The 288,358-nt window shown below is 45.8% G+C and overlaps 1 protein-coding gene and 1 long non-coding RNA gene across 5 annotated transcripts; both read right to left on the bottom strand.

Annotated features, from left to right (window-relative positions):
- Positions 1–66,057: 66,057 nt before the first annotated feature.
- On the bottom strand, positions 66,058–278,276 carry LOC146805959 (P2Y purinoceptor 2-like). 4 transcript variants are annotated; one of them, XR_014967945.1, is made up of 3 exons: positions 277,891–278,276; positions 173,024–173,118; positions 66,058–68,814 (listed from the first exon to the last, which is right to left on the bottom strand). XR_014967945.1 is itself a non-coding variant. In XM_085623304.1 (3 exons), the coding sequence occupies exon 3, from the start codon at positions 89,733–89,735 to the stop codon at positions 88,686–88,688; it is 1,050 nt and encodes a 349-aa protein (XP_085479430.1). In that variant the 5' UTR covers positions 89,736–89,777; positions 173,024–173,118; positions 277,891–278,264; the 3' UTR covers positions 88,199–88,685. The 4 variants fall into 4 exon arrangements, 3 of the variants coding, with proteins under 3 accessions (XP_085479430.1, XP_085479431.1, XP_085479429.1); XM_085623304.1 differs by lacking the exon at positions 66,058–68,814 and adding an exon at positions 88,199–89,777 and having other exon boundaries at positions 277,891–278,264; XM_085623305.1 differs by lacking the exons at positions 66,058–68,814; positions 277,891–278,276 and adding exons at positions 88,199–89,777; positions 237,673–237,820.
- LOC146805960 (uncharacterized) lies at positions 247,251–248,923 on the bottom strand. Its single transcript, XR_014967529.1, has 2 exons — positions 248,344–248,923; positions 247,251–248,294 (listed from the first exon to the last, which is right to left on the bottom strand). It is a non-coding gene; the product is annotated as an uncharacterized LOC146805960 (long non-coding RNA).
- Positions 278,277–288,358: the final 10,082 nt, after the last annotated feature.

Here is a 288,358-nt window from a genome sequence, read left to right as displayed (position 1 = left end):
AGTACCGGCACTTTTCAATTTTCTTCCCTTGAGTACCGGAACTTTTTATTAGAGATGGAGAGTACCGGTGCTCACAGGGGCTTAGCAACACGCAGTTCTTAGCTATTCCCAGACTGTCAGTGAATCACAGAGCACCTGATTGGCTGGCTGTGGCGTGCGATCAGGCAGCAGAGCTTGCGCTGCAATCAGCAGAGAGCAGTATCTTCACTAGGTCGAATGAATGAACAACGCGTGCGCATTAATCGTGTCTTGCATCGCCATCTTGCACACAACCACCCATTCTCATTGCCCGATTATGTTAAGATTAGTCTTGTTGTGCAGGCGGATGTATGCATAATCGGTCTGCCCGTCCTGATCGAGCTCCGGTGTGCTTTGGAGCAGCCCGATTGTGGGCCCGGCCACCGGCACTTCAGCAGACACAGGTGTTCTGGCTGGGGCTCCGACCAACATTAATCTGCATTGACCTTCATCTCGCCTGTCATGATGTACAGAGGGGAAAGAGGTGGGCCTGCGCTTCTCCACAACTGCTTGGATTAAAGAGAGAAAAGGTAAGAGAGATAGGGAGATAGAGTGATGCAGAAAGATAACAGTGATTGGTAAAGACAGGGAAAAGAGATGAAAAGCTCTAGAAAAACAAGAGAAAGAGAATGAAGTAAGGCAACTGAGTGAAGGAGGAGAGAAACACAGGAGAGAAAGAGACTGGGCAAGGGAGAGTAAGACAGACAAGGCAGAGGAGAGTAAGGAGAAGTGTGGATAGACAAATATAAGGAAGGAAAAAACAGGTGCAAGACATGAGGGACAAAGTAGAAACTGGCATGGGAAAGGTTTAGCCTTGTGAGATAGACAAAAGTCAAGGGGTGAGAATAAAGGGGTGGGCATGGGAAATAGGTGTTTCATGGGTAGGAGGAGGAGAGACATCAGGAAGAAAGAAAGGGGAAAATGCTTGTGGACACCATGTAGCAATGCATCACCAAGGGAATCTGGAAAGGCTCTTTTAGTACTTTGCTTGGTTATCTGGCAACTCTAATACAACCTTTAAGTGGTTCAGTGTTTGAATAAGAGTTCTGCAAGAATTCCGTAGGGGTGCGAGCAATCTATTCTAATGTATACACCTCATACGCTTTGCAGCTCCCATTTAAATGCTGATCTATAAACAAATATAAAGGATATAGATGTAATTATTAAATCAGCTTCAAATGGAAAACATAATTTTTTTAAGAGAGTTTTATTCTCATCAATATCTGTGCCACAGCTTCAAACTTCAAAACAGCTGACCCTGTACTATGATTCTTTGAATGACACATTGCCCTGTTCCTTCAGTATGCACATGCCTACCTGTCGGGATGTGCCTCTATCCCCACTCTTGACTGTGTGCATGACTGTGCAAGTGAGTAGGGCTTCGACTTGAGGCCACAGCCAAATCTGTAATCAAGGAAAGATACATCTATTTTACATCCTTCAACAGTTGAGAGCCCCAGAGTCTCGCAGGGCCTGTTTTGCGTGCCCCACGAGGGCAAATCACTTGACCTCAGTCAGAATCTTATTGAAGAGTGAACTCAAAAACGTTCTCCACCCCATGTGGAATGCTTCTTTCTCTCTTCTGAACTATCTTTCCTTTTACAAACTTGCAGTTGTCATGCCCAGACCAGGGGCACCAGGACCCTGGGACGCAAGGGCAGAGGGCAGGGGACACTGGACACCAGTTCCGGTGAGGGGAGGGGGCAAGGGGAACAAAGGGCATTGCTAAGCAGGACCTCGGGGCAAGAGGTCAGGGTCCACTAGTGTGACGACAACGAAACAATAAAACAATACCTGAAATCTCCGGCGAGTCCTGCGTGGTTTGTGGGGTCCGGGGAACACGACAACTGGCGACGAAGGTGCGTGATCACAAGTGCCCAGCAGAAGATTGGAAGAGTGGCGGTCCGAGGCGTCGAAAGACACTGGAAATCGAGACCAGGAGCCCACCCTGACTCGTGTGTGCAGCCATCGAAGTAGACACGGCGCGGGAGCCCACCACGACCGTAATCGAGAGCAGGAAGACTGTCCTACATCACCCGGTAAGGAGATTCAAAGCCGAGTGGACGCGCGCTGTTTGGAGCGCGAAATATCGCGAGAAGAGGGCAAGGTCAGGCAGACATAAGGACAGCAAGCGTTAGGAAGCTGCGGGCGGCCATTTTAAAGTCAGGCAGAACACCGATTGGAGGAAAAAGTATCGCGAGATCACCGGCAGCCATTTTGAGGTCAGGCGAACAGACCAATAGGAAGATAGAACAGCGCGGCGGCCATTTTGAGGCCAGGCAGTGATAAAGAAGTGCCAAATAGAACAGTAAAAAAGGAAAAACAAGCACTGGCAACGGCAAACAAGCACCAGAATGGATTAAAGAAGCACTGGCAAAGGCAAATAAACAGGCAACATAAGTGGGAAACAAGCATTGGCAAGCACAAAAATAGAAGAAGGAGACACCGTGGTAGTGCGGCAGAGACAAGTGCGAAAGTCAGACAGTGTTTTCTCAAAGGACCCGCTGACAGTGACAGGAGTCAAAGGGCCAATGATAACGGCTTCAGCAGGGCCATACCACATCACGCGAAACAGCTCGCACTTCAGAGAATTGAAGTCAAAAGGAGAGGAGCTGCCAATACATGAACTGAAGAAAGAGACACATGAGGAAAGAGATCAAGCGGACAGCGGAACGCAACGACTGAAGGAAGAGACACATGAGGAAAGAGATCAAGCGGACAGCGGAACGCAACGACCGAGAAGAGAATGCAAGAAAACAAAAAGACTAATTGAAGAAATGTAAGGAGACAAGGGTCCGTGGACACGGTCTCTCTCTCTCTCTCTCTCTCTCTCTCTCTCTCTCTCTCTCTCTATCTCTATCTATCTCTCTCTCTATCTCTCTCTCTCTCCAAAAAAAAAAATGTGTTTGTTTGCAACAAAGGGGGAGATGTCATGCCCAGACCAGGGGCACCAGGACCCTGGGACGCAAGGGCAGAGGACAGGGGACACTGGACACCAGTTCCGGTGAGGGGAGGGGGCAAGGGGAACAAAGGGCATTGCTAAGCAGGACCTCGGGGCAAGAGGTCAGGGTCCACTAGTGTGACGACAACGAAACAATAAAACAATACCTGAAATCTCCGGCGAGTCCTGCGTGGTCTGTGGGGTCCGGGGAACACGACAGCAGTGAGGCAACTTCTCTTTTGCTCTCAAAATTTGTCAATCTCCTAACTAGAAAGGGATCATGGTTTATTTTCGCGCATGTTTCTTTCACAAATTGCCCACAGTATCCATAATTGTGCATAATGTGACAATACAAATAGCTTTCATGAGCCATAAGCGCAGAATCAAATTGCACACAGAAAATGTGAAAGTTACAGTTAAAATTACCCTTTTGTACACGCAGAGACACAAAGACTGCTATAGAGATGGCAGAACAGTTGCTGATTTACTGTGCACAGTTGCACACCAACAAAATACTAAGGGGCAGATTTACAAGCCCCTTGCGCCACTTTTGCATCACTTTTCCCATGTTAAAAGTGACGCAAAAGTGGCGCAAGCGGTTTGTAAATCTGCCCCTAAATGTTTGTCTTCCAACCACGCCCTTAGCCACGCCCCAATCCCCGCCCCTTCCGTTAAAGCTGGTGAGTACCTGCACTTATTTTTTTCCATTTAAAGCACTGACTTTTGTGTAGCTCTAAAACAGCATACGTACCTTAGTGAGTAGCAGCAATACCTGTCTGCTATTCAGTAAAAACAACAGAAAACTATGTTTGTTGAAGAATTACATTTAACCCCTTCAGCGCGGCGGGAATTCCCCCGCGGTGCTGAAGGGTTCGAGCGCGGGCGGGGCCATGACGGAACGGTTCCGTCATGAGCACAGCGCAACCGATGCTCATGACGGAACCGTTCCGTCATGGGCATGGAAGGGGTTAAAGTGCAGAGAGGGTGTGTAACTGCCAGGACATACGGTTTCCTAGAACCGAGTAGGTTTGTTGATTGGGGAATTTCCATCCATTCATCTACTTGACATTTGCAAATACCAGACCATTTCCGAATTGCTTGTAGTAAACCTTGAACAAGTAAAAATGGAGGTGGCAATATAGAGACAGCGCAATCGTAGACAAAGCAACAATAAACATCAGATGAAAAGAGATTTGTTTTCCTGCATAAGAAGTTCCTTTGGTTTGGTAACTCTTAAAAGGGCAGGGGTGTGCAAATCCTTTGTTTTATACCGCGCCGTTATAATTATTTGATTATTTGGTATCAGTGTTTTTGGGTATTGATTAATTTGTAGCATGTGCATAATAAACCCCCTTCTGCTGTATAATTTGATGATGTGTAAAATGTTTCTATCCCAATTACTTTGAAAGTTATTAATACAATTAATGTGGAAATCAACACAGTTCTTAGCTCATTGCAATAATTCATTGGTAGGTAACTTTCACCTGTTCACGGATGTATCCATAAATTTTTAACTTAGTCTAAATGGTGTTTATACCCTCAATTAATAGATTGGGGCGTGAGTGGCTTTTACCCAAGGCGACAAATCGTAGATATTTACAGAAACTCAGAAAGAAAGAATGATTTAACTTTTTTCACAACCATGTTCTGTTTCCCCATTCTTGCAAATTCATGTTGATATCACAGTGTTCTTAAAGCACCAGTTCTATCACACAAGTATTGTGGGATTAAGAGTATACCACCTAATCAATGATTATGTACTTAAATAATGTATAAACATATACTACAGGGCTGTTTCTTGTTGGAAAGAGGTTCTTCAAGAGACCATATAGCATGATCACAGAATAACCAGGAGTGTAGCTATCAATGGTGCAGCAGGTGCAGTGACACCAGGGTGTTGTAGTCTGAGGGACTCACTCAGCCCTGATCATTGGTGTATTTTGCTAGTCAAACAAGGGCTAGTGGGCCCATTGTCCTTGTTTGTACTGGGGCCCATAGCACCCTTGCTATCCCACTGAAAATAACTAGGAAAGAGGACTGTAGGCGCAGGAAAATGGCACAGAAAAGGTGTAGACTGATAGGCTTGTTTTCTGATGAGTAAAACATTCTACCTGTTCATACAGAAACTGTTTATCTCTTGGAAGTAGAAAAAACTGTGTTACTAATGTGCTTCCGTGAATGACTTAGGGGTTGATTTATAGATTGGCAGAGAGGATACTCCGTCACAGCGGTGAAGGAGTATGCTCTCTGCCAAACTGATGGTCTTCCCTCCTCATTACTGTCTGGAGGAGCTTAAGTATGTGTCAGCACCAGAGACTAGTACACCTCCATCGCTGAGGTACTCCTCCAACAGAGTAAGGGCCGTCAGATTGTGGAAACTAGCTGCAATAGCTGTTAGCATCAGCTGAAGCCATTTTTTTTGTGGCAGCCATTTTAGTTAGCCATGTGCTCGCCATGTGCTTTCTCCCTCTTCACTATTGCCTGCCCTTGTATTCTGCTTGTGTCATCTATTTGAGTTAACTCTTTCAGCACTGAGCCAGGGCCTTGCACATACTCAGAAAGACCTGTAGCTGCCAGAATGCACCTGCTCTTAGTATATAACTGTCAGGCTGTTTTTACTGATGTAAGGAGAAATGTCTCCCCTCCCACTTTGTTGAGTAAGCAATTATACCCATATTAGTCAATAACTATTCTTGTATGTGCCAGTACCTCCCCTTTGTCTCATGCTGACTATGCAACAAATGTATATATAAGACCCATGTTCTCTGTACTCCTTAGACTGTCTCATCACAGTGGCCTGAGGGTACCGTATTGGCGCAGTCTCCCTCATGTGAGGTCAGTCTCCCTCATGTGAGGTTAATAAACTTGTGTTTTACTATTCCAGCTTCCGTGCCAATCTCTTCTTTGTTGGTTTAAGGACCGGGTGCATCAGTGAACCCCTTAAAAGGTTTTTGATTTCTACAAGATGTTTGGCCATTCGACTGACCGTGAAACACCTGGCAATAAAGGACAGTTGAAACATTTAAATGACTCCGAAACGATGTGAGAAAACGCCCATGGTGGGGGGCAGTAGTGTGTTATTCCAAAAACAAAATTCCTTTGTGGGATTTTGTTTTTGGAAAAAGAAGCAAGTAAAAGTTTGAAGGGCGGTACTGTCATTTTGACGGCACTGTCCTTCAAACATTTAACTCATTGACAGGAGCCACCATGATGACGGCTCCTGTCAATGGCTAGAGATGTCCGCTTAGCCGGCAGGCATCTGTAAATTCAGAGTACGCGTTGTCTGTCAGAGCGACAGAGTATTTTACTCAGTTACCCTGATGAAGTACAATCCGTAGTCCAAACTCTAAATCAGGCACAACATCATTATCTGTTAATTGCATAACATTTTGACTAGTATCAGCTGAATCTGCGTAATCACTTTCTTAAGTGACATTTGTTTTAGCTACAGAGTTAGGATCCATTTTGAGTCAATTACTAGGTGCCCATTACTAGCGGGCTCTCTATGGCCCCGATCCACAGAACTAAGGGGCATATTATCAAGCACGGTGTTAAAATTATCGCCGTTTTAGCGGCAGAAAACTGCTGCTAAAGCGGCGATGATGGGCTTGATAATATGCCCGTGAGAATTCCAATAGAAGCCCAGGTTGACACCAGAACATGGACTTCTATTGGAATTCTCTAGGGCATATTATCAAGCCCATTATCGCTGCTTTAGCGGCAGTTTTTTACCGCTAAAGCGGCGATAATTTTCACGCCGTTTCTTGATAATATGCCCCTAACATAAGACAAAATCCTAAACTTACTACCATTTTGGTATTCACAGAAGGCACTTACTCATTTTGGTATTCACAGATGGCACTCTTTGATGAGTAAGTGTCTTCTGTGAATACCAAAATGAGTAAGTGCCTCAGAAGGCACTTACTCATTGATGAGTAAGTGCCTTCTGTGAAAAGCAAAATGAGTAAGTGCCTTCTGTGAATACCAAAATGATTAAGTGCCTTCTGTGAATACCAAAATGGTAGTAAGTTTAGGATTTTGTCTTAAGTTAGTTCTGTGAATCGGGCCCATTAATTTTATATTAATATGGCACTGGTGAATAAATCCACCTATGAGCCCAAGGAGAACCAAGGTACCATCGTGGATATAGAACCATGAAATTGATAATTTACAGTGACATGGGGAATTAGCTTAATGACCACAGTATTTCCTAACTAAACCATTGAATTCAATTGAAATATTAACAGAATACCATGCATAAAGAAGAAGTATTAATATATGTGTACAAATGTATACAGTCCAAACCCCATGGGATCTTTCTGCAAGGAAAGAAAATGATAGTTCATCATTGTGTACATTGAGGGTTGAGAAGAGTTTCTCTTCCATTTGAGCTCCGAGACCAGGAGGATCTTAAAGGCAAATGAGGTAGTCAATGAAGAGAAGCATTTTCAATGTCTTCCTGAAATAGAAAAATGAGTTTTAGACCCGTCAGCCTTAGGGTGGTCTTTCCCCAAACATTTTGCCTTTAACCCTCCTGTTTTGCCAAATTTGTTTTTGTTGGCCTTAAAACTTTATGCACTTTACCACTGTTAACCAGTGCTAAAGTGCTTGTGCTCACTCTCTAAAACATGGTAAAATTGACTTACATTTGATTGGCATATTTAATTTACCTATAAGTCCCTATTAAAGTGGTATACCAGAAACCCAGGGCCTGTAAATGAAATACTACTAAGAGGGCTTGCTGCACTTATTGTGCCACCCACTCAAGTAGCCCTTTAAAATATGTCTCAGGCCTGCCATTGCAATCTGTAGGCAGTTTTAAACTGCCAATTTCACTTGGCAAAATAAACCCCTTGCCAGGCCTAAAACTTCCTTCATATTACACAGACATCACCCTTAACAGACCATAGGGCTGGGTGCATTGTATTTAAAACGTTGGATGTGTACTTTTAGGTTTTACATGTCCTGGTACTGAAAAACTCACAATTTTGTTTTTCACTACAATGAGGCCTGCTCCTCACTGGAGAACATTGGGTTACCTTATTACATTTAATAAGTGATAACATTTGTTTGGGAGCTGGTGGAAATATCATGTTTGGTGTCTAAATAATTGTAGTTTAAAATCCTCTTCAATGGCAAAGTTGGATTTTAAGTCATAATTCTGAAAATGCCACTTTCGAAAGTTGGCATTTTCTTGTCCTATCAATTTGGGGCCTGCAGACTGTTCCCTGGGTCACATGTCTATGTGTAGTTGTCCTTTGTGTATTCTTCCCATACATCCACACTATAGGGGACTGGGTGTTGGCAGGATGAAGGGGAGGAGCGGTGCACCGCCCTATTTTCACTTCAAAATCACTGCCTCAGCACACACACAAATAACTTCACACTAACATTTTGTCACTCTAGACATCCTGGGGCCAGGGCAGAGAGGCAGGACATTCCAGACACTTCTGTCAGAGAAAAACTCCAGGAGTTTCCTCCATTTCAAAGCTGGAATCAGACCCACTCTTTAGTTCACTTCTGGACTTGCAGAAGACTGCCCTGCTGCCTGCGGCTTGGTGCTCATTTCAGAGGACTGCCCTGCTGTGCCAAGAGGACTGCCATGCTGTCTGAAGCCTCCCCTGTGCCCTCAGAGGACCGCCCTGTTGCTTGAGATATGCTTTCCTGCTTGAACCCAGGGCTACCAGAATGACTCCAGGGACTAGTTGGCTGGCCTCCTGATCGGAGCCCCAGGGACATAAAAGGCTCCAACCATCTTGAATCTGCACATGAACCCAGCCTCAGTAAGTCCTGACCATCAAAGTGGTGCCCCTCCAGTCCTTGACCGTTGGAAGTGTTGCTAAAGATACCCAAATCCAAAACTTGAGACTTAAAACATTTCTACCAAAAAGTGCTCTGAGCGCCGAGACGAGACCAGGACCTACCTGCTCACCGACACACGCAAGGTGCATCGTCGGTTGGCCTGACTTCACCAGAGCTCCCACTCCATTTTTCTCCGCAGCTGCAAATCCTGTTCAGCGGTTCCTCTCTGGAAAGGTATTCGGTCTCCTGGGGACCTCTTCGCACACAGACTGCAACTTCTTCTCACTGGTGAATTTCGACTTCCATAAAAGAGACAAGGGCCCGATTCACAAAGGTAAAGTTAGACCAAAAGTCTAACTTAGACCAAAAGTCTTACTTTACTACTTTTCAGGTATTCACAAAAGTATAGTTAGACCGAAAGTCTAACTTAGACCAAAAGTCTAACTTTACTCACAGTAACTTACCTTTGTGAATACTGAAAAGTAGTAAAGTTTGACTTTTGGTCTAAGTTAGACTTTTGGTCTAACTTTACATTTGTAAATCAGGCCCTAAGTCCGAACAAAGAAATCTTCACTTTGACTTTGTCCCTCAGCTCTCCAAAGACGCATTCTCGTCCTCGGATACTGCCAGCTGTCTTGCCCCGCTGAACTTTGCCTTCTCAGACATTTTTCTCTGAAATTTCTTTTAAGTCTGAAAGTAAGTGGGAACCGGGACCAATTCACTTTGTGTATCCAAACTGCACTCCATTGCAGTCAGCAACAAAGTTTGACTTTGCCCCGATCTCGTGTGACTAGATGCCTGTGGTTACCACTTGGATCTTTTGGTTGCCATTTTTCAGATTAATGTTTAATAATTCATAAGTCTGGTTCTACTGATTGGATTTTTGTTGTTTTGGTGTCAAATTATTTATTAAATGTTGTCCATTTTTCTAAATTAGAGTGGGATATTTCTTGTGTTGTGTTTTCACTGCCTCTAAGTTAAGCCTGGCTGCTTTTGTGCCAAGCTACCAGATGGTTAAGCACAGGTTAATTTACTGACTTTTTGTGGTTGACCCTGACAAGGATTGCAGCTGTTGCTTGAGTAGGGTTTCACAGCCTCACCCAACAACCCAATTTCTCACAATGAGGATACATTATATACTGAAGTATGGGTACACAAACAAAGTGTAAGCATGTAATTCACCATAAAGTGTAATAGAGAGCTCCCAACAAAGAAAGAACAGATTATGAGATACTAGATCTCAAATAGGCATTCAAGTCCCTTTATAAATTAATACATTTATTACATTGCAGAAGTGTCTGCAGCCTCACACTCCATCACCATTCTCTTCAAGGCAGCTGGTTGAGCGGTAGAGAAAATGTAGATGAAAAGAGCATCCAGAGGCGAGGGCTGAGTCCTTATTCTCCATGCCTCTGTTGCTCGTTACTTCGTGCTTAGTCAAAAGCCAGCACAGTTTTCCTAAGTCACCTAAACCTGAGAGGTGTGGTTCAGGTTGTTCCAGATGGGAAAAAGGGGGTGGTGATGGACAGAGTTTCTGAATGATGCAGAATACTCTTACCAAGTCAAGTGATCATGGTTTTAATCCATCACCGTTTTTTAGCTCACTGCACCATCCCAGCTCAGAACCTGGCTACATGCAAATTAGTCTGTACCTGTCCCAGTGCATGATGGGAACAGGGCAAACCAAACTACCAAGCCAATTCTTATACTGGGAAGGAAACAAGCTTCCGGGTAGCGGTGTCTGGCATCACAGCCTTCATCGGCCCGGCTTGCCTGAATCCTGATGGTGCAATGAGCAAGGGACTCACGTCTGAGCATACCCTCCCACACTGAGTGTGGATAAAATCGATTTGAGCCAGGTTCTGAGCTGGGATGGTGCAGTGAGCTAAAAAACGTCGATGGATTAAAACCATGATCTCTTGACTTGGTAAGAGTATTCTGCATCATTCAGAAACTCTGTCCATTACCACCCCCTTTTTCCCAAATCGATTTTATCCACACTCAGTGTGGGAGGGTATGCTCAGACGTGAGTCCCTTGCTCATTGCACCATCAGGATTCAGGCAAGCCGGGCCGACGAAGGCTGTGATGCCAGAAACCGGTCCCCGGAAGCTTGTTTCCTTCCCAGTACAAGAATTGGCTTGGTAGTTTGGTTTGCCCTGTTCCCATCATGCACTGGGACAGGTACAGACTAATTTGCATGTAGCCAGGTTCTGAGCTGGGATGGTGCAGTGAGCTAAAACACGGTGATGGATTAAAACCATGATCTCTTGACTTGGTAAGAGTATTCTGCATCATTCAGAAACTCTGTCCATTACCACCCCCTTTTTCCCAAATCGATTTTATCCACACTCAGTGTGGGAGGGTATGCTCAGACGTGAGTCCCTTGCTCATTGCACCATCAGGATTCAGGCAAGCCGGGCCGACGAAGGCTGTGATGCCAGAAACCGGTCCCCGGAAGCTTGTTTCCTTCCCAGTACAAGAATTGGCTTGGTAGTTTGGTTTGCCCTGTTCCCATCATGCACTGGGACAGGTACAGACTAATTTGCATGTAGCCAGGTTCTGAGCTGGGATGGTGCAGTGAGCTAAAAAACGGTGATGGATTAAAACCATGATCTCTTGACTTGGTAAGAGTATTCTGCATCATTCAGAAACGCTGTCCATTACCACCCCCTTTTTCCCAAATCGATTTTATCCACACTCAGTGTGGGAGGGTATGCTCAGACGTGAGTCCCTTGCTCATTGCACCATCAGGATTCAGGCAAGCCGGGCCGACGAAGGCTGTGATGCCAGAAACCGGTCCCCGGAAGCTTGTTTTCTTCCCAGTACAAGAATTGGCTTGGTAGTTTGGTTTGCCCTGTTCCCATCATGCACTGGGACAGGTACAGACTAATTTGCATGTAGCCAGGTTCTGAGCTGGGATGGTGCAGTGAGCTAAAAAACGGTGATGGATTAAAACCATGATCTCTTGACTTGGTAAGAGTATTCTGCATCATTCAGAAACTCTGTCCATTACCACCCCCTTTTTCCCAAATCGATTTTATCCACACTCAGTGTGGGAGGGTATGCTCAGACGTGAGTCCCTTGCTCATTGCACCATCAGGATTCAGGCAAGCCGGGCCGACGAAGGCTGTGATGCCAGAAACCGGTCCCCGGAAGCTTGTTTCCTTCCCAGTACAAGAATTGGCTTGGTAGTTTGGTTTGCCCTGTTCCCATCATGCACTGGGACAGGTACAGACTAATTTGCATGTAGCCAGGTTCTGAGCTGGGATGGTGCAGTGAGCTAAAAAACGGTGATGGATTAAAACCATGATCTCTTGACTTGGTAAGAGTATTCTGCATCATTCAGAAACTCTGTCCATTACCACCCCCTTTTTCCCAAATCAGGTTGTTCCAGAGTCTGGATCTCTGATCACCCAATGATCTGTATCTTTGCTCTTGTCTCATCAATTCTCATTGGTGGATCATGTGAGAGGGAACTGATTGCAAACCCTGGAAAACTTAAGAAAGTAGGGGCATATCAGCAAGGAGGCGATATAAAATTATCGCCACATTTGCGTCCGTTTTCAGACGAAAAGTGGCGATAATTTTATCGCCTTATCAGCAAGGTCACGCTATCGCGTGAATCCTTGCATTAGCTCCCTTTCCCGTAACGCCGACCTTTGCATCTCTAATGAGATGCAAAGTGGGCGTTCCGTCCCAAAATAACTCGAGAAATATCGCTAACCGACATTTCTCCAATTATCAATGGGCACGCTAACAAGCATAGCGATAAGAAAAGTAGCGCTAACCTTGGTTATCGCTACTTTCCTTACGCCTGCTTTTAGTTTGACTTAGCCATTATATCCAAAGTAAGGTGGATATCATGGCTAAGTCTGCCCTGCCCTATCAACAAGCTATCGCCAAACTTTGTGAGATTATCGCTGGATTTCCAGCGATAATCTCACATTTGGCAGTTAGCGCTTGGAATTTTATCGTTTTTGAGATAAGCGCTGCTGATAGCACGCTATCTCAGCGATACAATTCCACATTACCCGGCGATAATTATCCTAGCGCTAAGTGCGCTTAGCGATAATTATCGCCGGTCCTTGATGATATGCCCCGTAGATACTCAGATTGCCAGTGGTGATTTTCCAAGCTACTGCTTGAAATTCTAATTGTCGTAATGACACAGTGATGACGCCCATATGGTTTTAAACTAATACAGGGTTGGTTTCCACTGAACCTGACACCGTAATGCCTTCGGATGGATAGTAATACTTTGCTGCTAGAATAGACATAAGCCCATAATGTCTTCTGTGTCTGAAGATAAGTTTGCTCAAGCTAGGGCAATATTTAACATTTCACAGGACAACCCCCCACCCCAGCCCTGTCTACTTGCATGTACCTATGAGTGTTACACTTGTCACAAGGAGGCAAAACATTTCAAAAGGAACAATGAGACATGTCAGTTACTTTTCCAACGTTCCCAATTGAATAATATTTGAAAGAAGCAAATATGGGGCTGAAGAGTCTCTGGGCCTCAGGGTCAGCAAGTTGAAAGCAGCTACATTTTAGAAAAGCTGTAAGCAATACTTTTTTTTTTTTTTTTTTTTTTTTTTTTAGTTTTCAAAAACCTTTATTAAGTCGGAAATAAGCAGTACACAGCTCCTGTGCCTACAACCAGCAACTGGCCGGCAGCGTAATATACGAATTGAATGATGGTTAAGTACATAGCTGTCCGCCTACAACCCCTTCAGGGGCCGGCAGCGTTACAGGGAGCAGTAATGCCACAGTATGATGTTCAGTAGAGCTGCAACATACTTTACGTCACGCGATTTGTATGTATCATTAAACCTAATAAACCATTACAATTTGTGCATAGGTAGAAACTATATAGTGTAGTGACTGCACGAGTCACACCTAAGGCATACAGTGGATCATGGTCACAGTGGCACCTGTTTCGTGGTCTATGGTGACATTCGGGATGGCTACAGCCTCATCATCTTTCAGTACCCCGGAAGAGGGCATGCCAGTCCCCAGAGGGATCAGCAGTTAGCAACGGGTGTTTCGACCTGCCGATCAAGAGTGAGATCTAGGACCTCCCCCATCCAACAGAGTTTCCACCCCCCACCCCTCAAATGGAGTGACCCAGTGGATTCAGTGGTATAGTATTCGGGCAATCGGTAAGTGGGGGTGTGCTATGTCAGCGGGTGTGATAATAGATATGTCGTAAGGGGACTCCAAATATCCACCGGTCTGGACGCTGTGGGTAGCAGCTCAGCATAGCAGAGCAGCGTATCTTGGCAATGTACCATGTTGTCGATCCAGTCTTTGTATTTAGGAGCCCTGCCCCTGCCCCATCTGCAGGCGATTAGCCTCTTCGCCAGGAGGAGAGCAATGGTGGCAAACCGACGAACTGGTTTCTTAATGGTTTTCGTGTACCCCAGAAGTGCCTGCATCGGAGATGGTGTAAGTGAGACTCCTATCATTTCCGAAATGCCGGAATATATTTGTTGCCAATAGTCGGCTATTTCTCCGCAGCCCCAAGCCATGTGTAAAAAATCTGCCGCTGGTGTGCGGCAGCGCCAGCATAGATCGTCCCCTCGGAGGCCCACCCTACACATGTGAACTGGAGTACAGCAAAGACGGTGCAGGAACTTATAGTGGATAACTCTAAATCGACTATTGGAGGAGATCTGTGCGGTCTGGAGACAACAATAACTCCAAAGTTCGTCGTCTATGGGTATCCCTAAGTCAGCCTCCCACCTAGTGCGGGCCCTGCAGATTCCCGGGTCAGACACCGCGCGTATAGAGTGATATAGATTAGAAACCGCGTGTGCCGGAGTGGCAGCCTTAAGCAGCTGATGTAGAGGGTCTAAAGTGGGTGGCTCCTCCGGGAATCCCTCGGTTAGCGATCGGACCCCCCCACGCAGACGAGTATAAATAAATGTATCCATAGGCGTGGGTGTGAGATCCGCTAGCATGTGCGTTTGAGACCGAAATAGCCCGTTATGGTACAGGTCTCCCCACGTCTTGACGTTAAATTTAGCCATAAATTTCTTAAATATTTGCTCCTGCAGAATGGGGAGCCGGGGATGATGTGCCAGAGGCAACAGAGGAGAATACAGAAGTGTCATTCCGGCTTCTTTTGCGATCTTACGCCACGCGAGAGCCGAGCTGGAGACTGTGGTGTGGTGTGCAGCCCTAGTCTCCGGCACACTAAAGATGGCCCCCTCCAGTGGAATAGGGTCCACTAGCCAGTGTTCCACCGCTATATGTGGCATAAAGGGAGTGGGGTGGATCCAATGGTGAACATAATGGGCCTGAGCGCTGTAGTAATACAGTTCGAGCTCCGGTAAATCGAAGCCCCCCTGGGCGAATGGACGGGTCAAGACGTCCCAGCTCAGGCGCGGCCGCTTCCCTCCCCATACCAGTCGGATGAGCTCAGAGCGCAGAAGGCGGAAGAAGGACCTGCCTGGGTAATATGGGATGTTTAGGAAGAGGTAAAGTAGCTTGGGAAGGATCACCATTTTAATGAGAGACGCCTGCCCTGCAAAAGAAAGGGGCAACGTGATCCATCTGGTCACGCAAGTTTGGATATGTTCAAACGTGCGACCATAATTCATCCGCATCAGTTCGGTCCTATCGCGGGAGAGTAGAATGCCCAGGTATCGGACCTCATCCTCACACCATCTCAGAGGGTAATCTAGCGGAAATGGCTGGGCGGCCGCGGTGAGCGGGAATATAGTGGACTTTCCCCAATTAATGTGTATACCTGACAGGCCGGCAAAACGAATGAATTCCCTCAGGATAGGGTTAAGATTAGCAGCAGGGTCGCGGATGTATAACGTGATGTCGTCCGCATACAATGATATGAGCACTTCCCTTTGAAGACAGCGCAGAGCCCTTTCCCGGTGATGCTGTCGAAGACGAGCGGCAAGCAGTTCCATCGCTATGGCGAACAGTAATGGGGATAGGGGGCACCCTTGACGGGTTCCCCGGGATACAGCAAAGGCCTCAGAAATCCGACCATTCACCCCCACCCGAGCCACTGGTCTGCGGTAAAGGACACCGATCCATTGCGTAAAGCCTATCGGCATCCCCATGTTTCTCAGGATACAGTGGAGATAGTCCCACTCTAGGGAGTCGAACGCCTTGGTGGCGTCCAGTAGGACAGCTGCCAGAGGCAATTGAGGGTCCACATTATCCACTATGGAGAAAAGGGTCCGGAGGTTGTGGGAGGTAGCTCTGCCTGGGACAAATCCCGCTTGGTCTGCCAGTACCAGGCCCCCCAGTATCAGCTGCAGGCGATTGGCCAGCACTTTGGCCAAGATTTTTGCATCACAATTGATTAGTGAAAGGGGCCTGTAAGAGTCACAGTGGTGAGGCGGTTTCCCGGGTTTTAGAAGCGAGGTGATTAGGGCTTCCTGCATAGAGGGGGGAAGTGTGCCGGATTCATGAGCCTCCATATAAACCTCCCGAAGCACCGGCGCAAGTAGATCCACATACGCCTTGTAGAAGTCCATAGGCAGGCCGTCCAGGCCAGGTGCCTTCCCGGGTTTCATCTGTCTGATAGCATCCCTGATTTCGTCTAGGCCAATGGGTTCAGCTAAGAATTCCCGGTGACGGTCCGAAAGCCAGCCCAGCGTCAGCTCCTTCAAGTAGTCGTCCATGTCTAGTGCACCCACCCTGGTAGTTGCGTAAAGAGCCGAATAATGGGCAGTGAAGGCAGCCAGAAGCGAGTCCGAGTCTCGCAGAAGTATCCCGTCTTCTCTCTCCAGTTCCAAAACGAAATTTGAGCCCCGTGGGGGCCGAACCATTCCCGCCAGGAATTTCCCGGGCCGCTCGCCCTCACCATAAGCCCTCGCCCTAAAATATTTACCCCGGAATTTGACCTCTCTCTCGGCGGTAGAGGTGTATTCCGATAGGGCCTTTCTGTATTGTGCCTGTGTATCCGAGTCGGTGGCATAGTCCGGTCGGGTTTCTAGCGTGTGCAGTGTAGTTTCCAGTGTGCGCAGCGAGGCACGCAAAGTTCTCAGTACTCCTGAGCTCTTTGAGATGCAGATGCCTCGCACTGTGACCTTCAGCGCTTCCCAGAGAGTGGCAACTCGTTCCACCGAACCCTTGTTGTGAGTAAGAAAGTCGGCAAGCTCCTGACCTAGTTCAGAGCGGAACAGTTCGTCTAATAAAATGTGGGGTTGAAGTCGCCAGGAGGGTGATCTTCCCATCATATCCGGTAAGCGGAGCTCAACCAATACCGGGGAGTGGTCCGAAAATGTGCGCGCTACGTGTTGGACTGTGACTAGTGAGGGTGCCAAGCCTCTGGACACTAAAACGTAATCCAGTCTGGCCCATGTGGCATGAGCGGTATTCCAGTGTGTGCCCTCCGTCTGAGTCGGATGTAAGTGGCGCCAGGTGTCTACGATGTCCTGAGCGTCACAAATGTCCCGTAGGTACTTGTGTGTGGTGGTGTAGTGTTGGGCAGAGGGGTTGGATCTATCCAACGCGGGATTAAGCACAGCATTAAAATCTCCCCCCCAGATAAGATGTGTTGAGCCCACTTCCCTAATCTTGTTCCAAAGAGCTATGAAGCTGCTCGGGTCGTCACAGTTAGGGCCATACGAGCAGGCAAAGGTGATAGTCTCCACTCCCATCCTGCCCCAAGCCATGCAATACCTTCCCTCCCGGTCTACGGCGTCACCAATGGGAACAAACGGGACGCCTCTTTTTATCAGGATTGCAGTACCTCTCGCATAGGACGAATAGGAAGCAAAGACAGAGTGCGCTGCCCATCGGGAGGCAAAGGAACCCCCACGTCGGGGATCAATATGAGTTTCCTGTAAGAATGCGACCTGGGCCCCCAATCTGTCGAGGGCTCCCAGTATTTGTCTCTTCTTTCTTGGGTCTCCCAACCCTCTTACATTCCAGGTGATAACGGAGAGCAGCCCACCCCTAGCGATGTCAAGGTTCACCCCGTGACTCATATCTGCCGATGGGTGAAGAACAAGTCATGGGACGTGCTGTATCGTTCCCTCTTTGGTGCCACTGTGCCGTTAAGGTGTCGGATGTTGTATCAACTCTATGCCAAGTACCAATATCAGTTTGTACTGTAAACCAAACAAGAACAACCCCTTGAAATCCTCCCCGCCCTCCCACTCCGACAACCCCAACCCGTCGGGCATCTTCCCCACCTCACTTAATCCCACAACTTCGAATCATATCCTACTGGGGAATACCCAATTGGGGGACACAAGGGCTCCGGACCTGCCTCCAACTCCCCTCGATATTGCACCCGCTGTCCGCTAGCGACAATAGCCTGCGGAAAACACGGGAGGGGGAGGTGGGTGCCAGAGCGAGAAATAGGTCTAGTGCACATCCAAGAATCTAGGAGATAATTAAGGCACAACTGTTTGTAGCCTACCAAGTCCAGGCTAGAGCAGAAACTAGCCATTATGTCGAGCGCCCGGGCCTAAACCCCAGGCGGGAGCAGAGCACATTTTCATCAGTACGAGGATCCAATACAGGAGATGCGAAGATGCGATCAGTCAAGAGCAGAAGTGGGCGAGCGGGAGCCAGCCTCCCCTGACGAGGACTCAGCAGCACCGCGGGCCTGCCTGTGGTCCTTTAGGAAGAGTTCCACCTGAGAGGGGTCCTGAAAAATGTGGGGCTTGCCTTGATGAAACACCCTAAGCCGGGCCGGGTACAGCATGGAGTATTGGATTTCGCTTTGCATAAGTCGTTTTTTAACCGGTCCAAATTTACGGCGCGCCTCCTGCACCGATTGCGTGAAATCTGGAAAGAAGGAGAGGGTGGCGTTTTCGAACCGGACTGGCTGCCTCTCCCGGGCGAGGCGAAGCAGGGTATCGCGGTCTCTATAGTTCAGGAATCTAATAAGTACAGGCCGTGGGGGGGCTCCCGGCACCGGACGAGGCCCCAAGGTGCGATGAGCCCGCTCCACCACCAGCTGTGGCGAGAAGGCATCAGCGCCAAACAAGTCAGCGAGTAGTTTTTCAATGAAGAGCTCCATTTTGCCTACGGCGGTGGATTCTGCCAATCCAAGAAGGCGTACATTATTGCGGCGTGATCTCGCTTCTAAGTCCTCGTTCTTGTCGGCGATCACCTTAAGCAGTCTCTCCATCTGCGATACTTTGGCCCCAGTGGACGTTGCCCCATCCTCCAGACCTGAGATTCGCTGTTCAGACTCCTTGACCCGCTCCTCTTGCTGATCAAGTCTGTGCACCACCGAGTCGAGGCGACGAGACATGACGTCAATCTTGGAGTCTATGGAGGTGAGGCTTGTTTGCATGTTGAGGAGAAGCGCCTTCCAGTCCACTTCATCAGTATCCCCACCATCAGTATCGCCGTCTCCCGGCGGCGGGGCACGTGATTTTTTCTTTGGGGTGTCAAATGGGAGCCGGGACTGCTTAGTGTCCGACTTCCCCATTGTGAGAGGCTAGTAAGTCTGACGTGCCCTGTAGGTGCGCCTGTATGAGAGCCCTTCTCCGGAGTCCCCGCGACCCCTCCGTGGAGATCGATGGGATGCAGCGGGCACCCCGGTGCCGCTCGATGTCAGCGGATGTATGGGTTAGGGATTGGCATGAGGGGTAGGGGTCCCCCCGTCCACGGCCTCCACTGTAGAGTTCTGTGTCGAGGTGAGAGCCTTGTGCTCCACTGCAAGCCCTCTAGTCCCACTTCGTAGAGGTCCCAACTATTCAAGGGGGGCGACACAATCTGGTGCAGCAGATGAGAGCAGCTTGGGTTAGGGTCACAGTCCCTCAAGCATTTTAGTCTCTTGGTGCGGCGAGGAAGCGGGCCAGCAGCGTCACTCTTCGTGGGCCCCGCCGAGCACCAGGGGGCCCAGCCGGTGTCAAGAAGTAGCGCACCCTCAGTGGGGTCCACTCCGGGCCCGGCGTGGCTCCGTCCAGGCAGCAAGCAGCTCTCCGCTGGGGATCGGGGGGCGAAGGGGGGAGACTAGGAGGGGGGGGCCTTCCGGCGGCTAGGATCCCAGCCCGCTCGGTGTTTCAGGGTGATATTCGTGCCGGAGTTGCAGCACCCCCCCCGCTCCAAAGCAAACCTGCCCCTGTACGCCGGGGCCATAGGTAGCTCCACCCCAACGACTCCCCAGCCCCCCTTCACCTTACCGGCACTCCGGGAGGGCAACCGTCTCGAGCCGCGATCTCCTTTCGTCCCGTTCCGCAGTCACAGCGTCCCGCGGCCTTCCGCCCACGTGTGAGCCGCGGCCTCGCGTACACACCTCCGCCAGCCGCCTCACGTCACAGGCTCCGCAGTCGGTACCGCTGAAAGTTGCGGCGGCTGTTGCTCCGTGTGTGCCCGGCAGAATGGCCCAGAACTCGCCACAGGCGCGTCGTCGCCCCAGCTCAACACTCGGCGCTGATTAGATTTTGATTCCGAGGGTGCAGGATGGGCTGATGAATTGATAAACTCGCCCGGCGGGCGGGAGCCTCACGGGTGTGCGGCCATGACAGTCCGGCGCCCTCTAGCGCCCCAGCTGTAAGCAATACTTATATGACTTAAATAGACTTGTCCCTCAAATAAGCCGCGAGGTGAGTGGGAACATATACACTCATGGTAAGGACATTATGCATAAGTGGGAAGAAGTGTTATCAGGGTTCACAACTGGAACATCGCCGTGGCAGTGAATTCAGTCCCTAGTCAATCCTAAACCTAGGTTCTTTACTGGAGTTACTAGTCAAGGTTGGTGCCCAAATCTGCTTGGCTAAATGTTATTGAAACACAGGTGTGTATGATCAGAGACAGAAGCAAAATATTGATGTTGCTACCCTTCACCTGTGTGTGATTGGTGCCCATTAGGGCATTTGTTGCCGAGGGGTATGCCTAATGGGTAGGTGGCCATTGTTAGAAATTTACTCCGCTCCCACACCGGTAAGGGTTGGTGGTAATGGGGTACTTCCCAGACATACAGTGGTAGCTTGGCTCGAGTGGTCAGGAATCAGGCTCCGTGCTAAGCATACGACATACCCATACAATAACCATGCGTGCATCCGTTCCAAAAACGACTCTACACCGTAAAAATTATGAAAATATCTTTCTTTATCTTCTTTTTCTCTTAGTTGCTGATTAGATAAATAAATAACAATCACAATATACAAACTTTTTAAATAGTGCAGGTCAAATAAATACTGTGGACCAATAAATACAGTGAAGCAATAAATAGGTTAAATACAATAAATACAGTGCCCCTAATAAATAATTAAAAGCTGACAGTGACACTCATAGAATCAGATCACATTTGTATTCCTAAGGGCTGATTTGGCCCAGGCACAGCTTGTGGGGATGTGGAAGGCTTGAGGGTGTCTACTCCCTGGCTTGGACAAGGCTGAGGTCTAAACTGAGGTAGATCAAGGGGGGAATACCAGAGACCTGGCTCTCTCACTCCACACAACCCCTCTAGATTAGTCCCAGCTCACCCCTGGCACAGTCCAGCTGGTTCCAGCACCTCTCTAACCCCTAGAGTAGTCTCTTAGGATTCCACAGGGCCTTTGGCGCCCTCTATTCCACTTACTGCCCTTTTTCTGATGTTCCGACGCCGCTGGAGTCGTGTCGACGCCGTGAGGCGGATCCGGTTCGACGTCGGCGGCCTCGGCACAATGTCAGTTCCTGACGGCGCCGGTAGGCGGCTCCGGTTCGATGTCGGCGGCCTCGGCTCGATCTCGACCTCCGATTTGATTGCGTCGGGCAATCTTTACTCGATGTCGACTTCGGGCGGCTCCGGTCCGATGGCGACCTCAGCTTCGATGACGTCGGCCGGCCTTGGCTCGATGTCGACTTCCGGCGACTCCGGAGTGCGATCCTCACTCCCGACCTCCGGTGCTCCTTTCCTCAGGTTTCCGGCGACTCCGGAGTGCGACCTCCACTCCCGACCTCCGGCACGATTCTCTCAGGTTCCGGCGACTCCGGAGTGCGATCCTCACTCCCGACCTCCGGTACACTTCACCTCGGTCTCCGGCGACTCCGGAGGGTGGACTTCACTCCCCCGTCGACACCACTCACTCGACCTTGGGTGACTTCCTCCTCGACCTCTGGTACACCTCACATCCTCCGTCGGCGCCCTCTCACGATCTCTGGCGGCTCTGGGTACGACGTCTGCTTTTCCAGTCAGCGCCGCTTCTCCACCTCAGGCTCCAGGTCTCCAGGCTACTCGACGTCCGGCTCCAGGGAAACCAGTATCCAGGTCAGGATCTTGCTTTCTTGACTTCTAAGGCCTGTTCCTGCTGTCCAGGTCCTTAGGATGGTTTTTATTACTTCTTCCCACACAGGGCTCCAGGCTGGGCTCAGTCAGTAGGGACTAGTATCAAGGGTGGGTTTATGGACCCCACTCCAGGCACAAGTTTCCACCCCTGCTGCCTCACTCCTTCCTCCTTCAGGTTTCTGCTGCTCTCTCTTCACCAGTCAGGTGCCAACTGCCAGCTCCAACTGCCAACTCTCTGTCTTAGCTTCCCAACATTCTAAACCGCCTCCAACTGTCACAGGGTTCCAGAATGTTGCAGAAGGTTCTAGTAGGTTCCAGTGGGTGCTGGTGATGTCACAGGTGGCCACCATTTTGTGCTCCAGGCCCTCAGACAGAAGTTTCAGGGGTAGATAAAATGGCTCCCTGAATCTGCAGCAACACGAAAAAGTCTGGTGGTTCCCAAAAAGGAAAAATTCAAACAGGGTTTGAGGCAAAAGTGGGACAAAATAAATAATGATGAGGAGGGACCACCCAAAGGGCGGACAGGTCTAACACGCGTCCCCCCCAGCTGAAAGTGGGGAGAGCTACCCAACCCCTTGGGAGTTCTCATCACTAAGGCGGAAATACCTTGAGAGACCGTCTGCATTGGCGTTGTCCACTCCAGGCCGATGTTCCACCTGAAAGTCCATTCCCTGTAGGGAAATAGACCACCTCAACAACTTGGGATTCTCCCCCTTCATTTGCATCAGCCAACGAAGGGGTCTGTGGTCGGTCTGAACCAGGAACTGCGAGCCAAACAGGTATGGCCGCAACTTCTTCAGAGCCCATACCACTGCAAAGGCTTCACGCTCTATTGCACTCCACTTCTGTTCCCTGGGAAGTAGTCTCCGGGATAGGAAGACCACGGGTTGATCCAGACCCTCTTCGTTGAGTTGCGATAACACTGCCCCAATGCCATGTTCTGATGCATCTGTCTGGACAATGAACTCCTTGGAAAAGTCTGGGGCCCTTAAGACCGGGGCCTCGCACATGGCTTTCTTCAATCTCACAAAGGCTTGCTGACAAGCCTCCGTCCAGACTACCCGTCGAGGTTGTTTCTTGGACGTGAGCTCCGTGAGGGGGGCTACGATGGTACCGTACCCCTTCACGAAGCGGTGGTAGTATCCCGTGAGGCCCAAAAATGCTCGGACCTCAGTCTGTGTCTTGGGGGGTTCCCAGGCCATGATGGCCTCGATCTTCGCCTGGAGGGGTTGCACCGCTCCCCTACCCACCAAGTGTCCAAGGTACACTACCGACCCCTGCCCGATCTGGCACTTGCTGGCCTTGATCGTCAATCCAGCTTGTCTCAGGGCCTGGAGAACAGCTTGCAGGTGACGCAAGTGATCCTCCCAGCTGTTACTGAAGACGGCTATGTCATCCAGATAAGCAGCAGAGAAACTCTCCATTCCGGTGAGGATCTGGTTTACCAGGCGCTGAAACATGGCAGGTGCGTTCTTGAGCCCAAAGGGCATCACACAGAACTGGTAGTGGCCATTGGGCGTGGAGAAGGCTGACCTTTCCCTTGCTCCATCAGTCAAAGAGATCTGCCAGTACCCTGAAGTAAGGTCAAAGGTACTTAGATATTGGGCAGCTCCCAGCCGGTCAATCAATTCATCCGCCCTAGGGATCGGATGAGCATCAGTTTTGGTCACTGAATTCAGTCCCCGATAGTCCACACAGAACCTCAGTTCTGGTTGGGCACCCGGTGGTGCAGCTTTTGGTACTAACACCACCGGACTGGACCAGGGGCTGCTAGAAGGTTCGATCACTCCTAGCTCCAGCATCTTAGTGACTTCACTATGAATGCTGGCCTTCACCTTGTCTGACATCCGGTAGATCTTGGACTTCACAGGTGGGCTGTCTCCTGTGTCCACATCATGGACGCACAGGTGAGTCCTACCCGGGACAAGGGAGAACAACGAGGAGTACTGCCCCAGGACCTGGCGACAGTCCTCCTGCTGTTCAGGAGTTAGAGATGGGGAGAGAATCACTCCCTCCACCGACCCATCCTTCTCTTGAGACGCAAACAGATCAGGGAGAGGCTCGCTTTCCACGTCCTCTCCTCCGTCAGTCACCATCATCAAGATGACTTCGGGCCTCTCGTGGTGGGGTTTGAGGTGGTTGGCATGCAGCACCCGCAGGGGCTGACGAGGGGTCTTCAGGTCCACCAAGTAGGTAGCCTTACCCTTCTTCTCCAACACCTCAAAGGGTCCTGACCAGCGATCCTGGAGGGCACTAAGCTCTCCTGGTTCGATCACCCACACCTTCTGGCCAGGCTCCAACTCCACCGGGTGAGCGTTGTGGTCATACCACGCCTTCATTACTGCTTGGCTGGCTTCCAAGTTGTCAGAAGCTTGCTTCCACAACTTAGCCATTTGGCTCCGGAAGGCCAGCATGTAGCTCACCACATCCTGGGGAAGCTTTCTGGGAGTTCTTTCCCATCCGTCTCTCACCAGGTTGAGAGGTCCACGTACAGGGTGCCCATACAGAAGCTCGAAGGGGCTGAAGCCCACTCCCTTCTGTGGCACTTCCCTGTAGGAAAAGAGTAAACAGGGGAGGAGGACGTCCCATTTCCTCCGCAGGCTTTCAGGCAGACTTCTGATCATGCCCTTCAAGGTTTTGTTAAACCTCTCCACCAGACCATTTGTCTGGGGGTGGTAAGGAGTGGTGAACCGGTATGTCACTCCACACTCCTTCCACATTGCCCGCATATACGCTGACATGAAGTTGGTCCCCCTGTCGGACACAACTTCCTTGGGAAAACCCACTCGGGTAAAGATTCCCATCAGGGCCCTAGCCACAACAGGTGCTGTTATGGTCCTCAGAGGTATTGCCTCTGGGTACCGTGTGGCATGATCCACCAGAACCAGGATAAACCTGTGACCAGCTGTAGTTGGCGGATCTAATGGACCCACAATGTCGATGCCCACCCTTTCAAAGGGGGTGCTAACGACAGGAAGTGGTTCCAGGGGAGCTTTCAGCTTCACCCCTGTTTTCCCACTGGCTTGGCAAGACACACATGTCCGGCAGTAGGTATCGGACGACACTTTCATCTGAGGCCAATAAAAGTGTGGGACAAGACGGGCGAAGGTCTTGTCTTGCCCCAGGTGTCCTGCCAATGGTATCTCGTGAGCCAACTCCAGAAGGAAGGCTCGATAACGTTGAGGGACTACCAAGGCTCGTGACGATCCGTGTAGGGGTGCCTTGGGTTCACTGTAGAGGAGGCCATCCTCCCAGTAAACACTGTAGTTCCCTTCAACGTTCCCTGCTGCCTGGGCTTCGGCCTGTCGCCTCAGCCCCTCAAGGGTAGGGCACTCCCTCTGGCCCTGGCAGAATTCCTCCCTGGACGGGCCTCCCTCCACGTGCCACTCGGCCGGGATGGGTAGGTCCTCCAGTTTGGTAACGTCCCCCACCGCAGACTCCTGGTCCACCACCTCCGGTGGCCTATCCGTCCTACGGGGTGGGGACGCCGAGGCAGGCTCCTCCTGTCCTCGGTTCTTCCCTTGACTGGCAGCTGGCTGGGCCTTTGTTCCAGGCTCCAGCCGAAATGAACTCCCTCTTCGGGTAGTCGCGGACCTTGTGCTAACACAGGCCCAATCAGGTGTACCCAGCATCTCGGTGTGAGTCCGGTATTCCACCTCCTTCCAAGCGTTGTGCTCCATGTCATTCCCCAGCAGACAATCGACTGGCACGGCAGGGCTTACGGCAACTCGAAGTGAACCTGCAACCCCCCCCCATTCAAAGGGAACCTCGGCCACTGGATAGTGGCCTGTTCTGCCATCAGCCATCGCGGCTGGGTGGAGTACATCGGGAATTACCTGCTCTGGAGACACCAGTTGGCTACGCACCATAGTCATACTGGCTCCTGTGTCTCTCAGAGCCTCCCCTCTTTGGCCGTTGATGGTGACCCACTGCCCATACTTTGCGGTATTTGCGGGCACCTGGATCTTAGGAACCATCTCCCGTTCTCCCAGGGACACTAAAGTGACACCCGCCCACTCCCTTCCCTTAGTTAAGGGCATCTCCTCCCCGAGCACTACACTAGCTACTCCGGGGGTCTTTCCTCCAATGGGAGGGGGTGGTCGTTTCAGGCACTTCGGATCTCCTTTATAGTGTCCAACGCCACCGCACTCGTAGCAATGGACAACCCTTGGCTGCTGACTCTGGCCAGGATTAGGGTTTCTGGGTGGGTTAGCCCGAGGGGTGAATCCTGTTCCCTTTCCTTGGAAATTATTTTGGGGGCCTTTGGAGAACTCCTTTTTCTTTTCCCCTCCCTCTTTCTTCTGGGGGGCGCCCTGTCCGGCCTTTTGAGTTTCCCCTCCAGTCCCCCTTGTGGACACCCGGGTACTAGCCCAAATGTCCGCCTCCTCAGCAAGCTTCCGGGGACTGGTCAGCTTGCTATCCACCAGGTGTTGCCGCAGTTCAGGGAAACATTTCTCGAGCAGGTGTTCCTTCAGTACTAGGTCAAACAACCCCTCGTAGTTCCTCACTTCACTGCCCTGAATCCAACCTTCCAGTGCCTTCTTTGCATAGTCCAGGAAGTCCACCCAATTCTGTGTGCCCAGTTTGTGACTACCCCTGAACTTCTGTCTGTACTTTTCGGGTGTTAGTCCAAACTTCCTTATGAGCGCCAGTTTCATGGTGGGGTAGTGGGTCTGCTCATCCTCTTCGAGGGCCAACAAAGTATCCCTACCAGCTGGAGGCATGTACTTGTACAATCCCCCTCCCCAGTACTTCTCTGGAACCCCATGGGCCCTCAACGAGACCTCATAGGCCGCTAGCCACTTGGCGATATCGTCGCCCACTCCATAGCTAGCTACTATGTCCTTTGGCAGGTATGGTTTAGGTTCCCTGGTGATCTCTTGGGTTTGGCTGCCACCATTAGGAACAGGTTGTGCCCCGATTCTCAGGATCTGAAGATCTATTTCTTTCAGTCGTAATTCATGGGCCATCCTCTGCTCCTCCTTCTCCTTCTCCAGCCTTGCTAAGTCCCATGTGAGCTGTCTTTTCTCCCTCCGGTCTGTTAACTCCACTTCAGACAAGCCACCGCTAGAGGCACTGCTGCCCTTCCTAGAAATGGTTCTGGGCCCTGCTGACAGGTTCCCTACCTCAGGTTGGTACAAACCAGCTCCCTCACTGTCGGGCTCTCTATCCCTGTCCTCCTCCTCAGCCTTGCTTTCTCGGCGTGCCTCCCCCCAAGCCCTTAAGCTGGTTTGGAGTGCACCCTTCTTTGCTCCTGGGGGACGATACACCCCCTCCCGCTGGCAAAACTCCCTGAGTTGGGCCACAGTGTACGTTTCTAAATTCTCCAGTACAAACTCCATCTTGCCCACTCAGGTCAGAGGACAGTTATTTGCAGTAACAATGCAGGGGGGTACCTTGAATAATACCTCCTCCCACCACCAGAGTAAATTTGGAAAAAAACAAAAACCCACAATTAGGAAGGCCGCTTTGAGAAAACTCCCGGTGTAGGCCTATGGACTACCCACAGTTATTGTTGAGTATACGTAGGCACAGCTCTATCCCACCACTGAACACCAATTATGTTAGAAATTTACTCCGCTCCCACACCGGTAAGGGTTGGTGGTAACGGGGTACTTCCCAGACATACAGTGGTAGCTTGGCTCGAGTGGTCAGGAATCAGGCTCCGTGCTAAGCATACGACATACCCATACAATAACCATGCGTGCATCCGTTCCAAAAACGACTCTACACCGTAAAAATTATGAAAATATCTTTCTTTATCTTCTTTTTCTCTTAGTTGCTGATTAGATAAATAAATAACAATCACAATATACAAACTTTTTAAATAGTGCAGGTCAAATAAATACTGTGGACCAATAAATACAGTGAAGCAATAAATAGGTTAAATACAATAAATACAGTGCCCCTAATAAATAATTAAAAGCTGACAGTGACACTCATAGAATCAGATCACATTTGTATTCCTAAGGGCTGATTTGGCCCAGGCACAGCTTGTGGGGATGTGGAAGGCTTGAGGGTGTCTACTCCCTGGCTTGGACAAGGCTGAGGCCTAAACTGAGGTAGATCAAGGGGGGAATACCAGAGACCTGGCTCTCTCACTCCACACAACCCCTCTAGATTAGTCCCAGCTCACCCCTGGCACAGTCCAGCTGGTTCCAGCACCTCTCTAACCCCTAGAGTAGTCTCTTAGGATTCCACAGGGCCTTTGGCGCCCTCTATTCCACTTACTGCCCTTTTTCTGATGTTCCGACGCCGCTGGAGTCGTGTCGACGCCGTGAGGCGGATCCGGTTCGACGTCGGCGGCCTCGGCACAATGTCAGTTCCTGACGGCGCCGGTAGGCGGCTCCGGTTCGATGTCGGCGGCCTCGGCTCGATCTCGACCTCCGATTTGATTGCGTCGGGCAGTCTTTACTCGATGTCGACTTCGGGCGGCTCCGGTCCGATGGCGACCTCAGCTTCGATGACGTCGGCCGGCCTTGGCTCGATGTCGACTTCCGGCGACTCCGGAGTGCGATCCTCACTCCCGACCTCCGGTGCTCCTTTCCTCAGGTTTCCGGCGACTCCGGAGTGCGACCTCCACTCCCGACCTCCGGCACGATTCTCTCAGGTTCCGGCGACTCCGGAGTGCGATCCTCACTCCCGACCTCCGGTACACTTCACCTCGGTCTCCGGCGACTCCGGAGGGTGGACTTCACTCCCCCGTCGACACCACTCACTCGACCTTTGGTGACTTCCTCCTCGACCTCTGGTACACCTCACGTCCTCCGTCGGCGCCCTCTCACGATCTCTGGCGGCTCTGGGTACGACGTCTGCTTTTCCAGTCAGCGCCGCTTCTCCACCTCAGGCTCCAGGTCTCCAGGCTACTCGACGTCCGGCTCCAGGGAAACCAGTATCCAGGTCAGGATCTTGCTTTCTTGACTTCTAAGGCCTGTTCCTGCTGTCCAGGTCCTTCGGATGGTTTTTCTTACTTCTTCCCACACAGGGCTCCAGGCTGGGCTCAGTCAGTAGGGACTAGTATCAAGGGTGGGTTTATGGACCCCACTCCAGGCACAAGTTTCCACCCCTGCTGCCTCACTCCTTCCTCCTTCAGGTTTCTGCTGCTCTCTCTTCACCAGTCAGGTGCCAACTGCCAGCTCCAACTGCCAACTCTCTGTCTTAGCTTCCCAACATTCTAAACCGCCTCCAACTGTCACAGGGTTCCAGAATGTTGCAGAAGGTTCTAGTAGGTTCCAGTGGGTGCTGGTGATGTCACAGGTGGCCACCATTTTGTGCTCCAGGCCCTCAGACAGAAGTTTCAGGGGTAGATAAAATGGCTCCCTGAATCTGCAGCAACACGAAAAAGTCTGGTGGTTCCCAAAAAGGAAAAATTCAAACAGGGTTTGAGGCAAAAGTGGGACAAAATAAATAATGATGAGGAGGGACCACCGAAAGGGCTGACAGGTCTAACAGCCATCATTGGAGTTAGTTCTAGACCTATGTTGAGGAGCATCTTGGTGTAATCTTCGTACGCAAAGTAGCCATTATACTGAATGACATATGATGATCTAAGCCACAGACAGAAATTAGATTCACAGTGCAGGAAGTTGAGACAACAACAGCTGTTGGTCAGTGATGCTGAAAGTCCAAGAGGACCAGAGGAGTTACCCTGCCACACCATCAGAATGAAGTTTCAAGTCATCTAAATGGGCCACTGACTCTATTCCCAACCCACAGGGGATGAATCCTTGTGCCTGGCAGGGTTATACTCTCAGGTATTTCAGATTTAAGGGGCTTTTGTGAATTAGGAAGAAGGGGGCATATTAACAATCCAGGCGATAAAATTATTGCCGCTTTAGCGGCAGAAAACTGCCGCTAAAACGGCGATAATGGGCTTGATAATATGCTCTATGGAATTCCTATTGAAGCCCATGTTAGATGCCCTTCACATCTAACATGGGCTTCAATTGGATTTCCATAGAGCATATTATCAAGCCCATTATCGCCGTTTTAGTGGCAGTTTTCTGCCGCTAAAGCGGCGATAATTTTATCGCCTGGCTTGTTAATATGCCCCATAGCTTGCTAGAACAGTGATGTCCAAAGAGCACTCTTAATAACAGGAAACCACCGCGTCTCTAGAGTAAAAATGTAGCCTGGCATAGGGAGGCCTTAGATAACCACAGGAGGTCAGTGCTGATCAAAGGGAGCAATGGTTTTATGTATTTGCCTGAACCCGCGATGCCAGGGCTTCCTAAGCTTTCTAGAACCACGACCTAATTGTAAGAACGAGAAACTTTTGTGACCCACATAGTTTTAATGGACATGAGGTGGGCAATTTTTTTATATAGTTAAAGCATCCTATGGTAGCGCACTGTCATTTACAGACAACACATTTTCCATTGAAATGGCCATTAAATTCCATCAGACGTATAGATTTACTGATCAAACTACATTGCACACAAATCATAATGTGTGGAAATTGTGTTTCAATGAATATTTATCATTTGTCCTTCACCAAGTAAAGTGTCTTGATTCGTCTTGATCCTGTTAATCACTGTGTCCATTACACTTTAGAATTACAAAAAAACGCTTCATTTTTGCTTTCCTAACTGTTGAATGTGTCCAGTTCATTTACAGGTTTTTATATTTTGTTGTGTGTTACAAAAAAATGACATCCTACTGCCATTTCTTTCAACTCCCTGTACCCACCAAGATTGTCACATAATTCATTTTACTTATCTTTCTCTGCAAAGTGAGAGGAGTTTGTAAACATCTATCCCCATGTTCAAACAATAAGCAGCAATTTGTCAGAAGGCATAGCCTGACTATTGGTCTCTGTCTTTGAAGAGTAGCAAATGTGACACGATAAATGCAAAATGTAAAGGCATCTTCATTTATTGCTTGGACTTTCGAGACAATAGTGTTTCGACCCACCAGTTGGCCACGACCCCCAGTTCATGAAAAAACTGCAGGCATTTTTACTCAAGAAAAGAGGAACTATCTCAACATTAACATCACTGAAGAGCCAGAATATATCAATCCGGCCTCCAAGATTGGTATAATAGGAGTGGGAAATAATCCAGTCAACTGGAAATGGCAAGCTCATTTCTGCCTTCCAAAATCGGCATGCCACCCTGCTGACGTCAGAAAACTTCACTCATTGGCCTATATGAACAGACAATGGCTTATAAAAGACTTAAGTATAGCATGTTTGAAAATTATGAAATAGCCTTTGCTCTCATCTCTGAACAGGAACTGGTGATCTCCAGTTCAAGCAACTCCTGAAACTTGCACTTAAATACATCAAAAATGCACCTTGGGAGGCTGGGATGCAAATGGCAGGTCAAAGACCACAGAACCTACCTCTAATTCCCATGTTGCTCTGATCGAAAGCTGACCAGAGCTGCCGACTTTAGAGCTGGGGGACCAGGTTCGAGTCTCGGTGTCAGCCGAACTTCCTGTGATTCTGGGCAAAACACTTAGGGCCTCATTTACGAGAAGTGGCGCATCGCTGCGTGAAAGCAGCGATGCGCCACTTCTCAGTGCACCCTCCTTGCGACACCAATGATGCGTCATATTTTCAATATGACGCATCATGTCGCAAGGAAGGACAGATACATCAGTATAACTGACGTATCTGTCAGTGCAAAAAGTGGCGCATTGTTGGAATTGTGTCGGAAGCCTGACGCAACTCCAGCAATGTTCCTTTCACATGGGGCAAGCCCCATGTGAAAGGGCCTGCCTTACCCTTACGCCTGCCATGAGGCAGGCGTAAGGTTTTGACATATTGGCGTCCTAGAAGTGGCGCAGGAAATTTCATAGATTTCGCTGTGCCACTCCTACGACCCTTTCTTGCGGGGGTACACCCACCCTGCATACATTATACCTGGCGCAGGTATAATGTAGCGCAGGGGTTTACGAAGTGACGCATCTACCTAGATGCGTCACTTCGTAAATATGGTGCAACATGGCGCATGTTTTACGCCGCTGGTGTGTCACAAAAAGGGACGCGCCGAGTGCGCAAAAGTGACGTAGGGGCTCATAAATGAGCCCCTCAGGGGCTTATTTACAAGCCCCTGTGCCACCGGTGCGTCACTTTTAATATGGAAAAAGGTGACGCACTGGTGGCGCAAGGGGCTTGTAAATAAGCCCCTTAATCTCCCATGCCTACCGAAAAATGAATGTGTCCTTTTTTAATACAACTGGTGCTCATGTAAAGCGCTCCAATACCTTGGGGTCAAGTTCACGCTAAATAAAACTGCAAAAAACAAATTGTATAGAGGGAACAGCTAATTGCATTTTAAAGGTACGGAGACAGTAAATAAATGCAATGCGGGTAAAAAAAAGAGAGGGCAGGGGAATACGTGCACATTTGTGGGTGTGGCTCCAAATTGTCAATAAGTTATTTTGCCTGCAGGAACAGGTGATTTATGTGCAGATTTTCAAGCTCCTGTTATGAAGGAGGAGCAAACCTTCAGCTGAAAGGCAGGTCTTGCATGCATCTTGGGAGCAAGAAAGGGCCGGAGATCACCATTTACGTGTGTCCCAGGTGCCAGTGTTGTGTGGGCGAGGAAGAGGCGGAAGGCTGAATAATACTCAGGGGTCTGAGTCTTCAAATCATCATTTACAAGTGGTATAACCTCGCACTTTATGCTATGTCATCGAATGGAAATACCTGTACACACTTGGGTGCAGCTCTTAATTATTAAACAATGTAACAAGTGCAGGGGCTCATGGTTTTTCTTAAGATCACCATACTCCCGAATGCCATGGTTGCCCAGTCCCGGGGCCATCTAGTTTTGAGTCCACCTCATGCCTCTTTCCTCCACCACCTTCCACCTCCTGCTGCTTTATCTCACTCTTGCAGGTTCTTGTTCATCCCTACTTCCTTCTTTTGTCACTATTAACATATCTTTCTCTTTTACTTCTTTCTTCTTTTTATGCTTTTTTGTCTCTTGATCTTGATCAAAGCCTAGCCTGGTCCACATAAATGAGTGACGATGCCCCCCAGTGACAACCACTGGCACAAACTAGGCTCTGCAGGAGGGTCTTTCCCAAACCTCCCAGCCTGCAAATAAACAGGTGAAGAGGGCTGATTGAATACATAAAAAAGCATAGTAATAGCACCAACTCCAAGATCACTAGAACACTGATGATACAAGGAATGAACACAGACGCCCTTGAGGGAAGAAGAGGACTCTTATGGTCAGTATCCTGGAGACCAAAGACCGGGAGCTGGGCACTATTCACGCCCGCAACCAGGTCTATCACTGACAGCTACGGCAGGCAGGGAGCGGAGTAGTATAGATGGATTCACATAATTGATTGTCCTTGGTGGAAAAGCAGCAGTAGAACCTTTGCGTACAGTACATAAATGGAATGTACTCGGACAACGGGGAATGTAAATGCTACTTAGTCGTTAGAGACTTGTGTAGAGCCATAGCGGCCAGACAGCACAGCTGGGTATTCTTGGATGCTTAAACCTGGATATCTTCACGGGTGATTAGCCGCTCTTTACAAGTCATGATTGATTGATTTATTGATTGATTGATAAACGTAACCGCTCTGGTTGTCCTCCATCACCAGAATGTAGAGGTTGCAGCAGTGTTTACTTGTTGGTTCCTAGTACTTCAAGACTGGTTCCGACAAGCCAGGACCACTTAAGCATACCTCAGCGGGGTAGCAGAAGGTGCTCCTTGAGTTCCGAAGTACTCCCATTCTGGTACAGTGCGGGGAGCAGGATTTTCTGCCTGAAGAACCTTTCAGCTTCTAGGCATTTCCAGTCTCAGAATGCATCTTGACAGCTGGATACAAGACAACAATATAAAATAGATGTATCTGGGCTTAGGAGGGAGTCAGGAGGCTATCTTCCCTCGTCCTGGTACCAAGTGCTTTCCAACCAAGTTTTAGCCAAAGAACAGAGTAACTCTCAGTAGGTGAAGCAAATATCTTTCTCTTCTCTCTCATTCTGACTTGCACTTAAAGGTGTGTGGATCCAGTTGGGGGGGGCGGGGGCGTTATTATAAAAAAAAAAACAGCTAGGATGATCCCAAAGGGAAGGCCTGTAACAATTTCCGGTTGTTCCTAATGTTTCCAATTCTAAGTATAAGTTAGAACTGTCTAATCAGAACGATCTTAAATTATTGTCAAGCAGCTCATCCAGGCCATAAGTCTGTCCAAAGAAAGATGGCAGAAAAAACAAGCATTGGCATAGCCAATAGGTCTCGCCTTTGGGACTTTATAAGTATTTAGCTATGCAGCACAATATCCTTACTGCAACAACATTAACTGTTGCATGGCTAAACACGTATAAGGTCCCCAAGGCGAGACCTATTGGCTATGCCAATGCTTGTTTTTTTGGCATTCATAACTGCTATATGTGAGCAGTCCATTTAGAGGTATTTACATTTTGTTGTGTATTACAAAAATAACCTCCTGCAGCCTTTCCTTTTAACAGTCTCTGTACCCAGCAAGATTGTCACAAAACTCACTTTAATTTTCTTTCTCTGACTGCAAAGTGAGAGGAGTTTGTAAACACCAATTCCCGTGTTAAAATGTAAGCTGCAATTTGTCAGAAGACATAGCCTGACATTTGACCTCTGTTCTTGATGCGCAGCAAATGAGACAAGATAAATACAGAATTTAAAGGCATCTTTATGTGTTGCTTGGACTTTTATGGCCCACTAAAAATCATCTTGTGGCCCACCAGTTGGTTGTGACCCACAGTTTGGGAAACACTGATTTAGGCCTGACTGGCTCTTAGTTCACTAATTACATTATTATTAGGGGCAAGAAAGAACGTTTCTAAAAACTTTCACTTTTAATAAATGTCTTTCTGTGCGGTGAAATAATCTGATGTACTAAAGCGAAACACTTGAACATGATAAAGAAATAAAAAATGTTGACTTTTGAATAGATAGTATCATATGTTTACATTATGTATGTTGCATGATACACTTGCCAAACGTGTTCATGGCTCGGCTCGTGCATGGACTTTTAGAGCCACGCTAGACCCATGGCTTAGCTCTCGCTTGGCCCATCCTATTATTTTGCCTGCACGTCTTCCTCTATTTACGACTCTGGCTTAGTAGATGGTGCTGTCAGTCACTTGATAAAATGACTGTAAAGACGAGGACTGGAAACAAGAAACCCTGCCTGCATGCACCTTTTTTTTTTTTTTATACTTTGTTTATTGGTTTTTCATCACAGCCACAGACACAAACGTGGACAATATGTTCAGAATATACAACAATGCAGTTGGACAGCCATAGATGTACAGAACCATTAAGTAGGACTTTCTCATGCAACACGTCTATTCAGCTCCAGTTCAACTGTAGGCGACACACAGGGCTTTTCCCCTATATTTATTCCATTGTGACCACTTCTTATCCCATTTTTTGGGGCATCCCCTCATCTTAAAAACCTCTGTTTCTGCAACCATACATCTGTCCATTTCCTTAGCCCATGTGGTAACGAATGGTGGGTCTGCGCCCCCCCAGCTCCTTGCCAGTTCACGTTTAACCAATGTGTACCCCAATCTGCATGCACCTTTTTGACAACTCTACCTTCAAGACTTTTTGTAGTCGAGACGAGGAATGTAGCATGCAGTGAAAATATATTTAAAATAACTGGTCCCAGGGCAGGGACTCTAGACCGTTTTGTTGTATGTGACTGTAGTAATGAGTTCCAAGGGAGATCTACCAGACCCAGGTGGAACAGGCAGATGCCCGGCTTTATAGGGGGTGTTTGGGGTATGACACCCCTCAAATACATTCTTGGTTTGGTAGTTGGGTCTGGGGGTCGAGTCAGGTATGTATGTGTCACTTTTTCCTGTGGTTCTAAATTCACTAAGAGGTTTTAACGTGTTCATTTTTTGGATCGTGATCTTAAATATATAGCGTGATAGGTTCACTAAAAAAGCAGTAAATCTAAATCTACAGAAGTACTCCTTAAATGGGTGCGAATGTACTACTTTGGGGAATTCATAAACCATGGCCATACATTGGTGTAGCTAGGCCTTAGAATGCCCGTGGTGGTCTCTGTGTTCGCCGCCCGCAGCGGCCACATTGAAGAGTGGGGGGGGCTGGGACTGGCAAATCCACGGATTGCCGCCCCGCAACGGTTGCACTGAAGAGCAGGAGGGGATGGGTGCTGGCGATTTCCGCCCAAGGTGGCAGGTAAGAGCTGGGGGGAGGCCGCCGTCCCCAAAACTTGTGCCGCCCGAGGCAGACCGCCACCCATCCCTTGCTATGCAATGGTAGCCATAGTAGGCTTGGAAAGCTGTGCCAGCCTTATGTTTCCAGACATGCTACTGGAATTCAAACACACAAAAGATGATGAGATGAATGTTTGCAAATAGTCTAACCAGTGGTAAACAATTGGGGTCACATTCCAACCCACTGTTTTTTGCCCATTGTGCCACTCTAGAAAGAGGCCCACCTAATGCAAATCAGTATTGACCCTGTTCTTCATGGAAACAGTCCATCACAAACCTTGTTCATCTCACTCCTCCATCCTATAGTGCACTTCTTTTTTAGTTGGGAAACTTAAGATTCACACACCCCACATCACACTGACATAACAATGCCCCTGGTTCTCCCAGGTCCTCTGCGCCATGACACGTGTCAGTTCCAAGTGTGCAGAGGGCGGTAGAGAGCACTTAACTCATTCACTGAATTTTTAAGGGTTCCAAGCAGTTCAGAGAGCATCAAACCAACTATAAAGCCATACACTCTAGAGACATTTCTGAAGAAATATTACAAAATAAATATTCCAATACTTTGGGGACTGCCACAGTATGTAGGAACTTGTTTTTTCTGCATATTTGCATGCTCCTTGGACAATTGTCTATGCTTGGAAGAAAAACTGGGTGCGCAACTGAAAAATAATTGTGCCGCATGGGAAATGGTACCCATGTGATACATTGTGCCTCAGTGGAAAGTTTTATAAATCAGGTTTGAGGAAGAAATAACACTTTCCTCGGAGTCCAGAGTTGCAAAGACACATGATTACCTGCCTAATTTTTATTCATTTTGAAAGCTTCACACTTTGATAAGCTCGCAAATTTAGAACAGTTAGTGGCAAAGCCAATGGGGGGGCATTGTTGACTCCTGACCGTTTGCCTTTGCCAATGCTTATTTTGTTTGTGAGGTTTTTTTCTTCTTCTTTGAAACCTTACATTTAATCAAGACAGGCATTGTTTAGAGGCCAAAACACATAGAATGCATTGCGCTTGTGGTTCCTGGCACTGAAGGGGATATCTTCAGGGTTCGTGATGGGGGTACACACAGGTACACAGCGTCCCCCCCACTCTTTTCACAGGGTGGACGCCGTCCCCCCTACCAAGAAGCTGGACCCCACAGAAATATGCCGAACGTGTCCCGGTGTAATTTTCAGACACGTGCAACACGTGACGTCATGAGGTCATTTGCATATTGCCAGTCCCCCCACTTCTTATTATAGGACTTGTGGCCTGGAAATCTTATTGTGCTTAGGTGCTCATTGTGCATGAGCAGCATGCTGCCACGGACAGAGCTGACCCCGTGCCCCATAATGTATGCTGTGGAGAGCAGAAGCAAAAATGAGAGTGACACTTCAGCAGACTAGAGGATGATGAGGCTTACTGAAACCTCCTGCTAGGAAGTATTTTTATAGTATATATAATATAATTGAAAACCAAAAGTTCTGGCTGACGTCAGCTCTGAAAGATGAGGCAGTTTTAGTGGGAGTCTTTCACAATGCTGATTAGGGCAAGGGGTAGATTGGCACTGCTTTGCAGCCATTCCCCTGCTTTGCTCTGAGCTCCCTTCCTGCCCCATGGTTAAGTCCCAAACCACTGCCTGCCTCACCTGCCTCCACCTTCAGAAAGCCTGCATGCCACCCCATCCTAATGTGTGCACACCACCTGATAAGATCATCACGGCCACTGGTATCTGCCACCCACACTAGACCATTCCCCACGTGCTAAACATGCTAAACATGTGCAGGATAGCGGTTCAGGACAAGAAGGGCTAAAAATTAAATTTATACGTTTAGAACGTCTTAAGAAACAGGAACTCTCACGTTGGTGGGATGCCACTATTTTACAAAGATATCTAGATATTAAACAGGTACCGAGAGGACTAAGAGTGGTGATATTTCCCTCTTTTGATGATCTGGGGGCGGATCTATTACAGGAATGGGAACACCTAATTACGTCCTCTTCAGTTGGCATGATAGGGATTCTAATTAGAGATGCCAATGTCAAACGAGAGCGACTACTGTTGGAAATCAAGGTCTTAGAGGAGGAGATTAAATCTACTAACCTACCTGAAGTTATAGAGAAGAACTACAAAATCCTTAAAGGGGTCCTACTGAATCACCAGTTATATATTAAGGATAAAAAGATGCGCAAATTGAAGCGCGATGATAATGATTATCGGTCTGGCCGAGTATTCACCTATGCCAGCAAGTTTGACAATTTGAATGTAAACATCCAACAAGAGAGATCTATTAGACCTGAGACTGAAACTCTGAACAAGGGTACATCCAGTGATACTGACCTTTCCAGTATTACCAGCCTTACGAGTGAAGAGTCTAACTGCTCGGAAGGGCCATCAACTAGTACCAATAAGGGACAATCCAATTTCTTTTTTTTTAGAGATGGAGAGATTCAGGAAAGGGAACAGACAGAGAGTACAAAATGTGGGTCCAAACCCAAAAAGACAAGAAGAGGGCAAAAAAGAGGACAAAGGGGGAACAAAGGGAAAAGAAAGAATGACGACAAGATCCACGTCCAGAACAGTGCAGAAGTAAATGTTGTACAGAAGGATGGCAGTGAAAATGTTAATGTAATAAACCTTTCGGATAATGTGTTAAATGATAATGAAATAAAGATCTTGAGCAGAGGTTTGGGTTTTTGTCCTGCTTCCCTACCTGACTTTACTGAATATCACATTGGCTTATATAGATTTGTTAGAAATCTGAAACTCAAAAAGTTTTTTGCTAACAAAAATGAGAATGTGGTAGAACAACTTGATGCTATAACACCATGTGAAATAACTGTGGGAGATGCGAAAAATATACAACTACTTCTATCTTTAGAACAAATGGAGACACCTGACCCTACAATCAGTGAGATATTATCTGATCTAGAGATTAATACACAAGTTGAGACAAATAGTGGACTTAGACCTAAATCACGATTTACACCACACTTATCTCCTGACAATGTAATTGATATTTTTTCAGATAGAGTCACACAGGAACTGTACAAATAAGAGGATGAATATCAGAAAAAATTGAGACATGTAAAACATAACATAAGTAAAGAAGAGAGGGAAGCTTTAGATGGAATTGCTCAAAACCCGAACTTAGTGGTAAAGGAAGCTGATAAGGGCGGGAATATAGTCCTTATGAACAGAAAGGATTACATTGCAGAAATTGATAGACAATTCTTAGACTACATTTCCTATGAGGAGGTCGTTTCTAATCCTATGACCATGGTAACCAACTTGATTGAAAATAAACTACGGTTTTGGAATACTCAGGGACAATTGTCGGACGTGGAACAAAAGTATCTGTTTAATCCTTCACCCACTGCAGCTTGTATGTATATATTACCTTGTGAGAAGTTGGCCTGGTATATGATGTTCACTAGTTAAAGTGACCACCTTGTACCATGCCAAGCAACCCTTATGGTGTGGTTGTAAGTCAACCTTTTCGGACTAGCTGCCCTAGTGGTAGCGTAGGCTAAGCAGTCTTTGAGGCTAAACTCGTTAAAGCGTGTGAAGCAGGCTGTTTTACCAAATGTAACCCCCTTTTATACCAATGAAAGGACACCACACAGATATATATTCAAAATATATATGTATTTATTTCTCAAAGTAACCCCTAGACTCTTTATGAGCACAGGAGCACAAATCGTTAAACAAGAATACGTTAGAATACACAGAAGTTGCACTTTATATGGATAGGCCGTGGTGGCCACTCGGACCATATACTAAAATAGTGGTATAAGTACCACGAACAGAAAAGGGAAAAGGCCTAGGGCCTCTAGAATTGCTGGGCCTACAAGGAGCTAACTTTAGTTAGTGACCAGGAGGTCCACGGGTTGCGTGTGCAGAGCAAATAGTCACACGCGAGCTCCCATAGGTTTTCAATGGGTGCGTAAAAGTTACAAAGTTACTGCAAAAAGGATCTTCCGGATGGACTATGAACTCAAGATTGGAAACACAGACACTAGAGATGATACTCTACACTTGGGCACCGGAGTGCCAGCTTTACCTCACCCACAGGAAGCGGGTGCATAGGTCTCGAAGTGCGTCGGGTTTCTTCTATATGTTCAATGGAGCCTGAAGACAAAGGTGCTGCAGGCGGTCGGCCCGGAAGAGATGTGGTGGATCCAAGGGTGGATCGGAGTTGTAGAAGACCTGTAAGCAGAGGGGACAGTGTTCACAGTCACTAGCCAGTGACCAGCGTGGCACCAGGTGGGTACCAGGCGATGTCGGGTGCAAACAGGAGGAAAGGTACAGCTTGTCTCTGCAGCCACGTGGTCCCTGAAGGTTGACGACGTCCAGGAGTCGGGTCACGAGCTGTCCCACGCAGGCTCTCGCTGTCGGCGGTGTCGGCGACTTGATCGAAGCAAACAAGCCTTGGCAAAATCAATTGTTGTGGAAAACGAAATAAGCTGATGGCTCTGACCAGCAAGGTCAGAGGGACTGCTCCTTTGGAGGGGAGCAAGGGCCAGTCTGGAGCAACCAGACCAGTGGTATAGTTCTTGAAGTTCATCACCAAGATGGCCACTAGCCAACGGGCCTGCAACCGGTTAGGCGCGTCGAGTGGCAAAATGCAGAGGGGCCCCACGCAGATCGTGGAGATGCTGGAGGGCTCACCTTTGGTGCAGGTGCTGCTCGGGTGTTGGGCTCCTCAGGACCCAAAGCACAACTTGGAGGGAGCCTCGGTTGTCGCGCTTGCAGCTTGTCGTGGTCTTTTCAAGATGGCTGGCTCCACGTGTCTCGGTGCCTCCACGGGTTCCTTCTTTTCAGGGACTGTGGATCGGGCGGTGAGAGGTCTGGAGGTCCAGGTCTTGCCAGTCTCTGGGCTCGGGCTCCGGCGGGAGGCGGCGGCAAAGCAGATGTTGATTCGCTGGATGGTGCTTGCGTTAGCAAGGTGGTCACTCCCTGACCACAGGGGAGATTTCCTTCAGTCCTCTGTGCGGCAGAGCGTCGAAGTTCCCGTCTTCTTCTTGTAGCTAAGTTGATTCCAGGATGTCTAAAGTCTTAGGACACAGCTCCTACCTTTAAGCGGATTCTAGGGGCCGGACAACCTGCTAGGTCCCTCCCTAAGGGTGGGACCAGGAAGGGGGGTGGTTACACCCCCAATCCTTTGTCCAGCTCGCCCCAGGTCCGGGGCTGGTGTGCCCCAGGACCGGATTGAACTGGCATATGCACCGAGGCTCCTTGTGAGCTTCAGGCATGTCTGGTTTCTTTCAAGCCCTACCTGACCAATACACAAACTCCTGTCTGGGGTGGTGCTCGCACCTCCCCTGGCAGGAAACCCTTTGTCCACGTCTCCCAAGCTGGAAGGACTCCCAGCAGCAGGAGGGCAGACTTGTGTCTGTGGTGGCAGCATCCATTTTGTGGAGCTGAGGCTATGTCTGATTTTACCTGGGTTTCAGGTACTGTACATGTCGTGTCCCTCTAGAAGGGTGGAATGCTAACCCCGTCGCCAGAATTGGCGAGGGGTTAGTATTCCAATTCGTATGACACCTTACTCGACATGTTTTGATAAAGCCAAACCAAAGATAGCATTTAACCGCGAGGTTCATAATGCACTTAAGAGTATATGGTATGACGATATCTGGAAACAGTAGAAGGAAGTTGTTCCGTCCACTGCAGACAGGCTCAGCTCATGCCAGAGCACCATCTCACATGGAACCAAGCACTCTGCCTTCAGGATTGTTAAGGCCTGCCATAGGAGTGACTTATAGGTTAACATGTGTCCCATTTAAGGTTAGGTATAGGTATACTACACCTAAGTAAGAGGTGGTTACACCAACTTACCCCAGCTGAGTGATCAGCCAGTTGTGTCAAATTTGTTAGGCCAAGCCTGGGGTGGCATAATACATGCTTCAGCCCCTGGCAGGCCTTAGATACACCAATGCCCTGGGTACCTAGTGTACACTGGTACAGGGGCTCACAGGGTGATCCACTTCCAATTGGTTATGCACCTAGGGTGCATAGTGTCAATTTAGTTAGAGAGAACAGCAGGCTGGGGGTCTGATTAGCAGGCCCACAGCCTCAATATGTCAAAAACCAGTGAAGCAAAAAGCAAAAATTTGGGGTGACCATAGGATAGCAGACCCTACTCTCCTACACAACTCCCCCCCCAAACGCAGGGACATTAAACTAGCCTTGACCAGTCTCGTCTTCATGTCCTAAGTGGAAGTACCTGGAGAGACCATCTGCATTCCCATGGTCTGTACCTGGCCGGTGCTCCACTGTAAAGTCCATACCCTTTAGGGAAATGGACCACCTAAGCAGTTTGGGGTTTTCACCCTTCATCTGATTTAGCCACAAGAGGGGCTTATGGTCGGTCTGAATCTTGAAGTGAGTGCCAAACAAGTATGGCCTCAGCTTCTTCAGGGCCCACACCACAGCAAAGGCCTCCCTCACAATAGCTGACCAATTCTTCTCTCTGGGGGTCAACCTTCTGCTAATAAAAGCAATGGGTTGGTCTTGACCATCTACATTAAGTTGTGACAGCACAGCTCCCACACCCAACTCAGAAGCATCTGTTTGGACAATAAACTCTTTGGAGTAGTCAGGACTTTTCAGGATAGGTGCAGAGCACATGGCCTTCTTCAGGTCATCAAATGCCTTTTGACAGCTTACTGTCCACTGAACCTTTTTGGGCATCTTTTTGGATGTCAGATCATTAAGAGGAGTCACAATGGACCCATAGCTCTTAACAAACTTCCTGTAGTACCCAGTCAAGCCCAAGAAAGCTCGAACTTGAGTCTGGGTGGTTGGAGGAGACCAGTCCTTGATGGATTGTATCTTACTCTCCAGTGGTTGAACTTGGCCTCCACCTACAAGGTGGCCCAAATACACAACCTTACTCTGCCCTATCTGGCACTTAGTAGCCTTGATAGTGAGGCCTGCCTTTTGCAGAGCCTCAAGAGCCTTCTTCAGGTGGATCAGGTGATCCTCCCAGGTGGAGCTAAAGACAGTAATGTCATCAAGATATGCTGCACAAAAGTCATCCAACCCAGTAAGGACTTGATTCACCAACCTTTGGAAGGTGGCAGGTGCATTCTTCAGACCAAAGGGCATCACCACAAATTGATAATGCCCACCTGGGGTTGAGAATGCTGTTTTGGCCTTAGACTCCTCAGCTAATCTGATTTGCCAATAGCCAGCTGCCAAGTCAAATGTGCTCAAAAACTTAGCAGAAGCTAGTTTGTCTATGAGCTCATCTGCCCTTGGAATAGGATGTGCATCTGTCCTGGTGACAGCATTGAGTCCTCTGTAATCCACACAGAACCTCATCTCTCTCTTGCCATCTTTGGTGTGAGGTTTGGGGACCAGAACCACTGGGCTAGCCCAGGGGCTCTCTGAGGGTTCAATGACACCCAGTTCCAGCATTTTGTGTACCTCAGCCTTTATACAGTCCCTGACGTGGTCAGGTTGTCTGTAAAGTTTGTTCTTTACAGGCAGACTGTCACCAGTGTCCACTACATGGGTACACCAGTCAGTTTGACTAGGAAAACATGTGTTGAAATGATTGTAGAACCTGTCTACATTCCATCTGCTGATGATCAGTGAGGTTGCCTCCAAGGGTCACTCCTTCAACTGAGCCATCTTCAGGGTGCTGAGACAACAGGTCTGGGAGAGGGTCACTCTCTTCCTCCTGTCCCTCATCTGTAGCCATGAGCAAGCCCATGTCTGCCCTGTCAACATATGCTTTTAACCTGTTAACATGGAGTACCCTGTGGGGACTCCTGGGAGTTCCTAGGTCTACCAAGTAGGTAACCTCTCCCTTCTTTTCCAGGATTGTATGGGGTCCAGACCATTTGTCTTGGAGTGCTGCCGGGGCCACTGGCTCCAACACCCATACCTTCTGTCCTGGCTGAAACTCAACCAAGACAGCCTTTTGGTCATGCCAAGCTTTCTGTAAGGCCTGGCTTGCCTCAAGGTTTTTGGATGCCTTCTCCATATACTCAGCCATCCTGGAGTGGAGACCAAGTACATAGTCCACTATGTCTTGTTTAGGCTTTTTGAGAGGTAACTCCCATCCTTCCTTCACTAAACACAGTGGGCCTCTCACAGGGTGCCCAAACAACAATTCAAAGGGGCTGTAGCCAACTCCTTTTGGTGGGACCTCTCTGTAAGCAAACAGAAGGCAGGGTAGAAGGATGTCCCATCTTCGCCTGAGCTTTTCAGGTAATCCTTTGATCATACCCTTTAGGGTCTTGTTGAATCTCTCAAAAAGCCCATTGCATTGTGGGTGATAAGGAGTGGTGAACTTGTAGTTGACACCACATTCCTTCCACATAGCTGTCAAGTATCCTGACATGAAGTTGGTACCTCTGTCAGAAACCACCTCCTTAGGAAACCCCACTCTGGAGAATACTCCCAGCAGGGCCCTGGCCACAACAGGAGCTGTAGTGGTCCTAAGGGGAATTGCCTCTGGATACCTGGTGGCATGATCCACTACCACCAGTATAAATCTGTGCCCAGATGCAGTGGGAGGATCCATGGGACCCACTATATCTATTCCCACTCTTTCAAAGGGGACCCCCACCACAGGTAGTGGTATTAGGGGGGCCTTTGTTGTGCCACCTGATTTGCCACTGGCTTGGCAGGTCACACAGGAGCGACAAAACTCCTTTGTATCTTCATTCATGTGAGGCCAGTGAAAGTGAGGGACAAGCCTGTCCCAAGTCTTGTTCTGGCCTAAGTGTCCTGCTAGAGGAATATCATGGGCCAAGGTAAGAAGGAAGCCCCTAAATTGCAGAGGTATAACCAACCTCCTGGTTGCACCAGGTTTTGGGTCTCTAGCCTCTGAATAAAGGAGCCCTTCATCCCAATACACTTTATGGGTACCTTGAGCATTCTCAGCAGCCTCAGCAGCAGCCAGCTGTCTGAGGGGTTCAAGAGATGGACAGGTTAACTGAGCCTGCCCCAAGTCAGCCCTGGAAGGTCCCCCTGTCCGCAGAAACTCAACCTGATCAGGTTCAATCTCTTCAGGGACAGTTCCTTCAGGGTCCTCTAGATCATCTTCCTGGGAAGGCTGATCATCACCTTGAGGCAGGGGGGAAGGCACAGCCTTTACCCTCCTGTTCTTCTTCTTGGTAGGTGCTTGGTCCATTGTTCCAGGATCCAAGACCTGTGGTTCAGTAAGGCACTTTTTGGCCTGTGACCTGGTCACAGCAAGGACATGTGGTGATATACCTAACATCTCTGCATGTGTCCTGTACTCCACTTCTGACCATAGAGAACTCTCTAGGTCATTGCCCAACAAACATTCTACTGGGAGGTCTGCACTAACCACAACCCTTTTGAGGCCAGTTACCCCTCCCCATGAGAAGTTAACAACTACCACACTATGTGAAGTAGTGGCATTGCTGGCATTGGTCACCAGGTAATTCTCACCTGGTATGTACTGTCCAGGGTCCACAAAGCCTGGTGTCACCATGGTGACACTGGCACATGTGTCCCTGTAGGCTTGAGCCACTTTTTCATTAATTAAAGGAGTCTGTCTGTACTTGCCCAGGTTACTGGGGCTCACAGTCAGGGACAAATCCATGTCCCCATCACAGATCAAGACTGCCTGGGTCAGGGTTCTGTCTAAGTCAGAATCTCCTTCAGTTCCCATTGTGATTCCCACTACACCCTTTGTTTGGGGGCCAACACTGCTAACAGTAGTACTGGGAGCAGGTGCCTTAGGGGCAACAGTGTTGGGGGGCTCCACCTTTTTTACAATCACTAGTCCAGTGAGTTGTATTCTTGCAAGAGTTGCACCAGGGTTTCTTTTGACCTTCTTTCTTCTTCCCTTTAGGCTGGGACCCACCCCCATTAGTACTAGTTTGGGGCCCTGTTGAAGACTTCTGGTCTTTAGATTTCTGATCTCCACCCTTTTGGTCTGTTTTCTTCTGATCACCCCCTTGGCCCTGGTTCTGGTTCTTTTGCTTAACCCTGGTTCTGACTCATTTGTCTGCCTTCTTTCCCAATTCTTGGGGAGAGGTCAGATCTGAGTCAACCAAGTGTTGATGCAGTTGCTGGTTCTGACAGTTATTTAAAATCTGTTCTCTCATCATCAAATTGTACAATCCTGTATAATCAGATACCTTACTTCCCAGCAACCAACCCTCCAAAGCCTTAGTGGCACATTCAATGTATTCAGACCAGTCCTGAGTCTGTGTCTTCTGGGTGTCTCTGAACATTAACCTGTACTGTTCAGTGGTTAAGTCTAACCCATCAACTAGGACACTCTTCAGGACTCTGTAATTTCTGACATCCTCCTCTCTAACAGTGAGGAGTCTATCTCTGCCTCTTCCTTCAAAGGAGAGCCATAAGATTGCTGCCCACTGGTCTTCAGGAACCTGCTGTACTTTGCAGGCTCTCTCAAGAGCAGTCATCCATTTGTGGATGTCATCCCCACTTTTGTAGGGGGGCACAACCTTGGACAGGTTCCTATTGTCAAAGACCCTATATTTGTGCTTAGGGACAGTGCTGCCACCAGTGGGTATAGACCCACTCTCTCTAGGTTGCCTAGCCTTGTTCAGTTTCTCCTCCATCAGGGCTACTTCTAGCTCCTGTTTCCTGATTCTCAGCTGGGCTTCCTGCATTCTGGCCTCATGCTCCCTCCTCTGAGGGGTGGTCATCCTTCTCCTGGAGTGACCTTGAGAGCCTCTAGAGGTATGAGAAGCATTAGATTCACCTGAGTGATTCCTTTGCCTCCCAAGCCCCTGGTTAAGTCCACTGGGGAGATCCAATGGGATGATCCCATTGTCAGTCCCCAATAGCCTTAGGTTAGCTGGGCCACGTATAACACTTGGCACTGGGCTAGTTCTCCCTTCATCCTCACTACCTTCTGTATCAGTACCCTTCTCACTATCATCCTCTGTAGTATGAATCTCATCTAAGGGGTGACTATTGGAAAGGGGTACCTCAGTAGCATCTTCAGAAGGGGGGCCTCCTGTTCCAGTCCCTAAGGGGCCTAGCTGGGAGGCTTTCTTGAGAGCTCTCTGATCTTCATCAGCTTGTAAAAGCTCCCTGAGTTCAGCAGAAGTAGGGTTCTTGGGCTGTTTAAGGCCCCTGATATTTGCCAACTGCCTGAGATCATTTTGATTTAGGGTAGCAAAGAGAGTTGGTGCCCTCTGGGGGTCACTCTCGACAGAGATGGGTACCTTAGACCCCTCTGCCCCCTCCATTGCTCTTAAGTGTGGGTGGATGTGTTGCAATCTACCTACACTTGGGTTTACCTACTAAACCTATCTAGTAGTTGTAGTCAGTGTGTGCTACTCCCTTTTCTCTACAACAACTAAGTTCAGTAGAACTTAAGTATATCTATCTTGTTTTATATGTACCTACAGGTACCTATGTGATCTTTCAATTGGTAACCGAGAGATTACAATGGTAAAACACAGCAAGCTCAAATCCAACCGCTGCTCACCAATGTGAGAAGTTGGCCTGGTATATGATGTTCACTAGTTAAAGTGACCACCTTGTACCATGCCAAGCAACCCTTATGGTGTGGTTGTAAGTCAACCTTTTCGGACTAGCTGCCCTAGTGGTAGCGTAGGCTAAGCAGTCTTTGAGGCTAAACTCGTTAAAGCGTGTGAAGCAGGCTGTTTTACCAAATGTAACCCCCTTTTATACCAATGAAAGGACACCACACAGATATATATTCAAAATATATATGTATTTATTTCTCAAAGTAACCCCTAGACTCTTTATGAGCACAGGAGCACAAATCGTTAAACAAGAATACGTTAGAATACACAGAAGTTGCACTTTATATGGATAGGCCCTGGTGGCCACTCGAACCATATACTAAAATAGTGGTATAAGTCCCACGAACAGAAAAGGGAAAAGGCCTAGGGCCTCTAGAATCGCTGGGCCTACAAGGAGCTAACTTTAGTTAGTGACCAGGAGGTCCACGGGTTGCGTGTGCAGAGCAAATAGTCACACGCGAGCTCCCATAGGTTTTCAATGGGTGCGTAAAAGTTACAAAGTTACTGCAAAAAGGATCTTCCGGATGGACTATGAACTCAAGATTGGAAACACAGACACTAGAGATGATACTCTACACTTGGGCACCGGAGTGCCAGCTTTACCTCACCCACAGGAAGCGGGTGCATAGGTCTCGAAGTGCGTCGGGTTTCTTCTATATGTTCAATGGAGCCTGAAGACAAAGGTGCTGCAGGCGGTCAGCCCGGAAGAGATGCGGTGGATCCAAGGGTGGATCGGAGTTGTAGAAGACCTGTAAGCAGAGGGGACAGTGTTCACAGTCACTAGCCAGTGACCAGCGTGGCACCAGGTGGGTACCAGGCGATGTCGGGTGCAAACAGGAGGAAAGGTACAGCTTGTCTCTGCAGCCACGTGGTCCCTGAAGATCGACGACGTCCAGGAGTCGGGTCACGAGCTGTCCCACCCAGGTTCTCGCTGTCGGCAGTGTCGGCGACTTGATCGAAGCAAACAAGCCTTGGCAAAATCAATTGTTGTGGAAAACGAAATAAGCTGATGGCTCTGACCAGCAAGGTCAGAGGGACTGCTCCTTTGGAGGGGAGCAAGGGCTAGTCTGGAGCAACCAGACCAGTGGTGTAGTTCTTGAAGTTCGTCGCCACGATGGCCACTAGCCAACGGGCCAGCAACCGGTTAGGCGCGTCGAGTGGCAAAATGCAGAGGGGCCCCACGCAGATCGTGGAGATGCTGGAGGGCTCACCTTTGGTGCAGGTGCTGCTCGGGTGTTGGGCTCCTCAGGACCCAAAGCACAACTTGGAGGGAGCCTCGGTTGTTGCGCTTGCAGCTTGTCGTGGTCTTTTCAAGATGGCTGGCTCCACGTGTCTCGGTGCCTCCACGGGTTCCTTCTTTTCAGGGACTGTGGATCGGGCGGGGAGAGGTCTGGAGGTCCAGGTCTTGCCAGTCTCTGGGCTCGGGCTCCGGCGGGAGACGGCGGCAAAGCAGATGTTGATTCGCTGGATGGTGCTTGCGTTAGCAAGGTGGTCACTCCCTGACCACAGGGGAGATTTCCTTCAGTCCTCTGTGCGGCAGAGCATCGAAGTTCCCGTCTTCTTCTTGTAGCTAAGTTGATTCCAGGATGTCTAAAGTCTTAGGACACAGCTCCTACCTTTAAGCGGATTCTAGGGGCCGAACTACCTGCTAGGTCCCTCCCTAAGGGTGGGACCAGGAAGGGGGGTGGTTACACCCCCAATCCTTTGTCCAGCTCGCCCCAGGTCCGGGGCTGGTGTGCCCCAGGACCGGATTGAACTGGCATATGCACCGAGGCTCCTTGTGAGCCTCAGGCATGTCTGGTTTCTTTCAAGCCCTACCTGACCAATACACAAACTCCTGTCTGGGGTGGTGCTCGCACCTCCCCTGGCAGGAAACCCTTTGTCCACGTCTCCCAAGCTGGAAGGACTCCCAGCAGCAGGAGGGCAGACTTGTGTCTGTGGTGGCAGCATCCATTTTGTGGAGCTGAGGCTATGTCTGATTTTACCCGGGTTTCAGGTACTGTACATGTCGTGTCCCTCTAGAAGGGTGGAATGCTAACCCCGTCGCCAGAATTGGCGAGGGGTTAGTATTCGGATTCGTATGACACCTTACTCGACATGTTTTGATAATGCCAAACCAAAGATAGCATTTAACCGCGAGGTTCATAATGCCCTTAAGAGTATATGGTATGACGATATCTGGAAACAGTAGAAGGAAGTTGTTCCGTCCACTGCAGACAGGCTCAGCTCATGCCAGAGCACCATCTCACATGGAACCAAGCACTCTGCCTTCAGGATTGTTAAGGCCTGCCATAGGAGTGACTTATAGGTTAACATGTGTCCCATTTAAGGTTAGGTATAGGTATACTACACCTAAGTAAGAGGTGGTTACACCAACTTACCCCAGCTGAGTGATCAGCCAGTTGTGTCAAATTTGTTAGGCCAAGCCTGGGGTGGCATAATACATGCTTCAGCCCCTGGCAGGCCTTAGATACACCAATGCCCTGGGTACCTAGTGTACACTGGTACAGGGGCTCACAGGGTGATCCACTTCCAATTGGTTATGCACCTAGGGTGCATAGTGTCAATTTAGTTAGAGAGAACAGCAGGCTGGGGGTCTGATTAGCAGGCCCACAGCCTCAATATGTCAAAAACCAGTGAAGCAAAAAGCAAAAATTTGGGGTGACCATAGGATAGCAGACCCTACTCTCCTACATACCTAAAGTACATAAAGGGGGTAGTTTTCCCCCAGGAAGACCTATCATAGCCGGTATTGGGTCCCCCACAGAAAAACTGTCGGAATTCATTGACATATTTCTGCAGCCGTTGGTACAGAACTTACCTGCTTTCCTTAAAGACACGAAGGATTTGCTATGCAAAGTCGAGGATTTTGAATGGACAAGTGGTCACTTTTTGGTCACATTGGATGTCAGCTCTTTATATACATGCATACCTAGAGTAAAGGGCTTAGAAGCAATCCAACACTTTCTTGATACGAGAGCTGCCATTCTATATGAACACAATTACATGCTTATGGACCTAATATCCTTGGTTCTAGACAATAATTTCTTCTTACATGAGAACAAATGGTTCAGACAAAAGATGGGTGTGGCAATGGGTGCAAAATTTTCACCCTCTTTTGCAAATCTATATATGGGTCTATATGAACTCATACATATCTGGAGGGAATGTCCAAATATCTACAGTGAAAACATCATCCTGTGGACCAGATATATAGACGATGTTCTACTATTCTGGTCTGGAACTGAAAAGTGCCTATTGGACTTCGTCAGTTATTTAAATGACAATACGTTTAATATACGATTCACGTATCAATATGATACTAATAGTATCAATTATTTGGACACCACGCTATATGTAACAGAACAAAGAATTAGATCAAAGATTTTCCGAAAAGAGACAGCCTGTAATGAGGTGTTACACGCAACTAGCGCACATCCACCAGTACAGATTAAATCAATCCCCTACGGGGAGATGATCAGAACAAGAAGGAATTGTAGCATGGACAATGTTTTCTTGGAGGAACTTGACAAGTTGGAAAGGAGATTTAAAGACCGGGGTTACTCAAACCAGGTTTTGGCCTCAGCGAAAGAAAAAATAGTTAAGGTTAAAAGATCCAACCTACTATTCAATACCCAACACAAACATAAAAAGCAAAAGGAGAAACGGGGCAGAAGACCAGCATTAGTAGTCCCTTACAGTGCAGCCACACCAGACTTTTTCCGCATTCTTATCAAACACTGGCATATCCTTAAGATGGATAGTACCATAAAAGAGACTATTTCCCAAAAGGCCACCATTATTCACAGCAGGGGAAAGACGCTAAAACAAACTCTTTGCCACAGCTACCTCAAACCAATAACCACTACTACTTGGTTACCAACACCGCCTAGCGGTTTCCATAGATGTGGACAGTGTAGTATTTGCCATTTAGCCAAAAACAAATTGGTTCTTTTTAAATACAACACTTTAAAGACATATAAAATTCAGGACTTTATGACCTGCAATTCCAAGTATGTTGTCTACTGTATTGAATGCTGCTGCGGCAAAATATATATAGGCAGCACCATACGTCCTCTGAAGGAACGTATTCAGGAGCATGTTCGAGCGATTAGAAATAGAAATTTGGACTATCCGTTGGCAGTTCACTATAATCAGTCACACATGTTGGAAGGTAAAATCAATATTCAGTTCCATGGCATTGAAAGTTTAAAAACATCCAAGCGAGGTGGCAATCATACCCTATTGTTAAGACAGTTGGAGAGCAAATGGCTAATTAGATTAAGAGCCACTGAGTTGGGGTTGAACATCGATAAGGAACTGTATACCTTCTTATAGACAAGTGAATTAAGAGGAAACATGTCAGGATATCTATCGTTTTAATATGGGAGGAACATTGGAGGAGCAATACAAGGGGGACACGACTTGTAGGAATGAAAGTATACACCGTAGGAATATGTGTGACAACTAGCGATTCTATGTACTCCTTAGCTGGTTCATACACCCTATTTATGTTTGTTAGCAATCTATGGATAAATATGCCAAAAAATGTTTTATTTCCCTGGTAAACATGTGGGCTAATATTACTATACTGTCATGTTGGGACAGTGGAAATATTGGTGATCTCACCCCAAGGATATGGGTGCACTTGGTGTTGTCTGTCCCCCTGACTGTTAATACGGGTTTGTCTGCTCAAAATTAGTATATGTTGGGAAATAACTTTCTGATTACTCTCCATTATGTTTTCGGTAAAACGATACAAAATAGACTTACAATGAGTCAAACAATGGTTTACTTGGGCTGCTCTGCTCACGACAATACACTCTGTTACCTTCCCAAAATGGCGCGACCCCAAATACTGAGTATAGATGCTACAGTCCGCTTTCTCTTTCCGTGTTTCTTACGTCGATACGCCGGTTCGTTTCTAGATAAGAGTAATAGGACTAAAGTGAAGTCAGTTGTCGGTGCAAGTTGGTGAAGTTGAGACGCGGTTACAGATTCCGCTGACAGGTACGTGGTTAGTGCTTCAATGAAGGCGGCAGTTTCTGGTGTATTTGAACATATTGAGAAGGTCAGGCTGCGCGGATAGCTAGGACAGGAGTCTGTTTAGTTTGGGCATTAGACTGAAGCGCATCTTGGGTATCATAACAATATTATGCTATGTTCAGTTCTTGATTATAACGTCTATGGTGCGAACTTTGAATGAGGGTCGACTTATGTGTGATGATAATATGGTAGTTTGATTTCCCCAGTCAACTGTTGCTGGATTGGGGTCGACATTTTAGTGTTTACAAACAATATGAGCATTGAAACAGGGACTGATGAAATTACAAATGACACAATGTAAGTAATCCTAGGATATGTCCCACTATTTAAATAAAGCGACAACAGATGTTTATTGTGGGTTACTTTCAGGTTTTGCTCACAACACGTGAGACCCAATGACAATAAGATTGGTTTCAATTATTTCTAGTTGTATGATGACCTGCCTGACAACCCTTCGTTTAAGTCAATCCAATTTGTGGGCGGGTTGAATAAAAATTATGTTGGGACGGCTAAACAAACAAGAGTGTTCGTAATATTACTGTTTGGGATAGGGGTCCACTTTGAGACACAGAAAGGGATCCACATGATTTCTATCTAACTTAACAATAGGGATGAGAATAACTTTTGGATATGTTGGGTACTGATGGATAGATACTTCTGGCTAGGTACTACCTAGTGATATTTGTCCACTGTATATAACTATTTGGACAACAGCCTCATTATTATCAGGAAACGGGAATTGGGTTCCTAAATGGTCCCACACTTGGGGCAAGTTAATGGTTGTTTAATTGGTAATGTTTGGGCCAAGTATATGGCCATTGATATGGGAAGGAGATTACGTGATTGCTTTAAACACATCGTGTGCTTTTTGATATACAGGTGTATTATTACCTGCTGGATACGGCGATAATTCAGCCGTGAAAAACCGATTACGACTGAGTGAACTGTTTATTTCACAAGAAAGAGACCCATCATAATGGGATATTGACCTGCCTAGCAATAAGACTCAACTAGTGAGAAAAGGAGTGGCTGTACTTCTAATCCAATAAATACGGGGAGAAACACTGTTTTTCAGCAAGGTTAGTCGTTGATTATGACTTTATGAACACTTAGTGTTTTTATTAATTTGTGCAATATAATTGTACCCCAATAAGATCAAGATGATTTTTCTGGTGGTGGCTCTCTACTCTTCAATGCTAAATCTTTTCACCAGGATTGCAACCTTTTAATTCATACTTTGACACTAGCCCCTCATGCTAATTGAGTGTCAAGACAAAATAAATTGATACAATATAAATATATGTAAATTGGTCCTTATGGAAGAGAATTTTATTGTTATTATCGCCTTTTTAATCATTAAATGCTGCACAATGTGTGTTTTATGTGGTTTGTAATTTGTATATCTGTATCTATTTGTTTACAGCCTTGAAAAAGTCCAGATGGACGAAACACGTGTCGGCTGTTATGTTTTGTAATGATACTTGGACAATACAAGAAAGAGAAATAAAATAATGAAAATCGATGAACATCTTGGATCTTTTTGTGGACTTTAAATTTCTATCTACTTTGGTCACATAAAACATATGTTTAACTAATACCTATAATTTGCCTCAACTGATGGGTAACTTCTTATCAGAGTTTGTATGCCGGAAATTAAAATATCCTAAAATAAGCTGGCTTCAGGTACCAGAATGTTGCCATCATATGCCACGATACTGCTTCTACACATCTTAATGTAGCTTAAACATATTCCAAGGCACTACTAATAACACCAGAGCGCTAAAAAGAATTCCATTGTATAGCCACAACCATCCGGGCTCTTTTCAAATATTGCAAGTTCCTGTCAAAAATTATCTTGTGGAGATCAGAGAAGTTATATTAATATAACAAGGCTGCTTAAAAATTACAAGGTGATGTCAATAATATTTAAATGCTCTTGCGTGATGCTCTGTATCTGAGGGTGCTACCCAATGTACGCGAGGCACCGGGTAGTGGGCTAGGATGCTTGTTCTACAAGGGTGGTGGTCCTGGTGGTTACGAGCGATTCTGCAGCTGTGGTGTTTTCCGCATAGTTCTACATTTGCCGCGGTTGTCACATAGTACATCACCTGCAGCGTAGTCTGCTGATTTTGTTAAACAAAATGTTGGTCCAGATCAAAAGTTACTAAAAACGCAGTGATACATGGAATGCCCTTTGCAAAGGTTGCCTGGTCCCCATTCAGTTGCTTATTGCTATATTTTGGAGTTCATTTGGTACAAATGAGGTGAAATATTTGCCCAGACTTTGTTAATGTGTAAAAATGACAAAATATTGAATTAATTGTAACACAAAAGGTGCTACATTAAGCCACATCATTTGCCTTTTCTTGTTGGATGCTATGTGCATATGTAAAGCGCACATTTACCTGCGGGGGTATCCTGATAATTTAGTGAACCTTGCCGCATAATTCCAGTGGCTCTGATTATGAGATAAGATTTGTTAGGGGCAGCCCAAGGGGTGAAATGCGGAGATTCTTTTTCACAAAAAGTGTAGCCAGAGCATTGGGGCAGTTCCCAGCAAGTGGTGAGGGCAGCGCAGCAACAGTACAAGTCCCAAAGAGTGTGAGGTGTCACATCAGCCAGGCATGGGAAGGAGTTACCCAGAGGATGAGCTATTACATTCAGGGTCCCTTGTTAGACCCAGATAGGATTTGGCCAGAGTTCTTCCCTCCAGATTGCTTTTCTGCAGCCCAATGTGGAATCTTCGCTATTGCAAGCATGGCCTTCTAGTCTGGCTCCCAAGCTGCTCAACATGGGGGGTCCCAGCCCCTCAGCCTACAGATTATGAGCCTGAAGATTCGTACGTGGGATGCTTATTGATTGCTTTTAGCCCCTAGAAGAATAACTTGTTAATAATTAAACAACGGGCACGCCGTTGCATATCCATCACCCGTCTCTATGTACTTTTGCTGTGGGATTTCGAGTTCTGGTACAGACGTCAACAAGCCTCGCAGTAACCGTGTTAGTCTCACAGCCGAATTCAGCCGGTTTATCTGGAGTGTGAAAGGGCGCAGGCCTGCTCTGGGACTGGAAGTGTCTGGCGGTGCTGTGAAACTCGTGTTAAAAAGAGGTCAAACAAAGCCGGGCCTCATCCCGGACATACGTGTAGCATGAACTGTCTGAATATTTGTGGTTGATGACGTGGGTCGGGGCATGCAAATGCATGGTTTTGCTCAGGTGCCGGCTGAGGCAAGAACAGACGCATCAAAGTGCCACGGTGCCGACCGCTTCGTTGAAGCACGTTCCCACAGACAGACACAGTCTGAGCCGTGATCCATGGAGCCTCCTTCAGGGGGTACAGATGAATTTGTGGGCACTTGAGGGTGGGTGGGGGGGTGAAGAGTGTGGCTCTGCCCGGGAGGGGGCAGGTTCTATGCCCCCATGCCGTTCGGGGGCCGGCACAGTCGCTGGTGTGTGGATTAACTATAGAGGCGCTCTCTGTTAATACCACTGGTACAGGGCACAAGTCCTAAAACAAGTACACATGAGAGATGCCTTCATCGTCAAAAACTGAGCCTACCCTAGGGAGAGACTGCGCAAACAACAAGGGAGGTCGGACGGGCAGGCGCGCAGTGCACGCGCACGCGCATGGCGGCGTGCTTTCACTTTAAACTGTGTTTAAAGTGAAAGCACGCCGTGAAAGCACGTGTGTTTATCAAGATGGCGGCGAACTGTCCACTGTCCTTACATGCACGCGCATGTTGTTAGGTTTGGACAAATGGCGAGAGCAGCCATCTTTGTCCTTCCCTGTGCGTGCATGTAAGACTTTGGGAGAATCGATTCCAAAAGGTCCTCTCTGGCGAGTGCAGCGCATGCGCTGCTTTCGCCAGTCGAGACCTAAAAATAGTTGGAAGTAAAAACATCCTAGGTGCTTGTGTGGCACCAATGCTCATGGGAATATTGCTGGCTATTGGCTGAAAGCCTTTTACTAACACCCCAGCACCACGGACAGACGAGACGGGGCAGCCTACTCCTGAGGTCAGGGTACTGTTATTCAATGTCTTGACCCTTCACATTTTCCTGTCATCCCCAGCAGAGATCAACAAGTGGATTATCCCTAAAATAATAGTCTGTAAATCCACTCTGGGTAGCTGAGATGGTGTACGTCTCACCCCCTAAAGCAAGGTTGTAATGATTGCCAACTAAGTGGAAAAGCGTGGGCAGCTCAGATGCAGTAGCATAGCGGATGTCTTTTCTGTCCTCCAAAAAAGTCTAAGGGAATGCACCAGAGTCTTGCTACACCCACCAACAAAAAAACATATGGCCTTGTTGGTGCCACATAAAAGTGACCAATAAATAAGAAGATGATGTCCCTTCTCTGAACACGACAATCAAGAGTAAAGTCGCAGTGGAGGAAATTAAGAGCAAGAAAAATACAAAGGGCCAATGTCATAGCATTTGGGTTAATTGTCCCGATCACAATCCGCATGAATAGTTTGGGCACCTCATACTCAAAGTCTGGTGACTGTTCAGGTCTGTTCCCACCATAGACCCTACCTCGCTTTTCTACTCAGTGCATTTAATGTTGCTTTTGATTGAATTTTCAAACCTAGTACAGCCCCTCAGGGTTCACAGTGCACCGTTGAAACCACATGTCCCCCACCTAGGCCCCTCACGCAAGCAGAAAGGCACACAGGGTCCCTACTTTCGCCTCTAGTCCTTGATTCCACAGATTAATACAGTAGAAGGATGTCTGTGGTCTGTCTGCCCTCAAACTAGAATTGCACACCAACCGCTCCACAGTACATGAGAATTTACAGCACCTCCAAGCCGAAGTCATAGGCCAGACACAAAGCCACCCCCACCATGCCCTGCAGTCTGAGCACCGCTGAGCTCTGGTTCTCCAGCCAGGATACCAGGCAGTAGTAATGCTCGTATTAACTAAGGCTGGTCACCAGCACTATCTTGACATAAAGAAACTCTTGCTATTCACTATCCTATATTAAAGGGGTTTGGGCCGTAAAGGTGCACTCTTCACTTGTGAAAATCACTTTGCGCCATTTTACGTAGGAGGGTGTTACTGTGGTCAGATCAAGACAAAGACTCATAGGATCTGTGAGGCAAAGCCAGATCACCTATGTGAGCCGGACCAGGCTTTGCATCAAAATGAACACGTCATAGATGTAGGCACATTTCTTGAGGGAATGCATTGATTTTCCCAAGAAACCTACACATTGCATGGGTGCTGCAGTGCATAGCACACTTCCTATGTGTCTGACCCCTTTGTGTCTGTCTACATCATAGTGTTAAGATTGATAAATACAATAGCAATGTACACTCTGATATAGGCACACATAGCAACGGCAGTACCAATAAATGCATTATCGATGTACACAGTAATCTTTGCACGCACTATCATGTAAATACTAGTACATGCAACGCCAATGTACGCTGTAACATACACACGCACAGTGATGGCAATATCACTAGATACAATGTTGATGTACACCGTGACTTATGCATGCATAATGATGTCAATCTCAATTAATGCAATTTTGATGTACGATGTAACAACTGTAAGAATGATAACAAGAATATCGGTAAATATGATATCAGTGAGTGCCATGTTACACGTGTACACACTCATGAAATAGTATCATTGCTGTCCGATTTATCCGAGATGACTTCCTCATTAACTCCAAGTCAGAGATATGTGGCCAAACTGGCCCTGCGACCCAAACCCAAGCCTGCTGATTCACAGGTCACAGTTGGGGTTACATGTAGCCCAAAACAAACGTGCACCCAGGAAAAGCACTCATCAATCCAACAAATAGGCAGTCTCACTATAAACAGGACCGAGGAGATTGGCCCCAATAAAACATGTTTGGCCAAAGGAGTGCATTCCCAAAATACTACACAGTTAGAAGCCACATGTAGTTAGGAACACTCAGCCAAACAGGACACGACACCGCACGAGGTGATCACGCGCTCACCTCACCGGACATCTGGACATGCACACATCCCCCCACACTAGCTCTTCTCGAGGTCAAGAGCCAGCTGTGTCCCCTTTATCAGATGATTTTTCTTATTATTTATGACTAAGATGCTTTGCAAAGAATGTTGAAGTGTTTTATTGTACACACAAAATGTATAGATTTGCGGCCAAAACTTCTGTTCTTTGAGACTGTCTTCAGACGTGCCTCTGACGATACTCTCCTGGCAGCTGCGTTTAATTCAACCAGCTTGTTCCTGTTTTGCCAAAGCGCCTCTTGTCTTTTCATTTATTTAAGGTCAATTCATATTCAAGCAACAGTAGGAAAGCAAATGGAAAGGATATGAGCCCAGTATAAATTCTATGCTAGATAGTGCACGCTTGCTTCTGCATCACATTTCAAAGTGCTATTCTTTGTAGGCATAACGCTGTGCTGTGATTCCCACCTTGTGCAATGCAGTACAGCAAACGTGGATGCTGCACTGCCTGAGAAGTTAGTCAATCTAGGGAGAAATGCTTTCTGTAGAGAAGTCAGTCCTAGGATAATGTCCCATCTCTCTAGCAAGAGGAAACCCTATTGTCTGCTGTTTCCTCTGGATCTTTCTCTTGGTGCAATGCAGGTGCTTTCTGACACTTTCTTCAATGGGAAGCTTCTGAAACCCCACAGGTCTTTAAGTGATCCGTGTGTGGTGTCATCAAACTCATTCTTTGGCTCTCTGTTTCCACTCTTGCCTCAGCCTGCTCTAGGGGGCTGTATAGTTGCCTTTTCACATTGGATTTCCAGGGCTGCTACACGACAGATGCATTTCAGAGTGACACACCTTCCATGCCAGCAGTTCTTAACTTATGGTCTTTGGACCACTGGAGGTCCCCGGCACCTATTTATGGGGTTCACTGACCTCAGCATGAACAGCTTGAGCTAAATAACCATATAAAGGTAGTCTCTCCTACGAACATATTCGTTCCATCAAGTAACAATAACACTTACTTGAAGTCCACTGTATTTTCTTCGATAAGTATTTGACATGTGTATCAATAAAATAAACAAAGATATATTTAAAAAAATAATAATTAAAAACAAGTCTTAGTTCATGATTTATATCTTAGCGGATGCGTCCAGACTGTTGAAAATTGGCGGTCTGTTCGTCTGCCGTCTGAACTGTTCTGCAGCCTGATTTATATGTTGGCGGTTTGACAGAGGAAAGTTCGTCAGGTCCCCACTCTCGCCATCACGTGCAGACTCCTCCGTTGACGGAGTAAGAGCTGACCTCCTAATCAATATTTTGGAATCCATTGATGTTACTATGGTGGCTATATCTCCACACATGAGCTGGTGGTTTCAAGCCGATAAAAGTGGGGTAGGAAAGCTGTAATGATCTCCAGTATGTATGTTACAATCTCCTTTATCATGGCCCTGTAGGGAGTGGGATATTCCGAGGGGGGAGAGGGACCACAAGACGCTGTGTAACCATACACATTCTTTTTATTGTAATCTGATTTCAGGTCTATCCCTGGGGTTGGTAAATCACACAAGAGCCTCAGTGCTCAGTTCTTTGAGTCAGGTCAAAATAACAAAAAAAAGATGGCTGGAGATGGTCTATCCCTTCTTCTCCTCAGGGGTCTTTTCCAGCACTTCAGGGTCTTGTTGTATTCCTGGGCTTTGGGTTTCTCACTCTCTCTCTCTTGGGCGGAGGTGCGTGGAAGGAAAAGAAAACAGATCAGGGGTAAAACCGGGCTCTCGGTTTACCCTTCTGCTTTTAGTGCTACTGTCACCAGTCACCGCATAGTGGGGGAGGGAACTGTGAGGGATTATTGCGTGCTCAGGCAGACCTACCCCACATGCTCCAACTCCCAGTGTCTCCCCACGACCCCCACCAAAACAATCCCCTGAGTGGTACACGCCTTAGGCCACAACATGGTGTAGGGACACGGGGCGTCTTCTCCCTTCGGCAGCCCGCCGGGTTGGAGCTCGGTGTAATAGATGCTCCTCTGATTCTCCGCCGCTCCGTCTCGCTCATCTTTGTCCTCGTTCTTCTGGCCACTCGCTTCTGTCTTCTCTCTCCGCTCCCTTCCGTCCTCCTTTTCGTCTGCTTCCGCCTGTATGCCTTTTGGGGCCGCTGAAGTCAGAGGCCCCACCCTACTCGTTTGGTCAAGACTAGACCACAGTTCGTTTCCGGCTGGGGAGGTTTTGGCTCGCTCATCGGCCACTTCCGATCTGCATCAACGCGGTCCTTCTCACAGACCTCCCCCCTTAGGAATGGACGTTGGGGCCATTCTGTGAATGGGTGTCGGGACAGGTAGTTGGCACTCACTTGCCTGGCTCCAGGAATGTGCAGCGTCTGGAAAGAAAAAGGCTGTAAAGTTAAGAACCACCGAAGGATGCGGGGGTTGGTGGCCCTGTTCTTTACAAGCCAGGTGAGTGGGGCGTGATCAGTGAGAACAATAAATGGGCGTCCCAACAGGTAATACTGCAGGGCTTCTATGGCCCATTTTATCGCCAAACACTCTTTCTCTATCGTGGAGTAATGCTTCTCTCGGGGGAACAACTTACGGCTGATATAGAGAAGAGGTTGAGGTCACTGTTAGACTCAGGCTGATATAGCACGGCACCCAGCCCGAGGCCAGAAGCATCGGTTTGTAGGATGAATGTCTTATGGAAACCAGGACAGTGTAATACGGGGGCTGTTTAGATGGCGTTTTTCAAGGCTTGAAAGCTATTCTCGTGTTCGGGGTCCCAGGCGGGTATACGGGAGGGATACTTCTTTGTCAGTAGATCGGACAGGGGGCTGGCCAGGGAGGAAAAATTCGGGATAAACCTAGGTAATACCCTAGAAGACCTAGGAAGGAGCGGATATCTTGTTTGTTAGTGGGGGTAGTGATCGCCCTGATGGCTTCCACTTTGCTTACTTGGGGTTTTATAAGGCCTTCCTGTATTGTATACCCTAAGTATTGGATGGAGTAAGTGACTAGCAGGGATTTATTTGGGTTTATAGTGAGGCCGGCTGTTCTGATGGCTGAAAACAAAGCGGTCAGGTGTCTCACATGGTCCTCCCAAGTAGGGCTAAAGACGACTATGTCGTAGAGGTATGCGGAGCTGTATTCCATATGGTGCCTCAGAATCCTGTCCATCAACCGTTGAAACATGCAAGCCAAAGGGGAGAACTTTATACTGGTATAGACCCAAAGGAGTTGAGAATGCTGTTTTCTCTCTGGTGTGTGGGGTTAAGGGTATCTGCCAGTATCCCTTGGTAAGATCAAGGGTTGAAATATACCTGGCTTTTCCTAGTCGTTCAATCAGTTTGTCAATTCGGGGCATTGGATAGGTGTCAAACTTGGCGATCTCGTTCACTCGCCGGAAGTCAATGCAGAAGCGCAGGCTGCCGTCGGGCTTTGGCACAATCACAATAGGAGAACACCAATTGCTTTGGGAGAGTTCTATTATATGGGCCTGCAACATGGCAGTCACTTCCTTCTCTACTGCTTCTCTTCTTGCCGCTGGGATCCGATAGGGGTTTTGTTTTATGATGGTATGATCTAGTGATATAATGTTGTGTTGTACCATGGTGGTCAACCAGGGGGAGGAAGAAAAGAGACCTGGGAAACCATCCAGCAGAGCAATCCGTTGCGCTTTTTGTGCAGAGGATAGGATATGGAACTGCCTCGGTCTTGGGTTCCTGCGTGTTTGTTAGGGGAATGTCCAGGTGTTTGTCGGTACACACAAGGAGTACAGGCTTTCCTTGTACTGTAGGCAAAGCAGGTTCCTCCTACTTTTTTAAGAGGTTCACGTGATAGATTTGTTTTCCCCAGGCCCGCCTGGGTAGCAGGACGCTATATGTGATGGGGGTTACTTTCTTGTCTATAACATAAGGGCCCTGCCATTGCGTCAACAGTTTATTCTCAGTGGATGGGAGCAAGAGAAGCACCTTGTCACCGGGACTGAATTTCCTCAGCTGGCTGTTTTGATCATAATACGTTTTTTGTGTCCCATGCGCTTTCTCCATATTGTCGTGCACTAGCCCCCATAGCCGAGTTATTGCGGATTTAAGATCAGCGGCGTATCATGCCTAGGGCTTTCCTTCCTCGTCCTCCCCCTCCCATTGCTCTACCACCATGTCCAGCAGCGTTCTTGGTTTTCTTCCGCACAAGAGTTCATATGGGGAGTAGCCAGTGGACCTCTGTTCATGTGTCCTGATGGCGAAGAGGACTAGGGGTAGTTTTTGATCCCAGTCCCTCTCTGTCTCCGAGATGACCTTGCGAAGCATGTTTTTGATGGTATTATTCTAACGTTCCACAAGGCCATCTGTTTGGGGGTGGTATACAGCTGTTCGGATTCGGTCTATGCCCAGGATGGTACAGACTTGTGCCATTAAACGAGACATGAAAGGGGTCCCTTGGTCCGTTAGCATCTCGGACGGAAACCCCACTCTCGAAAAAAAAGAAATCATGGCCTGGGCTATTGTAGGGGTGGTCATGCTGGATAAAGGAAAGGCCTCCGGTTACCTGCTAGCATAATCCACTATGACTAGTATGTACTTGTGTCCTCTGGCTGAGGGGGGCAAAGGACCAACTAGATCCATCCCTACCTGCTTAAATGGGACGTCGATAATGGGCAAGGGGTGTAGGCGGGCTTTTTTTACTCCTTCCGGGTTAGTGCATTGGCATCGTACACACACTGCACAGTGTTTCGCTACGTCTCTGTAAACCCCTGGCCAATAAAACCTACCCAACAAGTACCTCAGGGTATTCTCTTTGCTGTAGTGTCCACCCCCTGTTTGATTGTGTGCTAGTTGCAGAACGTGCTCGCGAAAGGGAAGGGGAACGATTAACTGGGTGGTAGTGTGTGTGTCCCCTCTCACAGCCCTGTATAACAAACTCCTTTGGATACAAAAATAGGGTCCTACCTGGTCTGGCTCTTGTTCTTGAACCTGTTCCCAAGCGTGCTTAAGGGTGTTGTCCTCCCGCTGGGATGTGCGGAAGCTAGCCGGGATCGCCCTATCCGAATCTACAAGAGAGAGAGGAAAAGCAGGGTTTTATGGTAGTGAACGAATAAAGTCTCTCTTCACCCTTGGTCTTTCTTGTCTGCTCTTTTTGTCCCTTCTTTTTGTGCTTTCCATGTCGCTGTCGCTAAAAGGTGCTTCGTGTAACCAGGCTGTAGCACTCTCTTTCGTCTCGTCGAGATACTGCTCAAATCTGGGGTGGACGGTACAAATGATGACAGCCTCAGGCAGAGAGGGTATGACACCCACCTTTCGTAGGTGGGGTCATTAGATACATCCAACAGGACCTCCGCTACCGGATATCTTTTGGTATTCCCGTATACACAAGTAACGCTTACGTGTTCAGTCTCCCTTATCTGGGGTTGGGATGCTAAGGCCTGGTCTATCACCATGACATGACACCCAGTGTCAATAGAGCCTGTTGTTTCTTCCCGTTTAAGAGGACCTCCTTCCTGTACTGGTGGGGACCCTTCCCTGTTACGTATATCCGCCCTCTGGAGTACCCCACTTCCATGAGTTTGGCCGCTGGGGCCCGATGGGATCACTGTCTGGCTATGTGGCCCCATTCTGCACAGTGATAACATTGTGGCCCTTGTCCGCTTGGGTCGGGAGAAGGGAAGATGTGTTTAGGAGGCATGTTTGAAGCTGTTTGGGGTTTAGGGTCTGGTCGAGGTGTACTTCTCGGGAGGTTGTAAGGGGCCCGTGGTATACCAGCCTTAAACTCAGGAGACCTATGAACAGCTCAGGCCAGTTCCACAGCCATTGTGGAAGTTACGTTGGGGTGCTGTTTCACCCACGAAAGGGTATTAGAGGGCAGTGCATTCAGGAACTGCTCCATATATATTGTTTCTGTTAGTTCTTCCATGGTGGAGATATGGGGGGTTAACCATCGGTTACCCAGATCCTTGATCAATAGTATAGAGCGTGTAGGTTGTCTCCTGCAGTCCATCTCTCTTTCCGGAACTTTGTTCTGTAGAACTCCTGGTCGCAACCCAGGCACTCGAGAATGGCTCTCTTGACTTCCTCGTAGGCAGTAGTGCCGGTGGGGTTGGCAGCCTGGTATGCTGCCTGAAGTTCTCCTGATAGGAGAGGGGCGATATATTGGCTCCACCGCTCTTGGGGCCAGGCAGCGGTGGTTGCCCCCCTTTTAAAATGAATAAAAAAATAGTCGGGGTCTTCTCCCTCCTGGATTTTTTGAAACACTGACCCTGGGACATTAGGACGCACCTTGGTGCTAACAATGGCGTCTGTGAGCCGAAGGATCGCAGTGTCCTGTACCTGTTGATTGGTTGTGAGTAGGTTGCCCTGTTCCTTCAAAGCATCCGGTAGGACTTATCTATCTCTTTGTGCGGTTTGGACCTGTTGTTCCAGCACCAACTGGAGGTGCATTTGCCCTTCCGAGAGCTGAGAGATTATACTCTCTACAGGCACGGGCTGTGTCATGGTGCAACACTTTGGGATGTGATCCCACTTCTGACACCACTTTGTAGGGAGTGGGATGCTCTGAGGGGGAGAGGGACCACAGGACGCTGTGTAACCATACACGTTCTTTTTTTATTGTAATCCGATTTCAGGTCTAATCCTGGGGTTGGTAAATCACACAAGACCCTCAGTGCTCAGTTCTTTGAGTCAGGTCAAAATAACAAAAAAAAGATGGTTGGAGATGGTTTCTCCCTTCTTCTCCTCAGGGGTCTTAACCAGCACTTCAGGGTCTTGTTGTATTCCCAGGCTTTGGGATCCTCACTTTCTCTCTCTTGGGCAGAGGTGCGGGGAAGGAAAAGAAAACACATCGGGGTTAAAACGGGGCTCTCGGTTTACCCTTGTGCTTTTAGTGCTACCGTCACCAGTCACCACGTAGTGGGGGAGGGAACCGTGAGGGATTATAGCGTGCTCGGGCAGACCTACCCCACGTGCTCTAACTCCCAGTGTCTCCTCACCAGCCCCACCAAAACGATCCCCTGAACGGTACTCACCTTAGGCCACAACCCGTGTCCAGGGCCGTGGCTTAGGGATCCGGGGCGTCTACTCCCTTCGGCAGCCCGCTGGGTTGGAGCACGGTGTAATAGATGCTCCTCTGATTCTCCGCCTCTCCGTGTCTCTCGTCTTCGTCCTCGTCCTTCTGGCCACTCGCTTCCGTCTACTCTCTCCACACCCTTCCGTCCTACTTTTCGTCTGCTTCCGCCTGTACGCTTTTTGGGGCCACTGACATCAGAGGCCCTACCCCATTTGCTTTGGTCAAGACTTCGTTTCCGGCTAGGGAGGTTTTAGCTTGCCCAGCGGTCAATTCTAGTCCGCATAAACGCGGTCCTTCTTACAGGCCCATACACAAATGCCACGTGCTCTGTTGAATGTACGACAAATCTTATCCTTTGCATTTAAAGCTTACATTTTTATTGTGATGTCTGCAAAACTAATAAATGCGTCATGTTGAACTATATCATCAATTAAATAGGCGTACATATGGTCAGACACATTTTGGACATATGAGACGTCCGCCAAATTGGGTACGCAGTGTCATCATCTGTCATCATGATAGAAGCGTATACAAAATACCAAATGTAGATGGCATTTCATTACTAGGAAATTAATAATTTAAAGCAAAGTAGCTCCAACATCTTTGCGATGCTCACACTTTTAAGTGTGTGTCAAATAAACCTAATTTTAAAGTTTCTTAATCCACCATAAAATCAGAAGAAACAACAAACGTATAATTTGTTGTACTCTGAGGGGTGAACACAATACATTTCCCCCTTCACCTCTCCTTTTATCTCAACATGTCCATCATATGTTAGTGATATGGTTACTCTAATTATGCAATCCAATTCTAAAATAATCTGCAACACTAGTTTGCCATACATCTCTTTGGAAGCTCACATTGATACTTACATGTCCGGATAACTGTGAATCAATGTAGGCAGGGCCTGGTGTTAGTTGTGCCCTTAAAGCACTTGTTGTGGGAACTACTGAAGTCATGGTATATTAAAGGTCTTTTGCATGCCATTATAAGCTACATGCAATCAAGTTTAGAAATATTTAAAGCATTTATTTGCTATTATGTCAACAATAGGCCAGTTATGTACTAATATGTATTTGTAGCCTGACAAAGATATTAGTTGTTGTTAACAATGCACTCAACTACTAAACAAGTTGTAAATAAATATGACCCCAAAGGGAAGGTAGATTAGAAGTGACATGAACTAATGTAGTGTGATCCACAAAGAAATATATTAACAAGAGCAGAAATCCAAAGGTCAACTTAGACTTCCAAACATATGAAGTGTGTACGCAAACATTTAAATGGTGTAAAAACATACACATCCTAAATAATGTGCCTGGGTACACTAGAAGAATAAACTAGTTTGCAAGAAAAATGCATTTTGTTATATCATGAGATACTTTGGTTAAAAAAATCATAATCATAAAACAAAAATAATTAATCAAACAATAACACATTAATCATATATCTGTGTCCAGTAACACATACTAGAATCTTGCCTCCAAAGACAATGGTATCCAAAGGACCTATTTGCAAAGAGGCATATGTCACTCCATGAACAGGCAGATGGAAGCCAGGCACCTCCATTTACCATTCAATAAGGGGGTGAGCCTTTTCTTCAGGGGTTCGGGAGGAGTCGGGGTGGTTTGGGAAAGAAGAGGAAGTGTGGTCGGGTGGGGTGGGTATAGGAGGTGTGTAGGAAGTAGAGCAGTTGCAGTGGTGGTGGGTGTGTGTGTGGGTGTTTTTGAGCATCTGAGTGTGTGTCTGAGGTTTCATGGTGATCTTTGGTGGTACTTTTGGATGAGTGTTTGGGGTGTGTTGTAATGTGGGTGGAGTTTTTAGTTTGGATGAATTAGTTTGTTTTGTGGATGTAGTGGCTTTGGGGGTGTGCGTCTAAGATGCAGTTTGTTTGGTTAATGGTGTATGTTTGTCTGAGGAAGTGTGTTTCCATGGTGTTGTCCGTTTGGGTGATGGTGTGCACTTATCTGACGGATTGTGCTTCTCTGTTGTGCATTGTTTTTGTGAGGTTGTATGTTTGGATGAGGTTGTGTGTTCGGATGAGGTTGTAGGGGTTGTAGAGGTTGTAGTGGTGGGTGTGGCAGTGTTTGTTGGTGAGGTGCTGTTTATGGTTGTGGTGGAGGTTGTGGTGGTGGTGGTGGTTGAGGTTGTGGTTGATATTGTGATGGTTGACAATGTGGTGGTGGTGTGGGGTGTGGTGGTGGTTGAGGGTGTAGATGTAATTGAGGGTGTGGTGGTGGTTGGGTGTACAGAGATAGTCGATAGTATGGTGGTGATTGTGGGAGTGAGCCAGACGATAGAAATGATTGGCAGGTGGTTGTCTGTATAAGAATCATTGTATGCTGTGGATATGTCTGTAGATTTGGAGGGTGTGTTGCTAGTTTCTGTGTCTGTATGTGTATGTGTGCATGCATGTTTCTTCTTTTCACTAGGCTTGCCTGTATGTTTGTGTTTGCCTTCCTGTGTGGGTGTGAGTGTAGAGATAGTTGCTGATGTTGAGACAGAGGTGGTTAGGGGGTTATGTTTATGAGAGGTGGGATTAGGGAAGAGGAAAGATCTTGAGAGGAGGGGCAGAGGTTGGTTGATGGGATGCAGGGATGTCTGAGGGGGGGTCTTATACAGGGCATGCCTCTTTGTATAGCACACACTACACTGCTTATGCCATCTTGGAAGGTCAGTAACTGTGTAAACTGTTGACTGACCCCCTTGATAGCACATAACAGGGCAGTCTGGCCATTAGAAATGTTGTGCAACACATCCAGAGCCTCCTTAGACATCACTGCTGGATGGATGGGGCAGGAGCAGAGGTGTTTTGCGTGAAGGAGATCCCAGCCCTTTTAGGGGCTGGGTGTTGGCCAATAGTGGGGAAAGGGTGCTGATCTTCTTGGTAGTAGTAGACAATGTTGTCCATGAAATGATATTGGGTCCACCACCAGTTGGGGCTGGTTTGCTGTGAAGGGCTCTGAGTCAGATGAGTTTGAGTCTTTCTCTCCAGCTCCATCACCCTCCATTCCACTGGGTCCTTCAGTTTTTATGGTACCATCTTCAGACTCCCAGGAGACATCTGCTTCTCTACCTTCATTCCCAATCACTCCCTCACTCGTTGTGGAGGACACTGATAAATGAAAATAAAACTTATGAGCTGCATGTACCTGATGTTCATAACATACAACAATTTGTAAAAACATTTCCTAAGTTGCAACCAATGAGCTGCTGTGTGTAGCACAAATGTACCATGACACCATATGCTAGTCATAAACAAACATTAGATTTACACTTTCATATGATTCAGATATTGGAAGAATGCTTAGCTACCCTATGTAGCAGAGACAGTGTAAATGACTCAACACCCGTCATGTGAAGGAAATGAGTTAAGGCAGACATACTATGCAAAACCAGTGAGATGGTGTAAACTGATCCAGCTTCCCCAGTATCAGCAAATACATTTATATGTACATTTTACGTTTGCTAATATTAAATATATAATGCCATTAGAGCGATTTCCACACAAGCATTTATGTGAATTTGTTAATGTGATGTAGGTGTACACAACACTTATGTAGTGAAATAATGAAGATCCAGACGATGAGAGGTAGATTGAAGCTGTAGTTTTATTCAAAGTGTAACTCCACCCAGCACACGGAGCATCCCCTTCAATAGAGACTCGAACGGCAACTGATCAGTAACGTCCGAGTCTCCAACAACGGACGCCCCATGCGTGAGCCACATATTTAAACATACACAAATGCCAACAAAGCATCAATCGGATGCGCGAGTACAACATCATGTGAGTGATACATCGCGCGCCAGTCGTGCGATGTATGACTCACACAGAATGCCACTACATCATTACATTTACCACCACATCACCTTCCCCCTTATAAAAATTATCAGAAGAAAAATACAAATGAACATTCAATATCTAACATACATATCAAATCTTCCCGGAGCTCTGATTGTGCGCCCCCGAGAAGAACGAGGATATACCCTTAAAGAATTTTGACTGATAGTAGGAGGGGAAAAAGATGTAGAAGGTTGAGTGGAAACACTGCCCTTACTAGAAGGTTCTAACCAGTGGCTCCAATGAAGATCACTCTCACCACTCTTACGTCTGTCCTGCATTATCTCAACTTGACGGGTGGAAACTTTTACCAGATGCCTTTTATTCCACCAACATTTTCTATCAATAAAAGCAGCTCCCTTACTGACTTTCATGACTTGAACTGGATCATAAAAAATTGATTCACCCTTCCTGACTCTAATCGGTTTTTTAATTAGGACCCAGTCACCAACGAGAACAACCTCATTGGAAACCTTCTTTTAATCAAAACTGGCCTTCATTTGGTTCTGTTTTGCATTCACCCTCTTATAAACTTCCTCCAGGTTAATCTTTTTCTCCCCGGCAATATTTTGAAGCCAAGCTGGGAATAAAGTGGAATGTGCCTCCCTGCCTCTTAACAAACTGAAAGGCGAGACCCCTGTGGTGCAATGAGGAGAAGTGTTATAGCTCCAAACTTTCTGTTTGATAAAATCCTTCACATTTAGACTAGATGATAAGGCAGTTTGTATCCCTTCTTTGATTACTTTATTACCCCTCTCTACTAATCCATTCGATGAAGGGGAATACAATGCTACCTTCAATTGATTAATGTCTAGGTCCTTCAAAAATGTACACATTTTTTCTGAAACAAAATGAGTACCGTTATCAGTAACTATGATCTTCGGGGAACCTTCTATCAGAAAAATCTTATTTAAAAATGAAATTGTCGTGTCTGTGTCAGGAGAATTAACAAAATCATAGTACATCCATTTTGAGTAATAGTCGACCAGTAAAATGATATATTTTTTTTCTTGATCCAAGATGGAATATGGACCAGAAAAATCAAGGCCTACTTTTTCCCAAGAAGAACGAGGAAAATCAGTAGGATGTAGTGGAACCTTAAGTGTTTGCCAGTGCTTATCTGACAAAAGGCATTCAGGGCAAACATTGATTGTCTTTCTCACCTGACTTTCCAGAGAAGGCCACCAGTAGTGTTGTTTAATTCTCATAATGGTCTTGGTGACTCCTAGATGTCCCTGGTGGGCTTTATTTATAATTAAAGGCCGCAGATTCTTTGGAGAAATAAATTTGTCCCCCCTTCGGACAATACCATTCTCAACCGAAAGTTCTTCGGCTATTTGAGCAAAAACCCGTAGATCACCATCAAGGCATCTGGGATCAGGCCAAGTTTGAGTGGAATACTCCATCACTTTCTGGAGTACTCCATCCTCCTCGCACACTGAATTCCAATCCTTCTCTGACAAGACCGAACTAAGTTCGGGAACTGCGTCTACGACTGTGATGCATTCAATGTCTTCAGGTATAGTATCATCGTCATCGTCTTTGCTCATAGACAATCTAGACAGGCAGTCTGCGCGAAAATTCTTCCCTCCTTGAATATGTGTCACAACAAAATGGAATTCTTGTAATCTGGAGACTAACCGCATTAATCTGGCGGACATAGAAGAGGAATTTACTTTATCAAAGATATAAATAAGTGGTTTGTGGTCCGTAACAAGTTCAAATTTCCGGCCCCAAATGTACATTTTAAATTTCTGAACTGCCCACACGCATGCCAAGACCTCTCTTTCGATTGTACTGTATTGTTGTTCGAACGATTTGAGAGACCTGGAAGCGAAGGCAACCGTCTGTTCATGACCATTAACTCTTTGTGTGAGAACTGCACCCAGACCAGAGATGCTAGTGTCAACAGTTATAATTGAAATACAATCGTCTCTAAAAACGTGTAAAGCCTGTGCTGAAACGATCATTTTTTTTACTTCGTTGAATACTTTTTCTAGGTCTGTCGACCAGTTAAAACTAGTCCCTTTCCTCAGAAGTAACCGTAAAGGTTCAACCAACTGGGCATATGCTGGTACAAACCTGGCATATTACTCAGCCAACCCCAAAAATGACCGTAAAGAGTCTTTATCGGATGGATGTTTTGCGTCTGCAATAGCCCTGATCACAGAAAATTTTGGTTTGATCCCATTCTTGGAAATCGTGTGAACCAAATATTCTAGTTCTTGGACAGCTAACTTGCATTTATCCGAACGTACAGTCATATTCCTAGATGAAAGAATCGATAAGACTCTTTTTAAAATCATGTTGTGTTCCTCAAATGATTTTGCGAAAATCAAAATATCATCTAAGTACGCCTGTACCCCACTGACCCCATTAAACAGTGTGTCCATAAGTTTTTGAAAAACGCTTCCGGCCGATTCCAGACCGAAAGGAAGGCGTAAAAATTTGTAAGCCCCGAACGGGGTAACAAAAGTAGTCAACTCTTGGGATTCCTTAGCTAGTGGGACCTGATGGTAGGTGGACCTTAAGTCAATAAGAGAAAACCATTTCGCACCCCCTAGGTTTGCAAGCAGCTCATGGATCTTAGGGAGTGGGTGGCAGTCAATAATAATGTTTTTGTTTAAAACGCGCAAGTCCGCACAGAGCCTGATCTCGCCGTTTTTTTTTCGTGCGACCACGATGGGTTGCGACCCATTGTGAGGAATCAGTTTGTTTTGTAATACCATGGTCACACAGGCTCTTTAAAGAGTCCTTCAGTTCTTTCCTAACACTTAAGGGAACAGAACGTACTTTATGGGTTACAGGTTGAGCCCCAGGAATTAATCTGATCCGATGTTCGAAACCTTTCACCACCCCCACTGAGTTGCTAAAAACAGATTTGAACTCAGACACAATCTCCTTCATGAGGTTAGACTCAGCATTAAGGTTGTCGCACTCAATATTACACACTGGTAATTCTCCCACTTTAATCGGATTCGCATCACCTGGGACTAATTACAAGCCCATACGAGCAAGATCCTTCCAGCCGATAATATTCTTGCCCTTCTCAGCAACGTAGATCTTCGTCATAGTCTCCCTCCCAAGACACTGTACTAAACCTGAAAAGTACCCAAGCATGTTAATATCTTTTTCTCCAAATGCTTTTGGCTTTACATCAGATGTCAGAAGGTTAGTTTTTCCCTTCCACAAATCATAAAAAGTTGAATCCCTCAGGATCGTGATCGGGGAACCTGAATTTGCCATTACCTGTAAAGAAACATTATCGATTATGGCTGAACACAATGGACCCTTTATGTGATTCGTTTGATCACCACAATCTAAAGTTATCACAATGTTATTCAAAGAATTACCACAAGTATCAGCGTCAGGGTCAACATAGTTCACATTAAATGATTTCCTAACATTTCTACAAACCCCTTAAAAATGTCAATTTTGTTTGCAAATAACACATCGCTTGTTAATAGCTGGGCAATTAGGGGAATTGCCAATGTGGTTCTTAGATCCGCATCTATAACAAAACATCGATTGCTTCCTTTGAAAGGTTTTTTGAGGTTTGTTCCTAACGTTTATTGAACATAAGGCGCTGTCTTTGTCTGATTCAGGAGATGAAACGATGTTGACTCCGCTCTTAGAGCCGTCTGTTACCTTGCTGGAGATGGTAGAACGCTCAATGCTTAAGGCCAGGTCGATTACTTCAGACAAAGTTGGGTTCTTACATCCTAGAATTCTCTGTTTAATTTTCCGTGAAGCCCAATTGAAAACAAATTGATCCCTGATATAATTGTCAGACAGCGGACCAAAATCACATGTGGTGGACAGAACTCTAAGTGCAGATATGTATTCTTCTACTTTTTCTTCTTCTTTTTGTTTTCTGCTATAGAAATTATGTCGCTCTAGCATTATATTAGGCTCATCTGAGAATTGTTTTCTTAAACGAGCTACTGCTTCCAAGAACACATTCCATTGACCATCCCCTGCGTGAGATGCAGGCGGCGCAATGGGAACAATACTGTCAAAAATCCTTTGTGCAGCCTGGCCTAAGCATCCAAACAGAAGAGCAAACTTGCGATCAGTAGAGTAACCAACAGCATCGATAGCCACCAGATGGTTTTGAAAAAGTCTAAACCATTCAGACCAAATAATTTCTGGGCTACCGTGTTTGCTGAGAAACGGAGGAGGTTGGGTAATCTGTTGTACATTAGCCATAGAGAAAAATACCTTTGGGAGTAAACTTATAAAATGTAAATAAAGTACGATATAGTTATTGATCAATGCATAAATAACACATTAGAGTAAACAACTATTAGATGAACGTGGTAGTATAACCATCCATAAGTGTAAAAATGCTATTGAAATTTACACAATTGACGCGTTTGAATCACTAGAAATAAATTGGGTGTGTGTGAATGTATATGTGACAATAAAAAATATTAAACATTCAGAGATCCAATGTCTGCAGCGCAAGATGAATATAAAATGGACAATTTGACACACTGAAGCTGCACAGGTACATTCAAGGAAGAAAGAGTGAGTGTGTCACTGATACAGTATGAATTGTGTTGCCAAAATCAGATAATACGTTGAGGCATAAATATGTTCCGCTTTTCTTTAAAATATATTCCAAATTTGAAATGTCAGGGGGTGTTAATCGTGCGTGTAGCTGCATACACGCGCTGAAATGGTCAAATAATGTCAAAGCGTGCGCGTCGCTGAAGGTTTGAATGGCGCGCTACATATGCAGATATACGTGAATCGCTTTGTTAATTAATAAAAGAACATCAAAGAGTGCGTGTCGCTGAAAGCTGAATCGACGCGCTGGCAATAATGGATACAATGTATCCGCATGAACTGAGGATGCAATGCCGTGATTGGTTAACAGAACGGAAATTAGTCATTCGCCGCTTGGATAAATCGTGGCGGGATCAACCAATCAGAAGATGTCTCTCAGTACGCTTTTGAGAGGAAGCGTACGGGCCAATGGGACTCCGTAAGATGACATTTAAGGACGAACCTCATCCGGGGCAAACCCTGTTGTACGTCGATTTCAGGATTAGATGCTGGCTTCACAGAGTCGAAGAAGTCGGATGAGCAGAGGATCATCACAGTCACGACGAAAACCAATTCTTCGGTGTGCGTGGGTGTGGGTGGAGTTTCCCAAACGTCGCCAAATGAAGTAATGAAAATCCAGACGATGAGAGGTAGATTGAAGCTGTAGTTTTATTCAAAGTGTAACTCCACCCAGCACACGGAGCATTCCCTTCAATAGAGACTCGAACGGCAACTGATCAGTAACGCCCGAGTCTCCAACAACGGACGCCCCATGCGTGAGCCACATATTTAAACATACACAAATGCCAACAAATCATCAATCGGATGCGCGAGTACAACATCATGCGAGTGATACATCGCGCGCCAGTCACGCGATGTATGACTCACGAAGAATGCCACTACATCAGTACATTTACCACCACATGTAGCTTCATACATCACAAAGCACTACATTTAAGTACTTGAAATTGTTACATGATGTTGTCACCATCATATTGTCCTGTTGTTGTAATAACTGGAGGCCTGTTCAAATGATCCTACAAAATCATTATCTACTTCACCATAGGAACAAAATGTCATGCAAAATTCAATGCCTACATTTCACAATAATTCTTTTGTGAGTAGTCAACATCTGGTAAGCCTTTTACATAATAAATGAAATTCCATAAAATTATATGGGTTTTTGATTGATAGGAATCTGACATGTATATTTACCATCATTTCCCTAGCAAATAGGTAACTTTATGGGATCCATTAGGATGTAGGGCGGATCGCCACCGCCCACATGGCGGTGGCGATCCACTCTACATCCTTCCCCGCCCGCCACCCATTTCCCCTGCCATATTAGTATGGCGGGGGGGACCCCGGCGGACGGAAAGACCGTCCGCCGGTTTTCCTCCGAAAGCCAAGAAATATGGTGGCAGTGCCTTGCAGGCTCCGCCATCCATATTTGGATGATGGCAGGGAATTGCCTTTCCATGGCGGAGACTCCGCCATGGAAAGGCAGGCGGTTTTGGCTTTGGGGGCCCGTTGCGGGCTCCCAGGGTGTTCGGGGGTGTGGGGGGTGCACAGGGGGGTACCCATGGTACCCCCCTGCATTGTCATGGACATGGTGGCAGGCACCTCGCGGTGCCTGTCACCTTGTGCATGACAATGCACAACGTGCATTCCCAGCATTGTGGCGGGCAGTGCTGTGAGCACCGCCCGCCGCAATGCTGGGAATGGAGGATGCCACCACCACGGTGGCATCCTGATTGCAGGTGCGGGACCGCCGCACCACTGGCGGCCGGTCTCAACACCGCTAGGGTTAGTCCACCCGCCATCATAATGGGCCTCTATGTGTTAAAACCAAATAATGCACACCCCTACCAACTATACTTCTCTGGTTCTCCCTTCATGCATATTTGATAACACAGCATCTCATCCAATGCCACTCTGCTGGATAATGACTAATCTATTTGGCATCACATCGTGACCCATTCCCTGCTCATGACGGAACCACTCCGTCCTGAGCCACGGGCGCCGTGTGCTCATGACGGAGTGGTTCCGTCATGCTGCAGCCGTTGGCGGCCTCTCCGCCCACGCGGCACTGATTCTCCGCCTGTGCGGGCGATCAATGCAAGTGGGCGGAGTCGTGACGGAACCACTCTCCGTCATGAGCACAGCGCGCCCGTGGCTCATGACGGAGTGGTTCCGTCACGAGCATGGCGGCGCCGCGCTGACCCCGAACCCCCCCAGCGCTGCAGCAGAATTTGTGCCGCGGCGAAGGGGTTAAGTGATCATATATCATAAATATCATACGTTATGATTCTGTGGACAGCATGACCACTGACCAGTGCTACAGTGTTAAAGTAATGACTGTGACACCTGCAAATACAGCTAAACATTCTCCTTCAATTGTAATTTTGCTTAATCAGTCAATGATACGTCAGTGCACATGTATGTACACAATCACTGATTTCATTTTAGTACTTGCTCCTTCACCACTTCATATGAAAAACACCTCAGTATAACCTGTATCAATATTTGAGGCCTACTTGGTCCTGGCTCTCTGGTTATTGTCAATATGGCAACTTATAGGAACCTGTATCCTTTGCCCAATCCTACATTTTATATAATAATCCCTATAGTCACCCCTCACGAATGTAATATTCAGGCCATTGTCCAGACTGATGCAGGTGAAGATTTATGAACAACCACTTTAATATACAACTGGATGTCACACTAATGTAATGGTCATGTGTATAACTTCTATGCACAGAGCATTGACATCATTTGGTGTCTGCAGGGTGTCTCCTCTATTAGCTGAGTCACAACTGGGGAGATGAGTTGGCCTAACGGCTAGGGTGCTCGACCTCGAACCTGGGGAACTGGGTTCAAGTCTCAGTAATGACGCTAAACATCCTGTGATTCTGGGCAAATCACTTAATCTCCCTGTGAAAAATGAATGTGTGTCCTCATGTAACGTAACTGGTGCTATGTAAAGCGCTCTGATACCTGATTGGACTCGGGTCAAGTTCGCGCTATATAAAACTCTGCAAAAATAAAAAAAACTGTTGAATACCTAAGATTGCTTTATAATACAAGGCATTCTGCAATCCCAATATAAAAGTCTGACTCTAATTACTTTATAATCGACGACTTGTGACGCACCCAGTCACTGATTATAAAGATTTTACGCCTGAACTCAACTATTATAACTTATTACAGTTGGGTTCTGACGTCACAATGCCTGCTGCCAGAGCCAGCAGCCGAGGAAAAAGGCTGGTCGGGTCATGGCGCATTATTGAAGCAGCTGTTGAGAGCACAAACAAAACAAGGCTTTTCTTTCTTTCTTGTTTTTCTGTGTTGTGACGCGCAGAAGGGAGCTATTTATGGCAACATGTTTATAATTTGCAATCCTGAGGTAATTATAGAAAAGCTATTGTTCTTCAGCATGTTTCTACACAATCCGAATTACAACGCTTATTAACAATAAAAACTGACATATTAAACTGATTCTAATATCTTGTGCCACAAATATAGAACAGCTGTTTTCACCCCCTCCATGCTCATGACGAGCTCAGCTCGTCATGAGTCAAAGTGGAGCTGTGCTCATGACGAGCTGAGCTCGTCATAACGGCCGCGGCCCACCCACGCGCGATAAATTCCCCGCCTGTGCGGGAGAATTAATCAGTGGGTGGGGCCGTGACGATCTCAGCTCGTCATGAGCACAGCTCCACTGTGAGTCATGACGTACTGAGCTCGTCCCGAGCATAGCGGCGCCACGGCTCCCCCGTACCGTGGGGGAATTACCCCCGCAGGGAAGGGGTTAATGAGTTTAATTTTGCACTAGAGATTCGATTTTTATTTGTCATGTTTGCAACCATTCTCTCTCTCTCTCTCTTTCCTATGTAAGAGCTATGTAGCAAGGAGTTAAGTGATTTGCGGTGTGTGACCATGTATTATAAGGAATATAGTACCCCCTGCAGTACACGATAAGAACATTGGAGTTCCATTATCTTATAAAGTAAACTGGCATTCAGCCTCTTTCCTCTATATGGTCATGGAATTCCTCAGTGTCTTGCAATATTCTTATAATGTATGGCAGGGGATACTTTATAGCAATTACAACAAGATGATGGACCGAGTGCTGAAACTTTTCGAACACTCACCCCCAGTCAAGAGATCTGGGTTAAATCCATTGTTCTTTACAGTGCTTGATTTGTAAAATAATAAGTGCCAGGGCTCTGACCTGGAGGCCACTGTAGCTTGCATCACCCATCGCCCCTGTCATTGCTGCCAATACAACTACTAACCATCTCTCTCGAATGTAAATGCAACAGTTCAGATTATTCCAGGTCCCCAAAGCTAAAGGAATGGCTGGGGAGGCAGGTATTAGCACTATTTTAATGTATTTTGTATTCCTAGACATCCATTGTTCTGCTCATCTCTAAATTAGATGAGCAGCGCCACCATGTGGTAGACTGTTCTAAGTATGGTTATGGCAATTAGGTGCTGGTGCTGAGCTTCGGAAACTAATTAAGTGCTGTGCTGAGCACCGGAAAGCACTGGCTCAAATTAAGCACTGGTTCTTTAGCTCACTTCACCACCCCAGTTTTGACCCAGCAATATGCTAATCAGTCTTGACCCTGCGCCCAATGGGAACAGTCCAGCCAGAACTGCCAGGCTAGGTCCTTCCTGGACTGGAAACAAGCATCCTGGGACCGGTTTCGGGGTATCACCCCTCATCAGCCAGGATAGCTTGATTCCAGTGGCACAGCGAGCAAGGGCCAATTTCTCCTAGTGTCATTTTATAACACGGGCGGTTGCGGGCCGTCGCTGGAAGTTATGAGTGGTTGTGCTAAGAGAGCTGCTTTACAAGTAGATTTGTTGGTGTTCAAGTAGATTTTCTACTAGAGCGACACCAAAATCAACTCGAATGGCCGCACGCTCTTGCACACTGCATGGTGCCATTTGCGCAGATTTTTCAGTGCTGCTCCTGCTGCTTGTGCTAATCGTGCTAAATTGCAGCGTGACATGCATATTTACGCCCATTGTGGGAACTCTGCGGAATCTCATGGAGTTTTTATGTATCTCAGCAAGTTACGCTCACCTAAATGAAACCACTTTTTTGGCTAAGGACATCGCACATGTAGGTGAAAATTAATCATCGAAATGAACAATGTGAACGCTGAATTTTATGCTTTGGGTGTCATTCCACATGTCAAATGCACCGTTTATAGGGCACATAATGCCTGGGTACCACCACACAACAGAGAACAAGTGTACTGCAACAGGAAAAACGTCCATTTGATAAAGATGCAAGTGGTTTGCCTACCTGATCTGTACATCACAAGCATCTGCGCATGTTTCCCTGGATTCACCCATGATACTGTTGTGCTATACGATAGTAGCACACAACAGCAAATGGCACATCTTGGAAATGTGAGGGCCTGGCTTGTTGGTAACTGCTCTGAGTGAATATACGTGATAATCCCATACTATCGTTATGTCAACATTGCAAACGTACTTCAATACTAAATCTTACATTATGTTCATATTTGATGTTTTGTAGGAGGCTCAGCGTATTCTGATAGACCATGGCTGTTACCATCACTGAGAAATCCAACAACTCTAGGGGAAGGCCGCTTCAATAAGGCACATGGCAGAACTTGTAGACCTGTCAAGCAGGCTTTTGGGCTCCTGAAAAAAAGAGTCTGTTGTCTGGATAAGTCTGGTGGAGCCAGTGCTTAATTTGTGCTGGCAGTTTCTAGTATTCGGCACCGGTACTTAATTGTCAACACCAGCTTGTGACAGTCTACCATGTGGTGGCACTATCAGTCTAATTTAGAGATGAGCACCACAACAGTTGTTTATTAATACAATACATATTAAAAATGAACATTACCTGTCCCCTAAGAGGTTCATAGGTCTTGGGGAACCACCACCAGTCTGCTGAGCCTCTAAGTGGGCTTTGTAAGCCAGGAATGTTACCCTCCCCTGCAGATCATTCCAGCACTTCCTGGCTTCTTCCCGTGAACACCTGCTGTTAGATACATTGAGACGATTCTCTCCCACATTTGCCTTTCCTGAGTAATAACTCTACTTTGGACAAGGGCTCCAAACACGCGTGGCTCTACCCTAATGATCTCATTCACCATGATTGTCAATACTGTGTCTATGAATCTGGGGTTTCTTTTGCCAGCCATGGTTTAAAAGTAGAAAATAAGTAAAAGTAGGGAAACAAAAGTAACTTTTGGATAAATGAAAAAAAAAACACAGGGAAAGCAAATTAATGAACAAATAAAAGCCTAGCTGCTGCTGGTTGCTTCTAAGAAAGTCAAAGGATCATGGTATGGCATGGGGTGTGTTTTCTAGTGTGATTACTTAACACATTACTATTAGGTGCATGAATTATGCATAAGTTCGGCCTTTTCTTTAACCAACCCAACATACGTACTTCAGCTTTTCTAACAAGCGATGTGTCAGTGAGCCCAGGGAACATAGACGTAACCTACAGGTCTCCCTGTGAGCGCCGTCTCTGCCTGCTCTAACCAATCCGGGTGCTGCTGTCATACTGTTGAAAGCAGCATCAGGATTGGTTTAGATGACGGGCTACTTATGAGTGCAGCATACGCACCTGATTGTGAAGCCACCAGAGCGCGGCGCAGGGAGTACGGGCTGTGGAGCAGAACAGTTTGGGTACAGTTTATTTAAGCTGGACGCAGGCGGTAAACTGGGAGCTATCTTTTAAATTATAGAAAATGACGTGGTTAATGGTTAGTGCAGTTTGTGCTGCTAGTTGTGATCATGTGTGGAGCGTGAAATGCCTCACACTTTCAAAAGTCACCAGCCGCCACTGGTTGGAAGACATCCTCACTGAAGCATGGGCGCTTTCATCCAAACCATGGTGGGGACATAAGGAGAACTCTACTGCTGTTACCTGGGCGGTCCCGGTTACAGGTGGCCTTCGCTGGGGACCTCACTGGTGAGTTATCGCATTCTCCCTAGAGAGGTGCTGGGGGTCATTACTGGTTGAGTGCTGTTACCTGGGCGGTCCCGGTTACAGGTGGCCTTCGCTGGGGACCTCACTTGTGAGTTATCGCATTCTCCCCAGAGAGGTGCCGGGGGCCATTACTGGTTGAGTGCTGTTACCTGGGCGGTCCCGGTTACAGGTGGCCTTCGCTGGGGACCTCACTGGTGAGTTATCGCATTCTCCCCAGAGAGGTGCTGGGGGTCATTACTGGTTGGATTTTTGGAATTCTACTTTAAACGCCCTTTGGCTCTCACCGTCGCCCTCTTTAGACTACTGGGGACCAGTTCACCTCTCTGTTACCTCTCAGAACAGGTGAGACTTCAACCAGTGGCCAGCTGCCCTGGCAAGTCATCTCAGTCCAGCAATCTTGACATCTGCAGTGTTGACGCAACTCTATAACTCTGCAAAATAATTGTTATGTACATACTTCACTGCAATCTCAAGAAGGTCATGTTTATTATGATTACAACCTTCACATTTGTAGTGATCTTTTAGAAATATGTAAAGAGGTGTTTATTAACTAAGGGTACCATGCAAAATTGTTGGAATTTGCTTTCATGTAATTATGCGAAAATATGGCACAATTACGCAAAATTACACACAATTGCATGAAATGCAAATTTATCATTTTGGCCTAAATTTCAAACAGGAAATGCATCATCATGTCAATTTTTGATGTAAGGACACATTTAGACGAATGCACAGCAAACAAGGGGAAGGGATGTGGTCCGTCAGCTAGACTGCCGACTTCGGTGCTGGAACCCAGGTTTCGAGCCTCGGGGTCGCGTCCACATCCTGTGACTCTGGGCGAATCACTTATTCTCACCGTGCCTTAATATGTATGTAAATATGTAATTTCAGGAATTTCCCCTAAGAAGCATGCCACTAAATCCTTACATTATGGGAATTACGCTGGCGTAATTTAAATTTCACTCGGGCCTTGTTTTTACGTGGACATTTTGAACATATGATTAGCATGGCTGAGGAGCATTCTCGAATAAAAAGCAAAAGTTGTGAAACATTTTTTTGTTCAACCCACTGAGCAGGCTTTTAATTTCTTTTTCACAAAACCCTTCGGTGCAGGTGAGTTGAAATAAAAGGGTATGTTATTTGCCATGCACAGAAAATGCTTGCATTCAGGAAACACACATCTTCTTGGACTGCAAAACGTCCACTGGACATTCAGGTTGCCCTCTTTAGCCTGACTAGCTGGCCAGGAAGTAGCCAATCAGAATCAAATGGGAAACAATTACAAATGATTGAAGGACGAGTAATCAGTCTGGCTGAGCTGAAGCTTTTTTCAGATTGGTAACCATTCATCCAATCAGAACAGGAGTCTATGTTTAGACAATTCTGTTTGGGCATTTATGTGGTGTTTTGGCACCATACTGTAAGAATTCTTTATTGGGAATGTTTATATGTTGGTGCCCATCTTTTGTATCCTAACATATAGTTTAAGGGTGCACCTTGTTGATTGTCTACACATCCTAGTACTGAATCCATTCATCCCTTGAAGGTGCCCATAAGTTTCTTCAGCTGTTATCAATGGGGCCTTGAACTGTATGCAGTGGTAAAATACCTGACCGGCATTTAGAGTATATATTTCATGATAAGTTCACACAAAATGGCCACACTAGAGTTATAATCTTGGGTGCAAAGCGTCAACAAGTCGAAAAAGGAGACTGAATCCCAAACCGCAGAAACTGTGGGAACCTCACCGCCATTCATAATAAACTCAAACTTACAGACACTATTTGCCTTTGAGTGGAGTAGCGGATATATGTGTCTGTGCATCATTGAAATTATGTACATCAAGACTTAGTTTGTTCCAGATTGTGGGACTTGCCCCTTTCTGCAGTGTCACCCCAGATATTTTGTCTTCCTCTGTCTTCCTTTACTCAACCTGTTTTTGTTAACTTTTAGGACTCTGTGCACTTTGTTTTCTGTCTCTATTTATCTGTAAAAATCCGTAAAAACGGAAAACAGGGAGCCTTAATTGTAATTTAAACCCTCTTTTATGGTGAAGTCAGATTTTAAGTTGCATTTTTTAAAATGTCACATTTAAAAAAGTTGTCATTTTCTTATCCAGACCAAGTGTGCCTTCCTGCCGTTGTCCTGGGTCACATGGCTGTGAATAGCTCTGCTGTTGGGTATGTGTATTGCTTCCAGACAGTGAGACAAATAAAGTCTCAGTGTGAGGGGAGGGAGGCTTCCTGACAGAATGGCAAAGGAGGAGCTGTCTCCTTCCTTGTTTATATTTCAAAGGGCCCTGCCTCAAGCACATGCAAATGAACATGACACTGCCTCTTGTAACCCTTGACAGTATGGAGATAGGGCCTCAGGAAGGGGAAGATCTTACCAGAAACAGTTTTGGAACTAGGTCAGAGAATTCCCCCACACAAAGACTGGCACTGGGTATAAAAATAGGGCCTTCAGAACGTCTCTTCAGAACACTCCTGGACCAGTGGAAGATTTAGAAGAAGGACTGCCCTGCTGTCAGGACTGCCCTGCTACTTGAAGGACTGCCTTGCCGTCTGAAGAAGGAAGATTGGACCTGCTTGCCTTCATCACAGGCTACCCAGAGTGATTCCCAGGGGCAGTTGGTTGATCTCCTGTGTGAGCTTCCAGAGGCCTCCCTGCAAAAGCCCAGCTAACCAGCACAGACTGGAGCTGCCTGAGCCCTGCTGCTGGCCTCTGCTAGAGTGAGTCCTGATCCTAGAGAACCCTTGGCTGGCATCAGCAAGAGCTCCTCCTGACGAACAGGTGAAAATCCTGACGTTTGGACTCCTCGAAAACACAAAGTGACCTCTTTGCACAGAAAATCAACTGCCCACGACGACCACCAGTGCAAAGACCCAGTGGGCCTTTTTCTTTGCACTACAGCAGTGACCGTCTGTGACGCTCGACCTGCTCCTCGTACCAAAATACTCCTCCTCACCGGCTCTTCCAGTACGAAAGGAGCTCTTTGCGCTGGACTTGAGAAGGTAACTCATCAGTGGAACTAACCGTGTCTCTGTATCTGACATGCGCTGTGAAACAGTCTGCCTGAACTTGTGCCTTTCCACCAGTCTAGCATCTAGCATAATCTGATAACCTCAAGTGGCACTTTGTGCTTCTTGATGTTATGTTCACGTACACTTTTAAAAATGCATACCTTCTGTTCTACTGATTGGATTTTTCTTGTTCTGGCATCATGATATTTATTACAATTTATTCTATTTATCTAAATTGATGTGGGATTTTTCTTGTTTTGTGTTTTCACTTTTTTACTGTTTGCGTGATGCATTAATACTTAACACATTTCTTCAAAGATAAACCAGACTGCTTTGTGCCATGCTAACAGAGGGTTGAGCACAGGCTAATTTACTGACATTTGTGGCTCACCCTGGAAAGGACTGTGGTTGTTGACTGAGTAGGACTTCCGCCCATTTCAACTAACAACCCAATTTCTTACACAGATACATACTGCTGTTAATTGACTACATCAATAACTCCATTTGGTCTGTTATTTTTTATATTTACCTTCCAGATCAATACAACCATGCCTAGGATCCAAGCTTTCCTTCTGAAGCTTGTCAGAGCATGCACATTTGTCCAATATTAATCAAAGTTGCTGGGAACCTCTAGAATGACCTTTGCAAACTAGAAGCCCATGCCATGTAAATAAAATATGTAAATATAATAAAATTAGAGCTGTAAATTATGTTGCTTTCCCATGTTCTCATAAATTGGTAGATGGTTTATTGGTATTGATGATTTAGATGAAGTCATACATGCCAGTTCTGGTGGCTCATTTGGCTGATTTACCACTCCAACGATATGTATTTGACTTCTGGGTCGCAGGTTCACATGAGGTCGATAAAAGCCAGAAGCTATGAAATCATAAATCATGACTATAGTACTGAGCTATTGATTTGCATAAGAGCCTGACCATGAAGGGTGGATAATAAAAAACAAATCTGGGTTACACAAGTTTGTGGAAGGAGATTCTCCACAACAGGTTTGTTTCAGTTTGGTAGTAAAAGCCTCAGGGTGGGAAAGGTTGAAATATGTAGAATGGGTTCAACTGCTACTGATCTGTCTGGGATTTCTTTCTCACAGGGTCTGTGAAGGATGGGTTATTGTCTCTGTGCAAGCCCAGGGAGTTGTCACTGGACAAGTGTCTGGGAGAGAATCCACCAAGGTTCAAGTTGAGAAAGCATGCTTGGATCAGACATTCAAACATGCTTCTGTAGATGAGCACAAACTCGGTGTGGGTGGGTTGAGCTTCATGTAGATTGTGGGCATCCTTGAGGTATGTTATTGTGTGTTATGTCTCACCATAAAGTTTCTTTCTTTCTGAAGTCCATATAGCTTCATGGTTTTCTGTTTTATCTTCTTCATCTAAAAGTAGCAGATGTAGCAGATGTCTTGCCAAAATCTTCACTACTTTATCTATGGCACATTTAATGGCGTCAAGTGAAGTTATATGTTGAAAGGTACAAAGTTGTACACTGAAATATTGTCCTCCTTTTCAGGAGCATTAATGACATGTTTAACATCAGACAGCCTACCCAGTGTTTTAGTCTTAGGGTTCTATTCACAAAGATGGCTATACAAGTGTAGATTTAGTCACGCACAAGTTTACTCTTGCAAAGAGGCGCGTCTACACTTTCTTGCTATTCACCATCTCCAAACGTAGATTTACACCTAAGTGTGGGCCTATCTCTCTTCATCCCCTCAGTTCAGGGGGTGGGGATGGGGAGATCTAAGATTCAATTTATGAGTGTAAAGTTAATACTAGTAACTTTTCACTTGTAGGTGGAGATCTCTGCCACCAGATGGGGGTCACCACCATACAGTAGAGAAAAATTTGTATGTTTACTCTTTCTTCTAAACATATTACAAATGTTTTTATTTAAAGATTTTTTTAAATTCATTTAAAAGAGTTATTAATACTCTAAAACTAATAAAGTAAAATGTCACAGCACATTAACTCTTCAAACATAATGTTTATTAAATTATTAATTTATATAAATTTACATTTAAATGTTTTTAAAAATATTTTTTAAAACCCACCTGCACTTGCATTTTAATAATTAATAATTAGATAATTTAATTATGTTATGTATTTTTGTATTAATTGACAAAACGTTTTTTAAGTTTATCAGCTTATTTTTTTAAATTCTTTTTATTAGACAATTATTTGAGAGCTTAATATATATTTAATAAGTTAATTGTTAATTTCTAAAATTATAAAATATTTCCTGTGTGGTATTATATTAAGTCCCTGTCTTCGTTATTTTCTATGGGAGAAAGTTGCATTACCTGCCTGTCAATGCCCATGTGTGATGCTAGACTTACTCCAAGGCTGTGCTGGAGTACATTCATCACTGTTTGGTAACCATATGGGCCACAGTAGGTATGATTTGTGAATTGCAATGGTCTTACTCTTTTGTGAGTGGGTGCATGTCCCTTCATAAAACCCTCATTATCCTTCCTTAAACCCCTCTTATTTAGTAGTAAGTATTTCCCATTTTCTTGCCACTCCCTCTTGACCCTCCCACATTTAAATCTAAATCCGCCACTTTGTCAGAGATGTCGGCTAGAAAAGATAGAAGGTGAATAGCATCTTGTAGTATATAAGTAGTACCAATGTTGTACCACTATATGAACTACAAAATGCAGTTTGTGAATAGCCCTCTTATGTCTTAGGGCCTGATACTGTTAAGGCGGAGTGGTATCCCCTGATCGCATTCTGCTCACAGCTCTAGCGTTCCTTGACCCACATTTACCAGGTGTTGGAAAAGAGCAAACAATTTTATCAGCCAGAAAAGCCGACCAGTAAAATTTCAAGCAGATAGGGCAAAACCCTTGCCCGACCCCTTCCTACAGCTAATGGGAGCATGCAGATCTTCCCTCTACTGGCCCACACCCTGCTACCCCTGACATTCTCCCTAAGCCTTCCTCCGGTCCAGTATAGGGCCTCATGGTCAAATTTAGCACCTGCCCAGAACAGGTGGTAAATGGAAGCAGAATTCTACATGGAATTGGGAATCCACATACGGAAAATAACTCAGTAATTCCAAGCCTTGATGTTATTCCCCACTGCAGAGACAATAACTTATAATAGCTGGATTTTAGGAGCAGTGACATTGACCAGAAATATTATGTCCGACCACGCGGTATCACCTCACCTAAAACCGCCTAACTTGTTGTAAGGCCCTAAGTGTCATAGTCATCATTAACCCCAGGCGGAGAAATCCGCTCCACCTGCTGAGTGTGCAGAGATTTGCCTTCTCTGCGTTCTGCGGACAACGCGGAGAAGACAAATCTCTGCATACTCCGCAGCGAATCGGTGTTGGCCAGCCCCTGCCTCCACGCCCCTCTTAACAAGTAATTAAAAATAAATTTAAAACCACTTACCTGTACTGCGGTGTCCCCAGGCTGCCCTCTTCCTCTTCCTCTCCGTCTCGCTAGTCCTTGAGAAAACTGCGCATGTGTGCGCGCCTGCGCATGTGCATTTCTCGCAAGAAATGTGCAGGCGCATGGGCAGTTTTCTCAAGGATTACCAATACTGCGAGGAAGAGGAGGAGGGCAGCCCGGGTACGCCGCAGTACAGGCAAGTGGTTTTAAATTTATTTTTGATTAATGTTTAATTACTTGTGAATAGGGGGGGTGGAGGCGGGTGGCGTAGCAGGGCGGAGTTACGGAGTTTGTTTGCAACTCCGTTGGCTTCCGCGTAGCCCCCGCTATGCCCACTACGCCCAGGGTTAGTCATCATTCGACTAATGGTCATTTATGTCATATGTTATAGCTAGCAAAAGAATGTAACATAAAATGAGATAACACTGTCAGTATAAATTTCATTAAAAATTCTGTGCTGTAAACATGGCATGCAAATGTCTGGTATCCTAGAAAACACATCTTGGTAGCCAAGTGACATTGACTGACCACTTTGTCTCGAATGTCCTATTACACTTTTCAAACAATCTGCCCTAAATAGACATGGCACAGTGAAACATATCATCTCTTACCACATTCATTTTCTTTCTGTCTCCGTAGCTGCCAATGTCAGAACAGTGTCACTTACAAATAATACAAAGGATACAAAAAATAATAGTTTTATTGCAAATTGCAAATAAAACATTTCCCAATTTAAAATGTATGTAAAAACATATGGTACAAAAAAAATACTTCTGCATCGGCTATTGTTGTTGCTATCTGCTTTTGTCCGTCTCTCTTCTGTTATAATGTTGCATGGAATCCAAGCTGCAAGGCGAGGGCGGCCATTTTGCCCAACACAAAACCGCTAATGGCGACATGGCTTTGAGATGGCAAAGCAAACAGAAAGACTAATGGCATTTGTGAGAGCGCTACACAGATGTATCACATAATGTTATGGGGATCAAGGGAGCTTTGATAGAACATGCATGCATTGTACATTATTGAATGGGCAAGTTTATAAGGTCCTCCTCAAGCTTGGAAAGTTTGAGAGTGAATTCAATCTCACCATATCTGTCCTGTCCTGGTAGTCAATACTTCATGGCTATTGGGAGAAGGGTGCTATAACAGTAATTAAATCAATTTTTGAGTTTTACAAACTTGTAGGCATGTTTTTGTCCAACTCCAGATTAACAAATGGCAAATGGCCATTGCGAGGGTTGCCATTTTGCTGTTGGATCTCTTGTTTGGCTTTAGTTTTTTTCGCTCTGAGCTTTTTCCAGATCGCTGGTCCGGCTAAAAAGTACAAAATGGGGTCTAAGCAACTGTTGGCACTGGCTAGTGGCCGGGTCACCTTGTAGGCTATGTTAATAGCATTTAGGGTCACACAGTCATAGTCAAGCTTTCGAAAGTAATAATACAGAGTGCGATTGATGTGAAAAGGCAAGAAGCAGACGATGAAAACCACTGAGACAATAATGATCATTTTAATTGATTTCCTCCTTGCTGCAGATGTCCTAGAGTTGGCCGCATTGGACTTCATGAGTGTTTGAGTCATTAGGCAGTAGCAAACTATTATGATGGTGAAGGGGAGACAGAAAAGTAAGGCTAGGTTCACAGAGCTGTAGATGATGAACTGGTCAAATAAGTCTTGTCTGGATGTGTCGTGGCAAGTGATGAGATCATTGTTGGCACTAATAGTGACAAAGTACAGGATGGGAGACTGGAAAGCCACGATGGTCACCCAGACACATACGCATGCAATGCGTGCATAGCGGACCTGGCCCCACTGCAGCGACTTCATGGGGAAGCGGATGCCCAGGAACCGATGGATGCTGATGCAAAGTAGGAAGAAAATACTGCAGTAGAGGTTGGTGTAGAACAAAAATCGGACTATCTTGCACAGCGCCTCGCTGAATGGCCAGTTGTCCCCCTTGGAGTAGTAATAAACAAGGAGAGGCAGAGAAATGACGTAAAGCATATCTGATATTGCCAAGTTGAACATGTACGTGGTGGAGGCGTTCCATGGTCTAATCCGGAAGATAAAGGCATACAGGGCAACCAAATTAAGTATCAACCCAACGCAGAAGACAATGCCGTAGGACACGGGAAGAAGAACGTACTTGAAGTCTTCGTCAAATTTACACCTGTAGGTTCCATTGAATGGAATGTCTTCCTCGGAAAAGTTACTCAATCTGGCCATGCTTCCCCCCAAGGAGAGAAGCCTGTGGAAGTATCCGCCTACCTAAAATAAAGCATAAGACAATCATTTCAGTTATGTATCCTGCTTTATAGATCCAAAAACAATGAATCAAGACAACATGGACAATGAAGCAGAGTTAAAAAAGAACAATAAATACAAAAATGAGATTAAAAGATTATCTCAGAAAAATGGATAAAACAAAAAACACTGCCTTCCACAAGAAAATAATGTATACCAAAAAGTATCTCCTATTGTCAACCTGGACTGCAGGTGCAAATTATGTTAGGATAGGTTATGGACTCAGACCAGCTGTTCATTTTAGATAGGAAGAAAACTATAGGAACATCAGTCCTGATAACACTTCAGTCGATTTATCAGAATGTAATTATTTTTACCACTTTTCTCGTTGGTATCATTCCAGACCATGCAGTCTGTCCAAATCTTTTTATGGGGTGTAGTAACACGTCATTGTTGTTTTATGAAATTTCATAGAAAATGTATTGACATTTTGTGAAACTGCACTTTTGCCAGGATTTTGCATGATGTGTTTTTTTCAAGCGAGGGCATAATTTGCATAAATAAGCAATGCGAGATACTGTGAGGAGACTGCTTCAAGCAGAAAATGCCTCTTGATCACTTATTTTCAGTGCAACCAAACTACCAAAGGGAAAAATAAGCAAAATGATGTAATCAACGTGCATCTGGTGAGCATTTACATAAGACCTTGTATTTAAAAGTGTTGGAGTTCTAATGTTTGCTGTAAACTTGGTAAATATATAGAATTATAGATGGATAACTGTCAATTTCGGGGATGTTTTTCACCGAGGTGTGCTGAGCAACATCAAATAGACAACGAGAGTGAAGCTTGAGATGTCTATTTTTATTTTTTTTAACTTTTATTTATTGAATTTTTACACCAACAGAGAATAAGCACCAACTTATCAAAGAATGAAAACCAAAACAAAGAGGGAAAAGAAGAACATACAGGGCATCCAAAATTGACTTAAAAATGGAACAAGCAGATATAGCGTCCGTACATGGAATACCTTGCAGAATGGCAATAAAACTCATCTACATTTACATAACCCCCCAAAAAAGAAGAAGACAGGGCTTGGCGGCACCAGCTACATGTGGAATAGCTCTAAATGGGGGTGACATAGAGGTTCAAATATCTAGGTCATGTATCAGCTTCGTCCGCTACACCAATATACATTCAAATCAGGAAGGAGCGTCCGTTAACCCCTGAGAACACGCATCGGGCATACATGAAGTGTGGTCCAAGTGTGCATTACCTGTATCCATGCATACGATCAGGGCTTAATTCAGTTTTGATACAGTCATTCAAACTTCTCCGGGTGAAGCAACATGCAAGTCCTCAATGGTTACCATATGTTTTTGGACCTTGAGGCAGGTGGCTGTAATATGGAAAGCTTGAGATGTCTATGATGTCACTCATAACCTAAAGTCCTAAAGCCAAGAAAAATGAATTCAGCAAAACAGGGGGAGTAAAGGAAAAGGTTTGGGGAAAGACCACCCAAAGGCTGAGAGGTCTTAACAGCAATGCCAATAGGTCTTGTTAAAAAAACATGAAAAGAAAAAGCTCATCGGTCTTGCTCGTAAGTGAAAGTGCAAACCATAGCTGTCGGCTCCTTGTCGAGCCAGCTCTTTCTCTTGTGGTTTGTAAGCAATGCCGTCAATGTGCTTCACAGGATACACATCTCATCTAAGGACCAGCCCTCTCTAGATGAGGTACAAATACACCAAATGTTACCCATGGCTAGTCACAGCTGGACTGCTTATTATTTTACTCTAGATAGGCTACAGCTAATGTGGGTTTGTTTACAGTAAGTTTATCCTTTGATTAAGCATTCCCTTGCCCTGCAAGCTGCTCTGTGTTTTGACAGTGCAGGCGGCAAGACGCCTGCACTTTTGAAGGGGATTAGAGATCCCCTTGCAGGCGTGTGCAGTCAGCTTTACTAACTCCCACCCTGCCCCTCCCTTGCCCGCCCCACCGCCCTGCAGCACTCCCTTGAGGAGCCGCTACTGCAAAGTGGCCCGGGGGCATGCAAGCGGGCGCAAACCGCTGTTGCGCCCCCAGGGCCCTTTGTGTCATATGGCCTCATATGTTTTTTCCAAGCACTACACCTCACTGAGTCACAGCTTCAAGCCGCCCACTGGTAACAGCTGACTTCGTGCAAAATCCATAATCCAGTCTCTTGTTTGTCTTGGGTCATTTAACAAATTCAAATTATTTGCAAATAAAAAGAGATGTCAAATATTAGACGGTGAAGTGAAGATGCTTTTGGAGCATAGTTTTCTGAATGTATCTATATTGTGAGAACTAGAACTGTGTACAATCATTTGAAGAGTAAATACCCCAGCTGAGAATACAGATACCATGAGAACTGTAAATACTGGGCACAGTGACTGAATCATTATGAATTTCATCTCTCCAAATGAAGATTAATCAAATATACTTTTGAAGCAATTTCTGCTGGCTCTTGCCTCATATTGAGAACTTTTCTCAGAATCAGTCCTGTCAGCATGTCACAGGTAAAGTATGTTGGGGTAATTTTGCACATGCAAACACTGCAGATGTCTGGAACAAGGGCTAGCTAGGATGTTTTTTCTTTTTATATTAAACGTTGCAAAGTTCTGGAACTTTCTCAAAAAGTAAGCAGAAAAATCCTTTTACAGGAAAAAAGCATTTCGTTACCTATTTTTTGCGGGAAAAATAAAGAATGCTGAAAAATTGTACTACAAAAAAAAAACATAAATATAAACGTACAAAGGCAACTAGAGAAGCGGCACATAAAATTGAGAACTGTAAAGTGATAATCTGGAAACACCATCAGATAACAAGGGACATAGGACTTGTATAAAATACAGCGCCTGACATGGAAACACAAGCAAAAAAAGGGGCTAGGCCCCAGAAGATGCTTTTACATACCACTATAAAAATTTCAGAAGTTCACTGAAAATATGGAGATAGTTGGACATTGAATTTATTGAGCGCTACTCACTGTTTCATGGCACATCTGAGTTTATACTATCTACCAACTCGTAGAATATTCTTTGCTTTCTCGACTCCACTACGCTCGCAGAACCGAGTCCTAAAGGAAGTAACCTGGTTATTATTCCACAAACTGACCACAGCCCTCTCAGATGGCTCATGCAGGTGATGGGGGAGAATCCAAAACTACTGAGGTGGTCCATCTCTCTACAGGGGATGGTCTTCACAGTGGAACACACTGCCCATGCCAATGCAAATTGACTTTCCAGGTTTCCACTTCGCTGATTAGGACTACCAGGGTGTAGTTTAGTTCCCCATCACCTTTCATTTGGGTGCGGGCTGTGTGAGAAAGTCATCCTTTGTGCCCTGATCACCCCCACCCCCCCCCCTCAACCACCATTTTGTGACTGATACTGCTGGTAACTGACCGTGCTTACCACGCCCAGGGCCAGCGTCCTGATTGAAAAGGTATATGGTAATTAAGTGTAATTACAATTTGCGCTGACAACCTACCTGTAAGTCCCTAGTATATGGTAGGGCATGTAAGTTTAGAGGCCCATCAGATTTCACACACTGATGTGTTGCATGCCGTCATTTTAAAAGTCAGTCCTGCTTGCAAGCTGCTTTTTAATTGAAATTACTTGCAAATGTTACTTTGGATTTAAAGGTAATTCCAAAGTATTAAACTACCTGATTTTTACATCTAAGATGTTGTATATGCCTAGGTGAGGGAAAAACTACCAATGCCGTGTTTTCCCCATTGTAGTCGTTCAGCTCCATAAGCTAACGTGGGAATAGTTTAATAAAGAACATCTATTGATAGGAGGGAGCTAAAATCATATTTCAAGGACTTAAAAGATTGGTAATGATAAATCCAACAACCCGGCACCTTTGAATTTATTTGTCATAATTAGTACAGAAAATAAGTTATGAAACTTTCTTTCCAGAGAGCCAAACTCCAGCCTTCTAGCAGTGTCTCCTGATGAGGTTATAAGTGTCTAGCATAGAAACAGAAGTTATCTGGTAGGGGAAGATCTGCACCTGCAGAGAACAGGTTAGGAAGGGCGATGGGTAATCAAACTGAGATTAAAAGAGAGCAGGACAGTGAGAATGCAAGCCAGGCCTACCCCCATGTCCTGTACTCCCCAGCCAGATGGGACCCCCAGAAATGCATTTGCAGAAGGTCTCGAGGGGGAGCGTTAAGGTAAATGAGTCACATCATAAGGTTTGCTTACCAGGTCTTCACTCCATGGAGAATGATTATCCATTCTGAAATGTAAAGTGAAGTGCTTTGTGGGATAAGAATATGCCACTCTTGGGAGGAAGCTGTCATGCGTTTGGGTGGCCCCCTGCACATCATTTGACACGGGTTCTCCCCTACTTGTCACCCCAGCACATTGGATAAATATGTGAGAACTGCATACCAACTCACATCTGCAGCCTGAAACTATAAGAAGGAGGAGGACTGCCCTGTTGGAACCCTGGCCTTCACCAAAAGGATGGCGCTCTGAATGACTGTGTCAGCTGCACACTAAGGAACTACAGCCTTAAGGACTTTGCCTTGCTTCAAAAAGAGGAGTGGTTCCCTGAAAGCGACAGGTTAATATAGCTTCACCTGCATCCTCTGCAGCAAGAAGAACCAAGCTGACCACCTCCAGCTGGACTTCAAAGGTTTTGGGCCAGGTTTATTGTGGGAACTCTAGTGCCAAGTTCCGAGGAGCAACTCAGAGATTCTAAAACTTGGATTTTGTTTGTGGACACTTTGAACCCCCAAAAGTAACTTCAGGAAGCACATCCTGAAGTTTGGAAAACTCTTGAGAACTTTTGTGAAAAAGCTCCATAAGGTGACCAATCCGACATTGAGAGTCAAGCCGACTAGGTCTCACCGCGACCCGGCCAGGTTCGTCCCACTGAAAGCTCTGGAGCTCAAGACTTCCAGGAGTTGACCGGGGGCTTGCGTGGATCCAAGCTGGTGAACCCGCTGAAAATCCGGCCCAACAAAGTGCCTCACTCATCGGTGTGAGGAAAAGCTCCAGAAAAGTTTTTAAGTGAGAGGGTAACATTTTGACCAAGGTCTTTCGCTTAGTGTGTCCAACAAGAGCTCCATCGCGGTCATCCTCAAACTTTGACTTTGTCCCAGTCAAGCACGACCAGATGTCCCAATTTGGCGCTATTGGTTTTTAAGCACTAGAAATGTTTTATTTTTCAAAAATTCATATCTCCGGTTCCCTACATCGGAATTTTTGTTGTTTTGGTGTTATAAGATAAAATAATTTCCTATTTTTATTCTGTGTTGGGTCTTACATCTTTATTGTATTAGAGTTTTTAAATGCTTTACACACGTGTCTCCTAAGTTAAGCCTGTCTGTACATTTCCAGCTACCAAGGGTTGAGCAAGGGAATAATTTATTGAGACCTTGCTTGGTCCTCATATTCTGTTGGTGACCTTAATGCTAGTGGTAGGTGCATACTTACCACTACTAATAATCCGCCTTCCAACGGAACCGAACAGGGTGCCAAGGCAATTCTTGTGGATTCTCTGTTTTGTTGTTGAAGGACCTTGGCTTTTTTTCCTACTTGGTTTCTGACTCTGGATTTGCGGCAGGTACTGTGCCTACTTTCAACTGGGTAAATGCTGTTCCCCAAATCAAACCAGGCTTGTAATGTGGCATTGACCATGCCACTGGCAGACCTCACGGGGCAGCACCTGCAGACTGTGCTACACTTTTTCAAGCAGAGTGGTTCACACTAGTGGTGTAGTGCGCCTAAATCCCACCTGCATTCTAGGACCAGGATGTGTTCGGGAAGAGCGATGACAGCATTATTCTTTCCTTTCAGAGGGTCGTTAGAGATGACTAATTGTTGCTGCTTGCATTGTTCTGTTAAATGATGCCCACTGCAGGTTTTCTAAGGTTTGTTAACAGTGAAATACTCGCAATTGCATCTGAAAGGCATCTCTACACTCTCACCCACTGAGCTGTTTAACCCTTCATTGCTAACAAGAAAAAAGCAAGAAAACCAGAAACTTACTTTTATTTTGCATTTCACAACTCTGAACTTTGACAGTTAGACAGCAGATACCATCATCTATTTTTGTTTTCTTTAACCTATGGCACGTAGCATTGTGGACGTTATCGTTTTGCTTTTAACCGTTTCATCATGGACTGAAAACCTTAGCGTACAATGTGCTCTTGGCTACAATTCCACAATTGGCCACTAGTCAGCTATGTTTTAAAAATTATACTAAGTCGTCATCTAAGTTTTAAAATTTTACTAAGTCCTCTACTCCATTATAAAAAAAAATGCTTGCTTCACTCGTAAATTGAAAAATAAACTCTGCTCACATATTTTCTAAAAGTTCACTCACATCACGCATTAAAACTAGCATTGGCAATATGGATCTGTTTTTTGTGTAGCTTCTCAACAGAATAAAGGTACAACTTGGATAGCAGCAGCACAACCGTCGCTAGCGTAAATAATAAGTAATGGTCATATGGCAGTAGTATAAGGAGCAAAGCTCGATTCTCTCACACATACAGGACAGGTACAATACAGGTAGCTAATATACTAAAGAAGGTGTGAGAGACGTTAAAGGACTGTTGTACAATGTCCAGAAACATACATAACGTACAAAATTCTTGGAAGAGACAGACAAAGCGCTTATGGAATTAACATAGATTCATGTACTCGTTATAGGATGATGTACACTTACCTACCTAATGTGATAGTCTTCCTCAGTAGATTCCATATCTCACACTGGGAAGCATTAAGGAGTACTGCTGCTCACTGTTTGTACAGTCTCCTAGTTATGGGTTCCCTAGCTTGGCTGCGGTTATGCCACTTATGTCGACATTTATGTTCTACGTTTGATACACTGTTAGACTTATATTAAATTTGTACGTGAGTGAGCTAAAATGTTGCTTACTGCTGTCTCCCAAACACAAGATTAAAAATAGGAGGGCAGACCAAACACTGTTACTTCTTTTTCCATCAACATGTTACGGTGCACAAATATTGCCCCTATGGGGCCAGTCGTCTACCCCAAGAATATAGGTATCTCACATCAAGTATCGTGAAATAGTTACTCCTTCATATTCACCAGCCTCAGAAAGAGGGTGGGGAAGGGTGATGGGACACATTTCCTTAGTCCTCACACCTTGAAGAGGCCTCACAATGTGCTATTGGCGAGGTTGTCAGAAAATGTAGCATGTTTCACATGGTGAGTCGCGATAATCGTAGCCTGCGCTATGAAACAGATCATGCCCACGTTGGCAAGCCACGCTAGAACCAGCTATACAAGGTCTTTATTGTTGTTATTAAAGAAGCAAAATGATGGTCTATTGTACCATACACGATATAGGTTGTACAGAGCGCATCTTGAACTGAATTAGTTCAAGTTGCTCTCAGATATGATGATCACAGAAAAGGAGGCAAAGGGAAGAACTTTAATTGCCCAGGTTCACAAAGTTTGGACAAGCTGAGAAGCTGTGATTGAAACCAGAGTGGTTGAGGGCTCCACAACTAGAGTGTTCAAACTGAGTATGTTAAGCAAGTACATTCAAAACATCCTTTGTATTTTTAAAAGCTAGGGGAGAAGCATTGGAATCACCCCTCATCTCAGAAGAGGTGCAGCTTGGACAGAACAGTGCAAGCTTCTGAGCTTCAGAGGAAAGGTACAACCGGATAGCATTTGCAGAAACCTTTCCCATCACAGAACAGGGACAGTACGGCAATAACAAAGCAAGCTTCCCTCTCTCACAGAACAGGGACCGTATAGCAGTAACGAAGCAAGCTTCCCTCTCTCACAGAACAGGGACCGTATGGCAGTAACGAAGCAAGCTTCCCTCTCTCACAGAACAAATATAGATAAGGCATGAGTGAGATGTAGGTTACCGACAAATCACTGAAGTGGCTGCTTCAGTCTCTGAGATGAATGTATAGGTGCATGAATGAGTGAATATGCGAGATCGGGCACCATTCTTGTTTAGGTGCTGTTTCAAGTCAGCATCTTAAAAGTCCTGCTGCTGTCAGTTGGAGACCTGCAGTTTGTGCTGATTCTTTGGTGTTCCATGTATTGAGAAGTAGCCATTAAATCACAGATCAATATTATTTGGAGCAGACCAGCCACAGCCAAAGTAACTATGACATATAGCAACCTCCTAGAAAAGGTTGTGCACTCACCAGGCGCTGTGCAATCCAGGGCTCGGTGCTGCACCTGTTCAAAATGTTGAGGACCACCAGTGGACCAGGGTGACGGGGTGGTGGCACTGTTAGAATTCTTCGTAGCGCCTCGATAGGTAAAAGGTAAGTGCTAGAAATTGATGAACCTTGAATTTCAAGAGACAGATTGGCATCTAAGTGAAGGCATCGCTTACTTTGTGAAATTCAGATCAGAAGTGACTGGAACTATATGTTTCTTAAGAGACTCCCGCATTTTGACACAGCAGTCGCTGACCGATGTCGCCCACTGCAGGCACCTTAGGCGCTAGGTTCTTATAATGCACTAATACAATGCTGCCTTTGTAACTGTTGCCCCTAAACGTCTCTTCTGTCAAAAGATAACTCAAATTTGTAAAACATAATACATGAAAGAAAGAACGGTTCATATTAAAATGATCCAGTTACTGTTTAACAATACTTTTTACTGTATATCCTTTTAAACTGCTTTTTAAACAGTTCTTACAATTAGATCAAGCATTTTGCATTTCCATGTGTTACTGTGTGCTTTTAATGCAGGAGTTGCACAGATGCACCGATCCCACACCTGTGTCATTTAGTGTGTACTGGGTCTTTATAACCACCTGTATTCAAGGTTAAAGTGGGCGTGTCCCACTGAAGATGGGCCAGAAGACCAGCATCTCAGTCAAGCAAGCAGAGCCGGCCTTTGCTAAGATAGCGCTCTGGATGTGGGCGGAGAGAAATGTGGCCCTTGCTGATGTTAGTGAATTAAATGCAGCAGCACGGGGTCCCTTTTGCGTCCACTGGTCAGTGCCTGGATGAGCAGGGACTGGCCCCTGAACACAAACATCCCAGAACCTCCCCCAGCTCACCTCAATCTCTGATAGCTCAGCTGCGTCACGCAGATGATGGTTTTGTTGATGTGTGTCAGCAGGGGTCCGAGGGTGAAGAGAGGGCAAGGAAGGGGGCTAAAGGGGTGTTACAAACATTGCCTGCCGTATGATAAGGAAGGACTAAAACCACTTTAACCCCTTGTGTGCCACGCCCTTTCCCCGCCCTGTGCCGGGCTTTCTATTAGCGGGCGGAGTTCATGACGAGATGGTCTCGTCATGGGCACAGCGCAACCGCGGCCCATGACGAGACCATCTCGTCATGGGCACTGAAGGGGTTAAACTGGAAAATCAGACAGAAACAAACAGGGAGGGCCAAGGACAAGGCTGGAGCAAGATGAGAAGGGCGCTGCTGTTGACATTACCTTAATGTACACAGCTCCATGCGCCCCTCAGGAAATTGCCACCCTGGTCCTGGGCCCAGCTCACCCATGCTAAAGGCCAGCCCTGCAAGCAAGTCCCAGACAGAGCATCAGGTTGCTGCCACCCTCCCTGGGGACACCTAGCTTTGGAAACTGCTATCGGATGCGGTGGATCCATTTCACTGCCAACAACTGAAGAAGGGGGGAAGTGGAAGACATGTGATATGTGCCCTTTTATCTTTCTACCCGCAGACTCTTTTAAAAAGAGTTCCATTAACAAGAGTAGTTGTTCGTTTACCTTGAAAACTGCCAGCCTGTTCCATGAGTCCCTTTCATCATGATAGTAACTCGATGCTTACTTATGTGGGAACCAGAAAAGCTGCTTTGTGAAAAATGCTTTTGTAATCAAAGATGTTTTGCTGTGGTGCCTTCTTTGGTTGCTGCGCATGACAATGACCCGCTGTGATGGTGAACACACCCCGCACAAGGCAATGGGCGACCTGCCACATCAACTCCCTCGACGACACCAAGGCTGGACTCCAAAGCTACTCCTGTGGTCAGCTGTTTGCCTGGCGGCCAGCGGTGACTCCTCCGCTATTGTGGAGGAGCGTCAACCCCTCCACCCCGCCAGTAGCTTAAAAAAAAAAGAAAACGATAATAAACCCAGTTTTATTACTGTTTTATTTTGTTTGCCGACCGAGTCTTTGGGGCGGGGCCAGTGGGGATGACATGCACTGAGGGGAGTGGTTGCACACACAACCTTCAGTGCGCATGTGGGTTTGGCCGGCTGTCTCAGGACTGTCAAACCGACATGCACACTGAAGCTGTCTCCATCCAAAGCTGCATTGCCAGGTTGTAGACAGCAGGCACAGGCTCCCAGTCTCACAGGAATGCAATTGAGAGCACTTAGGCCAATCCTGTTGCTTCTCTCATGCTGCCAGTAGCATGAGAGCAGCATCAGGATTTGCCACAGGGGAGTCTGGGAGGCTGTGCCTGGAGTGGACTGGTTCCAGAGAGGAGCGGAATTCCATTGATGCATCAGGTACGTTTCAAAAATATTTGTCCATTGTTCCCGGTCTCCCCTTCCCACGCCCCGCCACTTTTCCCAGACACTGGTCGCTACTGCTGGTGGCCAGTACTTGAAGCACACGAGCCATCCTGGCTTGGCACCTTTTTAGGCGTATGAGTGCACCCGTGTCATTCAACAAAATGCCCCATCTCAGCCTTAGATATGACAGAGCTCGAAGCCCGCAGGGAGTCAGCAGGCACAGCACTCCACCACAGCTGGCACACTTTCTGACTTGAGATCACGTGGTATCACGCCAGGCCAAGCTGACTTGCACGATAGCCAAGTGGCCAGGAGGACCCAGCAACCAGTGTTACAGCAGGGAAGAACACATTTTGAGAAAGAGAATTAATGAATGGAGTTAGAGACTGGGTTTGGCTAGTTGGACTCAAGGTGGAAAAACAACCAGAGCCAGGTGGTATAGAAGCCTACTTGTGTGACTTACAGGCCCCGTCAACATGACCCACTGCACCCATAATAGTCACACTGATCCGGTTTTGCTTAAAGAAGATCCTTTTTTTTGTTCAATACATTTTATTGGTTTTTATAATGAAAAGCAGTACAGAGGGAATGCGGAAGGAGAAGAAAAAGATACAACCTCCGACATCTGACAGCTGCATAATGTAAACAATGTGGTGCATACAGATACTGATGATAAAGGCATGAGATAACAATAGACATAAATCCAGTTCATAAGAAGCAACAGAAGCATTTGATATCTGGCTATATGCATCAAATAGGACTGGATGAAGGGAAACAGGTGGAACTGTCAGATATATACTTTTCGCAAATTTACCATTGATGTAACAAATGGGAAAGAAAGAAAGAAAGAAAGAAAGAAAGAAAGAAAGAAAGAAAGAAAGAAAGAAAGAAAGAAAGAAAGAAAGAAAGAAAGAAAGAGAGGTGTGTGGGGGGATAGAAGGTGTGCACATGGAGGATCCGAGATTCAGATATGATAAGAAAAGAAAAGCCAGAATTAGTGGTCAGTGGGTGAGTTGCTAATAAAAAGGTCAAGCATATTCCAAACACCCTGAGAGGGGGCCGGGCAGCCTCTTGTAAGTGCTTGGTTGATGTGTGTACTGCGTAAATAGGTTACTCAGGCCCCCCAAGTGTTGTTGGAGGATTTCTAGTCAAGTAGTATAACTTTAATAGCAATAGTGAGCGAAAGATCAAGGAGTGATAGGTCCATGGCAGAAAGGTCAATTGGAGGATCTGTCATCTGGGGTCCTAGGTGGATGAACAGAAGGGATAATGGGATAGGTATTTCTAAATATTTCTGAAGCTGTGAGGACACCTCCCGCCAGTAGGGTTGTAGATGAGTGCAGGAGAATAACATGCGTTCCTCGTCTCAGGGGACAAGTCGTAGGCCCAGCATGTATTAGTGTCCTTCAACTTTAGCCAGAACAGTTTTGTCTGTATCAAAACATTCGATGCACTGCAAAAAGTTGGTTCTGGGTCAGCGACAAGATCCGTTTATGTAAGAGCCTACCCTGGACCAGGTAATGAGCAGTTTATAGAATTTTGAGGCATTGTGACCTTGTGAAAGAAACAGTTGTAATTTCCAAATGGGTTGAGAATTAGAGTTCTTTGCATTATGCATAGGATTTTTCATTTAGGGATAACGCATTGGTTGTCCCGAAAGTGTTTCAAATATAAGCCTAATCTCAAACTTCAATTAGTCTCAAACAAATTCTTTGCAATTTCTAAATTCCAGTGCAATAGATGGGGTGGTTAACCTCTCTGAGGACTCAGTCCTAAAGGGTGGAACCAACTTCCATCATCTCTGAAAAAGGAGGTAATTTTGACAAAGCTCAAAAAACCTTTAAAAACTTGGCTTTTCGATATCAATGTCCTACTTGAGATTTTTTTCCAAAGCTCTAGTCTTTCTATTGGAATGTCTTTTACAGTGGTAAGAATCCTCCTTCTGTGGTGCAAGCTTTGTAATTAGATAGATAGATAGATAGATAGATAGATAGATAGATAGATAGATAGATAGATAGATAGATAGATAGATAGATAGATAGATAGATAGATAGATAGATAGATAGATAGATAGATAGATAGATAGATAGATAGATAGATAGATAGATAGATAGATAGATAGATAGATAGATAGATAGATAGATAGATAGATAGATAGATAGATAGATAGATAGATAGAAAGGTGGTGTAAGGTTAACAAAAAGGAATATATGTTGCACAGGAGCTACAACAGAAATAATTGGGAAAGTGAAGACGACGAGGGAGATACAAGGTGTTTGTCCAAATAGCGCAGAAACTTAGCAAAAAAATTGAAAAAAGTGGGAGTTAGGAATTTATGCACCTAAAATTATTGGTCGGAAAAAAGCTTCCAGACCAACCTAGGAAAGCATGTGGAAAACAAATATATTTCAGATTGGTGTAATGGTGATTTTCCCCAACAACAGCCTCCCATCCTTCTAAGCCAACGTGTGCCAAAGTTCCTAACATAGGACACACACTCAAATTACTACATAAGGGTTGCTCTACATGCTCTAAATGCCCTTACTCCCTTTGTCTTCAAGGGAGTGTGTCTATATATGCATTCCACCGTAATACTACTGAGCTGGTTAGCAAAGTCATCTATCACCTCATATAGTTCTTACTGTTGGAAATTACCACCTTTTGCATGATATTACCCCATATTTTTGCCTTCACTACCCTATTTTTGCTGAACCCTTTTATGTTGGCTTTAAGACTCTGCACACTTTACTCCTGCTAACTAGTGGTAAAATGCTTGAGGTCTTTCTTCCAATCATGGTCAAATTAGTATACACATAATTGGCGCATTTCATTTACTTATAAGTCCCTAGTATATGGTCTATGTATGCCTAGGGCCAGTATAATAAATGCTACCAGTGGAGTGCAGGGCTCATTGTGCCACCCACTAATGCAGCACATCCACAGGCGTGCGCCTGCAGCCTGCGTGAGTGCAATTATACTCTACTATTAATTGGTTTGGGACTTTTCTTGTGCTGGGTTTTTACTTTATTACAGTTTCAGTACTTCATAAAGACTTTACACTATGTTAAGCTGACTGCTTTGTGCCAAGATACCAGTGGGTTAAGCACAAGTTTATTTTTTACCAATTGAGGTTCACCCAGGCAAGGAGTGTGATTATTACTTGAAGAAGGTTCTCGCCCCCTTCAACAAATAATCCAGTTTCTTACACTTACACATCATGTAGTACTTTCCAGCAAAGATTTTCTATGATCCTGAGGTTCAAAAAGCAAAGAACTCTGGCTTAAATGCATCATGTGATTGGCTCCCAATTCAATGTTCAACTAGCATCTACTCTTACTAACTTGATCAATGTATCTTCCATCAGGAAATATCTGATTAGTGAAGCTTTTCAAAGCCACAAGGTGCACCACCATTACCAACTAAACTAGAGGAGTAACTAGAAGAGTGTAGGGTTGCCTTCCTCCTCAAGACAAGGACATCTTTGGCTAGTTGAGGACCAGATGTGTGAAGGTGTAGGAGAACCAGCTAAAAGGATGTGTAAGGACAGTCAGGTGTGTCACACTGAAAGCCTGCAGGTTATGCCTGGAATAGAGCTCAGATGGATGGCTGGGGATCTCTGAGGATGCAACAAGGGTCCTTACAGGGCCAGCTAGAGGTAGCAGGGTCTCTTGAGGGCCTGCTGGAGGTATATGTGTCAGGTATTAATGCCTATAAGGGATGTATTTGGAAGTATATTTAGGTAGAATTCTCTAATTACTCACAAGATGTCCAATCATGACACCAAGAAACCAATTCAAAGCACAATGCTCTGCATTGTTTAAAAAAGAGAGAACAACCAATACAAACCTAAATTCATTATATTTCACTCATAGAATGATAGTTTCGTTAGGGGTTCAAAACAAAACGGTATTTCAACGGCATTGATAACAGAATTAAATATTCCTTCACAGTTAAGTCTCGCTAGTTATCAACGCACAACAACCCATTAACAATAAGTACAGTTTTGAGACTATCCTAGACATAGGAACAAAATGTCCCAGATTCAATCTTAACATGGACTAAAAGGAAAATGGGTTAGGGCGTCGACGTGTGGGTGTCTTCTGAAGTAAATCTATGAGACCATCTTCAGCACAGGATGTTTCATATGAAGATCCAAGACCCCTTGATCTGAGGGTCAAAACAAGTCATTCTCGCAGTTACGTTGCAGAATTTGTCCGCTGAGTGATGGTGGTGTCTTTTAGCAGCACACAATTTAGTATGATGGCGTTATTTGATGAGTCAGTGCCGCAGCAACCGTCCACGGTCTCTGTGTGCTTTCCACAAAGTGTTTGAAGGTATGTGTGGGCATGTCTATGGGCAAAATTGATCTTTTTCAGAGAAATAGCTGTCACATGTATGTCGGGAGCCCCTTGGGTAAAAAAACTAAAACAAAAATGTGATAGCACCTGCATCTCTAGGGTACCATGTTGGCACAGTATTCCTTTTAAAAAGAAAAGCTTTAAAGCAGGAAATTGTCTTCAGAAAATAAAATGTAGTGTCTCTGACACACTGGGAGTCCCAGCACATGGGGAACATTTTGTTATTTTCCTGCCATGGCAATCTTTTTCGCTTTGCTCAAGTCCAATCACATGAAAGCTGTGGCCTCCCTGAACCACAAGTCGCATTCTGTCCGGTTGTAATTGGGAACATACCAATTGGCCTTCTAGTGAAAGCCCACTGAGGCTGGAAATGCGGCATCCTGAGCTAGCTCCCTCAGACCCAAGGGCATGCAAGAGACCTCGACGACCTTGAGAGGGCACGCAGAACGCAGGCACAATAGGCTCAAATTCAATCTGCTCTGCTGGACCGGCTCAATTAAAGTACATAAAACAGGATCTGGGCGGGGCCCATCGACTTATTCAGACAAAGCCCAGTCCACGTTTGTGAAGTGAAAATGCACACACAGGCTGCACCTGCACAGCAAGCGTCCTTGCCCCAAGCTGTCTGTTCACGCTACTTCCGGTACTTACATTAGTGTCTGAGTGCGGTGAGCTGCCATTGTTTGATTCCTGGAATGGATCTGGGATTTGATGGAAACTGATGCGCACCAATTGCTTTCCTCAAGCACAGCACGCACAGAGAATTGTACAAAAGCGGCCACCTTATTTATGCAGGGGAAGCCCACACCTTCATGAAAGAGCCTGTCTCTTTGCACAACGTCAGCCATCACAGCCACCTGTTCACTCTCTTGGTAGGTTCATCTGTATATTACAGCATTATTGACTCTGCCGACCTCACTTACCAACTGGGGGATAGATCCAGGTATATACACACACACACATACACATATACATATATACATATAAATATATGTTCACTGAAAAAAGAAAGGATAAAATATTAAAGTGAAGTTATAGTTAGGTAAAAATGTCAGTTACAAAAACAAAAAAAATGTAAGCTACTAAAATACGGAAAAACACTAGTTATAGATTACAGGGATAACTACAGCCCACATTATAAATAGCAAAGGAATGAGAACTATTTCGTCTGATGCCACTCTGGGGGCATGCATGCTAGTCATCAAGTTGAGGTTAACTCCACATTCTGTGCAATGGAAGTCAAGGCAGCTAACCGAGTTTATTTTGTGCTCCTCAGCTGAGCCTGAGCTCCAGGACCCCTCCCTCAACCTTTGCACAGCGAGAGGCTTAGTTTGAGTAAATACATAAGGGCTGATGACGCATGAATACAGGCTTTCCTCTTTCCTGGCTACTCACATGTGAGTGACGCTTCAGTTGTCGCCTCTCCTGATGCCTGTGGGATTCCCCTTGTCTCTGGCACGGGTCTCACTTTATGGCTCTAAGATTTTTACAAAATTCCATATTGCATTGTTTCTTCTACGACCCTGCTATAAGTTCTCCTGCATGTGACGCACGCGGCACGCTAGCACTGCTGCATGCCTACTGTTTACGTGTCGAAGGCTCCTTTTCGGGATTCTCATTCACGCGCCTTCTGAACTCCTGCCCTCGTGCTGATCGAGCTCGGAATGTACAGGAGTTAAACCTTTTACGTCACCCGCAGAACTTGCTGAAACAGCAACATTCGTCATCAGTGCGAAGCGCGGGAATTAGAATGGAGCCGACAGTGTTATCAAATAGTGATGTCATGTGTGTGCTCAAAAGAAGCACCTTCCAAAGCCAGGCTCGCGCCACCCTAGATCATTGAGAAACAAGCCACGGATTAATGGCTTTGGTGCAAGAGGTGTTATTATGCTCACTTTTCTGGACGTCCTCAGCTCAATCTTGTGCGCACGAGCCGCACTATCAACACCAGTAAGCCTTTAAAAATAGCACTTGTAGAGGAGGTGCTTATGGCATCTACAGAGAAGCTTACATAAGGCTCACGTGCACAGAAAAGGTACGTTTTGAGCACAGACCCACTGTATGCGTCAGATACGATTGATATGTCTTGATAGGGCAAGGATACACACATGAATCGAACATATGCATATAAGCCTGCTCCCACCCAAGGAAGTCCACCCCAAAATGCCAGATGAGGACTCCGTCAAATGGGAATACAAAGAACCCCAGCCTGGTTTCATCCTTCTTAGGCCTCATTGGCGAGGTGCAGATTGAGAATGCCGCAAACCCAGACTGGTTTCATCCTTGCTAGGCCTCATAGGGAGGTGCAGATTGAGGATACAGCAAACCCCAGACTGGTTTCATCCTATCTAGGCCTCATCGGTGAGGTGCAGATTGAGAATATGGCAAACCCCAGACTGGTTTTATCCTTGATAGGCCTCATGGGGAGGTGCAGATTGAGAATATGGCAAACACCAGACTGGTTTCATCCTTCTTAGGCCTCATCGGTGAGAATACGGTAAACCCCAGACTAGTTTTATCCTTGCTAGGCCTCATTGGTGAGCTGCAGATTGAGAATACGGCAAACCCCAGACTAGTTTCATCCTTCTTAGGCCTCATGGGGAGGTGCAGATTGAGAATACCGCAAACCCAGACTGGTTTCATCCTTGATAGGCCTCATAGGGAGGTGCAGATTGAGAATACCGCAAACCCTGACTGGTTTTATCCTTGATAGGCCTCATGGCGAGTTGCAGATTGAGAATACGGCAAACACCAGACTGGTTTCATCCATTTTAGGCATCATCGGTGAGAATACGGTAAACCCCAGACTAGTTTCATCCTTGCTAGGCCTCATTGGGGAGCTGCAGATTGAGAATACGGCAAAACCCAGACTGGTTTCATCCATTTTAGGCATTATCGGTGAGAATACGGTACACCCCAGACTAGTTTCATCCTTGCTAGGCCTCATTGGGGAGCTGCAGATTGAGAATACGGCAAACACCAGACTGGTTTCCTCCATTTTAGGCATCATCGGTGAGAATACGGTAAACCCCAGACTAGTTTCATCCTAGCTAGGCCTCATCAGTGAGCTGCAGATTAAGAATATGGGAGATTGAAAATATGTCAAACATGCATTCTGCTCTTACTTGGAGAGACGCACTTAGACAGCCGTGACAAATGGAGTATTTTATCCACCAGTAATTATTGTCTGGTGCATTTCAATCCATCGTTTTTAGGTTGTCTGTGCAAGTAGAGACAGGGACCTATCCAATTAAAATCACCCTACTCCACAACGGTTGGTCCAACACACACTAGAAGGAACCCATGATGGGCCTCATTGGTGGGGCAAAGCCTGAGAATGACGGCACAGTGAACTCAGAACCCACATCTGGGCATACCCCCCTAATTAAGCAGACTCATGTATACAGCTCAAGAAGTGATGGAGGGACTGCTTGAATTAATTTCATATACAAGACATATCCTTGGACGGCAAGCCAGTCATCTGTGTTCTCCTTATCTGTGCCATTACTGACAGGGGGATCCGTATGCAAATCAATCTTCACCCTCCCACTCAAGGGATGGTACAGACCAAACCTCAAGCTCAGGGCCCCTCTGAGTTTTTTTTCTTACCCTAACAGTTATGATTTTATCAAATGTGCCATTGTTATATTGCATTGTTGTAGAAAACAGAAATAAAGATATTCAAAAAAAGTCCAAGCCCCTCTGAAGGTGAACCTATGTGAAGCAAATTGGTGATGTCATTTCAGTAACAAAACAAAACTCATGTGATAGGGCAAGTCAGTCTCTCCACTTGGCTTCAGTTCAATGACAGGGCCTATGCCCAATCCAGGAACATACAGGTGATTGGTCGCTCAACACTTAGGCCATTGATAAACCAAGCGTTCCAAATTGTGCTATTTATCTCCAGAAGTAGACTGTACTGTTGAGACAATCTATATGTTGGCCTACCTAAAAATACAACATAATTATGGTCCTAAGTGTGCAAAACACTTGTTTATTCAGCTTCATGTGCCTTAGTAACATCACCTCAGTCTTAATATTACTTTTCCAGCACCCTTTGTTCTAATAAGAAAGCGTTACATTTAGAATAGTCTTTTTTTTTTATTCTCTTGTGTTTTTTGTTCTTGTCGCTTTATTTCTCTACTCAAGCTGTATATGTATGTATGTAAGTATGTTTATTCTGATGCCACGACTTGTCTTGTATTTTTATGATAAATATAGAAAATTAAGTTAAAAAAAATATATAAATAGAATAGTCTATCTGATGTCAAAATACCCTGACCTATCACACTTAGAGAATTACTTTATGCCAAAGAGGTCTCAAGTTCTAGAGCACCAACCTGAATACCAGCACGGGCCTCATTTGTGGGTAGCTGGGGATAGCGATTGTTGCTTCTACTACGCTTGCAGCCCGTGTGTAGCACTACATAACTCCTGTGATTTAACCAACCTGACCACTGAGATTTCTAAAGTATGCATACCTTTAGATTTGGTGATTTTACGAGGGTGGTGCCTGTCTATGCTATGAATGACTTTTTATGAACTTTGAGTTTTTTATCGCATTATCAATAATAGTACATTTTTAAAAGTACAATAGGCTGTTATCAGGATTAAAGATTGCGCTAGTCAACTTCCTAAGGCGCGCTACATGATCAACAGAAATGTTAACCGAGTGAACTTCTAAATAACTCTAGAATGGGAAAGCATACTCTCTTTTCAAATGTGATATATTTATTATTTAGTATCCAGTGAAGTTTAAAACACAGAAAGCTGGGGGCGTGGCTAGGCGCCCGTAGGAGATGGCGGCGTCCGGGTGACGGCTCCGTCCGAACCGGAGGATTCCGGCGGTTCGCGTACCTGTTTCCAGTAACGGAGGGAAGCCCTTCGCACCGGAAGATGCCAGGCTCACTTTCACTCCCTTTTCGTTCCTAAGGCACAGCTATTTTGGGTTTTATAGCCCATTTTACCTCCGGTCGCGGCTTGTCATCGGCCGCGACCGCCATTTTGTTTATTTTTGCCCGCGAACGTCGCAGCAGCGCGTCCTAGCGCGCATGGGATTCCTGGATGCCTCGTTCGCACTCAAATGACCCCAGCACCCCCTGAGGCACAAATGTGGCGGACCAATACTCTAAGGTGACTTTTCTTTATTTTTCTTTTGTAATGGTGACCTTTTTCATGGTTTTGACTGGAATTTTTGGCTCTCCTCATACACGGCGGCCATTTTATGACTTTAGTCTCTGATACTTACGTCTCCAGTTTTTTTTTATCTGGCACACCTCTACGTTAATCTGTCCTTTGGAGCTTTTTTAGTCGAACGCTGAGAGAATAATCACCTTACATGATTTGACTGGAACTTTTACCTCTCCTCATTTAAGGCGGCCATTTTCATGACTCCAGTCTCCAACACTTATGACTCCAATTTTTTTCGGCCTGGCATATTTCTGCATTAATTTGTTTTCTGGTCCTTTTTGAGTCGGGCAAAAGGATATCTTAAGACCTCACGCTCCATAGGCGTGCTGATGGCGGATTGCTCCAGTAGAGTTCAAAAACGTAATTTCATTAAAAATTCCAAGTTATTCACGGCACTGGCCCATTTGGAAGCTTCAACTGAGATGACGTCGACTGCGGACGCCTCCTCACAATCTTCGGCAAAAGCGAACTCTAAGAGGTTAAAAAAGGACCCCCCTTCGCCTCCTAAGTCCTCTTCGCCCATCTCTATGGAGTTACTTCTCGAAGAGATACGGGCCTTGCGCCCTTACATGGAAGAGACTAATGCTAAGTTGCAGATTCTCACTGACAATTGGGCTTCGATGGATGAAAGAGTGTCGTCGGTGGAGCGTGACGTCTCCTCTCTTCAGGACTCTGCGACCAAGGTCTCTCACATGCACGCGCAGATTTCCTCTCTCCAGAAGCAGGTGGAGGACCTTGAAAATCGCAACAGACGCAATAATCTTCGTCTTTACGGCCTGGTGGAGGGTTGTGAGGGGAATGATCCCATCAGTTTCTTCAAGTCCTTCCTTCCTAAGCTTCTGCACCTGCCTGATGACACCTCACTGAATATCCAACGTGCTCATAGGCTTGGTCGAGCATCCTCCTCACTGTCCGCGTCATCGAAGCCTAGGGGTGTAATAATGTACTTTTTAGAGTACACAGACTTGTTGAAAGTTCTCTCAGCCGCCAGAGCCTCTCCTCGTCTCACATGGTCAGGTTCCACTCTGTTCTTTGCACAGGATTATGCCAGGACCACTGCAAATCGTCGCAAGGCCTTCCTAGACATGAGACCTGACCTTCGCTCCATCGGTGCCAGATATGGGCTCTTTCATCCTTGTCTATTTAAGGTCACTCATAATAATAAGACTACAACATATGAGGATCCTGCGCGACTTCGAAGCTTCCTGAATTCCTGCGGTCAAGCTGATATGGAGCTGTCTGGTCCCTCTTCCCACCCACCATGACTTTTTTCTGTAGTTGCAGTTTGATTCCCCAATTTACTATGCTTCAGTGCTTTCATTTTTTACTGGTTCCTCAGATTGTATGTTCTTTCGTTAAGATTATATCTTTTATTTTAGCTTCCGATATTGTTGTTCTGGTTCCTTAGCTGATCATATGTTTGTTTTTTATCTTCACTGTATTGGATTGCCTAACTTTGTTCTTTTTCTCCCTTCACAGATCATTGTTTTGCGTTCCGTTTTGTTTTCTCTGGTTGGACGTCTCCTTCACCCCGAATGCCTTGCTTCTCCCAGTTGGCCCTACCTCCCTCCCCTCGTCTCCACGTTTGTCTTCGCTTGTTCCCAGTTCCTGATTGTATTTCTCCCATGTTACCCCCCGTAAGTACTTTTCATTCCATATTTATCATGTCTCTCTTTGTTCTATATTTTCTTAACTTACTCTTTCCCCGGATGCTCTCAGGTTTATTGGTGTCATTACCTCTTCCATGGTTCTTCTTCTCTTCTCTTTCTTCACTCTTTTTTCTCCCCATTGTATATTGGATCTCTTGCTTGTGTTTATCTCTCTTTACTTATCTTTTTCTCCCTTGGCCCTTACTTACCATTATTTCTGAGAATTGCTGTGTCTTCTCATCATTCTTATTAATCTCTTGGCTTTTTCCTATTTACATGGCCTCTCAGGTCCCTCTCTCATTTTTTCTTTTGCTCATGTTTCATCATGTTTGTTCTCACCTCATCCTCTCTTTTTCTCGTACCCTTTCTCGGTCCGAGGCTTTTCCTTGCTGTCCTATTCTCCATTTGGTCCACTCGTTGATTAACCTTTAATGTCAGTTCGAATTGTTTCCTGGAATGTTAAAGGTCTGCATTCTCCTATCAAGAGACAAAAAATTCTCTCTCATTTAGCCAAATTAAATGCAGACATTGCCTTTTTACAAGAAACCCATTTGCCTGATGTTGAAGCTGCTAAACTTAAAAGAGGATGGGTGGGTGCTGTATTTTCATCTCCGGGTGATGGTAAGAGAAACGGTGCGGTTGTACTAATCCGCAAATCCCTTGCTCATTTGCTCTTGGTTTCTGAATCAGATCCCGAGGGTAGATGGTTGTATGTCAAACTTTCCTCGAAGGGTGTCCCTCTTTCCCTACTTAATGTTTATGCCCCCACTGGTGGTGATCCTGTCTTTTGGCGCGCAATGGCCTCCCGCATCACTGAATATATTGATGATAATTTTATCCTAGCAGGTGACTGTAACTTACCCTTTAATCCTTTTTTAGACAGAAACTCCAAGGCATCTTTTGTCCCTAATAAGTCCCACAAGCTCTTTGCTCAAGCGATATCCCAACATAAACTCATTGATGCTTGGCGTCTTTGTAACCCTACTTCTAAAGAATTCACCTTCTACTCCCCGACCCATCATTCGCAATCGCGTATTGACTATATTTTTCTTTCCCATCACATGTCCCAATCCCTCTCCCATGCTGACATCGGTCCCATCTTATTTTCTGATCATGCCCCCGTTTTCATTAACATTGACATTTTACCCAAGTCTAATGGACCAAAGAGATGGCGTTTTAACAATGCCTTACTCCTCGATCCCAAATTCTCCACCTCCTTTGTTGATTTCACTACAGAATTTTTCAACATTAATGACACACCCACCATGCCCAACCATGTTATCTGGGACGCCTATAAAGCAGCAGCCAGGGACTTTATTATCAGATTTGTGGCTAGTAAACGTAAGAATGCTCGTAAACGCACCAGTGACCTCCTTTCTACGATTAAAAAATTAGAGCATTCTTTCTATACTTCCCATTCGCAGGAAAGTTTGACTGCTCTCATTGCTGCCAAGTTGCAATTTAACAAACAATCCACTGAGGATGCTTCATTGTATTTGTTGAAATCCAGTTCAAAATTCTATGGGGGTAAAAATAAAGCGGGGAAGGTTTTAGCCAACTATCTAAAAGTCAAGCAAAACAAACTGAATATTGAATCTGTCTACGATGTTAATTCTGTTTTAAAGCATACAGATGTCGATATTTTAGAGCAATTTTCCCAGTTTTATTCCAAACTCTACTCTTCTGAAACGCACCCCACTGTTCACTCTCTTGCTACTTTTTTTGCCAGCATTCAACCACCTTCCAATTTCCCTGTTGATCTATCTGCCCTTGAATCACCAATCTCTAGCGATGAATTACTTGCCGCACTCCAGTCACTCAAGAAAGACAAGGCCCCTGGCCCAGATGGATTCACAGTTGAATTTTATTTGCATTTTTCTAAATTGTTATTGCCCAGGCTACATTCCCTTATTGACTCCTTCATATTAAGTGGCTCTTCTTCAGGTACATTCTCAGACGCTCACATTTGTGTTATACCCAAAGAAGGAAAAGATACCCAGCATTGTAAAAATTACAGACCAATTTCTTTGGTTAACATTGATTATAAATTATATGCCAAATCTCTCGCCATAAGACTAGACCCTTTTCTTCCCGAACTGCTAGGCCCTGAACAATCTGGTTTCGTTAAGGGTCGCTTCATCACAGATAACACCAGACTTTTGTTTAATGTCCTTTCCAAATCTCCACAGTTCCAAGACTCACTAGCAGCCATTGCCCTAGACGCGGAAAAAGCGTTTGATAGGGTGGAGTGGACTTTCCTTTTCTCCGCCCTTAAGTGGTTTGGGTTCGGTTCGCATTTCATTTCTTTTATCTCCTTCCTTTATTCCAGCCCTAGAGCGGCGGTTTGCGCCAATGGTCTAGTTTCCTCTTTTTTCAGTTTAGGCAGGGGTGTTCGTCAGGGTTGCCCTCTCTCCCCCTTTCTTTTCAATCTGGCCCTGGAACCCTTTCTCTCAAAACTTCGTCAAAACCCTAACTTACATGGATTCCAAATTTCCCAAACTAATATTAAACTTGCTGCCTACGCGGACGATATTCTATTATTCATGTCTAATCCCGCCACCTCTATCCCCGCGTTCCTAGCTGAAGTTCACGATTACTCTCAGATCTCAGGATATAAGCTAAATAATGACAAGTGTGAGATTTTACCCCTTACTAAGTTCACTTTTAAACCGGATTTTATGGCGTCCAAATTTACTTGGAGCCCCTCACACATCAAATACCTTGGTCTGCACATTACCCCCTCCCTTTCCGACACTGTTTCGTTATGCCTTAATAAGTGCATCCAGAAACTATCCGACCTTACTTCCAGATGGCACCCACTCTACCTTTCATGGTGGGGCCGTCTTGACACGATTAAAATGATGCACTCCCCATTAGTCCTTTACACCATTTCCAACATTCCAATTCCTATCCCTGCTAAGTTTTTTAAGAAAATCAACACTATTCTCTCTTCCTTTCTTTGGTCCGGCAAAAAAGCACGTATGTCCTTGCTCAGATTGCAACTCCCCAAGTCTGAGGGTGGAGTTAACTTTCCGAATTTTCCCGCTTACCACAAGGCATTCCTTTTGCGGCAAGCCTCCCATTGGTTGCAAGACCCTGATAAGTCGTCCCCCTTATGGGTTGTCATTGAACGCCTTTCTTTATCCCCTTTTACTTTTGCTGAATACCTTTCGTTTTCTCGTAAACCCCACTTCTCCTCCATTCCCATTCACAAGTTTACAGCCAAATTGCTTCTTTCCACCTCTCCAGGTCCCCCCTCCTCTGTGGCAGAGTTTCTCAATTCCACTATTTGGCACAATAACAGTATATCCATCAATCGTAAGCCCTTTTATTGGAAAACTTGGAGACAGAGGGGTTTGATCTGGGTATCTCAACTCTTTTCTAATTCTGATTTCTTATCCTCTCTGTTCTTAGCCAAAACTTCCATCTCCCTCGTTCTTTTGCTAGCAAATATCTTATGCTTAAAAATGCAGTTATGTCCACTTATGCTCTTCTCTCTAACCCCCTCATGCATCCTCACTCTCCCAATCCTACCTCACAGCTTCATTCCTTCCTGCGTACCCACCCTACAGCCTCCTCAATATATCACTCATTTCATACGATCCTCACACCTAGACCAAAATCCAAAGTTGAGGAACAGTGGGAATCTGATCTTGCCATCTCTTGGCCCACCTCTCTTTGGGACAAATTATGGACCAAACTTCGCAAGACATCTAGAGCTGCCTCTCTCACACAAACCCTTTTCTTTATTTACAACAGGCTTCTCTTTTCTCCTCAGGTGTTGAATAAGAGGTTTTCTTCTACCCCGGATCTCTGTTGGTCCTGTTCGACTCCTAAGGCCACTCTTTACCACATGCTCTTTTCTTGCACTCTTACGCATAATTTTTGGACACTAGTTTGGGCCCAAATCAATGCCATATTCCGCACTACATCCCCCTTCTCTTATGTCAATATTTTTTTAGGGAGCCTCTCTCCTTGCTGGGATGATACTGATCTCAATACGCAGATTGTTGATTTGTTGTTAGCTGTTGCATTCCAGCAAATCACTGTCAATTGGAAAAACTTTGCGAATATTTCTTTCAAAGCATGGTGGTACAAGGTTTGTCACAATCACAGGCTAGATACTGTCTTCGTATACCCCCTTAGCTTAGCTGCTAAACGGCATGATTTATGGCTTCCTGTAACCTTGTACCTAGATACCTGTGCTAAACGCTCCTCTCATGTGTCACCTATTCAGCAAGAGGTCTCCAAACCTCCTTGATTCACATGGCTTTTCATTTGCATTACTTTTTTTATATAAGCTACTATATTGTTCATTATTATCAGCACTGTCTTTTGTTATTTAGCCTCAAATCTTTGTTATCCTATGATTAATTGTATACTTTCATCACTATGTTTTACTCCTCTCTTATATTGAAGATATGTTTGTATTTTTTCTTATGTATTGACACCTTTACTTATCCAATAAAAATCTTTTGAACTTAAAAAAAAAACACAGAAAGCTACCAAAAAGATTCCATCCTTTTTATGTGTGGCTAGAAAGAGCTTTAGTAGTTTGCCAGAGCTAGTGTGATAGCAAAAAAAGAGAGTACAGAGAGGGGATTTCAGTGTTGATCAGTCTCTTTATGGAATCTTAGCATAGGCTTGTGTCACCCCACCAAAAGAGTGCATCAATAGCAGTGCATGAACGTGAAGTGTTCATCCCCTGCCATTAAGGGGCATTTTTATAGTCATCTCTGCTGCAGCACTACATTTCGAAGAGGCTGAAGGAAACCACTATATTGGTGCTATCAGTGCTTTCTTGAAGCTGAGGTGGAAGTTAACATTACTGGGGTTTCAAAGAGACATCACCACCTCTCCCAATTTCCATTAGAAGCATCTAAGCCTGGGCCGAGAACTCCACTCCGTTCGCAGAGTTTGTAGAGTTTTTCGCACTCCGCAGAGCTTGCGGAGTTCTGAAAAACTCCACTCCGCATAGCGGAGCAGAGTCCTTTCAGCGCTCGCCAACTCTAAGCTGGCGAGCCCAAGCGAGGAAAATCCAACACTAGACCACTTCCTTGCGCGATTTCTTGACACGGGCGGTCGCGGATGGTCGCTACTGCTCGATTGAGAAACCTTCCGTTCACGTTGAGGAAGCTGCCACTCGACTAGAACTTCTAATCGAGCGTCAGAAAGAAGCAACACCCTCTTGCACTGTGTGAGATGCCATTGGCGCTGATCTTACAGCGTGGGACAAACTATCGGCACTAAAAATCAGTGTGAAAGGGCCGAGGTAACCCACTCTGCCGCTCACGGAACTCCACATAGCTTGGCAAAGTTTCTTTGTCACTTCGTTGAGTTCCTAACTCTACTCACTCCATTAGAAGCATTTATTATCATGCAGCTAATTCTTAAAGTAGCCTGTGAAGAGTTTCTGGAAAATGAAAAAACGTCATCACCATTCTATTTTGTCCCAAAGTTGAAAGAGCACAACATTTCTATAGAAAGAATTTGAAGCCATTCTTGTATTTGTTTAGCATTTTTACTATTTTAGGGTTAAAAAGCAAAGAGAATGTTAATCTTAACTTCATTTGCCATAGCTGCCACGCAGAGGGCACCCAAGGACTAAAACATAACCTATCAGCGGCATCTTGAAGAGAGGGTGAGCTAAGTCCAGCCACCTTCTCGCAGAAGCAAATAATTAAATATTCCATCATGTTTATCGCTCTATCTCAATATCTATAACTTTGAAAACCCTTCAACCATTCTGCGAAATACTGTTCTCTGAAGGAACCCCCGCGTGTACACTAAATCGCACTTAGTAACAGAGTGTAACTAGGAAGCCATTTATGATGCAATGGTGAAGATTAGCATGTGTGACTTCGGCTGCCCTGGACTATTTGCTGTGAATGCCCAGTTCTTTGTAGTTTTGTTATTCTCTTTGCTTTTTGTTTTATTGATATATTACAACAACAGACACATATTGAATTATAGATGATGGACAACCGTGAATTACCAGGAATGTTTTACACTAAGAGGTTCTGAGTGACGTCAAATACAAGCAAGAGTGAAATTCGAGCTTTCTATGATGTCACTCAGAACCCCTCGGTGAAAAACATCACCTCAATCGACTTTTTACCCATCTATAATTTTATGTTATGTATGGCCTCAAAATCATCTGCCCCTGCGTTCAAATACTACGCAGCGGCAGAGGAGTGATAGGGGAGCCACAAAACATGGCTCCTGTTCAGCATCCGAAATGAAACAAAAACACCTGCCCTCTGCCACCCAAGCCCACCACTCTTCCTGCCCCGCCCTCCTTCTGCTCCAGAAGCTGTGCTCACTGCTTTCCAGCGCTGCTCTCACAGGCTCTCAGAGAGCGCATGTCAACAGAACGTGTTTCCTTTGGAAAGATTGCTATTGTAGTACTATTAACTGTATCTCCTGCTATACAACCCACTCACATACATTCAACCTATCCGCATACATGGAGGGAGCAGTGTAATTACACACCCCAAACCCTTTGCTAGTGAATCAAAAAACTGTAATTTTATAAAAATATATCAATTTATCAACAGGTTCACATAAAAACCAAGGAGAGTACACCTTTTACAAAAGGAACACAAAAGGAACACAATCTGTGAGGAAACTGGGACCACTGGATGCTCATTTTATGTACGGTATCAGGTCTCAGCCTCTAAATGAAACAATCACGGATGTGGCCATTCAATGACATAGTCCTCTGTCTTTTATGCGTACTCTCCTTGGTTTTTATGTGAATCTGTTTTAAATGACAATTGTATGTCATTACTATGTTTTTTGATGAGATTTGATGCAATAGAGATACTGTATACTGATGCACTGTGAAGCTTATGCTTTTTTTAAACAAGTAGAAAAATAAATATATATATTTTTATAAAATTACAGTTTTTTGATTCACTAGCAAAAGGTTTGGGGTGTGTAATTACACTGCTCCCTCCATGTATGCGGATAGGTTGAATGTATGTGAGTGTGTTGTATAGCAGGAGATACAGTTAATAGTACTACAATAGCAATCTTTCCAAAGGAAACACGTTCTGTTGACATGACGGTTTGGTACCCTATTCCTTTGGTATAAGGGGTCCCTCTCTTTCTCTTACAAATCTCAGAGAGCGCAGCCAGAACAGCCTGGAACTCTTCATGAGGCGGAAACTGGCGGTAACAACTTTTATTAACAACTGTTGCTAGGTCGTAGCGGAGAGTTACAAGATTTAAAACCAGTTGTTCGTGCTAGGCGCTCTCTACCAGAGCAACACGTAGCATATATAATTTTAGATGGGTAACAGAGAATTATGGGGGGTGTTTTTCAGCGAGGGGTTCCAAGTGACATCATAGACAATGAGAACGAAGCTTGAGTTAATGATGTCACTCAGAGCCCTGAGATGAAAACATTCCCATAATTCACTTGTTACCCATCTATAATTTTATGTTATTATGGAAGGCCTCAAAAATCACCTGATCCAGCTTTCAACTGCAACGCAGCAGCAGAGGAGTAATGGGGGAGCCGTACATAACATGCCTCTCGTCCCTGTCCCAATTGTAAATAAAATAAGGTATCCTTAATCAACCCCACCACATTCCCTGCCTTCCTATTTCTTTCACCAGCTGTGCTTTCTTTTTCAGTTAAATCATACAAGCAGCGCTACACTGGCAGGCTGTCAGAGAGCACTGGTACCCTGGCCTGGAAGGCCTTTATGACATAGTAACAGTGGGTAACAACATTTAACAATTGACCTCGGCAAACAAAACATGGGTTGATGCAACATATTCCACTCAGAACACGTACTTTTGTAGCCCTTCATGCTGGATAAACCTGTTTCTAAGCTCTCCCAAATTTTGTCGGAGGAAAGTGTAGGAGGCATATTGATTTGATAAGGGTCACATATTTGGCAACATGGATTAATCAGTGTTAGATTTTAGGCCTTGTATTTTCAAAGCATACATTTTAACCTTTAGACAACATCTCCTAGATGGTACAACCAGCATGAGTGATTGCGAGCTGGAGGATGAGGCGGACGGCGTTTTCCAGCAACACCGTGACCGGTGCTCTTGATGGAACTTTGACGATGCCCCCTGGGCAGAAACCCTAACTGTCTGTACTAACCGCGGTGCCCGAGCAACCTTGGCTGATGCCCGGTGGAGCTGTCCTATGCAGCTATAAAAGAGTTTGGCTCTGGTTCACCCCTCGGCCGGCACCTACCCAGCCGGACATCGGACATTGTTTCCTTCGTCTCCCTGTTTTGTTTCCTACCTGCTTTCCTTACCCCTGTTTACCATTCCCCCTCTACCTTTTCACTCCCCATAAGACGTGTGTACGCTCTAAAAACTCACATCATTTTGTAATCTCATGCTTTTTTCTCCTATGTCTATACTTGTCTATGTAATTATGTAACCTGTAACTCACTGATCCTCATGTAAAGCGCTCTGATACCTCCGGGTCTAGACAGCGCGATATAAAACTTTGCAAATAAAATAAATAAATAAATCGCGATGAACTAGTGCCTTGAATAACAGGGTTTCATTTTCCTTTTTCTTTGCAATCCATTTTTAGGTGTTACCCATGGACAGCTTTTGGCTGTCTCTTATCAAAGACCTAGTCTGTACTATACTAATACAGCGGACTTTGGGATAACCCATTGCTTTTAACTGGTTGGCTTACTTGCCAAGCTCATGTGCATGCTTCTTTGTCAATGGCTTTGCATTCTCTCCTTGTATTTGTTCCTCCCTCGGAACAAAGCTTCTTTACTATTCTTTTGACTGGATGACATGCATCTTTCCACTGCTTCCATTTAGGGAACGACTTTTATTTTCCTTTTCGCATTCCATGGGAGTGCATGTGTTTTCTTGCTGCCTCCTCATGTGCTGCTTCCCCACTCAATTTGCTGACCACCATGCTCTGTGATACCCTGCCCTCCTCCTACAGCTTTCACACATAATTGTTTTAATTTACTGATCCAAGATTGGTGCACGTCATCTAAGAAAGGTAAATTAAAAGTAATAAAAAATGGACACCACATGATAGCACATATGCTTGCACACTTGGGGACACATATGTGTCTCCATGTCCCCACCGGCAAAGAAATATCTTTTCTTTTTGCTGATGTCATTAGATTATGGAGATTCATCACCTATTGCCCACTTGGGGTTTGTGATCGCCAAACAGAGACTGCAGAAAACAAATTATCTGATTGGAAGCCCGCAGGAGAACACTTTCTCTTGCAGCTCCCATTACCGGATGCGGGGCATGGGCCCTGCACCATGAAACTTTTTGGGAAAGACCACCTACGTGTTAGAACTCGCTGATCATTAGGCCAAAGTAGGAGGGCTCACAAAAGTGCCCCCATACACCATGCGCAGTTCTCACAAGACGTACGTCAGACGTAGGGGTTTGCGGGAGAGAGACCACGGTGAGGAGGAGGAGGGCAGCACGGAGACTCCACAGTACAGGTAAGTGCCTTTTTTCTTTTTAAATGTATGTTTTAATATTTTTTATTAGGGGGGGTGGAGGAGGGGAGCGGAGCAGAGCAGAGTTCCATGGAGTTTTTCCCCTGGTGCTTAACTAACACCACAGACCAAGGAAGGGGACCCAACAAAGGTCCACTAATTTCAATGTCCGCAGTCCTGCCACAAGGGCCCTTAAATAGAGTGCTATTTTGAATGCAACAAGTCCATGGGATTTATGGAATGATGGATCCAAATCTATAATCCACGTTCTCAGTACTGAGACTGAAGACCAAAAGCCACCATGCTTGTAGAAGTTTATGATTGTGACCACTATTTTGGGTGTGCTGAGTCTGCAGTATTTAAAAGTAGTCTGCAAACTACTGAATCACTTGGGGCCCTGTAAGGTTGTGAGCATTCTAGTAGCTGGCGGGGGCGGAGCCTTGGGGCGAGGGGAAGAGGAGGAGCGAGGAGAGAAGTGGGCAGTTAGAATAGGGACGAGGTAGAGATAAGGAGTAGAGAATAAAGCTCCTGAGAAATCGTAAAGGGCGTCTGTCATTATTTGTAGCACGATGCTACAACTGGCGACGAGGGTGGGATGAGCAAGCCCACACCAGTTACAGAGCCCTGGAGCGTGGTGAAGAACCGGACCTGCCTGAGGCGATTGAGCACCTCTGGATGCCACCAGTGACTACGGAAGTCGGGAGCCTACCCCGACCCCGCCTCGTGTCCCCAGAGTGAAGGAGAAGGTGCCTGACGCTGGAGACGCTGTCTCCAAAAGCCTGCCTGTAAGCGCTGTTGAGCGCGCAAAAAAAAATAAAAGAAAAACGAAGACCGAAAATCCCTCGCTGCCGGCTAATCTCACGCCCGATGCGTGAGCTTTGGCAGGGTCGGCGCGCAAGAAGAGCGGGAAGCTGCAGAACAAGGCGGGAGCCCACCCCGACCTCACCTGGTAGCTGTCGCCGCCGTGAATGAGCAGGGACTGGAGGGTGCCACCCCTGAAGATGCCCGCCGGTGAGTCCAACTTGTAGTAGACTGAATGAGCCGGGAGAGAGCCTCGCGCGTGTGTGCAGGGACGGCGGCCATCTTGAAGTCAGGCAATCCTCCTGGGACACCCCCCATTAAAGTGAATTGGCGGCCATCTTGAAGTCAGGCGCCTAGGATTCACTGAGGGAGAACAAACAAGCATAAGCATACCCAGGATAAGTCATCAACAAGCACAAGCAAAGCCAAGATAAAGGAACAAACAAGCACGAGCAAAGCCAAGCCAAAGGAACAAACAAGCACGAGCAAAGCCAAGATAAAGAAACAAACAAGCACGAGCAAAGCCAAGATAAAGGAACAAACAAGCACGAGCAAAGCCAAGATAAAGGAACAAACAAGCACGAGCAAAGCCAAGACGAAGAAACAAACAAGCACAAGCAAAGCCAAGACAAAGAAACAAACAAGCACGAGCAAACCCGAGACAAGTGTGCTACAAACGCAGGTGCGAGCACGCAAGCCGACTGAAGTGAACTGACCCGAGCGCACGGGATTCACAATGTCGAATCAAGGATCACCGACCCGACAGGAGGCCAAACCCATCGTCATAGGGCTGTCACATCTGCGCCCTCCGGAGCCCCTGACGCTTGTAGTCGGTAGCAGCATGGGCCCTCGTTGGGAGGAGTGGATCGAGGACTTTGAGGACTACATCAAAGGTTCCAAGGTCCTCGGCGATGAGGACCAACTGATTGCGCTTCGAAACCTCGTGGGAAAGGACATTAGCAAGATAATTAAGGAAATCCCAGCTGCGGATGCAGGGACGTACGCCAAGGTACGGGAAGCCCTGGATAAGAAATTTTTACACAAAAAAAATGTAGACTACGAGAGGTATGTGTTCCAGCGGGCGCACCAAGTAAAGGATGAAGCGATGAACACATACATAACCCGACTACGACGGTTGGCACGCCACTGCAACTTTGAAGCATTCTCTACGGAGGATGCCATACGGCTGCGTGTCATTGACGGCTGTCAATCTGAGACCCTCCGAAGAAAATTGTTAAAGAAAAGTCACACCCTAGACGAAATAGAGGAACTGACGAGAGTGCATGACCAGACCGAGGAGCAGGCCAAGACCATGGAAGCAGGGCGTACGGAACGCCGAGAGCAGATATGTCAGGTGCGAACCGGTCGCCCTCGCCGAGGGTCCAGGGAGCGCGGGCGACACGATCGGCCATCATCGCGCCGGCGCCATTCTGGGCACCGTCGACCGGACTCGGGGAGAAACAACAGACGACATGATTATGTGAAGAAGGCGACAGCACAAAAATGTTACAGATGCGGGTACGACTTCCCACACTCCAGAGTGTGCCCGGCTATGGGCCAGCAGTGCCGCAAGTGTGGTCGGAGCAGTCACTTTGAAGCCATGTGCGGAGAGTATCGCCGCGAGAAAGGAAAGAAACCGCCCGTGACGTCGCGGAGTGACACTTGCCGGCAACATGCGCGAGCGGTGCATGGTCGCCCAAAGTCGTCATCAAGATCATCGCACTCCAGCAGGGAGTCGCGGACATCGCGATGGTCGAGGAGATCACCCTCTCGGGACTCTAGATCGACATCAGACGAACAAGAATATTCAATTGAATACGCGAGCATGGTTGCCGACCCGGACCAACTTAAGAAATATTCCCGACTGGACATCAGCGTCGGTGGACATGCCACAAAATTTGTGATGGACAGCGGAGCGTCACTAAATTACATTCCGGTGACGGAGTACAAAAAAATGAAACCCCTCCCGCGCCTGAGTCCTGCATTTGTTCGGGTCTACACCTGGATGTCCAGGAAGCCCCTCCCTTGCCTCGGGAAGTTTTCAACTACGCTGAGACACAACACAATGTCAGTTCCCGCTGTGATCCACGTCATAGAAGGGCCGGAGGCTGACTGTCTCCTTAGCCTGCCGACAGCCGAGCGGCTGCGTCTGGTGGAAGTTCTCTATCGCGTCAGCAATGACAATGACATCGTGTACAAGCCAGGCAAATCAGTCAACGTGGCTGACTACAAGTCGCGACACCCCAGGGCACCACACTCACTTGGACTGTCCGTTGTGGAGGAAGATGTCCACCTTGGGGAGGATCAAGCGCGACCGCCTGCGGGCCCCCTGGAGACCACCCCTCATGCCACCCTGAAAGAGTATCCACAGTGTCCAATAGTAGGGCACGGTGATCTTCCGGCCCCGAGTCAGATGACACCGCCGCCGCCTGGAGTGTGGCACGAACTAGCCCTGGACTTTTATGGCCCAATGCAATCAGGCAAATATGTTCTCGTAATAATGGACGAGTACTCCCGGTTTCCCATTGCCCAGTTTGTGCCGTCCACCAGTGCTGCCGCCACCATTGCGGTTCTAGATGAAGTCTTTGCAGCCTGGGGTGTGCCCAAGGAACTGAAAACAGACAATAGCCCATCGTTCACTGGACGGAAATTCAGCGACTTTGCGAAATCCGTGGGTGTCCGGCTTCGGCGGATAACACCTGTGTGGTCACAAGCCAATGGCACTGGTGAGAGGTTTATGGCCATACTCAAAGAGACTCTCCAGCAGGCTACCTGTGATAGACGAGATTTGCAAATGGCTCTCAACGAAGTGCTTCGAGCATATCGAACAACACCCAATGCCACGACAGGCAAATGTCCAGCGACACTCATGTTAGGGCGCCCCATCTGGACGCGGATACCCACTTGGGAGGGGGCATCAAGACCGGTGTCATCAGGTCATCTTCACCAAGAAATAGTAACTAACGCTGATCGCGCTGACAAGGAGAGCATGAGAAATTCTACGGACCACAAGAGACGAGCCAGATCTCTCTCGCCTCGGGAAGGGGATTGCGTCGTGGTCAAACAAGAACCAAGTAAGGAAACGGACTGTTGGTTCCGGGCAACGCCCCTCACAGTCACTAGACGAACGAGTACCGCGCTGACGGCTGAGTCGGAAAACAGGCGCACCACTCGCAATGCCCCCCACCTTCAAAGATGCGGTCTCACCATGAAAGAGACACTCACGCTGGGGCCTACAACGTCTGTGACTGGACACTGTGAAGGGCATGGTCGAACACCTATAGGTCAGGAACGGGACGCTGAGGGCGGCAATGGAACTGTGTCTGAAGGCCTGTCCCTCCGGCCAAGAAGAGATATTCAAAAACCGAGACGGTTGATCGAAGAGATGTGAGCACTGTCACAAGCTTTAGTAACAAAGGGGGAGATGTAAGGTTGTGAGCATTCTAGTAGCTGGCGGGGGCGGAGCCTTGGGGCGAGGGGAAGAGGAGGAGCGAGGAGAGAAGTGGGCAGTTAGAATAGGGACGAGGTAGAGATAAGGAGTAGAGAATAAAGCTCCTGAGAAATCGTAAAGGGCGTCTGTCATTATTTGTAGCACGATGCTACAGGCCCCATACAATTAATTGACTTTTCCCCACATAAAATGGCCCTCTTGCATGTGCCCTGGCATTGCTTTCAATTTTTAGTGGGTCATTCATGCAGAACTAAGGCCCTGATTATGATGTCGGTCGGACCGCTACCGACAGGCTGTCGGAGGGGGTCCAACCGACCGACAGCCCTTCGGTCCAACCGCCAGATTACAATTCAGGCAGTTGGACCGTAAAGGGTCGAGGGACAGAGCACCAACTCCGACAGGATCAGTGATCCTGTCGGGTGGCGGTCGAAATCGCAATCCCGAATGAAGGCAGTGCCAAGGCAGGCACCGCCATCGGGATTACGATATCCCTTTCCAACAGCCTTTTCATATCAGAAGGACTGCCATAAAAAGGCTATCATGAATGGATTTTGGTTGACCCAAACAGGGCCCCATTCGGTTGTGGGCCACCTTAAAGGGGCCCAGGGGCACATACACTGCCCCCAGGCACCTCCATGCACCGTGTGCCGTGCATCACATGGTACATGGCACACGGTGCATGGAGGTGCAGGAAGTGCTCCTTTACAAGGCAGCTTGTGCTGTGGCCCTTTTTCTGGGCCGCAGCACAAGCCACTGTGTAAAGGAGCACTTTGCAACCACCAGCCAGGTGGTCGCATTGTAATGCGGCGCTGGGACCGCTGACTGCTTATCGGGCGGCCTCCTGACCGCCACGATAGCGGTCGGCAGTCCGACCGACCGCCATCATAATAAGGCCCTAAGTCTTGCGAGACCAAGGTCCCAGGAAGTTCACAAGAACATCAGGATATGCAAGGTTTAGACTGTCCTCTAATTTCAGAATAGGTCAGGTTTGGCGGGTATGGAGGAGTGGAATATGGAAGATAGCTCGGTACTCACTTCCAGGTTATGGGTGGGATTTCTGCGGCCTCATTGGTCAGGGCTTATAAAAGGCAGGTGCAGTCACAGCGGTGCCATCTTCTAGGGCATACTTCGAGTCAGTACAAAGGCTCAGGCCACTTGGGCAAGAAAGTCTGCGCTCCAGTCCTGAGAGCAACACTAAACACCCTCACTGGAGTCTCTTCGGGTGGACAGACCCTCAGATCCAGGGTCAGCTGTTTTGAGTAGCTCTGGTTGGTTGCGTCTTGTGTAGGGCTGGCATTTTGTTTTGCTTTCTTCTCAGGCAGGCAAGCATCCAGGCACTTCAGGACATGGAGATAGCTTTTCTGTCCAAGTCAGTCCCCTGGTGAAGTTCCCTCACCTCTGCGAAGCTGACTTGACAGCAGACACCAGTACTAGATGCACAGCAGTCATCTAACATTTCCGTCCCAGCACCATCCCTGGCTCCCAGTCCCTGTTTGGCCCCTGAACCCCTTGGTCTCTTTCTTTTGTTTTCCATGTACCCTTTTGTGCCCGCTAAGTTCTTTTGCTCCCTTAACTCCGTATCAAGAGGTGTGCTGCTGCTCTCTCTTTTATCAGCATCTCTGTGGCTCTTGCATCAGCTCCTGCCGCAACCTCACCATCCATCCTGCTGAGCCTGCCTGCTGCCTCGCTCCAGTCTGGCAGTCCCAGATCATCTCTGTGGCCATTTGGCTCTAGGTCCTGGTAGGACTGAGGCTACTCACAATATGTCCTCGCCGAGTGAGAGATAAGCTATAAATGCCGCTGGTGTGACATAGTCAATGTTAGCTGAATGTGCCGCAGTCCATAGCCTGAACAAAAGTCATGCAAACCAGTGCTTAATTTGAGCTGGTGTTTCCGGTGCTGAGCACCGGTACGTGATCATCAACAACGGTGCTTTTCATGAGCACCAGTTAAGGACATTGATAGGGAGATTAAATGATTTGCCCAGAATCACAGGATATTGAGCCGACGCCGAGACTCGAACCTCATTCCCCAGCTCCGAAGTCGGCAGTTCTGGCCATTACACCACATCCTCGCCCCACTTTAATGGTTAGTAGGTGGTTCTGTTTAAGGCGGCGCTACCTGGAGAAATGGGCTGGTTCAAGCTGCCTCCTGACGAGAGTCCTGGTGCTTACGTCTTTACAAATGAACCCCTGATGCAGATCGCAGCCAGCGAAAGAGAGAAGCAGCTCTGGGAGGGCAGATGCCGTAGGCAGTGCGACGGCTATGAAACCCAAGGGCCGGCTCTTCAGCCCCTGCTCTGGAGAGGAACTCCGTGAAGGGCAGGTGCCACAGCCAGGGCATCGGGCGAGAGCCCTAAAGACTGGCCGCGCAGAGGAACTCCGTGAAGGGCAGGTGCCACAGCCAGGGCATCGGGCGAGAGCCCTAAAGACTGGCCGCGCAGCCACGCAATACCGAGGAACTCCTTGGAGGTCTATATGTGTGTGCCATTGGTTGTGTTCGAAATGTTTCTCGGGGGTCCTTACAGGAGGTTAGTTGCTGTTTTATTAGAGTGAATGGCCCTGTTGGTTTGTAATTTAATGATGAGTGTTGTGAACTGTCTTCTTGCTTGTTTCCCTGTATCCCCTGCTGAGCCTAGAATGTGTGACGTGTGGGGGAATGGTGCATACGTCACATGACTGGCTACTGGCGGTGCGGAGCAGCGAGAGAATGACACTACGACTACGCAGCCAGCATGACAGTTAAAAAGGCCCTAAACATGGGCTGTGCGGCTAGTGTTGACACAGAAGTCCAGAGTGTACCGTCTAAGCAGTCAGTGCCTGGATACCCTCTCGGGTGATAAGCCGCGCTTTACAAGTACTGATTGATGAGAATAATCACACAGAGGTTAGACTCCACAGCCAATATGAAAGGGCGGAAGTTAGGTAACTCTACCAGTGTGATATTGGAGTGACATGGAGAGGGCAGTGAGGCGGCAATGAGAAGTAGAACCCTGACTGGCCAAACACAGACCACGAGAGGCCAGGCTATGCAATCATTAGAGCAGGGGAGAGACGGTGAGAGGCCGAAGATGTGCAGTCAGAGTGAGAGGAGACGGTGAGAGGCCAAAGATATGCAGCCAGAGTGAGCAGAGAGAGACTGTGAGAGGCCAAACTCGACGACGAGCGTGAGAAGGATATGTTGGAGAGACCAGCTACGTCAGTGCCAAGGGAAACACCAGAATACATGGAACAGGGAAGCTGGCAGAGCAGTCAAGCGCTGCCGCCACGGTGAGCGACATGCAAGGGCCAATCGCCGGAATGTCAAACATCCTAATGCTACCTTTGCACCATCTGTGCAAACTGTCAGCGGGCCAACTCCGACAAAGGTGACGCATGACGCAGCAGGGGTGTGATGGCTGCACCGGCTACGCGGCTTCAGTAAATGTTTGACTGCTGTAAGCATGAGAAAGCTGCTGATGAAAGGCCCAGAGCTCCAGGTAACCAGAACAAATCAAAACAGTTCTACAGTCATGTGTTTTATTGGAGGGTCCCCAGCAGACACTTACGACCTTTTCACCTTTATGAAGTGTTAGTGGTACATAAGTGTAGAACCTCCCACCGGAAACTGCTCAGCCGCCCCACGTAGTGTCCTTCTCTCACTGCCAATCTCCCATCCGGTGACGCATGCAGCATTCCAAAACACGTCACACAATCTAGGCTCAGCAGGAGATACAAGGAAACACACAAGAAGACAGTTCACAACAGTTATCATCAAAACAACATTACTTGTAATACAGAGGTGTCTAATACAGAGAGTATTAAATCCCAGGATCGCCCCAACTGTTCTGTGCACACCCAGAACAGACACACCACACATTACGGAGACAAACTGAACTGACCCTATAACAGCCTCAGACCGGAAAGAACACCAAAAAAGTCTTTGTGGTGCAGAATGTGCAGTCTTAAAACAGTCCCGTTGCACGGGGTGGCAGAGAGCCCTCACGCATCCCCTTTAATGAAATGAGTTCCAGAAGAGTGACTGGACTTTCGGCAAAACCAGGCAAGCACAAAGGTTTGTGATATATCCCAAACCCAAAAGAGACATCACAAAGAGCCTGGACTCCTGACTGCCTTGAGAGCCACAGGTATACCCCCACCTGTGCAGAGAGCGATGCCATACACCTGTAGGACTACCTGACTGCTATTCAAGCAGAGCTGTCCAAGCCTAAATCACCACCACAGATGTTGTACTGAGTGTCAGTGCCAGCAGACGACCACCAGTACAAGAATGTCTCTAAAAGATGGAGCGGCGCCGCCTCAATCCACAGCTCACTGTCGGTGTCCACATAGATGCCCGCCTCAGCTTCAGCACTCACAATGTACATTAGAGGAAGTCCACCTGCCACTACCGGACACTACCACATGTAGTTAAGCTATGCCTATGCATAGGTGACTTCAGAACAGTCGCCCAGGCAGTGATATTGGCATATGAGTTTGTATGCAATGCACTGCTTGCCATGGTCACCAGAGGTCCACTGGACACCCCTGAAGAACGTACCCCACCGGCTGCCTCCAATGGAGTTTGTCTTAGATATGACAGAACCTCATCGACACGGAGGGCGTTCCACTGTCTCCTGCACATACAAGGCACGCAGGAACACCCGCGAGATAGTCAACTCCAGCACACTGCTAATCCTAGTGATCAAGATGAAGACCTCTAGCTGAAAATCAAGTATGTGCCGCCACAACAACAGCAACACCGAGCTGGACTGAGCATCATGAAATACATGGAGGAGGAGGCGAGGTGCCAAGACTTCTCCTGCTTTGTGTCCAGGGCGTGGAGCTCCCTCACCGCTAGCCCATCAGCAGCTCCATGATGACAGGTTAGCATGTGGAGTTGGCCACTGAGGGGGCAAGTTTCATTTGCATGGACCCCTCATCCTTTAAAAGCATCCAACCCACTACTGAAGCTGGTTGGGCCTGTGTGTGTAGACGCCCTGCTTATTGCATGCTCCACCTGCCACTCCATGTAATGAAGGAGGCACTGCAGCTGGGGAAAAACCTGTTTTTATGTCTGGCTTGAACGAGCATCTATCAGCAAGTCCTATTGTTATCAATTATTCAAAATATTCATGTATACGTATAGTAGGATTTAGCTCTACCCAGTAGAGTATAGTTCCCTTGATTTTCTCAAGTTTTTGGGTGTATCATTCCACCTTCAATGGAGTGCTGGCATTGCAATGCTTCAGGAACTATATTACCTCTAAATAATATCCTCAATCATCACATTTTATGCCACATTGAATACTTTATCTCCTACAAGAAAACCAATCAGTTTTTTCACTGGAGCAGCCCACGTTTACCTGCTTTTAACATTATTTGAGAGTGAGCCTTCCCATAATGGAATGACCCTTCTCAGATTTGAACAACCTGACCTCAGGTATGCAGCCGGAACTCTTCTGAGATCAGCTACAATAGGTGCACCCTCATGGGACATAGGACGGGCATCTTAAGGCCACGCCATCCTTTCTCCATCACCTCTTGGATCTCATGCTGCAGTAGAGCGCCCAGTGGCGCCTTCTGATCCTACCATCGGGCCTCTCCCAACAGACAGTGGCAAAGCCAATACGTCTGTCTTGCAACAAAATGCAAGACTTTGGCAATTTTTGTTTCCTTGTGGCACTGTACGTTTGTTTACTCAATGGATGCAAAGCACAAATTACTTAAATCAGCAGGTACTTCGATTTAAAAAAAGAAACATTTATTCACTGTTGCTGCTCATTCATGCTTAGTGCACATAACTTTCTGTGCAAACCATTGTTGAATACATTTGGTTTGGAGAGGTGTGGAGAAGCTATTGTAAGGTGTTTGAATAGTGAGACACCACAGCTGATCGGCAGATTTGTAAATTTATGTACATAGCTACAAAATTGTTTTCTTGATTGCTTTATTGGATTTGAAATGTTATTGTCTTGCTTCATCAGCATGTACCACGTGACATGGGGTGGTTTTATTTAGTTTGATAAGTGCATGCAATATTTGTTATTAAGAAATTGTTTTAGCTAACACCTTACTGTGACTAATGTTTTGTTAGCTTTTGTAATAAAGCCGAGGATAACTTCCTTATTCTATCTGTATCTAGCTTATCTGTGACGTTTTTTAATTTGGCACATAGATAAAACATGGATTGATTGATTGTTTGATTGAGAGCCAAGTGTACTTTACCTGTCTGTCGTAAGACATTTAGATCTAGAAAGGCATGGTTGTGCTCATTGATGTGGCTTTTAGCATTCACTAACTTATAGAAAATGCAAATAATTTCAATATCTATCTATAATTTAAGCAATACCTCTATTTTGCACTTCTCGTTTGGAATGTCAAACCCTAAAAAAGAGTCAGATCACTGTTAAATACAATTTAAAATGTTCTTTCAGTAAAATTCTAATACTTCAACTCAAATCAATCCAATACGTTTTAAAAAGTAGGTAAAAGGAGAGAGGAGAAAAAAGAGATTGTTAAGACATCATTCATGAGCAACATTTATTAAATCACCAATTATTGGAATATTGATTCCCTTCCTAATCCCTATGAGTTATTGAAAGAGTTTCAGTTTCTTCCATTGTTAATAGTTTATGGGATTGGTTGAATGAAATGTAATAAACGTAAGACCTAGATGGCCTATTTGTACTTCCCGTGTGTAGGAAATGCTAAATTCATGGAACTGAGAGATGACAACAAATTTTCGATCCAGCCGACTAAACAATAAATTGCCAGTTGTATGTTGTAAATGTTATTGTAACACCCGCTAAAGAGGGCCCCCAATAGAATCCAGCTCACCTTGAAGTCTTCTAGAAAAGAGAATCATAGTACAAACAAATTGCTCACAGTAAGAATCCTGGGGTGGGCTAGTTTAATCGACGTATAATTAACTAATTAACTCCAGGGAGGTTTTTAAGATACCCTCAATGATCACATACAATGGAAATTTGCATGCAATTAATTTGAATGGAGAACTGATTCATATATTGTTTCATATATTTTGATTACTCTAAAAATTAGACTGGATTTAACTCTTTACTGAGTTGACGAGCCGGGCCCCAATATGGTGGCGTCAGAGTTGGTTGTCTAGAATTTTCTTCCCACAAACCAGTCGGGGTAACAGGTTGAAAAGTCGTACAAAATTCCTATGATGAAGCAAAATTCTTATAGGATACTCACAAGGTATCTTATATACACAAACTGATTTAAATGTCAGGTCACTTCGGGGAATTTCTCGTGGTTGCTGACATGATCTTACGGTCTTGCTAGAGTCGCAGCAAGTCATACCTCTGGTGAAAGGTACACCTGACATATTAACCTATAAGGACCCTAGCAGAGAATTTTCCAACTGTTTGCCTAGGATTTTTCACATTTTCCTGTTACAAACCCACATGAATTCGCTGCGAAATCAGAAGGGGAAAAACATAACGTAATAATCTAAACTGGACCTAAAATATGTGTATATCACAACTGACCTCATGAGACTAAATTATTGTTCTCTGTCGTGTTTATATTTGACAAACCAGCGCCTTCAGCTTAGTTTCAAACAGGCTTTTGATCTACAAATGTTAGTTAGAAAACAGATGCTCCGGTTGTCTGGGAGGAGGTTAGGGAAAACAACAGAAGAAGTGTAAATGAACAAATGACAATAGATTTCATCCTCAAACCACAATATGATCTTAGAAGGACTGGACACCATACAGTGATGACCAGACCTGGGCATTAGGTATTCTTTATCCCTTTTACATCCCTAAGTAACTTCAGCCTATAAGATAATAGAGTCCACGAGGGACATGGCTTTCAATTGCTCGGAGGCAGGCACTAACTCGCAGCTGCTACAGGTATTAATTGACAGACAGCATCAGGACCACACTCATGCCCATTCATAACATCATCTATCGCAGGCACTCACTGTATCAGAGCCACAGGGATAGGTAGGAAGACTACAGATAGAGAGGGCACTTGCACAGACGCAAAACAGCAACGCATTGCAGTACACAATCAGGTAATGTTTTCTATGGAGTATTGTTGCTGCCTTGGATTCAGCATCTACCTGGTGCCTTCGTGTCTGTAGTTTGTTGCCTTCTCGGCCTGTGCAAAAAGAAGACCCTTTCGTGCAAGAGGCGTCGTAAACCCATTCAAGCCGTGTTTCTCTCACTCTACATTGCAGTGAGGAGCTCTGGCCTCCCTGGTCTTCAAAGCACTCTCTTTCAACTCAGCTTGGCTGGTGCTTCTGTCCTGTCTATGTTGTACTGGGATTAGCAGAGATTCCAGGACCCTTGCAGCCTGCCAGATGTGTCTGGTGTTTCCCACTTCATGTGCCAGGTTCGCTTCACTTCTTGCTTTGATGACTTTCTGAAGTTCTTTGTTGCTAGTGACTCATGCATAATTTTCTGAAAAAGCTTCCACGCTCGGTGATCTAAAACAATTGCTTGTTTTTGTAGTTGTGTATTTGTAAAGGCCATCTCAACTTACGTCTCCTTTATTTCACTGTTTGGGATGGCTCCAGAACGGGATACACTCGATCCTTCAAACTGGGTATTCTGCTGCTGAACAACATCAGCAAAAAGTATTGGCAAAGGTCTATTACGTTTATCAATGCTTGTTTTGTATTATGTTGCAAAGTCCCCTTTTGTTGTGGATGCACTCAACTGCGCGTGCACCCAGCGTACACTGAAATAGGGCTTCATTTTACAAGGCACGGACCCTGGGGGGACACATATTATGTTTGTTTGTGTAAGTTATTTTGTACTCAATTCTGAATGAGAGCCAGAGACTTGTGGCGTGGGGTGTCACGTGCCCGTGATGCTCACGGTGCGGGCATCCAGACGTGCCCTGGGCCAAACCATGCAACAGGAGAACCCTGGGACTCAGAGCGCGTCTGAGCATTTCTGCGGCGGCGGGGCTTCACCCACACTTGGTGTGATCCAGGAAGTGGCAGAAGAGACGCTCTGTTTTGAGAACGAGGGGACTCGACAAGCCTGGGGGAAGATGTTACTCTGCCCCCAGGAATAAAAAAAATCAGCGACTTATTGATATGTCCCTTCAAAGTTTACTCCGTATCAGAAGAGACTAGTGTCCTAAGGTTGGAGGCTGCAAGGTTTACTTTCCATGTAGGCGGACTAAATAAGGAGGGAGTGAGTGAGACTGACAGAGACAGACGGACAGAGAGAAAGAGTGAGAGAGGGCAGAGAGGCACAAACAGAGACAGAGAGAGACAGCGAGCGAGAGAGAGAGAGAGACAAGGGGAGGGAGACAGAGAGTGACAGAGAGAGAGAGAGAGAGAGGGGCAGGGAGAGAGAGACTGACAGAGAGAAAGAGAGAGACAAAGAGAAAGACAGAGGAGAGAGAGACAGACAGACAGAGAGAGACAGACGGAGAGAGAGAGAGGGTGACAGACTGAGAGAGACTGACAGAGAGAAAAGAGAGAGACAGCGAGAAGCTGGGAGAGGGAGACAGACTGAGAGAGACTGACAGAGAGAAAAGAGAGAGATAAAAGAGAGAGACAGTGAGAAGCTGGGAGAGGGAGACAGACTGAGAGAGACTGACAGAGAGAGAGAAAAGAGAGAGACAGAGAGAAGCAGGGAGAGGGAGACAGACAGAGAGACTGACAGAGAGAAAAGAGAGAGAAAGAGAGAAGAAGGGAGAGGGAGACAGACTGAGAGAGACAGATAGAGAGGAGAGAGAGAGAAAAGAGAGAGACAGAGAGAAGCAGGGAGAGGGAGACAGAGAGAAAGACAGTGAGGGAGAGAGTGTGTGTGTGTGTGTGTGTGTGTGTGGGTGTGCATGTGTGTGTGAGTAATTACTAAGAGTGGGAACAACAATGCCTTTTAAGTGTGGTGAGATGTGTCACTGAAAACGTGATCACACTGCAGTAACTTGGAAACAGAGATGTTCAAATTGCAACTAGTTTCTGAGAACTTGTGGTCTCATCAGCCCGGTTCAAAAAGCCCATATTGGGTTATGTTTTTAGCACTTCAGGGCAAACAGTTGACTAACACACACAAAGGTTATTTGTGCCCGTATGGTGTGTATTATTGCCACGTTTTACAGTCAGCGTTACCACCGTTAGGGCCTGATTAGGGGTTGCTCGTAATATTCCGACCCGTGCATAAAACCCTGTTTACGTGTGGGTCAGAATTACCAGTTTAAAGGAATTTAATCCATCTGATAATTATTGGATGCGTTAAATAACTCAACATTCATTAACATTCGTTATCAGGGGGAAACATACAGTATTCACTGTACCACGCGGATTTTTGTGCGCTAAAGATCAAAATCTGCATGTTATTTCCCATGAACTGGTAATAGATGTTATTTTTAATTCATGTAAACAATTATGGACCCCCGTGGTATTGTTATTTATCAGGGGTAATCAGGCCCCATGAAGCAGGTAGTAAAATCCCAGCAAGCCTCCTCTGCGCTCTAGTTTTAGTCGGCGGAAGCACGAAGATGGGCACAAGTTCCTCATATGCACAGTTTTGCCCTCCCTATCACCGGGTTGTTAATGACCCCAGAGCTAAGCAAACAGAACCAGGAATGTGGAGTGTGGAAAGGGGATAATGGTCCGAGTTAATGTCTACCTGGGCTCCTTTCACGCTTCAAAGCTGGTAAAGAAGGCAAGAAGACCAAAAAAAACAGTGGATGAGTGTGGTGGCTCAGTGGGCAAATGCAACCACTGCAGGAATTTGTATTTTACATCATGGTCATAGGTTCACATCCCGGTTTTTTCATTCTGACTTTCATCCTTCCAAGGTTGATAAAATGAGTACCACTGAGTAGGGTAACAACAAACATCTGTTATTTCAGCACTAAGATGTTGGGCTTAAAATGCACCTTTCAAATAAATGTTTTGTTATATATACACGACATGCCCTGGGACTTGTGGGGCAACGCTTCTCTGCCCGTATGGAGGAGTCGCCCCTGGTACAGACACTGTAAAAGCCTGGTGAGCCACCTATGCACATGATCTAGTCTGTGGTAGCCACAGCTGCCAACTTGGAGTCAGCAGGTCATTTGAAAGAAAGCGATCAACATGATGATCGGTCCTATCTGCAAGTCTGCCTTGGGCAATGAGGCCCAGTTCTTGGAGGGGATCTTTGCTGAAGGATAATCATGGTCTTTTTGGATCCCCCCCACCTAAGGGAGGCCTAAAGAGCAGGATGCTGCTTAGACTTCACTAGTTTCTCCTCTAACAATGTCTGTTTTATGTAGGATTGACCAGGGCCCCATCTGGTACATCAGGCTCCATCCCCAGCAGTGCCACCCATCCAGGATCCAGCCAGAACTTACATGTGATCGTCCATAACATGCGACTGTGGTTCTAATGATCCCAGCATTGGTACTGAAAGATACGCGGCTTCTCGCCCTTAGACATCGCTGCTCACCAGTGGAGCTATTCTGAGATCCCCGCTCCCTCTCCTACCACCGCCACATTCTTACCAATAGCTCGAGAACCTCTGTTGAACGATTGCATTCGGTTTACTTTCTGGTAGGCTGCTGAGTGGGTGATCCAGGCCTCTGCATACCCCTTCGGGTCTCTTTCTACATCATCTTGTAAATTTACCTATATGCAAAGGCCCTATGGTTTGTCGGCTTCAAAACAAACAAGTGGTGATGTAACTCCACAATACAATTACTGAGGGCCATCACTGCATAACCCATTAAAGGTTTCTGTCTAGTTAAATTTAAGTCAGTCACTTAGGGCTTGATTTAGATTTTGGTGGATGGGTTACTCCGTCACAATGGTACCGGGTTTCCCGTCTGACGAAATATAAATCCCATAGGATATTATGAGATTTATATTTCGGTTGGCGGGATATCCGTCACCGTTGTAATTGAGTAACCCGTCTGCCGAAATCTAAGTAAGGCCCTTAGTGCGCTCTCCACACTAGAATTCCATATCTGATGGTCATTCTTAGTACTGTCCTAAGGTTTCTCTAAAACTGCTCTAGTGTTAAATTAAACTTTCTTAAAGGAACCTCACTCGTGTGCTTACCTGGTCGCAAAGCTAAAATAACTTTGGTTCTATTGGTAAGGCACCCTAGCTGTCAGACTCTTTCTGATACATAGTGCAACTAACTTCCAAGGCAGCTGACCAGGGGATTGTATATTTACCAATTGTAGCACTCCCTAAAGCTTCCACTGGAATGGCAGCATACACCATCTCTCCTACTATTACCTATTCTTTGATAACCTTTACACTTTTACAACTTCTACCACATCCTAGCCAGCTTATTTAAATTGTTCATTTATTTATAAATAATGATACTCATACTTTAACCCTATTACATTATGTTTATTTATATGTAAGTGCATTACATTTCTTTTCATGAAAATCCTTGTTAAATATATGTTTACTTCAAGCATTTTTTCCTCTGACTTGGTAATGAAGCACATGTCATGGTAAATTGGCAAACAAGGTAATAGCGAGGTAGCAATACATTTGTCGAGCTAATCGTAAGTAGATCGAAGGCTTTCTAGAGGAACAGTCCTTGAATTGTTTTGGGGAAGTAAGACAATGTTGATGGTATGCATGAGGTACAATTTTGAAGGCCCTGAGCTCACCACTAATGGTGAAAGCGCATGAGGAGAGTAATGTGTGTGCTGTTGAGTGTAGCTGGACCATGGATTTCTTCAGATGGCTGGTCTGATTTGCGGTAGACACAGATCAAAGCTTCTAATATGGTCCACACCTGAGGATGCAGCGGTCACTAGAATGTACACTCTCTGCAGAAGATTCCTTCGAAGATGTTCATGTGGGTGTAAGTCGCTTAGCACATGGACAGTCAGAGGGTCCAAGGTGAGTGGGGCGACCTAAAGGACATGTTGGTCTCTCAATGCATGCAGAGTGGTAGAAGAGGCCCTCAGGGGGCAGGATACATATTCTGTAGATTTTTGCATGCATATGACGTATTTCCTCCACCTGCACAGTTGCCACTTTGGGATTTCTGAAAAACCTTTCCCTAGCTAGGAGTTTAAGCTCCCTTTTGGTGACACTTGATGAGAAGGTGATGTTCATGTCTCCTTGACTCAGTCAGAGGAACGCATGGGGCCCAATTCGCAAAGGTAAAGTTAGAGTAAAAGTCTAAGTTTAGACCTAAAGTCTAACTTTACTACTTTTCGCTTTTCACAAAGGTAAGTTGCGAGTAGTATCTTTATGACTGCAGAGTTTCTGCACTCGGGGTGTAGCTTCTGCACTCGGGGTGAAATCTCCTCACCCGGGGCAGAGATCCAAACTCCCCAGTCGTAAAGCTACTATGCGTAACAAACCTTTGTGAATACCGAAAAGTAGTAAAGTTAGACTTTTGGTCTAAACATAGACTTTCGATCTAATTTACCTTTGTGAATCGAGCCCATGCTCTTCGCCTTATCCTGTGATATTTTTGCAGGTATAGATGATGATTCCATAGACATGTACATGGAAGCCTGTCATGGGGATAATGTCATCTGAAACCATTGTACACAAATGCCTGATTGTCTATATGATCAAAGAATGAGGTGAAAGCTAGAGAAGACCATAGAGATTAACAATAGACACATCATCCGTCTCTAGCGACTCATCAATCATAGCTGTTCGTTAACAGCATCCGTGACTAGCGCACCAGCACAACTAAAAGATGCTAGTACCTACCTCTCAGCGAAGGGCACAGGATATCAGCAGGTGCGTGACACCCATTGCAAGGGCAGATACTTGAAACGCACACCATTCAAATACGTGTTTCTATTTTGGTACGTCCACATTACCACGATACAGGTTAGAGGGGGTGAAGGGGCGGCAGCGATTGAGAATGGGCAAAGTACTTCTCAGGTACCACCATACCATTGTTTGAAAGTGGGCGGTACTTTTACAGCAATTAATGGTCAGATACACCACATGCACACTACTGTATTTTTAAATTATTGTTGTTATCATTATTTATGGCACACGTTCACATTGATGAGCATCTTGGCACTAAAAATATCCCTGCCAATTATAAACCTGCTAACAAAAGAATGAATGTTAGTGATGCAGGTGCACAACACAGACAAGTCTAGAGTGCTCCCCCGAAAGGGATGTATGACGGAACCACACACACATTTACCACGCAGGCCTTTACCACGCAGTCACTACCACGCAAGTTATTACAACGACTTGCCTTAGGGGGCACTGGACTTTGGAATAGTATAAATTACTATTCCAACTCCAGTGGGTGTATCAGTAGAGAAGGTGTTGGAGTTAATATCCAACACTAGTCCAACGATTCGCATGGTAAAGAAACACGTGGAGATGTCGCTGTCAGTTTAGTGACTGCGTTGTAAAGGTAGGTCGTTGTGACTGCGTGGTAAAGAATGTGTAGTATCCTGCATTTCCTCCTGAAAGGTGAGTAATTCTGTATCCTGGGCAGCTGGATTCCCCGTTGTAGAGTTCGGGTCTAGGTATGTAAAGCTACATGTAGCAGCATACAGATGTGAGGCTGAGGACGCCTCCATGAGGGTGGTCTGGACAAGCCCCTCATAAAACAGGTGATGTCTGCGCTTTAGACAACATTGTAATTAAGTCACACACTCCCCGAAATCTTGAAAAGGACACGTCTGTTGTTTCATACCCAAAAACAATGATGATTCCAAGTTGTATATTGAATGATCACAAAAATATGAATTATTCTCCTTAAACGACGGCTTTGTCTCTTATGTTTATCCACTCTCTCCCTATCTTCGTGGCCTGTTGTTTTTCTGGCTGACTGTTGCTGTCACTCTTTCTACCACTCTTTCTCTGCTTTTCTCCAGCTCTTGCTCACTCTCTGTCTCTCTGTTTGGCTTTCTTTTTCTCTCTCACTGACTTTCTCACTCTTTCTCCTTTTCTGTCTGTCTCACACACATGTTCTCCCTCTCTCTCGCTTTCTCTGACTGTCACTGTTTCTGTCACTCTTTCTGGCTCTGTTTTTCTCTCTTTTGCTTTTTCTCGTTGTTTACCTTAGATCTCACTTTCTCACTCTCTCTTTACTCTCTCTCACTCTCTCTCTTTCTGGCGCTCTCACTTTCTCTATCCTCCACACTCTATTTCACTTTTACTAGCTCTCACACACACTCTCTTCCTCTTTCTGTTCTCTCTCTCTCTCGCTTTCTCTAATAGTCAGTTTCTTTTGTTGTTGCTGTCACCCTTTCTCTTCTGACTCTCTTTTTCTCTCTCTTGCTTTCTCTATCTGTCTGACTGTCCCCCTGACTCTCTCTTTCTTTGTTATTCACTCTCTTCCTCTCTTTCTCTCTCGCACTCACACACTCTCTCCTAGAATGTTTCTCTCTCTCTCTCTCTCTCTCTCTCTCTCTCTCTATCTCCTCTCTCTCTCTCTCTCCCTCTTTCTACCCCTCTTTTTAAGGGCCTACTACTCTGAAATGAGATACCTCCAACCCGTTCTTAGTTCGGAGAACTGTCTGTTTCTTATACACTCTCTATACATGCTTTGAGCACCTATGAACGTATTACTTTACATTTAAAAGGAAAATAACACTATGTCTCAAAGTGACTAAACCCTCCCCTTTTTGTGATGCTGGCTGGTACTCCACTTGGCAAACACAACAAGATGATGGACGGAGTGCTGAAACTTTTCAACCCCTAGTTAAGAGATCTTGGTTGAATCCATCATCGTTCGTTAGCTCACTTTGCCACCCCAGTTTGATCCCAGACATTTGCAAATCAATCTTGACCCTGGTCCTCATAGGAACAGTCCAGCCCAAACTGCCAAGTGAGGCCCTCCCTGGACCGGAAACCGGCATCCGAGGATCGGGTTCAGGGTAACACCCCATATCAGCCAGGCTAGCTTGAATCCAGTGGCACAGTGAGCAAGGGACCCACATCTGGGCATACCTTTAGCCACTCAGAGTGAACATAGCAAACACAACAAGATGATGGACGGAGTGCTGAAACTTTTCAACCACTCACCCCCAGTCAAGAGATCTGGGTTTAACCCATTGTTCTTATGCTCACTATGCCACCCCAGATACTCCTCTTGGTCGGTATATGCACTGCCTCAGCGTGCTGGGTGCTCTCGTTAGTGCTGTTGTCCCCTCTGGCACTCTGGCACATTCACCTACGCTGATCTCTTTCACCCAATCTGTGACCTTGCACAGTCTGTCAAAATCAACCTCTGTCTTCACCCATGCTAAGGACAGAACCTACTCAATGCCCCGTCAGCCATGATGTGCTGCCTCGGCCACTCTGTGTCCCTCTGTGCACTCAAACGCTCTGTTCCCCGAGCTCCCCCTCACCATTCGGTGTCATCTCACTCCCTGAATTACCCTAAACCAGCCAAGTGATATCACTCTGATCCACTAATCGCCTTCATCACCAACTAAGTATCCTTACACCCAATCTGTGCCCTTCACCCAAACTCTGCACTTCACCCAATCTGTGCCCTTCACCCAATCTGTGCCCTTCACCCAATCTGTGCCCTTCACCCAATCTGTGCCCTTCACCCAATCTCTGCACTTCACCCAATCTGTGCCCTTCACCCAATCTGTGCCCTTCACCCAATCTCTGCACTTCACCCAATCTGTGCCCTTCACCCAATCTCTGCACTTCACCCAATCTGTGCCCTTCACCCAATCTGTGCCCTTCACCCAGTCTGTGCCCTTCACCCAATCTGTGCCCTTCACCCAGTCTGTGCACTTCACCCAGTCTGTGCCCTTCACCCAATCTGTGCACTTTACCCAATCTGTGCACTCACCACATTCAAAGTGACTGATGACCCAGCAGAGCAAAGGCTGTGGGAGTCTGAATCACTTTGTCAACAAGTTGATAAATAAAGTGGCTTTTCTCAATCTTGTAAGAGACAGGGTGAGTTGGCGAAGGGCAGCTGCTCCTTCAGTAGAGTGACATTCACCAAGTTTTAAAGATGCACCTGTCCTCGGATTGCAGATTTGAGCAGGTCATTGTTTCAAGAGATCTATTTGCATGAGAGTTGGTTTTGAACAGTCATATATGCCTAACTAGCATCAAATACTATCAAGGCTACATCGTGAAAAGTTGACCAAGTAGATTGTAGTTCGATGAATGTGCGATGTGCTGCCAGGAGCAAGACACTACAAGGCGGAAGAATCAAGCTGTGTAGGAACATCTGGGCGTGCGTAGAGGTCAGCGAGCCAAAAAATTAACAGGGAGAGCCAAGCCACAGCCGCCCTAAGCAGAAGGTCGGCTCTCGCTCTGAGAGCCCGTACACAAGCCGAGCCTTGAATATATTTGGCAAGTAAATTGTGCAACAAAGATCATGTTAAAATATGATAAGTTGTCGTCAAAAGGTGTATTTCTTTTAACCATAGAAGCGTTTCACCTTAGAACACCATATATTGTTAGAAGTATTTATTAAAAGTGAGTTTTTCAACATGAACTAAGAAACATTCCTCCTCTTTCCTGATGACAATGCTATCGGTGAAGTAAGAGGCAGAGTAGAGGGCATCCAGCATGGCACGGCACAGAGGGCAGTGGGTGAGATGGCCGCTGCGTGCCCACCCTTCCATAAAATAGCCCTTCTCGGGCCCCGCACAGACTCTCTGGCTGCTCGGACCACATTCACTGGAGGAATCTTTTCTATGGCTGATGGTCCCCGAACAATGCGCTGCCCATGCTGCGATAATCACTTCGATCCCCACACCCATCGCGTATGCAAATGACTGACAGCGTCTCTGATGGGGTGAAAGAAACAGAACGTAAGAGAAGGAGCACTCCCCTAACTAATCTCGATGCTGCTCTCATAATGTTACCCAGCATGAGAGCAGTGGTTGGTTGGATTGGTTGAAGCGGGTTAGCTCACTGCTCAGCCTGAAACTAAGGGTCTGTACTGTCTAACCACCCAGCTGTATAATAGCACCGGCTGGAGAAGTTTAAACTGCGCATGTCAGGCTGGCCATCGCAAGACAGCCCGCCAAAGTGACATGCACAGTTTAAGCAGGTGTAGCCAGGCACCCCTCCTCCCTGCTCCCAGGCTGCACCGCAGCAGTGGCCACGCCCTGCAATGCCCTTTCACTCAGCTCCGGCGGCTGGCAGGGAGGAAAATAAAATGGCAATAAAGTCACTTTATTACCATTTTATATTTCCCTTTGCTATGCCCACAGCAGGTAGTGTGACGCTCCTCCGCCCAACTGAGAAGCCGCCACTGATGTCAGGGAGGGATTCAGAGAATGATGAGCCGAGTCCATGGTTCGAGCCTTGTTCCCCATGTACCTGGTCGCATTAGCAGCGGTTACGGTTGCCGCTTTCCAAGAGAAAAATACTGGCCCTCCACGTTTTTGGTCTCTACAAAGGGCGGTACAGGATTCTTAAGCAGAAATGTATATGAAAGTGTCTGTATTGATGTTTAACATGGTGCTTCGGTATTTATTTACCACTATTATCACCCTGTGGTCATTGAGGGAGCTGTAGAACACATGTAACATTTTAAAGTGTTTTTCTTCTTACATTTACTGTTTAAATTATGTACGGATCAGGGAAGAATATACCAGCTTTAGGTGATTTTCATAATTGTTGTACGGGCAGGGGCATTAAAATGCCAGTCATGCCGGTATAAAATCGGCTGGGTACCAACCCTAGCAGCTGTAGCCAAAGGCACGCGGTCTCCCGTGAACGCTCAGCTCTTTCTGGCCTCAAGGTTGCACGAGGACCTCGAGCTGAGCCGGAGCCAAGCTTCTGGCTCGAGCCTGGCTCGGGCTTTCAGGGGCTGGCCCACCTCTAAGCCTGGATGGTGCTTTCTAGGTAGAAGTTGCAATATACGGCCAAGTTTGCTTTCCTGGAAATCTGCAGCGCCATGGATTCTTGCAAGAGAGACTTCTGATGACCTCCCCAGAGGTCACGCCCTCAAAAGTAAACAAACATTACTTGCAAAAACCTCATTTAGAATTCACACTGGTTTCTGCTCTGCTTCTCTGTCCGGAATGGAATATATCCAAACAAAATATTGTCGAAGCTCATCCCGTCTGCATTCTAGGCAGAAATGCACGTTTTATTTTATCTACTGTGAAAATGTACAGTGACTGCACCTGACGACAGTGAACCAAGAGCTGACGCCTCCTACAGACAGGTACAAAGAACAGGGCTCTCAAGATGAGTTCTAAGAGTGAAGGCATGTTGAGTGCCTGGCTCTGAATATTTCTTTCTCATTTTAACGATCAGAAGACTGTTGGAAACCAGAACGCCGGAAGCACGAAGCAATTAGGGCCCTTTAAGAGGCTACAATTAAAGGTTAGTTATTAGGTTTTGAGGGTGTGAGACAGGCCGGAGACAAGCCTGACAAGTCGGTCCTGTCGGTCTCTGTACATTCTCGTGAAGCTGGAAACTCTGCAAACGGTTGTATGATGGAACAGCGACTCCCTAAACCACCCAAGCCTTAACCACGCGGTCTTGACAATGACCGCGTCTTCATCATGCATGCCTTTACCATGCATGCCTTTACCATGCATGCCTTAACCACGCGGTCTTGACAATGACCGCGTCTTCATCATGCATGCCTTCACCATGCATGCCTTTACAACGAATTTCATTGCAAAGGTATGATTAGTAAAAGTATATACGTGGTAAATATCACACCCAGCCCCCCCAGCCCTGAGCCATAAAAGCCGGCCCCTTCACTGCAATTTACCCACCCCAGCCTTAACAAGCATTTGCAATGCAATAGGTCTCGCATTTGCGAGAGTTTGAGCTATTAGCATTGTAAATGACAGTGCCTTTTATTTATGTTTTAAAAAAAACAAACTTAGATAAAAAGCATTGTCATTTACAATGCCAATAGCTCAAACTCGTATAAATGCGAGACCTATTGCATTGCAAATGCTTGTTCTATATTATGTACCAGCCATACTTGCAGCTTAATTTTTCTTATGCAACAACCAAGTCAATAGTCGTGACTTTTTGTAGGTTTGATGTTACTTGTGTCATATATCTGAATGCAATGACAGAAACAGCAAAATACAGGTCGGGCGGCACACTATGCCAAGCACAGATTTTTGGGCGTAGGTGTTTCTGAGCCACGCCCCTTTGAGAACCGCCCCCCCAGTTTTTTCATCCCACTTAAAGCTCTGACTACAGCTCCTGAATAGTGTACTTCACCTGCATGCTCCGGGGATTGGAAGACGATATAGTATGCTCTGAGTTGTATTGTTCAAGTTGACGGTAGTTAAGGATCAATGTAATAATGGGAGATTTAGCGGCGGTGCAGTGCACCACAGCGCGGGGAGAACTGATGGTTCTCTGTGTTGGCTTGGCCATATGATTAAAAGGAGCCCGATGGTGGGAGGAGGTAGGCAGTTGCAAATCAAATTCTGGTTTGACTACAACCGCGCGCGCTGCGCTGTGACCCGGCCCCGCCTACACCACCCTTTTAACCTTCAGTACACGTTTGACCAAAACGCCAGTCCAATACTAATCAAAGGATAACATGGTATTGCCAATGAATGCGACATCAGTGAGCAGATTATCTAGTAATATATTGTTCACCCTTCGCTATTCCAAGCGCAACTAGCTAATCCTACCAGTTTATTTTAAAAAATAATTCGCGTACTGGTAGTCCTGGATGTAAAAACAAAGCGGAGTACGCAAAAAGATCAATGCACAAAAAAACAATTCGCCCCAGGAGCATGAACTAATCTACTATTTAACTTTATATTCTAAACAGGCTGTTTTAACGATCAACACTTTTGTAACATGCCCACTTGTAATTTTCTCTTCATGTAACACTGCTGTTCCTGTTGTGAAGCGCTCTGACACCTTCGGGTAAAGTCCGCGCTATACAACAAGTGATGCTCTGCAGAAAACACTTAAACGTTCTGGGTCATTATGATTTTGACCTGTGAGCAGAGTTTAACCACAGCCATCCGTAGCAAGTATTTAACCAGTTAAGCTATTTTCACAATATTATAACATGATATTAGCAGGATACAAGCAGACTTTGCAGGCTGCTACGTAAGCCCAGCTGAACTACCATTAAATAGAGATCTCGTCTGGTTTGGAACGATTACAAAGAAAACCAACACACCTTTACTATTGGCTTTCTCCTTGATCTCAAACTCTTCGGGAGCAGAGTTTTTTTTACTACTGAATATGTAACCTAAAGTTTGGTGCCTGGGGGCGAGAGGGGGCGAGAGGGGGCGAGAGGGGGCGGAGGCAGGCTGCGGGCGGCAGGCACCATTGTTGAGCATTGTTGAGCATGCGCCGTGTTAATTTAAATAAATAAAAAGACTACTTTTAGGTGCACAACAAGAAAGGTGCGAGTGCGCAGTATTAAAGTCAAAGCAAAATACTAAAATGTTTAATTGTACTTGTAAAGCGTGGCACCCGGGGGTGGGAGGAGCTGCAGGGCCAGGCGCCATTGTCGAGTGCACGGTGTTATTAATTTAAATAGCGTGCTGGGTTGTTAATTTAAATAAAAAAACAATGTTTGGGTGCCGAGTGCACAACAGAAATGTGCAAGTGCGGCAGAATAAAGTTAAAGAACGTAGTGAAAGCAAATTAAAACAAGCACTGACGAGGGACGTCGAAAGTCAAATGAAAATGCTTTTTTCCTCACCTGTGTTGCGAGAAATGGTGGCAAAAGTAAACAAGCAGGAAGGGGGTGGCAAATGGTGTGCACTTTCGCGGCCGCTTTGATGTCCTCAGTGGCCGCGCGGCTCACTGAGGACATCAAATCAGCCGCGAAAGTGATCAGGCAGTGCTTTTCAGGCTGCCAAATGCTGCTCGCGCCGGCGCACATGCACTGTATTTGGAGGCCTGAAAAGCACTAGTTTGCACTTCCAGATCCCCCTTTTACAAAAGCTCTCGCGAGAGCAGCGCTATAGCGCTGGCTCAGGCGAGACCTAAAAACGGCCCGGCCCCTGCCCCAGGGGATTCCTGGGTGCCCGCTACGGCCAGTCCGGCCCTGGGGATATGAAAACAAGTTTAGCAGCAGGAACCATCTATAAAGTGATGTAGGAATTCAAAGAGAAAATGGTGGCGAAATAATAGTACTATAGAACAGAGTATTGCTGTTAGAAATACATTGTCACCTTTTAAATATTTATGCGCACTAAACTTTGTAAAAAACAGTAGTGGATATTTCTAGCATTTTTCCAAAGTGGAGTGACGTAAAAATGCTTACTTGCTTCCCTAACTTCAGACCTGCAAGCGAGATTAGCTAGCATATTATTTTTTTTAATTTGGACAGGTGATTGTAGGGGTGCCGCTCGTCACACGTTTACCTACTGACAACTGGTGGAGCTGGATTCTGTCCTGTTGCCTTGTCCAGCCTGAGGGGACGCCGCGCTGACCAAGGAGGGCACGCCACGCAGGCTGTCGAATCCGGGACTGTGAGTCCCAGGGTGCTGGGGGATTAACTTTGCCGGCACACCTGGTTCTCTTCCCGGCCACGCCCCCTTTTCGGACCCTTCCTTTTGTCTAGGGGCTCCGCCCATACGCGCCAGCGGAACGCGCCAGGGACGCAGACCGGGGCGAAGACCAGGCAAAGAGCGGGCCGTTTGAGGCCGTTCGAGGACGGTCGGGATCGGTCTCGGTCAGCCCCCCCTGCCACTTCGCCCTCCCGTGCCTCACGATACCTGCTCTTGGCAGCTCTGAGAAAATGGCCTTGAGGGAGACACGGAGTAAGACCCTGATGGCCGCTGGAAAGCCCCAATGTACTCTGGACAGTTATTTCGCCAAAGCTGGTTCTTTACTAATTGAGGATATCACTACACTCGAACGACGTATCTCTCAAGAGATTGAATGGGTAAGGAGATCATCGCTGGGCCCCCTAGTCTCTGCAAGGCCTCCGACTCAGAGACTTGATGGCAGTCAATCAATGGCGGGGGGAGAGGGTCAAATTGAATTGCTTGAAACAGCTAGATCATCTTATCCCACTATAACAGGCACCTCCAACATTGATTGCTCTATACCATCTCAGATAGATTTTAGCATATTACCCCTCCCCTTATCAAAGCCGCCTCATTTTAATCCTAGCCCCAGCACTATTGTACATGGTAGGGAGGAAAATAGCTTAGGGGCTGAGCTGATAGACCCTAATAGGGCAGGAGTGAGAGAAGGAGCTATCCCTAAGAATAGTAAGAAGCCCCAGACGTCTCGGGGGAAAAAATGTAAAAACACCAAATTATTTCCTCAACCACAGAGCCAGAAACCAGAGATAATGAATAAACGTCGAACCCCATTACAATCTAAGGGGCCCAAACCAATTAATGCACTACCCTATAAATCTGACAACACTGGATTAACTTCTGGGGAGGAGGATATTACACTACTGGATATTCGTAATATGATGAGGCTGCTGCTTAAACCACTGGAAGCACGCCTGGGGAAAATAGAAACCACCCTAAATTGCATTGTAAAATAATTGGCAGGTATATCACTTCCCTGTCCAAAAGATGCCTTAGCCCCAGCTACTGATTCGAGCGGTGCGACAAACAAAACAGCCCTTCTAGCTACAAATTTGAATTCCCCTACTATCCCCCTAATACCCCACGTTTCTCCTCCCCAACTGACATTACCAGCTACAGTTCAGACACTAAACAGAAGTCCAAAAGAGAACCCGTCTGTACCTGGCTCCAAGGGCTCGTTCAACAGCATTATTGGGAAACAAATGACTATAAACTTACCACCTGAGGCCAGCCCATTCACAGTAATTTTGGCAGGTGTCCCTGCCCTAAAAGAGTCAACGCAAGAGCCAGTTGAATCGCTTAAAAATAAGGTTATCAATTGGCTCACAATCAATAGACCTCTTCCCGATGGTATACGCAGCCAGGTCCTGATGGTAAGAGCTTCATGGCTGTGCGGTAAAAAGAAATCTATCCAGGGAGACTGTGTCTTGGTCAACTTTAGGGACCCTAGGACAGTCTCCCACATAATCAACTGGCCCTATCGTGACAGGAGTACTACAATCCAAGCCCTACCACTATCTTTCTTTTACCCATCTGTCTTACAAAAGCAGGGAGAGGGAGACTGGGAACTTGTACTTGGCCACGGCTGCAGGTGGAGCCAAGAGAGTATGGGTACTCATTACATGAGTGACCTACCACACCTTGATTACTTCCCCACGCAGAATAGATTTGGAAGTTTAGCCTGGGAGGACTGACTGCTCTGGAAAAGCAGTAAAGAGGAATGTGTCCTACCCCACCACACAAAGGAGTCTAACACTATGAAGGTTGAGATCAAGAACCTGATAGCCAACTACCCTGTGCACTTTGCTATCCCGCCTTGTGAGGCGGTGCCTTCTGCATCTCCTATTCCTACTACGAGCACATCCCCATTGCACGAGCGGTGCTGCACCCCAGCTGCAGAAAAATCCATTGGCAGCACTAACTCCACCGTTTTAAAATTGCTATCATGGAATGTGGCGGGCCTCGCTAACAAGTTGCATTCTCCAGAGTGGAATGCACTTGTCAGGAGCAAAGACATCTGTATGTTCCAGGAAACCTGGGCCTGTGACGAGGTGACGTATTTAGGATACGCGTCATTTTCCATGCAGGCGAAATGGGGAGGGAAAGGACGTCCTTCGGGCGGACTTGCTACATGGTTAGCAGCAGACTTGGGATGTAGTGCTGCTTTACATCCACTCTCCACGGAGGATATTCTTGTGGTTTTATTGGAATGGCCAAATTTTAACAGGCTCATGTTGGTTAACGTTTATTCTCGCCCAGTACCTAATGGGCTTGAATCACGAACTATAGATGATCTCGCCTCCATTTTATGCGAAATTCCCGCTGATACTCCCTACTTAATAGGGGGTGACTTCAACTGTCACTACGAGCCCCTCTATGGCCCATTAGATGGACTAACCGACGAGGAGGATGTGCTTTGGTCTATACCTCCCTTGGAGGCTCCCGGCCCCAGAGCATGGACACCTCTAGCGGTCCAAATTACATCCCTAACCTTAAAATTTGGTTTGCGGGCCTGCAATGGCCGGAAAAAATCAGACATCCCTCCAAAATACACATTTAGCCGGGGAGGAAGGCAATCAAAATTGGACTATATTCTTGTCCCCTTAGCAGCCTGGTCTTCCATCAAAGACTTTAGGGTCCTGCCAGGTGTGGATAGTGACCATCACGCTCTGGAAGCAGAATATATCCTTTCCGATAGTGAGGCCGTGAGGTCTCAGACCTCGCCCCCTCGGAAGGGTTTAACATTAGTAAACAATAGACGCAGAGTGAGATGGGAAAGATTACTTTCGAATCCAGAAACTCTTCCCAGTCTCTACGCCCGGGCAATTCCCATATTGGAAAAAGCACTGATGATAACTGATCGAGATGTTTGCCCTGATAACTGGATGGAGTGGGGAACACTACACACAGACCTAACTTTGGCTCTTTCTGATATCCTCTTTACTACACTGCAAGGACCTTCCAAACGTTCACTTAGCCCCACCTGGTATAATTGTGCATGCCGGAAGGCTAAATCGGATCTCCTGGTGGCAATCAAAGAGGGCCTAGGGACTGAGGTTATTAGGGCCAGGCGCTCAGCCTATAAACGTATGATTGGCAATGCACAAAAGGAAAGGGAGTACAATAAGTGGGAGAAACTTAAAACCACACTAGCATGTGCAGACTCCCGTTTATTCTGGCGCCTTGTAAACACAGGGGAAGAAACACAACCTGATGCAATTGAGCCTAACATTTCAGCCTCTGCATGGCGAAACCATTTTAAATCTTTATATAGCACATCTGCCCCACCAAAGCTAATACATTTTAAAAATATTGACGAAACTAAAGGGCACCCGTTTACCCTGAAGGAAGTATATGAGGCGATAGACAGTCTAGCCCCTGGCAAGGCACCCGGCCTAGATGGCCTGCCTGGTGATCTTTTTAAACACGAGCCAGAAGTCTGGGCTCCATACCTGTTGTGCCTATTTAATTTTATTTTGGGGGGCATGGAGGTCCCAAAAACTTGGTTGGGAGCAGAGATCGTCCCAATATTTAAAAAGGGATCACCTCTGCTCCCATCCAATTATAGACCAATAAGCTTAATAGATGTCCCACAAAAGCTGTTTGGGAGATTGCTATTGAACCGTCTCCAAGTATGGATTGCAGAGAGGGACATACTGAGCCCATATCAGGCTGGGTTCAGAGAAGGTGTCTCTACAATAGACCAGATTCTCCGATTCAATAACTTATATTGGAAAACTGTGACTCTGGGTAGAGGAACGCTGTACACGGTCTTTGTTGACCTGCGGGCAGCATTCGACTTGGTGCCCCGTGCCAAACTATGGGCAGTACTCAAGGATCTAGATGTCCCGGGTGACATCCTATCCATGTTGATGAGGCTCCATTGGGGCAATTATGCCAAAGTGAGGTGTGGTAGAGGAGGCGCTCTTACAGAGGGTTTTCCGGTGGATTCTGGGGTAAGACAGGGCTGTGTGCTGGCACCAACCCTGTTCTGCCTCTTCGTGAACGGTGTCATAGATTTCCTGACAGGGTTGAGCTATATTGATGCCCCGGTGTTGAATGGCAGGAGGGTACCCGCAATTTTGTTTGCGGATGATACCCTCCTGCTTTCAAAATCTCCGATGGGCCTTCAGAGAATTTTGGACGGTTTTGTGAACTTTTGTGAGCTTCGTGGTTTGGAAGTGAACGCGACGAAAACTAAGTTCATGACCTTTAACCCGTCCACTTCAACCCGTCCAAACCCTATGATAGGACATGAAAGACTAGACCGGGTCTCCACATTTGAATACCTAGGTGTCACTCTGAACCAAACTTTGACTTGGGACACCCACATTACGAGAGTAAACTTGAAACTCGCCCAACTCACAGGTGGCATACATAGGATGATATCTAGGACCTCCTACAAGCCACTTGGCCCACCACTCCACATCTACAAAACCCAGGCTAGAGGTGCAGTCACCTACGGGGGTGAGATATGGGGTCATGCCGTGTGCTGTAAGCTGCAGATAACTGAAAACAACTTTATCAGGCAACTTACCGCTCTACCATAAAGCACCCCGCTACTCCCGTTGAGACTGGACCTCGGCCTAAGACCAATTACTGAAGAACTGGGACTTAAGCCTTTGACATATTGGCGTAGAATATGGAGTTCGGTGGAGCTATCTAGCTACAGAGCAGAATTAGAAGAAATTCTGGGCCTACCAAACGTGTTGCAAATATCTTGGTTTAAGTATATTAAGATCACTCTAGAAAGGATGGGGAAATCGGAGCTGTGGCAAGACCCGCGGAGTGCTTGTCCCAGGATCTCTCGTAGATCGCTGGTGGAGGCATACCGCGAGTACAAGCTAGAGGCTGCAATTGAATCCCTATCCCAAGATTCGTTGTAAATGTAAATGTAAATGTGCAGATATTTATATAGCGCAAATCACCAACCGGTCTCTAAGCGCTTGCTTAGGGAACCCGTCCTGGTATTCCCCTGTGAGATAACCCAGCAGGGCATCCACAAGGTGAAAGCCAGGCATCCCGCCACGAGGGGCCATTGTGGAGATTAAGCAAGCTATTGCCCAGAGTCGCAGAGTGTGAACCCATGAATCAAGTATGCACTGGAGCGAGAATTATCGAGTCCATGGACAATTTATGGACTCAAGACCCAGCCGAGCCGGGAATTGAACCCTGGTCCCAGGCTGACCTCTGCTTCCAGGTCTGCCTACTCTAACCATTGAGCCACACTTCTCCACAAGGCACTTCCTTGCTATCAAGGATCTTTATCAGCTAGAATTGGTCCTTGATGATGTCAGCCCACCACTAACTCGAAAATTGTATTTGCAGTGGCGTTATGGAACACTCCCTGTGAGGGCTTACACGGAGCACTGGCATAAAGCGGTGACCACTCCAAATTGCCAAGTATGCCCTCTCAAGCGAGAAGACGATCTACACATGATCTTTTTTTGCCCTGCATACAACATTCCACGTAAACATTGGCTTGCCCCACTTCTTAGGAACCTAGGCTTTAGGGAACACCGTTCTGCATTTAGAGTTTTAAAATCTGATCTGTCTGCCCCCATTGTATGCGCAGTAGCCACATTTTTAACTGCAGCATGGTTTATTCGCAATCGTTTTATGTCTAGTGAATAATACACTTTCTAAATGTTTTAAGATTTGCACATGATTTCACCATTGTTTATGTTTTATTGTCTAATTGATATTGCATTGTATTTCTGTATCTTTTATGGTCCTCAGAGACCGAAATAAAGATTTGATGAATGAAAGTAATATTATGTTATTAGCAGACATCCATGGCGTGGTCTTATCCAACCTTTTTGCCTTCACCCCTCCTGTTCTGTCAATTAGTTTTTGTTGGAATTAAGACTTTGTGCACGTTACCTCTGCTAACCAGTACAAAACTGTTTGTGTTCACTGAATAAAGAATGCCAAAAGTGTCCTACACCTGATTGGTGCATTTAATTTACTTGTAAGTACCTAGTACATGGTAGTATCTGAGCACAGGCTCTGTAAATTAAATGCTACCAGTGGGCCCGCTGCACTCATTGTGCCACCAATTAAAGTAGCCATTTAAAACATGTCCCAGGCCTACGTTTTGTCGTGTTTTGCTATGCTATGCTATGTTTTATTATGCTGTGCTATGTTTTGTTTTGTTATGCTATGCTGCTTTGTTATGCTATGCTTTGCTATGTTATTTTTTGCTATGTTATTTTTTGCTATGCTATGTTTTGTTGTGTTTTGTTATGCTATGTTTGTTATGCTATGTTTTGTTGTGTTGTGTTTTGTTATGCTATGCTATGCTTTGTTTCGTTATGCTTTGCTATGTTTTGCTGTGTGTTGTTCTACTGTTATGTTTTGTTATGCTATGCTATGTTTTGTTATGCTATGTTTTGTTATGCTTTGCTATGTTTTGTTTTGCTATGCTATGCTTTGTTCTGCTATGCTATGTTTTGTTATGCTATGCCATGTTTTGTTTTGTTATACTATGCTATGTTTTGTTGTGTTTTGTAATGCTATGCTATACTCTGTTTTGTTGTGTTTTGTTATGCTATGCCATGTTTTGTTGTGTTTTACTATGCTATGTTTTGTTATGCTATGGTACGTTTTGTTGTGTTTTGTTATGTTATGCTGCGTTACGCTATGTTTTCTTATGCTATGCTATGTTTTGCTATGCTATGCTATGTTTTGTTTTGGTATGCTATGTTTGGTTTTGTTATGCTATGCTATGTTTTGGTGTGTTTTGCTATGCTATGCTTTGTTTTGTTATACTATGCTATGTTTTGTTTTGTTTTGTTATACTATGCTATGTTTTGTTGTGTTTTGTTATGCTATGCTATACTCTGTTTTGTTGTGTTTTGTTATGCTATGCCATGTTTTGTTGTGTTTTGCTATGCTATGTTTTGTAATGCTATGCTATGTTTTGTTGAGTTTTGTTATGTTATGCTGTGTTACGCTATGTTTTCTTATGCTATGCTATGTTTTGCTATGCTATGTTTGGTTTTGTTATGCTATGCTATGTTTTGGTGTGTTTTGTTATGCTATGCTATGTTTTGTTATGCTAAGCTATGTTTTGTTTTGCTATGCTATGCTTTGTTATGCTATGATATGCTATGTTTAGTTATGCTATGCTATGTTTTGTTTTGTTATGCTATGCTTTGTGATGCTATGCTTTGTTTTGTTATGCTATGAAATGTTTTGTTATGCTATGCTATGCTAGGTTTTGTCGTGTTTTGTTATGCTATGCTATGTTTTGTTATGCTGTGCTATGTTTTGTTTTGTTATGCTATGCTATGTTTTTTTGCTATGCTATGTTTTGTTATACTATGTTTTGTTGTGTTTTGTCATGCTACGCTATGTTTTGTTATGCTATACTGTTTTGTTCGTGTTTGGTTATGCTATGATATGTTTTGTTATGCTATGCTATGTTTTGTTTTGCTATGCTATGCTTTGTTATGCTATGCTATGTTTTGTTGTCTTTTGCTCTGCTATGTTTTGTTTTGTTATGCTATGCTATGTTTTTTGTGTTTTGTTATGTTATGCTGTGTTATGCTATGTTTTGTTATGCTATACTATGTTTTGTTGTGTTTTGCTATGCTATGCTTTGTGTTATGCTATGCTATATTTTGTTATGCTATGCTATGTTTTGTTGTGTTGTGTTATGCTATGCTATGCTTTGTTTTGTTATGCTTTGCTATGTTTTGCTGTGTTTTGTTATGCTGTGCTGTTTTGTTCGTGTTTTGTTATGCTATGATATGTTTTGTTATGCTATGCTATGTTTTGTTTTGCTATGCTATGCTATGCTGTTATGCTATGCTATGTTTTGTTGTGTTTTGCCATGCTATGTTTTGTTTTGTTATGCTATGTTTTTTGTGTTTTGTTATGTTATGCTGTGTTACGCTATGTTTTGTCATGCTATGCTATGTTTTGTTTTGTTATGCTATGCTATGCAATGTTCTGTTATGTTTTGTTATGCTATGCTATGTTTTGCTATGCTATGTTTTATTGTGTTTTGTTATGCTAATCTTTGTTTTGTTATGCTATGCTATGTTTTGTGATGCTATGTTGTGTTGTATTATGGTATGCTATGCTATGTTTTGTTATGCCATGCTATGTTTTGTTTTGCTATGCTATGTTTGGTTATTTTTTGTTATGCTATGCTTTATTTGGTTATGCTATGCTATGTTTTGTTTTGCTATGCTATGCTTTGTTATGTTATGCTATGCTTTGTTTTGTTATGCTATGCTATATTTTGTTATGCTATGCTATGTTTTGTTGTGTTTTGTTACTCTATGCTATGTTTTGTTCTGCTGTGTTATGCTATGCTTTGTTATGCAATGCTATATTTTGTTGTGTTTTGTTATGCTATGCTATGCTTTGTTGTGCTTTGCTATGCTATGTTTTGTTTTGATGTGTTATGCTATGTTTTGTTATGCTACGCTATGTTTTGTTTTGTTATGTTGTGTTAGGCTAGGCTACGTTATGTTGTATTAGGTTATGCTAGGCTGTGTTATGTTGTGTTAGGCTAGGCTGTGTTATGTTGTGTTGGGCTAGGTTTTGTTGTGTTGTGCTGTGCTGTGTTGTGCTGTGTTTTGTTTTGTTATGTTTTTGTTTTGTTTTGTTAGGTTATGGTTTGTTATGTTTTGTTATGTTATACTATATTTTGTTATCAAGTGTTTATGCCACAGAGCAGAATGGGAAGACATGTCACATCACCACACAATGCTTGCCTGCAACCCAAGCCTATTGTCGCATTGAGCTGCACGTGCAGTCCGCATTCGGGTCAATCTAAGCCATCATTAATGCAAGGAGACATTCGATACTTTTGGAATGCACGCGCTACAACTTGAAAGTTGTGTTTTATTATGCTATGGTATGTTTTGTTATGCTATGCTATGCTTTGTTATGCTATGTTTTGTTGTTTTTTGTTATGCTATGTTTTGCTATGTTTTGTCGTGTTTTGTTATGCTATGCTATGTTTTATTGTGCCTTGCTATGCTATGTTTTGTTGTGTTATGCTATGTTTTGTTATGCTATGCTAGGTTTTGTTTTGTTATGCTATGCTATAATTTGTTATGTTATGTTGTGTTAGGCTAGGCTATGTTATGTTGTGTTAGGCTAGGCTATGTTATGTTGTGTTAGGTTAGGCTAGGCTGTATTATGTTGTGTTAGGCTAGGCTGTGTTATGTTGTGTTAGGCTAGGTTGTGTTGTGTTGTCCTGTGTTGTGTTGTGTTGTTTTGTTTTGTTAAGTTATGGTTTGGTATGTTTTGTTATGTTATACTATCTTTTGTTATGTTATACCATGTCATGTTATACTATGTTATGTTATCACGTGTTTATGCCACAGAGAAGAAAGGTAAGACATGTCACGTCACCAAACAATGCTTGCCTGCAACCCGAGCCTATTGTTGCGTTGAGCTGCGCGTGCAGTCCACATTCGGGTCAATCTGACCCATCATTAATGCAAGGAGACATTCTATACTTTTGGAATGCATGCACTACAACTTGAAAGGTGGTTTGCATTGATTGCAACTAATACTTGTGAGTATTTAACATGCTATGAGCACTGATTGACAAGTGACATCATCAAACACAGGTGGATGGTCTGCTAATAGCAGCACGCCTTTATACCTGATGTTTTTTAATTATGAGACAGGGATAATGGCCTTACTTAGCTGTTATACTAATGTTATACTATGATTTATTCAAAAAGACATGTAACGTCACCACTGCAGCCATGATTTGCAAGCATCAATGTGTCTTCCCACTCCACCACCCTCACCAACTGTTCCCATTTTTAACGAACGGACAATATGCTAATTTGCGAAATTCCTTTTCTGTATCTTCGGAGATGCGGGAGTGAAAGGCCCTGCAAATTTGGAGGTTTTCACTTTAATGTGAATTAACCATTGAACTGGTGTAAATTGAATATCTGCGCCGCGTCATTTTTAAAAAAAACGTCAATGTGACAAGCGTACATTTTGAAATCCGATCTTGCTATAAGGGCAATTTTATTATAATTAAAATGGCGTCTTTTTCACTTTCTACCATTTGCCAAATTAATTAGGAAATGCGGCTGGCAGCAATATCATTTCAGTGACCCATATAGAAACAAAATGTTCACCATCTATATTTAATGCATTCTGTGTACAGCCAGAGGCAGACTAAACAAGCTTTGGCAAGGCGGCCGCGAAAGTGAAAGTGATACGGAGGAAAGACACATGGCGCTGCGCGCGTGCACGTTCACGTGCACTGAAGCTTTAGGCCACGGTAGCACTTTGAAAAGCCTGTATACAAAATGTCTCGGCCAGATCAGCGCAAGCGCTGGATCCTGCGAGACCTAAAAACGATCCCTATCCCCCACCCGAGCCCTAAAACCCAGCCTCCAGCGCAAAAAATTACCTCGATTCCAGCCCCTCAGCCCTGAGCCCTTAAACTGGCCCCAGTCATGAAAACTAACCCAACTCCAGCCCCCCGCCCTGAGCCCTAAAACCGTTCCCGGGCCCTAAAAACTACCCAATGTTCTTAAGAGAGCGAGGGACAAGAGTGGAGTATCAGAGAGCTTGAAGTTTGAGGTGGGTTGAGGTGATTTCAGCAGACCTCGATGAAAGCTGCTCTTTCGAGGTTTCAGGTTATTGAACAATACCAGGGTAGATCATCCAAAGTGGGTGCAAGTTACTTCTCACAGGAGGTTTTTCTAAAATCTTGTAAAAAAACATATACATTATATATTCACTGCAAAAATAAAGGTTAAAGTGATGTTATAGTTAGGTGACAATTTCAATCACAATGTAACATTTTAAATGAAAAAAAAATCCAGAAATTTACCAGATATCTCAACTAACTATAACTCGTGCCCCAAGGTAACTACAACTTGTGTCTCCGTCATGCAAACTCTTGTCATTAATGATGTCATTTCAAATGTTGCAGTGATGTTATCAATGATGTCAGAGAGCATGTCATGAGTGATGTAGTATGTGGGGTAATTAATTAGCAGTGCATGGAGAGGGCGCGAGTTATAGTTACTTTATGGTTACCAAGGGTTACTTGAGATAACTATAACTGATGAATTTCAGTTTTTTTTAAAGCATAAAACTTTATGTTGATATTGAAATTATCAACCCATTGGTGCAGCAGCCCTCTCCAAGCCACTTTGCGTCCTGGGGACCCATCCACTGGGGCCTTTGTTTTTTTTTTAATTAAGGGGGGTAGGGGTGCATTGTCCCTCACCCAGAGCTAATAGTGGCCCCAGGCACCCCATCCACTGGGGCCAAAAGATATTTGTAAGGGGGAGGGGGCACCCAGCCCCTCTCCCCGAACAACAAGGGGCTCCAGGGATCACATCCCCTGCGACATTAGAGGAGAGGGCAGCACAGCCCCCCTCCTTGAGCCAGTAGTGGCTCAAAGGGATCCCATCCCCGAGATCAAAACATATATTTTAAGAGGAGGGGGCATGTGCCCCCATCCCCAAGGTACTATACACCCCAGGGACACTATGTCCTTCAGCTTTCTTTCTTGATAAAGGGGAGGAGGCGCAGCCCCCCCCCCCAAGCCTATAGTGGCCCCAGGGACCCCATAACCCCTGGTGCCTCAGGTGTTCCTTGGTCTGTGCCCCGGCGGCCACCCAGAGGACCCACCAGACAGTACATTGGGGGTTACGGGCTCAGCCACAGTGGCCCTGCCAGGTCCCCGCATGCACCCATCCAGGGTGCTGTGGAAGCGGCTATTGCTCCCGCCCGATGGGAGCAGTTATTTATGCTTACTCCTGCCAGGCAGGAGTAAACTGAGTTTCCCTGGCCGCAAGGACAAGGGCAAGGAAACAAAAGTCTGACCCCTCTTGAGCTGTGGAAGCCTCCAGTAAGGGGTAAATGCCCCCACACTCCTACAAAGGAACCACCCCTGACCTGACTATAACTATCAGTTGCTGCTGCCATACTTCATTTTTACCTTACAACAGAAAGCATGTTGTATTGGGATTGGCTAGGCATCATGTTGCATGCAATCTGCATGCCTTAAAATACTAACATGCAATCATGTTTCCTATATATTTTCTGTCTTTTCGATACCAACACGTTCTGGTGCACAGCAAACATTAGTGCTGCCCATAGTTTGTCTAGTTAATTCTCACATAGAAAGTTAATTCCTAATTTCTTATTTTTAGGCTTGTGCTAGAGACAGCTTTAGCTGTTTAGTCTGCTTCATATAACAAACAAGCATTTACCATGCAATGGTCTCGGCATTGGTAAAGTTAGAGCTATTGGCCTTGCTCATGACAATGCCGTTTCTTTAAATGTTTTAAAAACAAAAACATAAACAAAAATAATGTCATGAGCAATGCCAATAGCTCTAACTTTACCAATGCCGAGACCATTGCATTGTAAATGCTTTTTTTTCTTTCTTTTAACCCCAATTACCCCCCGCCCCATTACCCGTGAGTCACGACTGGTGGTAAGGTACCTATAATCCTAAAGCCAGCAACAATGAGGTCAGCAAACTAAGAGGTCAGACACCCAACAGTTGGAGGAAAACACGCCAAGGATGCCAGGTCTAACAACAGCACAAAGTGGTGCAGCCCAGGCAGAGAACAGAAAAGTGACACGTGTTAGTAGATAGGGCGCGTTCCGCACTCTCCCGTTCACTCACTGCACTCACCCGTTCACTCAGTGCAGAGACTTGACTCGCTGCTCTGCATTGCCTGAGCTCTTAGTAAGTCTGGACCATAGTCTCTTTCATTATATAGGATCTCGGGGGTTACAACCAACCCCCAGGTCACGGCCCCCCGAGAACACCCTTTCATGGATTTCACTGACGTTTAACGTAACCAGACGCCTCAAAATTAGTATAAAATCCCCTGAACAGGGGTGAAACGTAGATCCCCTGAATGGAATGCAGGACACCCCCCTCGCCCCCACCCTTCAAGGGATCCCTCCTTTTAGGATATGCCACTGCTGCAGGAGGGACAACATCCGGTGATTCTGGGCATATCCCCTGGGGCCTGATTCACAAAGGTGCACTGCACTTTAGTGTAAATGTGTCATCTTCTAGCTATTCACAAACTCTGCGCCCCCGCCCCCCATGCAGCCCAAAGGTTATGAATATCTGAGTCATGTTAGAGTTTCAGGCCTTCACACCACATTCTGCGGGGGCGGGGGATATTTTTAAGATATGCCACTGCTGCAGGAGGGTGGGCATGACACCCCTCTTCCCCACCCCCGGGAGTGGCTGCATCCCCCCCTGCAGAGGGGCAGGTTCATCCGCTGGCAGAAGGGCAGGTGCACTGCAGAGCGAGATGAAGTCTACTACACTGTCTGCGCTTTCATTTCACACTCATGCCCCCCCCCAGGAAGGGGCTGTGGTGGCTGTATCACGCCTGCCCCCCTCCACCCCACCCCCCCCAAGCAGAGGGCCAGGTTCACGGCGCAACCGAATGAAGTCTACAACACACTCTGCCCTTTGGTTTACACACGTGGTCACCTCGTATCTTGTAGGTGTGAAGTGGGGGTGATAAATGGGAGGTCCCGGGCTCGGGGAACAGCAGTGCCCAGCCCCCCCCCCTCCACCCCCCCCCAAACCACAGTGAGACGTCTGGCAGGGTGTCAGCCACAGAGCGCTCAGAAGAAAACAGAATCAATTATATGACGCTCAGGTTCGGAAATAAAATGTTTCTATATTCTGTTCTAAATAAAGGAAACAGCAGATTATCAACACATTTTTTTCATTGTCTTTCTGCTAGCTTATATTTTTGCATAATTCGACGATCTTTAAGGCGTTAGGGGCAGGGCCTGCATTGGTGATTTTGGGACTGGGAAAAAAGGTTCGAATCTCGGCGTCGGCGCAGTAACTTCGGGTCGAGAAAAAACTAAACAAAGGGCACGAACCCTGGATGCTTTCCTTGTGACACGGGTGTACTCACACTCGGCAGAAGGAGTCGGTGTTCGCTATTTGCATCGAGGTCGCAGCCGGGAACATTCAGGGTCCGAAGTATTGTGGAACAAGGCTAAAGTAAACAATAAGCTCCGGAGAGGACAGGGTGAGGAGACCAGAGCAGCAGCCGGAGGCAGGGGGAGCGGACGAGCACACCACCGCCTTTGTCCGAGGCAGAGCAAAAATGCCTCGGAGAAACGCAGCGTCCATTTCGGATTCGGGGGCGTGTTTGTCTTTTCTCTCCTCCAGCCATTGGCTGGAGGAGAGAATGAGACTTCTTGCAAAAAACACGCCCCCCGATCCGAAAAGGACGGGGCCTAATCTGAATGACTGACCTCTTCTCCAGTGGCTGGCCAGCATTCAAGAGGCCAGCCAATGGAGAACAGGGGAGAAGAGGGGCTGGTTCAAGCCCCTTTTCTCCAAGTCATTAAATCTCTCGACTTCCGGTTCTGCCTTCGGCAGACCGGATGGTCCCGAGACCTAAAAAACCATGAATAGAAAATACAAACATATATTCATATACATGGAGGGGTTTTTGGTCAGCGCTCTTCATCTATTGGCCTGTTCAACTGTTATTGACATTTTGCTTCATTCCATAACAGCATACAGCATGGGGCAATGGGTCAACCCATTTCAGCCATTGGCCATCTCGCACTGTATGTCATAGTATTTTGCCTGAACACATGTGCACATCTGCTGAAGAATGCACTTCATTTCCAGGGCTGGCGAGATAGTACTGTCCTTTATCAATGTTTTTTTATTCATTCCATTCATTATTTTTGATAGTCATCCTTGCATGTTCAAATTATGCCTTTACGTTACAGTAATTCAAAGACAATAGTACCTTTTTGTGTAATAATAAGATTCATATTTCCATCAAAATTAAAAAGAGTTTATCTGCCTGTTCTAAGTACACCTACTTCTTAGGAAGCATCTGTATTGTTCTATTACGTCATGGTCAATTTTTAAATTTTTTTAAATGTCATTCGTACATATGGCCAGATTTAGGCGGTTGTATATTTTCCTTCTTTCTTCTTTTTAAAGATTTTTTTAATATGTTTTCAATACAAAAATAACACAAATATTTACCTTTTGCACCAGTTTGCCAAGGCCATCCCAATTGGCTTTGCCAATGCTTTTTTATTCTTGTTGTGCCAGGACGTTATTTTTATGAGGACCTGAAGAAATGAACAGACTCTCGTGCAAGTTTAAGTATTTACCCCTCTATTGTCGTTGTGACATCATGAAATGAAGAGTAGGGGTGGGCGGAATTTGCGAAATCCACTTTCGCAAATTATCGCGAAAATGTTAAAAATTATCGCAAACACTCGGAAATATCGCGAAGATGCAGAAGTTTTTTTCCCGCATGTTTGCGAGATTTTCTGCATGGTTGCGGCTCGCCAACTTACCCATGTGGGTGCTCGCGGGCGTGGCCATCTTGTTTTCAGTTGTCTCGCGGTGCATGATCGCGAGAAGAAAGACGTGATCGCGCGACGTATGACGTCACTGCAGGCGCGAACTGTCGTGAGACAGCGCAAATGGCTAAAAGCAATACAACATCTGATGGAGAACGCGACCGGATCAAGAAAACTTGTCGGCGAACGCAGGGATTCAGGTAAGGCGATCGCGCGCGCGCGAGAATGTATTATTTTACAGCGCGAGCAAGAAACAAATTATCGCCAAGCTGCGGAATGCGGAAATTTTGACATTTTCGCGCTTTCCGCGGAACACGAAAATTTCAAATTATCGCAATTTCCGCGAACGGAACGAAATTTTAGCCCAGGCCTAATGAAGAGGCATGTTTCCGGGACCCTGGCAATTAACGAGTTAAGGAAAAATGCATTGGATGCCAGCGTTGTGAATGCATCTGTTTCTTATGCCAGTTAGCTTCTTGCCAATTTAATTACAGGCTCGAGATGAGATACACATTCTCAGTCCTACATAATATTTGCTGAAGTTCAGCTGACATGCATTAATGTGATTCTGTATTTACAATCTATGAATCACACCAGTCACCAGGTATTTCAGCCTCAGCCCTGAGGTTTTAGGTGGTGGAAGCTGAACCTAAAATAAGTTCTCATTATTTAAAAAAAAAAAAAGTCTAAGACATGCAGACTCTTGGAGGAATAGGATTTTCGTCTTCGAGAATGGTTTTAATGTAGAGAGACTCCGCAAAATGCTGCATTCCTTTGCAGTCACACCATAGTGTACTGGAAAAGTACCATCACAATGTGTATAAATGGGGCAGTGAGGGACTTCTTTTGCTCCCTCAGAATTCAGCAAAGTTTGTCCTTTGGGAAACTGTAAGGTTCTCAATGTCTTTCCAGTCTGGGGTTTTGTTCTTGTCTTTTCCTTGTAATTGCGAGTACAAGTTCTCACAGGAATGGAAAACCAGCCAAACTTAACCGTAAGAAGCATATTCTAAGGGCTTACATCTCTGTGGTATGTGTGAAATTACATGTCGCAGACAATAATTGTATAAAGATGAACATCCATATGTCCACAATCACGAGGAAGGTTGGAGTGCTGGCATGAGTCAACCTAAATTGTGCAACTGTGCTGGTGGTCACCCCTCCCCACCCCAGGTCTCTGTTGAAAGAGATGTCTGTTTATATTTTGGACTTTTGCCTCTTTGCTCTATCATTCCTCTATTCCAGTCTGCTTGATCTGTTTTTTTAATTATTCTTTTTTTTCTTTGTTCTTACTTACTTTCATTTTTATAGGGTAACTCATTTTTGCTTGTGCTTGATTGCTAGCTGAGTTTGAAGACAAAGAGGAGCAATAGACTTTCACAAGAGGAGTTTGCCTTCCTGCTGAGGTTTGTGGCCCAATATTTGACAAAATCGCTGAAAAAGGTAGCCAGGGATTGGCACCCAGAGCAGCAGAAGATGCTCTCTGCCAAACCCAAGCATGGGTCCTGTGCTCACTGTGCAAAAGGACTGAAGCTATGACTGACTGACGAGGCCAAATTAGGTGGAAACCGTTCTGGGGTTTCATGTCATGCATTAGAAGCAGATGATCTACTCTGGTAGCTGTGCTACTCCTGCTCTACAAATGGAGGTGCAGGTGAAGAAGCCACAGAAAGACTTACTTACTTATGGCTACTACCCCTCCTGGGGTTTAGGCCATCGAGCTGCACCCTCAAGCCATCTGTGCCCTGGGTTTTTCTTTCAATCTGACTACAGGTGTAACCCATCTCCTTGCAGTCAGGCTCAAGGTTTCGGGGCCAGGTGTTCTTGGCCTTCCTCTTTTTCTTTTCCCGTGAAGGTTCCAAGTCAGGGCTTGTCTGGTGGTGTTTTACGCAGGCTTGTGGAGGGTGTAACCCATCCAGCTGCAGTGTCTTTTCATGATTTCTTCATCGGCAAGGAGTTGGGAAGTCTGCTGCCAGAGGTCGTTGTTGCCGATGGTGTTTGGCCAGCAGATTTGGAGGATTTTCCTCAGACAGTAATTGATGAAGGTCTGGACATTTTGTGCTCGTGGTCACTGTTCTCCTCCAAGTCTCTGCTCCATACAGAAGGACCTATTTTATTTTGGTGTTAATAGGCCTGCTCTTGGTTTACAGCATTAGTTTCTTGGAGCTCATGATCTTTTTTTAGCTGAATGAAGGCGGCCCTTGCTTTGCTAATTCTTGCCTAGACATCAGTGTCTGTGCCACCCTGCTAGTCTATAACACTGCCCAGGTAGGTGAAGGCCTCAACTTCTTCGAGTGCATCACCTGCAAGAGTGACTGCAGCTGTTCTGGCCGTGTTATCCTTCAGGATCTTGTTTTTTCCCATGTGGATGTTAAGGCTAAACTGTACTGATGTGGCTGCCGAATTGTCTGTCTTCTCTTGCATCTGCTGAAGGGTATGGGTGAGTAACTGTGCCAACTGCAGAGGGCTAAGTCTTCTATAACCCCTTAGGTAAAGTGTTCAACAAAGTCATCCTGAACGGTAGGAAGGTACAAGCTGCCACTCAGTTGCGGGACCAGCAATCTAAGGTCTGCAAAGATAGATCCTGCACAGATCAGATTGCAACACGGCATATCATCACTGAGCAGTTGATGGAATGGAACTACCCCCTCAATATCAACTTCACAGACTATGAGAAGGGATTTGACAGCATGAACAAGGAAACCCTTTGGAAACTCCTCCGCCACTATGGTGTGCAGATAAAGTTGTAAGAATTACCAGGAAATCTTACAAGAGGATGACCTGCAAGATCGTCCATGGAGGGCAACTGACAGAAGCCTTCCAAGTGAGGGCCGGAGTCCCCCAGGGTTGTTTGCTTTTGTCTTTTCTATTCGTGCTGACCTCAGACTGGATCATAAAGACATCCACAGCAGGGGAGAAATGTGATCCAGTGGAACCTTTGGGCGAAGCTCGATGACCTGGATTTTGCAGACGACCTGGCCCTACACTTCCCCCACATGAAGAACTTGTTTGGAAATAAGGCAATGGTAATCCCTAAATTATTTACAAGTTACCTTCATTACTTCTAATTCTACTATGCTTTTTTTTAAACAGAATTTTATACAGCGCGAACTTGACCCAAATCGGGTATCAGAGCACTTACATAGCACCAGTTGCATTACATGAGGACACATTCAATTTTTTGTTAGGCACGGGGAGATTAAGTGATTTGCCCAGAATCACAGGATGTTTAGCGTCATTGCCGAGACTCGAACCCAGGTCCCCACATTCGAGATCGACCGTTCTAGCCATTAGGCCAACTCCTCTCCCCGAAGCTTCAACGCTATCCGAAATTATAAGGTGGCATGCACCTGCCAGAAAAGAACCGGGCTGATAATTAAATCATGCAATCCCCACTCAGTGATTATTTGTGTACATGCCCAGGCCTTGGACTTGAATCTTACACAGGTGCTGTGGACGGGAAAAATCCTATTATAGACTGTGACAAGGAAGAGTAGGAGAATGAAAATTACAGTATGTATTTTAGCAATTGCATTCATATTCCTCTATATGGCCTTGTCAAACTGAAAAGGTGTAGCAAACTAAAAATCCATAAACACTTGTCCACAATATGCTAGAAACCACCTACTGTGAATTCAACTCCAGAAAATACACACTTCACAGCTCAGCAAGAAGTTCACCACCCACAAATCTGAGATAATGTGACCCTTCACAGCGCAGGCGCTAATGTTGCAAAAGTAATCCTCACAACTCCACACTTCACCCTTGTACACCTCACATGAGCACCATCTGATAAGGGCACCAGCACAAACAAGTAGACTACCACATCTCCTCATAAGCCTGATGCCCCTGATCCAAAACAAAAAAAGTGAAAAAGACATTGCTTGAGAGCAATATGGGCAGAAGTCTCCAAATACAAGAACCCATCGCACATTGAGACATTGAAGAAAGATCTCTGCTGGAAAAAATGAAGTACAAAAAGGCAACACAATGTATGTATGTATGTATTTACATTTATAAAGCGCGCTGTAACCCTACGGGCATCCTGGCGCTAACCAATGAAAGGAGAGCAGTTTCTTTAATCAAAACATGGGATTAGATCGAAGAACTAAAGAGGGGACTTAAACAATAAAACCTTTTCCCTACACAGACAGATCCAAATTCTCTTAATGTTGTTCAGATGTAATAGCCACCAAAAGCACCATTTTAAAGAAGCCATCCGGTAAATGATACCTCGACAAATCTCAAATCCCTAGCAGACATCATCAAACAAAGCCGGTTTCTAGTTTGTTTACTTCTGGGGATTGTTAGCGATGCAGGACTGAGTACATGGAATTGTGTTTTTTCTTTTTATTGGATGACCCCTTTAGTACCTTGATATAGACTTATTTATATATATTTAAGAATGCCTGCTGGAGTGTGCAAAAACAGTCCCTACTTAGGAGACACTGGGATGAGTTGAGATTTTATAGAATTCTTTGATATTAGATATTATGTTTCCAGTCACAAAATCAGTGCCGCGTTTGGTCTGCATGTGGTAAAGTTTGCAAGCGTTTGGCTGATTCACAAAGATTCCAGACCTAAATTACAAATGACATACATTAAGAATGTAAAATCCTGTATGTTGTATTATGTTGAGTACATTTGTAATGCACATTCCTGCCATTTGAATTGCCCTCGAGCGCTTTCAGAATCTGGACACCCTTTAGCGTTCTCGTTGACCAGTGTCAAGTCATCTTTGACAATTATGCATCAGGTTATGCCAGGTTTTAGGTAACTTCTTCAAGATCATTAGTATGTGTGTACTAGTTATCCTAACCCAACCTTAGTGGGATTTCACTTTTTTCTTTCTCATGCTATTGCAAGTTTCAAGGGTGAGAAGGGTGAGAAGGGGTGGAAGATCTTTTGTTTTCCTGACTTCTAAGCTCTGGAACGGCCTTCTTTTTGCAGTCCACGCCATTCCCTCCAAACCAATCTTAGGTAAACAGCTAAAGACCGCCCTCTCTGCAGCTCGGGTATGGGATTTGGATTCTCCAATGGTTGGGTCATCTGGCTTTTTGCTGCTAGCGCCGGTACACTACTTTTGAAGCAGCTGCAGTCTTTTAAAAAGTATTGTATTGTATTGTGTGATTATTTTTCCTTTAATTCACCCCGGAAAAGTATTTCCCTATTACACAAAGTAGACGCAACATCTGTAAATATTTGTGTACCGTTCCACCTTACTGCAGAATTTAGAACTGTTCAGGTTTAACCCCTTCAGTGCCCGCCCCTTTCCCCGCCCTGTGCCGGCCGTTGCATTAGCGGGCGGGGTTTATGACGAGCTGATCTCGTCATGGGCACAGCGCAACCGCGGCCCATGACGAGACCTGCTCGTCATGGGCATTGAAGAGGTTAAGCTAGATATGCATTGCAAAATTATGACTCTATGACTACTCCTTACAAGCCATTTCCTCTCCCCCCAGCGACTGTCCACTGGTCTAAACTATACATCTAAACATCAGAGTCCACACCAACTACAGCTATTACACAAATCTAACCAAGTTTCATGAATCATGTGTTGACTGTGCTTGCATAAGTAGTCTTTTCCTAGGTATCAGTGAAATTCATGTCTTGAAAATTATTTGTGAATTTATGTCATGAAGTGATGTTGAGCTGCACACAATACATGCAACAGCGGCCAAGATTTAGATTATATGTTGCCTTAAATGGTGACAAATCCAGATCAATCTACTAACCCACATTAACAAGGAGTATCCCCAACTTAAAAAGGAGACAGGGACTCATTGGACAAAAGAACTGGTCTGTGTTTTGGAGCATACAGGAAAGTAAGGATTGCACCGATGAAAGATAGAACAAAACGAAAGTGGTCCAAAAACATGCAGGGCTTTTTCAATCAAATGTTAGTCGAAGAAGCCATACAAACCATTGGGACATTTATCTTTACTAACAATTCAGGAATAACAGCAAACGCTTCTAAAGGTACCAACTACAATCAGGTGATGGGTACTGAGACCAGCACTAACAAAGCGCCACAACCTCGATATAATAGAGAGCAGTTGTATATAGTCTGCCTTTATTGTGGGTGGACCTGCCACCCCCTGCCACCTAAGGGGTTAAAAGGGTCTTTGGTTGAGGTGGGTGTATACTATGCAAAACATGTTCACACCACAGCTAGTAAATCCTGTAATTGTCTAAAACAAAATTCATCAAATCCTTGAATAGGAAGCAGTTCATTAAGTCGCTGATATTGTATCAAAGCAATTAAAGGCCAACAGATGTATGTAGAAATTGTTGTATTTGATTAAAATTGGTTGTTGTGAGCATTTACACTGAGGGCTTATGTACAGTTTTTTGGACAGGGATAGGTATGTCAACTATAATTGATCAGCCTCTGTGGTTATTGTTGAAGTGTATTGACTATATTGAACCAGTTGAGACATGTTTCATTCCAAAAGAAAGATTGAAGCTTTTAGGCAGATATTTTGGAATGGGACAAGGTTAGGAGTTAGGAAAGGAAGAGGAATGGCTTGTACTGAACACGCGGTAACATGGGGGGAGTTCTGAACTCTTGTAGTGAAAAGTGGAGGTTTGTTCTTTTAGTAGTTTTTTTTTAATGCCTTTTATTGCTTGTTACCAGGTGAGATCCTGGCTTTATGCTCCGCTATTTCTTTTCAAGATAGCAAGTTTTTGTTATATATGAGAGAGTGAGAGTGTGTTTGTGAGAGAGAGAGAGAGTGTTTGTGTGTGATGCAAAGTGTGGTTAGGAGAGATTAGAGAGCCTTGCCAGTCAATAATTTCCCTATAAGTGTCAGTTCTGCAGCAGCCTTGCATGAGTGTCCAGAGAGGCTGTTAGATGTCTCTAATCAGCAGAGATGGAGGGCTGGAGGCAGTCTGGATATGCATGTACAGAACTCAGGGTATTAATAGCATATAGATGTAGTTAATAGTATTGGTACTTATAGTTATTAGAGCAAGGGGGACACTGCACCCACATCACTCTCAACCCCCAGTGCACATGTACATGTGTGTATGAATGTACCTTCACTACTTTACTTAGAGAGGTGTACCTTACTCATGGCCCCTCTTAGAGACAGGATCTGCAGCCTCCAATGTAGTCCTGTTACCCACTCAGATGAATAAGCTGCACCAAGGTACGCAGTTTAGAAACAAATTGAGGAAAGACATTAAGACAACATCTTGATGAGGAAATCCTTCTATGGTTCCTCCATGCAGAAAAAGCCTAGCATTGCATAAGGAATGACTGTGGTGGCTTGGCTCACTCCTGACCCTCTCACTAGCCGTTACCGCATATTGATGAACTAAAGCTATTGAGGCAAAACTGTGAACCATGCAACAGCTAGAACTGGGTGAATATGGGTCATGTCTGCCTATAATTTAAAACTAGAAGGTTTGCCAAGACGCAGGACTGCTCCCTGCTCTTGGAAGATTGTACTTCAAATTGCCTTTGAAGTCATTAACACAATTAGAAGCGCCTAAACACAGAAACACCACAATCACAACACTTCTGTGACAAAATCTCCATTGAATTGATCTAAAAAAAATGACAACGGTTGAAAATTATCTGAAGGAAAATGCGAACAACGCCACAACAACATATGACCTAAACACCACAGAAAGAGACCAATTATCATCAATCAATGCTTACGTTCAATTGCCTGTCACAAAAGGTTTTCCTTGATATTATAATTGCAGTCAGACCATCAGAATCGCCTTCATACCCAGCACCACCAAAACTCTTTAAAGCTATCCTTCGTTTAACCTGTGTAGGGGAGGTAGCAAGATACCTACGCAACAAGTTCCTGGAACTAAGTTCATTCCCACCTGAGCTCACAACCGCCTACATCAGACCACTCCTCAAAAAGAAAAACCTCGATCCATTTGACCCAGCAAACTACAGGTCCATATCAAATGGACTATACTTAGGAAAACGTTTTGAGAGAGCAATGTTTAGCAAATTCTCTAACTTTGCCAACCATTATGGCATACTGTCAGACCAACAGTCCAGTTTCAGACCAAACAAGGGCACAGAGACAGCAATTATAACCATCTGGGATTATTCAAAACTCACAGTGGGCAAACATGGAGTAGCCGCATTATTATGTCTGGATTTATCAGCTGCATTTGACACTCTCCACCACCACATGCTACTGCAAAGATTTCACCATATCAGAATCTATAAAATACTTTAGAATGGATTACTTTTGATCTCAAAGACAGACTAACTATGGTCTACTTACCCCCTTACACATCACTTCCTCACACACACCACAGTGGCATTCCTCATGGGTTGATCAGATCCCCTCTATTATTCAATATCGACCTAACCCCTTCCTAAATCTGATTAAATCATAAAACCACACCAATTACAACTATGCAGATGACACCTTAATCATTGCCAAAAATGGATAGCCCCACAGACCTCCACAGTTAACAACTCAATGACTGCCTTCAGGCAACAAACACGTGGATGATGAATTACCATCTAAAGCTCAATGCCGCGAAGGGATTATGACCTGCGGACAATGGCAAAACTACCACCCTAACACCATATTTACTAGGAAACTTGAATCCCCTCCAACAACATCAAGAGAAGTTAGAAACCTAGGAGTAACCTTGGAATCAAACCTATCCTTTATACTGCATGCTAACAACATCTTTGCTAACAAAATCACAAAGAATGCCTGCTACACAATGAAAACACTATGACGCATCTACCCATTTATTGCACACCAATATAAACTGAAAGCCACCCGTACTCTTATAATCTCCAAGCTTGACTATGCCAACAGTTTATACACTGGTGCACCTGCATTCATTATACTCAAAATACAACTCATCTTAAATGCTGCACAAGTCTTCTTCTCTGTCTATATTCAAAAGTATGCATGACTCCGGTCCTTCAGTCACTCCACTGAATACCTATCGCTAGAAGGTCAAATGTTCAAGGCACTTTGCATTGTCTACAGAGTCTCCCAAGGAAAAAGACAACTTTACCAGTAAGTTAAGTTCAAGCAAAGAACTCAAACAGAGCACTGCAGTCCAGCTTGCACCACTGATCACCATACCACCTTACCACCTTACCATAGGAGGCACTGCTTACTCAATACAAGCAAGCAAGCTCTTGTACTCACTACCAACCAGCACGCGAAGCACCCAGGAGCCTATACATGCCCGAAGACAGTCGAAAACATGGTTATTTCCTCGATAACTGCACCACTCACATCCCAGCAAGAGTCCAGAAAACAGTTGCACCCTCAAGCGCAATCCTCAGCTTACAACCCGCAAATTACAAACACCTCAACCAACAAACTACTTTTGCTACATGCAGGTAAACCAAGAAGGGCTGATCTCTGTTTCACCATAACATTATATAGTTATGTACTTCAATGTATAACACTTACGGCCCACAATAATACAAAAACAAGCATTGGCATAGCCAATAGGTCTCGCATTTGGGACCTTATAAGTGTTTAGCCATGCAACAGTTGCATAACTAAATACTTATAAGGTCCCAAAAAGCGAGACCTATTGGCTATGCAAAGCGGCCATGCGGCTGCGAAAGTTAAAGTGATCGCGATCGGGATCACGATCAAACATCAAAGCGGCCCTGCAGCCGCGAAAGTGAAAGTAATTGCGGTAAAGCACGGCAGGCGCGCCCGCGCACATGCACTGTACCTCAATGCTGGCCTGGTAGCACTTTTTGGAGCCCTCTCAATAAGTCTCGCCAGACCAGCGCATGCGCTGGGTCAGGCGAGACCTAACAACATAGTATGCAGTGGTCAACAACATAGGATTAAACCAAAGACACCATCCGTCCAACCACACAACCCACATGGTGTAGCATGCTACTCATGCAGGTGAGCGCTTCAGCGGCCAATACTGGGGTATTAAGAGCTATATAAATGCTGCAGTACACTGCGAAACAATACAATACAATAAAATACCAATAGTGAGACTGAAGGTTGCCAGAGCGGCCTCACTTTCATTATGTTTGCATGTCCCTGCAACAGTATTTCAGTTAAAGCTTCTTCTCATTTTGTTTTCTTAGACAATGTCTACAAAAAAGTAACCCTCACTGTCCTGCAAAATGAATTTTGACACCAGATATTTAAAAAAAATATTACCTGAGATCCAGGTCACGTAATCAACAGTGTTAACATCAGTCCATTTCTGTGTTTCAAATATCATTTGCTGTGCTTTGTCCCAAGGAAGGAAATTCCTATGTGCAAGGATCAAAGATAAAGAGGTCAAACCCTGTGCCATATGGCAGAGAGCTGCACATTATTACACCGAGTTCTATAGGATAGGTTGAAAAACACAATTACACTAAGAGCTAGGTGATAGGAAGCTGCACAATATTACAGGGAGATGCACAATATTACACAATATATAATAGGAAGCTGCACAACATTACACAGGGAGCTATATGATAGGGAGCTGCACAATATTACACAGGGAGCTGCACAATATTACACAGACAGCTATAGGATAGGGAGATGCACAATACTACACAGAGAAATCTTTGACAGGGAGCTCCACAATATTACATAGAGATATATATAGGATAAACAATGTTATTCTAAGAGCCATATGGTAAGGAGATAACCAATATCATGAGAATAACCATAAGTTATGGAACTATATAGTGTTGCACCAAAAGGCATGCAATCGGGAGCTCTATGATATCTAAACAATACCATACTGACGTCTATATGATAGGGAGGTAAACAATATTAAACATTGTTCACCTGGTAAAATTGACCTAGGCCTTACATATGTGCCTCAATTGTTCCTGTGCTGGTTTCCTTTGATAGGATAATTTTGCAAAAATTTGAAGCAAAACACGTTTTTTGGTTTGACATATTTCGTGCACAATAGATGCAAAATGTTAGTTTCATCTTCCCTCCTACTGTCTCACATCATGGATCCAGTTTTAGGAACAATATTCTGCTAAAAACATTCCTGTTGGGTATATTGTGAGCATCCCCTGCAGAGAGGAGAATGAAGGCGATTTCTGCATTGATAGATTCATGGTGTAAGAGCGGAACAGAGGGGTTTATGCCATAACAGGTGACAATGTAAGAAAAAGACAGGCATCAGGCACAGGCAAGATGAATGTCTACACTGAGTGAGGAAGCGAAACATGAAGGACGAATGAATAAAGATAGGAGAACATGATGTTTACAGATGCTGAGAATAACAACAGAGAGTGAGAAGAGAGCCCGCTCACCGTCCCTCATAAATGTACTCAACAAAGTAAAGCGAGCATGCTATCATACTTTGTTGCCTGTCTGCTTGAGTTGTCCTCCACACGTCTGTGTGAAAAAACACTTTTAGTTTTTCTTAAAAGACCCCTCACCCACGAGCCTAGTTGGCGGCATGTTTCATTACTGGGGTCCCACCCGAGATACCTACAGTATCAAGGGAGTGCTACAACACCTGATTAAAACGGAGCAGTTGTTTTGGTGTTTCTCAGTTCAATAAAACGTCAATAAAAAATGCCTCCCGGTTAACCTTGGACAAAGATTAAAAGGCTGGGGGTTGCGTAACCATTTATCATGGAGAAGTCTTGTTTGCTATCGGAATTAACCAGACAAACTGCTCCACCAACTAAAACAAGCATTAGAAATGCAATAGGTCTCGCATTTTTTTGAGTTAGAGCTATTGGTGTTGTAAATGGCCATGTATTTTACCCTTGTGTTATGGAGTGGATATATGTAGTTTGAGTGAAATTATGTGGGTTGGATTGAATTGTCAGTTGTGGAATTGTGTGGCGTGGAATTGTGTGGCGTGGAATTACGTGGAGTGGATTTGTGAAGTGGAAATATGTGGTATGGTGTGCAGTGGAATTATGTGTATATAAATAAAGTGATGTAGAGCGCAGTGGTATATAGCAAAGTTGTGTAGAGTATAGTGGCATAGAGGGCTGCTGCTTATATTGAAGTGGAATAGAGTGGAGTAGAGTGGAGTGGTGCAGATTGTAAAAGAGTGGCTTAGAGTGGTGTAAAGTGTAGTGGTGTACAGTAGATTTTTTTTTTTAGAGTAGAGTGGTATAGAGTGGAGTGGTAAAGAGTAGAGTGGATTGGCGTAGAATGCAGTGCGATAGAGTGCAGTTTTGCAGAGTAGAATAAAGGTGTCCCCAATACTCAAGTATTCATTGGCCTTTGTCCCTATATACAAGCTTGCACAGCCAATAGAGGGTAACGCATGAAAACTACTAAAACTACTTCATGCAACACGACCGGAGCGCATACATGCGTACATGAAAGGAGATGCAGACATGAATAAATTAGGGGATGTGTCCTAGCAATGCAAATTTCTGCTTTTTGGTTCTGGAACCCCAGGCTTGAATCCCAGCCTCGGTGCTAGACTCAAGATCGTATGGTTCTAGGCAAATCATTTAATCTTTCTGTACCTAAAATGTGTTACAATGTATTTGTGTCATCCCCACTTGATGTATATGATCTTGTACATCGTCTCCAGACCCTTCACATAATGGTATTTGTATAGTGCCCCGTTGCTTCACAGCTAGATTTGCACTATATAAATACCTACATATGCATACATATGATTTGGACTTCTACAAACATACGTGGCAGAGGCTGTAACATGCATAGAGCACTGTGGCTGGCTGCTACGTGGAAACATAAGTGAAGCAGTGGCATGTATAGAAGAACGAGGCTTCTACTTGAATACACAATGTCGAACACTAAATGCGTACATGAGTGAGGCTCCAAACCCAGCACCAGTCTGAATATAGCATTTACAGCCTGCTCCTTCTGATGACGCAGATGGCACAACAAAGACAGATTAGTAAAGGAAGACAGTGGTGTCGCTTGAACTGGTGTACCCCACCCGTCGGCAAAACATGGCAAACTGTAGTGTAAGGTTAGGTTTAGAGCGTGAACGGGCTTGTAGGATCGCTCCTCTGAGATCGGGACCAGACCTGTTCATCGGGCAGGGTTGTCCCAGCTGAACTCGAGCCAGAGAGAACCGGGAAAGCACAGGGGATAACCCTACTCTTGGTGGCGTCATCTCAAAAGATCTTTGCAACCTCAGGGGGGGTCTCTGCTATGTAAGTGGGGAGCACTTCAGAGCTATGCAGCTGAGGAGGAAAGGCTAGGATGAATTTGACTGCGTTTGAAGTGCCGAGTCTGTAAGTTAAGCATCCGTGTAACATGTGAAAGAGTTTCTGCTGTTGTAGACACGAGCTTGCAGCATCTGTCCAGTAGAGGAATCCATACATGTGCTGTCAGATCGTGTGAGCAGAGGGACAGCACTACTGTCAAAAGCCTGATGTCTCAACATCTATGTAAACTGAGGGACAGCTCAGCTGTCCAACTTGTAAATGTGTAAGATCACTAAGTATGTATTAAAAGCAACACAATAGCAACAGACAATGACAAACTAAACCATGGACACAGCTTCCGTAAAAACATTTTTTTTTTTAAAACCACACGAAGGGCATGCATGGGGGAGGGATGGGGTTAGTGGTTAGATAGAAGTGCCGGTACTCTCCAATTAAACTTATTACGTCACTCTCGAGAACTGCAGGTACTTGCCGTCTCAAAATAAACGATCACCAGAAGATGTAATGTATATTAATATGCCAAGTAGTGTCACAGGCGAGACGTACGGGCTTTGCCAATAGGAGATGGGTGCAGAGAAAATCAAAGGAAGAAAGTGTTTTTTTACATGATTCCTACCACATGCCAGCCTGCATCTCTTATCTTCTGCCTGGGACCCAAGACCGTGATCAGAGAGCAGAGACACAAACAGGCAGGTTGAGGTGAAGCTGCCAATTGCCACCGCTTTTGGAGCACAATTGTCGATTTCCCGGCCTTTTATTTTACAGACCTGTGCCTCTGTGTTTTGTTCTTCACATTGTGCAAAGTGCTTTGATTTTGCTCTTTTAATATAGTAAAATGACTGCACCCAGTCTAACACAGTAATGTACTTACATTAATTTCACTCCATATGTTCCCTATTAACATAACCGGGAGAACTAGGGACATTGAACATACATTGGAGGATGCCAGAGCAACAGTTTAGCGTTCACGAAGTGTTACTGAAACACTATGCCACGCATGGTAAAGCATTACCTCAAAGCATTTTGTGAAGCTCTGTTTAGTCACTGATGAGTCTGGAAACAATAACCATGTTCACTCAAGTTTAAAGTGCCTGAAATATGCTAATTCAATGTCATGGGTTTGCGGCGGGTGTGAGGATTGCTGCCCAGCAGCCTCTCAGTGCGTTACCGCCACCTGAGGAGCCTATGGCACTTCAAAAATTAGGTCTTATTACACCCTGGCATGATGACCATCAGACGTGCAGCAAAAGAGGCAGAGACCTGCGATGTGTGTATTGCACGACTGGAAGGGAGAGGTGGGTGGAAAGAAGGAAGCCTGTGTGTTCACTCGATTGTGCATGTGTAGTGCGAGCACGCATGTGCTTTAAATCGTGGGCCGGGGAGGCAAAGACAGACCAGTTCCGGACCACAGGGAAGCCCTCCTGGCAACAGGAACAAACACAAAGGTTGCAAGGCGGAAAGCCCACCAAAATATTGCACACAGATTAGGCGCAGGATTCAAACCAGCGAGCCGCTCAATAAACAAGGATTGGCCGCGCGGCCGTTACATGAACACCGCGCGGCCGCGAAATAAAACAAATAAAAAACAAGCATTGACCGGGCAAGCGGCCGCGAGACGCGATGGGAGGGGGGAGGGGGAGAAGCGGGTTCTGTGCAACTGGTGTGAAATAGCAGCAGGGAAGGGGGCGGAGAGGAGGCTATGAGGGAGAGCTACGTAAAGCCATATGGCTGCTTTGCGCGCGTGCACGCCTCGTGCACTGTAGCTCTATGCCAGCGGTAGCACTTTGAAAAATCCATTACAAAATGTCTCTCCGAGCCAGCGCGCAAGCGCTGGGCTCAGCGAGACCTAAAAACGGCCATGATAACCAGTTACTTGACCCCCAGCCTTTTAATCATTCTCCAAGGTTACTAATGGTCTGCAAGAGTTATCTCTTAAGTATCACAATAAACCACACTGTTCTTTGCCCTCTTTATTGAATATATCTGGCCCAGGTCTTCCTTGATGTTGAACTGACCAATATCATTGTATCTACTTCATCGTGTGTCTCTGTCCCCGTCACCTCTTGGGTATCATTTTAAACCACGCCGTTATTTTCCAACTTCAATGTGTGTCTCTGTTCCTAGCATGGTTCTGTCCCCTCATCAGTGGGCTTATTTCATCTCTTCTGCTCATTTGTTTCATCTCGTAGGAATCTTCCTCTTCATTGCGTCTCTACGGAGCAGCTATGTCTTGAGGACTGCATTGCACACCACCTTATCTTCGACCTTCATTGTGTTCCTTTGCACGCGCAATCACTTGAGTTTTGTCCTTAGCCACATTGTGGTGCAGCTCTTTGCAGTGTAGCACTGCTCCTGTCATCACACGAGTATAACACTAAACTACAAAGCTCTTTTCCCTCCTCACTGAGTATTTGTTTCGGGGACCTGTCGAGAATTGCACTACAATGTGTCGGCTCCTGCCATCTCTTTAGTATCTCATCAAACCACTTTACACTCAGATTATCCTGAGCATTTCTACTTTTTCAGCTTTCACCCTACAATCCACCTGGCAGGTCTCCTGTGCATTGTCTATCTACTCCGTCCTCAACCAGGTATTGCACTAAATTGAGTAGTTCTCCCTTTGTCACTGTGCAAGTGCCCCGTGATCTCTCCGGTACTACAGACCCACATTGTTTTCCCTCTTCATTCACTGTCTACCTCTCACCCTGACACCTCATCAGCTGATTGCTCAACAGCCTTTTACTGTGGATCCCTACTACGGCCGTTGAGTACTGCACTAAACAGCGCAGAGATTCTTTCTCTTCATTGCATATCTCCGGCGCTATTAAGCTTCTACCTCGTATATGTCCAGCGCTATCATCTGTCGAGTACTGCACTAAACAACAATGTTCTTCTTCTTCATTGTGTCTCTTCTCCCATCATTTCTCAAGTTTCAAACTAAACCATACTGCTCTTTCCCTTATTCTTGTGTATCTCTACTCCTGGTATCACACAAAACCACATTATTCTAGTCCTTCTTCATTGTGCATCTCCGCTTCCGCCACTGATTGAGTATCACACACACCCATCATTCTGGCCCCTCTTCATTAGGTATTTGATTCTAGTATGACTCGAGTATCACACTCAACCACATCATTTGATCACCTCCTCCTTGTGAGCCTCTTCTCCTGTCAATCATTGGTTAATAACCTAAACCACGTCATTCTGTCCTATATACATTGTCAACCTCTGATGCTGTCGTCTATAGATGATTGCAACTTACCACTCCATTCTAGCCTGAATTCATTGCCTACCTCTGATATCATCACATATCAACTATTGCACTGAAGCATCCCACTCTATCTAGCATTCATTACCTATCTCTGATACTGTCATCTATTGAGTATTGCACTAAACCATTTCCTTCTATACCATGTTCATTGCCCAGGGACATACTTTAGGGGTCGCCGGGGGTTGCAGCTGCGACCCCTGGCTTGTCCCTTGTGACCCCTGGCCCTGTCATTGCGACCCCTGGCCTCAGAAGTGGCAACATCAGTGTCAGAAGCAAAAGAGTAGCTCGTCCTTATATATGTCGATTGTGGAAACAGTTTCCTTGCTTTCTGTTGTTCTATTATCCCATATTCTCCCATCCGGCTGTGCAAGACAGCTGGGTTGGAGAAATGTGAGTGTGCATGTCGGTTTACCTGACCTAAGATGGCAAGCCAAACCGACATGCACACTTACAGTGAACCTACCACTCCTCCTCCCTGGCTGCTGCTGACACAGAGGATGGCCCCGCCCCTCCCTAGACTTGGTGGACTCAGCTGACTTAGTGAAAAATAAAATGATAATAAATTACTTTTATTGATATTTTATTTTTCATTTGCTGCCTTTTAGCAGAGGGGCAACTCTCCTCCGCCATAACGGAGGCGCCGCCCCTGTTTCCACTTCAGTATGGTGGTTCACAACACATATGTTTGACCTCTTCCTTGTGTTTCTTTGCAGTATTTAGAATATTGAAAACAGAAATATGGTGGACCAAGATGTCGTGTCAAGAATATCAAGAACACAAACATTATAAAAGTAAGTTTCTATACATAAGCAAAGTTTTACTATCTATAACTCCACATCTATGTTCCTTGACAATATATATATCTTCAAGTTATGTAGATGAGGAGTTTTTAGTAAATCTAAACTTACCTATTGGCGCTTACTTTCTCGATATTTTGGTCCTCGGTATTTTCGATAGGATATTATGACCACATGATATTTCTGTTTCTGCTATTCTGCCAGTGGTCCTTCTCTGCTACTTTCAGCTCTCAAGTATCACGCTAAACCTCAAAGTCGTATTCCTTTTTCATTGCATACATCTGCTCGTTTTAGTTCTCAGATATCACACAAAACCACATTGTTTATTCCTCCACCTCATTTTTGTATCCACTTCTGTAATCTCTTTAGAAGCCCATTGACCCTGTAATTTACCCTTGTCATCATATGTGTTCCTGTCATTGCTAAGTATGACACTAATCCACATGGTTGTTTAATCTCTTCATTTTGTATCTGCTCCTGTCATCTCTAAGGATGACACTTAACCACAGCATTCTTTTTCCTCTTTAAAGTGTGTCAGTGCTACCATCAGCCCTTAAGTAGCGCACAACACCAGAGTATTCTCTCTCACTGATTGTACATTCCTGTTTCTGTCAGCTTGCGAGTATCTGGGATCTTTGTTGGTTCCAGAGTGGAATGGAGCCGGCCTCTCCACTTTATTCCAACAGCAATGTATTTGGCATATCGATTATATTGTCTTGAACCTTAATTTTATTTTAACTGACCATCAACTCTAAGAGCATAGCCTCTGCTGGCACTTCAGGGCACGTAGGATGGGCATGTCCAGAATTTGACAATTATTTGGATGCTGCAGCCTTATCCACACAGAGGTTGGTTGTTCCCAAAGAGTGCCAACACTTTTTTGGAGACATTAGAGGTCATCACATATTTGTTGTTCCTTGCAGGCCAAAATCCACCTTGTAAGGGCTAGAGAATGTTACAGTAAAATCTGCCACAATGTAGTAATTGCGTGTTTCAGCCACTCAACTGCAACTCAACTGCAACTCAACAGCAACTCAACTGCAACTCAACAGCAACTCAACTGCAACTCAACTGCAACTCAACAGCAACTCAACTGGAAATGCGAGTCTTAAGATTTGGCGAGCGAGTTCCAAGATCAATAGTGTCCAAAGTCGGTTTGATGAGGATCCATCATTTGTGAGTCCAGAGGAAGGGCAGTTCCTGACACCTGTTTATAAACTTATTTGAGTACATGGTTATACAAGTACCAGGTTCATTGGTTGCACACCGGACGTATAGATAACATGCACGTTCAGAATGTGGACTAGTTGCTGACAGTTCCTCAAAGTCGGTAAGAGTAGCTGGAATCCAATTAGTGGTGAAGGAAGAAAGTAAAATAGACCCGAGTGAGGATCACTCTTTTTTGTTTGATGGGATGTCTATGTGGATTCTTGGCACTTCAGGATAATGAAACCATGTGCACCAGTAAGCTAGGGATGGAAGCGCTGAAGATTGATGGCTGGACCAATGGCAGCATTGGTGGAGGGAGGTAGGGTTGAAAGATACATATGAATTGCAACTGGGGAGAGATTGTTCATAAGCTGTGAGACAGGATGAGTGATTATGAATAGAAAGTGTATGGGATATGGAAGCATGGAGGAGAGTGTAGCAGATGTGTGAGGAGTAAAATAGAGTGCATGTGTGAGACTTCAAGAAGGATGAAGAAAGCATTAGTATAAAGTGAATGGGATAAAAGACTAAAGACATGACGCATTAATATCATATGTGGGGAAGCGGGGGACTAGTTGCTAGTTTAGATTTATAGTTTGGGCGGAACAACCATAAATAATCAAATCAGAGTTAATATAGTGCCAAAAGCTCAAGGGCATGAGGACCAAGATGACCTCCTAACAAGCAGCTTAGGTCATTATTCAAGTAGGTCTTTCATGCTGTACTAAATGGTAAATGCTTGGTGATTTGTCTAAGACCATCTATAAGAGAGTTACACATACAGGACCAGAAACATAGAAACTCCCCCTTTCCAAATTGTTTCCTGCAGCTCTTTGGAGGAACCTCTCAGCGGACTACAGATCTCTTTTAAGGTGGCAGATGCTGGACTTTTATTTCACATAATCGGGTGTTGACCTAGAGGGATTGATGTGTCAAAGTTCGTGTTTTACTGATAATTCTTGAGGAAGCTCCAGCCAATGTAGCTTGGAGCAGAGCTCAAAGGTGTGTGAGGAATTGGGGAGAGCCAGTACCTCTTTCTCTGCAAAATTTTGAGACACCTGCAACTTTTTGAGATTAGTCTTCAAGATACCATCGAGGAGCGCATTTACGATGATACTTAGCTAACTGTATAATCTGGTTCAGTTGGCCCTCCATTAACACTGCAGTTAAATCTGTCTTAGTCACTTTAAAACTGTAACTTTTTAATAGGAGTCTTTACCGGGACGTGGCAAAGGCCAATTGTTGAGGCTTTTGTGTAGTGAAAGAGTTTTACCAAGCTTCACTAACATATTGCATGGGTAGGAGCAGTCCAAGATTCCCTAACACTAACAAGCCGCAGCAGTACAATGTTCTCTCACATGCAGAAAAGTAAAAGCACAGGCAGCAGCTGTGAATGCTGCCTCAGAAACAAAGAACAGACACAGGGTGTGCAACAGCAGTGCAAGCTTCCCTTATACCCAAAGAACCAGTTTTTTCCGAAGCAAAGCAGCGTGTATGATTCCTCACACGTGCAGACACACACACAAACTCATAGTAGTTACAGCATGTTCAGCAGCACTACAAGTTTCAATCATTGTGTGTGTGTGGGTACAACCTTTGTATGTGTGGGGTGCTAACAAACTTCAGCATGAAAAAAGTACAATATCAAGCTTGTTTCTTTGTGGATGTGTTTGCCATGTTGGAATTTTTAATATGACTTAATAGTCCCTTTTCCATAATTTGCTTAGTTATTTTTCCTTCACATACCTCAATTGAAATTAAAAAGCTCATGCGTAGTAATCCACTTAATATCATCAAGTTTAATGAGCTAACGAATAAGCAATGGTCTGGATACCTTTCATGTTATCACAACTGAGAGGGTTTCTCGAAATGACTTTATACATCTTACTTAGAGGTCAGTCTTCTGCCTGACTCAAACATGGCTGCCCTTCAGGGACCAACAGCTCCTCTGTATGTATGGTTAGCTTGCCAATAGCTCAACCTCAGCAATGGCAACAAGAGAATAAAAGATGCACATTGTGCAGCTCTTCAATAGAATGCATGACAGACACTTGTAACCTCAAGTCCTTCACCAGAATATCCACCATGCCATTTCCTGTACAGACATAATTTGCTTATCGATGTGTACATCTGACCTTGTTATGGCAATAGGCAACATGACGCATAAAGTATTCTTTGTGATGGCTGCAGCTACTTCCTAAAGCAATGTCCGTCGCTACATACACACCAATGCATTCCGCTCATGGTGAGCTCAAATACTTTTATTGGTTAACCATCAATGAGTGAATTAAATTCAAAATACTCATGCCTGCTGCTGGTTCACCGCAATGGCCCTAAATTCCCACCAGTCAAAAACAATGAAGTTTGTTGTGCACATTAGTTTTACTAGAACAAAGCAGTAAAGGCAACAAAGTTCAACCATGGACCATAGAAATAAGCATTTATTTCCATTGTTGAGGTATTATCGCAATCCACTTGTGTTCATAGACCGCAAAAGACTTCTCAATGATACGCATCATCTCTTATACCGTGGGATCTTGCTGACTGCATGGCCGCTATTGAGACGCTTTCATCCATTAACCGAGTCTAGAGATAACCATAGACCGCATTCGCACCAATCTCATATCAGCAACCGTAAGAGTGAATTATTTTTTATTGAGGCATGGAACTTTGCCAAGAGGACAAGGAACACAGGTTTCTTTTTGGGCTTTGGCCAGACATGTTAATCCCAGGATTACGTGTGGTACATTGTTAAAGGAAGAATGTGTTCTGCTCAATGCACTGTGACCAAGTTTTAGATGGAAACAGGCACGCATGGTACCATGAACAAAACACTCGTTATTTCCATTTGGCCTCTGGAGGTGAGGAGCATTAGAAATGATGCCAGCCTTATCTAGATTGTGCACTGAACAAGTCAATTTTTAAACAGATCCTATTAATCCGACTTATGGCGTTGCCAATAAAAGAGATAAATGTCCATTGGAAATCCCTCGCGACAATTACCTCTTGCAGACTGTGCCATCAACATGAGGAATCTTTGGCCCATTTTGTCAGTATTTATCCAAATCTGAGGTACGCACACTGCACTTTATTAAAACCACTTTTTCAAAAGTACGACATCCGCACTTGTATGGAAACAATGGAACTCATTTTTACGTCTCGCCTGACCCAGCGCATGCGCTGGTCTGGCGAGACTTATTGAGAGGGCTCCAAAAAGTGCTACCAGGCCAGCCTAGAGCCACAGCGCATGTGCGCGGGCGCGCGCGCCGCGCTTTACCGACATTACTTTCGGTTTCGCGGCCGCACGGCCGCTTTGATCTTTGTTCGCGATCGCGATCACTTTCGCGGCTGCAGGGCCGCTTTGAATATAGCCAATAGGTCTCGCTTTTGGGGCCTTATAAGTATTTAGTTATGCAACTGTTGCATGGCTAAACACTTATAAGTTCCCAAAGGCGAGACCTATTGGCTATGCCAATGCTTGTTAACCTTGAAATGCCTTTGGAACTGGCAAGGCTGGGAGCATTTGCACGGGAACTCCAAAGGCTACTAAGTGAAAGACAAGCCTGGGGCCAAGACGATAACTGTTGTTTTAAGGTGGAATAGATAACCACAGATTTAATGGCTTGGTTTAAAAAAATATATATATTGTATTAATTTGAAACTAATTAAATTAAATGATATGACGATGTTTTAGTAATATTAAGCAAGGTTTTGAAAGGATAAACGGTGTTCGTTTTTGTGTAAGAAGTTTTATTAATTGGAACAAATAACTTACTCACTTACTTACATTAGAAATCTTAGATTTCCATGCATATACCCAACACTAAATCAGAAGAGTTTCTGCCAGCAGAACTCCACCAGTTTTCTGATTTATTTTTTTTTTTTTTCAAAAAGCTGAAAAGCATGTTTTTTCATGTAGGGAAACCCTCAGTAAATGCACATGTGAAATATAAGGATGTTTGATTATCCCTCACACTCAATTTAAGCATTTATCTCACCTTTGCAGGCACTACTTCTCAGGATGTAAATTAGATGTGAACTCAATAAAGAAGGCCTGTGAGCAGCCAGAACACCACAGGTTTGTGGGGGGTCTACCACTGCTTCATTTGAGCCGGTGGTTTCCGGTGCTCGGCACCGGTGCTTTATTGTCAACACTGGCACTTATGTTTTTTTTACAAATTAAGCTCTGGCAGGTCTGCCAAATTCCGAGTGCCCATTCTCCTGACCACCCCACCTTTCCCCCCGACCTCAAAGTTATTATGCTGGCATAATTTCTGCTACGGCTTCGATTAAATGTTGTACACAACACACGGTTCTTTGATCTTTGCTGTGTTAAAACAATTGAAAATATTTTCTCAAAGAAGAAGATTGATGATCAATGTTTATCCCGAACAAATGACTGACGCATGTTTGATTGACATACAGGTGCTTATGTCTATGCAATAGCTTTATTAGATGCACACGAGCCACAGATTTAGCAACCATCTATTTATGTAACCATTTGCAACAGCCTCTTACACGTCTTCCTTTGATAAGATTTGCACCATGCAGTGAAACAGCCACGGTATTGTCGAGGTTGCAGCCCTGTGTATTAGCCCAAAAGTCTGTGTTTAGGGCATTTCGTGTTCATTAAATATATTTTTGTGAAACAGTAACTTCCACATGGTTGTGCTGTTTTCATTCTCCCCTCTTCGGTCTCTTACACCCGACCCTTCCCTGTCGACCCTCACCCCCATTTCAAAAGCTGCATTGTACTGTACTCCACGAGCTTGCTGTGCACATTTGTATCCAAAGTGCAGAAAGTTCGCTGATCAGTGGTACTTTTGCAATATCTCTGTGGCAGTGGTTGCATTTCACAAATCAAAAGGTAGATAGGGGGATTTCCTTCCTTTCACTGGTGCCTACAACACCCCGGCTCTGCCACCAGCACAGCACATGGAGCTATGAGGTCTGCAGCATTGTGGGCCTCAAATATTTTCACCAGAGACCTTGGGGGAAGCTGAGAGGAACCTGAAATTATTTTCCCACGTAATTCCTGTAACTCCTCGTTACTCAGGGTTCAACCAAGAATCCCATTAATTCCACACCACAAGATTTAATGAGAGCTGGTAGTGTTACCCCCAAGGTGCAGGATTAACACGCCTGCAGACCGGAGCCACATAGGGAGGCCCTATGTTTGTCCTGGCACCACCTAGGAACCTAAAGGCCTCGACTAAGAGGGCCTGGGTGCCTTCTGTATAACTTGCCCAGTTGATACCAGCCCTCCCTGCTTTTGGAAAATCCAAGGAAATGGCATTCCACCTTGAACTTCATCAGTAATTCGATGAATGACAATCAATTGAAACTGAATCCCGATAAAACCGAGCTAATTTTGACCGGGGGACCAGCTAACCCGTGGAACTCTAGTTTTTGGCCTCCATGTCTGGGTAAGTCCCCACTTCCAGTTGGCTCTGTCAAGAGCTTGGGGATTGTGATTAGCAGCGATCTGTCCATGAAAGCCCAGATTAGCTCGGTGGTATCTGCCTACTTTTTCCATCTGCACAGAATCCGGAAGATTAGCAGATTCCTGACCACTGAGGCCTAGACTCTGGTCGTTCAGGCCTTGGTAATTTTGCGTATTGATTACGCCAACTCATTATATGTAGGAATCCCAGGATATCAACTACACCGTCTGCAGTTGGTGCAAAACCACACAGCCAGGTTTACCACCTGTCAACCCAGCCAACATCATGTCAAACCTCTGATGAAGAGCCTACATTGGCTTCCAGTGGCCAAACGTTGCGCCTTAAAACTGGACTGGACCATCTTTAAAGCCCTTGCTGGAAATGGCCCAGCCTTTATTTCTTCAAGGATTGAGCGTTATATCCCTTCCCGAGATTTTCTTTCTTCCAATCTTAACCTACTGTCCACTCTGCCATTCAAATGCAAAAAGCATGAAGGGCTCAGATTTGCGGTTCTGGCCCCGCAATTCTGGAACTCGCTTCCCGTGGAAGTGAGGGCGGCGACCCCCTATGCTCAGTTCAGGAAAAAGCTTAAAACCTGGTTATTTTCCCAAGCATATCAGTAAGGTAATTGCCCTGTCAATGCTGCGCCCCCTCTGCCCTCAGTGCCATGAAACCGCTCGGTGTACCTGCGCTTAAGAAATTCCTTTAACATAACCTAACATGACCGAAGGATGGTTTAAGTTAAATTATTATTTCCTAGTAATTTATTGTGACTCAGCCTTCATTTTGGGACTTGCTACTGGCATTTTGTGAAGCTTGCATTACTTAGGTGCACAGATCAGACCAAATTTGAAAGGCAAATTAATTGTGTGTGTGGGTGAGTGTTTGTGAAGAAAGAAGGAGACAAAGAGAGAGAGCTTTGAGAATAAATATGTCAAGAACCTCCTTGGTGAGGCTCACATTTTTGTTATGCTGTCCTTAGAAATGTATCCGTAGGTGAGCATTCCTTGCTGATCAGCTGGTGTTACAGTCACCACTCCTTTCTTCACACTGCTTGTTACCATTACTTTTTCTTTAAAATTCAAATTCTGTGTGTTTTTAGTTCTGTGGCTACACTTCATTGTAAATAGGATACCTGTGTGTTTGCTCTGATGAAGGCTACAGAAGCAGATCCCCTTACTGGCAAGTACAAGGTCTGTTGCCTCCTCCCCCCACTCTGTTGTCATCCAATGATTGATTGAGTCGCTGTGTGGTTTTTACATACATGTGGCCCCTACCGTACAAGTACACCGGCAACCCTTTTGCGACTGACTATCATGGATGCACCATTCAACTGGTACCTGCTTTGCAGTATTGTGCAATATTGTCAATGTTAGTTGGATACGTGGCCGATAAATTCTGAACCATATTTTATCAGGTGCAACGTTTTAGTAGTAAATTTGGGAGGGGCATAGTCTGAGGATTGGCTGAAAAATGGGGAATACACACCACTAAAGGGGAAGGATTAAGGGAGCCTAAGGAGAGATTTAAGGCAAAGTTATAGAGGGGTTTAGGGAGGCAAGTTCATCAACTCACAATCAATCAATCAATCAATAGGGTTTATAACATGCGCTGCTAGTCACCCATGAGGGTATCCAGGCGCAGAAGGCCTTGCTGCTGAGGGTGGAGTCAGTTGAACATCCAGGTCTCGTCCTGAATTCCTGAAGAGAGGGTGAGGTTCGGAGGTGGAGGCTGTGCCAGGATTTTATGGTGAGGCAGAAGAAGGAACATCCTACATTGTTGCTTCGGCGGATGCGTGGGGTGTTAGCGAGGGAGAGGGAGGCTGAGTTGAGGCATGTGGAGGGTTGGTGGAAGCTCAGGTGGTGGTTGATGTATGCTGGTTCTTGATTCTGCATGACTTTGTAGGTGTGGGTCAGCATCTTGAATTGATATCTCTTGTGAACAGGGATCCAGTGGAGCTTCTTGAGGTTTGGAGTGATGTGGTTCCCTTTGGGGAGATCGAGGATGAGTCTAGCCGCTGAGTTCTGTATGGTCTGCAGTCTCTTCAATAGGTGTGTGATAATTCCTATGTAGAGTGCGTTGTCGTAGTCCAGTCGGTTAGTGGTGAGAGCTCGAGTGACACTACGTCTGGTGCTGACGAGGAGCCTTTTGAAGATCTTTCAGAGCATGTGAAGAATGAGGAAGTAGGTGGCGGAGACTGAGTTGTTTTGGCTTTTGATGGTGAACCTGCTGTCCAGGATAATGCTGAGGTTACAGGTGTGGTCTGTAGGAGTGGGTGAGGGTCTTAGTTCAGCAGGCCACAAGAGTTGTTCCACAGGAGGGGCTATTCCCGAAGATCAGTACTTCCGTTTTGTCAGTGTTGAGTTTGAGGCAGTTGTCTTGCATCCAGTCGACAACACTGGTCATGCACAGGCTGAAGTTGGCTATTGGAGTAGATGGGTCTTCAGATAGAGAGAGGATGAGCTGGGTGTCATCTGCATAGAATATGATATTCAGGCCATCGGTTCTGACAATGCTGGATGGGGTGTCCTGTACGCCCTAAACAATGTAGAGCTGAGGGACAAACCTTGAGGGACGCTGCAGATGATGTTCTAGGGTTCTGAGGTGAAAGGTCGCGGGCAGATTTTCTGGGTTCTGCCAGTGAGGAAGCAAGCGATCCATTTGAGGGCATCACCTTGGATTCCGATCTCAAGGAGCCTATTGATAATGGTGTGGAGGGACAAGGTGTTGAATACTACAGAGAGGTAGACGAGGATCAGGGCAGCCATTTCTCCCTGGTCTAGGAGGGTTTTGATGTCATTGGTGGCAGTGATCAGGGCAGTTTCAGTGCTGTGATTAGTACGGAATCCAGATTGGGATGAGTCCAGAAGATCGTTGTTCTCCAGATATTCCGTGAGTTCGCGGTTAATGGCCTTTTCAAGGACTTTGGCGGGAAAAGACAGCAGAGAGATAGGCCTGTAGGTTTTTTAGCTCGCTAGGGTGGGCAGATGGTTTCTTGAGGAGTGGTTTGACTTCTGTATATTTCCATCCTATGGAATGGTGGCCGAGGTGATGGATGTGTTGAAGATGGTGGTGAGTTTGTTGCTGATGCTCATGCTTCCAAGGTGGAGGAGGGGTCCGTGGGTGCTCCTGAGTGGACAGAGTGCCTTATGGCGTTGGTGCTGTAAGTGGTGAGTTGGTCCCAAGCGGTGATCCGGTGGTTGGCTTTTACGTATTTAGGAGCTAGGAGGCTGAGGATGTCGGAGGTGGCAAGTTGGGATCTGAAGTGTTTGTAGACGGTGTAGATCTTGTCATGGAAGAAATCCACCAAGGTGTTGCAGAGTTCTTGGGTGGGGTTGAGGATGTTTTCAGTGGATGAGAGGTTGGAGAACTCCCTGACGATGCCGGAGAGCTCTTTGCTGTGGTTGGAGCTGGATTCCATGCGTCGGCTCGAGCATTCCTTTTCGTCTCTTTTAGGAGTTGGTGGTAGTGGTTGAGGAATGTCTTGACAGTGGTACAGTCTGTGGTCTCCTTGCTGGTACACCATTTCCTTCCTAGCGGCTTGCAGTTGTGCTTTGTGTTTCTCAGATCCGAGATGTACCAGCTGCCATGTTTGGTGGGTTTGATGGGGGCAACTCTGTCGGACCAATCTGTGATCCAGGCAGAGTAGTTCTTGACCGCCTGATCGAGGGATTTATGGTGTTGGGGTGAGAGGTGTTGAGGGCGTCAGTCCATTGGCTCTGAGATACTTTGTTCCGGATGCGATGTGAGGTGCTGTGTGGCTTGGTGGCAGTGCTGGGGGAGGTTCTGATGGTGAAACGGATGATGAAGTGGTCTGTCCAGGTGAGCACGTGACATGGCTGTACTTGACTCTGACGCTGGCTGTGAAAATACGGTAGAGCATGTGTCCTGCTTTGTGTGTGGAGTTGGCGACTAGTTGGGTGTGGCCAATAATGTCCATGCTTTCGAGGAGGTTTGTGATGTTGGCGTCGTTAAAGTCGTCGAGGTGAGGTCATCACAAAAGAGTAAGCCTATTTGTACTCAAAGAGTAAGCCCATTTCTATTCACAAACTGCACTTCTAAAGTTACTACAACCAGAAAGGACCTAACACAGTTGTAAATGTACTTTAGCTTAGAGCTAGAGAGTCCAGCACCACAAATGGCCAACCTCTGGAACTGCTGCACCCTCACATAGAAAATGATGGTGCTAGGCACTTAAAATAAAACAACATAGTAAATAATGTTAAATTAAACATTTTTAAAGTTAAAAGGATAAATAAATATAATTTAAGGTTGAAAAAAATAAAAAATAAAACTTTTTTTTATTTTACATTAACATTTTTAAAGCAGTTTTAATGTAAAAATTAATATATGAATCTTAATTAAAATATAATTAAATGCTTTTAACTAATTCTAAACATTATTAAAAAAAGTATTGTTATCACATAATAAAAAATATAATTTTTTACTTTTGGTGGGAATGTTTTGATAAAAATAAATCAGAAAAATAATTTTAATGAAATATATTCCAAATAATCACATTTTAGATTTAAATTAAGTGAGCAACTCTGTAACATGTTTTTATTTTATTCTACATTAAGAAAAACATATAAGAAAATATTTCATATTAATATTCAACATAGAAATATTTTTACCAGTTTGTTCCAAGTTTAATAAATCTTTTACATTTTCCCTATTCTTTACCATAGGGAGATCTCTGGCACCAGGCATTAATGACTGATTGACTGAATAGTTGTGAATTAGGTATATGTTAAAGCAAATAAGAAGGCATTTTACGTGGAAGTTAGTTTACAGTATTGCAAAAATAATTTACAGTATTGTAAAAATCTATTTTACTTTTGAGGTATTATATTATTATTAATATTTTAAGGAAATGCTTTTTTAATAACTGTTTTGCAATAGACGTGTTATCACCTAGACGGTTTTTGTGCCTGGGGAGATTTTATTAGGATATGGCAGAGCTCCTACACAAGTGTCTCTTTCCTATTCCTCAATCCTTTTCCTCTCTTCAATCGTCCCGCTTTTTGGCTCTATCAAAAAAACACCTTTAAATGATTTGATTTTCAAATGGATTGCTGTGCTTAGAGGCTAATGTGTCTGGCAGAATGCCAACAAAGAACACATTTCCCTAAACACCTAGTTTACTTTGACAGAACCTTTATTGCAGCGGGGGAAGCTACCAGGGACGACGCTTGTTAGTGCATGAATTCAGTCAGTATGTGCCATGATAGCATTGTAAAAGTTAACATTTAATTCTTAATAGATGTACATGTCTTCTACAAGCATGTTCTAATGTTTTCTCCAGCAAGATATGTAGGAAGTGCATAAACTGATGAAACAACTGTTGACTCTAGTAAGATATGTAAGAGGTGAATAAAGTGTTAATTATTATGCATGTCTCATACATTTGTTTTTGCCAGGCATTACAGACCATTATACCCAATAAAACATTCAAAATAAAAATAATAACAATAACATTTCTAACTTTCTCAGGTTTTTCAGAGAAGTTTGAAATTTGCTTCCATTCCTTTTTCTGCAAAATACAGTATATATGTGTGCAGTATATGAGTGACTTGCAGTTTTCCAGGTTACTCCACCTGGTCATAGGATGGTTTTAAGGTCACATAAGAGAAGCTTTAAAAAAAGGCATTCAATTGCTTTCAGTGTATATCGTTTCTGTTAGACCTGTAAGCCCTTTGGGTGGTCCCTCCTCATCATTATTTATTTTGTCCCACTTTTGCCTCAAACCCTGTTAGAATTTTTCCTTTTTGGGAACCACCAGACTTTTTAGTGTTGATGCAGGGTCAGGGAGCCATTTTCCCTACCCCTGGAACTTCTGTCTGAGGGCCTGAGACACCAAAATGGAGGCCACCTGTGACATCATCAGAACCCACTGGAGATTTCTAGAACCTTCTGCAACATTCTGGAACCCTGTGACAGTTGGAGGCAGTTTAGAATGTTGGAGGGCTATCTCAGGTTGGCAGTTGGCAGTTGGCAGTTGGCACCTGACTGGAGAGGAGAGAGGACAGAGAAACAGAAGGAGGAAGGAGTGAGGCAGCAGGGGTGGAAACTTGTGCCTGGAGTGGGGTCCAGAAACCCACCCTTGATACTAGTCCCTACTGACCAAGCCCAGCCTGAAGCCCTGTGTGGGATAAAGACCAGAAAATCATCTCAAGGACCTGAACAGCCGGAACAGGCCTTAAAGGAGAAGAACAGCAAGTTCCTAACCTGTTTGGTGGAATCCTCCTGGAGACCCGACGTCGAGAAGCCTGGAGACCTGGAGCCCGAGGTGGAGAAGCGGCGCTGACAGAAGGCAGACGTCGTACCCGGAGCCGCTAGAGGTCGAGTGAGGGCGCCGACGGAGGTCGTGGAGAGACACCGGAGGTCAAGTAGAAGTCACCTGAGGTCGAGGTGAGGCGTCGACGGGGGAGTGAAGTCCGCCCTCCGGAGTCGCCGGAAGCTGAAGTGAAGCGCGCAGGAGGTCGGGAGTGGAGATCGCACTCCGGAGTCGCCTGAGGTCGAGGCGAAGCGCGCAGGAGGTCGGGAGTGGAGATCGCACTCCGGAGTCGCCGGAACCCGAAGTGGAGCCGACCGAGGTCGGGAGTGGAGGTCGCACTCCGGAGTCGCCCAGAAGCGGGGAGACCGTGGCCCTGTGACGCCGGAACCCGACATCGAGCCGAGGCCGCCCAGCGTCATCGATCCGGAGCCGCCTCACGGCATCGACCCGGCGTCAGGTAAAGCGGATCGACCCGACATCGAACCGAGGCCGCCCAGCGACATCGAACCGGAACCGGCCGACGGCATCGACACGGCATCAAGTGGAACCGATCGACTCGTCATCGAACCGGAGCCGCCCATTGACGTCGACCCGGCGCCGAGTAGAGCCGAACACCGAGAAAAGGGCAGTAAGTGTTGGAAAGGGCATCTGAGGCCCCGTGGAGCCCTAAAAGACCATTCTAGGGGCTAGAGGGGTGTTAGCACCAACCTGAGGGTGCTAGGGGGGGTGAACTGAGACTGGTGCAGGGACCTGTGTGAGGGACTGTGTAGTTGGTGAGCCAGAACCTTAGGGTACCCTCAATTTACCTCAGCTTAGGCCCCAGCCTTGACCACACTAGGTGGGACATCCCCAGGCCACCCCAGTGACCACAAGCTGTACTTGGGCATGGTAAAATCAATCTACCTCATAAATGTGATCTGATTTGCAATTGTTTGACTGCTTATATTATTCATTGAAGGAGTGTTATTTATTGTCTGACTGTATTTATTCTTGCCTTGTATTTATTGTCTGACAGTATTTATTTGCCCTATGTATTTATTGCACCTCTATTTATCCCTTGTGTATTTATGACCTAATCCTATTTATTGCACCTGCAAAGTGTTATTATTTAATTGACCTGCTATTTCTGAAGAAAATCCTTTCGTATTGTATTTGTGTCATAAACCTGCAACTAAGAGAAAATTAAGATAAACACAAAGAGATTCTTTCATAAATTTTTACGGTGTAGAGTCGTTTTTGGAACGGATGAACGCATGGTTATTGTGAGGGTGTGACGTACGCTTAACACGGTGCCTGACCCCCGACCGCTCGAGCCAAGCTACCCCTTGTGTTGGGAAAAACCGGGTGACTGCTAACCTCGGTTGCCCGGGGTTTTCTAACATAATTGGTGTTCAGCGGTGGGATAGAGCTGTGCTTGCGTCCACTCGACAATAACTGTGGGTAGTCCATAGGCCTACACCGGGAGTTTTCTCCAAGCGGCCTTCCTAATTTTGAGTTTTGTTTTTTCCAAATTTACTTCTGGTGGTGGGAGGAGGTATTATAAAAGGTACCCCCCTGCATAGATTCTGTAAGCAACTGTCTTCTAACCTGAGTGGGCAAAATGGAGTTTGTATTAGAGGATCTGGAAACTTACACGGTGACCCAACTCAGGGAGTTTTGTCAGAGAGAGGGGGTGTTTTGTCCCCAAGGTGCAAAGAAGGGTGAGCTCCAGACCAGCTTACGGGCTTGGTGGGAGGCACGACGGGAAAGTAAGGCTGAGCAGGAGGACAGGGATGGAGAGCCTGTTAGCGAGGGGGCTGGGTTGTACCAACCTGAGGTGGGGAACCTGTTAGCGGGGCCCAGAACACTTTCCAGGAAGGGCAGCACTGTCTCTAGCGGTGGCTTATCTGAAGCAGAGTTAACGGACCGGAGGGAGAAAAGACAGCTCACATGGGAGTTGGCAAAGCTGGAGAAGGAGAAGGAGGGACAGAGAATGGCTCACGAGTTGAGGCTGAGGGAAATAGATCTCCAGATCCTACAAGTCGGGGCACACCCTGTTCCTAATGGTGGCAGCAAAGACAAAGAAATCACCAGGGAACCCAAACCCTATCTGCCAAAAGACATAGTAGCTAGCTATAGTGCAGGGGATGATATTGCCAAGTGGCTAGCGGCCTATGAGGTCTCTTTAAGGGCCCATGGGGTGCCAGAGAAGTACTGGGGAGGGGGATTGTACAAATACATGCCTCCAGCTGGTAGGGATGCATTATTGGCCCTAGAGCAGGATGAGCAGACCCACTACCCCACCATGAAAGTGGCGCTCGTAAGAAAGTTTGGACTAACACCCGAGAAGTACAGACAGAAGTTCCGGGGTAGCCACAAACTGGGCACACAGAATTGGGTGGATTTCCTGGACTATGCAAAGAAGGCATTAGAGGGTTGGATTCAAGGCAGTGAGGTGAGGGACTACGAGGGGTTGTTTGATTTAATGTTGAAGGAACACCTGCTCGAAAAATGTTTCCCTGAACTGCGTCAACACCTGGTGGATAGCAAGCTGACCAATCCCCGGAAGCTTGCTGAGGAGGCGGACATTTGGGCTAGTACCCGGGTGTCCACAAGGGGGACTGGAGGGGATACTCAAAAGGCCGGGCAGGGCGCCCCCCAGAAGAAAGAGGGAGGGGAAAAGAAAAAGGAGTTCTCTAAAGGCCCCCAAAATAACTTCCAAGGAAAGGGAACAGGATTCACCCCTAGGGCTAACCCACCCAGAAACCCTAATCCTGGCCAGAGTCAGCAGCCAAGGGTTGTCCATTGCTTCGAGTGCGGTGGCTTCGGACACTATAAGGGAGATGCGAAGTGCCCGAAAAGACCACCCCCTCCCATTGGAGGAAAGGCCCCCGGAGTAGCTAGTGTAGTGCTCGGGGAGGAGATGCCCTTAACTAAGGGAAGGGAGTGGGCGGGTGTCACTTTAGTGTCCCTGGGAGAACGGGAGATGGTTCCTAAGATCCAGGTGCCCGCAAATACCATAAAGTATGGGCAATGGGTCACCATCAACGGCCAAAGAGGGGAGGCTCTGAGAGACACAGGAGCCAGTATGACTATGGTACGTAGTCAACTGGTGTCTCCAGAGCAGGTAATTCCCGATGTAATCCACCCAGCCGCGATGGCTGACGGCAGAACCGGCCACTATCCGGTGGCCGAGGTTCCCTTTGAATGGGAGGGGGTTGCAGGTTCACTTCGAGTTGCCGTAAGCCCTGCCATGCCGGTCGATTGTCTACTGGGGAATGACATGGAGCACAATGCTTGGAAGGAGGTGGAATACCGGACTCATGCTGAGATGCTGGGTACACCTGACTGGGCCTGTGTTAGCACAGGGTCCGCGACTACCCGGAGAGGGAGTTTGTTTCGACTGGAGCCTGGAACAAAGGCACAGCCGGCTGCCGACCAAGGGAAGAACCGGGGACAGGAGGAGCCTGCCTCGGCATCCGCGCCCCGTGTGACGGATAGGCCACCGGAGGTGGTGGACCAGGAGTCCGCGGTGGGGGATGTTACCAAACTGGAGGACCTACCCATCCCGGCCGAGTGGCACGTGGAGGGAGGGCCGACCAGGGAGGAATTCTGCAAGGGCCAGAGGGAGTGCCCTACCCTTGAGGGACTGAGGCGACAGGCCGAAGCCCAGGCAGCAGGGAACGTTGAGGGGAACTACAACCTTTACTGGGAGGATGGCCTCCTCTACAGTGAACCCAAGGCACCCCTACATGGATCGTCACGAGCCTTAGTAGTCCCTCAACGTTACCGAGCCTTCCTACTGGAGTTGGCTCATGAGATCCCCTTGGCAGGACACCTGGGGCAAGACAAGACTTTCGCCCGTCTTGTCCCACACTTTTATTGGCCTCGAATGAAAGTGTCGTCCGACACCTACTGCCGGACATGTGTGTCTTGCCAAGCCAGTGGGAAAACAGGGGTGAAGCTGAAAGCTCCCCTGGAACCACTTCCTGTCATCAGCACCCCCTTTGAAAGGGTGGGCATCGACATTGTGGGTCCGTTAGATCCGCCTACTACAGCTGGTCACAGGTTTATCCTGGTTCTGGTGGATCATGCCACCCGGTACCCAGAGGCCATACTTCTGAGGACCATTACAGCACCTGTTGTGGCTAGGGCCCTGATGGGAATCTTTACCCGAGTGGGTTTTTCCAAGGAAGTTGTGTCCGACAGGGGGACCAACTTCATGTCAGCATCCATGCGGGCGATGTGGAAGGAGTGTGGAGTGACCTACCGGTTCACCACTCCTTACCACTCCCAGACCAATGGTCTGGTGGAGAGGTTCAACAAAACCTTGAAAGGCATGATCAGAAGTCTGCCTGAAAGCCTGCGGAGGAAATGGGACGTCCTCCTACCCTGTCTATTGTTTTCCTACAGGGAAGTGCCACAGAAGGGAGTGGGCTTCAGCCCCTTCGAGCTTTTGTATGGGCACCCTGTGCATGGACCTCTCAGCCTGGTGAGAGACGGATGGGAAAGAACTCCCAGAAAGCTTCCCCAGGACGTGGTGAGCTACATGCTGGCCTTCCGGAGCCAAATGGCTAAGTTGTGGAAGCAAGCTTCTGACAACTTGGAAGCCAGCCAAGCAGTGATGAAGGCGTGGTATGACCACAATGCTCACCCGTTGGAGTTGGAGCCTGGCCAGAAGGTGTGGGTGATCGAACCAGGAGAGCTTAGCGCCCTCCAGGATCGCTGGTCAGGACCCTTTGAGGTGTTGGAGAAGAAGGGTAAGGCTACCTACTTAATGGATCTGAAGACCCCTCGCCAGCCCCTACGAGTGCTGCACGCCAACCGCCTCAAACCCCACCACGAGAGGCCCGAAGTCATATTGTTAATGGTGACTGACGGAGCAGAGGACGTGGAAAGCGAGCCTCTCCCCGACTTATTTGCGTCTCAAGAAAAGGATGGGTTGGTGGAGGGAGTGATTCTCTCCCCGTCCCTAACTCCTGAACAGCAGGAGGACTGCCGCCAGGTCCTGGGGCAGTACTCTTCGTTGTTCTCCCTTGTTCCGGGTAGGACTCACCTGTGCGTCCATGACGTGGACACAGGAGACAGCCCACCTGTGAAGTCCAAGATCTACCGGATGACAGACAAGGTGAAGGCCAGCATTCACAGTGAAGTCACTAAGATGCTGGAGCTAGGAGTGATCGAACCTTCCAGCAGCCCCTGGTCCAGTCCGGTGGTGTTAGTACCAAAAGCTGCACCACCGGGTGCCCAACCGGAACTGAGGTTCTGTGTGGACTACAGGGGACTGAATTCAGTAACAAAGACTGATGCTGATCCGATCCCGAGGGCGGATGAACTGATTGACCGGCTGGGAGCTGCCCAATATTTGAGTACCTTTGACCTTACATCCGGGTACTGGCAGATCTCTCTGACTGATGGAGCTAAGGAAAGGTCAGCCTTCTCCACGCCCAAGGGCCACTACCAGTTCTGCGTGATGCCCTTTGGGCTCAAGAACGCCCCTGCCACATTTCAGCGTCTGGTGAACCAGATCCTCACCGGAATGGAGAGTTTCTCTGCTGCTTATCTGGACGACATTGCCGTCTTCAGTAACAGCTGGGAGGATCACTTGCGTCACCTGCAAGCTGTTCTCCAGGCCCTGAAACAAGCTGGATTGACGATCAAGGCCAGTAAATGCCAGATCGGGCAGGGGTCGGTAGTGTACCTTGGACACTTGGTGGGTAGGGGAGCGGTGCAACCCCTCCAGGCGAAAATCGAGGCTATCATGGCCTGGGAACCCCCCAAGACTCAGACTGAGGTCCGAGCTTTTCTGGGCCTCACAGGATACTACCGCCGCTTCGTGAAGGGGTACGGGACCATTGTGGCCCCCCTCACGGAGCTTACGTCCAAGAAACAACCTCAACGGGTAGTCTGGACGGAGGCTTGTCAGCAGGCCTTTGTGAGACTGAAGCAAGCCATGTGCGAGGCCCCGGTCTTAAGGGCCCCAGATTTTTCCAAGGAGTTCATTGTCCAGACGGATGCATCGGAACATGGCATTGGGGCAGTGTTATCGCAACTCAATGAAGAGGGTCTGGATCAACCCGTGGTCTTCCTATCCCGGAGACTACTTCCCAGGGAACAGAAGTGGAGTGCAATAGAGCGTGAAGCCTTTGCAGTGGTATGGGCTCTGAAGAAGTTGCGGCCATACCTGTTTGGCTCGCACTTCCTAGTTCAGACCGACCACAGACCCCTTCGTTGGCTGATGCAGATGAAGGGGGAGAATCCCAAGTTGCTGAGGTGGTCTATCTCCCTACAGGGAATGGACTTTCAGGTGGAACATCGGCCTGGAGTGGACCACGCCAATGCAGACGGTCTCTCAAGGTATTTCCGCCTTAGTGATGAGAACTCCCAAGGGGTTGGGTAGCTCTCCCCACTTTCAGCTGGGGGGGACGCGTGTTAGACCTGTCAGCCCTTTGGGTGGGCCCTCCTCATCATTATTTATTTTGTCCCACTTTTGCCTCAAACCCTGTTAGAATTTTTCCTTTTTGGGAACCACCAGACTTTTTAGTGTTGATGCAGGGTCAGGGAGCCATTTTCCCTACCCCTGGAACTTCTGTCTGAGGGCCTGAGACACCAAAATGGAGGCCACCTGTGACATCATCAGAACCCACTGGAGATTTCTAGAACCTTCTGCAACATTCTGGAACCCTGTGACAGTTGGAGGCAGTTTAGAATGTTGGAGGGCTATCTCAGGTTGGCAGTTGGCAGTTGGCACCTGACTGGAGAGGAGAGAGGACAGAGAAACAGAAGGAGGAAGGAGTGAGGCAGCAGGGGTGGAAACTTGTGCCTGGAGTGGGGTCCAGAAACCCACCCTTGATACTAGTCCCTACTGACCAAGCCCAGCCTGAAGCCCTGTGTGGGATAAAGACCAGAAAATCATCTCAAGGACCTGAACAGCCGGAACAGGCCTTAAAGGAGAAGAACAGCAAGTTTCTAACCTGTTTGGTGGAATCCTCCTGGAGACCCGACGTCGAGAAGCCTGGAGACCTGGAGACCGAGGTGGAGAAGCGGCGCTGACAGAAGGCAGACGTCGTACCCGGAGCCGCTAGAGGTCGAGTGAGGGCGCCGACGGAGGTCGTGGAGAGACACCGGAGGTCAAGTAGAAGTCACCTGAGGTCGAGGTGAGGCCTCGACGGGGGAGTGAAGTCCGCCCTCCGGAGTCGCCGGAAGCTGAAGTGAAGCGCGCAGGAGGTCGGGAGTGGAGATCGCACTCTGGAGTCGCCTGAGGTCGAGGCGAAGCGCGCAGGAGGTCGGGAGTGGAGATCGCACTCCGGAGTCGCCGGAACCCGAAGTGGAGCCGACGGAGGTCGGGAGTGGAGGTCGCACTCCGGAGTCGCCCGGAAGCGGGGAGACCGTGGCCCTGTGACGCCGGAACCCGACATCGAGCCGAGGCCGCCCAGCGTCATCGATCCGGAGCCGCCTCACGGCATCGACCCGGCGTCAGGTAAAGCGGATCGACCCGACATCGAACCGAGGCCGCCCAGCGACATCGAACCGGAACCGGCCGACGGCATCGACACTGCGTCAAGTGGAACCGATCGACTCGTCATCGAACCGGAGCCGCCCATCGACGTCGACCCGGCGCCGAGTAGAGCCGAACACCGAGAAAAGGGCAGTAAGTGGTAGAAAGGGCATCTGAGGCCCTGTGGAGCCCTAAAAGACCATTCTAGGGGCTAGAGGGGTGTTAGGACCAACCTGAGGGTGCTAGGGGGGGTGAACTGAGACTGGTGCAGGGACCTGTGTGAGGGACTGTGTAGTTGGTGAGCCAGAACCTTAGGGTACCCTCAATTTACCTCAGCTTAGGCCCCAGCCTTGACCACACTAGGTGGGACATCCCCAGGCCACCCCAGTGACCACAAGCTGTACTTGGGCATGGTAAAATCAATCTACCTCATAAATGTGATCTGATTTGCAATTGTTTGACTGCTTATATTATTCATTGAAGGAGTGTTATTTATTGTCTGACTGTATTTATTCCTGCCTTGTATTTATTGTCTGACAGTATTTATTTGCCCTATGTATTTATTGCACCTCTATTTATCCCTTGTATATTTATGACCTAATCCTATTTATTGCACCTGCAAAGTGCTATTATTTAATTGACCTGCTATTTCTGAAGAAAATCCTTTTGTATTGTATTTGTGTCATAAACCTGCAACTAAGAGAAAATTAAGATAAACACAAAGAGATTCTTTCATAAATTTTTACGGTGTAGAGTCGTTTTTGGAACGGATGAACGCATGGTTATTGTGAGGGTGTGACGTACGCTTAACATGGTGCCTGACCCCCGACCGCTCGAGCCAAGCTACCCCTTGTGTTGGGAAAAACCGGGTGACTGCTAACCTCGGTTGCCCGGGGTTTTCTAACAGTTTCCCAATTTGCTTGATTGCAACAAGCTCAACATTGTTTTGTTGATTCCACCAATATTGTCTATGTTTGTCAAAGACTTGTTTCCCCTGTTGAATTCAGCACTGTAGAATGAGAATAGAAGATTTCAAAACTCTATTATAAGGATACGCCAATGCTGTAGTAAACATCTAATGGCCGCTTAATTAAATGAAATATTTAAGAACATGTGATTTAGCAATTATCAGCTAATGCTCTTGGCAGGGCAATGTGCAATTGCAAAAATAATTGTGAAATTCAGTTTAAATAATGCACAATACATGTGATTTTGCGAAACTCCCTTCTCAGAATCTTATGTGAAGATTTAACGCGATAGTAGGCCACCTGTTTACTCACACGAGATACCATCAAGGTGACGGGCTCAAGGAGAAAATGTCTCTTGCAAGACCGTTTTCTAATCCACACAGTTTTACCTAAGACATTTTGTGCTAGAACCACTCCCCTGTGGACAGAAACTGAAAAAATGAACACCTAGGAAATTGAGTACCTTGTATGAATTTTGCAACAAATAAAATTCATAATTTTGAATAATTTGTGGTTGTCATAAAAGGTTTTCTTGGGCCTAACTACTTGTTGAACTGTATCCTCTGCTGATAAAAAAGAGGTGACAACATATCTAACAGCTAATTGCCACAATCCAATTAAAAGGCTACCAGAAATTTGGAATCGCTGAAACCGAAAAACCATGGATCCACAAACATAAATTTGGATACTTAAGAAGCAGACACTAATTTAGTAATAGAGGCAATAAATGGTGAGCTTAGAGAGACATTTGGTCTAGATCTCTGTATTAGAAAGATATTAACTTTGGGTAATTAGCTCAAGCTAGAACTACATCGAGAGGTTTCAAAAGCTGTAGATTGCCTAGATCTCCCTGGACATCTCAAAGGTACAGCCGGGTAGGTTTGGGAGATTATAGTGATGGATGGTTGATTCTTTACTTGGCTAGACGATGCATACTAAAGATTTTCAAGGAAACGAGGAATTTGAGAGTTGTGGCCCTGTGCGTTTAAATTTTTATGGATTCACTGATCTTAGTGGTTTTCACAGAAATCCCTCTAGGTAGGTCACTAAATCTACAAAAATCACAGGTTTCTAGGTCTACACCTCGTTCTCCTAACGCTAATCCTGTTGATGATCTAATCGGGGGAAAAGTGCAACTATGCATAATTTTTCCCTTGTTTTCCCCCCACATGGAAAATATTTTTCCACATGATGAAACCCCTTCTCTACAACTCCTGATAATAGGAGAGTAATTGGAACATTTTTCAGCTTTAAATACACTTGACTCAAATCAATTTTGGAATCATTTTGAGTGTCAATTTAGAGTTGGAAAATGCATTCCAACTTTGTGGGTGTTCGCAACATTCCTCCTGTCCAGTCCCTTTCCTAAACTTACATTACTTGAAAATACACCTACATGGCAGATTTTTCACTGTAGTTAGTGGAATGTAGATTCAAAACGTTTCACAGATGCTTGGTGATTTGGAAATTTTTAGTATAAATTCCATATTTTACGCTCCTATATGTCTCCCAGTGGTAGAAAAGCTTTTGACAATCACCACCTATATGATTTTCCATAAGGTTAATGAGATAGTTACGGAAAGAAAATCTCAGTGGAGAACTGGATTACTAACAAGTGTGCATTGTTGAGAATGAAGTGTGCATCACTTAATAGTGGTACCACGTGCTATTAAATGAAAAAATATAAGGGTGTTGAATATCCTATCATAATTATTTTGGGGAAATATAAAACAGACATTCAACCCTAATTGTACTAAAACTTCACTAGTCTCAAAACAAAAAAGAGTCCTGTTTGGAATACTGTATAACATTTATTTTCATTTTATTAAAAGGTCTGAAGGCTACAGGACAGACAACCTGATGTGATGAAGCATGCTTTCTTGCTGCTTCCGCCTGACCTGCAGTTCAACTGCTGCTTCCGGAACTGAACTGTGAACCCCTGGGCTGGCATAGGTCTGCTGCGAAGATGTCCTAGGTTGGACATCACCCAGGAAGACACTTAACTACAACAAAAATATTCAGTGTGTAAAAGAAGTAAAGATTAACCAAATATTAAATGACAACAAACAAATGTTTGTTCTGCTAAGTAGTGTGACATAGAAACAGATGCATTAGTGAGTGTAAGGGTCAGGTCACTGGTCCCTGCCTCCTGCCCCTCAGGTCTATGGAAAGGCTCTGTCCACAGCCTCACTACCAGGGAAGCAAGCAAAGTCCAGTAACCTCTGGGCAGTACAAGCTCGCTTGGACTTTACCATACACACAGGAGTGTTATGGCCCTCGGTCACACCTCCCTCCTGGAGAGAGTAATACAGTGATGTGAGTGGCACCACATGTCAGTCACTAAGGCTGTGATCACATCTCACAGACAGCAGAGGGAGGAGGTGGAAACTGGGAAATGTTAGCGGTGGGGCTCTGTCCCGCCGCCCACGCTACATGTCTGAAGAAGCCCTCTAAAAATACCACCCTTTATGCCTCGGGCTGTTAGGAAGGCTTAGTTGTTCAAACACTTGCTGCTCAGATATGAGGTCATCAACAGGCCACAGGCTTGAATCCAACAAGGCTAGCTCAGCCTCTCATCCTTCCGAGGTAAGTACAATGAGTAGAATTCAATTGGGGAACAGTAATAGTGCTTCGAAACAGCAGAAATATGGTATAAACTATTGTATAAAACAAGTTATTATTCTATTATTGCACCTTTGAGGCTCTGCTTGCATTTTGTAAAGAATGGACGGAAGATCGTTCACCCCGAATAAGTTGATTTTTTAAATACGGGGCTAAAAAATATAACCCACTCAACAAAATTACAGGGGAAGAGGAAGTGACATCACACACCCTTTGACCTCTTTGTCACTAAACTGATTCCTATTGGCTACTGAGGAGCTAGGAAAGGGCCAAGTAGTGGAATATACCAAAGAAAACGGCGTCGTTTTTTTATTCCTCATGAAGCCTTTTTGACTCTTGACAACAAGGGTGGCAAAGGCAGTGCCAAGGGTACCAATGGGTAACCTGGGACCAGCAGTGGCTTTCCCTAGCTACCTCTGGCACGGGCGTCCCTGGGTGCCTAGCCCACAAAATATGCAGTTCAACAGCCCCATCCTCGGGTGAAAGGATCCTGTGAATCTCGTCATTCCTAGGGGGTGGGTAACTACTGATAGAGCATCATCAGAAATAAAATCGACCATGTAAAGATGCCCATAATGCAGCTTCTTCAAGATGGTACAGAGCACACGAGAAGAGAAGAGGGGAAAAGTTGGAAAGGTGACAGAAGATATTGACGGAAGTTATGGGGAAAGAAACGGTGGAAGCATAATGCTATGGCATGTACGTTACTTCACAGCAACTAACACTCGTTAGGTAAAGGATGGCGGTGGGTGAGGAAAGAGCAGGACAGGAGGATTTAAGGAAAACAGAGGAAGGAGCAGGACTTCATGTCATGTTGGTTGCTCGTGAGTCAAGTACACCACCTACAAAGAGTGGCGGGGGAACAGCAGACCCCTGGACCAGGCTTAAAAAGAGCTGCGTTACCAATCTAGAGACTGAGAAGAGATACAAGGGACGGAGTCTCCCTTGCAATATTTACTCCCACCTATCCACCCCAAGTCCACACTAAGTGACCAGAGAGTACTACATATGGCTAGAATTTAGTGAGAATTTGAGAATATTAAAGAACATTGAAAATGAAAATATCAAGTAACGTGAAATCGCAAAAAGAGACAGTCAGGGTAGAAAGTAACATAAAAGATATGCTGTTCCTGCCAAAACGCAGTAGTTGGAAGGAAAGTATGTGTACAGTAGTGCAGAGGGGAAAATACTATTTATGTATGTTTTTTCATTTAGTTATGCATTTATTATTTATTTTTGGGGGTTTTGTAAAGCTCTACAAATCACTGGCAGTGTCCTCAGAGTGTGCGAAGAAGTTTTGTGCAAAGGGTGAAAATATAACACATGTGAGGCAGACGGTAAAGAAAACAGTGAAGTGAGCGAGTGAGGAAGAATTGTCAGGCCACAGGGATCTTTCGGAAAGTAAAGAAAAAGTGAAAAAAATAAAAATGTTTTAAAAACCGAAACAAATGACATTTCATACCCTGTTTTGAGGGTTTCAACACAAAAACCCATTTGGGAGATAAAGGGGGGGGGGGAGCAAGCCGACACATGACGACTTTCTGTGTGTGAAAAAGACCGCTTTATTGAAACAGGTGCATATCACAACTTTCAACCCTTGGCAACTGCCTTCCAAAACTAAGAACCTCACTATACAAGAATTTCCTGACCCCTTGTTCCTCCCCCCACCCCTACGATCCCCACCTCAGATCCCCCCACCCCACGAAATACAACATAACATTCCATAACCATACTCTTACCCAATCCTACACATTGTAGCATTTCCAAATCCTAAACTCTCCTGACCCTAATCCGTACCTGCCTTTGTGCTACTGTAACTAACCAACCTCTAATCTAAACTTATCCTACCTGGTTACCCTTTCTCTGCTCCTGGTCACAAACTCCCAACATATAACAAAAAACTACATCCAATTCCGGCCAACTGTCAACCACCCCGCCTGCACCTGTTCCAAGCGACAAATACAATGTACACCAAAAACCCCTATGTACCTTTTCCAACAAATGCCGCCGACCAAAAACAAAAAGACAAATTTAGAAAACACCCCCCCCCCCCCCCCAAATGCCAAAAACTAGGGAGGGAGGGGGGGGGGGACAAAAACCTAAGCTATGACAGCGCCCCCAGCCACCAGGTCACCAAACCTAAAATGGTGGCTGGGGAGGCGCGAAAACAACATATATACCCCTTGGGCTCTCTTTAAAAAATTGGGCTACAATTGGGCTAGTCCCAAATGTAGCTGTGCTCGGCTGCCCCCCAAGCCCCCATTATGCAACACCCCGGGCTCTGGATTGTCTTTACATTCTCCCATAAGTACTTCCAAAAGATAAATACTTCCATTTTGTACATATCAACAACCCTGTCCACAGAGACATAAAGCCCAGGAAACTGAAATCCTTTGGGCAGGATTCCACGTGCTATTGCATGAAAAATACACCCAAAGGGTGTTGAACATCTAAGAAAAAATATTTTGTGGAAAACGAATTCAGAAGTTCACCCCTAATTGTGCTAAACCTTTACCACACTCAACACAAAAAAGACTCCTACTTGGGAGCATCGGTGACGTTCAGATCTGGATGTGAAAGGCTTTTGTTGGCAGGTTCTTTCTTTCCAGGGGCACAAATTAAAATGCATATTAACTACTGAATATATCATCTTGTTCGGATCGTTAGCAGACTTGTACACCACACCACACTGGTGAGATAGAGGTGGCATTGAGCCAATATTTTACATCCCCTTTTATGGAGATCTTTGAGCTGCAAGCACACAAACCTCCTGTTGTGAAAGCTGCATCTGATGAAGCAGCTTCCTGGTTGCCTCGCCTGACCTGCAGTTCAACTGCTTCCGGGGCCATGGCCGACCCTGGGTGCGTGAGGCTTATTCCACCAAGAGGTGGTAGTTTGGACAACACCCCGAAACCAATTCACTACAGCAAAGCACAGGGAAAAAAAACATGAGTGTGTATAAAAATGCTTATGCTTTTCCAAATAAGAAAATGATAAAAGAATCAGACATCACAGCTATAAAAGCAGTCAGTTTATGGATTATATTTTTGGGCGGCTGTCATGGAAACATGTGACTGAGTGAACGTGATGCACGTTCTTTCTTAAGTGCTGCCACTTTTTACAGTTCATCAAACCGATCCACAGAGAAAAAAGGCCCAGGGAAATGAAGTGCTTTGTCCAAAACTCCACAATTTACACTTGAGTTGACTGGGTATCAGGATGCTGAAAGGTGCGATGTGCAAACCCCTTAGAGCACACTGATGCAAAGTCATTCCCATAATTTCCACTTACGGCTGCCTGACGGGCTTCCCGGCGCTGAGCATAGGGAGAGATGTTGATGGGCCCTAAGAGAAAAGAATTGAAATAGCCAAGTTTGAAGATGTTTGCGAAATAGCAGCAGAGAGATGCAGTGTCTTAAGAATTGCAGTAGGGCATTCCAAAGTTTAGGACCGAGGTATGCGAAAGAACGTCCTCCTGTGAAGCCAGACGTATTCTAGGCACGCGGCATGGAGCCTGATTCATGGATCTCAGTCTCCGGCTTGGTTGACAGGGAGAGACTAGGTCCTGTACATAGCGACAGCCGAGCCGACTCTAGCTGTAAACGTGAAGCCTAGAGTTTTAAATTCCCTCTCTTTTCAATTGGAAGCTGTAGTATCCGGCTGGACACATTTTAGTGTTCCACCTGCGATGTAAGACACACTTTACACCCACCCACCACAGGCATCACCAGAAAGGAAACCCTGTTAATAAAACGGGGTGGGCGCACGTACCCTGGGCAAGTTACTGCACCAAACTATGTAGTGTCAGTTTCCATCATTGCTCAGCATGTGGGCCTGAGGCCCAATACTACACTGGCGACGAGCACATGCACCTGGGCCCTTTTATTGACGTGGCTCACGTCACTCGTGACGTCTGTGAGGGATGCGTGTGGGGGTGCAAGTGTGCCCACTCCCATAGGGGGACTGGCTACTAACTCTGTGTCTGTCGAGACACTAGAACGTGTCTCGCAGGACACAACAGAAGCCAGTGCAGCTCACGAGGAATAAGAGAAGCCGGGATGTATCATGGAAGCCAAACAAGGAGTCTTGCAGCTGAATTCTGCACAACCTGCCGATGGCGCATGCAGGCCTTGTCAGCTCCCAGGTAGAGAACGTGACCCTGATCCACTCTTGCGAGTATCACGGCCAAGTGCATTGGTTGCACGTAGTCTGTGCAGATGGAGTAAAACCTTTCTTATTATCATTAAAGCCCGTCCGCTGTGCCCCACACAGACGGTCGCTCCCCTCGCACTGCTGCTGCCTGTCGCCTACCTGCTGGTGCCGATCCCGCTCACGCCGCTCCCTCCTCACCAGCGCTGACCTCTGCTTCACGCCGCTCTCCTCCTGCTGCTGCTGGCCACTCTCCTCGCCTCCTCTTCGCCGCCGCTGCCCCGGTCACTCGCCTTCCTGGTTTCCCGCCGCTGACCCCGCAGTCCCGCCTCTCCTCCCTGCCCATTGGCCACCCAGCCTCCCGCCTCCCAGCGGACCCTCCCTCCCGGCTCCTTACTTATGACGCCCCCCAAGCGACCGCGCAGCGGACGCGCGCAGCGGGAGCGCCGACTGAGCGCCGAAGGTGCGCCAAAGGTAAGCCCGTCTGCGCCCGTCCGCGCCTGGACCGCGCCCAGCGCCAGACCCCCTGGCCCCCGCGCCCGCCAGCCCCCCCGCAGAACCTACGACTTCGCTACGCTCATCGCACTCAAAACCGCCCGAGCCCCCGGATGCTACCGAGCGTCCCCGCGACGCACCCATGGACCCTTCGTCTGCCGATCCTGCAACTTCTCCTGCCTCCGAACAAGCACCACGCCCACCAAGACGGACAACAGCAACCACCTCAAGTGCATCCTGATCAACACCCGCTCCGTCCACAGACACGCCGTCGAGCTCTGGAACCTGCTCGACACTACGTCACCAGACGTCGCCTTCTTCACGGAAACCTGGATGAACGACTCCTCAGCCCCCGACATCGCCATAGCCATCCCGGACGGCTACAAGATCATCAGGAGGGATCGCAACAACCAGACCGGAGGGGGCATCGCCATCGCTCACAAAAGCACCATTCGCATCTCGACTGACTCCACCGACGCATTCAACACCGCCGAATACCTGCACTTCCAGATCCACACCGACCCCAAGACTACCCTCAGAGGCACCCTCATCTACAGACCCCCGGGACCACGCGCACAGTTCTGCGAAGACATCACGGACTTCATCAGCCCTCACGCCCTCCCCTCCACCGACTACATCCTCCTCGGGGACCTCAACTTCCACCTGGAGAACAACAACGACCGCAACACGACCACCCTGCTGGACAACCTCGCCAACCTCGGACTCCAGCAACTGGTCAACACCCCCACCCACTACGCCGGCCACACGCTCGACCCCCTCTTCTCATCCAGCAAGCACGTCACCTTCAGCCACTGCACCGGACTCCACTGGACTGACCACAGCTGCGTCCACTTCAGCTTCAAGAAGAACACGGTCCACCACCACCCGAAGCAGGTTCCCCACAGAAACTGGAGCAAGATCACCGTCGACCAGCTCACCACCTCCCTCAGCCAGAAGCCACCGGTCAGGACAACGGACCCTAACACAGCAGCCCTCGACCTCACGCAATGGCTGACCTCCTGTGCCAACGACCTCGCCCCACTGAAGAACCCACTCACCAGGCCCAGAAGCAAGAAGGCCCCCTGGTTCACCGACGAACTCAAGGACTCCAAGAAGGCCTGCCGCACCCTCGAGAAGGCCTGGCTCCTCGACAAGACCACCGACAACATGACCGCCCTCAAACTCGCCACCCGCAGACATCACCAGCTCATCCGCACCACCAAGAAGAAATCTTTGAAGGAACGACTGGACAAGAACGCCCATGACAGCAAGGAGCTCTTCAACATCGTCAAGGAGTTCTCCAACCCCAGCACCGGCAACAACGACATCACTCCCTCGCAGGACCTCTGCGACTCCCTCGCCTCGTACTTCCACCGCAAGATCGCCGACATCCACAACAGTTTCGGCGCTCCACCCCCGCACCCATCGACCGAACCTACGCACCCCGCCGCTATCCTCCAGACATGGACCAAAGTGACCCTCGAAGACACGACACGCATGATGAACACCATCCACTCCGGATCTCCGACCGACCCATGCCCCCACCATGTCTTCAACAAGGCCGCCTCTACCATCGCACCCCACCTCCGAGACATCATCAACGCCTCCTTCGACACAGCCACCTTCCCGGAGAGCTGGAAGCACGCCGAGCTCAGCGCACTACTGAAGAAACCAACTGCGGACCCGACCGACCTCAAGAACTTCCGCCCTATCTCGCTCCTTCCATTCCCTGCCAAAGTCATCGAGAAGGTCGTCAACAAGCAGCTGGCCGCCTTCCTCGAGACGAACGGATCCCTCGACCCATCGCAATCCGGATTCAGAGCCAACCACAGCACCGAGACCGCCCTCATCGCAGCCACCGACGACATCCGAGCCCTGCTCGACAAAGGTGAAACAGCGGCACTCATCCTCCTTGACCTCTCCGCAGCATTTGACACTGTCTGCCACCGCACCCTAGTCCAACGCCTCAACGACACCGGCATCCAGGGGATTGCTCTGGAATGGATCATCTCATACCTCTCCGGCAGAACACAGAGAGTACGCCTCCCTCCGTTCCGCTCTGAGGCCACCGAAGTCATCTGCGGCGTCCCGCAAGGATCATCGCTCAGCCCCACTCTCTTCAACATCTACATGAAACCCCTCGCTGCCATCGCACGCCTACACAACCTCAACATCATTTCCTACGCCGATGACACCCAGCTGATTCTCTCCCTCACCAGAGACCCCGACACCGCCAAAGCCGACCTACACGAAGGGATGAAAGATGTCGCCGAATGGATGAACATCAGCCGCCTGAAGTTGAACACGGACAAGACAGAAGTCCTCATCCTGGGACCGTCGCCCTCCGCATGGGACGACTCCTGGTGGCCCCCGGCCCTGGGCACCGCACCCAAGCCAACGGACCACGCACGCAACTTGGGCGTCATCCTGGACTCCTCCCTATCGATGACCAGACAAGTCAACGCCGTCTCCTCATCTTGCTTCCACAACCTCCGCATGCTCCGCAAGATCTTCAGATGGATCCCGACCGAGACTAGGAAGACTGTCACCCAGGCCCTCGTCACCAGCAGACTAGACTACGGAAACACCCTCTACGCCGGTACAACAGCCAAGCTTCAGAAAAGACTTCAGCGTATCCAGAACGCCTCCGCCCGTCTCATCCTGGACGCCCCCTGACGCAGCCACATCTCGAGCCACCTGAGAGACCTGCACTGGCTCCCTGTCAACAAGAGGATCACGTTCAGACTCCTCACCCACGCACACAAATCCCTCCACGACCTGGGCCCAAGGTACCTCAACGACCGCCTGACCTTCTACACGCCCACCCGACAGCTACGATCCGCGAACCTCGCCCTCGCCGTCGTCCCTCGCATCCAGAGAGCCACCGCCGGAGGAAGATCCTTCTCCTACCTGGCGGCTAAGACATGGAACTCCCTGCCCGTCCACCTGCGGCTGACCCAGGACCACCTCGCCTTCAGGAAACAGCACAAGACCTGGCTGTTCGAGCAGTAGCAGACCCCCTCCCCCAAGCGCCTTGAGACCCTTCCGGGTGAGTAGTGCGCGATATAAATTCCATGATTGATTGATTGATTGGTACAAATGCTGCCATGAATGCAATTATCTTTTTTTCATGAGCGTGACACTACTCTAGAATGCACGGATGCTTCAAAACAAGGCAAAGTACAAAATATAAATACACAAGAGACATAATGCACACCAATAGAAGAGGAGTGCTGAGACACCAACTCTCTTTCAAAAATAAAGATACCCTAGGACAGGGAATTGAATCCCCTTACTTCTCAAAATAATGTATAAAATGTTGGTTTTCATGCTCTTTAGGAACAAACACTGTCAAAGTCAGTAGCACTGGCTTGCACTTTGAGTCCTGACTAACATGTTACAAAAAGCCTGCTGCAATGAAAATCAAATAAAAGTTGAGTTTCTGAATGCATTCCCTCCTTGAAATAAATAATGTATGGTGTACTTTGAAATGTAAAACAGTCACTCATGCCTTGCAATGCAAGCACTCCTTCAGAGGTGGAATGATACACTCGAAAGCCAATAGCATGTGCTGGGAGAGAAATACTCTGGTTGGAACCAAAGCACACATTATATTTTAAAGAATTGGTAACAATAGATCTTCCTGATATTTGAACTGTCAAGCCAGACCTAAAAATAGTAGGTCATAAGAAGGAAACAGTCACTGTAATCCAAGTGGCCACTCCCCACACACCCTGTGCCACACATTTAATCTTAATGAACATCTGGGTTTGAATTCCTGGATAGCTATGAGCCCTTAGATTTCTTGACTTGCCCTAATAGCCAATTTCTAGAGCAAAGTTTACAACTTTCAATATCTGACAGATTTCTACCATTTTGAAAGATTGGGGTATCGCCAGAGTTAACAAATGCAATCTCTCTAGGCGGGGGACAATGTAAGAATATGTGAGGCCGCTTCTGAACCGCTGTTCATTTTTCTAAACAATCTTCAAGCTTGATGATTTCAAAGACAACCACAATAATGGATCCCTTACTTAAGTACCTCTGGGGTTGCAAAGGTACTTCAGAGTATGTAAAGTGGTACTCCTGTATTAATCTTTTACGTACTCTTACATGCTTTGTGGATTAGCTCTAAAACATCCCAATGGAAATAAAGTGGAAATATTCAGGGAATATTCATGTACAATTAATACAACTACAAAGGACTGTGCCATCTTTGCACTTTCACTAATAGAAAGTTGGAAGTTTCAGGCCCAGTTCACAAAGGCTTGTAAAAGTGTATAAAATAGTTCTGCTGTTGAATTACTTATCTACTCAGAACATCTTTTGTGAATCAGACCCTCTGTCTTTATTCCTATGCTAGGACTATGTCACTTTGTCCTTCCCACACCTTTCTGAATTTTTTCGATTGATGTTTCGGCAAAACGATTTCCAAAATCTGTATACACCCTCAGAAAATACACACAAATCCACATTTTGGAAATAGGCTTTCACAATATAAGGTCTGCTTTCTAAGGGTCAGGATTAATACTGTAAAAATGTTCACCCTTTCTTAATCAATCACTGGATAGCATTTTCAGGAAACTTTATTATTTATTTATTCCTGTTCTTACTTTCTATCTAGTTTGGGATAAGTCCCCCTGAGCACCTTGAAGCTATTGGTCTGGAAAGTCCTTTAGCACAGTTGGCCCATTTTCCAATGGAATAAAAAAATCTCAATTTGTAGGATTGCACCTATGTTTTGTTGTAGATGTACACATTTCTGCAGATAACAATGGCTTTCTGGGAAGCCGGTATTGTCACAGTTTTCCCAGGAGCATGCCAGGAATTCTATTGTGAAATCTATTTTCACAGAAACAAATAAACACCACTTTTCCCACATACACTCCAATTTCATGGCATTCCCTTCCCACTGCCAGGAAAGTGATTCGGCCCTGTGCTTGGCAGAAGTAGGGGACTGACTTAGATCTTGGCGGGCGGGTTACTCCGTCACAACCGAGACAGATATCCCATCTGCCGAAATCTAAATTCCCTTATATCCTATAGGATTTATATTTCGGTGGACGGGATATCCAAGATTTAAATCAGGAGCTAAATCTCCATCAGTTTCCAGGATAAGAACTGACTGAGAAAAAGTTTGTGAGTCCCTACAAACTCACAGATCTGTAGCTGTGGACAACATTTATATACAATATTCGCCCTGGAGTGACAGATTTATTCCTGTATAGAACTACACCACGTTATGGTTGGCTTAATAAGAGAATGATTAAATCAGATTTTGCAAACACAAATCTTGAGTTTTCTCACCAAAATCATGCTAATTTCCAGCATAAATTGGGATTACGCATGCAAATGGCTTAGAGAATCGGGTCCATGATATCAGCTCGCGTTAATGGATGTCAGCCAGGTGTGCAAAAGCCCAGGTCAGGACTGGCATTATCTGAATGAAGTTCAGAACAATACCTGGCAAACACCCGTCGACATGAAACCTGCAGTGCGATAAGAAGCACTTTGCATCATGTTTGCTCTAAAGCTAAGGCCCGCCCATTCTAGTAAAAGTGGAAGATATTTTTATTAGATTAGTTCCTCTAAAAATAAACATCTGAACTTCCAGAGGCCTATTTAAACACAGTGTTCTCTGTCCCTGTCAGTAATGTCTTCCATTAACCTGCACTCCCTGACACATCTTATCACTTTTTGTTGGTTCTTTTTCATCACTGCTTTCTCCCTTTGTCAGGGGTTTTCCGTCTTTCTCTTCCTCTTTCCTCCCCCCTCTGCTGTGCTTTTCTCAATTTTATGGGTCAAAGTCTGATAATGAAAAATAAGTTACGGTCACAAAAAATGATTGCAGGTGGACCCCACCTGCAACCACGGGCTCAAATTTAAAACTGAGGGCCCGACTCACAAAGGGACGTACGACTAGTTAAGTTACGAGAGTGGGGTCTCTGCACTCATGTTGGAAGATCCGCACTGAGCACTGCAGTGCAGAGACTCCGCCCAGAGTGCACAGACTCTGCCCTAGGTGCACAGACTCCACCCTGAGTGCACAGACTCCGCCCAGAACTCCGCCCTGAGTGCACAGACTCCGCCCAGAGTGCACAGACTCCACCCAGAGTGCACAGACTCTGCCCTGAGTGCACAGACTCCGCCCAGAACTCTGCCCTGAGTGCACAGACTCCGCCCAGAGCGCACAGACTCCGCCCAGAGTGCGGAGGCTACGCACTTGTAACTTTATGAGTCGGAAGTTCCTTTGTATGTTACATACTCTTCCCTAGTTCATCTTATTTCACGAGGCTGAACGGGTGTCCATTGCCGGGCCAGTCCTGTTGAGTAAGATGTACTGTTGGAGTAGTATGGCTTTGCTAGATAATGTGTTTTTTGTGGTCATTAGAATGTCTCGGACAGGTGTTGTACTGTTAGGTTGGGATGCCTTTGCTTGCTATAAGATTATGGTTTGTGCTACATATTGTATACTGAGCTTTCGGTAAGCTTGGGGAGGGGATGTGGTCTGACGGCTAGAGCTGCTGACTTTGGTGCAGGAAACCAAGTTTCGAGCCTCGGTCGCCTCTACATCCTGTGATTCTGGGCAAATCACTTAATCTCCCCGTGCCTACTCAAAAATAAATCATGTGAAGAGCTCCAATACCTTCGGGTCAAGTTCTCACTATATAAATATGCAACAACAAAAAAAGTGTGCCGTCATCTATAATGCTCTTTTGAGGACAGGAAAGGCGGGTGTGGCATCTTTTAGAGAAACAGAAACATGATGGATGGAACACTTGAATTCATTTCAGCCTCTAGTGATTACTCTGGGATGCTTATCAGCTCTTTACTTTTTTGTTCACATTGCCACTTGAGACAGGAAGTAATCATATGTAAATCAGTCTTGGACTGGCTCTAAGAGTAACAGTCCAGCCCAAAGTTCCAGGATTCAAGCTGCAGCTCGCAAACGAGGCCCAATAAGGATGAACATATCTGATTTTGTTTGCGTGTGCCAGTATGCTCGATAACTGAGTAAGTGCAAATTGACAAAGGGTTTCCAGGAACAGTATCACAAATAAAGACAGCAGGTACGTTTTTCCTTCGTTGAGTTCAGCTTTATTAGAACAATGGAATGTTGGGAGCTTCATTGAAGACAATGGAGTGCTCCGGGCTTCTAATGGCCGAGAGAAGCCCGTAACTCCAATATTTCAATGTTTGTTTACAGCTGCTGCTGTGAACAAAAGGCCTCACGGAGCCTGAGGGGGTTTTGATTTGCTCGGGCTCCGCGAGGCCTTTGTTTTACAAATTAGAACATTCTGCCTTCTAGAGGCTGAATTTTCTAATAGTCTTAGAGGCCCTCCGTAGCGAGCTGTACTGGCCATTAAAGGCCCTCTCCCTTTGTTGAAGGCCCTCGCCTTTAGCTTGGGCCATTAACACTGGAGTGGACTTTTAATGGCAGGAAGAGCTATATTAGAACTACAACAAAACGTGGTCGCTCCCCAGCTGGCTGGGAATTGTCCAATCTTGAAATGCTACCACTCAAAAAAAAACATGGAACCTCAAAGAGATTCCAATTCTAATACAATACAATCAAAGCATACCAAATTATAACAAACAGGCCTGCAATCCTGTGACGATTGCAAGTTTCCATACGTACTCTGGGAATCTTTTGTGAATTCCTGAAATTAGGAAACCTGCTTTCATGCAAGGTGTAGATTTCTGACCTTTTCTGTGCATTTGACATCTTGTGTGCGGCCTGCATTTCCTAAAACCTATCACTGAATGAATGAATTACTAAATAAGGGTCCCCGTACTATAGGCCGTTAGTCATTTGTGCAACTGTAATCACCCAGCCTTGTCTAATTTGTTCACTTATTTGTGATCAGTTTCTATAAAAAATTAAAATTAGTCTGAAAACAAGCACGTTTTGTAGGCTTTCAAAAATGACAAGAGTGGCAGGAGGTGGTTCTTCAGATGTAGGAGTGGATTCGAGAAGTCTTAGTTGCCAACTTGCCTTTTCTTGAAGCGAGATATCACCAGAAGTATTTGCTGGCTCTGTATTGTGAGCATATGTAATCACTCTGTTGTAGAGAGATAAACACTTGTGAGGGCCCCAGAGAGCTATTTAAACTGAATACCATTCAACTGGAACCTAATGCGCAGGGAGATGAGACAACTTGGAGTTACCAGGAGAAACAGGGTCCACTTCACAAAGCTTTTTGGAGCAAGCTTGGCTATCACATGCAAAGAGCCTTTTCTACATGTGCAAACCCACTTTTACCGTTCCAGAAAGTTGGCTTTGCACTCCTTTAAGGATTTACTTGCACTAAAACCTTGCAAGCTTTCCAGATACACCTCTGGACACTTAGCGATACAAGGAAAATCATAAATCTACAACCACGCAAGACCGTAGTCATGTGGGAAATGTTCTCTTGGTTCTCTTCAACGGAACCAGTTGGAATAACCCAGACGATATCAGTGATTCATAGCAGGCCTCCCTACACCAGACAATGTTGTTCCAATAATAGAAGCCAAATGGTCACTCTACTATGTAGTTTATGGTGGGCCTGCCAGACATGGCCGTGTTTCATCAGGCCACTTGCCAGTTTATGTATGAGGTTCCTTGGCAAGCCCAAGCAAAGAACATGTCACCATGTTTTAAATCATTCAGACTTCTTAGGCATGTGATCAAGAAATGTAAAAAGGTATATTTTGTTTTGACTGGCCAGCAGGATCACCTTTAATTAGATTATAAAAGGAATCAATTCTTGCAAATGTTGGGGAAGATCCATCGTCTGTGGCTACTCATATTTCTTCTCCTGGTTCTACCAAGGATAGTTTTAGCTAGCACGACAGAAGGGGCTCATTGTATTAGATATTTCACCTTCACAGAGCTTGCAGTTGCCCTGCCAACAGTGCTTAATTTGTACAACAATACGTCCAGGGGCCCAGAGTTTTTCTCAAAAGCTGCTGAATGTCAGGTGCCAGAATACCAAGCCTGTTTAGTCTTGATGCCACCTTATGCCTCTTTCGTCGAAGAACGTCCACTCTCCGATACTTTATCTTAATCTTACAGGTTCTTTTTCATGACTGCTTTCTCCCTATGTCACGGTTTTCCATTATTCTCTTCCTAGTTCCTTTGCTCTGAGCTGGCTTTCTCTCTGTTTTTCCCGGTCAAAGTCTAATGATGAAAAATATGTCCGAGTCCCCAAAAATGAGTGCAGATTGACCCCAGCTGCAACCACCAGCACAAATTAAATACTGCCTCCCAAGTAGATTTGGACATGTCAATAAACCAAAAAACAACCTATTAACATGATATTGAGAGGTGCAAATGCATTTGCAGCTTGCAATCTCCCATCTGTTATTTCTTGCGAAAATCACGTAAACATTATCAGAGAATAGAAATTCCCTATGCTTCTTAAGGAAAATGTATCACTAGCTTGCAGCCGATCAGGTTATCGACTGCCCTTCTCGGTTAGTAACCGTGTGAAGGGTGGAATCTGTCTGTAAGGGGCAGCTTCCACTATGCAAGTGACAGAAGTGGACATCAAAAGGAGCAGACAGCAGTTCCAAGGATTGTTGCATGCTTTCCCAATTTCCCTTTAGCAAAGTGACACTATTTAGGTCGAAGTCTACCAGGCAGCACAGCTTCTGGTTTGCTAACGACATCTTTGGGACATTCAGAAAGCTGCCATGGGAATGCATTGCCTACAAATTGGCTTTGTGGTTTGTTACTCACATTTGCTTGCTTTCTATTTGCTGTCTTTATTTGTTTCAGGCTGTCCTGCATGAGTTTGTGCCCAAATTATTTCTGGATTCTTCCACCACATTGAATTTCTGTAAACTGGCCTTTAAACCGTGCTCTCATCTTGTCACATTTGCTGTGCATTCAAAGACAGATGTAAAATGTCAGGCTCTGTCTAAGAGGGAGCTTGGTGTTTAATTTTCTTTCTCTGACTTCAAAGTAAGAGGATTTATGTGGCAATCCTGCTGGGTACTCATGTGAGACAGAAAGGCTGTGGGGTGTTATTTTTTCGTGCTGGCTATCCGGGGTTCTCTGTATGATGTTATTTTGTTTTCTAGCATAAAACAAAATTTACACGTTTGTAAATGACCTGTGCAGATCTGTAAATGACCTGTGCAGATATTTCAGAATATGGAAAGCACAAATGAAGCACATTGTTTGGTAATACTGAAGTGTGGTGAAAACAGATATTTTAATACGACCAAAACAAATTAATAAACTAGTTTATGACATTTCCACACATTATCGGTTGTGCGCTGTACACTTTTATCAGTAAAACTGTGTAACTGTGCAATTGTAATGGTCATTCAATTGAAGATGTGTTGTCTATAATGGCAGTATGCTACCACACCATGTATAATTTCCTTTAGCCCACTCCACTCTACTCTGTATCAATCCACGACATTGCACTCTACTCTGCACTACTCCACACTATGCCACTCCACTCCACTTCACACTGCATTACTACATTCTACTCTGCACCACTCCACTCTACGCCACTTCACTCAGCGCCTCCCTACTCTACACCACTCTACTCTATGCCAATGCACTCTACCCCACACTACTCTTGTATGCACCTTTGCACTCTTCACCACTGCACTCTATGCCAATTCACTCTAAACCACTCTAATCTACTCTGCACCAGTGAACTCTACAACACTCTACTCTATGCCACTGCACTCTATGCCACTTCAATCTATTATGAAACTGTCTGCTCTACGCCACCCTATTCCACTCTACGCCATTCCACTCTCCGACCTCTCCGCTATATAACTCTGCAATCTACCCTTGCCACTCCACTCTACCCCACTGGCACTCTAGTCTGCAAAACTGCACTCTCTACTCTGCACCACTGCACTTTACTCTGCACCAGTCTACTCTATGGCACTCTACTGCACTCTATTCCAATGCACTCTATTCCAATGCACTCTATGCCACTATACTCTATGCCACTAAACTCGATGCCAAACCACTCTATGCCACTCTAATCTACTGTGCACCACTGCACTCTATGACACTGCACTCTACGCCATTACATTCGGTGTCTCTCTGCTCTGCATCACTCTACTCAATGCCAGTGCACTCTACCTCGCCTTGCTATGCACCACTGCACTCTTCGCCACTGCACTACTGCACCACTGTACTCTGCACCACATGGCCAGCTTTAGCACTGGTGGCGCCTGGTGCGGCATTCTTTTTTTGCCGCCCATCAAGACCTCCATCTCCATTAATTCCTTTACTGACACCTTTTAACAATGCACCGCATCTCTTCATAGCCCCTCTCTGACATACATTTCATTATTTTCACAGCGCTACTCATAGTTCACTCAGTTCTGTGATCTACATGGTACACGTTCTTTGCAGCAGGCACATTAACACTCTGTGCTACTTTATGATGAGCCAAAACTGCCACTAGACAAAATTCCAATCTCTCACCAGTAGGAACAATATTCACAAGAGTTATCTTGACATTTTTATTGCTGCCCAAAAACTGCTGGATGCACTTGGACGTTCACCTTCTTTTAAACCAAAAGTTATTTTTAAACACAGCGCCCCCCACCAAAGTCAGCACCAGGTGCAGCTGCACCGGTTGCACTACCCTAAAGCTAGCCCTGCTGCACCACTCTACTCAATGCCAATGCACTCTATTTAACTGCACTCTATGTCACTGCAATCTGACACTCTACTTTGCAAGACTGCACTCTCTACCACTGAACTGTATTCCACTACACTCTATGCCACTGCACTCTATGCCACTACACTCTATTTTGCACCACTCAACTCTATGCCACTCTACAGCACTCTGAACTCTACACCACTCTACTCTGCATCACTCCACTCTACACCACTCTAATCGATTCTGCACCATTGCACTCCACCTCACACAACACCCATCTACTCAATGAACTGCATTCAACACCTCAGCACTCTAGTGGAGCAGCCCATGCAGGTAAGAGCGGTGAGGCGGTGTGGGGAAAAAACAAGAAAATCACTTACCTTGCACTCGGCGATGCGGCGAGCGCAAGGTAAGTGTTTTACTTTTTTTTTTATGTAATCTTCCCTCTTTGTCTGTTGACTCCTCTCCACCCTGCCTCACTGCTCTTACCTGCACGGGCCGCTCCTGGCACTCTACCCTGCACCTCTCCACTTCACTCTACTCTGAAACAATCTACTCTACGTCACTGCACTCTATGCCACTGTATTCCACTCTGCGCCACTCCACTCTAGGAAACAACCTCTAAGCCACTCCATGACACTCTATGCCTCTCCTCTCTGACACTCTACTCCACTCCACACCACTCAACTCTACTCCATTTCCCTCCACACCACTACAATCTACTCTGCACCGCTCTACTCAATGTCACTTTACTCTACGCTAATGGACTCCACACCACTTAAGTCAAAGCTATTGTACTCTACAGCAATTTACTTTGCACCACTGTACTTTATGCCACTTCTCATAAGGGAAAAGGTGAACACCGGGCACAGTGTTGGGTAAATACTAATTGCAAATTGACTCCCAATTAGACAAAAATGTCTCACATTCCACTAACAGTTAGCAAAATATGCCTAACACACATAAATCTTAAAATAGATAAACAAACAGGCTAATAAGTGTATTATATATCTCTTTAATTAATACAAAATATAAATATATATATTTTTTGGTTTTTCGTTTTTCAATATCTTTTTTTACAATGAATTATTTTCTTCGTCAACATATATATTTTTGGACAACAATGCATCAATACGTCATCGTGTTATTAATATATGTACAAATTGATTCCTATATACAAAATGTAGATTATGATTAAACTATGATTAGTTTTTCATAATTAGTGTCCATAGCCTGCTGATGTTATCACATTAATTACTCATTGCTTTTACTATGATTGTTTTTCCTCACACATTCAATATACAGAAACAATAATCAAAAATCAGTGAAAACTTATTTTTATCAGATTTATACTCAATTGTAGGCGGTCGATTGACACAACGCGTTTCGGCTAAGCCTTCGTCAGGAACCCGCTCTCAGTTTTACATTGCCCAAACTGTATTCTGCTGGATATCAATATGACTTCCAATAAAACATATATATGACGGAGGTTTGCACCTTCTTTTCTGTCTTCACGAGAGGGATCAGATCTTGGTCGCTCTTATCTTTTCGTTCTATGCATGTTAAATCTTTTTCGTTATCATCTGTCTTGGCGATATCTATTCTTCCACGTTTCGCGATTTATTTCGTTCACCTCCTCTCTGTTGGGCTCCGCGTCCTCATCTGGTTCACTTCTCTACAGTCCGCGCTACGACACTCCACTTTATCACACTAGACTCCGCAATACTCCTCTCTATGACACTCCATTCTATGCCACTCCACTACTCAACTCTATGCCACTTTACAACACTATTCCACACTACAACACGCTGTGCAACTCCCTCTATACCACTCCATACCACTATACTCCACTCTATTCTATGACACACTATTCTACTCTGCTCCACTTCACCACTCTACGCTAATCCACTCTATGCCATTTCTCTCTGACACTCTATACCACGCCATTCTATTCTATGCCCCTTTACTTTACAACACTCTACTCCACTCTGTGTCATTCCATTCTCCAACACTACTCCACTCTATGCCACAACCCTCCACAACAATCTACTCTGCTCTACGTCACTCTACTATACAACACTCTACTCGACGCAACAACCTCTAAGCCACTCCAGGACACTCTATGACACTCCACTCCGACACTCTACTCCACTCTACGCCACTCAACTGTACTGCACTCTATGCCCTTCCACTCTATGACACTCCATGACACTCCACAACACTCTACACCCCTTCACTCAATGCCACTCCATGACACTTTAATTCACTCCACTCTACGCCACTCAACTCTACACCACTCCACGCCACTCCATGACTCTCTATGCCACTCCATAACACTCAACTGCACTCCTCTTTACAACACTTCACTCCGCTCTCCTTTACCCCACCAACTTTTAGCCATAATGAACAGCAGCCACACTGGTGTACAGCATGGCTAAAACATAATGGCAGAGCCAATAGCTCTTGCATAGGCGAGACCTAGTGGTTTTGCAAATGCTTGTGTGATAATGCAACTCCTATCCCTTAGTACCCAATTACAACCAGATCCATAGCTTGTTGCAAGCATTTGCATAACGAGTCCTCATTCACGTGACTCCTTGCGACCCACCTCTTTGTGCTGTGCTGAATTCAGACATCAGGGACACTGCAAAGAACTGGCCAGGTTCCAACGACGCATCTGTGCAAATACGGCACTGCGCGGCGACCTGGCTAAAAACACCTCTGCCGCATGCCAATTAAAACTGCATGCTTTGCTGTTCACCTCCAGCTGAATGAAGCAGGTTTTTCCAATGAAAAGCAAACATACCCAAAAGATGCAAGGTAAAGGTTTCCATTTCAGGTTGCTCAGTAGTAGGGAAAGTGTTTTTCTCTGCTAAAAAGCAGAAATCAATAGCTTTTGATGTTTTTTTCTCTTTGGCCACACCTGAAAAGGTTAACAACCCATATAGAGAGATGCAAACAATTCACTGCCTAAGCAGCTGGTCTTCTAACCGTGTAACAACCAGCCGTCCTGACTCCTGGTACAGAAAAGTTATACGTTTAAAAACCCAGATCGAATCCATTTACAACATGTGTGTTCCTTAAGTAATTCAAAACAGAGAAAAGAAATTGTGCACACGTTAATATCAAAAACATGTTTTTCACCAGAACATAAACCGAGGAAACATGGTGCAAATACTACACGTGCATTGCGTTTACATTTGTTTTTATGAGTGACAGATGTCAACCAGAAATCCTCCCTACTGTTTTCAATAAAATAAAGCAAATAAACAAACTCAAGTCATTTGACTTCAACACAGCCCAATATTTTTCACCAGCAAAGAGGAGAAAATCTATTGTATCCACTTCCTAATAGTACTAACTCTTTTTGCATTCGCCATTTGCTCCATTCACTAATATACAAGCAGTTTTATTTGGATGGACAACTTTTCTGGCACATGGCCCTGAAACATTCCTGGATTCCAAATATAACTTAATTGTGGCACAAACATCACTTGTTCTCCCTGCAGGACTCAGCTCCCCCAGCTGCAAAACATAGAAGGGACACAAGTTAACTCCTGACACGACTTTCTTAAGAGAACTGTTTCGGGTATTCCTACATACCTTTGTGAATCGGCACCTAAATCCTTCCTATGGGTACTAATTGTACACACGTGGTTTCCAAACAGTTTCATTTGAGACACCTTGGGGCAGATTTACAAGCCCCCTGCGCCATCACTACGTCACTTTTCGTGACGTACTGGTGGCGCAGGGGGCACCTCCATATATACAAGGAGAGGAAAAGCCACCCTGCGTGACTTTTCCTCTCCTCATAAATACCGCCCCTTCACACACAGCAGTGCCCCTTCCTGCACAAAAACAATCTCCCCATGACGCAGGCACTCCTGCACCATGGTGCAAGTGCGCATGCGCAGGGCTGCAGTTTCTGCGCCAGCGCAGGGGAAGCACAGGGATGCGACATATTCTTGTAAATATGTCGCATCTCTGTGCTTTCCAAACTAACGCAGCACGGCGCAGCAACATGACTTTCTGCACCGTGCTGCGTTACTTTGTTTTAAATCTGCCCCCTTGAGTGTAATTCACAAGAGATGTGGGAGTTCATAAAATGATGCTACAGCAGTGCTACTTACATACCACAAAGTGCTGCAAAGTTTGAGATTAGGAGAGGGGTCGGCTGTTGCAGCAGGCTTCATGGTTTTTCGACCCCCTGCAGCAAAGAACAAGTTACTGACCTTCGGTAATTGTCTTTCTGGTGGAGACGCTATCTAGACAGATTCCTCACCTTTTGAATTTTCTCCAGGTGTCAGGCTGGATCCGGAATCTTCTAATCAGATGGCACTGTGCAGCGCTGCACCGATTCTCTTCCACCTAAGGAATGAGGTGAGGAGCCCATATGACGCTACCCCTACGCGCTGATGTCAGTAGCTTTTGAGTCTGTCCGGGCCCCCATATGCTGAGCCCCAAGAGCAGATTGATAGGGAACAGTGTGCAGATTCCCAGAGTTGAGATCTTATTAATGGGTAGAATCCAATCACAGAAACGGGAGGATAGGAGTGTTGGTGAAGAATCTGCGGCTAGCTAGAATCTCTACCAGAAAGACCTCTACTGAAGGTTAGCAACTTGTTCTTCTGATAGAGATTTCTAGCTGAAGATTCCTCATCTTCTGAATAGATACCAAAGCAGTGTGTTTATGGAGGCGGGTCTGTGAATGGGCTCAACCCAGAAGACCTGGAGGACCAAGTGGGCAAAACGCCCCTTTCGGAGAGACTGACTGTACAGACAATAGTACTTCATAAACGTATGAAGGGATGCCCATGTAGCTGCCTGCTATATGTCTATGACAGGAACTCCGCATGCTAATGCAGTGGTAGCAGCTTTGGCCCTGGTAGAGTGAGCACACAGTCCTTCTGGGGGCTGCTTTTTAGCCAAACCACAGCAGATCTTAATTCAGAGCACGATGGTTGTGTTTTGCACAGCCTTGTCTTTTTTTGCGCCAGCTAACCCCACAAACAGCTGATCATCCACCCATTGTTCTTTTGGTACAAAGAACTTCAGTGCTTTCTGGGGGCAAAGCAATGTTGTCTCCTTACTCATTACAGGGTTGAGGCGGAGCATAGAACCCCAGCAAGGTGATGGTTTGATTGACATGGAACGGCATCATAACTTTCCACAGAATGGATGCTAGAGTCCTCAGAACCAGTTTGTCTGGGAAGAAGATGGTTTAAGGTGGATTAACAAAGAGAGTCTGAAGTTCACTTACACTCTGTGCAGAGGTGATGCTAAAGAGGAACACAGTCTTGATGGTAAGGAGTCACAAGGGGCAGCTGTGAAATGGAACATACACTAAATAAGTGTGGATCAGAATATGTTCTCACTGAGGCATCACAAAAGGAGAAGGGGGAACATATGTTGTAGCCTTTCCCAAAATTGCATCACAACTGGTGAATTAAACAAGAAGTGATATTTTGACAACTGTAAGAAGGCTGAAAGGGCTGAAAGATTACCTTGAACCATCCCAAAGTAAAGCCTTGCTGGGCAAAAGACAAAACAGACAACAGAACGTCAAATAACTTAGTCTGGATGGGGTCAATTGGGCGTGTGCCACACCAAACCACACATTTGTCCCAGCAACAAGTGTGTATAGATTTCATCAAGGGATGCCTGGCTGTCAACATGACATCAACCACCTCCAGTGGAAGATCGAAGGTGTTCAGTTGTCACCTTTAAATCCCTAAGCATAAAAGTGGAGAATGCGAAGGCCTGGTGCAGAATATGCCCTGTTGCTGCAACTGCAGGTCCTCCCAGAGGGGCAGCCAGAATGGAGGACATATACTCAAGCCCATGAGTTCTGGATTACACACTCTCTGTGCCCAAACTAGAGTTACTAGGATGACTTGGGCTCAGTTACTCCTGATCTTTTTTCATAACTCGTGGCAGGAGTAGTATCGGTGGAAATGCATACAGGTGTCCGAGTTCCAATCGAGACGGCATGCCTTAGAAACTCAAACATGCATAAGTGCTGACATTGCATATTCTCGATGGTGGCGAACAGATCACGCCAAGTTTCTCCCAATTTGCAGAAGAGGTCCTGCACGACCTCTGGGTGAAACTGCCACCTTCCAAGCTGAGGGTCAGAAACAACCACCCCATCCTGTCTGTTACAGTACCACATGGCAGTGGTGTTGTCTGTGATTATCTGTACCAGCCTCCCTTTGATGGAGGGAAGAAAGGCTTCAACACCAGGTGGATAGCCCTTTGCTCCAGGAGATTGACATGGAGCTGGGACTCCACTGGAGACCAGAGGCCTCTGACCACCACTCCTCCCAGATGGCTACCCCAACCTAGAAACAATGCTTTGACACCACTGTGAGCTTTGGGTGGGATAGAGAGAGAGGGGTCTGCCACTGACCCAATCATGGTCCGGCAAAACCCGCTGCAGGTCCTTTGCAGTCCCCTCCAAAATCAGAACATGGTCCGAAAGATCTACTTGATGTTGGGCCCTCTAGGACTTCATATCCCACTGCAGAGCCCACATATGCCACCTGGCATGCTTGACCAGCAGAATGCAGGAGGCCATGAACCCCAGTAGCCTCAGAGTCGTCATCAATGAAATCCAGGACCAAGGCTAAAAGATTGAGCCTGAATGTCCTGGAGTCTCTTTTCCTGGGGAAAGGCATGAAACCTAACTGTGCCTAGAATAGCTCTGATAAAAGGAAGCCTCTGATAGGGAGTCAGGTGTGACATTGGCATGTTGCTAGTGAACCCCAAAGATTGCAGAAGGGTTGCGGTAATCTGGAGATGGCTGATGACTGCCTGGGGCAAACCTGTCTTCAACATTCAGTCACAGAGGTAAAAGAAGACCTCCAAAAGTGAGCTGCTGCCACTGCTATTACTTTTGTGGACACCCGAGGGTCACTGTTGTGACCAAAGGAAGGCACCACAAACAGAAATGCTCCTGTGCTACAACAAGCCAAGGGTAGCACCAATTGGCTGGCAGGACAGGTATATGGAAATAGGTGTCCTACAGGTCCAAAACCACCACCCAGTCTCCAGGGGTGGAGGGCAGACAAAACATAGGCTAAAATGTGCTTTTTGAATTTCACCTTGTGGAGAAAGGAGTTGAGATGTTGCAGGACTAAAACTGTCTGCAGGGCTCCATCTTTCTTGGGCAGAAGCAGAGGGAAAAACAACCACAGCCTACTTCTGGAACAGGTGCCCTCTCTATAGACCCTTTAGCATCAACTCGGCTTTACAAAAAACGATCGGGACACTTTGTCTGGGGTCGATTAAAATTGGCACCTGCATCGCAGTGCCTGGGGCCAGTGAAGGTTGTAACTGGAGCTGGAGACAAAACAGACCTGGATTGCCCACCTGACACCAAGCGCAAATCGGCCAGCGGTAATCCTGATGGGAGGCCTCTCAGTTCCTTAGCGCACGATGGCGCACCAACAGCATTGTGCTACAAAGTCTCACAAGTTTGTATACTCAATCCTCAGGTCTGCCCTGGCACAGATGACTCCCTGCTCGCCCTATCCAAAGACAGCCGTAATACACATATGCTAGACACATATGAACCATTTTGTCCCCTTTCTTTTGAAGTCCTGCTTTGTACATTTTATGCTATATTTTTGCGTTGGCAGTCTCTTTCTAGATTTGGAAGCACTTCTTCCACGTGTCATATATGACACTCTTATCCAGCCCACCCTGGTTTTTCAGCAAGAAGCACTTTGCATTATGGGACATGTAGTTTGCTTCACCTATTATATGTATGTCTTACCAAGAGCCAGCATTCAAAGAGCTACTGGCTTAAAACCTGTCCTGAGAGTCACACATAGGATTGAGCCACTTGGAACTTTGTTGAAGGTGACTATGAAGGCCACATTGCAATGCAGGTTCATTATCCACCCGCAGGACACATTGAGATATGATAGATGTGCTTTAAAAGGACAGCCGCAGTTCCCAATGTCTGGTGAGTAGGTAACCCAGTCTTTGCGTTGTTCCTGCAGCCTAGTATTTGTAGTCATGATGAGAAAAGTAGAACTGCAAGTACCAGAATGCCTCAAAACGGACAGCAGTCACATGTTACAAAAATAGGTGCTTTTACTAAACCAGCGGGGGAGGGTGGGTGTACAATAGCACAGAGGACTGTAATCTGCTCACACAATGCTTCCACATCACCAATGGTATAATGTAGGCTTCTGCCTTCCCTTTGATTCGGCCCCACCTTTAAGAGGTCACCCCCCATTTAGCCTAAATGTGAGATGGTGTAATCTGAGGGGGTCCCTGATCGCAGTTTACAGGGCACCCCATCGTTTTGCATCAATCTCTGGCTGTCACAGTCCATCCATCACAGTTTACTCTTTGCGTAGGGTTGCCTCCCTCCCATGCCAGTTGCAAAGCATCATTGTCTCTTCTTGCGATCTGCAAAGGGGTTTGAGCCTCCACGGCATGGGCGTCCGCAGAAATGTTCCCAGGGGGTAGGCAAAATGTTAACGTCATCACCATCCTCCGACATGATGTGTGCCAGGTGGGGCACAAGAAACACTGGGGCGCAGGAGGAGCCATGGGGGGCAGGAAGCAGGCCGCATATGATCTCATACGCCATAGGGTTGTTGTGCCACAGCCATCTTTCTTTTGTGGCACCCCAAAATCCATACCCGCCCTGGTCCCTAAAATTACTCCCTAGCACCCCAAAACCCATACCCACCCTGAACTCTAATATTAACCCTGCCCCCCCAAAACTCATACCCGCCCTGAACCCTAAAATTATGCCCCAGGCACCCCAAGACCCATACCCACCCTGAATCCTAAAATTACCCCCTAGCACCCCAAAACCCACACCCACCCTAAACCCAAAAAGTACCCCTGCCCCCCAAAACTCATACCCGCCCTGAACCCTAAAATTACCCCCCTGGCACCCATAACCCATACCCTCCCTGACCCCTAAATTACCCCCCTGCCCCCCCAAAACGCATAACCCATACCCGGCCTGACCCCTAAAATTGTCCCCCTGGCACCCATAACCCATACCCGCCCTGACCTCTAAAATTGTCCCCTTGGCACCCTAAAACCCATACCCGCCATGAACCCTAAATTTTTCCCCCTTGCAACCCAAAACCCATACCCACCCTGAACCCTAAAATTACCCCCCTGGTACCCCAAAACCCATACCCACCCTGAACCATAAAATTACCCCCTAGCACCCCAAAACCCATACCCACCCTGAACCCTAAAATTACCACTGCCCCCCCAAACCTCATACCTGCCCTGAACCCTAAAATTACCCCCCTGGCACCCATAACCCATACCCGCCCTGACCCCTAAAATTGTCCCCCTGGCACCCCAAAACCCATACCCGCCCTAAACCCTGAAATTATCCCCCTGGCACCCCAAAACCCATACCCGCACTGAACCCTAAAATTTCCCCCTTGCACCCCAAAACCCATACCCGCCCTGAACCCTAAAATTAAACCCCTGGTGCCCCAAAACCCATACCCACCCTGAACACTAAAATTATCCCCCTGAAACCCCAATCCCTAACCCACAATGAACATTAAAATTTCCTCCCTGACACCCTAAAATCCACACCCACCATGAACCCTAAAGTTACCCCCTGGCACCCCAAAAGCTGAACACTACATTCTGATAGTGTATCGCGCCGTCTCCCTGCTCAGGTGGATCTGCTGGTCCGGATCTGCTCGCCCTGGTCCGGTTCTGCTCGCCCTTCTCTGGAGCTGTTCTGCCTGCCCTGTCCCTCTTCCAGACCCACCGAGCCTGCCTCCGTGCACACTGCCTGGACCTATTCTGTCTGGCCTGGTTTGTGGAAATGTGGATTTTCCTGATCAGTTATGTCCCCTATCTTGGACCCCAACGGTTCTATATGCATGTTACAAGTACATGTATGTTCCCTCCAGTTCCAGTTTCTAAGACGCAAACATATGTGTGTCTACCGTCGACATGTTCTCTGTCAGATCCGCCATCAATGGGCTGGATATTCGATTCCTAAGTATGAAAGGCCACCGACTTTATATGGCTAAGTTACTCCATTTTTACAGTTTAGGCAAGTAGGCCCGATTCTGTCCTCAAAGCCTTTCCCTGCTCTCTGTCTCTGACAGTTTCAGCTTGAGCTCGCATCTGTATCCATGAACTTTGTCCTACTCCCTGTGCAGCTAACGGTGCCTGCCTCGGCCAGTTTTCGCCTGCCTGCCAAGAAGCTGTATTTCACCTTCGAATTATCTATTTTGCTCTTCAGCCGATGCATTCCTGTCTAGTGATTTAGGTAAACATTTCCTTTTGCTCACAAGCAAAGGACTCAGCCTTTCCGTCCTCCTGCAAGTGATTCATAGCCCTGTTGCCATGGAAAGTTTTCTGCCCCTCGCATCTCATATAGGCACTTAGACGCTTGTACACGCACACACAGTCAGTATAGAATAGATTCTGTCCGAGAGTCCTTCCTTGTGGATAACATCGTTCTCTAAACATAGGATGTTAGATATGATTTGGGATTAGGTTGACTTGACCCCCCAGACTTCTCGTCTCCACATGTAGAGCTAAATGTCAAGTCCCCTTCACCCCCTAGTTGCACGTCAATCACACGTCATGCTGCTGCGCGCGCATCTATGTCAAGTATTATCTTATAGATCCACCTATGCATGATATCATAACCAATCATGTGTCTTTTTACTCCTTGTAAACACCCATTTTCGGTTACGCAGGTACCACGTCAAGTTCCTTATCAATTATTACGCCTACTGTATTTGCTTCATTATAACGTATGTACTATAAAAGTTACTTCTTGTCAATAAAGTGTTGTACTTCACTTCCTGAACCCTCGTGGTGACGGAACCTGAAGGCCGCGACTCGAGTCGGCCATTTTGGAATAAAGCCCATTTAGAAAACCTCTTATACCACGGATTCTGCCTCTTGTTATTCTGAGCTATTTTACTTTATTTTAAGATTCCGTATGAAATTCAGTTTAGGTGAAAAGAATATTTACCACATAATGGCGCCCGAATAGGGACACTTTCTCATCTCACGCGCCGGCGGTGCGTTGCAGGCCCGGTCTCCTGCCACAGCTGGACGGACCATAAACGCGTACCAGCAGGATTTCCTGTAAGCTCCCTCCGGTCAAGCGGGGGCGACTGAGGCTGCGATCAACCCAGACGAGGCGGTGAGAAGTGCGAAGTATCCCGACCAGAGCCTAGCTGAGAGAGCAAGATCCGAGGTATACAGAGGCCCACCAGGTTTTCAAAGTCCCGATGTCCAGAGGGTCCGCTGTCCGCAGTCATCGAGTCCCGTCCATTCTCTGAGGCCTTCCGTTTCAAGGAGCTACTCGGTGAGTACCATCGCCGGGGAGGCGTGTTGACGCGCACATAGGTTGTGCCGGTCAAGACGGATTTGGGTACACAAATCCGGTCTGCACTGTTTAGCAGTGTATATGTACTGTTTAGCAGTATATCAAGTATTCCGAAGTATTCAGTTATTGTCAAGAATTCAGCGTGGTGATTAGTTAGGCAGACTGTCATCATTGTCGGTCATTGTTAAAATGTTTAATGTTTAATGTTTAAAGTGTTCAAATATTGTGGTATGAATGATTGTTCATTGTTCACTGTTCATTATTATGTTTTTTCGTATTAAGTGAATTCAAGAGTAAGTATCAGATCAGTTGTCAAGATGCCGCTCTTCTCGAAGTTAAGACAGATTACTACCAGAAAAGGGGTGCTTGAAGAAGCAGTTCCTATTCCTCCTAGGGACACTCCAGGGCATTTTATGTATCACAAGCATGGCTTAGATGCCATATTGTTTCTTGATTTATGGGTAGATTATACCAAGGGATTGCCGGAAAGTCAAAGGTGGCCCGCAGCGGGAACCTGGGATGCAGAGTGCATCATGAAAGTGGAGGAAGAGTTATGGAAAAGAAAGGTCAGACAGTCACAGAAAGACGCTGTTGAGTTATGGCGTAAAGAATCTCATAGACGCACAGAAAAAGCACGTAGACAAGAAGAGAGGAGCAAAGAAAGTTCAAAGGAAGTTCAAGAAAATCTATTAATTGAGGAAGGTATCCGAGTGAAATCAGAACAAGTAAATAGACAAAGAAATGCTCTTACGAATGGTATGTACCCCCTTCTAGCCGAAGGACTACCTAAGGCTGTTCCAGAGATGCCAAAAGACTTGCCACCCCCATTATTTCCAATTAAGGTACATCCAGAAGGGCATCCCAGAACCGCAGAAGATGTTTTTCTTTCCTCATATCTAGACGACGCAGCTCCCGAGTATGCTAACGCCACACCACATAGACCGTCTGGCGGAGGGGTTCAACGTCAGGATCAGGTATCCGTCCCCGTGCAACAGCAAGTCCCGATACAAGCTTCGGCAAGCACATCTGTTTCCGCATCTGTCCCCGCAGTCGATTCTACAGTGGTATCGACACCCATAGTTGCTGTGTCACGTTCAACGAACCCATTCACACCCGACGCCCCAGATGGGGCCACGGGAGGTGCTAGCAATACCTTTACACCACCTAGAATAAATAAACTTGTCTTTCAAGAGTCAGCGCATTCACGTACACCCAAATTCGTAAGTGAACGTACGCTTAAGGAACTCCTTGTAAATTGTAGATATGACCCGGTGGTTGGTAAAGAGGACGAAATGGTCCTGGCATCATTACGTATCAGACGAGCCGCAGAGTATTTTGCGAGGTTACCAGGAATGACTACGCATCTAGACGAAATATATCATTTTGTTCAAACAGGGCGAGATCCAGAATGTATTAACAGAGCTATGGAATTCCAGAAAGTAGAGATACAGGGGGAACTGTTACGTTTCCTCATAAACTGTGTGATCAGAAATCAAGACCGTCCGGGGGTAGACCCGAATGCAATGCTTATTCTTACAAGATGGAGCCAGAATATATCAGAAGGGAGACACGATAAGAAAAACTGTATAATAGCCATGTGCCGAAAAATCCGTAGAGAGATAGAGCGTATTCATGAAGAAAGATTGGAAACAGACGAGTTCGAGCAAGATGAAGTGTCCGAATCAGGGAATTCCGCAAGACAGTCAGAGACCATAGCCTATGTAGGCAGAGGAAGATCCTGTGATAATACTAGATGTTTTTCTGATCCCATACACTCTGTATGCCCAAATAACAGCAGAACGTACCCGACGCCTGTAATAAATCTGAAGTCTCCTGAACATTTGTTTCAAGCCGCGGATAAAATACTACGAGAACGAAGGGGTTACCACCTCCTCGATTCCATGGATGAGCAAGAATTAGCCAGATCAGCCGTTCACTGGATTGACAGTCCTGAAAAATACGGTGATGAGACCGTAGCGCACACGTTTTTTAATCTCAGTGCAGATGAACAACGTTTAGCTGGAATCTATATGATTCAGCAACTCCTTATATTATATAAGAGCCAACATGCTGACCCTGGTCCTTTACCTGATATATTAACGGAACTACTCACGAACAGATGGAGAGGTTCTAGTAACAAGTTAATTAAAGAGATATTGGTGTCACGTAAACAGTATGTCCTTTTTGTAAGTCCGGATTCTCTCTCGCTGCCCCGCAGAGAAAGAACGCCGTACTATATGGATAGACAAAATCCCTTACGAGAAGTGCACCCAATAAAAGGCGAAGACAATCAGTTTCACCGTGTATTTGTATACACACCCATATCAAAAATTGAATTGTTAGAAATGAAGAAAGTAGTACCAAGTCATGACAAAGACCCAGCGGGTTTCCACCGAGAAATTAAGGACATGTTACTGATGGGAGAGTATACCTATCCTGATATTATGACGATATTAAAGGTGCTCTTACCTGCTGGCATTTATGAAAAACTGAAAGAAAAAGAGTGGGAAGTGGGCGACCAAAAGATAGATTGGACAGCATTAGAAACGGAGGAAAAGGCCCGAACTGCAGGTTCAGGACTCGGGGATAAAGTCAAAGCATTACCAGGTTTACTAGTACAAGTACTGCCACGTTTATTAACTACGAAAAAGGAAGATTGGGGTGCAATCACGGCCTGTAAACAAAAGCATGATGAAGACACAAGTGATTATTATGCCCGATTTGAAAAATGTTTTGGAATAAATAGTGGGATAAAAACAAGTAGTGAATCGTATCCCCACTTATTTGTGACAAAATTAGTAGAAAATGCATTACCTCCAGTAAAGAATAGAATATTGAAATTCGAGAGTACCTGGCAAAGTAACACTCCGTCACAAATGCTACAAATGTTACAGTATCATCACAATAGAATTAGAGATGAACAAGAACACGAACAAAGACGTATGAAAGATACAAAAATGAAAATGCTAGTGTCTCAGACAGTACCGGCTGAAGGACATAAAAAGGGTATGACACAGTCCGATTCAGCAGGACCGGTAAAAGGAACATGCAATTATTGCAAAAAGCCAGGTCATTACGTACATGATTGTCCAGTTTTAAAACATAATATCGCCATAGGTAAAACACAAGAAAGATCGCGGCCACTCAGACAAGATCAGAATGAACAAGGAGCTATGCCGCATCCCCAGGCCATGCCAGCCGCACAACAGTCAATACAGTTTGTGCCAGCTGCACCACCGTTGCCTGCTACTGCCACACAAACCACAACACGACAAATGTATCAGACTGCACAGTATGAATATCCTGAGTATCAGCGTTACGCATGAACAAGCCTAGAGAGGGAAGTTGACTTACCGCTTATCGAGATTCCTGTAGATCAAGAAGGACCTTATGTACATAGTGAATTATTAGGTCAAGATAGAAAATTCTTACTCGATACAGGGGCAAGTCGAACCACTATAAAACGTAGTGAAGTTCCAGGGGCACCCCTCTCAGGCTCACAAAATGTTTCCCTTGGTTTTTCAGGAAAACCTATTGTTAATGAAGTATCACAGCCTCTCCCACTTACGATAGGACCTTTGACACGAACTACAGATTTATTGCTTACTAAATCATGCCCAGAAAATCTGTTAGGAATTAAAACTCTGAAAGCACTAGGAGCGATAATATGTTGTTCTCCGGAAGGAGTAAGGTTGTTTTTACGTGATTTTAAAGGTCACTATGTGTCTAGAGACATGGATCCCCGACTACAGACTTTACCAGTACATCTATGGGCACAAGGCCCTACGGATGTCGGCTGCATGAACATTACACCATACCGAGTCACATTGAAAGCAGGAGTGGTACTGCCACGAATGCGACAATACAAGTTACCGCATGATGCTGTAGTGGCTTTGTTGAAAATCATTGATGAGCTAATTGCCCAGGGAGTAGTTGTAGAAACAGACTCCAATGTATGTAATTCACCGATAATTCCGATTCTTAAACGAACTGATCCTACTGCCCCACCAGTATACCGATTGGTTATTGATTTGCGTGAACTAAACAAGTGCATTGTACCACAATTTCCTGTGGTCCCTGATATATCATCATTATTGACAGCAATTGATTCCGAAGCAACATTCTTTACTGTAATTGATCTCAAGAATGCCTTTTTCAGCGTCCCAATAGATCCGGAAAGCCAATACTTGTTCGGATTCAGTTTAAATGGGCGCAGCTTTAAATTCTCACGCGCTCCCCAAGGATTCACAGAAAGCCCCAGCATCTACAGCCAAGCACTGAAACGAGAACTTGACAGTATCCACATGCCAGTCAATACTGCACTGCTTCAATATGTCGATGATCTGCTGATCACCGCGAGAAGCGAACCTGAATGTGAAAAGGCTTCTCTGACAGTTTTACATTTTCTAGCCGACAAGGGGCACAAGGTGTCTCCTTCTAAGCTGCAATTCTGTGTCCAGCGAGTTATTTATCTTGGTCACTCGCTGTCCAAGGAGGGAAGGCAGCTTACACCAGATCGCATCCAGTTAATTGCTAACATGTCAATACCCCAGACACAAAAGGAGGTGCGGGCTTTTATAGGCCTCACTTCATATTGTAGGCAGTGGATCCCTCAGTACGCATTTCTAGCAAAACCACTCATTCAGTTAACCACACAGGAGGCAGCCACATCGACTGTTCTCCCTTGGACTCAGGAACATACACAAGCTTTTGAAAGCCTAAAGGAAGCCTTATGTCAAGCACCTGTTTTAGCAACACCATGTTATAGCAAACATTTTACACTCTTTGTTACAGAACGTGAAGGTACGGCCTTGTCAGTACTCACTCAGGATCAAGCAGGATCACGCAAGCCATGTGCTTATTTTTCCAGTACATTAGATTCCGTAGCTCAGGCTTTGCCTGCATGCCTGAAATCAGTGGCAGCGACAGCCTTAGCAATCAGACAAAGCGATGCCATAGTGTTAGGACATCCATTGACAGTACAAGTACCGCATGCAGTAGAGGTTCTTGTGAACCGAACACAAACACAACACTTGACCATAGCAAGGATTACCGGTTATGAACTAACATTGTTTCAGCCACACATAGAGATCCGACGGTGTAATACATTGAATCCTGCTACACTATTACCTGTAATTGGAACAGACCCACTAGCTCATGATTGTGTTGAAATCATTGAAATAAAGACAAAACCTAGACAAGACTTGACAGACGTTCCATTGTTAGATCCAGACCTGACGCTGTATGTAGACGGATCGTGCATGAGAACAAGTACAGGAGATTTAGTGGCCGCGTATGCAGTCACAACAGACACTGAAGTTATTGAGACAAATTGTATAGACACTTTGTCAGCCCAAGCAGCAGAACTTATTGCTCTAACACAAGCCTGTATTCAAGCCACAAATAAGAAAGTTAATGTATATACTGACTCACGTTATGCATTCGGAGTTGTACACGACTTCGGCGTGCTGTGGCGAGAGAGAGGTTATTTAACCTCCCACGGTGCCCACATTCAGCACGGACCCCTCATTCATGCCTTGTTAGACGCAATACATCTGCCCACTGCTATATCGATTATGAAATGTAAAGCACACACGAAGGTTACTGATATCATTTCTCAAGGCAATGATTTAGCTGACAGAACAGCTAAACAGACTGCTCAGAACCGCACATTAGACATGACAAAGCCAATAGTTCAGACACCAACACAGTGTATGACAATTAAGGATCCCGCACTTGACGTAATTGACATACAGACACATGCTACTGCAGAAGAATTAAAGAAATGGACTGAACTAGGAGGGATCCAGACAGATCAGGGATGGATGACGAAGGAGAAATCTGTATGGTTTCTTCCTGACTCTATGGTCCAAGCCATTATAGCTACAATTCACAGCCCGGCGCATTTAGGAGAAAAAGCTATGTTAGATAGCATTCAACACATTTGGTTCAATAAACATTTACGAGCAGCAGCTAAACAAAAGGTCCGTACCTGTATGATATGTTGTCAGTTCAACCCAGGAAAAAGTGTTCCCGTAGAACAGGGTGGATTCCAGACTCCTGATCATCCTTTTGAAGTGCTCCAAATGGATTATATCCAGATGGAACGATGTCGAGGATTCAAATATGTTCTTGTAGTTGTCTGCGCTCTCTCCCGATGGACTGAGGCGTACCCAGTATCAGATTACACGGCCCCGACTACTGCCAAACAGTTAGTTCGAGAATTCTTCCCACGGTACGGGCTACCACGTGTTGTATATTCAGATAACGGCCAGCCTTTCTCATCCGAATTAATGAAACATGTCTCACTTTTGTTGGGATATCAGTGGAAATTCCACTGTGTCCGACACCCCGAGGCAGCAGGTCTCGTGGAACGACATAATCAAATTTTGAAAATCAGATTGTCTAAAATATGTAAGGAGAAAGGTGTTGACTGGATAGTAGCCTTACCAGTTGCACTATTTTACATAAGAATGGTAGCACACTCTCGAACAGGGCTATCCCCGTATGAGGTGATCTTCGGAAGGCCACCAAATATGTGGGGGACGCCTATACCACGTAAAATAACTGATGTTAATTGTAATATGCTGACAGATTACTTGGCTTCCTTGATGTCTGCACTACAATCTTGTCGTTCACAGGTAGCTGCAGCTTTTCCTGACAACACTGAGGTGAAACCCCATGACGTCGCTCCGGGGGATCTAGTGTTTGTGAGGAATTTCGATCGGAAAACCCAATTGGAGCCCAGGTGGAAAACACCGAAGCTAGTCCTGCTGACCACAAGAACAGCCGTGAAAGTGGAGGGCCGCAAAGGATGGATACATTCCAGCCACGTTAAGAAATTTCATGGACTATCCTCGGATATAGACACTGTGCCCTGCACTCCCTCACAGACTGATTCAAAACTTCCCTTTGTTGAAAGGAATGACTCTCAGTGCTATAAATTAAAACTTAGGCCCAAACAGTCGAGCAATTTGATTGTTTAAGTCCTCTCCAAGGTGAAGCGGTTGAATTGTCTCTGACATGTATCCCTTGGACCTGAGTAGAGAAAATACCAGAGAAATGTTGAAACGACAGGCGTATTGTAAATCACTGCGTAGCTACTGTGTGAGGACATTATTAATTCTGTTTTTATTGAGTGTTTTAATAATTATTACGAGTGTGATTTTGCATATATATCATCCTATTTCTAGACATGTTTATAATGTTGCTGCTGAACATTCTTTTAGTGACCTACCGCCACATGAATTATCTTATAGACTTGCGCTGCGCAATAACACTTTCATTAGTATGTTACATCATTCCCATCAGACTAGTAATGCTACCAATTGTTGGGTGTGTGGCCGACTCCCTCCCTATCAGAATAACCAAGGAGTTCTGCCTTTCTTTCCACATCCGTTCACACACAATGGCTCCTGTGGAGCATGGTTTAGTTTACTAAATTCCATAGACCCCGACACAGCAGTTTATCAACAACATTGGATATGGGGAAATTTGAATCTAGTTTTATTCAAAGTCTGTCACCCTAATAAGGAGGGTCACCCCAGTAGAACAGGAACTGATTTAGAAAACGAAGTGTATAAATTAGGTAATTTTACGCCTAATCTTATGATTCTGAATGTCAAATCCGAAGTTGAACTAATTCTGCCCACTATGTCAGTATTTCCAGTTAAGGGTGAATTATGTGTAAGAAAAGTTGGTTCCATACATATGGGCCATAGCCAATGCGTTACTACAATAGAATATAGGGATCAAGGTAAATCTTCATTTAGAGCTTCTCGCCATTCTTACTTTATATGTGGTCAGACGGCATATATGCGTCTGCCTCTAGATTGGGATGGTACCTGTTACATAGCATTCCTTTTACCACCTGTTTTCCTAGCCCCCCCTGATTATTATCGAAATGTTCATTTAGTACACAAAAGAGAGCGAAGAGATCTCCCAGTTGTCGATTATACTGAGACAGCATGGGACAAGTATGTAGATTTCAATAAAGGTATCTTTCCCTATATAGGTACAATATCAAATAGTAAGCTGATACGCAGACTAACCAAGACTCTTGAAGCTGTAGTAAACGAGACTATAGCCGCCCTAGGCAATCTGACAGAGGAACAATCAGTGATGAGAATTGTTGTTCTCCAGAATCGTCTCGTCCTTGACGTCATCCTGGCCGATAGGGGCGGAGCTTGCAGGGTCATCGGATCCAGCTGCTGCATATTCATACCAGAAAATTCGCCATCTGTATATAAAGCTATAACACGCCTTCATAAGATTGTAAGCCAGATACACGAGAATCCAGGCACTTGGACGTGGTCCGGGTGGTTTTGGAGTGTGATATCAGCCTGGGGATGGAGAGTTCTATCCTTCCTAGGTATTGGCCTTCTTATGCTCTTCAGTTGTTGTTTATGCCTACAATGTGGACCAGCGATTTGTGGTCTGTGTGCCACATCATGCATTCCATATCAAAGTTCTCGTTCAAAATGCCGGAAAAAGAAGGAAGAAGAAATGATGCTCCATGAGCAAATCGATGGAATAATGAAGATTGATATCTCTTGAAGGGCAAGTAGGGGACAAGGAGGGAATGTGGAAATGTGGATTTTCCTGATCAGTTATGTCCCCTATCTTGGACCCCAACGGTTCTATATGCATGTTACAAGTACATGTATGTTCCCTCCAGTTCCAGTTTCTAAGACGCAAACATATGTGTGTCTACCGTCGACATGTTCTCTGTCAGATCCGCCATCAATGGGCTGGATATTCGATTCCTAAGTATGAAAGGCCACCGACTTTATATGGCTAAGTTACTCCATTTTTACAGTTTAGGCAAGTAGGCCCGATTCTGTCCTCAAAGCCTTTCCCTGCTCTCTGTCTCTGACAGTTTCAGCTTGAGCTCGCATCTGTATCCATGAACTTTGTCCTACTCCCTGTGCAGCTAACGGTGCCTGCCTCGGCCAGTTTTCGCCTGCCTGCCAAGAAGCTGTATTTCACCTTCGAATTATCTATTTTGCTCTTCAGCCGATGCATTCCTGTCTAGTGATTTAGGTAAACATTTCCTTTTGCTCACAAGCAAAGGACTCAGCCTTTCCGTCCTCCTGCAAGTGATTCATAGCCCTGTTGCCATGGAAAGTTTTCTGCCCCTCGCATCTCATATAGGCACTTAGACGCTTGTACACGCACACACAGTCAGTATAGAATAGATTCTGTCCGAGAGTCCTTCCTTGTGGATAACATCGTTCTCTAAACATAGGATGTTAGATATGATTTGGGATTAGGTTGACTTGACCCCCCAGACTTCTCGTCTCCACATGTAGAGCTAAATGTCAAGTCCCCTTCACCCCCTAGTTGCACGTCAATCACACGTCATGCTGCTGCGCGCGCATCTATGTCAAGTATTATCTTATAGATCCACCTATGCATGATATCATAACCAATCATGTGTCTTTTTACTCCTTGTAAACACCCATTTTCGGTTACGCAGGTACCACGTCAAGTTCCTTATCAATTATTACGCCTACTGTATTTGCTTCATTATAACGTATGTACTATAAAAGTTACTTCTTGTCAATAAAGTGTTGTACTTCACTTCCTGAACCCTCGTGGTGACGGAACCTGAAGGCCGCGACTCGAGTCGGCCATTTTGGAATAAAGCCCATTTAGAAAACCTCTTATACCACGGATTCTGCCTCTTGTTATTCTGAGCTATTTTACTTTATTTTAAGATTCCGTATGAAATTCAGTTTAGGTGAAAAGAATATTTACCACAGGTTCTTTCTCCTTTGGACCCGCTGTCTTCACTGGCGGAGTTAGGACACAGCTCTCACTTCTCTGAAGCTGCTGTCCCTCACCCAGACCCCCCCACTCCCCTTCCACTTGCTCTCTCATCTTCCTTCCTCCCTACTTCTCGGTCTCTATTTCCCCACTGCTTCTCACTCTCTTTCTCTCCCCCCTCTTCGTTCACTCTCACCCCCCACCGTATCCGTCTCCCCGACCCCACCAAGTCTTCCTCTGTCCCCCCCTCTCTCTTCCTTCTCCTCATGTCGGTGATAGGGAGCCCGGGGCCCTCTCTGAAAATGCGAGCTGGAGGTGACCTTAAGTGTGAAAGCACCAAGGTGTGAACCGGGAGAAGAGGCGGGGGAGGGGGTGGACGGCAGGTAGAGGGTCAAAGGGGCTAGTCCATTGGTGTCCACCTTAAGTCCACAAGGGCCAGATTCATGTCAGATTTTCAGTATAAACAGTGACCAAGTCAATGTGTTCCATTTAGACACCCATGCGCTAGGGATTCCTCCTGCATATATATTTAAACTATAACATAAATTGGACATTCACTAATTTCTCTTTCAAGATGTTAAGACGATGCATTATTAATTCACTACTTTGATGTACAACCAGATTGACCATCAACACGCCTTAATGAATAAACAAATATAGGACTTCAGAAACCCGATAACCTTCTACATTAAAAATATCCTGGAGGGCGGCATGCCCTGGGTATTTTTTAGGAACCGCTCCATAGTGCGGGTACTGATGTCACAGACAGGATGCAAATAGACTGCCAGATCTATAAACTCTATAAAGAGCTTCTTTTATTGGCCTCGATAGATATATCTTCGTATCCTAATTTTATGCCTATTTGATGATGGTCTTCTCCACTTTTCTATGATTCTTTTCTATGGTTCTCCTCCTGACCTCTAAACCAATACATTGCATTTCACTACTAAATTACATGGAACACTATATCCAACCCTTCTATTGCTGTTGCATCATGCTATGGCCCCATCATTTCTTTGGCTTTGCCTAACTTATCTTGATTGTTACTGCTCTTCTCAGTCTATTAACTAAATTACTAGGGCTAGTACTATGTTGCTTAATTGTGGTTTTTGATTGTTACCTGCACTCTTACTTTTAACTTGTTGCTTCTTGTTTGTCATTTTTACTTTTCCCTTGTTTGTAATGTGCTCTAACGAGTCTCCTTTGTGGGACTAAATAACAATATTTCAATTAAATGTGCATAAAATAAAATCAAAACATTTGGGAAATTCTCAAAGGATACTTAAACTTACAATAAGTATTGTTTTCCGGATTTTCTACGACATACAAGGCAAATATTTATCATTGGCGGTGACACGACACGTGAAGCAAAATTAGTGAACTATTTCAAACATCCAGGTTGCAGTGATGTCTTGGCTGGAGGCACAAAAAAGTGTACAACCTGAAAACAAGGTGGACGACTCTAAGCACAGCATTCTGTTGCAACACGCGACGAGTGAGTCAAACAACACAGTGTGTTTTTTGTTGCTAAAGAGACAGAATTTAAGGTGTGGTCCAATTGCAGACCTAATAGTGACTGGGGATGAGTGTCTGAAAAGTTTCAGTGCCCCGTCTATCATCTTATTATGTTTCCAAATGAAAGATAAGTTCAAGCTTTTTTAAAGTTTCTTACAATGTCTTCAAGTTTTCCCAATGAATTGTGGAGGAAACTAAAATCCTGCAAAATAGAAGTTGGTAAACAAATAAACATTTTTAATTAAGATTAATATTGACTGTCTCTTTATATTGTATGAGGACAGTCAATTCCTGGATGTCTAGGAACTGCCTGAGATCAAATTCAGAATAGACAGAGGTTCTGATTTTTAGTCCCCAGCCATCCTTTTGGTCCATGGCCTGGTGGCCCTCCCAGCTGGGTTCACTTCCCACCCCTGTAAGAGTGTCTGATCAATAAACTGTCCTACCATGACAAGGTCAATGCTGTCCATTCTACCGCCTATTAGACTCTGAGAATGATCAAGGAGATCCTTCCGTTCGTTTGTTTCAATCTTCTGAAAACTTTTGTTACCTCCCTAGTGCGAACGAAGACTGACTACAGCAAAGGGCTGTACTCGAATGCCCATCAGCATGTCCTCTACAAACTCCAGACCGTGCAGAATGCAGCCACTAGATTGCTTCAGAAAATTCCCAAATATCATTCATTGTCAAGCTTCATCAAGATACTTCACTGACTGCCAGTTAAGCAAAGGATACTTTTCAGATTTCTCTGTACTGTTTATACGGCTCTGCCTGATCAAGGTGCGATCGTCTTTAAAAAACATCTTACTTGGAATGTTCTTGTCAGACCTTTACGCTCACCTGGGGTGGAACAGGTTTCCTATTTAACGTGGCAAAAGCCTAGGACGCCGTTCCATCTTCAATTCGATCGCTACCCATTTTTCTGCTTTTCAGGAAGTCTCTGAAAACATGACTCTTCTCTTCCTAATAGATGTTCCTGTTAAGCATCACTCTGGTTGTGACTTGCTAGCACCAAGACGCCCACAGGCATTCGAGCGCTTTACAAAAATATATAACATAGCATGGTAGCCTCCAGACACTGATCAGTGGACAGAACATTCACAGGAGAAGCAGATTGTTTTTTATCAAATTGACAAAACATCCATTATGGTGCAAGAGAGATAATAAGAGCAAACAAGGAAACAGAGCATTTTTATAGCTGATAAGAGCTCTTGCAAATTTTAACTGCAAACAACGCAATTTCTGTCTGCTGCTCAACACACACACGCTCCACACAGGGTCGGCTTTAGTGCTGGTGGTGCCAAATTTGTTTTCTCCCGTCCCTCTCATGATCTCCTCCTTGTCTTCCCTCACTGTCACTGGTCAGAATTGCCCCTTATCTCTCCATAGCCCCTCTCTCACATACATTGCATTTATTTTAAAGTGCTGGTAAAGGTTGACTTAAATAATCCACTCAGCTATCAACATAAAATACAGATCTGTTCTTTGCAGCAGGCATATTAACCCTCTACGCTACTTTATGGAAAGTCGAAACTGCCACTAGACACAACTCTGATCTATTTGTAGCAGGAACATTAATCACAAGAGTTATCTTGACATTTTTATTGCTGTCTGAGAGCTGTATGCACAAGGAACTCTGCAGCAGGTGCTTTTAAGGTAAGTTATTGTGAAATACAGCACCCACCCCTGAGGTCAGTGCTGCCCTCCCCAGGTCAGCGTGCAGTGCAGCCGAACCGGTCGCACTGCCCTAAAGCCGGCCCTGGCTCCACAGTCACCAATGGAGCTAATTTGACACATGTAGGTTCTGCTCAGATCTGTGTAACCCAAAACTGATATAACTTAAACATTTTTAAGAGGGTGATTAAAAGTTTGTTTTTAAAGCATTCTTACAATGCCAAGTCCAAGTGTCGTCACTCTCCCTCTAGACACCCACACTTTGGGTATACTAACAGTCCTTGTTTAACGACTTCATTTGATACAATGCAACTGTTGGCAGCATTTTCAAAATCATAATAACATTTTGCAGAAAAAAGCTGCACCAGTCTGAAGATCCCCAATCAGGGCAAAACTGGTCCTGGGTTGCTTGTGTTTAAGTTCAGGGAGAACCTGTGTTGGCAATTCGGGCTAAACTGTTCTGATTGGAGCAGGTGAAAGACTAATTTGCATATAGCTGGGTCCAAACTGAGGTGGCATGAAGTGCAAAATAATGATGGACTGGGATGTGGCCAGAGTAATTACTGGAGACTGAGATTAATTCAAGTATTTCACCCATCACTTCTAGGTCTCGCGTGGCGTTGCAGCATGAAGCGCTGCTCGCCTCGGCGAAATTTATGGTCAACGAGCATTTTCAGAAAAGGGCTTTAAGCCTCAGCCCTCATTTCCATTGGCTGGTGTCACCGTTCATGCTAAACGGTGGCCTGCCATTGGAAATTAGGGTTTTTGGTGGGCGCCCTTTCACATCCGAGCCGGACTGGGTCGCCTGCTTTGCTGCGGTCGCAAAGCACTTTCTTATCTTTATGGGGCCATGTGTTTCTAATTAGAAACACATGGCCCCATAAAGAAAAGAGATCGATGCTTGTTTCACAATGGCGACAGCTTGATCTCAAATGTTAGTAGTTAAAATACAGTGATAGATGTTCAAACACTGTAAACGTATGGGCATATGAGGAAACAAATATTGAAATAAAATATCGGATTAATTAATGTCGCTGGTCAGTGCGAGTGAAATGTTTTCCTTGTTTAAACACTCTTAGGGGACGATATTAATACACAGTCCGAGACTACCAGGGAGGAGGATGACGTCAGGCTCCCATGGTGCCTTGAAATAAAATATCGGATTTAATTAACATCGCGGGTCAGTGCGAACGAAATGTTTTCCTTGTTTCTACCGTGGGAACTGTAAATTTCTTTAGTTTTTTTTTTTACCCAAAATGCAGCTGTGTGGAGATTGAACCCCTCTAAGAGGGAGCTCTGTTATGCCCTATTTTACACAGCTCATCTGGGGAACATCTGGTACTGGAGATCAGAGGGGATAGCCCAACAGGACAACCGGCAGTTAATCCATTGTTGCATCCTGTAGGTGTACATGCACATTCATCCTCTCGAAAGTACCTCTCCTCTCTTTTACAGGAAATGTGCACATCCACCCCTGCCCTCTTTTGTATCTTTATTGCTATTATACAGTCAACGCTTGCCGTAAAGTTCTGTTATAGTGTAATGCAAACATGATTGCCATGGGGGCACTGCATTTATTTTACACTGTTGTTGACATTGTTGTACGTTTTTATTTTTCTTGAGTGGTTAGACGGGAACGTACAGTACTGTTCAGACACACTTTGGTTTGTTTTTGTTTGCCTTTATTAGATGAAATGTAGCTATAGTCGAGATATAATGGGTCCCTCGCACATTCATGCACTGCTGCCTTTGTCCTTGCTGGACTTAGAATGACAACGTCCCTACCTTCAGTGCTCGTAGTTCCTCATTTGACTTTCCTTCCTTCACACTACTTCTCTCCATCTCGCATCTCATTTCTCCCTTTCAACCTCGACAATTAGTCCCCATTCCGGTCTGCCTCCCACGTTTACATTTTTCTTTTCATCGTTTCCCAACTTCTCCGTCATCCTATTTCTTTCTGACTACATCTAAGCTCTATGCTCCCCTGTCACACGGGCACCCTTGGAGTTTTTTTTTTAAATATAGCGTGAACTTGACCCGAAGGTATCAGAGCGCTTTACGTGAGCACCAGTTGCGTTACAGACAGACACATCCATTTGTTTTAGGCACGGGGGATTAAATAATTTGCCCAAAATCACAGGATGTTGAGCGCCCCTGCCGAGACTCAAACCCAGTTCCCCAGCTTCGAGGTCCACCGCTCTAGCTGTTAGGCCACATCTTCTCCACCCTTTAATCTAGCTGTCCTCTATATTATCATACTTCCATTCTATTTCACATCTATATCTTAAATTCTCTTTCTTATCACCATCTCTTATTTCTCCAGTTTTTCTTTTCCCCATCCCCTGTTGCCTTGTCTTATTTTCTCGCTCACATCTCCTCTCCCCATCTTTCATTTTCTTCTGCTTTCTACGTTTTACCCTTTCCTTTTCATTCTTCCCATTCCTCTGTCTTTTTCATTTCTCACTCTTGCTCTCCTTTGTCCTTCAGTCATCCTCCTCCTATCACTCAACTACATAGCTCAGTTTCTCTCTGCCCTCCTGAATAAAGTCCTTCATCTCTTTCTCCATACCCCACCCCTCTCTTTTTCTTTCTTCTTCATATATCCTTCTTCTATGTCTGCATTTCCATGGTTTTTTCGTTGCTTCAGCTCTTCCTGCCTTTTTTCCTTTTCTCTACTGCACAATCTGTCCTTCTAATTCCTATTGCTTTCTTTATGCTTCCTCTTTGTACCACTTCGATACACCTTTTTATTTTTTTTTACCTTATTTCACCTTTCTTCTCTATCTCATTCCTAGCACTCAGTATCTTCTTTTCACCTCTTGGCCGCTATCCTTTCTCCTGTATTGCCTATACTGCCTTTTCTTGCCTGCTTTCTCCCACTTGCTTTTCCCCCACCAGACCCATTTTCATGCTTTCAATCTCTCTTCTTACTGCAACGGTGCACCATTTTGCAATGTCCCTTCTCTCCACCCCATGTTGGCCCTATCTTTCTAACCCCCTCCGAAAGAGAATAATCTCATTCAAAAAGAGAAACATTTTTTAAGAGAAGAATTGCCCAAAAACAAGACGTGTTATGAGAATTGGAAGAGGCCCAGATGTTACATTAGAAAATGACTTTTTGATGAATGGTGAATGCATGAACATATTCTCAGCAGGAGAAGACGAAAACAGAAACAATTTAAGTAGATCTGAGACAGAAACAGGGGAACATTACTGAATAACAAAGTGTTAAATGGTGGAGACAAAGAAAGGCCTTTCAGTGAACAGGAGGTGGGTAAACTAGCAGACTAGATAGGCGAGGCATGCAGTAATGGATTATGGCTTTAAAAGCCCCGCCCATTCTCCCCCCATATTTGTCATTGGCTGGTGTCATTGTTCTTCGTTAACGCTGGCGTGCGAGTCGTTATTAGGCTTGTTAGTCCCTCTTTGGTACCGCCTTGTCTTCATTTGTAACCACCCATGGCGGCTGGCCCTTTTACGTCTATTGCAACATGGTATGTCTTATTTAGTCTGTAAGCAATCTTTTCTGTAATGGGTTTCTCCTATTGCCGGCCTGATATGCTTTCTCGCCATGCCCGCTTTCACTCTCAAGCCGCCCCGGACAATGGCAGCCGCTTCTTTGAAGTGAAATATGTCTCGCATTTACAAGAGTTTGAGCTATTGCCATTGTAAATGACAATAGCTTAAACTCTCTTAAATTTGAGACCTATTGCATTGCAAATGCTTGTTTGTATACTGTGATTGCCAAATGACAAGCAAGAAAAAAGAGAGCAATAACAATATTGTGAACTTTCTGTAGACAACATTAACAAAACTACACTAATTTTCACAAGAAAGGGATTCTCTTCATGCTCTACATGGTTTATTCTCCTACCAATGAAGCATATAAACAAATAAACAGTCCATTTGATCAAGATCACTAGAAACGGTGCAGAGGTTCACAGCGCGTGGGACAAGTTTGCCCGAAGCAGCCTCAGGACCTTGCTGTGGCCCTAAAGCGTCTAAAACCTTCCAACTAACATTTGAGCTTTAGACCAGCAAGCGTCACCAGAGTCAATGTTGATCTGATTGTAACATCTTGATGCACTATGATCAATGCGTCACTTACTCGGAGAGTCATCCCCACTTTGTTGAAAATTGGTCAAATCATCCTTGTTTGGAAAAAAAACTCACTATTGCCCCATATGTCATTTCCAACTAAACCCCTGTAATCAACTTCCCCTGACTTGTGATAACTATCTAGAGATGTCTCTAGTTATCGCCTCTTCTCTATCAATAAGGAGCCCCTGCTGGTTGATTGTTAACTCAGCATCCATGCAGGCTGCTGCACTGTGCTGTGAAAACCCTTGAAAAAGAGCACAGCTTCTTGGATGAGAGAAATCCTGCCTCTCATTCTGCTTCATCTTTCAGTTGCTTCTGACAAACTGATTGCAATGCGCTGGATTGAACCCTGGGTCTCGCCCGGGTATTCATGACAGAGTCCTGAGTTGGTTCTCCTCTTTCCTAAGCAACAGATCTCAAGTGGTGAAAATGGGAGCGCACATCTCCAGCCAAGGAACAATGGTATGTGGGGTTCAAAAGGACTTCTTTTAGTGTCCATGCTATTAAAGATGTGTGGCGAGCAGCTGGTTTAGGGCCGAAAGGGATCCATCCATCAATTTGCAGGTGGCACCCAGCTCTACCTAAAGAAATTCCTCCATTAAGAAATAGCCACTATACACATCAACCTGATAAAAGTACAGACATGGATGCCTGACACCAACCTTATGCTCAACCTACAGAAAACAGAGTTCCTGTTCATAACACCAAAACACAAAGTCAAAATCAACCTAGAACCTCTCGATGACCTCGAAGAAGAAGACCTCTTCCACTCAGGATATGTGTCAATGAAATCCTTGGGTTTCACGTTGGACTCTTCTTCGTCTCTTATCTGGATTTGGCACCGGCTTCCATCTTCCACCTGAGAGCTGCAGTCTATACTTCAGCTATATCCTTCCTTGACCTCTGCAGAGCTGTTGCAGCCGGGGTGCCTCAGCCTTCAATCATTCCACTCAAGACTAGTGTACCATCTGCAGCCAGACTCATCTCTACCACAAAATTGCTTGATCGCATCGCGCCAGTCCGAAGGAACGTGCATTGGCTTCCAACCAAAGCCAGAATTAGATGTGACTCCTTGCACACAAAGCCATCGGTCATGTTTATTCCTGAATTAAGAACGCGTCTTGCCATTACTCTGCGCCCTAATCTTTTCTTCATAGTCTTTTGATGTTTGCGCTTTTTTCAGGTTATATTGTATGTTTTCATGTGTTCGGCATAAAGAGCCCTTCGTGGTCCAGGAGCGCTAAACACAACTCTTAAATAAACAAATTAATTAAATTCACTTATTAATGGAATCATGGAAATCCCTGATGCTCCTAATAGTTCAGCCTTACTGCCAGCTGTTCAGGCCATTAACAATGGTTAATGCTTTCTGCAAAAGATATTAACCGATGCTAATTGCTCACCGACAAGTCTCCAGCTGATTCAAAGGCAATGGCTCTTAATGAGGGGATCGGTCATTAACAGCACCTAATGCCTGACAGAATGTGGGCAATAACAGTATTAGTACCCCCTACCCCAAATCTCACCCAACGTAGGCACACAAACAGGCCAACTGTCCCTGTGTGCTCAAAGTCTCTGCTTTATGCACTCATCGAACATATAATGCAGGGAAACCATGGACATCATTTAGGGGTCGCCAGGGGTTGCAGCTGCGACCCATGGCTTGCACCTTGCGACCCCTGGCGCTGCCTTTGCGACCCCTGGTCTCAGAGGTGAAAAAAATCTGTGCTAGGAACAAGGAAGCAGCTAGTCCTGATGGACATCAGTTCGGGCTCTAATTTCTTTGTTTTTAGTCGATTATTTATTACACTAATAGTGAATCATATTTTATCATTCACCATTAGTGAAATAAAGAACTGATTACAATTAGCCGGAATATAACTCTGCCTGGCGACTGAGGGTGGCAATGGCTTGGACTGCTTTGTACGTGTTTGTGTATGCACGAGTTTTACAAAGCGCCGACCTACGTTCAGAGCACTAGGGCGCTGTGGAAGATGAGGTTTTACAAGGGATGGTGCAGAGCGGCGATGGTGGGCTCGCGTGGGGCTTGCAGAGGCGGGGAGGGGAGGAGGGGGGGTTACAGAGCAGCAGAAGGTAAGGGTACCCGGCAGGAGGCCGCCATGGGACAATGGTTTTGCCGGTTAAATGGGTTGAGGGGGCAGGGGTTACTCTGGAGACAGGAAACGAGTGTACTGTGGGGAAGCAGGGGGGAGTAGGTAAGTTTTAAGGTGGGAGGAGGAGGCGGAGAAAGTTAAGTCATCTGACATCCTACTGCTCCCTAAAATCTTAGCTGGTAAGAATATTCATCTCGGTGGATACCAGGCCTTTCTCAGTTCTAGGAAGCCCCGGAGCGCTGCACTACAGCGGCCATGTTATCTCTAACGCTTCCCCACCCCACAGACCTCCTGAGATCACCAGTGGAGGATGCTACAATGGAAGCCATTTGTGCCATGAGCCAAAGGGCCTATAGCGAGCATGCACTTCTCACCAGCAGCTCGTGCTGCAGTCTATGCATGCTTGGAGACTGATAATGGCGATGGAAAGATTGCTTCTCAAGATTATGATTGGTTGATAAATGGCTATTTAAATGCTTCAGTCGGGAGGTTCAAGAACTGTAGGTCACTGACCCGCAAAACATGCCTGTGGCGCGCTACTATTAATGTAAGACAGTTCAAAGTCCAGGTGCCATCTAGGGAACAACCTCGTAACTGCGAACGTTTCTTAACAACAGAAAGAGTTTTGTAACAGGCGCATGCCAACGAAACCACTTGTGGGTGGCAGCAAGTAGGGCCGGAATGGGTTCATGCCAATTGGATTCTACCCAGGTCCGGGTGCTGCTAATTTAGAATTCAGATCTTTTCTTCTGTGGCATCGTAACGTGGGGCACTCAAGATGAGTACTGCAGCTCCTAAAACACCACAAGGCCTCACTAACAAGGTGAATACCACCTGCAGCTCCTAAAACACCACAAGGCCTCACTGACAAGGTGAATACCTGCTGCAGCTCCTAAAACACCACAAGGCCTCACTGACAAGGTGAATACCTGCTGCAGCTCCTAAAACACCACAAGGCCTCACTGACAAGGTGAATACCTGCTGCAGCTCCTAAAACACCACAAGGCCTCACTGACAAGGTGAATACCTACTGCAGCTCCTAAAACACCACAAGGCCTCACTGACAAGGTGAATACCACCTGCAGCTCCTAAAACACCACAAGGCCTCACTGACAAGGTGAAAACCTACTACAGCTCCTAAAACACCACAAGGCCTCACTGACAAGGTGAATACCTACTGCAGCTCCTAAAACACCACAAGGCCTCACTGAGAAGGTGAATACCACCTGCAGCTCCAAAAACACAACAAGGCCTCACTGACAAGGTGAATACCTACTGCAGCAACTAAAACACCACAAGGCCTCACTGACAAGGTGAATACCTACCGCAGCTCCTAAAACACCACAAGGCCTCACTGACAAGGTGAATACCACCTGCAGCTCCTAAAACAATACAAGGCCTCACTGACAAGGTGAATACCTACTGTAGCTCCTAAAACACCACAAGGCCTCACTGACAAGGTGAATACCTACTGCAGCAACTAAAACACCACAAGGCCTCACTGACAAGGTGAATACCTACTGCAGCTCCTAAAACACCACAAGGCCTCACTGACAAGGTGAATACCACCTGCAGCTCCTAAAACACCACAAGGCCTCACTGACAAGGTGAATACCACCTGCAGCTCCTAAAACACCACAAGGCCTCACTGACAAGGTGAATACCACCTGCAGCTCTTAAAACACCACAAGGCCTCACTGACAAGGTGAATACCTACTGTAGCTCCTAAACCACCACAAGGCCTCACTGACAAGGTGAATACCACCTGCAGCTCCTAAAACACCACAAGGCCTCACTGACAAGGTGAATACCACCTGCAGCTCCTAAAACACCACAAGGCCTCACTGACAAGGTGAATACCTGCTGCAGCTCCTAAAACACCACAAGGCCTCACTGACAAGGTGAATACCACCTGCAGCTCCTAAAACACCACAAGGCCTCACTGACAAGGTGAATACCACCTGCAGCTCCTAAAACACCACAAGGCCTCCCTGACAAGGTGAATACTACCTGCAGCTCCTAAAACACCACAAGGCCTCACTGACAAGGTGAATACCTACTGCAGCTCCTAAAACACCACAAGGCCTCACTGACAAAGTGAATACCACCTGCAGCTCCTAAAACACCACAAGGCCTCACTGACAAGGTGAATACCACCTGCAGCTCCTAAAACACCACAAGGCCTCACTGACAAGGTGAATACCACCTGCAGCTCTTAAAACACCACAAGGCCTCACTGACAAGGTGAATACCTACTGTAGCTCCTAAAACACCACAAGGCCTCACTGACAAGGTGAATACCACCTGCAGCTCCTAAAACACCACAAGGCCTCACTGACAAGGTGAATTCCTACTGCAGCTCCTAAAACACCACAAGGCCTCACTGACAAGGTGAATACCTACTGCAGCTTCCAAAAGTACACAGAGCCTCATTGTCAGATTAAGAACTGTAGCTCCTATGAATTCACCTGGCCTCATTAAAAGGTTCAGTACTGTAGCTCCTATAAATCCACCTGGCCTCGCTGACAGGTTCAGTACTGAAGCTCCAATAAATCCACCTGGCCTCACTAACAGGTTCAGTACTGTAGCTCTTATAATTCACAAGACTTCATGGTCAGGTTCAGCACTGTAGCTCCTACAAATCCCCCTGGCCTCACTGACAGGTTCAGTACTGTAGCTCTTACAAGTACACACGGCCTCATTAACAGTTTGGGTACTGTAGCTCCTATAAATACACCTGGCCCTACTGACAGGTTCAGTACTGTAGCTCCTATAAATCCACCTGGCCTCGCTGACAGGTTCAGTACTGTAGCTCCTACAAGTACACACGGCCTCATTAACAGGTTGGGTACTGTAGCTCCTAAATACACCTGGCCTCACTGACAGGTTCAGTACTGTAGCTCCTATAAATCCACCTGGCCTCGCTGACAGGTTCAGTGCTGTAGCTCCTATAAATCCACCTGGCCTCGCTGGCAGGTTCAGTACTGTAGCTCCTATAAATCCACCTGGCCTCGCTGACAGGTTCAGTACTGTAGCTCCTATAAATCCACTTGACCTCGCTGACAGGTTCAGTACTGTAGCTCCTATAAATCCACCTGGCCTCGCTAACAGGTTCAGTACTGTAGCTCCTATAAATCCACTTGACCTCGCTGACAGGTTCAGTACTGTAGCTCCTATAAATCCACCTGGCCTCGCTGACAAGTTTAGTACTGTAGCTCCTATAAATCCACTTGACCTCGCTGACAGGTTCAGTACTGTACCTCCTATAAATCCACCTGACCTCGCTGACAGGTTCAGTACTGTAGCTCCTATAAATCCACCTGGCCTCGCTGACAGGTTCAGTACTGTAGCTTCTACAAGTACACACAGCCTCATTTACAGGTTCAGTACTATAGCTCCTATAAATCCACTTGACCTCGCTGACAGGTTCAGTACTGTAGCTCTTATAAATCCACCTGGCCTCGCTGACAGGTTCGGTACTGTAGCTCCTATAAATCCACTTGACCTCGCTGACAGGTTCGGTACTGTAGCTCCGATAAATCCACCTGGCTCATTGTCAGACTGAGGTATGTGCCTCTTAAAAATCCCCATGGCTTCATTGCCAAGCTGAGATGCATCCTTGAAGGACAAGGCAATAATTTTAAAGAGGAAGCTACATTTTCTGTATTGACCGAAAGAAAGACCGTATGACAGGTTACGAAGTGCAGAACGATACCACTCCTAATGTTACGTTATTGCTTAACACATAAACCGCCTTCTTTCCTCCATCACGACAGTTGCACCCAATGAAGGTGCTGCCAAGTCCCTCCTCCTGGCAGCTGACTCTCACTGAAGTTCCTCGTCATGCAGTCGACTCACCATCATTGTGCAACTGGTGGCCTGTGGCACAAATAATCAATACAGGGCTAATACACTCCCCAGGAAGATTAGATTTAAAATGTGTCCTGTTAAAACATGAACATAAATCAGTGGAGAGATCAAGGAAATAAAACTCCCCCATGTTCTCCACCTGGCTGCTTGCAGATGTGGGTGCCCGGGATCATCGCTACCACTTCCATTTCACTCTTAACTACCGGAAAGAGGGCCACATTGAGTGTCCAATGGAATAGGATTAGGGTGGATTAGGGGAGAAAAGGGGCTACTTAAGTATATTAAATTAAATTTACTTTTTGAATATCTATCTAAAATATCCCTCCTAAAGTAAAATGTTTGTATGTACTTATGTATACAAAATTACAAGAAGGTATGGATCCACATAAAAATATGGTTTAAAACAAAGTAATAGTGCATGTATTTTTTTAATAAAAAGTGTTATCAAGATAAAGATATAAAAAGAAAATATTTATTTTAGATATAATTTCTACATTACATGAAATCTATATGTATTTTAAAAAAGTCAAAATAAATTAATGTTTTCACCATTATTTGCTAGAGGGTTCTATTGTAAGTCCCTTCTTCCATTATTTTCTATAGGAGAGTGTTGCAGTACCAGTGGATTGCCATGTGTGGTGCAAGACTTACTCCAGATCTGAGCATCTACTGTTTTCGGTACTTCTTTGGCTATAGTATCCTTACACTTGTAAATTTGCCTCCGCCTTCTGTTTCAAGCTATGGAGACATATAGGTCCACACTTTGTAGTAAATTTACACTGGGAACCGGTGAATAGGAGAAAAAGTAGTAAATTTACTACAAAGTGTTAAGAGTAAATTTACACATGTTGATTTACTTATGTGTAAATTTACCTTTGTGAATAGTCCCATTAACTGTTATTCACCAAACATTCAAACGCATAGTATTAGAAGCTCTTACTAAGAAAACTTTAACCCGTTGTGTGCTCATGACGAGCTGGGCTCGTCATGAGGCACAATGGAGCTGTGCTCATGACGAGCTGGATTCGTCATAACGGTCGCGCTCCGCCCACGCGCGATTGATTCCCCGCCTGTGCAGGAGAATCAATCAGTGGGCGGAGTCGTGACGAGCTCAGCCCGTGATGAGCACAGCTCCACTGTGCCTCATGACGTGCTGGGCTCGTCACGAGCACAGCGCCGCCACCCCCCCACTCCCCGCGCTGCGGGGGAATTACCCCCATGGTGAAGGGGTTAAAAGTCTGAAACAGCATGATCAGAAGTTACATTAAAAAGTATTTGCAAATTTTGCTGCCACAGCTCACCCTCTATAGGGTTGATCCAAGTTGTTCACTATTGGAGTATCACATGATCAAACGTTGATGTGGTTTACTTCTGTTTTTTCATCTAAATGATAATCATAAACCTTTTATGGTGTGTTGGATGGGGTTTGTTTTATGACCCCACCCCACTATTTAGAAGAGTAGACTCCCTATTAACCCCCCAACCTCATTTTGCGACCGCCTTTTATAGATAGGATGTGTATAGAACTTGTGCAAATCATGGCAAACACATTGTGCTCTATAATTACTTAAGGGGATTTGAGTCAGTGTCTTTCAGTCATTCGCTTTGTTTTGTTATGAAACATCACCTATTGGCTTAATACTTTGTGTATCTTAGCTAGGATCAACTAACAGGAGTGTTTTAGTCTCACTGGGTTTTTGGGGGGTTGTGTGGGTGAGTCCTTCCACCTCCATTGGAGTACCTGAGGGACTACTTTACAACTGAAATCATTAAGGGAGAATCTTAGTAGCAATGGGGAGGAGAGCTGACAAAGGCATCTAAAAAATGGGTGCTATAGAAAAAATGTTGCCTTATTTTATGTAGCATCCATTTTTCAGATTCTGTTGTAGACCTCAGCGTATCCAATGCTGCTGCACCATGCACCAACAGACTGGAAACACGGTGGCCATCTTGAGGCAGTATTCTGCATGATCTATTATTGTTTTACCACCACCTTTATACAGCAAGCACTGGGGAGCAAGCAACGACAAAGCCATCTGAAAATGAAATATTAAGCAAAATAAAGCAACACTTTTTTCCGTTTCATCTGTATTTCAGAAGCTTTTGTCTTCTCTTTATTACAGTAGGTTTGATGTCTGTAAGGCATGCACATGCCTGATCCAAGCGCCGTTCAACTGTCAAACCTGTTGATTTTGTCAATGCTTCTTTTGCAGAAATGTTTACTTAAGGCAGGGGCTAAGGGCAATAACCCACAGCCCCCATCTTCCAAGGGAGCCCTGTGAGGAAGTGAATGCAGGGACATATTAAGGATTCTGGGGGCCCTGGGCCAAACATACTTTGGGGACCCCATGTTTAGAACAGCTCTGGAGTTATGTTCCAGTTTCAGCTCCTTCATGCCCTCTTTGGCCAGGTCACTGACAGTGCAGGGGCTCATCCGTCCAAATTCTAAATGTGTTTCCATCTAATATTCAGGGATAGTGACTTGTGATTTCAATATTGTAACACAGCAGGGGCTCTCTCATATTACTGCAAATAATCACTGTGACACCCTCCAATTTCTCATTTTTAAGGTCCTGTTTTGATGTAAAAGAAACTTTTTTATGGATGCTGATTGAAACAAACTCAACATTCCTCTGCAAAATGTCTGTAATAGACTCTCACACATCGCCCATGCTAAACATAAATTAAAGGAAAACGGTATTTAAAATAATCTATTCAAGAATATCAGTGCAAGACTCAGAACAGAGCTGTCTCTCTCAGGGGGGGCCCTGAAAAGCTGCGGCCCCGGGCCAGAGGCCACTTTGCCCAGGCCTTAAAACATCTCTGAGTTACAAGTCATATGTCCACTTTTTTGTGTGTATGTACCCCTTAAAGTTTAAGATGTAGTTTAGTACTGTTCAGCATTATGATTCAAAAGTTGGTCGCACTCTGCTCGTCACACCAGCAAGTTGCCCCAAGGAACACGTGTCCAGGGATGGCTAATGCGACACATACTTTTTTTCAACACTGTGGCATAGGCGTACTCTCCGTCGCCACTACATCTACCAGAGTTCCTTGGGGCAACATGCTGGTGTGACGAGCAGTGTGCGGCCAACTGGATTTGTTACTGTTCAGCATTATGCAGGTTTAATTAGCAGGAAACGGGTCATAAAATTCAAATTTCTCCCATACCAGGGCCCCCAATTATGTCTTTCCGGGACCCCCGGAATCCGTAAAATGACACAGCTTCTTTCTTTGTCTTCGGGACTGCATAGTGAGTTGTCATTGTCTCTTGGTTTCTGGGTTTTTCGTGTTTTTAGTACAATTCACTCTTTGTTGCCACAGTTTGGTAGGATAACTAGAAACTCTATTTAGCCTTTTTTCATCCGAACGTGGGCATATTTTACGTTAACAGTAAACAAATTGAAGGTAAAACCTTCCACCCTGTATCACTGATTTCGCTTTTTATGTTTTAATTTCCCATATTTTACGCATAACCTCACTTCTGTGTCCATAAAAAGAAAATAACTGACCTGGCTCACTTTGCAGCCTTCCTTTTATTTCACAATGTACCCTTGGTCTCTTTAGTAACGAGTCACTTTTTAAAAGCTTTCATGACCCCTCGAAGGCTGGAAACCATCACATGTACCACTTTGTACACGAATTACAAATGATTGACAAACCGCGAGGCGCACCGTGTGCTTTGCAGGGGTCGGGGTCAGTTGTCGGCCTTTTGTTTTCTGGTCGATGTAAACACATTCACAGACCTGACTTTTCCACTGAACTCACAAAGAACATAGCGCCTGGATGCCCTCGTCAGGGCAGGACTGGCCGTAGCGGCACCGGGCAATTCCCCGGTGCGCCGCACGGGTGGGGGCCGGTTTTGGGCCCTTGGGGGCCGTTTTTGTCACAGGGCCGTTTTTGCATCATAGCTGCAAAATCGGCCCTGTAACAAAATCGCCCGAAAACCGGCCCTGGCAAAGAGCTCGGCCGCACCCCTAACCCCCGGTGTGGGCCGGCCGAGCACTTTGTCAGGGTCGGTTTTGGTTCCCAGTCCGGCCCTGGCCCTCGTGGGTGATTAGCCGCGCATTACAAATCCAAGTTGATTGATTGATTGATTATTATACCCATTGCTGGCTGGCATGTTCTTGCGCGGCCGATATTTACGGTGCAAATGGCAGCAGCTACTCAGACTATCGGACCGCATTAAAATCTGTTTAATTTCGAATAGTTTCTTATCACTAAACACAGTTTTCAACCACTTTCTTTCAGTACATGTTAAATGTGCTCACATCTTCGATTTTCACTATTACTGCTTTTAAGAAGTCGCAAAATTCGAGCGCGAACCTAAATCTAAGGAGATCCGCGCTGTCTGCGCTGATGCCGAACTCTAACCGGTCACTTTTTCAAGCGGCGGCTGCTCCACCCTCTGCTTGTAGAGCAGTCAAAAGAGGAAAAATGAAATGATAATAACAAGGTTATTATAATTTTTTTGTGGGGTATTATCGTTTTATTTTTGGTTGCTGCAGGCTGGGTTAGGGCAGGGCGGGGCTGGTGGCAGAGTGGGAGGAGGAGTGGACTGTGCACACTAAGTGCACATGACTGAAACGGCCGGCCAAGCAGTCATTAGCACTTTGCATATTCCCCACTAGCAGTGCTTTAAATGGGCTGCTACTGTCCGGTACCTAGTACTGGCACTTTTTTATTTTGGGAGGGAAAGTACCGGCACTTCTCAAGAGAAATGCTATACTTTTAATTGGAAAGTACCGGCACTTCTCAGAAACCTTTCAAACACACAAGGGGGTACGGGGAGCGTTTAATAAAAGGTGGGTCCAGTACCAATGCTCCCAAGAACAACTATGTATCACCAATGGTAACAGTTCCCAAAGTAATCAGGTACGCAGCCATACTACGGTTGCGAGGAGGAGCCCCAGTGGGCAACTATATATGACAAAGGAGGAAAAGGAAAAAAAGAAAAAAGAAAGAAGAAAGAGAAAGAGAGAGGGGTGAAAGGAAATGGAGATGTCTCTAAGTGATCAGGTTGGGATTCAATTAAGCTGGGGAATTTCTCCGGCAGTCCACTAGCGGTTGGGGCAGGTAATAGGCTATGACGTGAAGCCATAACTTGCGGCATCTGCACCACAAACTTTGCCGTACAGGCACTCCATAACTTTCTAAGGGGTTGTTCTTAGGAACATACAGTTGATGTTCCACTGCACCACTCTGGCGTAACTCCACCTTAATATAGGTACTATAGGGCTATTTTTATTATTATTTTTATATCTCACCTTGACACGGTCCTGAAGAAGCGCACCAGGATCCATTAGGGACCAACACTGCGCGAAACATGTCGACCTCACTTATCACACTTTCACCACCACACATACGCACAGAATTCTAAAGAAAGCAGCAGAGCAATACTCCCCCCTCCATTTTTATTTGTTTCTTGGAGGTGCTTCTCTTCCAGCGGTATATTTTAACCTTTACCTCCTGGACCACTGAATAAAGGTATGTTCATTAGGTACAGTAGGGTAAAACCCTCTTTTTAGAGATCACACACACATCTTTTTATAGGCCCACATACCCACATGCACAACTGCGGCGTCTCCTAAAAGATCTCCGATAAAGAGTCCTCTCGCGGGGCCCATAGAGGACTGCAGCGCCACCCCCACGAGGAGCAACGCCCAATGATGAAGCATAACACTCGCAAGAGTGTGTGAGGGTACTAATATCTAAAGGAGAAATTACCCAGCTTCATTGAATCCCAGCCTGATCACTTAGAGACATCTCCATTTCCTTTCACCCCTCTCTCTTTCTCTTTCTTCTTTCTTTTTTCTTTTTCCTCCTTTCTCATATATAGTCGCCCACTGGGGCCCCTACTCACAACCGTAGTACGGCTGTGCACCTGATTACTTTGGGAACTGTTACCATTGGTGATACATACTTCTCAGAAACAAGCAGGTACTCTGCTACAGAGTACCTGCACTTCTATTTTTCCATTTCAAGCACTGCCCACTAGGCTGTATTGACCAGCCTGGTGTGGAATATGCACAGGCTCCCTGGCCCTATCCAAGGCGCTCAGACCAATCACAACACTGCACTGCAACGTTGTGATTGGCTCAGGGGACCCTGAACCTTCTTTCGGAGTGGATATATATATTTTCTAACCCCTATCCCCGTTCCCTACCGCCACTGACTTTTTCCACTGGCGAGCTGTCTGCTAGTTTAAAGGTAAGGTAATGCAAGGTAACTTATTTTCATTTTTTTCCAAGTGGAGAAATTCCTTCTCTTTCACCTCCGTAGACTATGGAAGTGTACAGGTGGGATTCACAAGCAGTTTGTAAACGTACACAAGTCTTTTCTGTAACTACAATTCATAAAAAGGAACCAGAAATACATTCCAGTTGGTTTACCCCTGTATTTGGATTCGATTTCTGATTTTGTGTAATTTAAACACACTTCTAGGAGAGCTCCTTGAATATAGTGCCTGTCACAGCTGTCCAGCAGTACTCGTAGATGTAGAAAGGTGCGCAAGAGTCACAGTGGCCGGTGTACCTTTATGCATGTTTATATACAGCTCAAAAGTGCAGCCTTCAGACCTTTTTTGTTTTCTATGAAGAAAATATGTTTCCCATGCAGAAACCCCCTCCCCTACAACCACACTAATTTCAGCTGTGGTACTTACACAATTTCCACTTTTGGTAGGGACTTACTCCTACCCTTGACAGTAGTACATTTCTGACCATCACAAGAGTGCGGATAGTTGCGAATACTTGGAAACTCGAACATTTGCTCTCAATGACCAGATATTCGTGTATTATTAGATGTGAGCAAACTTAAAACTGAAAATTCACTTTTTGCGACTATCAAACATATGTTTACAGTTGTAGATTAAATGATTTGTGCACCTACATTCAACTTGTGTGTGGAAGTACCTTTGCAAATCGGGTACTAAGTGCAGGTGTGATGGTAGAGCCTGACTCACATGGGTAAACTTGCACTTTTTTATGTTTACTGTTTTTTTGGTATTCGCAAACTACGAGTTTAATTTTACCAATGGTAAGTTTTCCAACGGCGGAGACGCTGCAGTCGGGCTGGAGAACTCTGCACATAAAAAGAAAGGACGGGCCTATCTTTGCGGAAAAAAGATAGTAAACTTAAACAAAAATGTAACTTCATCTTTGTTAATCAGGACCAGAGTGCCCACACTAGATTTGAACCCCAACAAAAGAACCACTAGAAATCATAGACCTCCCGCGCCCCTCCTGTCTTCTCCCGCCCTGATCCTACAGAGGCTATGTTTACAGGTTCTCCATAGTAGTAAGTTCCATATGTGAGGATGAATGTCCACAGACCATAATTCCACCACTCTGGCTGTGCCCTTAGTTTAGATGGCACACTGGCACATCTTAGTTACATGTAGGCGCATGCAAGGTTCTGTCAATCAGTTTCAGTATGTTTTGATGAAAGTGAACAAAAATGCTGTTCAGAAAAAGGAGGCAAAGATCCTGTGGTAGTGTTTAAAATGCAGAACTTGTCACCTTTAATAATACGCTTGGGTGCCTGAGCGGTGCCTTCTTGGGCTGAAAGGTAGGTCGAAGGTGCTTGCACTGTCGCACCCACGTCATTGACCCTCATCGCCCACATTGCATGGCAGTGCCCCAGGATATTTTCCAGTGTTCTTGCCTAAGCACAAAAGACTGCTATGCAGTTTGAAGGTCATTGATGACAGGGGGAAATCCGAAGTTGGCCTTTTTAGCCTCTGTTCCTTTTCCGGGTGTGAAAATACCATTACAATTATAAAAACAGTAACTAACCATAGTCATTTTGACATAGAATTGTACAGTGTGAAAATAGAAAACCTGGGATCAATCCCAGCTTCCCCACGTGACCAATTTGTGTGATCCTAGGCAATTGTTTTATTTCACTTTGCCTCCACCTCTTCATCATCACATATAAGAACACCTTGAAATACAAAACCTTTCCTTGTGTCTGATTTAATCAACTATAATGTCCATTTATAATAGCAACTCAAGCCAACCAGAGAGCTCCACACGACAATTGACTTGCATCTTAGTTCACTGTTGGCATTGTTTTTTTGGGGGGGGGGGGGGACATGAACGTTTCTACGTTCATTTTTGAAAACTATCATTTTTTTTTTTTTAAACAAAAAAAAGCTCCTGAATGTCCTGATATAATCTGATGTACTAAGGTGAGATGCTTCAGTGTGTCATTGAAATACACTTTTATGAATTTTCAATAGACTGTCATCATTTTTGTACACATTTGATGCTCAAGGTCTTAAAAGTAAATGTGGTGCAGGACACATTAAAGACTTCTTTTCTTTGACTTCATTTAGGCGTAAATAAACGCTGAACTCTTTATCTAACATCTTTCTGGATGTTAGAGCTCCCTCCAGTGATTGCTTCAGCCCAGCGTTGTCCTTCAGCAGGCAGGTGAAGCTCAGGAGGTGGCCGCGTCCACAGAGATAGCGGGAATGGGGGGATTTCTGTGAGCCACCCAGGGGTTCACCTCATTTTGATAATAATTGACTGTTTTCACCACCTTTCCAGTTCGATATCCAGTGAAGAGAGATTCTGGCTGATCATCATTCGTCATCTGTTTTCCCTGGTAGTTTCTTGGGAGGGGCCCTTTGCCGTGTGGACCACTTTAGTGTGGTCGTGTCAGGTTGGTTTCTTTCAGAAGTACCCTCTACATTCAAGGGGTCTCTTGGTCTTGGTGAGCCTTTCAAATCCCATCAATCTCATCCTGATCATCTCTTATAGGGAGATCCCTCTGTCCCCTGGCTTCGACTCTGTGGCAGAGCAGATGGGTCTTCGGAAGCCCCTCTTAATTTGTCCAGGGGCCCGGGGAAAGATGCATCAGTCCTGGGAACTCGAGTGAGTGCGGATGCATGGCACAGGTACTGGGATGCCAAACTGCCATGCAGCAGCTGATTGGACGGTCCATGGGTCCTTAACCACTCGCTGGCAGGATGGGGTGGGTGGCAATGGGCAGAGAAGGGGAAAGCAAGATTTTTTGGCACCACTGGCGCCGCTACAGGGGGCCAGATGGGGCCCATGCCCCTGCTCCGTTGGTCTTCCCCCACCCCCTTGGGCCCTACCAACACAGCTGTTAAATGGCAAGACAGAATAAACAAACACTGCACTTGCTGCACACATTAGCTTTTCCAGCCACCTTTTAATGCAAAGCAACATTGTTTGAGGCAATACATAGACTACATGTTTGATTAAAATGCTTGAAGCTGATTTAGTATGGCTGTAAACACACACACACATACAAAGTCAGATTTAAACATTTTAAGCTAACGTCCACACACATACATACATGTAAATACACACCCTCTTTATGACTGCCATTCGTAGGTGACCCTATTAGTTTTACCTGGGGCCCCATGTATGCCCCCTTAAATGTCACTTCTCTAGGCTCCACTGCAGCAATGCAAGTTAATTGGGGGGTGCAGGATATTAACCAGCATTAACAATTTGGGTGAGGGGGATAGCCGAGTGCAGTGAGCTGTTTGGGACACAGGTCTTCTGAGTCCGAGGTCTCTACATTTCAGCCGCGGCCCATGCAGGCAAGAGCGGTGGGGTGGTGGGGCTGGGAGAGGGGGGATTTCGACAGTCGACGACGAGGGAAAATTACTTGTTTAATTTTCCCTTGTGGTCATCTGTCGAATCCCCCCTAACCCAGCCCCACCGCTCTTACCTGCACGGGCCGCGGCTGACACATTTGATCCCAGCTGTCCCTGACAATGCACCTCGTCAATAGCTGTACTATCAAAACTTACACAGGAGGCTTAACACACAGAGGTAGAGAACAGCTGGTGCAATACAGAAAAGAACCTCAAAAATAGAGGTACAGAAGTGTGTAATAAATAACATTTATCAATAACTGCTTGATTCAGAAAGGTCAGGGCCAATAAGTCTTTTCTTTCTTGCCGGGGCTCTGCGGTTATGGGTCTGATAGCGCCGGGACACTCTGCCTGAGTAGCTGAGCACTTAATAAAACTCCAGATAACATAACATAACATAACAGGGCTGAAGTCAAAATTTTGCTCCCGTAAGATTATTCCTATATACACATTTTCAATGTTTGAAGAATTCACGAAATTCCTAGGACTGCTAATGGAAAACAACGTCAATCGTTTTATTCCAGGACTACCAATAAGCATACAATTTAAAACACGCATAATATCTACCAGGTGCAAAATTGGGCAAAGCAAAATCGTTTGCAAATTTGCTTTTGCTCATTTATCTTTTAGAGTTTTTTTTCATGGGGATTCTCTTTTTTTTATTTTTTTTATTGAGTAGAGCACATGAGATATAGCAAGAACAATCGATAACAGGGAGTTTAAATTGCATTCTCTGATCAAAACCTGCACGTATGCCTAAAACCAAAATGAAATAAATACAAGGAAAAAGAGAAAAATCATTTTACCACAATAATCTGGCTACTTCCTTAATTTAAAAAAGTGCTTAAGTCAATTTCCAGACTATTTACAAATGTGCAGATCTAACATACTAAAGTGCTAAAGTGCTATAATACACGGAAAGACCCGGAGTGAATTGTTTTTTACCCGTCATAGAACCAGCACAGATTAAGTACAGTACATCAGAAGATATTGCAACAATACTCTGGCAGCAGCCTCAATTTTCAGAAGTGCTTTAGTCAAAAGTCCCTACTTTTTACAGATGTGCAAATCTAGCATACTAAAGTGCAAAAGTTCTAAAGTGCTATAATACACGAGCGACCAAAAACGGACTATCTTTTCACCAAATAAGATATCTCTACAGGATAAACCCGAATTCAAATACGTGTACTATTTTTTATGTATTATTTATTCATTTTTAAAATCCTGCTTAAAATAGCTATAGAACTTCTGTTTCCACCATAGTTTCAAGGTTCGCTAAATATTTCCATACAGCCGTGAACATTCTTGTAGCGCCTACCCTCCTAGCGTAAGCTTCTTCAAACCTCATAGTTTGTTTCATTTTATTTAACCATTTTGAATATGAAGGTACTTCCGCCGACCTCCAGTCTGGAGAAATCAAGAGCGAGCAACGAGGGAGCAAATTGCTATAAAAGTCACCTCTGCTTTTGTCAGGTTTTCCCTAACTCTAGTAATGCCAAAAAGGGCTACCTCGGCCTCTGGATCTAGCCTCTTCTGGATTGCCTGATTTATGGCAGAAAAAATCTTAACCCAGAATGGCTCAAGTTTTGGACATGTGAAGAATATATGTAACCAAGCCCCTTCCCCTTCTGCCAAGCAGAGGAAGCATCTATTCTCCACTTCAGGATATTTTTTCTTTAGTATTTTAGGAGTATAGTATGGCATCCATCGAGACAAGAAGACCATTCTTTTAAAATTGGCAGCTCTTAATGCCTTACTCCCTAACTGGGATATAGACTGCCACTCCTGACTTGACAGAGTGCAATTGGTTTCCCGGGTTACTCTTTCTAGAAATTTCTCAACCAGAGAAGATTCATTTTGATTGCACAGCTGAGAGTACCAATTACCCACCCCTCTTAGTTTGGCTCGAAATAGAGCGGTCACCAACTTGATCGGGGCACCAATAGACGAGAGATTATATTTGTTTCAAAAATGTACAATCTGTAAATATTCAAAAAAGCCAGGCTTGTTCCGTTCCCCGCATCTATTCTGAATCTCTTGCTAGGTGATTGCTTTATTCTGCATAAAAAAGTGCCCCATCTCTTCTAAACCACAATCCTTCCAATTCCTAAGGTGACTGGGTTGAATTTGAAGACCCAAACTTTTGCAGTCCCCTAATTTTAAATAGTGGAATCCAGAAGAACCCGCTTGCTTAAAAAAGGACTGTAGTCTAGAGGCATAATCCTGCAGAGTCTTATATCTAGTCCTCTTTGGGAGTTTAGATGTTTTTAAAAATATCGGGATTTGCGAACCAGATTCCTGTACCATTTTGTCCCCCAAAAAGTTATCTAATAATCCATTTGATTCCAGTAAACGAGCTGTTAGGTCTAAAATAGCCGCCTCATAATATGTTCCGATTTTCGGCAGTGCTAACGCACCCTGATTAATATCTAGTTGTAGTGCTGAAAGTTTGACCCTGGAAGCCTTTTTGCTCCAGACAATCATGGGGATTCTCACCCTGAACCCTCATTAAACATGGGGTATTCAGGCTTCATTGCCATCCGGAAATGATATTAATAAACCTCTATGTGAATACTGCAACCCTATGAGTTTGGGAATAACAATATTGTAGAATTTGCAAATTCTATTAGCAATAGTAAATATTGAGAATTTGCCCTCTAATTTGTTTTGTTTTTTTGCTTATCCAAGATGAATTTAGATGTGCAAATAGCTCACAGGCACCAGCTTACAAGGGCCTTGGAGCCTTTGTCCCACCTGTAATTTATAGCAGGAGCCCCAACGCCCGGCCAGCACATGGTTTATCCTGGTCAGACCTGGCAGAGGGAGAAAGCACTGTGAGCACAGGAGGGGCTGGGACAGTGGCCCAGGACAGGAGAGTTCCAGCTCCCGGGTCTGCACGGTGTCTGTTATCTAAAGATCTGGGTGAGACGAAGTAGCATAGCCAAAGGATGCTGCGGGAGTAATAGATATATAGGAAAAACAATGGTTCCTGTGGAATAATATACTATGAGGTTATGATACATAAGCACAATCGCGATAAAGAGGGTTTAGGTTCCCTTTGTCACTTGGGACACTATGCACAAACGTTGTTTTGATGTATAATGTTTACTCCTAACTTTATTGTTTACAAAATCGATAAAATATACTACACTATAATCGATGTGTTAGTGGTTCCTTCGCGCTCTGCCATTATCTAAACCTGTATATCGCGATTGTGCTTATGTATCATAACCTCATAGTTTATTATTCCACTGGAACCATTGTCTTTCCTATATAACTATTACCCTGGTTCCTTAGTGAGTAGGGTTCCCCTGTTTTTTCTTGAGCGGGAGTAATAGAGACACATAAGGCTGAGTCTGCATGCCATTTCTCACTTTACATAGCGCTATTACCAAAGCATTACCATATTACAGAGGAAGCATTTGTTTTACTCATAGGAGAAACGGCTTCTTTTCAAAGTACCAAGTAAGCTAATCTCTCCACACTTTGAAAACTGAGTCTGAATCATTTAAATGGAAAATTACCCCTTAATATGTGGATCATAAACATGTGATTTACAATAGTTCAAATAAATTCTGATGATCTTTTCACATTTCTATTTGTGGTATTAGTTGTTTTTGTACAGCACCCGCAGCCAAGAGGATGCTTCAAGGCACTAATAAAATCATCAGATCCAAAAAAAACTCTGAATATGTAAATTGCACATATGTACCATGGCACCCTTTGCATAATGTATCACAATTGAGTGCAACCGACATGATAAGTCCTCATATTGGCCCATTGCGTTCTAAATATAAAGTTTGTCAACGATGCGGGGCTTCTTAAAGCAAACTTTGCAGCCCTTTGTGTTTTATTGCAAAGCAGGCAGTATTAAATGATTAAGTATGCATGCATTCTTTTTTTAAATATGTACTTATATACTGCTCCGAACTGCTGAAAGGAAATCTCTTTCCACTGAAGTTAAGCCACACCAAACTACCTCTGATACAGTACGCGGGTGACTTGATTTTGGACCATACACACATTGGCATAAAGAGGGCACTGGGCATATTACATACCTACAAGACCAAGAACTCCCTGCTCGCAAACGCCACAGAAACTACAGTTCTAGGCTTTGGAAAAAGAGCCAAGAAACAACAGTTGGTACGCACTTGGGCCCCTTAAACATAACCACAACTTCCAAAGGAAGTTACCTTGGCGTCTGGTTGCCGGACACTGGCAAACCCTATCTATGTGTGAAGGCACTTAAAGAAAAAGCAGCCAGAACACTGCTTGCCCTAACTAAACTTTCCCACAAATTACAGAGCCCTACAGCCGAGGGGATTCGAACAGTAACGTGGGCAAACCTGCCACCCATTCTCAGCCATGGGCACCTCGCACTCCCCGGCATGCTCACAGAGACATTAGAGCGCCGCCCGCCACATAGCAGCAACTATGCCGCTGCCCGCGTCCCACGCAGTGGGACATCAGCAGGGCAGCATTCTAGTGGCCGACCGTCGGAGCCTTCCCCCCTTGCTGCCTCGCGCGCGAGGCCTACGCCCACTTGGGAAAAACCCCTATCGCGTGGAGCTGGGGGCGGGCTGGGGGGGGGCGGGGGGCGCGGCTTACTCCCTACTTAGTGGGCTCTCTCGCCCAGTTCCTCCTCTGTCTCCTGCGCGCCGCAGCCAGCCTGGACACGCGTTCTGTCTCGTCGTGGCTGGCCGTATCCCGCCGTTTTCCTCACGCGGAAATTCGCCGTCTCTTGGTTGCTGAGGTTCGCCGAGGGTCGCTGCGGTCTTGGTGCCCGGAGCGCGTGTTTGGTCGTGTCGGTAGCCAGGTCAGTGCTCCCCCCCAGCCCTGTAAGTCGTCATGTCCACCACCCCCCCCCCTCGCTTGGGGTTTCCTACCCGGGGCAGTAGAGTGTCCCCTGCTAGGCAGTTTGTGCACGTGCCAGGTTGAAGCGGCATTGTGGCTCAGGGTGGGGGGGAGAGAGCGGCGGGGGGATGCGCTTTGAGTCGCGTGGCATGGTTATGCTTTTGTGGGTCGTGTTTATGGCGCTCCGACGTTGGTCTTTCGTTCCCCGGCGCGCGAGGGTTGGCGCTGTGCCCCGGGCGGGTTCCCAGGTACCGCATAGTTGGGATGGTTGCACCCGGGACTTGTAGGAGGTGTGGTCCGCCGGCTTGAAGGACTGCCGACTTTGGTGCAGGAGGCCAGGTTCGTGCCCTCGAGGTCGCGTCCACGTTGCGGTGCGCATGTGGGCGCTCCAATGCCTCCGGGCCGAGGTCGCGACATATGAATGTGCGGGCGTTTGCCCCCGCTTTACGGTGCACATGTGGGCGCATCCTGGTCAGGTTCGCGCTTTGTTGCTATGCAAATAGTTGCCCCAGTTTTGTGGCGCTCATGTGGGGGCGCCAATGCCTGCGGGTCGAGTCCGCGCCATGTAGTTGTGCACACATTTGCCCCGCTTTGCGGTGCACAAGTAGGCGCTCCGGTTTCTCCGGGTCATGTTCGCGCCATGTTACTGTGCGCGCGTTTGCCCCTGCTTTGAGGCGCTCAGGTGGGCGCCCCGGTGCACGCCAGGCAGACGTGCTGGCGTTTTGTCCACGCTTCGCGGTGCTCATGAGGAGCGCTCCGGTGCCGGGGGTCGAGTTCGCGCTAGATGGGTGCCGGCCGTTTTCCTACGCTGCGGCCTCGGGGTGCGTAAAGCATGATTATACAAAATGGTAGCCAATGAGATTTACTATAAATGAAATATATATATATGTTGTAGCATGATTTAAACAGGTGTCAGCCTCGCACAGTGCGTGGAATGGGTGTTACAAACTGGGTGTAAAGTACCACATATGATGTTTTCACTGTTACGCTTGGGTAAGATTGTTCATTGTGACACGGCTAATCGGCATGTTTCACGATTTAGGGTAACACTCAGGGGAATTTGCATTTTTTTCGTTTTTCATCCAACAATAACTCCACCCCAGTTCTGAAATGCACGAGGTGAAGTTTGTGAATGGATAGCCAGGGCTTCTCACAAAATATTCACTGTTTTTACGAGTTCGCTGTAAAAGCCCCTGATGAAGTACTCATTAGTGAGAAATGCATTGGAAACATCTCTAGAACACAACATGTGTGCAATGGAAGAAAGTTTAATTTATAATGAAACGTCAAAGGTGGCAGGAATGCATGCAGTGTCTGTGGGATGTAGCTGGCTGGTTGCTGTCGACCACGCTCATAGTGTGGGGGTCTGCTGTTCAGAATGCTTGTTCCACGGGTGAGGCCTTTCCCCCTTTCTAACATTGTTCCATCGATTTCTGGTCAACGTTTTGGTCAATCTGTGCATATGTGCGAGTTGTTGGACAATATCCCAGGTTATTCCTTCTCAATTTCAGAATTGTGAGATCGTTTGGGGTATATGCCGGGCCGGCACGAATGGGCATTGGCAGCACATTGGAAGTGTACCCTCTGGCGTGTTGGGGACATCTGATCTTGCCGTTTGTGGAAGGTTGATTTTGGTGTCCCAGTTCCTCGACTATGTTACTGCTATTTGGTTTTTCCTGGCCTGGTCGATTAGCTCGGTTGGTTGTAGCGTGGTGCTAGTGGCAAGAAGGTAGCGGGTGCAACCCCCGTATTGGCCAATGCTTGTGGCATCGGTCTCTGTGGCGTCATCGGTTAGCGCTTTCGGCTTTTAAAGGAAAGGTTGGTGGTTCATGCCCACCCAGGGACGCAAGATTGTATTTTTATAAACGGATTGGCGTGCTTTCAGTGCGCTGAGCTAGTTGTTTTTTCCTGGCCTGGTCGGTTAGCTCGATTGGTTGTAGCGGGGTGCTAGTGCCGCGAAGGTGGCAGGTGCGATCCCCGTACTGGCAATGCTTGAGGCATCGGTCTCTGTGGCGCAATCGGTTCGCGCGTTCGGCTCTTAAAGGAAAGGTTGGTGGTTCAAGCCCACCCTGGGACGCAAAAAATTGTATTTTCACTCATTGCAAAGCTTTCAGTGCGCTGAGCTACCGTGTCCTGGTAAATTATACGTTCGGTCGCCGTGGAAGCTAAGCAGGGTAGGGACTGGATAGCACTTGGATGGGGGGCCAGAATGGGATATGTTGGATGCTGGTGTCGTTGCTATGAGTTAGGCCCCTCTTAGGCGGGCAAATAAATGTTTTATAGCAGGCAGTTCCTACCCACAGAAGAATCAAGTCTAACACAGGGCAATCTCCTCCTGCTCTACATCCAGGGGAACGTACAAGGGGGTAGCTAAATCACAGAATTTACATATGTAATTCTAGCCGATTTCTAAATGCACAAGGAATGCCATGATAAATTCTAAACAGATAGCGGAGGAATTGCATACAAGTGGGGCAAACTTGGACTTTAACACATATAAAATGGGGGTATACAATATTGTTGTATATAATGCTGTACTGCAATATACAATCACTGTACACCAGTGGTGTATAGTACCTTTAATTCTCTATGACGGCAACGTTTCAGCCATGACGGACCTGGGCAAGCACAATCTATCCTCTATCGTGCTTCGACCCCCATAATGTACACCTACAATGTTAGTACCTCCATCGTACATTTGATTGATTAGATCCATTTCCCCAACAACCTGACCATGGCACTTTCGGCAAACGTTTATTAAGCTTTTAAGCACCTGCTGCAGCGTTTCTTTCACCCGCCAATTGTCAGGACTCGCATAATGGCAAGATTGCCTGCTGCAAAGACGTGTGCCAAGTACATTACAGAGGGCATAGGATGCAAACAGATCAGCCGGTTACTGCTTTCAAAAGGGACATCCTTTGGTTACTTGCAATGTATAACTTAAAGTCCTAATATAGGATAGTGAGCTATCAACTTTCATCCTAGAACTGCATACACAATGCAAAGTATACATTATTAGAACACCGATCAGTGTTGCAGAACATCCTAGGACACACCTACTATATCACTTTGTTGCATTATTTTCCAGGATGATTCACATGCCTGTAGTTGCTCTAATGCTTTTAAAAGGGAGAAGATACGGCCTATCGGATTGAGCTACGCTGCGCAGAAGGGGACACTATTTACATAGGAAGGAGTCGCAATAGCATAGCGTGGAGCAGGAAGGAGTCTCAGTAACATACCTTGGTATAAACTACGCTCATCCTCGCCAGGCGAAGACTTCGCATCGGAAAGTTGTCAGTGTTTGGCCCCAGGGCAAGATTGCTAGGCATGGTAATAAAGACACTTGTCTCTCTGCTCCGGACGTATCCTTGCCTCTAGACAACTGTTGGTTTGCATATGAAGAGAGAAGTGTCAGCGCCTTATCAATATGCAGTGATTCTGGAAAATCACTTAATCTCCCTGTGTCTAATAAGGAGAGTGTGTGTCCCTGGGGTGGCGTTAGTTGGTGTGCAGGTAAAGCGCGCAAACGATACCTTGCTGCTCGTGCAGCACTACCATACATTTTAAAAGTTTACCTTGGAGGCTGTTTTCATTCCTGAAAGCCGTGAACCAGATGCCCCTTCACTATTCACACCATCGCCCCCCCAGCTTTCCTCCGATTCCTGTCTGCATGTGAACATGCATGTCTTTGATATTGCGAACGTACCCCTTGCTTTACTAGGCGATGCGGTAGATTCCCGGTAGAATGCGGGATGGATAAGCGTCAGGGATGAGGCCATGACCTTTCTGGAAGGGGCATTCTCCTTCGACCTGGTCGGACTGGGAAAGGAAGGTAGGAGGGCTGGATAACTCTTTATTCTACCTGCGGTGGCACGTCTTGCCAGGAGTGATTGGCAAAGGCTTCGCCTTCAGCCAGCCTAGGTTAACACCCATCCATACAAGCCAATTGTTCATGGTGGTATCGGGCCGCATTTACACAGCGCAGTATTTGGCCCCTGGGGCTGTCAGTGTCGCGAATTACTAAAATTCCCTGAACTGAAGGTGTGGCCGGGTTTTACACGAGCAGAAGTTCGGGAGTGCAAGCCTCCACCTAGGGGGTGGTTGGCTGAATCTGATGAACTACTTCAAACGGCTCACAGCACTGCCGTGGGAGAGTGGCAATGCCCTGTGCATACTTCAACCAGACACCGGGAATGGTATGCCCTCACCTACATGTGCGTAGCACCTTCTGAAATAAGCAGGACCAGAGATGTGCTGCTCCCCACTGGCATTTGACAGGTTAATGGACAAGGCTAGCGGAAAAGCCAGATGTATTGTCATGAGTTAAGGTGGTCGTGACCGAGGCACTGGCTGAATAGAGACACTGCCAATTATGGGTTAGGAACGAAATTATAACTGGGGCGCACAACAAATTATTTGATAGCAATGGGACGTTTCCTTTCAAGCCATGATGTCGGTGCCACGACTTACCTACAGCACTGCAACACCGGTGTAACAAGGACTGTAGGCAAAGATATTAACTCCTTTCAGCAGCAATAGAGTCCAAAGCTAGCTGCTATTCAACAAGCAAGGAATTGGATACGCTGTCCCAGGGGAGAGTAAGGAAAGAGTGGGATAACAGCGGGACTAGTATAAGACCCTATCGTCCAATTTAAGGTAACTTAATTTGCAAGTAGAGAGGCCAAAACCGGGAGATGTTGCTAAGATATGGGCCGGTTGTAGTAAACAATAGACTAATACGATGTGAAAGGGAGCAAAGTCAGGTAACAGTGATGTCAGCTGTGTTTATACACGTAGGTGAAGGGGTTAACTCACACGTTACCTTCACCCTGCTTATGGTGCTGTAGCTGTTGGGAACACAATTCCGTGCCAGTTGGCACCCAAATTGGCCAATTGGAAAGTATTAAGGGGATGGCAGGTCCATAAGCGCCTATTTCACCAATGCCCTGTTACCGATGCCATATTTCCAGCCTGAAAATCAGATTTAGGTGTTACTCTTCTCGCCCAACATTTCATTGGAGCCAGGGAGGGGGGGGAAACGTTCGCAAATTTGGGTCCTCGAGCTGAGCGATGTACCTTCGGCAGCTCAGTCAGCCATATCGGCTTTATCCGGAGTCACGAAAGAAGCAGACGTCCATTTAGCAGTTAAAAATCTTCTGTCCTGCTAAAGAAATCATGCAATTGCCCGCAGCAGCAGCTGTTTTTTAGGTACCATGCCGCTATCTATACATCCCTGTGTAGACAAAGCGGAAATCAACACCTTAGTGCTAGGTTATGAAGGGAAGCGATGGATTGACGAATTCAGCTATGGTTTAGTTCTGACTCCATTTGTAGGTGCTAGATCTTCCCATAATTACGATAGGAAGATCTGCAGTGGCATCGCTTATAGGGCTAGTAACTCCAGTCACGCCTCAGCTGAGCGGCACTGGGGCCTAGAGTCATTCGTGGTTAGTCTGCCCTGGGCTTCTGAGTAACGTTGCAACTTAATGCCGTATATTTACGGTTACAGAACAGGACCCATTATTTAGCCCACTAAAGCTGGCTCGCAGGGGCGGGCACCCATAAACAGCGAAAGGAGGAAGGGGGGCTCTGGCAGCGACGGTAGCCTCCCCAGAGCTGTGGCGGAGTTACAGGGCGATCTGGATGCAGACTGGTACAGTAAGGGTACCTCTGCGACAGGCGGTACAGTAAGGGTACCCCTGTCCGGCACAGTAAGGGTGCCCGAGCCAAGGTCCAGGAGCCGAAGGGGGTTCTGGGAAGACCGCGACGGCGCCCCGTTAGTCCTTCGGGCGGTTGGGGGGCCTGACCAACCGGGGGTGGCCACAACACGCTCCGCCCCTGTCGGAAGGGGCGGGAGTAGGAGGCAGATCACGTGACCCAGTGGATGATCTGCAGATATTTATGTGCCACACTGCCGGGCATCGACCCACCGTGTGTGCTGGCTCACCAGGCGGGCGGGCAGCAAGGGGCTGCCTGCCCTGGATCGCCCGTAAGATAACCCAATTTTATTATCATACTGTGTTGTATGAAATAAACCTGCAGCAGTTCTTCACCCACAAATAAAGTGTCAGTGTAATCTTTGGGTGATGTCTGTGTATGCGTGTTGACTGAAGCGGATGACGGTGTGGTCACTATGCCGCTGCCCGCGTCCCACGCAGTGGGACATCAGCAGGGCAGCATTCTAGTGGCCGCCCGTCGGAGCCTTCCCCCCTTGCTGCCTCGCGCGCGAGGCCTACGCCCACTTGGGAAAAACCCCTATCGCGTGGAGCTGGGGGCGGGCTGGGGGGGGGCGGGGGGCGCGGCTTACTCCCTACTTAGTGGGCTCTCTCGCCCAGTTCCTCCTCTGTCTCCTGCGCGCCGCAGCCAGCCTGGACACGCGTTCTCCCACCCTTTCCTCTTACCCCGCGGGGCAGGCTCAGCGCGTTATTGGAATGTTTAATTTTTCTTTTTGCATTGCAGGCGGAGTTACAGGGCGATCTGGATGCAGACTGGTACAGTAAGGGTACCTCTGCGACAGGCGGTACAGTAAGGGTACCCCTGTCCGGCACAGTAAGGGTGCCCGAGCCAAGGTCCAGGAGCCGAAGGGGGTTCTGGGAAGACCGCGACGGCGCCCCGTTAGTCCTTCGGGCGGTTGGGGGGCCTGACCAACCGGGGGTGGCCACAACACGCTCCGCCCCTGTCGGAAGGGGCGGGAGTAGGAGGCAGATCACGTGACCCAGTGGATGATCTGCAGATATTTATGTGCCACACTGCCGGGCATCGACCCACCGTGTGTGCTGGCTCACCAGGCGGGCGGGCAGCAAGGGGCTGCCTGCCCTGGATCGCCCGTAAGATAACCCAATTTTATTATCATACTGTGTTGTATGAAATAAACCTGCAGCAGTTCTTCACCCACAAATAAAGTGTCAGTGTAATCTTTGGGTGATGTCTGTGTATGCGTGTTGACTGAAGCGGATGACGGTGTGGTCACTAGCAACATATTCCGTCTCCCCAAAGCAACAAGACGCCCACTGATTCCACTGGAGCTCGGGCGGGTGAATATGGACACGGAGTGTAAAAAGGATTGAATGAAATGCCACCATCAGTGGCCAGAGCGGACTGACTCCATGAAGGGAGCATGGCGTGATATTTCAGCCCAAAGGGAGCGAGCGATGACGGTCTCTCTGCGGTGTGAGAGCCACACTGAGTTTGGCCACGGAAGGTCTCACCGATCCAGTCATAATGTTGCAGCACTTCAAGAGCACTTTATAAAAACAATAAACTCCTATCGAAGGGACAGGACATACATGAAGTCAGAAACATCTCGGGCGCTGTGGGTCTTGACACATCCCATGAAGACACCCCCTGTCGGCCACACCTGAGAGCGGCTACGGGAGACAAGCCCCAAGGGACATTCTGCTGACAGACTCCTGACACTGCCCTTATGGGATTAGAGGGACCCCTGGACAACAAACTCACCAGGGCAGAGGCAGTGCAGGTTGTGCCCATATATCCTAGAATATGCAGACCACTAAGCATGTTGCTGTCCAGAGTTGCTTCGCCAAAGTAGAATTTATGTATGGCCATTATTTCTGCAGCGCGGCGTAAGATATTGCACAGAGGCAGTGTGGTATATTACCTCGTCTGGTGTCCCACTCACCTGGCACGAGTCAGCAGGTTGTTTGTAAGACTCCTGAGGGGTGATCGTCCATGCTGGGAACATCCCACCCGGCAGCATCGAGCATGAGCTTGCTTGACCTCAGCGAACTGGTGGCCCCTAGATATGACACCCTATACATGGGCCAGTTGGACAGCTGCCCCACAGGCTCTACGGTCCCTCTTATGACACTGTTAACCCATCTTGTGGTCTGCAATATCTGACATGGTTCGGCTGCTTGACATGTTGCACTTTCACTGATGCATTAGACTATAACTTCACCCAAATCCTTCACACCTGCTGCACTTTAAAACCTTATGACTTAACGTTCGCACTTTACTATTGTCTTTTCCACACGGGCTGTATTTACTGATCTCCGCTATGGAGTGTCGGCATTGATTCGATACAAGGCACGTGCACTTCGCAGTTTACTCGCACTTTACGCTTCCCATGGTGCCCTCTCTTTTACTGGAGAGCCTGTGTCCAACGTTCTTAGCGGTTTTACCTCAATGCTTTTTTTAATGTAATTTTATTTCTTTGATGCCTGTTCGCACATTGATGGAATTGTAAAGGTTTTAATTATTCATGCAATACATTACTTACCTATGTGCTTTATCACACGTGTTATTGTGCAATAGCAGGTGAACATGAAAAACTTACATTGTAAACCACATTCCATGCCTTTTTGATTGTACTGAAGTTTGGGTCTCTTAGAACTGTGTACCAGGTGGCAACAGCGCGCAAAGTACGGGGATGTGACATATGAGACTCTTCAGGAACCGCGTGACTTACACTTTTCAAATACACCCTTTTAGGAAAAAAAACCCTGTTCTTAATGACTCATGCGACTGACAGGTGTCAATCAAGTAGTTGGGATGAACTTTCAGCCAATCCAATGGCTGACAACTCGCTCCAAAACAAACACACAAAAAACAAGTTATAATCTGCAGCTACAGAACGTTCCAGGCGTATACAAGAGTAAAAAAGTTGCTTCGTGATTTCAAATGCGTGCATATACAAGTGTCAGTGAAGTTTCCTTACGGTTTCAGGTGTCTCCGGCAGTCCTCTGTCCGCGTCACATTCCCAGGAGCGCAGCATCCCCCGCTAGCAGCCGGGCCACGCCGGAGCCATGCCCCCTTCTCCACTCGCGCCTCGGTGGTCGCTCTGGGCTTCTTTCTGTGCGCTACCGCAGGTCTAGGGGCACAGTTTGTAGCTGGCACGCTGCTGCCGCCGCCAGGGACCGGCGTGTGGCCGCTGGGCCGGGTTACAGCGAGGCTTCCTGGTGAAGGCAGCGGTGGGAGGTGCACCGGGGCCAGCCTCCCTCCTCCCTCCCCGAGCAAGGACCAGAGGTTGAAGTCGGCGGACAAGAACGGTCATGCCACACGCGGATGCCAACCTGTTACCTAACTCGTTGTGACCTAGAGCTTGTTTGTTCATCAGCGCCCTCAGTGTTTTAAGTAAATATCTGTGAGTCACTTGCGGGTCACGAGTTCGAATCCCGACGCAACCACCACGGCTCCATCCATACTCACCCGAGGCTGTGGGTTTGACTATCATTGTTGGGGTGACAGCAGTGGCGTTTGTTATTTGCCGCACTACGGAAAACTTGGGCGCATGAAGTGTGGGGGAGATGGGGGATTTACCACCCCCTTTTGGAAGGAAAAGTGTTGGGGGACGCAGGGGATAAAAACAACGCGCACTCCCATTGTTCGCAGGGCCATTGGAGCGTTAAAACGCTACCCCGCTTTTGACCTGCCAACCTACTCCCAGCCAGGGTCGGATTTAGAGGGTGGGTTATTCGCTGGTGCCAAGGACTCATTCCCGAGGCAAGATGTAGGCTGTTGTTTTTCAGGTTTGGGGCTTTTAGCACAAACTTGGGCGGCCATTGTGATTCTCTTTAGAATAGCAAAACACACAAGATGATGGACGGAATGTTGCACATTGGCAACACATTCACCCCCAGTCACAGATCTGGGTTTAATCCATCGTTATTTTGCTCACCATGCCACCCCAGTTCAGACATGGCCATATGCAAATCAGTCTTGACCCTGTGCCTCATGGGAACAGTCAGGGCTTTAAGTGGGCCGGGTCTCACCGGGTCTGAGCACCGGCAGTTTTTTTAAGGGGGACTGGAAACGGGTCTCTATCGGGCTCTGTTTTGTGCACTGGCACAGACGGTCATGTTTTTTCCAGACTGCTGTGACATCAGTCTGCTGTCACTGCAGTCCGGAAAAAAGTGTCAGGGCACAAAACAGAGCACGATAGAGACCCGTTTCGAGACAGCAGGCACATCGATGTACCCTGCTCACACTACTCACAAGTGGAGAAGTTACGACATGACGTCATGCCAGGTGAGCGTTGTAGGGGGAAGGGAAATCCTTTTAAGAAGTCATTCTCTCTCTGGATTTCCTTTCTCTGTTTGAAACTCAGGAGCAGCAACAATGTCCTGGTGTCACCAGGGCTTTAAGTGGAAGCTTTTTCAATATTCTATACAAGCCATAGTTGTTGCTTATTTAGCTTATGCAACTAAAAACCACTGACAAAGCCAATAGTCCTGACTTGTAGGTATGATGTAACTTGTTGTATCATATCTGGATGCAATGACAGAAACAGCAAAATACAAGTCGAGCTGCACACTATGCTAAACACAGATTTTCAACTTACTGTTTTTAAGCCACGCCCTTAATTACATTGGCCACGCCCCCTTGAGAGACCCCCCAGTTTTTTCATCCCACTTAAAGCCCTGGGAACAGTCCATTCCGAACTGCCAAGCCATGTCTTGCCTGGATCGGAACCAAGCATCCCAGGACCGGTTTCAGGGTTTCACCCCTCTTCAGTCAGGATAGCTTGACTCCAGTGGCGTAGTGAGCACGGGACCCACGTCTGGGCATTCCCTACCCACATAGAGCGAACAGCAAAACACGCAAGATGATGGACGGAATGTTGCACATTGGCAAAACATTCACCCCCAGTCACAGATCTGGGTTTAATCCATCCTTATTTTGCTCACCACGCCACCCCAGTTCAGACATGGCCATATGCAAATCAGTCTTGACCCTGTGGCTCATGGGAACAGTCCAGCCCGAACTGAAAAGCCATGTCTTCCCTGGACCGGAATCAAGCTTCCTAGGACCGGTTTCGGGGTTTCACCCCTCTTCAGCCAGGATAGCTTGACTTCAGTGGCGTAGTAGTGAGCACGGGACCCAAGTCTGGGCATTCCCTTCCCACATAGAGCGAACAGCAAAACTCACAAGATGATGGACGGAATATTGCACATTGGCAAAACATTCACCCCCAGTCACAGATCTGAGTTTAATCCATCGTTATTTTGCTCACCACGCCTCCCCAGTTCAGACATGGCCATATGCAAAGCAGTCTTGACCCTATGCCTCATGGGAACAGTCCAGCCCGAACTGCCAAGCCATGTCTTCCCTGGACCGGAATAAAGCATCCTAGGACCGGTTTCGGGGTTTCACCCCTCTTCAGCCGGGATAGCTTGACTCCAGTGGCCTAGTGAGCACGGGACCCATGTCTGGGCATTCCCTTCCCACATAGAGCGAACAGCAAAACACACAAGATGATGGACGGAATATTGCACATTGGCAAAACATTCACCCCCGGTCACAGATCTGGGTTTAATCCATCGTTATTTTGCTCACCATGCCTCCCCAGTTCAGACATGGCCATATGCAAAGCAGTCTTGACCCTGTGCCTCATGGGAACAGTCCAGCCCGAACTGCCAAGCCATGTCTTCCCATGCCACTGGAATCAAACTATCCTGGCTGAAGAGGGGTGAAACCCCGAAACTGATCCTAGTATGCTTGGTTCCAGTCCAGGGAGGACCTGGCTTGGCAGTTCGGGCTGGACTGTTCCCATGAGGCACAGGGTCAAGACTGATTTGCATATGTCTGGGTTCTAACTGGAATGGCATAGTGAGCAAAAAACGATGTATTTAGGCCCAGATCTCTCTACTGGGGTGAATGTATGACATTGTTCTGCATTCTGTCCATCAACTGTTGTTTTTGCATTCTCTTTAGAATGACAGCGATCAGCCGAGCAGGTCCAGTGTGTGGTGCGTCACCTCCAGTGTGTGGTGCGTCACCTCCAGTCCTCGGCTAAGGGCTCAGCAGGGAGACCTTTCTTTGCCCTTGCTGCTGAGTAGAAGAGTTCCCCCTCCCCCCATGACAAAGGGCAGTGCTGGAGTCTATAGCAGGAGTTCTTTGAAAAGCGCTTTGACGCCTCGTCAACGGCGGTATTTGCTATATAAATGCAATGACAGGTGATGCATCTTTTGTATGCAGCCCACCCCAAATACATAAATACATGGTAACAGAAACCTGTTCCTTAGCTGTTTATTGCAGAATTGCCATTAATGGAAGCAATGGCCAACAGGCTGGCCTGTAGGGCAATCTGCCGGGGCTGGAAGGGCTGGTTCAACAGGTCAGTGTTTGGCTGTTTTTTGACTGTTTTTGGGCCAGTTTTATAGTCTGCTGGCCTGGATTTAATGTTGATTTCCCTGATAGTACCACAAACATTGCTTGTAGCAAGCGCACATGCATGCATGCTGTCAGCTAACCCAGGGCCACTGGAATTATGCGATTGTGCAGATGCAGCATTTTTTAATAATTATGCCTTTTCCTCAAAATCCATCATCCCCTGCATAATCTGCAGAGTTTAATGAAAATAAATCGCTTGTTGCTCAAACGGTTCAAAAGTTACTAAAAACGCAGAAACGCATGTTGCTGCACAGTGGAAGGCCCTTTGCAAAAGTGGACTGGTCACCTTTCTGTTGAATATTGCAGTATTTGGATATTAAACTGGTACTAATGAGGTGCAACCAATGCCCAGACAGTTTTAAAAAGTGTAAAATTAACAAAAGAATGAAATAATACTATTACAAAATGTTCGCATTACGCTACGTAATTTGCTTTTTCTTGACATATAATTTATTGAACTCTGCTACATAATTTGGCCCTTCCCAGCCACATAATTCCAGTGACCCTGGCCATACTTTGCAAAACACCTTTGCAGTGAGTCTTCACATGCGCAGTCCTGCCCCGATTTGCAAATGTTGGCCACTTTTTTAGCTTCCTGATTCACTACTGAGGACACTTTTAGTTTCTGCGCCCGGGTCGCTTTTCTGTCCCGGTCTGACCCTGCCTCCAGTACTTATGACTACCTTGCGGGTCACACAATGAGGCTGCTGTCATGAAGGTCTCCCCAAAAGAGACAGAGGTGCAACTTTGTACATACAGAAACTATAAGAACTGTGATCCTGAGTAGAATGTGGAGGCAGGGTCAGAGATGTGACTACAAAGGGATTACCCCCCTGATTGCCCCCCTATTTTGACAGAACCAGAGAAAATCAGTCACTTTCTATCCTACACCTTCCCTGGACCTCCCCTTTCACTTCAGCAGTCCCAGCAAGGCAATCAATCAATCAATCAATCAATCAGGGATTTGTAGAGCGCACTACTCACCCGTAAGGGTCTCAAGGCGCTGTAGGGGGGGAAGCTCCGGTCATCCAATGAGCCAGGTCTTGAGGCTCTTCCCTAATGCTTGCACTATAGGGCTTCATCTGATGCTGAGGGGGAGTTCGTTCCAGGTCTTGCAGGTCTTGGCCACGATGTAGGAGAAGGATCTGCCTCCCGTTCTAGCTATGTGTTTGCGGGGGATTTTGGCCAAGGTTAGGTCAGTTGAGCGGAGGTTTCTCTTGGGGGAGTAGAAGGAGATTCTTTTGTTGAGGTATTGGGGTCCGGTGTTGTGGAGGGCTTTATAGGCGTGTGTGAGCAGCTTGAAGGTCACTCTTTTTTCGATGGGGAGCCAGTGGAGGTCTCAGAGGTGCTGGTTGATGTGGTATTGTCGTGGGATGCTGGGTGCGAGTCTGGCTGCGGCGTTCTGGACGGTCTGGAGTTTGTGAAGTAGAGATTTGTTGATTCCGGCATAGAGAGCGTTCCCATAGTCCAGCCTGCTGGTAATGAGTGCGTGTGTGATGGTCTTCCTGGATTCGGGGGGATCCATTTGAAGGTCTTGCGGAGTAAGCGGAGGGTGTTGAAGCATGTGGAGGATACAGCTTTGGTCTGTCAGTTCATGGTGAGGGAGGAGTAGAGTATGATGCCGAGGTTGCGGGCGAGGTCCGTGGGTGTCTGAGGGTTTCCGAGGGCGGGGGGGGGGCACTAGGCACAAACGTTTTGTATCTACACATGCCCAGGGCTAGCCCCACTGCTCTTCAGCAACCTTTGAAAGAAACAAGCAGGTGGGCCCAAACAAGCTCAATCTTTCCTAATACACACCCTAGTGGCATTAAACACAGCCTCTCCTTTTCTGACTGCTCCATTTCATGATGCACAGGCCTGATTGCCCCACTCCCTTTGTGAGCAACATGAGATGGTGCCTTCTCTGAATACCCCAGTCTGTTAGAAAAAAATACCATAGAAAAGATAAGATATATCTGTTTCAAGGATCCCAGCTCCATGTAAAGCACAGACACATTTTTGAAGGGTCTCTCTACCTCGGTTGCCTCTCTGCTTTGGGTCATATTTAGTACACTTGTTATTTAGTATCCAACAAGTCTTTTCAACCACTTCAGAGCACTATGACACAATACATTTGGATTATCAGCACCACAAATCCAGTTAGGAGAGCTACCTGCTTTTCAAAATACATTTTGTTGCATTTTATCTAAGGGAGAGGGAGAGGATGTGGCATTATGGCCAGAGATGCCGACTTTGGAACTGGGGACCAGGTTCAAGTCTTGGTATGGGCTCAAAATCCTGTGATTCTGGGCAAATCGCTTAATCTTCCTGTGCCAAAAAAATGAATATGATCTTGTGTAATGTAACTGGAGCTGATGTATAGATCTCGTATTCCTTTGGGTCGAGTTCCCGCTATATAACTCTACAAAACAACCCCCGCCCCACAAAAAAAAAGAGTCTTTTCTCTGCTTATGAATCACTTCCAGCCATGTTCTTACAGCCTACTAGAACAGAAAATTACAGAGGTTAAAATCATACAAATCCAGTAATACTCATGCTATGAATCTTCGAGGGATGAAAAGTAGATCCCGCAGAGATTAAAACCGTGACCTCAAGGTTGCGTTTGGCTTTTGGCGGAAGATGTCTTGACTCCCTGCGCTACTGTACATTAGGCTGTGTTTGATAAAACCACATCTGAACTTTGTATTAAACTAGCTTATTTTAATATCACTATTTCACTTCAAAACTCTGTGATTTTACAGGATTATCGGAGCCAGCGGCGTGAATACCACAGGCAATTTGTATTGGATCTCCGAGGCTAACCCTGTCCCCCCAGAAATCTAGTGTCTCCTATGCTACTAACGGAAAGGCAGGACTGCAGGGGCCTGTATGTTATATGTTATAGAGCTCCAGAGGCTTCACTCAAAGAATGAAGGAGACCGCACACAGCAAGGTTTCTCGATGCGATTCTTTATTGCATTGTATCGAGATAGCAGCAGTAACACCAGGACGCGTTTCGGCGTTCGCGCCTTTTTCGACTGAGTTACAATGTGCAGGTTACGTGAGCAGTATTATATCCGGTTCACATGATCTAGTTCCGGTTCACTTTAACATAAACATAGTGAAAAGACTAAAAATACAGTTTAGATCGAACTTTTTGCTCACTTGAAGAAATACTATATATTTTACATCACCAGTACATAATTCTTAATTCATTATTACGAGTGAGAAAAGCATTTTGGAACCAATAAAATAAATAATTAGACAGGCGGTTAATTTAAGGCAAATTATTACCCTAAATGAGTCAAGTCAGCCTACAATAATTAATCCATGATTCTGCATTTAGCCAGAAGTAAATTTTTACATGTAATTCATTTCAGACTCTCTAAACATAATTGAGCCCTGTATGGGCATAAAGTGACAATGATATATTCATCGCAGTGAAGCAAGGAAAACACTCTGCCATCTTAGTCCCCAAATATCAAAAGATTATACTGTTTCAGCGTTTACCTAGGTGACATGACAGTTCCTCCTCTTTGTTCAAACCATAAGGTGTTGTGGTTTGGAGGTCAATGATAAAGCGAGATTCTAATCTCCTCAGCCTCAATTCCCGATTTCCTATTCGGTCACTGACTGGGACATGATCGAGGCAGAAAAACGACAATAGATTTCTGTCACTGTTGTGATGTTGTGCGAAATGTCTCGCTACAGGGTATGAAGTGTCTTGTTTTTCAATTGCTCTGGCATGTTCTAGGATGCGCTTTTTTGTGGGGTGGATCGTGCTGCCAATATATTGCTTAGGGCAAGGACATGTAAGGCAGTAAACTCAAAATGGCGTATTACAAGTCATCAATTTGTTGATTGGTCTCGGTTTTTTCATACCAGGGACATTGTATGAAGATACCTTTTTACTGTTCCTACATGCCTTACATTTCAGACAAGGGAAGAAACCGGAGACTTTACTGATGGGTTGGACAAAAGGAATAGGTTCATAGTGGCTGTTAACTAATTTGTCTTTTAAGGATCTACTTCTTCTGAAGGTTATTTGTGGATAGGGTGGTAAGATGTCGCCTATTATTACATCTGTCTTCAGTATGTGCCAGTTCCGGCAAAGAATCTTTCTCAGGGTATTTGTCTCATTAGAGAAAGTTGTAATAAATCTGCAAATTTCTGATGTTGTTCTAGTCTTAGCACGATTTGTGTCTAGTAGGGATTGTCTTGAAATTTTGTTAACCTTACTTAAGGTTTTCATTAGTAAGTTAGGACAGTAGCCACGTGATCGAAATCTTTCAATGGCAGATGATGCTTCATATTGAAAATCAACCTCACGGGAGCAATTTCTTTTTAGGCGTAGTAATTCGCCGTAAGGGATGCTGTTTTTTAGAGATTTTTGATGGCTACTCTGTGCTTCTAATACTGAATTTCCTGCAGTCTCATTTCTGAAGAGAGTGGTGCAGATGCTCCCGTCTTGGACAAAGACTTTAAGATCCAAGAAGGGGACTTGTTGCGTGCTAATTTGTCCAGATAAATGAAGATTCAAAGTATTTGTGTTAAGTGCTGAAATATATTTTTCAGCTTCATCCTTAGGTCCCTTCCACAAGATAAACAGGTCATCTATGTACCTATACCATAAAACAACATTTTTAGTCCAATGTTCATATGTATCAGCCCAGGCCACCTGTCTCTCCCACCAGCCTACGAATAGGTTCGCATAGCTGGGGGCGAAGCAGGTGCCCATGGCTGTACCCTGGATCTGACGATAGTGTTGTTTGTCAAACAAAAAAATGTTGTTATTGAGGCAGAACAGAATAAATTCAGTGAGCATAATATTGTGCTCAGCGAATTGAAGAGATCTCTCCTTCAAAAAATATTCCACTGCCTTCACACCATGCTCATGTTTAATGATTGCGTAGAGGCTTGTAATGTCCAAGACAATCATGAGCATGTCAGACTCCCAAGGTGTATTGGCAATATTACAGATGAAATGCGTCGTGTCTTTGATATAAGAAGACAATGTTACCACAAACTCCCTCAAGAAAAAATCAATGTACTGAGACATATGCTCTGTTAATGACCCAATGGATGACACGATAGGGCGACCTGGCGGTCTATCCTGATTTTTATGGATTTTGGGTAAATGATAGAAAGTTGCTGTAGTGGGATATGGACATGTTAGATATTTAAATTCATCAAAATTGAGCATATTTCGATCAAACCATTTCTGAATCAATATATGGTATTCATTGATACTTGCAATATACTCAGATTTAACAATAGGAGAATAACATGATCTGTCTGAGAGTAATCTCATTGCCTCCTCCACATAATACTTTCTCGTCATTAATACCACATTCCCTCCTTTATCGGAGGGTTTACAGATTATATTTGGGTCATCCATTAGTTGTGAAAGAGCAGTCCTTTCTTTCACAGTGAGGTTGTTGGATAAGTTCGTAGATTCTGTGAGTCTCAATTCCATGAGATCTTTCTTCACCGATTCCTCAAAAATATCTATAGAGTCGTAGGGAGTAACTGGAACAAAGGTTGATATTTGCTTGAAATGGGTTTTTGGAGCAATTTGTTCAATACCAAAGCTTTGGATACGGGAAATATCTTTAGTAGCACCTAATCCCATTGTTTCTTGGCTGGAAAGTACACACAGTGTTTCAAGGTCATCCCCTGTAAGGGTTGTTGTTGGGTCAGGGGCAGAAGTCTGCTGAGGTGCGCCACTGATATTTCCTTGCACGTTTTTGGATTTGAAAAATTTCATCAGTTTTAACTTCCTTGAAAAAAGATATAGGTCGATCCGTGTTTGTGTATATTCACACCTTTTTGCTGGACAGAAAGTTAGGCCTTTTTTAAGAACAGATTCTTGTTCCTCCGTTAATTGTTTTTGAGTCAAATTGACAATGGTGAGATTATCAGGGTTCTCTAGTTTTTGGATCCTCTTTTGCTGCGGGTTTGCCAGGCGATTCCTTGATTTTGGCTTTGAGTGGCCGCCCCGTCTTGTTTTCCGGCCACATTTCTTCTCCTTGATGTTTGGAACCTGCCGCGTCCCCCTCTTTGTCGTGAGTTGCGCATTAGTTTGAACTCCTCTAAAAAATGACTTTGTGTTGAGGAGGGCATGGCTGTTTCACTGAATTCCTCCCCTGATTGTTCTGCGTCTGTGCTCACGTTTGATTCAGAGGTATCTTGGATTTCCTGATCTTGAGGAACAATCCTTCTGAGCGCTTTCCTTGGCCCATCAAACTTTCGTGCAAAAGTAAGTACTCTTCCTTGTTCGTAACACTCACACTACTCACAAGTGGAGAAGTTACGACATGACGTCATGCCAGGTGAGCGTTGTAGGGGGAAGGGAAATCCTTTTAAGAAGTCATTCTCTCTCTGGATTTCCTTTCTCTGTTTGAAACTCAGGAGCAGCAACAATGTCCTGGTGTCACCAGGGCTTTAAGTGGAAGCTTTTTCAATATTCTATACAAGCCATAGTTGTTGCTTATTTAGCTTATGCAACTAAAAACCACTGACAAAGCCAATAGTCCTGACTTGTAGGTATGATGTAACTTGTTGTATCATATCTGGATGCAATGACAGAAACAGCAAAATACAAGTCGAGCTGCACACTATGCTAAACACAGATTTTCAACTTACTGTTTTTAAGCCACGCCCTTAATTACATTGGCCACGCCCCCTTGAGAGACCCCCCAGTTTTTTCATCCCACTTAAAGCCCTGGGAACAGTCCATTCCGAACTGCCAAGCCATGTCTTGCCTGGATCGGAACCAAGCATCCCAGGACCGGTTTCAGGGTTTCACCCCTCTTCAGTCAGGATAGCTTGACTCCAGTGGCGTAGTGAGCATGGGACCCACGTCTGGGCATTCCCTACCCACATAGAGCGAACAGCAAAACACGCAAGATGATGGACGGAATGTTGCACATTGGCAAAACATTCACCCCCAGTCACAGATCTGGGTTTAATCCATCCTTATTTTGCTCACCACGCCACCCCAGTTCAGACATGGCCATATGCAAATCAGTCTT

The sequence above is a fragment of the Triturus cristatus genome, chromosome 8, assembly GCF_964204655.1.
Source record: "Triturus cristatus chromosome 8, aTriCri1.1, whole genome shotgun sequence".
Lineage (NCBI taxonomy): Eukaryota > Metazoa > Chordata > Amphibia > Caudata > Salamandridae > Triturus > Triturus cristatus.
Note: the sequence above shows the minus strand (reverse complement) of the source record. Positions and strands in the feature narration are given on the sequence as shown.

Bases quoted from the DNA above. Each gene is read 5' to 3' on its own strand.
- LOC146805959 (XM_085623303.1), bottom strand. From the start codon at position 277,947: ATGCTGCGCTCCTGGGAATGTGACGCGGACAGAGGACTGCCGGAGACA. The intron at 89,778-277,890 runs GTAAGGAAACTT...GCTTTATTTTAG, and splicing joins TGCCGGAGACACCTGAAACC to GTAGGCGGATACTTCCACAG.